Consider the following 288,358-nt stretch of genomic DNA (forward strand, 5'->3'; position numbering starts at 1 on the left):
TCAGCATGCTGATTGCCAGACTGCAGATGGCTCCATTGCATGAGACTTCTGCAAGACTCAAATTGCCACAAGACATTGATACTGCCGCTCTCACTGCCCATGTTTCCAGTGAAGGTATCCTCGCAATCACAACACCACATTTACTTCTAATGAGCCCCTCACCATCGGCAGTACCATCAAGCCCTGGTGACACACGCTCTGCACTGTCTTCCCCAGATGCTGCTACATACTCATGCTATGGCCAGCCCCACTGCAAGTCAACCCACCTCCATGTCACCACCTGATGATCTCACCAACGCAGATGACAACATACCCAGAATATCTATCCATCTCTCTGCAGTCCCACCACAATGTCACTCCTTGCAGCCTCCCTCACAGTGCCCTGTACTAAGGGTGGGGGGGAATCTCAGTGGAGAACTGAGAAATAGCATCATTGGCAGTCAACTGGAACCCTGGGCAGAAACTTTCTGACAATCAGTCTGGCTTATGGCTTTTTTGTGTTTGGTCACCTGTCTTGAGTATGCTCTGTATGACAGCGAAAGTATTCTACAATGTATCCGGGTTGTGTGATATTTCATCACCGCCATTGCCTATACCCTTTAGAATTGCAAGTATAGATTGTTGAATCATTACTTTAGAATCTGTGATCAATGACTACACTCACAACATATTTGCAATATGCCTAGACACATTTCATGGCCATCATGGATGGCAGGGTGTATGGTGAAGGAGGCAGTGTTATTTCAATTGATAATAATAATGGCAGTGCTTTGGCAGTAAGTGTTATTCATTGTTTGAACGAAGAAATATTTAATTCTATAACAAAAGGTGACTCGATTTGATGAAAGCATTCAGTGAGTAACTAGGACATTCCAGGCTAGGACCAATGACAAGCTTTATATTTCTAGAGCAAATGACAAGCTTTTGTAGGGTGTATAATAATTATATATGACAGTTATATATCTAAAAACAAAGATGATGTGACTTATCAAACGAAAGCGCTGGCAGGTCAATAGACACACAAACAAATACAAATATACACACAAAATTCTAGCTTTTGCAACCAACGGCTGCTTCGTCAGGAAAGAGGGAAGGAGAGGGAAAGAAAAAGGGATGTGGGTTTTAAGGGAGAGGGTAAGGAGTCATTCCAATCCCGGGAGCGGAAAGACTTACCTTAGGGGGAAAAAAGGATGGGTATACACTCGCACACACACACATATCCATCCACACATATACAGACACAAGCAGACATATTCAAAGGCAAAGAGTTTGGGCAGAGATGTCAGTCGAGGCCGAAATGCAGAGGCAAAGATGTTGTTGAATGACAGGTGAGGTATGAGTGGCGGCAACTTGAAATTAGCGGAGATTGAGGCCTGGTGGATAACGGGAAGAGAGGATATATTGAAGAGCAAGTTCCCATCTCCGGAGTTCGGATAGGTTGGTGTTAGTGGGAAGTATCCAGATAACCAGGATGGTGTAACACTGTGCCAAGATGTGCTGGCTGTGCACCAAGGCATGTTTAGCCACAGGGTGATCCTCATTACCAACAAACACTGTCTGCCTGTGTCCATTCATGCAAATGGACAGTTTGTTGCTGGTCATTCCCACATAGAATGCATCACAGTGTAGGCAGGTCAGTTGGTAAATCATGTGGGTGCTTTCACACGTGGCTCTGCCTTTGATCGTGTACACCTTCCGGGTTACAGGACTGGAGTAGGTGGTGTTGGGAGGGTGCATGGGACAGGTTTTACACCGGAGGCGGTTACAAGGGTAGGAGCCAGAGGGTAGGGAAGGTGGTTTGGGGACTTCATAGGGATGAACTAAGAGGTTACGAAGGTTAGGTGGACGGCGGAAAGACACTCTTGGTGGAGTGGGGAGGATTTCATGAAGGATGGATCTCATTTCAGGCTATTTTTTGTTTTACTTTGTTCATCACTTATTGAAAAAAAAGTTACAAAAACACATGACAAAACTACATTTTTGTATCACACATCAGCCATTTTTTTATTTTAAAAATTTTAAAAAACTGTGTTATTACCCTGTGCACAATATCTTATAGATTAAAAAATTATTTGCTTTTTCATTTCAGATGAGATTTGCACAGACTGTAGGACTTCCAACATGGACTCACCTCATTTTGGACAGAGCAATTTTAACCTCTAAAATGGGAGGCTTAATGATGATTAAATTTCTTTAAAAAATCAGAAACTGTTGTTCAGAATCAACAAATAATGTATAAAATATTTATGTTGGTTGCTTAATTAGTTAAAAAAATCCTAAATATCACTTATTATATAGATTGGCTGAGAATAATGGACCGTTAAGTATTTTCAGAAGTAAGCCCTCTTCTCTTACAATTGCCAGTCTGCTATCAGAACTAACTGGAGCAACATCTCTGTATCAAAAAGTTTGCAACCGGCAAGCAATCTTGTAACATTATTAAGTCAGTTCCTGTTAGAGTCTGGCTTCAGAAATGGATAATTGACTATTATGAATGACTGCTCCCCAACAATGGTTATCGCTACTGGCAAGCAAAACTGCATTAGGGCAAACACTACGCTCCACTAGTATAGCAGTAGTGTCTACGTGACATGTACTCAAGGATACTCCTGGCTCACGTCATTATGATTTACTTACAGATATTGGGTGTGAATATAGTCGTTGTTAATAATTGCATGTCACTGCAAGATGAAACACTAAGAAAGAGAAGTGGGAGCGTTATTAGTAACCTAAAATGGAAGATGCTGTAACAATGGTGTCTTTGTCGACCACATACTGCATGCTGCAAACCGTTGGTCTTTGTGGGATACAATACATTTAAAGCTCCTGCCAGCATGGCTCCAAATGCCAACCGGCTACAAATGACATTTTGTCTACTCTTGGGAGCACATTTAGCAATAGGCCAATAAAACGTGAAGAAATCTCACTGGGTACAGTTTTACATTTCAGCTAAACTTACCAAATCAGCATCAGTTAATGAATTCTTCTTCCAGGTCATGCTGAACTGTCTGTGCTGTACTGCCTATTAATTTGGCTTCCTTCTACCTTCAGACATTTGTGTATGTCATATTTAACTTTTTCTTGGTTAATGATTTTGCTTTCCACCAGATTCATGCATGTATGAATAACACATACTACAACTTCTATCTGAATCTGGAGTTTTATGCTATAATTTATATTTTATTTTCATTGTTCCTTCATTCTTCAGTGACTTCCTTCTTCATGATTTCTACATCTTGGTTTATTTCTGTCTGGTTCTTTATTCGAGATTAAATTTTTTAAAACTTTTCACCTTGTGAGTAGGTTGTTTAACACTGAAAATGTAATTTCATAACTCTTCCATTATTTATTCCATTTTTATAGGAATTCTTTGTGCTAGACTTCCTGATTTGATTTTACTCATGGAGGTTTAATAAGGGGAGATGACACTACAGACTGAAGCTGTACTTTGGTTTGAAGTCACCATATTAGATGCCCCAAAACATTAGCAGACTACTGTTTACAATAGCTTTTTGTTCTTCATTTGTTGTAAATAAAATTAGTACAGTGCTGTTGTGAATAACACAGCATTAGGAAGGAAGATCCAGACATTTTTCTGGTCTCAAATTCATATTTGATCCAGTAATATAATGCATTTTGCCTTGTTAATGTAACTCTCTTTTTGGTATAGGTTTAAAATAACCAAGAAGAGAAGTATGTGATATGAGAAGGCTGCTTTCATAATCCAGCAGTTACCTCAATATGGACTGATGAATCTGATGTTTGGTCTATGTTCTCTTCCTGAAAATGCTGAAAACATATTCTGCTATATTCGATCTGTTTCCAATCTTTCCTTCTCACAGTGTTCACCCAGAGAACACCTTCAGTTGGACTGACAGGACATCTAAAGTCAAAAGACAGAAATAAAACTGATACAGTAAAAGAATATATTGTTTGAATGAGTCCATTTACAAATGAAATAAGATTCAGTTACATTTTTGACTATAATCAGAATGATTGGTATGCCTGTTAATAACACAAGATAGCATTTTTGATCAAAACACTTCCACCAGAAGCTAGTGTTTCAGGTGATAACATTGCAGGTGTCAGCTTCAAATTTGTGACATCATGACAGCTTTCCTTGTTATACCTCCATGGTTTTATTTCTATTAGATTTTTATGCCTTGACAATTTAATTTATTCAGTTTTTCTAAGAATTCTTTGTGCAAGGTTTCATTATTTTGTTTTGTTACCATGAGCTGTTTTATGCCTGCAATGATTTGTGCTAGAATGTTACTCATATCAAGAGGAGGTAGTTCACTTATTTCTGTTTTTTTCTTCATTTGTTGGGACTTTTTCTGTATGTATGTTTCAGGTGCTACATTCTGCCATATATTCTATCTTATTTAGAATACTGGAATATGTTATTCTGGTTTCCAAAAATCCAAGTAGTTAGACATATTCTTAGACTCAATAATCGGTTTGCACTTTTAATTGCCCTAATCATCAAATGCTGCATTCTGATATGTAACAGTGAAAATGAAACTGGTCAGATATAACAACACAATTTCAAGTACCACTCTTACACGTCGCTGCAGCCCTTTGTAGAAACATTGTAAAATTCCTCAGGAATACTGCTCTGTGGCACTTACTCTGTGTTTTGCCTCTGTGAGTCCTGGCTGCTGCATGATCTGTTGGTAACAGATGGTGGATCTCCTCCAACTTATGTACTTGAAGTTCTGCAGCACCATAATCTGTTTTTTAGCTACTTATTCTGCATCACCATTGTGTGGTTTGTTTGCACTGTGAAGTATCTGTTCTATGAAAAGTTTATGCTTACATGCAAATAAGACATTATTGTTGTCATTGCCTAGTCGTCATTCATAGTATCCTCTAGTATCTTATATCTCAGTGTATCTGTAATTTTTTCGTACTTTGAATGCATTACCACTTATAAGCTTTGCCTCCTTCAATGTATTATTGCCATGGTTAATTATTTAAAAAAAGACAATGGTTGCATTAATTAATTCGAGAGGAAGTAACTTATGACTGAAAATGATAATACACCATTCACCTAACTTATTCCAGGGTCATGCCTCCAATAAACTGCAACTCCATTTATGTTCAACTGTTGAGAGTAGCTTAAATGAGATCATGAAATCTAAGTGCATTGCATTTTTTGTTAATTAAGATGACAGATATAAATCTATGAAGTTGTAGTCTCAATTACAAAGTTATTCACAGTTTTTAACAATAACTCTGATAAGCAACTGCTTTAAATAGTATTCTCTCTTTGAAATTATACATTGCCATTAGATTATTTGTTGCATCAATTAAGACCAAAACAATCAGATTAGGTATCCATGTCAAAAATATCTGCTCCACCACTGAATTTCTCAATACCTAAACTAAGAAACCCTCTCAGGCTTTCTTCTGTTGCAAATATCCTATACTTCTTATTCACAAACAAATTTTCCAGGCAGTATTGTTCTTTTACCCTTTGATTAAAACAGTTTCCACTTCCAAAAAAAAAAAAAACCATAACTCCCTCCTCATCACCAATTACTGTCCAGTTTTTCAATGTCTCGGTACTTTACTCCACCATGACAATGACTTTCTCATGCCTGTAAATGAGATCCTCTCTCCTTGATATCCTCCCCCCACTATCCACCACCACTCCCTATCACCCTTCTAACCCCCATAACACCCTCGCTAAACCTTAATATGTTCCAAAACTATTATTTCTACTCCAAGGTTTCTACACATGGAACCTTCCTCTCTAGCCCCACCAATGCTAAGGAATACAATATCAGAAGCAGCGCAACTTGCAAAACAACACATGTAATTTATCAGCTAATTCGTGTCTGACGTACAGTGTTTTAAATAGGTATGACCACTGCTGAACTGACTCAGTGCGTGAATGGGCATAGAAGAACTGCCCGCCTCGGAGGAACCCAGTACCTTGTTGCTGAACATGCTTTCCCAGATGACTCAACTAATGTGAGTTCTTCTCCCATAAGATACTAATTTTGATGAACTCCAGAGATGGGAACTTAACCTCCGGTACATCACACATCCGGACACCAACCTGAACTTAATTTTGATTAACATATTCCTTGCCCTTGTGTATGTCCTAATTCTTGATTGCACTATTTATCTCTCTTCCCTCTAATCATAATCATCTTTTATTGAGTCATTATTCTTATATGGTATACTGAATATACGAACAAGTCAAATATATGTGTGTGTGAGAGGGAGAACAAAGATAAATAAAATTTACTAATCACAATCATAAATTCCAAATAATAAACTATGAGCTCAATCAATTTTTGACAAAATAGTATAAATGTGTAGATAAAAAATTTACTCACCAACTGGAAGCAGAACACACGCAAAAAAAAGGTTATAATTAGGCAACCTTTTGGAGCCAGTGGCTTCTTCTTCAGGCAGAAGGGCTGAAGGGGAAGGAAGAGGGGTGAAGAAAATGGGGCAGGAGAGGTCTAGGAAAAGGGGTAATTTTGGGAAAGTCACCCAGAACCAGGGACATGATGGGATGAGAAAGAAAGGTCTTTCCTTCTCATCCCATCTGTTAAGTCTCCCCTTACCTGTGGTTGTGTGTGGCTTCCCTGAAATCTACCCTTTCCCTAGATCTCTCCAGTCCTTTTTCTTCACCCCTCTTCCTTCCCCTACAACCCTTCTGTCTGAAGAAGAAGCCGCTGGCTCCGAAAGCTTACCTAATTATAACCTTCTTTTACATGTGTGCTCTGCCGCTGCTTGGTGAGTAGATTTTTTTTATCTATCCAGTTACATTAAATAACAAACAATACAACTTGTATGGTACAAATTAACTAAATTTACAAATTCAGTTTATAAAATGTGTTGTTTCACAATTAAAGAATTCCTTTAGTGAGTAAAAACACCAATCCATCAGAAATGCCTTAAGGTTACGTTTAAAGGAATTTTCATATCACTGCCATTATAAATAGCAAGGCCCAGTGGTGAATACTTTAATTGTAATGTGAAAAGCCTTCCTGATACAACACTGTTGTAGGAAGAGACCAGTGGGTGTAAAGCTGTTTCTTGTGTTGTGGCTATGGACATATTTATTTTGCCATAGGTCGCTGGTTCCATTTAAATGTGTAGTGGTGCTACCTGATATTACCATGGAAACCGAGTAGTGAGTGCAACGTTACTGTTGACTGCCATGGCATCACTACTGAGATGACACTTATTAGCTAAGTGTTTTCTGATGAGACCACACCAGAACCTGGCATATAGGCTGTCCCGTTGTTGGCCTGAGTCAATTGTGATGCGATCTGTTGAGTGTGTGGCGAAAGTGCTACCAGTTCAGCTCAGGTGCTAATATCATGGGCTCTGTTTGTCAAAGGCAGAGCTTTAATAGGGAATATACTGAACTTTGCTTTGGAATTCAGACTTAAGCTAGTTTACATTGTTTCTAGGGAGCACCCTTTGTATATTTCTTGTTGTAAATAAACTGAGACAAGACCCCACTAGGTCATGCATAGCTTTTCTTTACAAAGAAAGCTACTCGTCTGCAAATATGATTAAGTTTGCCAAGTAGATCATCCCATACTGAGGCTATAAATGAAAGTATGAATAATATGTCTTTACTTCTCACTCTGTCCTTATCATCTCTGAACTGAAAACTGACACAGTGCTCACCAATGTACCATCTCCAACCTACTCTCTCTGTTGCCTTCCCCATCAAGTTCGTCTACCTTCATCCTCATTACAGATGGGTCTCTCACAGCCTAGGGTCTGTGAGTGCCCTGCATTTACTTAATAACTCTTTTCTTGCTTCTATCTACCTTATTTACTTGAAGCCTGCAGAACACTCATTTTAAAGCTGGAGTCTGGATCTAGACTAAGGGTTACATGAAATTCCCATTTGGCACTAATGTGACTTAAAATTTCTTCTCTGTGGTCATCAACCAATCTTGCTGCTCCCTCTTTACATTTAATCATTAGATTCCTCAGTCAAATCTGTACCTGCCAGTTTAGTCGAGCACGCTAACGTGCCGCTTCCTGGACTCGGGTAGGCGCGCCGGCCCTGGATCGAATCCGCCCGGCGTATTAACGACGAGGGCTGGTGTGCTGGCCAGCCTGGATGTGGTTTTTAGGCGGTTTTCCACATCCCCCTAGGTGAATACTGGGCTGGTTCCCACGTCCCACCTCAGTTAAACGGCTCGCAGACATCTGAACACTTTCGCACTATTCCATGGCTTACACTAGTCGCAGACAGTTGGGGTACACTAATTCCTTCCCGGGGCGTACAGGGTGGTGGCAGGAAGGGCATCTGGCCACCCCTTCAACTAACATTGCCACATCTGATTAACTATGCTGACCGTGCATATCTGTGGGACAAACGGAACAAGCAAAAGAAAGAAAAGAAAGAATTTCTCAGTCAACTCTGTAACAATCTTTCACAATGTGCCCCACTCTTCTACTACATTGTTTGTGCCTACTGGATTGTTAAATAGGTTGTTAGAAATCACATTCTCAAACTCTACTGTCTCTATTTGCATCAAATACTTTTAATATTAATTTTAGGGCTTCAAAAGGCAAAAAAGATAATTCTTGCTAAATGATAATTTCACTGATCATAGTCACTATAGGTTCATATTATTAATCTTTTTGGATTAAAATATTTAATTTAATTTCTTAAATATTTCTTGTACTTGTTACACTATTGATACCCTATCAATAACATTACAATGAAATCTCCCAATGCTCTCTTGTCTACATACATTTATAGAAATTTTCTGTTTGTTCTCAAGGCAAAACTGAAGCCAAATCGTATCACTCCTCTGCATTAATAGTCAGCTGTTTGATTCCAGTACTTTAGCTGGCCACCAGGGAGCAGTGATGGTCATGTAGTCTTCAGCTTTGTTGACAGTTTCAACTTCTGCATGCCACAAAGAACTAAAATAGTTGGACTCTATCTCTTTGAAGCCAAAGTAACAAGAGAAGATGATTTCTCTTTTCTACAAGTATTTTTGCTCAGATATATAATTATCAATGCAACTGTATCCACATACCTTTTGTTCATATCACAAACAAATACTTCTTACACATTTTAATAAACACATGTAACCTCATGTGAGTGAATACTGAGACTTTCCTCACAACTTCCATTATAGAATAAAATATTTGATTAAAAATGAAAACATGTATGTGTGTAAACCAAACAAGCAGTACTAGTGAGTGAGGGAGGGGAATCACGAAAATGACTTTGGCAAACTACAACTATTTATGATCATGCCACGAGCTCATATTAGCACACCACATCATAACTTCTTTTCTTGTAAAAAGTCACAAGACACTACATCATGTATGGCCTACATGCTTGCTTTTGGTTGCACTGATTTATCCAGGATCACAATAACACCTTACTTTAACAGAAATGAATATGTGTAGAAAGATGTTTAAAAAACATTCCTCATTTGTAACGTGTCTATTATCATAACCTCTGCCATTACATTTCTCAATTCCATGTTATCTGGATGCAAATGTTACCATTGGGGATCTGTCCACAAGTAATTCACTATCTCATTCCATACACTTGTTCCTCACTCCCCTTCTATATCCTGTTACCAGATTTGTGATGCTGAGATAGAAGTGTGACTTACAATGTATTTGATTATAGTTATTTATTTTATTGCACTGTGTTTGAATATATTTATACAGTCTATTTATGTGTTTTTAAAGGAAGCATATGTATTAACTGATTGCTTCTGATATAATATTTACTCAAAGTAATTTCTGTGTTTTGTATTAGCATCTACCTTATACTCAAAATGAAATAAGCAACCACTTGAGAGTTGTTCTACTTTGATGTGAGTAATCACCTGAAAATAACTCGTTTTCTATTGAAAGCATGCTGTAACTCAATTCCTCTTTTCATTCTTAGAGAACAAAAACAATAATGCCAATTCTAGCTTGCAACTGAATATGGTAACAATGTTTAATGCTTGTAAAATGGTAATATACAAGCAAAGTTTTTGTGGGGATAATCTAAATAAACAGAATGACAGAAGATACATGACTTGTGATATTAGTTGCAAAATAATGACAACTCCATATTGTACAGTATTGTGTCTCAAAGAAGTTCCATGTCTCATGCTGGAGAAAATAATGTTAACCAGTGACTGCAGGCAGTACACTTTTTATAACCATCAGTCAGACAAGTAACTGAATTTACCCTCAAAGCAAATTCTCACTAAAAGGAGGTAAAAATATATATTTTATTTGTGCTGTGTAAGAAATGCTATATGTTAATGCCTCATAATTGTGTACTTGATATATAAGTTTGTGAACATGGCAGTGAGTAGAGAAGCGGTAGTAAGGGGCTCCGGGAAAAACATATATTTCACCGATATAAAATGTATTTTATGCAGTGAAAGTCTACTAAATGGATTAAGACTATGTTCAGTGAGTCAAAAATGGATTCATACAAAATGTGCCAAATGCTTCGTTGCAGTAAACATGAAAAGTGACAAGGGGGAAATTAGCTACTGTTGTTTTCAACCGACGTGTTTATCTAAAACAAGACAATGCACAGGACAATGCACAGGAATAAAATGCTGGTTATACACAAAAACAGGACATACTTCAAAAGGTAAGCACAATTTGTGACTCTGGAGTAATCAGTTATTGTTTACGATCAATGTGTTTATTAAAACAAGCAAATATGCAGGAAGAAAAGGTCATACAAACTCTAGATCAGGATCTACTGCAAGCTAAAGAGTATACAAACAACCTAAAAAATCGATCAGGGAACTAAAACAAAAACAAAAAGTGGAAAATGAGTCATTTGCTAGTCCTATAATAAGCTGGCATGTGAAACAAGGGGTAAATTGGGATCATAAACAAAAACAAAAAGTGGAAATCAAGCAGAGTACTAGGCATAAAATAACTTGGCGTGTGTGATACAGTGTGAAAATCATTACGATCTGAAAACAACAAATAAAGTTGAGCTTCCTGACACCAGTGAAGACTCGATCAAACAGGGAACTAAAACTAAGGATCATATGTATGAGACAAGTGAGAATAATAGAAATAAATATGACCTGCCAGACACTAGTGAAGATATGAATAAACAGGGAAACAAGAGAAAGGAACATACATGTAAGACAAGTGGGATAAATAAAAAGAGTGACGTATACATCTTCTCAGACAGCCACGGAAGAGGCTTAGCAGAAAAAATAGCCAATATGCAAAACAAACTAAAAGTAAGCGGAATCACCAAGCTAGGCGCGCCATTAAGTGAAGTGTTGAAATCCTGGGAAACATCCGTGACAAAAGGTGAGAAATGTGTCATTATAGGGGGAGGAAACGACATTTATAGAAACGAAAGTATCAATGCTGAAGTATATGTGCTAAGCATTCCTCAAAGACACGAGTTGATGGTCGAGTCCTGCGTAAATAAAAAAATTACCAGAACAAATAGGATATTTAGGAAGATATGCAGCAGCTTCCCAAATGTGACTTTCATAAATGCAACAAGCTCACAAAGAGAGCTTTTCACAAGGCATGGTTTACACAGAAACAATCACGGAAAAACTATTCTGTGCAAAGAAATTTTGGAAAAATTTGACAAACTACGAGGGCAGACACAGACACCCATAATACTACCAATGAAGGAAGAGGCAAGAAAGTCTCCACTGTGCCATTAAAAGATAAAGAAACAACCTCATCACCAACAGAAGCAGACCCACAAACCTCACCAAGCCCGATAGAGGAAAAAGAAGCAACATCATCACCAACAGAAGAGGACCCCCCACCCCCAAAAGAGGAACAGATAACGCAAACAACAGGAAAAGAAGTAAGGTCATCAGAGACCCGACAGATAAGATATGGGAGGGGAGAAAGAAAAAAGAAACCTATCAGGGACCAGGACTTCCTATATAATGAAGCCAGAAACCGGCCAACCTACAAGGGACTGTCGTCGAAGGAAACTCAGGATTTTCACTGGCCCAAGACCAGCAATGCCATAACATAACAGACAATCTGAGGAACACAGATGTACCCAGAGACGACAAAACCAGGAGAAAATGAAGGGAGAAAAAACATGAAGATAATGTTATGGAATGTAGAAGGATTGAAAAACGCAGCATGCATAGCTCCAACAGACTTTCTCGAAGGTTATGACGTAGCAATATTCACAGAAACTTTTCTCACATATCATTGGCAACACCCGAAATTCTATAGCATAAATATGCTGGCAAAGCAAGGAGAAAGGGGGCAACCCCAAGGGGGAATAACAGTCCTACTGAAACCGTGGATAACACCAATTATAGCGACAACAGAACTAAATCACTCCATTCTAATAGAAGTAAAAAACATCACAATATTAGCAACCTACTTCCAGCCAAGCGAATCGGCCACAGACATAATTGATGAACCGGGCCAACAAATAAGACGGAGCAAGAAAGACACCCCTTTACTTATCGCAGGGGATCTAAACTGTCGGTTGGATGTACAGAATCACAAAACAACATTAGTAATCGAATCACTACAAGAAGAAGGCCTCATCCTGCTAAACAACATGAACGTCCCTACGTACTTCTGCCATAATGGCAAAAGTGCTATTGATATCGCCCTCATAAGAGGAAACATAAAAGGGAACATAAGCCCACTTTGGAATGCAAACCACACGCCTATAAGAAAACACATCCCGATGAACATAGCCATACAAAGTGATTGGAAGGCAAGAGAGAACCAAGAGAAGAGACTGCCCTTGAGGAGACTGGATCCAAGGAAAGTGGAAGAATACCACGACCAGACAGAACAAATTGAGTCCTTAATCGACAACTCAAATGTAGAGGAGGCAGCGCTTGAACTAGAGAAACTCTTAAAACAAGCAACTACGCCCAGGAAAGTGAGAAGAGCTAAACCATGGTTCGATCATGAGTGTTATCAGCAAAGAAAAGAAGTACTCCAAGCTTTACATCGACTAAAAACAGACAAAGATAATCACTCACTACTACAAACATACGCTGAGAAAAGAAGATCCTACAAAACACTAACAAGGGAGAAGAGAATGGCACACAGGGAAGAAGAGGGAAGAAGACTAGCTGAAGAAGCCAGGAGAGACCCATTCATTACAATCCGCCCCCGAAAGCAGGCACAGTCACACTATATAAGCATGGAAGAATGGATGAGACATTTCAAAGACATTCTCAACAAAGATGGTAGAGAAGGAGCACAGGTAGCAAGTCAGGAGCTCACACCGCAAGAGATGCCAGCCTGGTCCCCACTCACTCCAAATGAGGTCCGAAACATCATTGAATCAACAAAAAGGAAGAAAGCAGCGGGACCAGACATGCTTTACAACGGGATACCTTAAAGACACAGCCCATCTGCTAGCACCAACATGGACAAAACTTTATAACAAATGCAATGAAACAGCAAAAATTCCAGGCCAGTGGAGAAAATCAATAGTAAGGGTAATGTACAAAGGGAAGGGTGACCCAAAGGACACAAACAAATACAGAGGAATAGCCTTGGAAAACAACCATTTTAAGGTATTCACAAAACTAATCACAGGAAGAATAAGACACACTTTGGAAGACCACCTCCCAGAATCTCAATTCGGGTTCAGGGAAAAAAGATCCACTATCACAGCAGTGGAGCTGCTTTTAAAAAACATATGGGAAACCATCGATAAGAAGCAAACATATTATGCTGTATTCATAGACTTCACAAAGGCCTTCGACCTCCTCGATCGATCATTAGTAAAAAGGATGCTCGACGAAACCCTGGGAAGAGACAGTGTCTGGACAGGGATCATAAACTCTATAAATGAATGGAATGAGATAAGGTCTCGGACAACTTCGACCTGTCTGAACCAATAAGGCAAACAAACAGAGTACTCCAAAGAGACCCACTAAGCCCGCTCCTGTTCATTCTGGCAGCAAAGGACATTATGGAAATCACTCAAGACAAAGATGTCGAAGCATATGCCTAAGCGGACGACATTGTGATAGGCTTAAAAAACTTAAAGAAACTACAGGAGACTATAGAAGACGCGGAAAAATGGTGCACAAAACACAAGTTTGTAATCAACACTGACAAAACAGAAATGGTGGTATTCAGACCAGGCGGGCAAATCCCAAAAATGACAAGAACTGCACTACAAGGAAAGCAAATATCTATCACAAAAGATTACAAATATCTAGGGATAACACTCCAGCCATCTGCAAAGTGCTTCACTAAACACACAACAGAGAAAGCGACACAAGCCATCAGGGCGATAAACGAAATAAGTTCCATCAGAACAGAGAAAAGAGAACCACTTCTATGAATATCAAAAGCTCAGATGGAAACCCAGTTCTAAGCAAAGAAGAGAAAACAGAAAGGTGGAAGGAGTATATAGAGGGTCTACACAAGGGTGATGTACTTGAGGACAATATTATGGAAATGGAAGAGGATGTAGATAAAGATGAAATGGGAGATATAATACTGCGTGAAGAGTTTGACAGAGCACTGAAAGACCTGAGTCAAAACAAGGCCCCGGGAGTAGACAACATTCCATTAGAACTACTGACAGCCTTGGGACAGCCAGTCCTGACGAAACTCTACCATCTGGTGAGTAAGATGCATGAAACAGGCGAAATACCCTCAGACTTCAAGAAGAATATAATAATTCCAATCCCAAAGAAAGCAGGTGTTGACAAATGTGAAAATTACTGAACTATCAGTTTAATAAGTCAAAGCTGCAAAATACTAACGCGGATTCTTTACAGACAAATGGAAAAACTAGTAGAAGCCAACCTCGGGGAAGATCAGTTTGGATTCCATAGAAATGTTGGAACACGTGAGGCGATACTGACCCTATAACTTATCTTAGAAGCTAGATTAAGAAAAGGCAAACCTAAATTTCTAGCATTTGTAGACTTGGAGAAAGCTTTTGACAATGTTGACTGGAATACGCTCTTTCAAATTCTGAAGGTGGCAGGGGTAAAATACAGGGAGCGAAAGGCTATTTACAATTTGTACAGAAACCAGATGGCAGTTATAAGAGTCGAGGGACATGAAAGGGAAGCAGTGCTTGGGAAGGGAGTGAGACAGGGTTGTAGTCTCTCCCCAATGTTATTCAATCTGTATATTGAGCAAGCAGTGAAGGAAACAAAAGAAAAATTTGGAGTAGGTATTAAAATCCATGGAGAAGAAATAAAAACGTTGAGGTTCGCCGATGACATTGTAATTCTGTCAGAGACAGCAAAGGACTTGGAAGAGCAGTTGAATGGAATGGATAGTGTCTTGAAAGGAGGGTATAAGATGAACATCAACAAAAGCAAAATGAGGATAATGGAATGTAGTCGAATTAAGTCGGGTGATGCTGAGGGAATTAGATTAGGAAATGAGACACTTAAAGTAGTAAAGGAATTTTGCTATTTGGGGAGCAAAATAACTGATGATGGTTGAAGTAGAGAGGATATAAAATGTAGACTGGCAATGGCAAGGAAAGTGTTTCTGAAGAAGAGAAATTTGTTAACATCGAGTATAGATTTAAGTGTCAGGAAGTCATTTCTGAAAGTATTTGTATGGAGTGTAGCCATGTATGGAAGTGAAACATGGACGATAAATAGTTTGGACAAGAAGAGAATAAAAGCTTTTGAAATGTGGCCCTACAGAAGAATGCTGAAGATTAGACGGGTAGATCACATAACTAATGAGGAAGTATTGAATAGGATTGGGCAGAAGAGAAGTTTGTGGCACAACTTGACTAGAAGAAGGAATCGGTTGGTAGGACATGTGTTGAGGCATCAAGGGATCACCAATTTAGTATTGGAGGGCAGTGTGGAGGGTAAAAATCTAGAGGGAGACCAAGAGATGAATACACTAAGCAAATTCAGAAGGATGTAGGTTGCAGTAGGTACTGGGAGATGAAGAAGCTTGCGCAGGATAGACTAGCATGGAGAGCTGCATCAAACCAGTCTCCAGACTGAAGACCACAACAACAACAACAGAACACTAAATCTAGACACAGCTATGGCACACTTCAAATCAAAAATAATACCGATACTTGCTTATGAGATAGAAATCATATGGATACACCCAAATGAAAAGAACTTAGAAACATTGGAAAGAGTAAAAGCAACTTATATCAAAGGAGCATTATGGGTAGCAAAAACCACAAGATCAAAATTAGTCTACCTTCTCACCCAAGAATCTTTCCTCATAGAGGATCTAAGGACAAGGTTCTTACTTCCCAACACATCAGCATTGGAGAACCTACTAAGAACACTACTCAAGAAAAGAGAGGAAGTACCAACGGAGTTCTATGGACCCGGGGCCATGATCGACCGCACTTGGACAGCAGCAAATTCTGAGATGAGACCCGTACTTACAAGACTCACAGTACACGGATTCCACCATGAAATTTGAGCAAATACAACATACCACGAACTGTCAAACTTTTGCAAATGTACACTATGTGGACAGTCTTGTGAGAGATACCATATAGAAATATGCAACAAGAGGACCAGATCAATTAGAGACTATGCAATAAATGGTTCAAATGATAATCTGTTATAATACCTGCACTAAATGTATTCTACTACTAAGAATTATGCAGACACTCAATACATCCTTGTAATTCACTCTCAAATGATTGTAATCTAATGTATAACTATAATGGCTATTTTGCTGCAATAAATCGTTTAATTTAATAATTGTGTACTTGATCTACAGTTGAAAAAATGTAATAAAAAATTCAATAACATATTTATAAAGTGCTATGAAACTTCCATTCAATCTTCCAGTAACATAACATGCTCTGGAAACTAACCTAATGTTGCAGAAGATAAATGTTTCACTGGTGCAGTTGTTTCATCCTTTGTGGAATGAGATATTCTTTTTATCATCATATCATTATAGGAAATTTGTTCAGCTGCACATTTACATTCAAATTTTAGCCTTTGGAGTAAATCAAGTTCTTTCTTCAAATTGGTTTTCAGTCTGAAAATTTGCAACACCAATCTTAGTGGCAACTAGGATGAATGCTTTTCTGTACATACAATTAAAATCTTCAGTGTAGCTCAGATACATTATTGTACTTTTAACAGAAATTATTGTTACATATTCTTCCACAATATTCACATTCTTTTGAAGAATGTATAAACAAAACAATATTGTGTACTATGTATAATTGAATGACATTGTGCTGTTTTAAACAAACTGGCTTTATATTTTGCAGGATGGAGCCGCCAGTCTCCATCTGGTCATTCTGCTGTAGGATCTCCATGGAATCTCTAAGCTACTTCAGGCAAATGCTGGGATGGTACCTGCTGTAAGGCCATGGCAACTATCTGTCCCCATGTTAAACTAGCTCTTTAAGTACCATACCGGTATGTAAATGCCTGTATATATGAATTATAATCTTTTGTTCTTAAACTGTAATACCATGATATACTCAGTATCCTGGTAAAAGTGATCCACGGATGAATAAAACAACAACTACTACTGCCATCACTTCCACACCATCATGTAAGATAACAGGTGAAACTGTGTGCCTAAAATGGAGTTAACCACAAATACAAAAAGCCATTAGCCTCTGTGTTTATTTAATAATAAATGTTAAGTATTACCACAATCATTGTAAAGGAATTTGAACAATATAATGCGAAATGGGCAAGAAAGAATAAAGTAGTAGTTTGCATGAGTGACTGCTGTTCTGGTTTGTGCAGTGTGTTAAAATAAAAATAATTGTGATGAGAAAATATAATAGTGTGTGATAACATGTGTGTACAGAAATGTGTAATGTATTTGGATGAAGTATTTGAATACCATAAAAAATATTTGTAAATGAATGATGGTCGGGCATATGATACAGTACTGTATCACATGCAAAACATGGACAGAGCATTCAAGCCAGAGATCATGGTCTTTTGCTGGTGGAAGCCATCTGGGTAAGGTGGGCTAAATGACCTGGGGGCCATATGTGTTTGAGTTCCGAGGTAGTAACATTACTGTACCCTATAGTTTTATTTGGAAGTTAGTCTTCAGTGTACGTTTGTGAGTTGACAATTTGAAGTGTAAATGTAGTGCTACTTACAGTGACTGTGATATAATGAACTCTTTATATGCCTGCAACTGCTGGGCTATAACTATTTCACATTTTGTGTGTGCCATTGTGCATAGTATTCAGTCTGTGATATGGGAATTCAAATTACGAAAGTAGAGCAACTTAGAATGACTGTGATATAATGAACTGTTTATTTGCTTACAACTGCACTGTTGAACAGTTTCAGATTCCAACTGTACCATTGCATATAATACATGTAGGACTATAATTCATAGCAAAGTAATCTTCTACGATTAAAGTAACAGTATTATTCAAATATGTGATTAATGGTACATTAATAACCTGAGGGATCATGGCTGTAATTCCCTATTTCATTACTTAATTTACTCATGTGTTATGTGTCAGTATTTCACCGACTGATCTCTTAGGCCACCTTGATAATCATTATTCACTTATGTAAGGGCATAATGCAATAATGTGCAATAAAACCCCTGTGCAGACGAACCATTTAATAGGTTGTGCACTCACCCTCTGCTGGATTGTTAGCAGTAGAGTTACCACTAGCTAAAAAGTTATGTGGCAACGATCATCAGTTTGGAGAACATAAGGCATGTGTACAAGGATTATTTATGGTGCTCAACAGAGAAACTATTTTGAAATCTGTAGTTTGTATACGTTAACTCATTTTGTACCGTAAGTTCAGAATGCAGAGAGTCATAGAAACACATCACATGAAACTTACAATGTGTTTCTTGAATATTTCATCTAACCTGTCTTCTAAGAATGTCCTTTATCTGTTTCTTCACACAAGTCAACTTATGCAGTTTTTGATAACAATCTCACACTACTGTTGTGTCAGGGATGCATTGAATTACATAGTGATTACTCTGTTATTTCTAAATAAGTCTGAAACTTCCTCATGTCAGAAAATACAAAAGAAAATAATTTGTAAAGACTGCAGAAGATCACGATCGGCTAGCGCCTGACAGCTAGTGATCAGCTGATTGCAAAGTCAGGTACACTCATGCTCATAAATTAAGGATAATTGCAGAATGTAGTGCCACACAATGTGGCACTACACAAAACTGGCACTAATAGCGTAGGCACATAGGGAACACACATGGCACAGAACTGTAAGTCCACGGAATTGGTGATAAGTTGAGAAAACTGTCACAAAACACATGCTACAAAACACCACTATTTCCTTTGCATGTACCCTGACATCAATATGGGATATGATCACCATACACACGTACACAGGCCGCACAATGTGTTGGATCAGGTGGTCGAGCAGCTGCTGTAGTATAACCTCCCATTCTTGCATCAGTGCCTGTCAGAGCTCCTGAAGTGTCCTAGGGGTTTGAAGACATGCAGCGATACGTTGACTGAGAGCATGCCAGACGTGCTCGATGGGGTTTAGGTCTGGAGAACAGGCAGGCCACTCCATTCGCCTGATATCTTATGTTTCAAGGTACTCCTCCACAATGGCAGCTCGGTGGGGACCATGCATTATCACCCATCAGGAGGAAGGTGGGACCCACTGCACCCCTGAAAAGGTGGACATACTGGTGCAAAATGACGTCCCGATACACCTGACCTGTTACAGTTCCCCTGTCAAAGACATACAGGGGTTTAATAGCACCAATCATAATCCCACCTCACACCATCAAACCAAGACCTCCACACAGGTCCCTTTCAAGGACATTAAGGGGTTGGTATCTGGTTCCTGGTTCACGCCAGATGAAAATCCAGTGAGAATCACTGTTCAGACTATACCCGGATTCGCCCATGTACATAACCTGGGACCACTGTTCCAAAGACCATGTACTGTGTTCTTGACACCAGGCTTTACGGGATTTCCTGTGACCAGGGGTCAGTGGAATGCACCTTGCAGGTCTCTGAGTAAATAAACCATGTCTGTTCAGTCATCTGTAGACTGTGTGTCTGGAGACAACAGTTCCAGCAGCTGCGGTAAGGACCCGAGCAAGGCTACCTGCAGTACTCCGTGGCCGTCTGCGGGCACTGATGGTGGGATATCGGTCTTATTGTGGTGTTGTACAATGTGGACGTCCCGTACTGTAGCACCTGGACGTGTTTCCTGTCCGCTGGAATCGTTGCCGTAGTCTTGAGATTACACTTTGTGGCACACAGAGGGCCCGTGCTACGACCTGCTGTGTTTGACCAGCCTCCAGTTGCCCTAGCATTCTATCCCTCTTAACGTCATCAATATGTATTTTTTGAGCCATTGTCAACACATAGACATCATTAGAATGTCTGAAAACGCCTGCACATTTACTCACTGCACTGTACTCTGACATGCACCAACACACATCTGTGTATGTGGACTGCTGCCAGCGCCACCGTGTGATGACCGCAGGTCAAGTGCACTGCATGGTCATACCCTGAGGTGATTTAAACCTGCAAACCACCCAACAGAGCATTGTTACACCATGTATCAGCATTATGCTTAATTTATGAGCATGAGTGTAGTTTGTGTGCCAGCTGCAAGGAGTGTTAGCAAATGACTGCTCTCTGCTGAGACACAGACATTCTGTGCAATGAACTTTTCTTTGTTTATTACCTTTTTACTTTTGTTCAGTTGATGATGGAGACAATTGTTAATACTGAATGGACTTAATTGAACATTATTTTTCTTCTTTTATTGTGTTAGCTGTATGTTACACTATGTGTCATTAGAAATAAAGTGCTGAGTTTAATTATGTATGAAGTCTCCTTTCATATACACTCCTGGAAATGGAAAAAAGAACACATTGACACCGTTGTGTCAGACCCACCATACTTGCTCCGGACACTGCGAGAGGGCTGTACAAGCAATGATCACACGCACGGCACAGCGGACACACCAGGAACCGCGGTGTTGGCCGTCGAATGGCGCTAGCTGCGCAGCATTTGTGCACCGCCGCCGTCAGTGTCAGCCAGTTTGCCGTGGTATACGGAGCTCCATCGCAGTCTTTAACACTGGTAGCATGCCGCGACAGCGTGGACGTGAACCGTATGTGCAGTTGACGGACTTTGAGCGAGGGCGTATAGTGGGCATGCGGGAGGCCGGGTGGACGTACCGCCGAATTGCTCAACACGTGGGGCGTGAGGTCTCCACAGTACATCGATGTTGTCGCCAGTGGTCGGCGGAAGGTGCACGTGCCCGTCAACCTGGGACCGGACCGCAGCGACGCACGGATGCACGCCAAGACCGTAGGATCCTACGCAGTGCCGTAGGGGACCGCACCGCCACTTCCCAGCAAATTAGGGACACTGTTGCTCCTGGGGTATCGGCGAGGACCATTCGCAACCGTCTCCATGAAGCTGGGCTTCGGTCCCGCACACCGTTAGGCCGTCTTCCGCTCACGCCCCAACATTGTGCAGCCCACCTCCAGTGGTGTCACGACAGGCGTGAATGGAGGGACGAATGGAGACGTGTCGTCTTCAGCGATGAGAGTCGCTTCTGCCTTGGTGCCAATGATGGTCGTATGCGTGTTTGGCACCGTGCAGGTGAGCGCCACAATCAGGACTGCATACGACCAAGGCACACAGGGCCAACACCCGGCATCATGGTGTGGGGAGCCATCTCCTACACTGGCCGTACACCACTAGTGATTGTCGAGGGGACACTGAATAGTGCACGGTACATCCAAACTGTCATCGAACCCATCGTTCTACCATTCCTAGACCGGGAAGGGAACTTGCTGTTCCAACAGGACAATGCACGTCCGCATGTATCCCGTGCCACCCAACGTGCTCTAGAAGGTGTAAGTCAACTACCCTGGCCAGCAAGATCTCTGGATCTGTCCCCCATTGAGCATGTTTGGCACTGGATGAAGCGTCGTCTCACGCGGTCTGCACGTCCAGCACGAACGCTGGTCCAACTGAGGCGCCAGGTGGAAATGGCATGGCAAGCCGTTCCACAGGACTACATCCAGCATCTCTACGATTGTCTCCATGGGAGAATAGCAGCCTGCATTGCTGCGAAAGGTGGATATACACTGTACTAGTGCCGACATTGTGCATGCTCTGTTGCCTGTGTCTATGTGCCTGTGGTTCTGTCAGTGTGATCATGTGATGTATCTGACCCCAGGAATGTGTCAATAAAGTTTCCCCTTCCTGGGACAATGAATTCACGGTGTTCTTATTTCAATTTCCAGGAGTGTATGTACATGATATTGGTTTGCTGGTCTGACACTTAAAAGTGATCCCAGTAACATTTGTGATGCTGACAGGATTATGGCTGAGGAGACTTTTAAATACACCTCCACAGTTCAAGACACAATATTTCAGAAGCAGAAATATGGAACTGGCAGAAGCACCAGTGATCTCCAGACAAGTGGTAAATCTCCCACCATTTTGGTCACATAATCCAGCATTTTGGTTCGCTCAAGTAGGAGCAAGCTTACTGTGTGCTGGAGTGGTGCTGGATGCAACAAAATTTGTGTTCATAGTCATCCAGCATGTCCACTGCTGTGGTGCAGGATATTATTATGTCCCTGCACAAAGCAGAACAATACTTGAGACTCACAAGCGTAACTAATTGGTTGAGTTTCTGAATCTCAAGAAGAGCATGTGGGGCACACCTTCACACAAGAGGATGTAGGTGACTACAAGCTATCACAGTACCTGTGACATCTAAGAAGCAAGGTCAATGCGCACATTGTACCTGATAGTTTGGTCCAACTCTTATGTAGTAACACGCTACCAGCACAAGTGAAGGCTGTCATGGCATCCCAGATGGAGATGTCTTTCAATGTCATCACAGCTTTAGCAGATCGCATACAAGACACAATTGTGCTTGCCTCCTGTCTAGACACACCGACCTGCATTTGCATGCGGATGGCTGCCACCACCCTGCGCAGAGGAATGGGGCGCTAAAAACATTGGTGCACAGGACGCGCACCATCTCTGACGCAGAGAGTCTGTCCCAAGAGCTGGAACACCTCAAAACTGTATTGCAGAAAAACTGGTACTCGGAATGGTAGATCAGATGCACTCTCCACCCCACCTCTACAGTACAGTGTGTGGAGATGGAAGAAGTCACGGACACAGAGATAAGCACTGCCTATAAAACGTATACTCGCGCACTATCGGGGACAATAGGATGAATATTGAGGAAACACTGAGTAGGAACTGTCTTTTGCCCACCAAATAAAACAAGAGCATTATTGGGAAGTGTCAAAGATGATCTCGGTTTGTGGAAGGCAGGCATATACCAGATTCTGTGTCAATGTGGGAGGACTTATATTGGACAGACAGTGCGCACCATTGAAGATCGTTGCCAAGAACATCGGAGGCACACGCGACTTGAGTACCCCAACAAGTCGGTAGTCGCAGAGCGCTGTTTGTCTGAAAACCACGAAATGGACTACCAACATACCAGGGTCTTGGCACAGACATCTAAATACTGGGACAGAGTTGTTAGAGAGGCTATCGAAATTCGCACCAGGGACGGACTCATCAACTGAGATTGCGGCTACAACCTCAGCGGGGCATGGGAACCAGCACTGAGTCTAATTGAAAAGGTGCTCAGCAAAGGAAACAAATGGGCAACTATGGCGGATGAGGCAATTACACCGATGCCACCACAGACGCCGATGGCAGCATCTCAGTGACTGCTGACTGCTAACCGTGGAGAGAACATCTCGCAAGGGGAGGGGATTTAAGATGGACACCCACCCTCAGGAGCTCAGTTCATTAGCACGCCTGACGATGACGGCATGCCTGATTGCTGAAATATTGTGCCTGTTGGACACTATGGACTAGCAGTACACCCGTGGACTGTTCGAGCAAGAAATACACTGGGAGAAACTGAAGAATCACAATGAAATGATTGCTTTAATTTGTAGCTCTCTTGGCTTTCTTTTTTGTTGACTAGACAATTACATATAAATACTGATAGGACTGCCATGACATCCAGCTTCTTGAAAAGTGGCCTACAAGATACATTGTTTTTGAAACACCTACTACACATTTTGGGACACCCAGCAAAACAATGTCATACAGAGGGAAGTGAACTTCATCCAGAAGCTCAGACAACATTTCACAAGAAGCTGTATTCAGAATGAAAGACCCCTTGTTCAGGATAATGATAAAGTGGAGGAAGCTAGTCAGCATCAGACCCTCACTCTCAGTTGTTCTCGGTGTTTGCTGACATTCTATGTACACAATCATACGGAGGTGTGAATGTGATGCCCACGACTGACATTTTTGTCAGTTGCTGAGTTCACATTGGAAGCCATTGCAGAGCCAGATGAGATACATAGTCACCTACCATGGACTTCATCTCCAGTAACAACATGCAACTGACTGAGCTGCAGACCTCATGCAGACAAACTGGCACCTTTGCATCACTGGATCTCCTGATGCATGACTACCTCCTGTTGGCAGCCACCTCCTTCTTGGCGAATATGAACAAGCCTGGATTAGGTGTCACAAAGTCTCTCTATTATTGTACACTGGTTCCTGAGGGCCTCTGTCGTCACTTATCATCACCCATTGTGGGCATGTCTTTGACTTCAGCTATGGTGGGTGTTATGGTCTATCCCAGTTTGGTACATGACAACCTCAACTTAGTCACATTTTGAGGAGCTGCGTCTGAAACCCTTCTGGGACAACTACACTGATGCCACTGTCCATTGCTGCTAACACATGCTATGCTGGCTCCCAAGGAAGCAGTTGCTGACTACAGTGCTTGGAGCACCAATGGTCACCAATGGACAACAGGCTCCCACTTGCTGTAATTCTGTGTCTCCACTAAACTGAATAAAGGACCATTGTAAACCAGAATATTTCATTACCTGCTCACCAAGCAGTTCAAGCCACCACCACCTCTGCAGCACATGTCCTAGGAGGAAGCGGCACCATTTCCCAGCCTACAAACAGCTGATTCCTCTGCTGCCCAGAACCTGACCCCAACCTTCTGGTGTGAGAAGTGCCATCCACTGAATCCATCGAGAAAATGCTCCAACTGTTACATTGTTGCAAACTCTGGACTGCAGTTTTGACACTACAAGTGTGGTGAAAGGACTTTTTATTTTTGTAGCTTCTCCATTCTTGGGCTCAGCAATTTTATGGAGACTTGATGTGCCTAGAAAGCTGAAGGTGCGATATGTGGAACCAGAACAATCCACAGATGAGTCTCAGTTTAAGAGAAACTATAGGGAATACTATTTATGGCCAGTAAGGTGCGAAGCAACCTAACTTGGTGGCCCACGAGTTGTCTTGTACACAGTCACTGTCGGCAACATGTAGTACTTGCTGATGTTGTGGGCACAAGGCACATTACTGTATGGAATGAAGGTAATTATCTGTTGGTTATAAAGACTGAAGGCATTTCTTCCTTCGTTATACCTTTATACTTTTGTGTACCATCCAACATGCTTAATATTTCGTTGAATACAGCTACATCTAGTCTAGAGAGATCTTTCTCAGGTAAAACAACTGACAATGTAGCAGTGTCTATTGATAACTTGGAAGCTGTCATGGGGCTTGGTTATTGATTGGATGAAGTATGTTTGCACATGGCCAAATCATGGTTAACAAGTGAGCCAAAGATGCATATAATAATAACATAATTATATAATGTAAATAATAATAATAATAATAATAATAATAATAATAATACTGAATAAGGCACATACATTCCAGCAACTCAAATTTGAGCTCATTCAGTGCTATTGCAAACAGATTAGTACAATATTATTTAAGGTGCAGCTCAGTAGAATATCTCAGAAATGGAATGAATTCATGGAAATGTTCTTGGATAAGTTAGCACAATTGCACAAACTTATGAGTTGATGTAGAATGAAGTGGCAAACGAAATTATCCTCCAGTGGGCTTCTACCCAATATTTCAAGGAGAGAGGTAACTGTCCTTAGGGCAGCTACATAGCTAGAGGGTGGATATAGCAGTGTGACTACAGAACAAGCTAATGGTTTTTTCCTCAGAGGTAAAATGTTATAGCTATGAGCATGCCGTGCCACATATAGAAGCAATGCCACCAATCAAGTGGTATGAGTGTGGAGTGGTAGGACATGGGGTATAAGAAACAGGATTGTGGGAGGTCGTCAACTACCAATGGGAATTCTGCAACCACCAAACAGCATTCCCAGTGAAATTAAATGCTACACAGATGCATGCAGAGGGGAAATGTTGCTTGGTTGGCATGGTGAATGCTATGGAACATAGGATTTCAATGGACACAGGGGCTTATGTGTTAGTGGCAAGTCTGGATATCTTGAGTAGGAAGAGACAGAATTCTCCATATTACAAATCACAAGGAGGAGGCAAGGAATAGGGATCTTTGGGGTCAACACTGCTGAATTTTTATATTGCAGTAAGGAATTTTCAAGATCATTTGCAAGTGTCTCCAGATGTTGGTGAAGAGTACTGCACAGCTCTGAGATTGGATTTCTTGAATAAGTATCACACAAAAGTTGATCTTTCACAGCACACTGTTGAACTCAGTGGAAAATTGTTCAGATTGGGAGAGACTGCTGTGAATGACATATTGGCACAAGGTTCTCTTACCATGAAGGTGGAATCGAGTAAAATGCGTACACAATCATTAAGGCTCAGTTAGCATGATAAAGTGCCTAAAGGCACAATACTCTGTGTGAGCCTAGGTACTGACCTATTGATGGCTATCTCAAGTGTTTTACAGCCATTGGAACACAACAATAACTTGGATATGTTCCATTGTTCTGTATATAGGAAAGTGGCATGTGTCCAATAATTGAATGGAGACTACATACTGACTTATTGATGGGTATCTCAAGTGTTTTACAGCCATTGGAACACAACAATAACTTGGATATGTTGCATTGTTCTGTATATAGGAAAGTGGCATGTGTGCAGTAATTGAATGGAGATTACATGATTCTGGTTAGTGTTCATAATTCTGGCACCAATGAAGTGGTTTTGTGCAAGGGGCTGTTAATAGCCAATTTGGATGTCCTGGATGGGGACAGTTTAGACAGTTCAAGTTTGGACCTTTACCATAAGCAAAACCATCAGTGAATCTGTATTTCATGAAAAAGTGCAGCATTTTACAGGCAAATATAGGGTAGCCAAAGAAACACTGCTGATAAAATTTGCGTATTTGTTGAGTCCTAGTGGATCAGTACTAGTAATATCTGTGATGCAACACAGAGCCCAACAAGGTTTAATCCCGCTGTCTATAAGAAGCCACAGAATGCCTGAATACCTGCGACCAATAATGGAGTCCACCAATACACAGTTTGAGAATGGCATTATGGGTGGGAGTGATGGCCTTGTGGAGCACCTGTTGTCATTGTACCCAAAAAAATCATCAGACGGGATGAAGAAACACTGGTTTTGTTGTGACTACCATTACTTACTTGCCATAAATGTGACACATGCATATCTGATACCAAATATCACAGAAAAATTGGTCAACCTGAGTCAACTTAAGTATATTCCAATAATGGATCTGTCATGTGGTTGCCACTAGTTAGAAGCAGTGCCAGAGGACCTTCCAAAGACCACATTTACTGTCCCATGCGGGCATGACCAACATCAGTGGATGCATTTTGGACTTGAGAATGCACTGTCCACATTCCAGCAATTATTGGATGGAGTGTTGAGAGATTAAAACCACACCGGTATATAGTACATTGAAATGATACCAGTATTAAAAGATCTGCAAGGAGCACATGCAGTGGTTGTAAGAACTATTTAAGAGGTTATGTTCTACAAGCATAACATTAAGTATTAAAAGTGTCACTTTGAATTGACAAAAGTGATCTTTTTTATTTTATTTGTTTATTTAACCTGATCTGATAAGGGCCATAAAGGCCTCTCTTACATCAGACCAGGGTTTCACACATGCAGTACCTTTTTTACATCATAATTACCTGAGCAACAACAACTTCAATATGAAAATTAATTAGCCATGACAGTGTGAAGACCAACATGAGACTGATTTTGCAGTCAGTGATTTCTCACCACAACAAACTGCAACTGCAGTCATTTTTAGGATTATGTAATTATAAAATAAAATTTGCCATTGCTAGACTGTTAACACATTTGTTGAAGAAGGACGTGAAAATTCAGTGGATGGCTGACTGTCAATCCACATTCAAGGTGTTGAAAAAGGCACTAGCAACCAGACCTGTGTTAGTATTTCTGAGTTATGAAAAAGACTTTATCTTGGCCTCAGACGCAAACAATGAGACTGTGGGATGGAGTCTGAGTCAGGATGCAAATAGTAATGAGATCTGGTTGTGTATGCATGAAGGAAATTAAATAAAACGGACCAGAATTACTCAACTCTGGAGGAGATGTTGAGCTTAATCTACAGTATCACTTACTTTTGTTATTACCTATAGGCCAGAAAATTCGAAGTTATAACAGATCATGTGGCTATTAGGACTGAAAGAACCATAAGGCAGATTGAACTGATGGACATTTAAAATAAGCAAACTTTATTTTGAAGAAGTGCCCAAGTTTGGCAGGAAGCATGGCAATGCGGATGGGTTGAGCAGGAAAACTTGGGTCATAAAAGCAATTGCTGGAAGGCTTGCAGAGTTTCAGAAGGTGCAGACTGCTTACATAGACTGCCAGCTACTCAAAATGCAACCACTGTCTGTAATGTACATTGAGCTTCTGTATAGGACAATGAAATTCAGGCCATGCATTGCGGTACCTGCAACATTGAAAAAAAAAAAAAGTTTTAAAAGAGGGTCATGATCAAGTACTAGCAGGACATGGAGGACACAAGACAAGGGATTATAGATTAGCTGAATGGTTTTTATAGAGAACATGAAGGTAGGACATTGATCAGTATGTGAAGAACTGCATGTCATGTGAACAACATGCTGATTTGAGCCATTACCAAATACCACTTCAAAAGCATCAAAGCCATTTGAAATGGTTTGGATGCACATTTTGGGTCAATTTAATCAGACACCAGTGGGTAAACATTACATGTTAATCATCATACATCACTTTTCACGTTGTGTTACGGTAGTTGCCATCCCAAATCAGCAAGTAAATACAATAGCACAACCAACATGAAATAACTAGTTATGGAAGTTTGGCATAGATGACAATATTATTCCAGAATGAGATTTTCACTCTGCAGTGGAGTGTGCGCTGATATGAAACTTCCTGGCAGATTAAAACTGTGTGCCCGACCGAGACTCGAACTCGGGACCTTTGCCTTTCGCGGGCAAGTGCTCTACCCAACTGAGCTACCGAAGCACGACTCACGCCCAGTACTCACAGCTCTACTTCTGCCAGTATCTTATCTCCTACCTTCCAAACTTTACAGAAGCTCTCCTGCGAACCTTGCAGAACTAGCACTCACGAAAGAAAGGATACCGTGGAGACATGGCTTAGCCACAGCCTGGGGGATGTTTCCAGAATGAGATTTTCACTCTGCAGCGGAGTGTGCGCTGATATGAAACTTCCTGGCAGATTAAAACTGTGTGCCCGACCAAGACTCGAACTCGGGACCTTTGCCTTTCGCGGGCAAGTGCTCTACCAACTGAGCTACCGAAGCATGACTCACGCCCGGTACTCACTTGGTAGAGCACTTGCCCACGAAAGGCAAAGGTCCCGAGTTCGAGTCTCGGTCGGGCACACAATTTTAATCTGCCAGGAAGTTTCATATCAGTGCACACTCCACTGCAGAGTGAAAATCTCATTCTGGAAACATCCCCCAGGCTGTGGCTAAGCCATGTCTCTGCTGTATCCTTTCTTTCGGGAGTGCTAGTTCTGCAAGGTTTTGCAGGAGAGCTTCCGTAAAGTTTGGAAGGTAGGAGACGAGATACTGGCAGAAGTAGAGCTGTGAGTACTGGGCGTGAGTCGTGCTTCAGTAGCTCAGTTGGTAGAGCACTTGCCCACGAAAGGCCAAGGTCCCGAGTTCGAGTCTCGGTTGGGCACACAGTTTTAATCTGCCAGGATGTTCCGACAATATAATTATTGATCACAACACCAATTTCATGTCTGAAGCAATTATATCAAATTACATAATCTATTATGAATCCACAAGCTAAGAGCTACTCTATTTCACCCGACTCTATTTCACTGGGATGTTTATGTGCCCATTTCATGGCCACATACAACTCAAAAGTGCACAATAATGTTAGGCTCTTGCCATATGGGGTGGTGTATGTTTGAAAGGCACTGCCATCTTTCGAAGTTATTAAATCAATGAATGGGATGAATGAGGAATCAAACAAAATTTTGCAAAAATATTCATCTAAGAGTGTAAGAAATTTCTTACACATTACTGGGGCCAAACTAAATCATAATCATCTGTGAACATGAAGTTACAGTTACTGGTCAAACTCCCTTTGTCCACAGTTGTTGTTGTTGTGGTCTTCAATCCAGAGACTGATTTGAGGCACCTATCCATGCTACTCTATCCTGTGGAAGCTTCTTCATCTCCAAGTAACTTCTGCAACCTACATCGTTCTGAATCTCCTTAGTGTATTCATCTCTTGGTCTACCTCTACGATTTTTACCCCCTATGATTCCCTCCAATGCTAAATTGGTGATCGCTTGGTACCTCAGACTGTGTCCTACCAACTGGTCCCTTCTTTTAGTCGGGTTGTGGCAAAAATTCCTCTTCTCCCCAATTCTATTCAGTACCTCCTCATAGTTACATGATCTACCTATCTTATCTTCAGCATTCTTCTGTAGCACCACATTTCAAAAGTTTCTATTCTCTTCTTGTGCAAACTATTTATCATCCGTGTTTCACTTCCATACATGGTTACACTCCATACAAATACTTCCAGAAAAGACATCCTGACACTTAGATCTATACTCGATGTTAACAAATTTCTCTTCTTCAGAAACGCTTACCTTGACATAGCCAGTCTACATTTCATATCCTCTCTGTTTGGACCATCATCAGTTATTTTGCTCCCCAAACAGCAAAACTCATCTACTACTTTAAGTGTCTCATTTCCTAATCTAATACCCTCAGCATCACCTGACTTCATTCGACTACATCCATTATCCTCGTTTCGCTTTTATCGATGTTCAGCTTATATCCTCCTTCCAAGACACTGTCCATTCCATCCAACTGTTCTTCCAAGTCCTTTGCTGTCACTGACAGAATTATGCCAATGGCAAACTTCAATGTTTTTATTTCTTCTCTGTGGATTTTAATTCCTACTCTAAATTTGTCTTTTGTTTCCTTTACTGCTTGCTCAATATACAGATTGAATAACATCGGCAGCAGACTACAACCTTGTCTCACTCCCTTCTCCATCAATGCTTCCCTTTCATGCCCCTTGACTCTTATAACTTCCACATGGTTTCTGTAAAAATTGTAAATAGCCTTTTGCTCCCTGTATTTGACACCTACCATATTCCGAATTTTAAAGAGAGTATTCCAGTCAACATTGTCAAATGCTTTCTCCGAGTCTACAAATGCTAGAAATGTAGGTTTGTCTTTCCTTAATCTATCTTCTAGGATAAGTCTTAGGGTCAGTGTTGCCTCATATGTTCCAACATTTCTACGCAATCCAAACTGATCTTCCCCGAGGTCTGATTCTATCAGTTTTTCCATTCGTCTGTAAAGAGTTCACATTAGTATTTTGCAGCTGTGACTTATTAAACTGATAGTTCGGTAATTTTCACACCTGTCAACACCTGCTTTCTTTGGGATTGGAATTATTATATTCTTCTTGAAGTCTGAGGGTATTTTGCCTGTTCATACATCTTTCTCACCAGATGGTAGAGTTTATTCATTGCTGGCTCTCCCAAGGCTATCAGTAGCTCTAATGGAATGTTGTCTATTCCTGGGGCCTTCTTTTGTACTTACGTCTTTCAGTGCTCTGTCAAATTCTTCACACAGTATCATATCTCCCATCTCATCCTCATCTACATCCTCTTCCATTTCCATAATATCGCCCTGAACTACATCGCCCTTGTATAGACCCTCAATATACTCCTTATATCTTTCTGCTTTCCCTACTTTGCTAAGGACTGGTTTTCCATCTGAGCTTTTGATATTCATATAGGTGGTTCTTTTTTCTCCAAAGGTCTCTTTAATTTTCCTGTAGGCAGTATCTGTTTTACCCCTAGTGAGACAAGCCTCTACATCCTTACATTTGTCCTCTAGCCATCCTTGCTCATCCATTTTGCACTTCCTGTCGATCTCATTTTGGAGACATTTGGATTCCTTTTCGCTTGCTTCTATTACTGCATTTTTAAATTTTCTCCTTTCATCAGTTAAATTCAATATCTCTTCCGTTACCCAAGAAATTCTACGAGCCCTCCTCTTTTTACCTACTTGATTCTCTGCGTCCTTCACTGTTTTATTTCTCAAAGCTACCCATTCTTCTTCTACTGTATTTCTTTCCTCCTGTATTTGTCAATCGTTCGCTAATGCTGTCTCTGAAACTTTCTACAGCCTCTGGTTCTTTCAGTATATCCAGGTCTCATCTCCTTAAATTCCCATCTTTTTGCAGTTTCTTCAGTTTCAATCTACAGTTCATAACCAATAGATGGTGGTCAGAGTCCATAGCTGCTCCTGGAAATGTCGTACAATTTAAAACCTGGTTCCTAAATCTCTGTCTTACCATTATGTAATCTATCTGAAATCTTCCAGTATCTCCAGGACTCTTCCATATATATATAACTTTCTTTCATGATTCTTAAACCAAGTGTTAGCTATGATTAAGTTATTCCCTGCGCAAAATTCTACCAGGCGACTTACTCTTTCATTCCTTACCCCCAGTCCATATTCACCTACTACTTTTCCTTCTCTTCCTTTCCTTACTATCAAATTCCAGTCCCCCATGACTACTAAATTTTCATCTCCCGTAACTACCTGAATAATTTCTTTTATTGCATCACACATTTCTTCAATCTCTTCATCATCTGCGGAGCTAGTTGGCATATAAACTTGTACTACTGTGGCAGGCGTAAGCTTTGTGTCTATCTTGGCTACAATAATGCGTTCACTATGCTGTTCATAGTAGGTTATCTGCACCCCTATTTTTTTTATTCATTATTAAACCTATTCCTGCATTACCCCTATTTGATTTTGTATTTATAACCCTGTATTTATCTGACCAGAAGTCTCATTCCTCCTGTCACTAAACTTCACTAATTCCCAGTATATCTAATTTTAACCTATCCTCTTTTTAAATTTTCTAACCTACCTGCCCAATTAAGGGATCTGACATTCCACACTCCGATCTGTAGAACGCCAGTTTTGTTTTTCCTGATAACGACATCCTTCTGAGTAGTTCCCACCTGGAGATCCGAATGGAGGACTATTTTAGCTCCGAAATATTTTACCCTAGAGGTCACCATCATCATTCAACTATACAGTAAAGCTGCATGCCCTCGGGAAAAATTATGGCTATAGTTTCCTCTTGCTTTCAGCCATTTGCAGTACCAGTGCAGCAAGGCCGTTTTGGTTAATGTTACAAGACCAGATCAGTCAATAATCCAGACTGTTGCCCCTGCAACTACTGAAAAGGCTGCTGCCCCTCTTCAGGAATCACATGTTTGTCTGGCCTCTCAACAGGTACCCCTCCATTGTGGTTGCACCTACTGTATGGCTATCTGTATCACCGAGGCATGCATGCCTCCGCACCAATGGCAAGGTCCACATAGAATGCATTAAATCATTTAAGGTTACTTTGGATATATTATCTCTAGAGTCAGTGCCATTACCTATGGAAAAGACAAAAGATAAGAAGAGAAGGTAGGAGACAGAAGCTTGTGTGCCAGATGTGCGCAAGGTGTCAGACACACTCAAGTTCACAGCTCCCTTCTCTGTACCAAAATTGCCAAGAGTGACTATCTTTCATTTGTCATCATGTTGCGAAGGTAAGTTTTAACACGTTTTAATGTGCTAATGCTTCTTTCAAAAGGAGCAGTGGTCATTGGAATTGCAAGAACCAATGACAGTAATCATTCACAGTTAAAGAGTACACTTATAATCCACTGTTTATGATGGATCCTGAGGCTGTAGATGTTAATCCTCACTGCTGTACATAAACATAAGTTCTCCTCCTAGTTTTTCATTGTCAAAGAAAGGGTACATTTTAAGCATATTTTCAACATCAGGTGTCACAAATTGTTTGGTCTATTGTAAACTGAACTCTTTTTTCTTGAATGCTAACATTCTTAGTATTTGAACACTTGTTACTGTTTTCTTTTTAACTAATTTCAGGTACTCCTGCTGGATTTATAAGTGTCTTAGCTTCCACTATGCATTTCAGAACCATTTCCTCACATCTTAATCTTTCAACAGCCGTAATGAAATTTTTAATTTCGAGCTTAAGTATCATATCCACAGTTTTACTTTGCATTGTATGTTTGTGATACTAATTTCTTCTTAACCAATATTTCAACTGCTTAGCATGTGCAACAAAATGATGGCTATGTCTTGTGCATGCCAGTCTTTGCATATGCCATAAAACCTAATGAATCTCTCTTGTATTTCTTCTGATTCATTACGTGCATAACAAAAACTTCCACACATTTGATTTCTAGCTATCAGTTGTTTCTTTGGCTTGTAGTGATATTAAAGGACTGTTTCCAATTTCAGTTGAAATTTGTTCTTTAACAACATCAGCAATATAAGCTATTAATTCATTCTATGTGTCAGAGGAAGTGCCTTTAGATACTCCATCGGATGCTAAATGATCTTTCACGTATGGTTATTCTTCTGTCAAGAAATCCAAAAGTTCTACATATTTTCCTTTATTTACTGACACCCCAGATTCATTTTGGCCTTGAAGAGCTAACTCTTGAGGTAGCAAAAAACAGAGGGACAAAATAAGTCTCTCCATTATACTTCTGTTTTGATCAACCTTCTTATTATGTTTTCCAAAGCTGCCAGGTTCTTTGCTTCTGAAAGAGCACGGTCAATTTTTACAGCAGCTAGCTGATTGTATTTAACAGCTCCTGTGATACGTGAAATTGAATGTTCATGCTTTTCCACTTTAGATAGGAAATTTTGAAGACACTCTTCATGCACCCCTTACTCAAGACGGCACTTAACCACAGTTTTGAATTGTACCATTGTGTTTGGAAATGCCTTACAAATTTCCATAAGATTTTTTAATGGACAGGCTTGGCATCAACTTTCATTCTTTCACCAGGACTTCATCTTCCAAAGGAAGATGAGAGAATAATGCAGGGTTCCCAGTTAAAGAATTCAGTGGCTCTTGTGATGAATTTAACCTGTTCATGGGAGTTGAATGTAGTCAACAATACCATGTGTTACATATAATGATTTAAATATTAGGCTGCTTACAGTTTTCCCTTTGACAACACAGTGACATGATGAACTGACAATGACATCTGAAATGTGAGTGGGCATACTGAAACATAATTCACTAGTCAGTTAATCTTTACCATTACCCACTACATTTTAATACAAAATTCATGTGCCGGGTTCCACCAGAAGCTCTTGTAATACTGTTGATATGCATATCTAATGCTAAGGAACTACCAACATTTGAAATATGTAAGGCTACTAAATTTTTATTTGAGGAACAATGAAAATACACAGGCTATTTTCTATCTTCTTCCAACAACATCATGTGATGCATTAACATTTATTTTCTATGAATATGATTTTCTTCTTATTCTTTGTGTTTGAAATAAACACATAAATTAAGAGATAATTGTTTCTCTTTAATCCATGATTGGCAGCTAAGCAAAACAAAGTAGCATGATTAGAGAGCTGCTGAATGGCTGATCATTCCACTCAGGCATGTATCTACCTGCTGGTGAGAAGTAGAAAGAAATCAAATGCCAGCTTTTGAAAATTGTATCAATACTGCAGTAACCCAGTCTGCTGCACAAAAGAAATGGGTTTACTGTGCATGCTTCTAACAAGCATGGAATTCTGAGCTGCTATACATAACAGAGCTAGAGGAGTGACGCATTATAGTAGTGGGCACATATTTGAAGTTGAAATATACAATATTTGAAAACATTTATGAATTTGTGTGACCAGATCAGGTTGAAATCAGTTTGAATAAATTATTTTGGAATTTTTTGGATAGGCTCAGTTAGAGCCTTAATGGATGCTTGACCTCTGGTGCACTGTGTGACACTGAACCATGTGCGCCCTCCATAAGGAAAGTGAAGGGAGAGTGAAACAGACCCCTCTCCCTGACCAGGTGGTGTCACTGGTGTTACCACCATGGACAACAATGATGTTTGCAGTAATTCTGATGTTCAAAGGAACTTTGCATCCTAATTCAGAATAACACAGGCACTGCAAATTTGTATGAATTTTTATGGTTAGGCTGTTGCGAGGAATTCCATGCTTCAGGAAACATTGAAGGAAGAGGATGAGTGACTGGGTTATAGCTAGGAAAAGGGATACTTTTTTGAACTGGCGTAGAAAGATGGAACAGCCATCCATTGTGGCAAGGATGGTGAGGGAGTGACAGGAATAATGCGGAAATGGGCAAACAACAATGTTAGATGGTTGTTAAGAGAAATTAATTAACAGAAAAGATGCGTAAAAATATGTAAAGAAACGCAAAAATACGCATAGATACATAAAAATACTCAAAAATGTGTATAAATACACACAAACACGTAAAAATATGCACAAATGCATGAAAATATGGAAAATTATGTACAAAAACATGGGAGAAAATGAACAGATGAGGTATGGGAGCATCTGTGTGTCAGGATAATAGAAGAGAGGGGGAAGGTGGTTTGTTAGGTCAAGATTCACAAGTTCGTGTGGCATGGGTAGGTGTGGAAAATAAAATGCAAAAATATGCAAGGACAGATGCTGCATCAACAATTCACACTGTAACTTAGCCTTAAGATATGTGGAGACAGGATCATTAATACAGTGTGACTCGGAAGTCATAGCATGTGTGGTTTGGAAGGCAATGAATAAACACAGCAAAAGAGAGAAAGAATGGACACTGAGAAGAGTAATGCTATACAGAATAGTAACAAAGGAAAACATCACAAGGTTGAGGGATAGAAGGAAGGCCATTAGGAAAAATTGAACAACGGAAACTCCAGGTTGGAATATCAACAGTATAAGGGAAAAGATGGACTGCTGCTCACCATAAAGATAACATGATGAGTTGCAGAAAGTCACAACAAAAAGACTGCTACACATTCAACTATTGGCCAGAGCCTTTTTCAGAAAGAGGAACACATATACATTCATTCACACAAGCAAGCACACCTCATGCACCCATGACCATCTTGGACACCACAGACCGGAATACAACTGTCACTTGGAATGAAAGCAACAATTTAAAGGGGGTGGGGAAGGGGAAGGCATAGCAGGGTATGGGTGGGGAGAGAGATGAGCACTTTCTCACAGTGTGTGTGGGGACTAGATGGACACATGACAATATTGCCTTAGGCACAGCAACGCGAGGCTGTGAGGCCAGGGGGAGGGGGCAGGGGGAGATAGGAGGGGGGGAGGCGTAGAACCGGAAATGAAAAAGGAGAGGAGCAGGGAAGAGGAAAGATGAGCAGGTACGTTGGCAGAGAACAGCACACAATAGGGATGGTCCACATGAATAAGGATGGGGTGATCCGACAGAGGGTGGTGAAAACTATTGAGTGGAGGGTGTTGGGAGAGTAAGTTACCATAGGTTGAGGCTGGGATGATTTTGGAAATGGATAATGTGTTGTAAGAATATCTCGCATCTGTGCAGTTCAGAAAAGCTGGTAGTTTAGGAGAGGATCCAGAAGACCTGGGTTGTGAAGCAGCCATTCAAATCAAGCATGTTACGTTCAATAGCATGTTGTGCCACAGGGCGGTCTACTTTGCTGTTGACCACGGTTTAAAGGTGGCTGTTCATCCTAGTGGAATGCTAGTTGACAGCCTTATCAATATAAAAAACTATGCAATGATTGCATCAGAGCTGGTATATGACATGGCTGCTTTCACAGGTGGCCCAGCCTCTGATGAGGTAGTATAAGCCTGTGACAGGACTGGAGTAGGAACTTATGGGTGAGTGGATTGGGCAGGTTTTGCACCTCGGTCATCTACATTGATATGATCCCAGCAGCAAGAGGTTGGTTTTGGTTGTGGTACAGGGATGGGCAAGGATGTTGTGGAGGTTGGGTGGGCAACAGAACACAACTTTGGCTGGGATGAGAAGAATCTTCATTCAGAGCATTAAGGTAGGTAAGAAAATCCCTAACCAGGGATGTCATTCAATTGCTCCAGCCAGGGGTGATACTGGGTGATGAAGGGGCACTCCTTTGTAACTCATCCTTGGGGGTGACGAGAGGATTGGAGGTGTGTGGGGAAATGGCATGGGAAACCCATTTGCGGACTAGGTCCAAGGGGTAATGCTTGTTTGTGAAGGCCTTGTGTAAACCTTCAGCATATTGAGCCAGGGAGTTCGTGTCACTGCAGATACGCGGTCTTGGATGGTGTGGCTGTATGGAAGGAATTTTTTGGTGTGGAAATGCAGGTACTTTTGGTGGTTGGTGGATTTAATGTGGACTAAAGTGTGGATGAAGCCATCAGAGAGGAGGAGGTCAATATCCAGAAAGGTGGAACACTAGGTTGAGATGGGCTAGGTGAAGGGGATGGGAGAGAAGGTGTTGAGGTTGTGAAGAACTGAGGACAGGGTGTCTTAGACCTGAATACAGATCATGAAGATATCATCAATGAACCTGAACCAGGGCAGCAGTCTGGCATTTATGGGGGAGGGGGGCTAAGAAGGACTCTTCTTGATAGCCCGTTAACAGATTGGCATAGGAGGGTGTCATGCAGGTACCCATGGCTGTGTAGTGGATTTGTTTATTCACTTTCCTTTCAAAGGAGAAGTATTTGTGAGTTAGGATAAAATTAATAAGGTGTATGAGGAATGAGGAAGCAGGTTTGAGATTCTGAAGGGCATTGGGGAAGGTAGTGGTCAATAATGGCAAGACAATGGGTATGAACGATGAAGCTGTATAGGGAAGTGGCAACAACAGTGACAATTAGGGAACCAGGAGGTAAAGTGATGGGGACAGTGGATCGTCAGTGAACTGTGGTCAAAAGTAAAGTAGACCACTCTGTGGCACAACATGCTACTGAACATAACATACTTGATTTAATGGCTGCTTCACAACTCAAGTCATCTGGATCCTCCCCTAAGCCATCAGCTTTTTTGAACTGCACAGACAGGGGTTAACCTTAAAACACATTCTCGGCACCTGAATTCATGCTGGCCTCAACTTACAGTAGCCTACAGTAGCCTACTGTAGCCTCCTCCCCCCCCTCCCCCTCTCCCTCTCCAAACAGATTCTGCAACCCTTTGTCCTATCACCTCTGCCCTATTCATGTGCTTGAATCTCATTGTGTGCTGCCATCTACCAATAAAACTGCCAGTCTTTTCCCTTCCTCTGTTTTCTCTCCTTCTCCATTTTTTGCAACAAGCCTCCCCCTCCCCCCATTTGCTCCCCTTGCTCAACAGCCTCCCAACTTTGCACCAGGTGGCAATCTTGTCATGTCTCCAACTAATCTCTGTACTCTCCGCTAGATAGTGCCCTTCTCTCCCCCTCCCCACACCATGCTATCCTTCCCCTCTCCACCCCTCTCTTCCTCCCCACCATCCAGAGTGCTGCTTTCATTTTTCTTTTCACTTGAATGCTGCATTCTGGTTCAAGCTGCCCAAAATGATGGTCATGTGTGCATGAGATGTGCTTGCTTGTGTGAATGAATGTGTGTGCTTTTCTGAATAAGACTTTGGCTGAAAGTTAAATATGTAACAGCCTTCTTGTTGTGTCTGTCTGTAACTCAACAAGTCATCTTTATGGTGAGTAGCAATCTATCCTTTCCTTATGTTGTTAGTGGTTAATTTTTTACGACAAAGTTAGTATCAGTCTTGAGAAGAAGCATAAAATATTCCAGGAACGTGTTTCCATCAATAACAATGATCTTTCCAGTTATGTTGTTATTGCTAACCTATCACTTTTAACAGGATAGCTAATGGTGGTCTTAAATAAAGTACTAGATCATTTGTGTCGCATGAACAGTAAATGAAAATTATGTAGACATCTCACGCAGAATAACAGATTTTATGAGTAATGCCAATGTGCCCTCCGCCACACACCGTTGGGTGGCTTGCGGAGTATCAATGTAGATGTAGAATGGAATAAATTGTATTTACTCCCTGAACAGTAAGCTATTACTGGGTTCTTTGAGGAGGTTTTCTCTTTCTTCACTGAGATGAATTGTACTGAATTTCTTAAGCTTCTCATCACTTGCTTTTAGTTCTTCTTCCAAGTATTGCACAGATTTTTCAATTTCCTGTATGTCTCCAATGTCTGAAAAACAACAAAATACAAATTATTATTTTTTTGTGTTTCAAACGAGAAATTGATTATTTTAGGCAGTAAACAAATATATAACTTTCTAACAAAAATAAAAGTGCACTTTGTCAATGCACCTAATGTTGATTTTGCAATGTATCACTTTCTCCATTTCATTTTAGAAAATTATGGAACGCATTGATTTGTATTACATCATTTTAACCTTGATACTCATCCAACACTCCTTTGCATTTCCCTCTTTGTCTCTGTCAGTAGTGGTTAGGTCCTGGCTCCTCTTAACTTATGTTAGGTTCAGGGACGAATGAACTAATGCTGGATCTAAAGATTCAGTGTGGCACATACAGCACTTCATATTCATATGGCTTCATACCTCTTGTACCCATTGAACTATTGTTCCCAAGAATTTCAATGTTTAATTACTTAATGTTTGCTGTCTCATTTGGTACATGATCTCATAAATGTTTAGTAGTTGCTGTCCTGTCAGTGTCTGCGAGTTTTTCCATATTAATGTGTAATTCTAGATTCTCTAAGTTTTGATATGACCAAATTCTATTCACTGAAGTTCCAAATTTTTTGCCATGATATTTTTCTCTAACAGTTTTAACTGCTCAGTTATTTCTGTCCTTACTCGAACATGTAGATAAGTATAGGGCTTAAGGTTGATAAAGAGGTACTTCCTTTCTGAAAGTATTCATAATTTTCCCAATTTTCACAGGTATTCATCTTTGGGTTTCTCATAACCCCAAAAGAGGTGTCAATGGACGCACTGATGTTCAAAAGGATGCATCCATTGGTGCAGTGGTTTCCTCCTGTACTGAGATCTAGACTTCATTGTTATTGTACAGGATGACGAGAGTGGGATGTGGGCTGAATGAAAGAGGTGGATTATCAGGGGCAATTAAAAGCCTTACAGTTAATGAAAATGTCTTGTTTATTGTAGGTTTAGATTACAGTGGGACCACCCAGGGAGGATATAGATTTTCCACATGACAGTTACACAGGCAACAAGGGTGGACAGCCAAAAGTTAGAAAATATTTGAAGGGAACAATACTGTGGTGTAAGCCAGCTGCCCAGGGGGACAGCTGAAACATGAAAGAGGAAGATTCTGAAGCATCTCTCTGCAGGCAGACATTGAAGGCGGTCACATGGCCTTTTTCATGCCTTCTGACTGGTTATTGGAAGAATGTTGTGCTACGCTGTATCTTGGCACAGACTCTGTACTGCCCCAGACTTTGATCTATCAATTTAGCATGTTTATAGTGCCATTTACAGCTGGCTAGAATAACTGGGTATTGATCATTTACAATCTTAACAAGAAAGAAAGCCAATAAAATTTATTAACAGTATTAGAGAAGGAAAGTTGCTACTCACCATATAGCGGAGATGCTGTGTTGCGATAGGCACAACAAAAAGATTCACACAATTATAGCTTTCGGCCATTAAGGCCTTTGTCAGCAATAGACACACATACACACATGCACATGCACACACACACTCACCCAAACACAACTTGCACACCTGGACAGTGACCCAAGTGCTAGCCAAGCCCGACAGTGCTTAACTTCGGTGATCTGATAGGAAACAGTGTTACCACTGCCACAAGGCTATTTGCCAAAACATTATGACCACATGCTTAATAGCTTGTTTGTCCATCTTGGGAACAACATAAATCACTGATTCTGCATATCATGGTTCCAACCATTCATTGTAGGTTTGTGGAGATGTCTAAGCACAGGTGATTTAATTCACATAAATAACGGGCCGTTGATTTTCGTATGTGATGAGGGGCCTGATAGCAACCCAGATGGTTTCCATAGGATTTAAATAGGAGAATTTAGTCACCAACACATCAACATGAGTTCACTATAATGCTCCTCAAACCACTGTAGCATGGTTCTGGCTCCAAGAAATGGGCAATTGTAGTGCTGAAAGATGTTGTGGAAGGCATCAAACATGAAGGGATGCAGGAGGTTGCAGCCAGCTTGCCTTAGATTACTACCACAGGTCCCATAAAAGTGCAGGAGAATGTCTCTCATGAAGCAGTGCTGCTCCCACCAGCCTGTGTCCACAATGTGTTGCATGTTTCAAGCTGCTGTTCACATTGATGATAGCATTTGTAGAGACAACCATCGACCTAGTGGAGCGAAAATGTGATTCACCCAAGAAGCTGACATGTTTCCATTGATTGCTGGTTGAAATCTAATGGCCCCATGCCCATTGCAATCATAATTGATGATATTCCTGGGTCAACATGTTAACACGTAGTGGTGGTCTGGTGCAGGGATCCATATTCAACAATATACGATGAACAGTGTGCTCCGTAACACCTATGTATGGACCAGCATTGTGCTATTTCCCCAGATGTGACACAGATCACAATCTATCTTACTTTACAGAGTACACAAGCCTCTGAAACCCACATTCTCCAATAAACTTGGATGTACTACCATTTAGCGCCTAATGGTACTTTCACGGCCATTCTACCTCTTCCCATAGATGCTCATGACTGTGGAATATGAACATTTGACCACCTTTGCCATTCACAGGTTCTGAGTAACAATAATCTGCCAATTGTCAAAGTTGCTTATCTCAATGGATTTCCCAGTTTGCAGCTCATATCTTCACCAGGGTGATCCTCTTCCATGTCTGCTCTGCTCACATACTTTTGTTACTGCATCGTGTACCCGCAAAGCACCAGGTGGCATCCATTGTCATGGAGGGCATTAGTTATAATGTTTTGGTTTGTCAGTGTATATCACGAGTATTGTCTGTCACAGTATAGGCTATAAGCGTAGACAGCAACACATTATTCAAAGTGAAGTAATGCTTGAATTAACAATTGTTTGGTCTGTTATGCAAGAAATAAGTAAAGTTTTGTCAGTAATATTGTTGTTTGTTGCTTTGAGGCATCATCCTTCAGAGTAATTTCTGTGAATAAGGCAAAGCAGTGATCTGATGTTTAATGAAATTGTAATGAAGAAGCGTATAGCGAAATAATGATGTAGTAATGGAGCAATAACAAGTGAAACCACCTTCAAAACAACTAACACTGCACAAATAGACAAAATACTCAAAACAGAGAGAAGAATCATCAGAATGGGCATCACCAAATCGTACCAGAAAGATGGACACGGGAGAGTAGCTACAAATGAAACAGTCTACTAGGAAATAGAACTGGTAATGAGTACAATCAGGAAGAAACACATTTTATTTTTTGGACATCTAAACAGAACACCAGAGAACAGGATCGTCAGGAGAATAACAGAAAAATTGTGGAATAGTAAGTGCAACATTAAGTGGATTACAGAAATCAAAGAAGATATGGATGAGCAACAGATTACATTGGAAGACCTAAGAAACAAAACTGACAAAATCAGGAGACTCACAAACAAAACAGATTGCAAACAAGAATCAACAGACAACAGGAAGGGTGATTTCCAATGAAGAAAGAAGGATGAGAGCCAAGAGAATGAAGAAGTACTGGGCTGACAGGAAACTGAAAAATTCTTTGTATAAAATTGGTCAGAGTGGTCCAATGAAGGCCATAAAATTAAATAAATGGAGCAATATATTGAGTTATATGAAATGATGAAGTATTGATGAAGTGGTATGAAGTACACGTTGTAATAAGGCAGTAATGAAGTTAGTAATGTATGGTTAGGAACATTCTTAGGAACCTTGTCTTTGTAACACTTAATATTGTGAATACATCCATCAGTTAACAAGTTGTAAATAAAGAAGTAGATGGAATAACAGACATTGAGAAGTAGTAAGATATGAGTATTTACAAGAGATAATGTTAAATCTGGTAAAACCATTAAGTGAGCTGGGAAAACAATTTGCTAATTTGTGTAATAATTATGGCACTACAGTTACAGACAGTGTAGTAATTGCTGACTAGTAACAGTAATGTACTGACAGTGCACACAGTGAAAATAATTGTGACACAAAGTGTTGCAAGTCAGAGCATGATATTCAGTGTTAGCATAACCACTAATGCTCTTTATTCTTTGTTCTTCCTTGGTTGCTAAGTGTATTCAGAGATATCACTCACTCACATTTTTGTGCATGCTGTGTTCATTATATATTGGAAATAAATTATGCGTGACCCCAATGTGCTTGTTAGATAACAATGCTGGATACAATGTGTTTAGCAAAAAACGATCACACCACGTGATGTGATCAAGACTCAGCTGTGCTGCAACGTGAACACATTAAAAGCTGTGTCATGTACTTCAGCCATGCTGTGTATCTCCTAGGTGATTTACGTACCATTTCAGACTTTACTGATGACAGCACCAACAACCGCAGATGAGGTGCCAGTGAGCATGGTAGTCAGCCTCATTGCAGTGAACTCACATCCATTTTAGCAACACAATCTGGTGCTTTGGTGTATCAGCTGCAGAACCAGTTTGGGTGGGTACACATTAGTGCCAATGACACCAAACACAGTTACATTGTTGCAGCACTAAATGATGATATGGCCAGCAAAGTGCAGGACATTCTAGCCAAACCACTAACTATGGGAATGGTATACAGCACTTAAAAATGCACTGATTGAGTGCATGTTATATTCTCAAACTAACAGATTAGAGAAGTTGCTGCAGATGGAAGATCTCAGTAATCGCACACTGTCACAGTTGCTACATCATCTGCAGGTAATAGTGAACAGCGCAATAAGAAATGACATTCTGAGAAACATTTGATTGTTGCACCTGCCATCAGATGCATAAAAAATACTCAAAGTGTGTGCAGGAGTGTTGGATGCACTCATACAGATGGCTGACTGCATTGCTGAAATGCATCTATCTGTGAGTGTACCGGCTGTTGGACCACAACCAGATAATACCACAATGTAAATCTTTGCTTCACTTCAAGCACAGCTGGTGGAGCTTATTACACAAGTTGCAGTTTCTCACACAAGTATCAGCTGACGATGACGGTATCACTCAACAAGGAGTTGCAGTCAATCATCATCAGCTACAAAATTATGCTGGTAGCACAGACACTTTGGCACAGAGGCAAGGAAATGCATCCTACTGTGCGAAATGAGAAACACAATGGGAAGTCAGAAATGATGGCAACTGACTCTCCAGATAACAGACATTTTCTCTTCATTAATGAGCAATACAAAGCAACCATTTTTGTTGGACACAGGCGTGAATGTTTTGGTTTACCCAGCCATCCACTTGCGTCACTGTAGTCATGATGATTACCATTTGTTTACCGCCAATGGCTACACCATTCAGACGTATGGATGTGTAACATTGGGCCTCAACCTGGGTCTCTGGCTTAGATTTGAATGATGGTTCATAGTAGCTGATGTGGTGCTCCTAGATTTTCAACACTGCCGTCTTCTGGACACAACAACCAGCCTAAGCAGCCAGTGTCAATTTCATCACAATTACAGTGCTAGAGTGCAAATGATAACAGGAGACTCACTATATATTTCACTCCTTAGGCAGTTTCCAGAAATTATATGACACTCACCCACACTTGCACCGTTGCAACATAATACAGTACATTACATACTGACGACACCAGGTCCACCGAGTCACATGTGAGCATGATGTTTGAAATCCAAAAAGTTCAAACCAGTGAAACATGAGTTTGTCTTCATGTTGGCACAGGAAATCTACCAACCATCTAGCAGTAGCTGGGCTTCACTGCTCCATGTGGTGCCAAAGGAAAGTAATGGATGATGCACTGCAGTGATTATGATCAATTTAACAGTCAAACTATACCTGAGCAATACCCTGTGCTGCACATCAAGGACTTTGCACATACTGTTCTCAGTAAATATGTCTTCTCTACAACTGATCTAGTGCATGCATACTACCAATTACTGATCGTGCCAGATGAGACCCCCAAAACAGCTGTGTGTATGCCATTTGGACTTGGCACATGCAGCACAAACTTTTCAAAGGTTTATGGATGAAATGACTTACAATTTTGAATTTTGTTTCATTTACATTGGTGACATGTTAATAATGTCCAGTTTAGATGCAAAACATTTACACCAGCTTTTCAACAGTCTTTGCATGCATAGTTTGCTCATTAATGTGGCAAAGTGTGTTTTGGAGAAACAAATGTACATGTCATTAGCATTCTGTAGCAAAACTCTTTCCATAGCACAACAAAACTGGCCTACGTATGATCTTGACCTACAGTGAGATGGACCTCCTTTTGCCCAGTATAGTGTAAGAACTCAATGTGGCATGGACCCAACAAGTCATGGAAGTCTCCTACAGAAATATTGAGCCATTTTGCCTCTACAGCTGACTGTAATTGACAATGTGTTGCCAGTGCAAGAGATAGTGCGCTAACTGACCTCTCGATTATATTCCTTATATGTTTGTTGTGATTGATGTCATGTGATCTGGGGGGGCCAAATAATTCACAAAAACTGTCCAGAATGTTTTCAAACCAATCGTGGACAACTGGCCCAGTGGCATGGTGCACTGACATTTGTAATCTTATCCTCCCACACATCAGTATTAAATTTTTTTTAGTTTCTTCAGAGTTTCAAAAGCTTCGAGAGGCGTAAGATATACAAAAGAAAAACTTTTTACTTATCTTCATTTTATCTTCTTCTTGTTGGCTCCAATTCTTGCATCTGGGCGTGCATTCTTGTGGCTGAAATTTTGAATTAATGTAGTGGGTTCCTGATGACTAAATAACTGATGAAGTACTATCTGTTGCTATAATTTTCTTTTATTTCATCCCATTCTTCTATATCACACTGACTTCATAATCTCCATTTTCATAAAGCCATCGATTACATTGTTGTAGACAAAATTAAAAAACACATACATTTCCATCAGAGGCATGCCCACTACTACTACTACTACTACTACATCATTCTGCAGTACTCACAATATTCCAAGGAGGTTACAAAGCAACAGAATTTACATACTTTCTTGGCCAAAGAAGTATATTTACTAAGCCACATGATTATTTTATAAATGAATCCAGAAATAAATTTAATAATTAGTGTTAGAGTGTACAGTTAATAACATGAATTTTAAGTGTGCCAGAATGTCTAATGTCAAATATTTCTAAAACAAGAATAATTTTAAGTGTTAGTACATATTGATTGTAACAAATTAATTTCTTTTTATACATTTTAGCCTGAAATATAATACATTGTATACAAAGTATAAATGGTATTGGTTATTCCTATAAAAAAAAGTTATGTTAGAAAAAGGTGTCCCCTCACACATTTATAAAAATTCCATCATTGTTTGGGAAGATCAAGTCCATGAATGGCTGTAAATGATCTCCAAGTAGCCAAACATTTGGGTCAGTGGATCCTGTTCATACCACTAAACGCAGCCCGTAACATTATGGAGCCACCATCAGCTTGCACAGTGCACTGTTGGTAACTTGGTTCCATGGCTTAATGGGGTCTGTGCCATGCTCGAACCCTGCCATCAGCTCTTACCAACTGAAATTGGGACTCATCTGACCAGGCCATGGTTTTTTAGTCATGTAAGGTCCAAGTGACATGGTCACATTCCCAGGAGAGGTGGTCCAGGCAATGCCATGCTGTTAGCAGAGGAATTGCATTGGTTGTCTACTGCAATAGCCCACTGATGCCAAATTTTGCCAAAGTTCTAATAGGTATGTTCATCATGTAACCCACATTGCTTTCTGCACTTATTTCATCCAGTGCTGCTTGTCTGTTAGCACTGACAACTCTACACATATGCTGCTGCTCTTGGTTTTTAAGTGAAGACTGTCGAACACTGCATTGTTTGTGGTGAGATGTAATGCCTTAAATCTGGTACTCTTGGCACACACTTGACACTGTGGGTCTCAGAATATTGAATTCCCTAACAACTTCCAAAACAGGACACTCCATGTGTCTAGCTCCAATTACCGTTTTCATTCGAAGTATGTTAATTCCCGTTACGTGGCTATAATATTATCACATGAATCACTTGTGTGCAAATGTCAGCTCCATCAACGCACTGTTCCCTTATACCTTGTGTACGTGATATATTAACACTATCTGTATATGTGCATATCACTAAACTATGGCTTTTGTCACCTCAGAGTATATGCTGCATATGTGACATTAAAAAGTTTTGAAACATGCTGGAGGGGCAACAATTTACCATGATTACTGACCATAGGCCTCTCATGTAGACATTTTGACAAAGGATTGTAAAGCTTTGCAGTGCCAGCTCCATCAGCTAGATTATAATTGGCAATTCATGACCAAAATCATAAACATCAACACGGAAAAGCCATCACCTTATCTCACATCCAAGAGATCAAGAGTGCCATGGATTATGAAGCTCTCGCAGCAGCACAGTTTGATCCAGAGTTACAAGATATTTTAGTACAACTTTCCAGTTTATAATTAAGGCATACCCAGCTCCTGGCAGAAAATGCATGGATATATTGTGGCATGTCGACATTAAGTGGATGCTTTTTTGAGACAACATGTTTCCAACAACAAGCCAATTAATGACATCAACTGTCACATCTGGGGGTCCATGGTGCTACCAGTTTCATTGAATGAGCTTTTGTGTGGCTGAGTTTAGGTGTAGATTGCAAGATTTATGTGTATGAATGCACCACCTGTCAGCGCAGTAAAATTACTCGACATGTTCATGCACCACTTGGTACATTCCTATTGCCCAGTCAACATTTTGAACACATACATCTGGATATAAAGGGATTTTTGCCTCCATCTGAAGGATTCACCCGCTGTCTTACCACATTTGATTGGTTTACACACTGGCTGCAGATTTTCCTGATGGCAGATATCACAGACGAGGCAGTAGCTACCAGCTTTCTCTGTGGGTGCACCACCCACTTTGGGGTTCCTTTATATATCACCACAGATCAGGGCTGACAATTTGACTCATGCCTGTTCAAGGCTCTCACCACGCTGTTGGGCACAAAGGGGATTAGAACCAAAGTGTATCACACAGCAGCAAATGGACTGATGGAACAATTTCATTGAGATGTAAAGGCACCATTATTTTGTCACTGTTAGCAGCACTGGACAGAAAATCTACTCATCACTCTATTGAACATTTTCGTGTTAATAAAGGAGGATTTAGGAGCCATGGTAGCCAAACTGGTACATGGACAACCAGTTCACCTACCAGGTAAATACTTTGACAGCACTCTAACTGATGTTATCGAAGTATCGGACTTTGTTATTAAGCTGCTCATACAGCAATTGCATCCAGTGGTAATGAAAACACAGCAGTCTTGCCATCAATTTGTTTTCAATAAGTCGTCAAAATACAAGCAGGTTGTCTTCTCAAAATGATGCCATGCATAAACATTTACAACCATCTTATTATAGACCATACAACATGCTCAGCAGAGGTGACCAGCACTTTAAGTTAGGCACTGGAGGAATTCCTACTATAATTTCAGTCAACAGGTTAAATCCCTTTTATTGCACCTCCTACACCAACTCACAGATACACCAACTTTGGTCCCAGCTCTGCTTCCTATGACAGGCGCACCACAACCAATGCCTAGCAACAACAGTGGTGACACCTCAATGGATGAAACCAAGCAAGCTGTTAGGTGGTTGAAGTGCCATGTGAGATTCAACTGGCAGTATCATTGATACTGGGGAGGGGGAATGCTGCAGTGACATGGCACATAGTGACAAGTATCGTGATGCAAAGTGTTCCAAGTCAGAGGTTTGTAATGCATGTTATTCAGTGTTACATGACCCCTAATGTTCATTCTTTGTTTTTCCTTAGTTGCTATGCGTATTAGAGATATCACTCTCTCATGTTTTTCTGTATGCTAATTAAATGCTGGAAATAAATATCTTGTTACAAGATCCACCAGTAATATCTAAAGAATACAGTGAAGATAGTTACAAGTGCTGAATGAAATCATGAAACGTTTAACACTTTATTTGGTATACACTGCTATAAATTTTGTTTTCGGAATACTGTTGTGCTTACCTCCTGTATGATGTGAAATTGTCATTGATGCTTTTGTACTAATGATTTCAGGTGGTTGTTTTTTATGAAAAAAGCATCTAAGCAATTAATATGAATAAATAAGGAAATGTGTGAAAACATGGAAGAAATTAACAACAGACAGTAATAATGGCATTTGGAAATACAGTAATTTGCTTTAAGTCTGAGACCATTTGCATCTCTAATACAGATCCCAAATGATTGATAGAGAACTTGTGATATAAAATTGCAAAATATAATAAATACTACTGCTTGTGGCAGGAACTTTAAATTTTTCTGCATCTATTTGTAGATTTGGACCGTTGATTGCTAATGTAAGTTTATTTGTTTGTTTCTCCATGTACTCACCAGTATGGACACTGAGTAACATGTTGACAGCAGCATAAAGGCCTAGAAAGGGCTCTCCCCAAGGACTGTTCGATATTGGGGCTTGAGATAAGTAAAGGACTTCTGGAAAAAGGGATCAATAATTCAGTGACTGCAACATGTTTAAAAAGTGAGATTTTGCTCAGTCCTTATAAAACTTAGGGATCGTGGAAAATTATGTTAGATGTTTATATCAAGGATGTATCAAGACTGAAAGGAAATGTGCTAAATCACTTAAACATTTTAGAGATTTTAAAAAATTTCTTAGTATGGCACTGTGATTTTTTTTTTTTTTTTTACACTGGATTATCCAGCTACTTATTGGTAATCGTTCTATGTCTAATCCATATGGAGGGAGGGCGGCACTGTGGTGTAACAGAGCAAGGTCAAACCATACACTTGTTGTTGTAAACATCCCTCTCAGTAATACAATTGTTTTTCTTTAATTGACCATGTTTTACATAAAAGAAAGTACATGAGGAAATTATCTATACTAGTTAATTTTGTACTGAGGCCTTATTTCATAAGAATTAATTTTTTAAGATACAGTTTCTCAATCACACACAATAATATTGTAGTTAAATTACATGGAAATAATTTACATACAGAGATTTTTGTGAAGTAAGATGTTTCATGAACATGTGAAGATAAAATTTGTAGTGAGCTAATAGTGTTGTATCTTAGGTCAAAGCCCATATGTTCCTCTTCTTAGTAAACATCTTACCTTTTTCTAGAACTTGCTATTTTAAAAGTTACTTGTAATTACAATTTTCATATTTTGAATGTTCAATTTTTAACTGGTACTTCCAAACTTTAGTCCCATAGTTTTGTAGCCCTGATTTTTCTGCTTTCAAAAACGCCCATTCATAGTTGAAAACTTATTAGTTTTGCTATTTCTGTGCTCTAGAAAATTTCAAATTTTAGCATTTTTTGGCAGGATATGTGAATTTCTGTATGGCTATACATAATATTCACAACATAGTTTTGATAAGTTCACCAGTTTCCACGATATCCAACCCAGAGTTAAACAGGTTTACTTCTCTGCTCATTATAATTTCATGTCCAATAGTTTTGCTCTCTTTCCTAATATAAATCAGAATGTAATAATACACTTCCATAAATAGTTGTGGAAAACAATGCTTCAGTCACACAGTGTCTATTGGTTAAAGTGTTAACATCTCATGATTGCTACCAATCAAAATGTAAGATTGATTTGCGAGCTAGTCAGAGTCTGATACTGAAATTTGACAACGCTATGTAAGCCACTCACGGGAAGTTATAATTGCCCTGAGAATATTGGATGTTGTGTGAATGTTAGGCAACTTTGAACTAGTGTGTGGAAGAAGTATTTACATGCACCTTATCTGAGTAACTGTGATTTAATGTGTCATCTATGAAATGTAATATTGTTTGTTAATGAGTGTAGCTTAATTAACTAGCATAATTTTTGAAACTCATTACTGCTAGAAAGCTTATCATCATAAAAGCAAAAGTGTGTTACAAGAAATGTGATTGAGACTGAAAACTACATTCTGAGGTGTATGTACATTATTTAATGACTGTCAGTCCAACCACTTAATACCACGTATGTAATACAAAACATCAAAATGACATGAGACCGCCAAAGACTGACAATCCAATAAACTACAGGGTGATGCATGAATCACATTCGTGTGTAAACATACCTCTCCCTTGAGAAATATTTCAAGTGTTCTATTAACAGGTTCCACGAAATACTCCATCCAGGGCACATCACACCATTCAAACATTCAAAAGTGGGTAGATCGTCACACTAGTGTGAGGTGAATTCTCATCAGTGTGACTGATGTCATCCTTAATTTTCTAATTATGGTTACAATCCAGATTGTTAGCTGCATCCCCTGCTTTTCTTTAAAAAAAAAAAAAATGTGCATAGTGCATATGGCATCTGTGGCCAGGATCCTCCTTCTGGGGAATTTGGCAGTCTGGTGCAACTCTTTTTAGTTGATGGCACTTCAGCTACTTGTGTGTCAATGATGATGAAATAAAGACGAGGGCAACACATACACCCAGTCCCAAGTGGAGAAAATCCCCAACCCAGCTAGGAATTGAACCCATAGTCCTGAGAGCAAGAGGCAGCAATACTAACCACAAGACCAAGAGCTTCTGACCATCCCCTACAACTACTGCATGATCTTCTTTTCCAGGATCCTTCCCAAACAAGCTTAGATCCACAGGTGACATCACTAAGCCCAGAAATTGGCTTAAAAATACTAGTTACATGACCATCACTTCTCTAAGAGATCTGTACCAACTCTAACAGTCCTTTCCCATTGCTACTATAACACAATAAGACTATGTTGGTCTTCTTAATGCTTTCTTTTCTAGACTTAGCTTACACCTTATGTACTGAACTTCTAAGATTGTCAGAATCTTTAGTCCACAGTCAGCAAAGCATGGAAGCTACTGAAGATAGATTGAAGCTATCAGATTTGCAGTATCTCCTAGGTATTTTTACTGATGCAGAAGATTTAATTGTAATCCAGTCTAGCCTTAAAATTTCTGACGCAAAGTGCAGTGCACAAAAGTGCTACTCTTCTATACCTACATGATTATTCTGTAATTCTCAATTAAATGCCTGGTACTGCAATTAAATGCATCTTCAGACTATTTCTTTACTGTTACAGTCTCAAACAGGACACAGGAAAAATGAACACTTCAATCTTTTCATTCACGCTCAGATTTCTCTTAGCTATTGTATCATTTTTCACAATGTAGGTAGCCAACAACAAAATATTTTCACATTAGGAGGAGACAGTTAGTGATTGAAATTTTGTGAAATGATCTCGCTGCAGTGAAATATACCATTGTTTTAATGACTGCCACCCCAATGCGCATGTCATATCCATGACATTCTCACCACTGTTTTGTGATAATATGAAATGAGCTGCCCTTCTTTGAACTTTTGTGGTGTCCTATGTCATCCTATCTGGAAAGAGTCCAACACTGTGCAGCAATACTCCAAAAGTGGAAGTACAAATGTAGTGCAGACAGTCTCCTTAGAGGACGTGAAAAAATAGTCTTTGATTTGCTGTCTGCCTGCTTAGTTGGGTGGTAACATGCTCGCCTCCCATCCGAGCGGGCCCAGGTTCAATTCCTGGCCGGGTTGGAGATTTTCTCTGCTTGGGGACTGGATGTTGTGTTGTCCTCATCATCATTTCATCCTCAAGTCGCCCAGTGTGGCGACGACTGAAATAAGACTTGCACTTGGCAGCCAAACTTTCCCTTATAGGGCCTCCTGGCCAAAGATGCCATAAGCTCATTTCAAATTCATTTTTAATTTGCTTTCCCCACAACACTATCTATGTGATGATTGCAGTTTAGGTTGTTTTCAATTCTAATCCCTAGGTATTTAGTTAAATTGACAGCCTTTAGATGTGTGTTATTTACTGTGTAACAAAAATTTGATGTACTCCTTTTAGTAGTCATGAGGATGATATCACATTTTTCATTATTTAGAGTCAATTGCCACCTTTTGCACTAAACAGAGATCTAATCTAAACAATTTTGTAATTGAACAATGGAAAACCAGGGTGGAATAGTGACAGTATTATGAAAAGGATAGATTACTAGTCACCATACAGAGGAGTTGTTAAGTTGCAGACAGACACAACAAAGAGACTGCCATACAAGAGCTTTTAACAAAAGGTCTTTTCCTAACGTAGAAAACACCCACACATTCACACAAGCACAACTTCCTTTCTCTCTCTCTCTCTTTCTTACACACACACACAGATGACCACCCTCTTGCCACTGGAGGCCAGATATAGTGGTCATGTGTGTGTGAGTTGTGCTTGCATGAATTTGTGTGTGTTGTCTGTTTTAGAATAAGGCATTTTGGCCAAAAGCTCAACATGTGTGGCAGTCTTTTTATTGTGTCTGTCTGCAGCTCAACACCTCCTCTACACTGTGAGCAGTAATCTTTCCTTTTTATAATACTATCATTTTGCAAGTGGTTTTGATCTTCTGGTGACTTTACTAGATGGTAAACAATAGCGTCATCTGCATTCAGTCTAAGAGGACTGCTCAGATTACCTCCTAAATCATTTACTATACATTAGTAACAACAGAGTGCCTATAATATTTTTTGGGGAACCCAAATGTCACTTCTGTTTCACTTGATGACTTTCCATCAGTTACTATGAAGTGTAACATTTTTGACAGGAAACATGAATCCAATCTCTCAACTGAACTATTGTCAAATCAGCTCAGAGTTTCCAGATAAACATCACTGTATCTGCAGAAGTGAAAAGCATCATTCCTCACATTTGTTGTATTGCAACATCCAATATGAAAACCGTACAAATATTTCTCTTGCTGACTGCCATTCCTGATTATTCTTTGGTAGTATGATCATTATGACCATCAGGGTCTGCTTAAGGTATTCAAATAAAAAAGTTTTGTTTGATGAGGGAAAACAACAAACAGGTTTTTAAATCAAATTTTTTGACAGAACAGATGGTAAAGAGGATTATTTAGCAACAATTGTGCTATATAAGTGAAATGTTGGTTTTAAAGACCAAAACTTCATATAATGAAAATTGATTACAAGAGAAAATGAAAATTATTCATGATATATAACTTTATTTGTGAATTATAATTAAAAGTATTTATGAAAGATTATGTTTGCATGATTTGTTTGGATTTTTTTACCAGTTTCTTGGAGTTAAACTGTCATACAGTGAACATTATGCAATACATGAAAATGTTTGATGCCACAGTAAAAGAGGTTAGGTTGGTTTGCATCCAACACATATTTGTTGCTAATAATACTAATTCATTTCATTTCTGCTCTGGGTTACACAATAATAATACAGGATAGAAAAATGATTTCAACACAGATGTTGCCTCTTTGTCTAGGGTTCAGATTGGGGTTCAACACTACTACGCATCAATACCTGGTTTCAGAGTAAGGACTGTAGTGCAAATTTCTTCTCCTGTCATCACTGATGACCCTCAGTGTTCAGTAGCATGACAAATGACACAAAATTTCTCTGAAAAAAAATCATGTTAATGATTTTGAGGTATACATTTGGTTCTAAATATAACCCAGTCTTCAGAAATCTCACCTTCTGTAGCGTTAACAGTTAATGATTGTAAATACGTTTTAACAATTAATGACTGACTTGCAGAATGTATGTTAGATAAGGCAGAGAGCCAGCTTCTTTTGCTGAATTCCTTCACCTTCTCACAAAATTTCTCTCGATGTTCCCATACTGCTCTCTGCATTTCATCCTACAACAGAATTATCTCTTGAGAGAAGAAAATGTTTGTGGATTTATAAATTGAATCAGTTATCTAAAATGCACAAGAAAATGTTGTTGGTTGCAGAGGAACTCACCAAACTACTTTCTTCCTTTTGGAGATTTTTTTCTTTCTCAGAACACATTTCCTTCAGTAGTGACTCTTTCTGTTGTAACATTTCCAGTTCACATTTCTTCTGGCTTATTTCGTTTAGGAGATCATTTTGACAATTCTTAAGCTCTTTTATTTTCATCGAAAGTAGTTCTGTGTCTTGCTTAACTTTTCTTGTTTCTTTCTCAACTGAAAATGGCACACAAGCAGATACAGTTATTGTTTTAAGAATGACAAAAATCAGTTTTTGTTGTAACAGATGATTTCAGCTTTCCCTGTAAGGTATCTTAGTGACACACATAAAGAACACAAAGCAGTAACTGAAAAGAGAGCCTCTGTTGTTACATAGGCAGTGTGATGCTATCAGAAAAGAGCACCCGGTCCACAGACATAAGAGGTTAGAATCTCACTTTTGCACACAACAGGGCTCTAACCTATAACCCTTCAGTTAGATGTAACTGGCTTATTAAACACGCCTAACTAGAGCAATGTTTGATGTGGGGGACATTTGTAGTCTTTCTAGCGCTAAATGGAGCTAGAATCTCATGTACAATGAACAACGAACTGCCTGTATTTCACTATATCATATAATATTTATATCAAAGATACATTATTAACTCAGCATTCTAAAAACTGGATATTAAAGCACTGTGATATGAAAAATGTGATGTTAGTTGCACTCCACACATTACATTCACAATAAACATTATGATGTGGACTGTGTCAACTAAAAAACATAGAACACATACTTCAGTTAAATTAAACAAGTAAAAAAGATGAAAACATATTTATATGGCTCCATGTTGGTCAGTTACAGCCTTTTTTTTCTTTAAAAAATATAATTGTATTCTAACAAATGCTGCTGTATTGTCTATTTTATTTCTCGAATGTTTAACATATGCAGAAAGTTTCCTCAAACAGGTTGTCATTATCACAAATACACACTTTTACTTCTGTACTGAAGCTTACAAGAGGAAAAAAATGTAGCAGTGTAAGCTTCTCTGCAAAAGTGAAACTTCATAAGTATTTATTATAATGATAACTTGTTTGGTAAAACCTTCTGTTTATTATAACTTACATGTATTCTGCTTGAATATATAACATTTTTACATATGCTGAAGATTCAAACATTCACCTATGGTACAGAAGAAATAGTGAAGGAATAGTAAAAACTAAATTCTGTCCGAACAGGCCTTGGAAGGCCCATTGGTACTGACTGGCCGCCATGTCATCCTCAGCCCACAGGCAGATATGGAGGGCCATGTAGTCAGCACACTGCTTTCCCGGCCATATGCCAGTTTACAAGACCACAGCCACTACTTCTCAATCAAGTAGCTCCTCAGTTTGCATCACAAGGGCTGAGTGCACCCCACTTGCCAACAGTGCTCGGCAGACCAGGTTGTCACCCATTCAAGTGCCAGCCCAGCTGGACAGCGCTTAACTTCAGTGATCTGATGGTGATGGGAACCGGTGTGAAGGAATACTGGTAACACATTTATCTACATTTGAAAACATTTCTGCTATCAGTTAGACATTTACTTCAATGGATAGATTGCCAATGATTTTTTTCTTTTTTTGTGAATATCTCAGCTACTCTCAAATTCTGTTGGATTATTCATACTAAAATTTGTTTGTGAATAAATGTAGTTGAGACTGTGGTTAATGTTCACAGTTACTTAGAGAGATACTCGAGAGATGTACATGTGCGAACTCCACATATTGTGAAAATAAAGCTAATTACAATACACCCAAGTGTTTATGCAGTTTTGTTATATCTAGCCCTATGCATTATTGATCTTTGACAACTGTCATACTTTTGTGATGTTTGAGATAAATGTTTCACTTTAATGCAGCATCTGATGTTTGATTAGCACAAACAAAACTGTGACCATTTTCCCTGTTAGTCCTATTTGGTATGGGTCTCACACACTTGGGCAATATTCTAAAATGGGCTGCACAAATGATTTCTAAGCAATTTCCTTTGCAGACTCATTGCATTTCCCTAGTAGTCTGTCAATAGACCAAAGTCAACAAATTGCTTTATCTACGACTGAGCCTATGTGATCATTCTATTACATATCCCTACATGGTGTTGCACCTAGGTATTTGTATGAGTTCACTGATTCCAACTTTGCCTCATTGATACTGTAGCCATTGGATTACCTTTTTTTTTTTTTTTTTTTTTTTTTTTTTTTTTTTTTTTTTTTTTTTTTTTGAATGTGCACAATTTTTATATTTTTGAACATTTAAAGCAAGTTGCCATCCTTTGCACCACTCTGAAACCTATAACGTGAGAAGTCAGATTACTATGAATATTGTCTGCAATGTTATTGAAATACAGCATGGACAGCAAGAGTCTGAACACACTTCCCTATGGCACACCCAAAGCTACTTTTGCATATGTCACTGACTCTCCATTCAGGATAACATGTATTGTATTGTATTGTATATTTATTGGTCCTGTGAATCATACACTGTACAGGGGTACATAATGATATAGGACAAGTCAAATAATTTGCAATAAAGTTTAACAGAAAAAAACTGTTGTATGGTTTTCAGTATATAGCAATGTAACTCTAACATATGGGAATAACATTTCACAACTAAATTTTACACGCACACATTTCATACTTTTGGCCTTGATTATACAGACACACACATATATGTAATAGACAACATATAATACACAGATAAATCTAAAAACACAGATGATGTGACTTACTGAACAAAAGTGCTGGCAGGTCGATAGACACACAAACAAACCCAAACATACACATGAAATTCAAGCTTTCGCAACAAACTGTTGCCTCATCAGGAAAGAGGGAAGGAGAGGGAAAGACGAAAGGATGTGGGTTTTAAGGGAGAGGGTAAGGAGTCATTCCAATCCCGGGAGCGGAAAGACTTACCTTAGGGGGAAAAAAGGACGGGTATACGCTCGCACACACACACATATCCATCCGCACATATGTGCACATATGTTTGTTATACAGTTTTTTTCCTGCTTGCAAGGGTCCTTTTTGTTTTAGTGTTGTATGTGAAAACTGCGTATGTAAATCTTGATTATTTCTTGTGTTGTATGAATGGATATTTTGGTTTTTTGGAGCAATCTTGTTACTTTCATCTACGATTTTCCTTATAAACATTATTGTTTCTAGGATATATAGGCATGGTAATGGAAGAATATGTAGTTTTTTAAATGAGGGTTTGCATGAAGATTGAGGTGCTAAGCCTTCCATGGCTCTTATAATTCTGTTTTGTGCAATAAAACAGCTTTTGCTGGGTGGTGAATTTCCCCAGCAAATTAAACCATATCTTAGTAATGATTCTGCTTGGGCATAGTACACATTTTTTATGGCTTGCATAGATGTGCATCCAGCAAGAATTTTTATACTGTAACAAATGGTATTTAATTTACTACATATGTGTTGTGTGTGTTTCTGCCATCTTAGGTCATCTTGGATCCAAACTCCCAAAAATTTGGTGCTACTTACAATTTCAAGTCTTTTGCCTAACAGTTCTATGGTTGCAGTTAAAGGCTGTTTATTCTGCACTGTGTGTAGATGCATAGTGTTTGTTTTATGTGTGTTTATTATTAAGTTGTTCATTGCGAACCATTTTGATACATGTGTAGTGCTCTTTTTTATTTCACTTTGGAGCTCTTCTTGGGTCTTTCCTTTGATAAGTATATTTGTATCATCGGCATATTTAATGTACTTATAGTTGGGGCTGGATGGTTCCAGGTCATTTACAAGCAGCAAGAACAGGATTGGTCCCAGTACGGAACCCTGCGGCTCACTGTATTTAACACACTGTTTTTCTGATTGATAGGAAGTTAAATTTTTTCCTTCTTTGTACAAGACTTCAACTATTTGGTTTCTGTTTTGTAGATATGACTTTACCCATTCATAGGCTGGGCCTCTGACACCAACATTTCCTAGCTTTCTAAGCAAAAGACCATGGTTAATGATGTCAAATGTTTTTGAAAGATCTAGGAATATTGCTGCTATGTGTTCTTTTTTATCTAATGCATTTAAAGCTTCATTTAAGAAATCGATAATAGCTGTCTCAGTGGATTTACATTTTCGGAAACCATGCTGTGTAGCTGAGAAAAGTTTATTTTTTTCAGTGAAATCTACGAGTCTTTTATAAAAGATTTTTTCAATTATTTTAGGAAAAACAGATAGTAGAGAGAATGGCCTATAATTTGTTGTATCTGTTTTTTCACCCTTTTTGAACAATGGCTTCACTTTAGCTATTTTTAGCCTTTCTGGGAAGATTCCCTGAGAAAGTGAACTATTGCATATGTCTACCATGGGCTTAACTACTAAGGGTGCACATTTTTTAGTGATATGGTCTGGTATGTTGTCAGTACCAGAGGAAAATTTTGATTTTAGCTCCCCTATTGTTTTTAGCATTTCCTGTTCATCTGTTGGGTGTAGGAAGAGAGACTTGTTGCTATGGATAGTTTTAATCTGATTTGCAGTGACAGCATTTTGAAAGTTTTGCTTCACCAGAATCTCAGCTGCCTCAGAGAAATATGAGTTAAAATTATTTGCTATCTGCTGGGGATCAGATATTACAGAAGTGTTTTGATTCAGTTTGATATTATGGTATTCTCTCCGGTTTACTCCTGTTTCATGCCTTACTATCTCCCATATGGCTTTAATTTTATTTTGTGCATTTGCTATGAAGGAACTATTTGCCATTTTTTTGCTTCTTTTATGACTTTAGTTAAAATCTTTTTGTAATTCTTAAAATAGGAATCAAATTCTGGGGATGTGGTGTGCTGTCTAGATATTTCATGAAGTAGTCTCTTTTTCTTCACAGATATTTGTATCCCTGTTGTGACCCATTTTATTTTCAGATCCTTTTTTGTGACTGTCTTTTTATGGAGTGTAAAGCAAAGTTCAAAATAGTAGGTAAAACTATTTAGGAATTTATTGAACTTATCATTTGTACTTTCACATTCATAGATGTCTTCCCAAGTTTCTTTACACAGATAGTTAAGGAAATGTTGTATATTCTGGTCATTATACTTCCTGGATGTAGTAGTTAGACATTCAGTTGAACTAAGCGGTTTTCCTAATCTTATACTAATTTCTTGGGCTGTGTGGTCCCCAAAGCCCGTATTGTGGGTTTGTGTTGTATGTTTCAAGGGCACATTTGTAAATATCTGATCAAGGATTGTGGCTGAGGTTTTTGTGTTGTGTGTTGGCGTTTCTATAGTAGCCTTTAAATTGAAAGTTGCTAAGAGGTTCAGTAAAGCAGTTTTTTGATTATACTCACTTGCAAAATCAATGTTGAAATCCCCACATATAATTAGTTTTCTATTTTTTTGTGTAGTCTTGTGTAAGATATTTTCAAGGTTCCTTAACATAATGTTAATATTGCCAGTTGGCGCCCTGTATAGACAAATTATAGCAATTTTTTCGTGTGATTTCAATTCCATTTACCTCAATATCTTTTCCTATGGATAATTTTTCTACATACGGCATACATTTAAAATTTATGCTATTTTTAACATAAATGCAACTACCACCATGTTTATACAATTTACGACAAAAATAACTACCCAATACAAAATTTGGAATGCATAGCATATGAAGTTTCTCTTTGTCAAGCCAATGTTCAGTGAAACATAATACAGAGGTGTTTTTCATGTCACTTTCCAACAAAATTTGAAATTCGTTTACTTTGTTGGATAGGGATTGTACATTTTGATGAAATACCATCAGGTTTGGAGTTAAACACGAGTGTTGAAACTTACTATCCTTAGTACTTATATTTATATTGGAATTTCTGCCTGGAAGATATTTTTTATTTTCAATTTTTACTTTTGAATTTTCACCCCCTCCACATGGTATCAGTTTCCCTTGTTCTTGATGATTTTACAGATGTCTGTAATCATTTTACTGAAATTCATTGAGCCTAGTCTGTTTAAATGCACGCCATCCTTTCCCAAGCATTTGTCACTTAAAAATTTGTTGGGGTCAACGAATATTGTCCCGGGTTTGTCGCACTGTTCCCTGATAGCACTGTTTATGTTGCTTATATAAGAACTGGTTACTGACCTTCTGTGCAGAATTCCACTTATAACCAGTCTTGAATTTGTGTACAATGCTTTGGCTGAAAGTATGATGTTTCTCGTCTCACTTACAATGTCTCCCTGACTGCTGCTTCGTATTGAATTCGTCCCAGAATGAATAAAAACACCTTCGTAATTGGTCTTTGGATCGTTTCCATATTTAGTTGTAGACTGCTTTGCACTTAAGAGATTTTTAAAATGTTTGTTGAGCTGATGAGGTCGGATACCAGGGCAAACATCTATTTCACAGTTTGGTGAAACTACATTTTTCAATATAGAATCGCCAATAACAAAGAACTCCTTTTCGTTACTCTGCTTTTGTGAGGCAATTTCACGTTTCACCCTTTTATTATTTGTCACTGTTTTCCAGCTGTATTTACTTACAGATTTTCCACAGTTTAAAAACCCTGCGTCTTTTTCAATTGTATTTTGCCCATGATAATTTTCACTGTTCCTTTCCACACTAGGCACAGGATTCGTAGCTTGCACACTAGAATTTTCACAGTTTTTTTCCGTGTTTGCTGTCTGTATCCTTCCTGCCACCCAACCTACTCAAAAATTTTGTTCGATACTCCATAAGTTCATACTTTTTATGATAAGCATACAAGTAGTACTAAGTCAAATGCTTTTCAGAAATCAATAAATACTGTTTATCTGCCTGACTGCCTTTATCCAAAGCCTCCAAGTTGTCATAAGAGAAAAGAGCAAGTACGATTTTATATGATCAGTGTTTTCAGAATCCATGCTGGTTGGCTAGGTGAAGATAATTTTGTTTAAGAGACCTCCTCATTGTGTTTCAGCTTAGAATATATTCCAAGATTCTACAACAAATGTGTCAAGAATATTGGATGGTAATTTTGTGGACAGGTATGGCCTGTGCACTCTTCCAACTGCTGAGTACTCCTTTTTGTTCAAAGGATCTATGGTGGATTATGGTTAAAAAGGGGGTTATGTAGCTACAAATTTGGTATAGAATCTGATAGCTATTCAATTGGGCCCTGGAGGTTTATTCAATTTTAGTGATTTCAGCTGTTTCTCAATATCACTGACACTAATATATATATTTGTCTTTGTTGGACTGGTGCAAGAATTAAATTCGGGCAATACCTCTGGGTTCCTCCTCAGGGGACACCACCTCAATGTAGCACTATCCATACGGGTGAGGAGGTTTGCATGCTCTGGATCTGGAGGGCTATGCTGGCAGTATCTTAGCTACAAGAAGAGTCACCCAAGCCGGATAGGCCAAAGGGGAGGAGCAAACAAAGTGTGTCACACAATGGCCTATCGCTCCCCCTTTCCCATCCCAAACCTGTCCCCACTATGTCCTTTTCCTGTCATTTCCCGTTATATGTATAAGACCTCAACAGCAGAAAAAAAGTCTCTTGGAACAGTGAAGCTAGCGGAAGAGGCACGTTTTTTCTCTTTGGGTACAAAAGAGTACAAGCAGTGACCGTACTCCAGAGGGACAGCTACAGACAGTGTCTGACTCATAGTGAGCAGCTGATTTTTGGCTGGGCAACCTTCTGCCAATGTGGAAAGTAACGGGAAACTACCACATTACATTCCCAAGCTGTACATGGTATGTCTCTCTATGTGAAAGATTCCAGAGTTAAAACTTCCCCTCATTCAGATATCTGGGAGGGGAACACATTGAGAGCAGACATATTTGAAAGGAAGAAAGGGACAATAAAGGAAGGAAGGAAAGATAAGGATTGGAACATGGAATGTGAAGACACTATTGCAAGCAGGAAAGCTAGAGAATGCAAAACTGGGGATGAAAAGGAACAGATTAGATGCCCTTGGTTTGTGTGAAATGAGATGGGGAGAGAATGGGGGGATAGGAAGTGGAGATTATAAGCTCTTTTATTCAGGGGAAACCAAGAGTGGTGAAAACAGAGTAAGAATATTGATAGGGCAAAAGCTGAAAAATAAAGTAATGAAGGTACAATATATTGATGGAAGACTGATGATAATATGACTGAAGGGTAGTTCAAAAGATTTGGTGTTAATACAGGTATATGTGCCAACCAGCCAGCATAGAGATGAGGAAGTGGAAGAATATTTTGAGAAAATACAAGAACTCACCAAGAAAGAAAATAGAAATGCCTGCATTATCATCATGGGGAACTGGAATGCAGTGGGGGTTGAAGGAAGAGATGAAGATACAGTAGGTAAATTTGGATTAGGAATAAGAAATGAGAGAGGTGAATGACTAATTAGTTTCTGTAAAGAAAATTCATTAGCAGCAGGTAACAGATTATTTGAACACCACAAAAGGAGACGTTACACATGGATATCAGATTTGAATAGGGAAAGATATCAGTTGGACTACATCCTGATACAGAATAGGTTTAGGAACTGTTTGAAGAATGTCAAAGCTTATCTAGGAGCAGATATAAATTCAGACCACAACCTAGTAGTGGGAGAAATACAAGTAAAGTTGAAAAAAGTCTGGAGAGGTAAAGTAAAAGAAAGACTAAACGTAGAAAGACTCAAAGAATTAGGAAAGACGTCAGATTTGGAAAGCAGCTTTATGGAAAAATGGGAAAGAGGTAGTATTGATGAAAGTGTTGATGACAAATGGATAAAAATGAGAGGAGGACTTATGGGCTCTGCCAAAGAAGGAATTAGAGTATCCCAAAGTACCAGGAAAGAATGGATAACAGAAAATATGTTGAAAAAGCTGGAAGAGTGAAGAAAGTGAAAAAATGTAGAAACTGAAGAAGTCAAAAAGAGGTACAGAAAACAGAATAATGAATTAAGAAGAGAAACTGAAGAAGCAAAAGAAACATGAATGAAACAGAAATGTGATGAAATAGAGAAAATGGAGAAAGAGGGAAAGTACAAAATGATGTATAGACTGGCTAGTGTGATAGTTGTTGAACATAAAAGAAAGAGGAATAACATGGAAATAGAAAGATCAGATGGTACTCTAGCAGAAGAACCACATGAGGTTTTGAACAGATGGCAAGAATATATTGAATGCCTGTATACGGGGGATGAAATACAAAGCAAAATTAAGGTTGAAGAGGAGCAATATGTGCCAGAAGACGGAAAGGGATTCACCATCTAGGAAGCAGAAGTAGAAAAGATGCTGAAGGAGATGAAGAATAGGAAGGCATGTGGAATTGATTATTTGCCAGCAGAATTGTTGAAGGATCTGGGAAAAATGGTAAGAGAAGAAATAGTCTACCTCTGTAATGAGATATATGACAAAGGGGAATGGCCTGAGGCCTTCCTTGCAACAGTTATGTTACCAATAGAGAAAAAGAGAAACACTAAAAAATGTGAAAAGCATAGGACCATCAGTCTAATTTCTCATGCAACTGTAAGTTTTGCTGAGAGTGTTGAATAGAAGGCTATATGACAAGCTGGATAGAGGGAGCAGTTCGGATTTAGAAGAGGAAAAGTAACAAGAAATGCTATTGGCCTGTTAAGTACTATAGGGGAAAGATATATGGAAAAAGATAGAGAAATCTTTGCTGTTTTTATAGAGTTAGAAGAGGCTTTCGACAGAGTTCAGTGGAACAAGTTGGATTTTTTGAAGAGGAAAGGAGTAGATTGGAAAGAGAGATGACTGATATAGAACCTATATTTATGCAAGAAAGTAAGGATAAGGACTGGAAATGAAACATCAGAAGGAAGCAGTGTTGGATGAGGTGTTAGACAAGGTTATTGTCTTTCTCCACTGTTGTTTAACAAATACCTTGATTACTGTGAAAGTCTTAGAAGGGAAAAGAGGAATGTGTATTGGTGGAAAGAGAACTGAATGTATAAAATTTGCTGATGACATGGTATTAGTGGCAGAAAGTGATTGGACAGTGAATAACATGCTAAAAGATCTGAATGAAGCTTGTGTGGAATTCGGGATGCAAATAAACAAAGCAAAAACAAAGGGTATGGTCATCAGTATAAGACACAGACTGTCCAATATTAATATAGGACAAGCTACCATTGGACAAGTAAGTGCATTTAAATATCTTGGAAGCACAACAACTGAAGACTTGAGATGTCACCAGGAGGTGAAAACTCGAACTGCTACAGCGAAGGAGCCATTCAACAGAAACAGGGGACTGTTATGTGGAAAATTATACAAAAGTCCAAGGAAAAGTCTTGGCAAATGTTTTGGCTGGAGTGTGGCGATATGGGGCAGAAACATGGATGCTGAGACAATAGGATGGAAAAAGGTTAGAAGCATTTGAGATGTAGATGTGAAGAAGAATGGAGAGGATAATCTGGATCAAAAGAGTGAGTAATGAAAGAGTACTGGAAAGGGCTGGTGAGAGAAGATGTCTGCTGAAGAAAGGAAAAAGAACTGGCTGGAACATTCATTGAGAAGGGAGTGCTTTGGAAGGATTGGTTTGTGGGAGAAGATTGAGAGGAAAAAGGAGATACAAGATGATAGGCAACATAAAGAGAAGAGGAAATTATGCGGACCTGAAGAGGATGGCAGAAGACCGGACAGCCTGGAGAACTACTATATGAAAACCTGCTTTCTGGCAGAAGACTAATGATGATGATGACCTCTGGGTTTTCCTTTGTGAAAAAACATTTAAAAATTGAGTTCAATGTTTTTGCTTTTTCTTTGATAACCTCAATTTCAGTCCCTGTCTTTTCCATGAGTGTCTGGACACTAATGTTGCTACCACTAAAAGCCTTTACATATGACCAGGATAATACATATGAATATTGTAGAAAGTTAGAATTTTAAATTTTTTGAATAACAGCATAAAGCTGTCTGTTCTTCTTTCATTAGCAATTATTCTGATTGCTACTTTTTTAGGTTTGAAAAGTTAATTGCATCACTCGAATGACCCAATATTTCTTTGCCATAGGTCATAATATCACTAAAATATGAGAGATATGCCATTCACATAACATCATCTTCTACTTGTGGGTTAATGTTTTGGAGAAAAAGTATGGTGGAACTTGGTTTGTTAGTTATAGTAGCAATGTAGTCTTTCTACAGAAAACAGTTATCTACAATGAGTCCTAAGAATTTTGAGCTTTGAATGACATTTATACTTAGCACTTGTAATTGTGAGGATTCCTCTATTTTTGTTGTTATTTTTCCTGAACAGCATTGTTTTAGTTATCTCATTATTGAGAATCAGCCTGAGTGACAGACTCAACTATATGTCAGGGGCTCACACAATAGGCAGGAGTGCATAATTCATATAGGTCAATGGACACCACTTTTAACATAAAGTTAGATTTTTTTACATGGCACATGTACATTTTTTTCCACAGAAATGAAAACTAGATGAACATTTAGTAATGGGAGACTTGCTTTCACTGTTATAAACCTCATACATTCTGAGATATTACATTTTAATGAATGGTAACAGCACTGTGTTTTCTGCCATAATGTGCAGGGCAAGGACTACTTGCACTGTACTGCAGTCTACTGTAAATAGACACACATTATATATATATATATATATATATATATATATATATATATATATATATATATATATATATATATATATATGCCTAAATAATCCATGCCTCTTGATGTTTACTATTATTTCATCACATGTAGGGCACTTTCTTACATGCAACACTAATAAATTTTCGTGGGTAAAACATATGAAATACAAATACTGATAATGACATATTACACATTTGTGCACGTTCGTAATAGTGAAATTTAATGTATTTTTCTCAAATCTTCAAAATTCGTTTAAGAAGGCCTAAATACGTCTACACTCAGATCGCATTGGACATTGACTGTAAGAACAATAACTAACATACAACAGTGGAGCTTCCAAAGTAGAAGATGAAAGAGCGTTAGATATTCACCAGTCACTTCAGTGGCGAATATTGACATGTAGATGATAAACCACAACTTATCGCCACTAATTTCCTTCAACACTGGTCAACAAAGGTGCACTGAATAATACCTGGAAAAAAACCGTGCAGCACTGTTGCTGCAAAGTATGAAATTTGTGTAAATCGTCGTTTTTAAAGATTCACTAATTCACGCATTTGACAATAGTTCGACACAAAATATGGTAAGTTAAATTACTGCTGCACCAACAATACCTGTTTGTCTCTTATTATAATGCCAGTACCAAAGTCATGTAATATTTGTGATTTTTCCTGTTACACTGTGAAATAATCACGCATTAACGGATGAAAAGTCGCCATGCTACTTGTTAGACAAATATGGATAAAGTGAACAACTAATTTAATGAAGTAAGCCCCACAACAAGGACAAAACTATTACTTAGATGGTGACATAGTACGAAGGATCAAGAAAAAACTGGAAATAATTTTAGCTATCTCCTACTTGATAATAAACGTTGTCTTTTTTTCTCCATTAACTGTTCGGTCTCCCGTACTTTATTGATTATAGTGTCGATAGATTCCTCCATTTTTAGATATGCCACATTCAGAAGAAAACGGTAACGCGATTGGAAAAAAATGCGTGATGCGTTCTTCGGTTCCAGTTTGTTTAAAAAGAGCGCCACCAATATTAAACAGTTGCGCCAACGGTATACATAAAATACATGTTGTGTTATTATCTTTGCTAATTTGTTTATCAGTAGTAATTGTAAAGGACGAGTCTGAGGTGGGCGTTTTGTACAAGTTTAGTGTTTAGTTAAACTGACATTACAACAGTGAAAGTGAAAATGTCAGGAGGTTTTGTACCAGGAACGGCAGCACAATGCACAGCGGAAGTTGAGCTCTCTATATCTTGCAGGTATTTGTGCTGTTAATTGAGGAAGATTGTAATTTGATGTGCTTCTCCACTGAACCGAAAACAAATGTGACAGTTTTGACATACGCACTGTATCATTTGTATTTGCTGCCAGTCCTCGCACATTTCAATTTATGTCAAATATTACTCTTTGATTTACGGAATGACTTTGTTATTTATAATCAAGGAAGCTTACCGTACACTGGAATGAAGTTAACTGATGGTCCAAGTGCATCCCGAAACGCATAAACTTTCGCATGACCACATAATATATCGGGAAGAATGAGCAATGAGGCGGTTAACTGTTGCCAGTATTATTAAGTCTCATAGAGTATTGATTTGCATGAGTTAATTACTCGCGGAGGAAATGGAATCTGTATTTGAGTTTAGAGTGTGAGAGAAAGTGTTGAATAGGCAGAATGAAGATATTGTTAGTTTTGCGAGACCTCCGCAGACGATGGAGCTGTGACCGCTGACGTTAAAAGCTGTGGGCTAAAACGCCAATTTCCATTCGGCCATACCAGTTCAGCTCACAATCGACAGGAATACACACGAAACCAAAGTGCAGGTTTAGGTTACAGCATCTTATACGTTAAGAAAGTGTGCCCAGACTGAAAACGCCTATAGAGTGTGGCTACATCTATTTGTTAATTAAGAAAGCACTTAGTCGCTCATATTGAAAGTGTTGTCCTTATAAAACAAAGATTCTGTGGAAGTCCCATACAATATGAAGTTTTGATCTAGCAGAGGTTCTTTACTTAGTGATCTTCTGACTACTGCACTTACTGTTGTCTTATATTCTCTCTTTGCGTCCTTTCAGCGTATTGTCATTTTCATGTTTTCATGGTATTCACCTGACTGTCACAGATTACTCCCACCTAATCAGTAATTAGATCAATATTTTCAATTCTCTGCAATATGCGTTATCTTGTACGTACCATGTCTTTATATTTCATTATTTCATTCACAGATGGAAAGTGACGAAAATATCTGCTTATACCTCTTTATGGTGCCTTGTTAATCAATAATTTAAGATGGTTTATGTTATTGTTAAATCTTTTTCTTGTTGATAAAATGTTAAAGTAGATTTTCACAAGAATTTATTCAAACACTGTGCATTTCAGGAAATTTGTAGCACTTTGTTTCTCAGTTTGTGCTGTCCCTATTATGTACAAACATATGATTCAGATTTCCCTCTTGTGTAGACCTTAAACGGGCCCCACAGTTTTGAACAGTACCCTATCAAGGCATGCTTTTTAAGGAAGTGTTTTATAGGCATCTTTTCCCTCAAATATCAGGTTCTAAATAGCCTTCAAATCAAGAAAATGAATAAAGTCCCATAAAGATAGACAATGAATTGATCTGAGATAGCTCTCAAATTGCAGAAACTTTTTTTTCTGTCAATAGCAGATAATTTAGGTTTGAACACTTCCTTAGTAGTTGGCTTACAGTTCCTAAGAAAAGCTTCCAAAACTAGTTTAACAAAATTCAACATCATCCAACACTTCCAAAAGAAATTTTCAATTATATCAACTTGTAAACATATATGTTAAAGTGGTTACGATGAATAGGTAAAAAAAAATGATGTTCAGCTGAAAATAGCCATACTTGGGTAATGAAGCTTTTCACAGATGGGTCATTCCATGTCAAAGAGACCAATATTAAAACGTGTCCCTACTCACCCGTCTCCAAATCTAATGCAATTTGGTGTGAAGGTTCTATATGATCTTTGATGATTATATACCAAATTTCAATCCAGTATCATCAGTGGTTGAATTTTTAGGGACTTTTAAAGAGAGGCTACTCATCTTCACATCACATATGAAGGTGCAAATGTGCCAAGTTTGCCAGGCTTTTTTAAAAGTTCTAGAAAACATTTGGTCATTTGCTTTAATATAAATGGACAACATTTTATCCTGAATCAAACCGTGGCAAAAATTAGGGATTTATCCACACCTGAATATAGAAACAAGTTTATGAAGTAACAAAAGAATTCATTTCACTAATCTGAGAGCCAAGGTTTGACTAACCACTGCTGCTTTTTATATGAACCAATCACATGAAAACTTTAAAGATTATTTCTATGTACGATGTCTTTGTGTGGATCGAATTTAATTAACATTGGATGCCTAGATGAAAAGATATGCACATGCAGAGTTGGCCAAAATTTTCTAAATGCAAATTATCGGGTGTTTTTGGGGGGCAATATCTTAGTTGTCTTGTTCAATCTCTTTTTCTTGTTACAGCTGGAAAGAGCCTACTTTAAGGTTTCAAAGCTATATTTTTTATGTTCTGGATCTTGCATATTGATGAGTAAGAATAGGGAAAATGAATTATCGATGAATACAAAAAAATTAATACAGTTTGTAGGTGTAAGTAAAAAAATGTGTAATTGTAGTGTCTTTTTAATAGTATAAGATTTGCCTGTGGTTTAGGATAGGTAACTATACTAATAAGAAGTGTTTTTACGTTATTTTACAGTATAGAATAAAAATATAATTAAACTTCAGAAACTGCTGTTAAGATTATAAAATCTAGACGATCATAGTGGAACACTATGTTGCTTCAGAATGTTTTAACCCTACAATGCACAGTGATGCATATATGGATTGTCACTCAGTTTCCACCGCCATTACAAAGCAGTAATAGTTTTTTAAGACTCACAGCAATGGTATAGTGCTGAATCACCACTTTGTTGGTTTCATTATTGCCAATTTTCGCAATGTCAGTGTTCTGTGCAGTGTAATCATTGTTGTTGACGTACAATCTTAGTGTTTGGTACTGAGTGTTTGAATAATCAGTAATCATTGTTGTAGCTAAAGGTAAGCACTAAAACAATATGTTGTGATATGTTAATTTGTATATTTTATATGCAGATCTACATCTACATCTACATTGATACTCCGCAAGCCACCCAACGGTGTGTGGCGGAGGGCACTTTACGTGCCACTGTCATTACCTCCCTTTCCTGTTCCAGTCGCGTATGGTTCGCGGGAAGAACGACTGTCTGAAAGCCTCAGTGCGCGCTCTAATCTCTCTAATTTTACATTCGTGATCTCCTCGGGAAGTATAAGTAGGGGGAAGCAATATATTCGATACCTCATCCAGAAACGCACCCTCTCGAAACCTGGCGAGCAAGCTACACCGCGATGCAGAGCGCCTCTCTTGCAGAGTCTGCCACTTGAGTTTATTAAACATCTCCGTAACGCTATCACGGTTACCAAATAACCCAGTGACGAAACGCGCCGCTCTTCTTTGGATCTTCTCTATCTCCTCCGTCAACCCGACCTGGTACGGATCCCACACTGATGAGCAATACTCAAGTATAGGTCGAACGAGTATTTTGTAAGCCACCTCCTTTGTTGATGGACTACATTTTCTAAGCACTCTCCCAATGAATCTCAACCTGGTACCCGCCTTACCAACAATTAGTTTTATATGATCATTCCACTTCAAATCGTTCCGTACGCATACTCCCAGATATTTTACAGAAGTAACTGCTACCAGTGTTTGTTCCGCTATCATATAATCATACAATAAAGGATCCTTCTTTCTATGTATTCGCAATACATTACATTTGTCTATGTTAAGGGTCAGTTGCCACTCCCTGCACCAAGTGCCTATCCGCTGCAGATCTTCCTGTATTTCGCTACAATTTTCTAATGCAGCAACTTCTCTGTATACTACAGCATCATCCGCGAAAAGCCGCATGGAACTTCCGACACTATCTACTAAGTCATTTATATATATTGTGAAAAGCAATGGTCCCATAACACTCCCCTGTGGCACGCCAGAGGTTACTTTAACGTCTGTAGACGTCTCTCCATTGATAACAACATGCTGTGTTCTGTTTGCTAAAAACTCTTCAATCCAGCCACACAGCTGGTCTGATATTCCGTAGGCTCTTACTTTGTTTATCAGGCGACAGTGCGGAACTGTAGCGAACGCCTTCCGGAAGTCAAGGAAAATAGCATCTACCTGGGAGCCTGTATCTAATATTTTCTGGGTCTCATGAACAAATAAAGCGAGTTGGGTCTCACACGATCGCTGTTTCCGGAATCCATGTTGATTCCTACATAGTAGATTCTGGGTTTCCAGAAATGACATGATACGCGAGCAAAAAACATGTTCTAAAATTCTACAAGAGATCGACGTAAGAGATATAGGTCTATAGTTTTGCGCATCTGCTCGACGACCCTTCTTGAAGACTGGGACTATCTGTGCTCTTTTCCAATCATTTGGAACCCTCCGTTCCTCTAGAGACTTGCGGTACACGGCTGTTAGAAGGGGGGCAAGTTCTTTCGCGTACTCTGTGTAGAATCGAATTGGAATCCCGTCAGGTCCAGTGGACTTTCCTCTATTGAGTGATTCCAGTTGCTTTTCTATTCCTTGGACACTTATTTCGATGTCAGCCATTTTTTCGTTTGTGCGAGGATTTAGAGAAGGAACTGCAGTGCGGTCTTCCTCTGTGAAACAGCTTTGGAAAAAGGTGTTTAGTATTTCAGCTTTACGCGAGTCATCCTCTGTTTCAATGCCATCATCATCCCGTAGTGTCTGGATATGCTGTTTCGAGCCACTTACTGATTTAACGTAAGACCAGAACTTCCTAGGATTTTCTGTCAAGTCGGTACATAGAATTTTACTTTCGAATTCAATGAACGCTTCACGCATAGCCCTCCTTACGCTAACTTTGACATCGTTTAGCTTCTGTTTGTCTGAGAGGTTTTGGCTGCGTTTAAACTTGGAGTGGAGCTCTCTTTGCTTTCGCAGTAGTTTCCTAACTTTGTTGTTGTACCACGGCGGGTTTTTCCCGTCCCTCACAGTTTTACTCGGCACGTACCTGTCTAAAACGCATTTTACGATTGCCTTGAACTTTTTCCATAAACACTCAACATTGTCAGTGTCGGAACAGAAATTTTCGTTTTGATCTGTTAGGTAGTCTGAAATCTGCCTTCTATTACTCTTGCTAAACAGATAAACCTTCCTCCCTTTTTTTATATTCCTATTAACTTCCATATTCAGGGATGCTGCAACGGCCTTATGATCACTGATTCCCTGCTCTGTACATACAGATTCGAAAAGTTCGGGTCTGTTTGTTATCAGTAGGTCCAATATGTTATCTCCACGAGTCGGTTCTCTGTTTAATTGCTCGAGGATAGTGCACTCAGTATAATGTCACTCGATGCTCTGTCCCTACCACCCGTCCTAAACATCTGAGTGTCCCAGTCTATATCTGCAGTCTGAATCTGCTATGATTCAAGCCACAATATTCATGAGCTTTCAAAATTGCTTTTTGTAAGTTAATAAACTATTGTAAAAATGAACGAATAAACTCTTGCACCCTGCTAGTTTGGTGGATCAGATGGAACCGGTTATCATAAGTCATCACCTTTCTGTTATGGTAAAAGTCTTCTACAATCATTTAAGGAAATGTCACCAGTAGACAAGGAGCTTCTACGACATAGGTCCAGGCTTGATTTTACTGAAGATGCCCATATTTGTCCATACCATAATGCCTTGTTGATGATAAAATTTCAGTTCCTGCAGAAGACATGCTACAACCCATTTAGTAAAGAAAAATGTGTAATGAAGGCTTTAACACCAGTAACCATTGCAATGTCTGACAGGTTGAAGTTGCTGACTGGCCAAGTTTTTAAACTTGGTCGGAAAATTTGTACTAAATGTAGACATGAAGTGGCCCAAAAACAATCATCCCACCAGGATAAGCAAGAATCACTATCCACTGAAGACGTGGATGTTGTTGATGCTTGCTTTACTGCTAATACTTCATCATCATCATCAATTGGAGAGTCACCATTAAAGCTTCAGCGGATCAGCAATAGAGATTCAATGGGATACATGAAGTGCAAAGTTCTGAAAGCCCAAGGCAGCATTGCGAAGGTAACTGTCACAGCTGCTGGTGTGAGCCAAGTGGATGTTGCTCAAATGCAAACAGAAGAGTGCCAAAAATGTGAAGACATGGATGTCGTAATTGAAGACTCTAAGATTAAGCTTCAGACATCAGGCAGTTGCAGTAAAGCTCAAATTTTGACCCTGACCTTAAATAGCAGGACTATTGAAAAAAGGCTAAAGAATTTGCTGTTCCAACTAAAATGGTGAAGAAGGCTAGGAAACTTAAAGATGGAAGATGGGATTTTGGCAACACCTGCAAACTGAAAAGGGAAAAAGCTCAGTACTGAAGTAAAATAAAATGTCCTCGCGTTATTGAAGATGAGTTTTCTCATTTATGTTATTGCAAAAAGGGTTATGTTGCAGTGAGAAAGATTCACTAGGAGAAATGCCTGTTCCTTTATAACCTGAAAGATATCTTCATTGCTTATTGTAAGCAGCATGGAAATCAACTGAGATTCTCTAAGTTTTGTGAGGTCAGGCTGAAATGGTGTACTGCAGCTGATGCTTCTGAATCACGTTCAGTATGTGTATGTGCAATTCATCAAAATGTCAATTTAATGTTGGCTTCAGCAACATCCATCCAATATGACTACAAGAATTTGACGAAAAGAACTGTAGGCAGTTTGGAATCAAAAAGACGATGGCTCTGAAGAAACAATGGAATACAAGCAATGGTCCATACTGACACACACACATTAGAGATATGTCTGAGAACTGTTGAATATTTCATCTAGGCGCTGATTTTGAAAATTACCGGTTTAAGACACCATCACTTTGTGTCAAAACACCAATGTTTATACCTTAAGCAGCTAAAAAGAAATCTTGCAGAAAATTAATTAGTTATATTGATGGAATTTGCTGAGATTTATATATTTGTTGTTAAAGATGTTGTGCAAGGTTTTCATTGGGAGAATAGTCAGGCCTCATTACATCCATTTGTTGTCTATTTTGTTGGCAAATAATGTCAGAGTATTAGCATTTATATGCTCAGCAACTGTCTCCGTCATGATACCATTGCTGTTCATGCCTTTCAAATAAAGGTAATAGCATATTTAAAGACAAAGATTGAAAACGTTAAGAACATTTATTACATTAGTGGTGGTTCAGCCGATTAGTATAAGAATTTCAAAAATTTCATTAAATTATGTCTGCACGAAAATATTGAATAAGGACGACATGGGAAATAACTGTCTGCAATGTGTGTATTCATCCAGGTGGTGCAGTACCCTTGAATGTATTAGCAGCACTGATTGATCAACTCCCTAAACCTTTCCTACTTGTGGGAGAGTATAATGCCCATAACGCCTCGTGGGGTGGCACTGTGCTTACTGGCCGTGGCAGAGACGACGAAACTTTACTGTCTCAGTTTGATCTCTGCTTCTTTTAATACTGGGCCCGCCACACATTTTAGTGTGGCTTGTGGTAGTTGCTCAGCCATTGACTTATCAATTTGCAGCACAGGACTTGTCCTATCTATCCACTGGAGAGCACATGACGACCTGTGTGGTAGTAACCACTTCCCCATCTTCCTGCCACTGCCCCAGTGTCAGGCCCACAACACCTGCCCAGATGGGCTTTAAATAGGGCGGACTGGGATACTTTCACCTTTGCTGTCACCGTTGAATCTCCCCCACACGCTAACATCGATGTGATTGTTGAGCAGGTGACAACAACAATTGTTTCTGCTGCAGAAAATGCAGTCCCTCGCTCTTTAGGGTGCCCGAGGCATAAGGCAGTCCCTTGGTGGTCACCAGAAGTCGCTGAAGCAATTAAGGAGCATCGGCGAGGTCTACAGCGGCATAAGCGGCACCCTTCCCTGGAACACCTCATAGCCTTGAAACGGCTCCATGCCTGCATTTGCCAACTTACCAAATGATGGAAGCAGGAGTGTTGGGAGAAATAAGTCTCGACCATTGGGTGCCATACGTCACCTTCCCAAGTCTGGGCAAAAATCAAACGTCTTTTCGGGTACCAGACCCAAACAGGTTTTCCTGGTGTTACCATAAATGGCGTGTTATCTACTGATGATGAAACACGATTGCTGAGCACTTTGCTCGAGCCTCTGGGTCGGAGAATTCCCCCTCCAGCCTTTAACACTCTCAAATGGCGGCTGGAAGGGAACATCCTCTCATTCACTACATGCCACTTTGAATCCTATAATGCCCATTTACAGAGTGGGAGCTCCTCAGTGCCCTTGCACATTGCCCCGACACGGCTCCTGTGCCTCATCGGATCCACACCCAGATGATTAAACATCTCTCATCTGACTGCAAGCGACATCTCCTTGTCGTTTTCAACCGGATCTGGTGTGATGACGTCTTTCCATCACAATGGCGGGAGAGCACCATCATTCCACTGCTCAAACCCAGTAAAAACCTGCTATCGGCCCATCATCCTCACCAATGTTCCTTGTAAACTGCTGGAACATATGGTATGTGGGTCCCGGAGTCATGTGGCCTACTGGCTCCATGTCAGGGCAGCTTCTGCCAGGGTTGCTCTACCACTGATAGTCTTGCATCCCTCGAGTCTGCCGTCCGAACAGCCTTTTACAGACGGCAACACCTGGTTGCCATCTTTTTTTGACTTAACGTAAAGCATATGATACAACCTGGCGACATCATATCCTTGCCACATTGTATGAGTGGCGTGTCTGGCGCTCGCTTCACATTTTTATCCAAAACTTCCTGTCGCTGCGTACTTTCCATGTCCAAGTTGGTGCCTTCCATAGTTCCATCCATATCCAGCAGAATGGAGTCCCGCAAGGCTCTGTATTGACTGCCTCTCTATTTTTAGTGGCCATTAATGGTCTAGCAGCTGCTGTCAGGCACTCAGTCTCACCTTCTCTGTATCCAGACGACTTCTGCATTTCGTACTGCTGCTCCAGTTCTGGTGTTGCTGAGTGTCGCCTATGGAGGGCCATCCACAAGGCGCAGTCATGGGCTCTAGCCCATGGCTTCCAGTTTTCAGCTGCAAAGTCATGTGTCATGATGTACCATTCATCTGGACCCAGAACTTTACCTTCATGACGATCCACTCACTGTAGTGGAGACAGATCTAATCTTAGGACTGGTTTTCAACACTTGATTGACTTGGCTTCCTCATTTTCATCAGCTTAAGCAGAAGTGCAGACAGCACCTCAATGCCCTCCGTTGCCTGAGCAACATCAGTTGGGATGGAGATAGCTCTACGCTGCTGCGGCTCTACAGAGCCCTTGTCCAATCCCAAATTGACTAAGGGAGTGTGGTTTATGGTTCGGCAGTGCCCTCAGCATTACATTTGCTCGACCCTGTGCACCACTGTGGGGCTTGACTAGCAACAGGAGCTTTTAGGATGAGTCCAGTGACCAGGTTACTGAGGGAGGCTGGGGTCCCTCCATTGCAGACCAGACGTGCACAACTGCTCACCATGTACGCAACACACATTCGTAGTTCTCCTGAGCATCTGAATTACCATCTCCTTTTCCTGCCCGCAACAGTCCATTTCCTGCATCAGTGCCCCAGGTTGTGGCAACGATTGCGGTTTGCATGCAGTCCCTTCTTTCCAAACTGCAGTCCTTCCCTTTACCACCTCTACTTGCGGCCCGTTCATGTGCGCCTCCATGGTGTACGCCTTGGCTGCAGCTTTGTATGGACCTTTCACGTGGCCCTAAGGACTCCGTTAACCCTGCCACTCTCCGCTGTCACTTCCTATAGATTCTTGACGTATTCCGGGGCTCTGAAGTGGTTTAAACCGACATCTTGATGGCTGATGGTCATGTTGGCTTTGCCTAAGTTCATGGCGGCCATATTGAATAGCATTCCTTACCCCGATGGCTGCAGTGTATTCACTGCAAGGCTGGTGGCCATTTCTCGTGCACTTCAGTATCTCCGTTCATGCCCTGGGGAGTCTTTTCTTTTATGTACTGACTCCTTGAGCAGCCTGAAAACAATCGACGAGTACTACCCTCGTCATCTTTGGCAGCATCCATCCAGGAGTCTATGCCCTGGAATGGTCCAGTTGTTCAGTGGAGTTCATCTGGACCCCAGGTCATGTCGGAATCCCAGGATATGAACTTGCTGGCAGGATCTCCACTTATGGAAATGGGCATCCCAGAAAATGACCTGCGTTCGTTATAATGCCGCAAGGTTTTTCAGCTTTGGGAGATGGAATGGCAAAATCTCAGTACGCACAACAAACTGCAAGCCATTAAGGGGACCACGAATGTGTGGAAGTCCTCAATTAGGGCCTCTCGCAGGGACTCTGTGGTTCTCTGCCAGCTCCACATTGGCCATGCCTGGGCGACCCACGGCTACCTCCTGTGCCGTGAAGACCCACTTCAGTGTCGGTGCTGTGCCTGGTTGACAGTGGCCCATATTCTCCTGCTCTGTCCTCCTTTGGCTGCCCTGCGACTTCATCTTCGGTTGCCGGACTCGTTATCATTGATTTTAGCAGACAACGTCTCATCGGCTGATTTGGTTTTATGTTTCATCTGTGAGGGTGGGCTTTATCATTCAATCTGAGTTTTAGCGCATGTCCTTTGTCCCTCTGTGTCCTCCACCATAGTGCTTTTAGGGTGGTGTTTCTAATGTGTTGCAGGGTGACTGGCTTTTCCTTTTCATTTTCGTGGTCAGCCAGCCACTGTAATCTGCTTCCTCTCTTCGAACTGTTCCTTGCATCTCTCTGTTGTTTTCTGTCCTCTTTTGTTTCTTTTAGTGTTCATTGCCTTTCTTTAGTTCTTGTCTTGTCTTTCCTTTCTTTCCATTTTGTGTTATATGTCTCGTCTGTTTTATTCTCACACTTGTGGCATTGTTTTATTAGGAAAAAGGGGCCAATGACCTCATAGTTTGGTCCTTTTCCACCTGTTTTGAACCAACCAACAGTCTCTTTCTATAGTGTTTTGAAACTAGAACTTTAATTATGGACAACCTGTATTTTTTAAGTGTATTTAGGTCAGGTTTATTAGATTTGGTGTTCATTGAAATAGCATTATACACTTTTTCCTGAAATAGTGAACTGTGTTTTGTACTAAGTTGAGGCTTTTTACTTCCCTCTTGTATCAAATCACACTTATTTTCTATTAAAATAATGGTATACTTTGTTCATTTCTTACAGCCAAAATTTTTTGGTAACAAATGACATAAGAGGAAGAATGTACTGAGCTGTCTCATGATGAGTCTGCGTAGTTGTTTGAATAAGTTTCTCCATAAACATCTTGGCTGGGTTTCACAAGTGATTCTGATCATTTGCATTTTTACAGTAAAGGCTTCTTTTGCATATGGTTAGTTGCCCCAGAATATTATCCCATGAGATGTGATTGAATGATAATAGCCCAAGTACACAGCTCTGGTTAAAATCGTATCACTGTCTCAAACAGTATTGTGGATAGTAAAGAGTACTGAGATCAGTCTCTTACATGAGTCAGGGATGCGTGCAGACCCATTTAGCTTGCATATTTGTAGATGGCAGAATTATAATGACTGCACTCCCATTACTTAAACAGTACATTTTTTTCCCTCTGCTTTCTGTGATGTGTAAAGCTGTGTGAGTTGTGTCTGGCTGACATTAGATTTCAGACCATTTGCAGTGAACTAGTCCAGGACTTATCAATATATGATGTATAACATTCTCTCTGCATTGCTGTTATGAAATTTGTCAAAATATTTGTCTCATCTGCAAAGAGAGGGAACTGGAAGGTCATTTATAAATATAATAAATAATTAAGTACCCAACATGGGACCTTGAGGGATGCCACAGGTCATGTGCTATCCCAGTCAGATGAGGCTCTCATCCCCTTTGCATTGTTCAGAACTACGTTGTGTTGTATACCATAAGAAACATACTTGCTGGCTGTCCACTTTTGGACATCGTCTGCTCATGAAATCTCTGGAACATCCATTGAGACTGGCATTGTCTTCACATTGCAGCACCCACCTCTGATCCATAGCAGCTACTTTTGCGCAACAGTTTGCTGCATATAAATTACTGTATTGGTGTGTGAATTCCCACGAAAATATATTCTATAAATGATATAAAGGAGTTAGTGCTGTATCGAGCAGGTTGTTGATAGAAATAGATGCATGAATGAATTTTTGAAGAACTCAGTGCAACTGAAAGTGATACAAAAAGATATTATTTTATATATTACCCAGAGCTGCCTTCCCCTTCCTCCTCCACCCCCCCCCCCCCCCCCCTCCTACCTTGTCCAACCATTTATGAGAATGTGAGGGTAATAATGCCAGTGTCGGCAAGTTTTGACAGATGGGTGGCACAGCCAGTGAGACGTAATTTTTTATGTGAGATGTGATGAGAAAGTTTTAGAAGTATATAATCGTGATTCAAAGTTACCTGAAAGTTCTAATGAATTAAACTTTTGTCATTATTAGCTATTGTTAAAAGTAACTGCACTAACCGAAGAACAACAACAACAATCATAATGAGTCAAATATTTGTGACAACAAAGAAGAAATATTGTCTCATTCTTGTGTCAGTATACCGCAACCCCCAAAATCTTAACACATTTGGAACAAATAGGCAAATATTTGGCAACCAAGATTTTTAATTTGTGCTATTAGGCCCAAACCTAAACACAACCTTGTGATTCACTGTCTTGTCCGCTGCTCTCTCATTGGCTGGACAGACCCAGCAGTTAGCACACCCTGTTTCCTTGCTACCATACATCTCAGCAAGCATGACAAACATTACTGCACGAAACATGTAGATCTAGACTTTTACCTATTTCTCTCTCACCAGACCGAGCGAGGTGGCGCAGTGGTTAGCACACTGGACTCGCATTCGGGAGGACGACGGTTCAATCCCGCGTCCGGCCATCCTGATTTAGGTTTTCCGTGATTTCCCTAAATCGCTCCAGGCAAATGCCGGGATGGTTCCTTTGAAAGGGCACAGCCAACTTCCTTTCCTGTTCTTCCCTAATCCGATGAGACCAATGACCTCGCTGTTTGGTCTCTTCCCCCAAAACAAGCAACCAACCAACCAATCTCTCACCAGAGTTTTTGTAATTCTGAAGAGTACAAGCATTTCTTCTTCTGAAGCAAGCCTTGTCACTGGAATACCATTCAGCTTCTTTTTTATTGTTCTTTTGGACAGGACTCCGTAAGTGGTGAATAAGAGTACCATAAGTCACGAAATGTTCACGTAGATGACCAAAGAGAAATTTCATAGTATCGATGTTGCTTCAAATATCGTACACAGATCTCCACTTTACAATTGTGAACATATTAGTATAGTTTCTTCTCTTACCTCAAATCTACTTCACACTCGACTTTCATCAGGTATTTGCATGTCCCATGAATCGTAATTGTGACTTATGACAGTTATATGGAACAAAGTCAGTTTTGCGATTATAGTAAATCTCGGTGGACAGTGTGGCAATATGCTTACCGTTTATATGATTTATTAATATATATATATTTCTTTGCATATACTTAGTAATCTCTTGGACCAAAGGAAATTCCATTTTGACCACAAAACCATTATTCTTTGTTGAATATCTTGAGGACAGGTTTTGGCGAAGTAGCAGTGGTTTTGAAAATCAAATTGGTTCAGTTCTCATTAAGATAACATGCCCTGTTCAGTCATGGGCACTGCTTGCCTGTGACAAGCTGTGTGACATTCCTGTAACTGTCATCCCCCCTGACAGGCTTAATAAGGTACACGGTATCATGGTCCACTGTAACCTCCCTTTGCTGACCAATGACAAGTTGCATGTCAATATGGTGCGCCTGGGTGTGCATTTTGCTCTTGTGCCCAGTGGGGACCAAAGAACAATATGGTGGATACTGGGCCTTCATCTTGGCCTTTGAAGGCGACTCATTACCTGAAAATGCCAATATGTTGGTGTATCGATTCCCAGGGTTCTACTGATCTACAAGTGGATATGGCTTTGTGATCCTCCTTTATCCCTGAAAGTAGGTCAGACAAGTCTTGTGGACATGGAATTCACCTGGGGAAAAAAAAAGAAAAAAAAAAAAGACCTCGAAGACGGAGGTGGTTCTGGTGATCCCCATGCCATAGGAGCCCACATATTCCAACTCTGTACCCGAGGTGTCATTTCTGGTGGCCCCTATGGCACCAGATCCCCCCCAATCAACCTACTTGCTGCCACATTCTTGCAATTTGTGGCAGCAGATGAGCCTAGGGCATGATTTGCCTTCTTGGTCCCTCCCTGGCCCCCAGTAGCACGATCTTCCAATGTAATTGTTGCAGTTTTTCTCACCACCTGGCGGAGCTACAATGTTTACCCTGCTTTCTGCATTGCCCTCCAGGAAATTCAGTTCTCAGCATTGCAAATCCCTTCTCTCCATGCCTATTAAGGCTATTTTAAGAATCAAACTGACTAGACAAAGCATTGGGTGGAGTTTGCATGTACATTCTGCACCCTGTCTACCGTGAACACATCCCATTCAATAAAATTTTGGAGGCTGTGGTTATGTGTGTTTAATGTCTACCTACTTCCTGATAGTGAACACAGATCTCCTCTTGATAGTGAAGTTTCTCAGACATTGTCTGCACTGATTTCTAAGCTCCACCTACCCTCCCTCTTTTTGGATGACTTCACTGGGCACAATAGTGTGTGGGGTGGAACTATCTCAACTGGCCATGGTAAAGCTGTCGAAACTTTGCAACTTTGCTCTCACAGCAAGATTTTTCTCTCTTCAATCCCAGTACCCCACACACTTCAGTGGGTATGTATCTTATTCGGCAATTGATCTTTCCATTTGCAGCCCTGATCTTCTCCCTCCAATCCACTGGAGAGTCCATGATGACCTGTGTGACAGTGATCGTTTTCTAATCATCCTGTCCCTCACTCAGCATCATTTGCCTGGTTGTCCACCCAGATTTGCTCGCAGCAATGCTGACTGGAATGCCTTTACCTCTCCATTTACACCTACATCGATACTCTGCAAACCACCTGACGGGGTGTAGCAGGGGATATTTCTGGTACCATTAACTGATCCACCTGCCCCCTTCCCTGTTTAACTTGCGGTACTCCTCATTTGCAGGTATGGGCAAAGGTTCAGTACCTCTGCAGACACCAGTCACCCACAGGTGTACCTGGTGTCTCCCTAAATGGTGATGTCTACACTGACCCAGATGCTATCGCTGAACATTTTGCTCTGCATTATGCTTGAGTCTTTGTGTCTGAGAATTGTCAACCTGCATTTCGTGTCTTCAAACAGTGATTGGAGTCAATTCCCTTACCTTTCATTACACATCACCTGGAGCCATTAATGCTTTGTTCAGTGAATGAGAATTCTTCAGTTCCGTAGTCCTTTGCCCCAACACGGCTCCAAGGCCAGACTACATCCATAGGCAAATACTCAAACACCTATCGGTGGATTGCCATTGTCATGCCCTTGCCAGTTTCAGCCTTATTTGGAACGAGGGTGTGGTACTATCTCTTACTCTCTCAGCGATGAGAAAGTGTGATCATCCTGGTGCTGAAATCTGGTAAACACCCCCCTTGAAATGAAAAGCTACTACCCAATTAGTTTTACAAATGTTTTCTGCAAGTTACTTGAATGAGTATCAAGTCTTTTGGCTCCCCTTCATCCCAGGGTGGTTTTCACCAAGGCCTGTCTGGAGTCTGCCATCCAGTCAGCTTTTGCCCAGCATCAACACTTTATCATTGTCTTCTTTGACTTGCAAACAGCTTATGACACTATGTGGCATCATCACATCCTCGTTACCCTCCATGAGTTAGATCTCTGAGGCCTGCTCTAGATTTTTGCCAGGAACTTCTTGTCACACTGTTCTTTCCAGTTCAAATTCATAAGTCCCACATACCTCTGATATACAAGAAAATGGGGCCTCGCAGGTCTCTGTACTAAACGGCCTCCTTTTTCTAGTGTGTATCAATGCTTTTGCATTTACTATTGCTCTCCCACATGTTGCAGAATGGTGACTGCAGGGTGCCATGTGAAAGTTTCAGTCCTCGGCTCTCACGACGTCCTGGTTTCAGCCATGAAGACACATGCTATGCACTTCTGTTGCTGTCGTAATGTGTACTCACAATGAGAACTCTACCTCCACGACCATTTGCTCAAAGTAGTGGAGTCTTATCGCTTTTTGGGACTGTTCTTCAGTGCCCGGTTAATGTGGCTTCACCATCACCACCAACTTATATGGAAGTGCTGGTCATGTCTTAATACTCTGTGCTGCCTCAGTAACACCAGCTGGGGCATAGACCTCTCTACCCTTTTGCAGCTTTACAGCATTGTGATCCTGTCCTATCCTGATTGTGAGTGTCTGGTGTATTGTTTGGCATCGCCTTCAGCACTGTGAATGCTGGGCCCAATATACTATTGTGGGATCCAGCTTGTGATAGGTGCCTTTCGGATCTGCCCTGCAAACAGCCTACTTGATCTGCCCTGCAAACAGCCTACTTGAGACTGGGGTCCCTTCTTTGCAGATCTGGCTTCAGCAACTATTGCTCAGCTATGTGAAGCACATTATTCACTGCTTCCCTGAGCATCCAAATAACCATGTCTTTTTTTCCTAGTAGGGAAATTCACCTCCCACATTAGAGGCACAGGTCTGGTGTCATGACCACAGTTTGCATACAGTTTCTATGCTGTGAACTCCAACTTCCAACACTGTCGCCTCTTGTAAGGGAGCAATTGCATACTCCCCCATAGTGTGTTCCCTGTTCTCGGACCTGTCTTGACCTATCCTTTGGACCAAAAGACTGTGTTGACCCCATGATTTTTCGCCACCTGTTCCTGGCTGCCCTTGATACATTTCTGGTTTCGGGAATGATATACACTGATGGATGGACTAAGGTCATGGATGGACTGGTTTTGCATACACACATGCAGCTAGCAGTGAACTACGCTCCCTACTGAAAGGTGTATTCACTGCAGAATTGTTGGCCATCACTCGAGCCCTCAGTCACATTCGTTCTTGCACTGGCGAGGCATTCGTAACTGGCAGTGACTCCCAAAGTAGTCTTCAGGCTATCGATCAGTGCTACCATTGACACCCATTGGTTGTGACTATCCAGGATCTCGTTTCTGACCTCTATCAAACTGGTTGGTTGGTCATTTGGGGAGGTATCAGAACCGAATTTTTGGTTGACTCTGCTGTCAGTTGTTGGAGGCTTGGAACGCAGATTGGTGTGCTCTGGTTTCTCTGAACAAACTGCGAGCAGTAAAGGGGACCATGACCATGCAGCAGTCATCTGTTTCTGCTTGTCACAGGAATCTACCATTCTCTCACACTAGCGTCACTTTACTAACCCATGGTCACACCCTATGATGCAAGGACCTGCTGCACTTGTCAGAGTGGTTCCCATCTGATGGCGGGACTCTACTGGACTGCTCTCACTTGGCCATCTTCCGGCAAAATATTAAACTTGCTGACATGCTGCTTCTGGTGCTTGTGAGCTACCCGTGAATGGTTCCTGCTCCTCTCCCTGAGGTAGAGCACATTGGCCTCATTAACTGCTTGAAGGAATGGAGGGGTGCCTTGTCGTCTGCTCCTCCAACCCAGGGGGTCCATGGCTGCCCTTACTCGATGGTCCAGCCTGGCTCCTGCTCTTCCCACACCTTTTAATTCTTCCTATTTTTTACATCTGTCATTGGTTTACCGTCTCATGCTCATTTTTCTCTTCCCTGAGATTTTATCCACTAGTCTCTCTCACTAGTTTGCTTGTGGTAATGGAGGGTGAGGAAACATTGATTGGATACAGAGTGCACATCTCCAATTGCCTAACATGGTCTGAGGGCCTCCAGCTGCGTTCTGGACAGATAATCTCACCCACCTTCTTGTTTGTATCCCTCTCTCACTTCTACTTGACTGAGCAAGGTGGTGCAATGGTTTGCACGCTGGACTCACATTCGGGAGGACGACAGTCCAACCCCACATCCAGCCATTCTGATTTAGGTTTTTTGTGATTTCCCTAAATCGTATTAAGCAAATGTCAGGATGGTTCTTTTGAAAGGGCATGGCCGACTTCCTTCCCCATCCCTCCCTTATCTGATGGGACCGATGACCTCGCTGTTTGGTCCCCTCCACCAAATCAATCGGCCATCCAACTTCTACTTGCTTCCATCTCCTGGTTTTAGTGATTCTCTCTTACAGTTGGTTTCAACAGGATTTGTCTTGTCTCCTTCCTCTCTGAGGACTCTTCCCAGCTTGATACATACAGGATGGAGGAACTGATGACATCATAGTTTGTTCCATTTAACCCTATCAATCCAATATCCATCCAAATGTATACATTGAATGCACAGTGTGTGAGGTAACCTAGTTGTCCTATTGCATCAAGGTGTAATGCACAAATTTTTAAAAGTTCACCAGCCTGGTGTCCTGAGGATAATGGTGTCCCAGCACAGAAACAGCATGTAGGACATGGTGCCCGGCTCTCTTGATGTGAGGCTGCAATCAAAGTCACTAGCAAGTGTGCTAAGTCTCTCCAGCTACTGAATGCCAGTGTCATTTAATGCCAGTGTCATTTAATTGTAAATATGGACACTGTAGCAGAGAGAAACTACTAACAAATGAAACAATAAAAGATCGATTGCAGTCATGCATTATGTTGTTGTAATTAACAATATTGTTGAAGTTCACAAAACTTTATATACAGCCTGTAATAAAGTAACTCCTATTCACACAATCTATTCTGCGTTGTGCACAGAGTTGTGGTCCATTAGTATTTACATACTTGATGAGCAAATAAGATCTTACCCATGTGGTGCTGCCTGCACAGAAACATGTAGCCACTGTTAAATGAGCATACACCTGTTCGTGTTCCATGTTCAGCGCCAACTATCAGAGCCTGAAATATCCCATTCGGCTTTCATTGTTGGTGCGTTGAAGGCATGTCAGTGTTTTGTCCACATTGCTTCATGTTAAAGTTATGAAAATAATGTAATGAAAAGAACTTGAATATTGTATATGATCTCATACTGTTAAAGGTATTTGCTGTCAATATCAATCAAATCAAAATTCAAATATAAAAGAATGTTAATAAATGAAAATTGTCTCCACCTCCACCTCAATCCATAACATATATCACATTAGTAAAATTAGCGCCCCCCCCCCCTCCACACACACACACACACACACACACACACACACACACACACACACACAAAAGGGACAAACTACTACTACTACTACACATTGTATGGAACGTGAGGAGTTGCCAAGCACATAAGATTTTAGTTCTTTTTTTTTTTTTTTTTAAAGATTCAATTTTATTATTGCTTATTAATTTATTTTGTCAACCAGTTTCTGTGGACCAGATTGAACTTAACAAATATCTGACCCACAATTTTTATTTAATATTGTCTTATAAATGCCTAAACAGAACCTAACTTCCAACCCCCCCACCTCCTTCTAAGCTTCACTTAATCCAAACAGTTTGATTTTCCACACTGTCTGTTCCATTTTATTCCTCCATTGTCTTGATTTTGGAGGATGATGGTTCAAATCTTGGTCCACTCATTCAGATTTTTTTGAAAGGGCATGGGCAATTTCCCTTCTCAATCCTTTCCTAATCTGAACTTGTGCTCCATCTCTAATAGTCTGTGGTGGGATTTTAAACACTGAAATTTTTTTTTTTTTTTTTTCAGTGGTTCATGGGCATTGCATCAGATAACATTGTAAAATCAGATAAATGTTGCAATGAGATAGATGCTCATCCTCTTCAGGTGCTTACTCACATGTTGTTGCAGTGGTTCACCAATTTGTGTGGTGGCTCACTTGAAAAGTGCAGGTGAGAAGGGGTGGGGGCATAAATGTTGTCATAGATGAGTCATAGAGGACGTCAACATCCAGACACCCCCCCCCCCCCCTCCCCTTTTCTATGTTGTGACTATGGACACACACTCCATGAGGGGCGCCCTTCTGTTCCGCTAACCACGTGTGTAAATTGTCATGACCGTCACTCTCCACATTCACCAGATTGACTGGCTTATAAGAAAGAAAATAAAGACACAGGAGTATGTCCCTGGATCGTCTGTCTTATACTGAGGCTGTGTCGATGAATTCTCAGGGTGTATATGCTGTGGGACATCCATGAAAAACCTGTGAATTTTTTCAATCGGGAGAAAACGGGGAAAAATGCAGGAATTGTTTAGAATCCTAGGAATTTTTCATTGTTTTAGACTTTAGTTAAATCTATTATTTGGACTGGTATGGACTGATAAACAGCAAAATGTGTCAAAGGCCTTAGGACAAAGACTATGAAGTACTTCATAACAATAAACTGCTGCCGACGAGCATGATGTCACAACTGTTTGCATTATGAATGTTTGAGCAGTTGCACACGGGCTTACGCACATGCACAGTTGAGTTGCGTATGGGCAGTACCTTCTCCCGCTTCCAGCTACTTGAAGTGTGGCTGTTAACTGTATCAGCAGTAGTAACAAGCAGCCATATGCTACCTGGAAAAATTTTTCTGGCATGCCCAAGCTGCCAGATTGCCGCATGTGCATAGCAGTCTGGGTAGTAGTGGGGAGGAGGTTAGTCTCCATGTAAACCATGTTTACATTTAGAGATTTTGCTGTTTCCTCTTTGTTTACACTTCTCACATCAAATGAAAACAAAACGGATTTCTGTGGTTGGGGGCTACCAAGTGAATTAAAATACATTCACATAATTACGGAAGGCAAACATACATTATTTTTTTCAGTTTTCTGATTTTATTTTACTTCCACATTTTTGGCAGTTGCTCGCCGTGCAGAACAATGAAGTTATTTTTGTCAGTTTGCTAAATAGATGTGGCTTTCATTAAGCTTTTCCCCAGAGGGAATTTTGGAACACGTATTATGTTAGAGATGTTAGAGTATAATGACTTTTCTGGAGACTAGAAATGTACTCTGTAGGAATCAGCATGGGTTTCGAAAAAGACGATCATGTGAAACCCAGCTCACGCTATTCGTCCATGAGACTCGGAGGGCCATAGACACGGGTTCCCAGGTGGGATGCCTTGTTTCTTGACTTCTCCAAGGCGTTTGATACAGTTCCCCACAGTTGTTTAATGAACAAAGTAAGAGCATATGGACTATCAAACCAATTGTGTGATTGGAGTGAAGAGTTTTTAGATAACAGAACACAGCATGTCATTCTCAATGGAGAGAAGTCTTCTGAAGTAAGAGTGATTTCAGGTATGCCACAGGGGAATGTCGTAGGACCGTTACTGTTCACAATATACATAAATGAGCTTGTGGATAACATCGGAAGTTCACTGAGGCTTTTTGCGGATGATGCTGTGGTATATCGAGAGGTTGTAACAATGGAAAATTGTACTGAAATGCAGGAGTATCTGCAACGAATTGACACATGGTGCAGGGAATGGCAATTGAATCTCAATGTAGACAAGTGTAATGTGCTGCGAATACATAGAAAGAAAGATCCTTTATCATTTAGCTACAATATAGCAGGTCAGCAGCTGGAAGCAGTTAATTCCGTAAATTATCTGGGAATAGGCATTAGGACTGATTTAAAATGGAATGACCATATAAAGTTGATCGTTCGTAAAGTAGATGCCAGGCTGAGATTCATTGGAAGAATCCTAAGGAAATGCAATCCAAAAAGAAAGTAAGTAGATTACAGTACATTTGTTCGCCCACTGCTTGAGTATTGCTCACCGGTGTGGGATCCGTACCAGATGGGGTTGATAGAAGAGAGAGAGAAGATCCAATGGAGAGCAGTGCACTTCATTACAGGATCATTTAGTAATTGCGAAAGCATTATGGAGATGATAGATAAACTCCAGTGGAAGACTCTGCAGGAGAGACGCTTAGTAGCTCGGTACGGGCTTTTGTTGAAGTTTCGAGAACATACCTTCACCGAGGAGTCAAGCAGTATATTGCTCCCTCCTATGTATATCTTGCGAAGAGACCATGAGGATAAAATCAGAGAGATTAGAGCCCACACAGAGGCATACCGACAGTCTTTCTTTCCACAAGCAATAAGAGACTGGAATAGAAGGAAGAACCGATAGAGGTACTCAAAGTACCCTCCACCACACACCATCAGGTGGCTTGCGGAGTATGGATGTAGATGTAGAGGCAGTCAATTTATTTGAAACAACGTCTCTGCTGTTGGAGTAACCTATTTCTTTTATGATGCCATTTAGGTAGGATCTCTTAATACTATATATATATGAACATATGGGCTCTCTACGTCATCGTAGCTGCCCACGCGCAGTAACACCTGTTTTCTGGTGTTCTCTGCAGCTGCTGAAACGAAGCTATTTCTAACAGGTTGCGGGAAAATATGGCGAATAGTGCTTTGAAAAGCATTTGTTTCAAAACACATTTCCTTTTACGCAAGATGAATTATGTTATGTGTGCAGATGTTGCAATGAATTTCTTGGATCACAGTGTGTTTGACTCTTATTTAAAATTTAACACATTGAGGACTAGCCACTTAGAATTTTGCGCCCAGTAGACCAGATATTAATCTCATTATTTAAAATTTTACTGGTACATTCGTGTGATGGATCTTAAAGTGTAACACACACACAAAAAAGACCAACATTATATGTGTAAGCTTAGCTTCTCTTGTAGCTAATTAATATTAAAGACCAATATTATTTTGTGTAGCTACACTATGTACATAAATTTAAACTATTAACTTTTCCTATTTGTATATCGCCACTCTTTAACAGTGATGTTGCTATTGGCTGACTACGTCACGTCATATGCTCTGAATATCTGTTATTGCCTGGTGAGATCATGTGACATGAGCTATGACTGGCTTACAAAAGTGCGTTTCAATCTCGATTTCAGTGCTTCGGAAACTAACATGCTGTTTCAAATCTATACTCTCATAATACAAATACAAAAATATGCAGTGTATTGTAATATGAAAATATGCAGTGTAAATGCTGCTGCACATCACAGATCTTTTCAAAACTTTTTTTTTTATTTGCCGAGTTTTTTTATTCTTTGAAGTTCCACGCTGGTTATAAAACTTTTGCCATACAAAGGATTGATATTTTTACACCTACAAGGGAAAGTATATTGTCACTTATCATGGAAAAAGTGTATTTTTCAGCTTCGAAGAAGTGTATTTTCATGTTTGGAAAAAGTGCGTTTTTGACTGGGAAATACAGGAATTTTGTTTCTTGTTTATGTACACACCTTGTTTCTAATTTTGCCTAAGTTATATCCTTTCCCCCTCCTTACTCTTCTTTGCCCCAGTCTCGTCCCTTTCTCTTCTCCCCCTCCCATGCCCTCCCCTCTATGTGCCACTCCCCTTCCCTGGCCAAAAAAGTGTCCCCCTTCTTTGGTGCCTGTTGGTGATGGGTCTCCCAGAGGACTGCTTCCCCAACTCAGCCACAGAACACACAGTCTGTGTGCACCAATGTCACTCGCTCTTTCGGTTCCAGATCTTGAAGAAGCCTGCTCTTCCTTTGTGCCCTGCCCTCCTCAACCTATGAAAGAGGAGAAACATAAGTTCTAGGACAGACTCCCCCCCCCCCCCCCCCCCCCGTCCACCCTGTGTCCCCCCCCCCCCCTCCAGTGCTGTTGGAGGTGCCATCTCCTCCTCATAACCTGAGTCTAACATCTTATTTATGATGTCACCCCGTCGTCATTGTGTGGGCTACACTCCCCACGTCCGACGCTGTCAGCGGCGGTCTTCCATTCTGGGTCTTGCCCTTCAAGGTGGCCTTTGTGCAGATCCATCAGTTCTCTGAAACTCCTCGCAACCCGTTTTGTGATGGCATTGGTGGCAGACACCTATCCAGCTGCCTCCGGGAACAGTGCTGAAGGTTTCTCTTATTTTTTACCCCTTGTGAGGCAGAATTCTATAATGAAGCTTTTACTGAATGGGAGCTTTTTCTGGCCCTCTCTTCTTACCATGATTCAGTTCCTGGCCCTGATTCCATCCATAACCAATTGCTTCAGTACCTCAGTTCTCCACAATGCCAGTATCTCCTCCAGTTGTTTAACCATATTTGGCTCCAAGGCATTTTCCCTTCTCAAAGGAGAGAGAGTATAGCAGCTCCTGTCCTTAATCGTGGCAAGGATTTGTCATCCCTTGATAGTTACTGGCCCATTAGCCTGATCAGTATCCCCTGCAAGTTACTAGAATAGATGGTGTCTCATGGGCTCTGTTGTGTCCTTGAATCTTGGGACCTTTCATTCCTTAACAGTGCAGCTTTCAGAAAGAATGGTCTCTGATTGATCATTTGCTTCAATTGGAAGCCACATTTCAGCAGGTCTTTTCTCTGCACCACCATCTTGTCGTAGTTTTCTTTGATCTTCATAAGGTCTGTGACAGAGCTTGGCACCATCATATCCTCCTTACACTCCATGAGTGGGATCTTCGGGGCCCCTGCTGATTTTTATTTGCTAGTTTCTGTCCCACAATCAGTGGAATTGCTGCAGAGGTAACACAGGTTTCTGTCAGATCACCAAAGTTAAGTGCTGTCGGGCTTGGCTAGAACTTGGATGGGTGACTCTGCAGGTCCGCTAAGCGCTTTAGCAGTGGGGTGTACTCAGCCCTTGTGAGGCCAACTGTGAAGCACTGGTCATGAAAACTGACTCAGCCGGGAGAGTGGTGTGCTGACCACATGCCCCTCCATACCTACATCCAGACACTCTTATCGGATGACACAGTGACCAGTTGGTGCTGTTTTTCCTTCTGAACCCCTTTTCTACAGAGAGAGAGTTCCTGTCCCACTGGTTGTTCAGAGTCCGGGTTGACACAGTTCTCAGCTCTTCACAGAGCCAGGAGAATGGCATTCCACAGGCTCCATATTAAGTGTCACTCTTTTTCTGATCACTGTTGATTGACTTGGGGCCTCTACCAGACCATTGGTCACCACTGCTCTGTATGTGGATGACTTCTGTATTTGGGCTAGCTCACACTCAGTGGCCTCTCCTCCAGGTGCAAATCCACATGGACAGTCTTTTACAATTTCCAGTTCTCTCCCCTTAAGTCGAGGCCACGTGGGGTAGCCATGCAGTCTGAGGTGTCTTGTCATGGTTTGCGCAGCTCCCCCTGTGGAAGGTTCGAGTCGTCCCTCGGGCATGGATGTGTGGGTTGTCCTTAGTGTAAGTTAGTTTAAGTTAGATTAAGTAGTGCGTAAGCCTAGGAACCGATGACCTCAGCATTTTGGCTCATAGTCCTTACCACAAATTTCAATTTCCTTAAGTTGAGGGCAGTGCATTTCTGTCGCTGTACTACAGTCGATCCTGATCCAGAGCTCTACCTCGATGCCTAATGCCTGACTGTGGTCCCCCAGTTCTGTTTTTTGGGTCTTCTTTTTGACAAAAGTTACTCGATTGCCCCATATACACCATCTGAAGGTTGACTATTTGCGTAAACCCAGTGTTCTTCACTTCTTTGCCCATACCTCGTGGGCTGCGGATCTCTCAACCCTTCTCTGCCTTTATTGGGCATTAGTTATGTCTCATCAGGATTATGATCGTCGAGAGTGTGAATTAGCTGCCCCTTCCATGCTGCTCCTCTTCCCCTTGTTCACCATTGTGGTATTTGTTTAGTCACTAGTGCTTCCCTTTAGATTTGGTGGTGCCAGCTCCTGGTTTCTTATGCCATCACTTAACTGCTCTTTCCCTGCTCACTATTTCTATTCTATTTTTTTCATGCTGTGGGCCGTTGCCCACCTGCTTCCTGCCCTCTGGTGGGTTTACCAGGTGGGCTCCACCTCACTTCTCTCTGCCGTGACTTCCATCTCCCTTCTTGTCCTCTTCCCCATCTTCTCTCCTGCTGCCCCCCCCCCCCTCCTCCTCCCATGCCACTGTGGTTAGTTCCTCGGCCCTGAATTTGGATGGATCTCTTCCAGGGTCTGAAAGCCTCCATCGCCCCAGTGATGTTCCATTGTTTGTTCCGAATGCTGTTATGGGAGTTTCAGGATGCCATTGTTTTTTATACTGATGGCTCTAAATCCACTGGTCATGTGGGATATGCCCTCACATCTTATGTTGGCACAGAACACCATCTCTTGCCTGCCATGTGTGAGGTCATTATTGTGGAATTGATGGCCATCTATTGGGCCTCTGTTTTATTAAATGATCATCTCTCATCTGAATTTAGTTATGTATATACTCAGTAATTACTCAACTTGCTGTTGATTAGCTGGTATCGGTGGCGGTGGGAGTGGTGGTGGGGGGGAGGGGGGGGGTGCAATCTCCTACCGCTGTTCTCTATGACCCAGGGACAGATTTACTGCCTTACATCAAATCCCTTTGTTCAATCATGGGCTGACTCTTGGGAAGCCATCCCCTTGTCTAATAAACTACATGCCATCAAGGAGACTCCCACCATGTGGAGTTCTGACCTTTGCCTCTCCAGGCAGGAATTTACCACCGTCTGCTGTCTTCGTATTGGCCATACTAGGTTGACCCATGGGTTTTTACTCTGCAATAAGTCCTCCTGCCCTTTGTAGTTGCGGGGCTCCACTCATGGTGATCCGTATTTTGCAGCAGTTGGCTCTTCGCACTAAATATGCCCTTACACCTTCCTTGTCTCGGATGTTAGTGGATGACCCTCGCATGGTTACACCTGTCCTTGGTTTTCTTTGCAAAAATGGTTTGTACTCTCAGGTATAAGTACGTGAATTTTCCACTGGAATTTGAGTCCCTCAGTCAGCATAGGCATTAGTTATGGAGGCCTTCACCTTGCCTTCTCTCTGGTCAGACTCTCCCTGCCTTTTCCATAAATTTTGTCTGAAGTGTTGAGCTGTTCTGTTTCCCCTTTCCTTGTGTCTTCTTCGTGTTTCATTGTCCCCATTGTATTGTGATTAATAGTATGGTATGGTAAGGGTATCAGAATGGTTCGGTGGTGGTGCTGGTGCCCCACCGCGCGTAGTGTTTCTGGGACACCCCTGGTCTCCCCTTTCCTCTTCCTGCGGCGCTTACAGCTCTTTTCCCTCTTTGTTTGCTCCTTATCCCTTCCCCTTGACTGGAATGTACTGTTTCTTTGTTCCCCCCTTGATTTCTGTCATCCTAGATCATGGGACCACTGACCTTGCTGTTCGGTCCCTTCCCCAAATAAATCAACCAACCAACCAACCATTGATCCAGGTCCTCTGCCAGAGAAACAAGTCACGGTCTTTGCATGTGCAATGTAGAAAAAGAGCAGCTACAAGTCACAGTCCAGTGTGTGTGCTGCTGAGCGTTGGCCCCCATTTTAACTGTCCTAATTTCAATCCCCCGTCTGTGTTGACTCGCTAGATTCTGTATTCTCCAACTGATGATACCTTAGTAACACCATTACTGATTCCCAAGTGTTGAAATCCTGTTCTGTGTTTATCAGGTTGTTAGTTATAGGTATTTTGACTGCTTCTTTAATGATAGTCCCAGTACATGGAGGTGGACCATAGGATCATTGTTTCTCCATAGCTCATGCTATGTCCTGTTTCAAGACAGTGTTGAGCAACAGCAGACTTTTCTGGCTGACATAATGTGGTTTGGTGTTTATGTTCGTCACACCTGACTATGTGGTGATGTGTGACATGTCTGGCCAATGTATGGTTCCCCACACTGGCATGGAATTTTATATATTCCTGGTCTCCTTAGACCATTATGCTATGCTGTGCCCGTGAACTACTGAAGCAGTACAACAATGAGAAAATTTCAAGCAACACTAATTCTCTTTCCTTCCATCCTTCTTTCCATTTCTCCTGTATTTATGCATTTTATAGTGATTGTCTGTGTGCTCCATGTATTCTATCTAAAATTAACGAAAGGAAACGACTGACCTATAGCTGGCTAATGTGTAGTGCATAGAAGTATTCAACAGAAAATGTTATTTGCACTAGCTTGCTCTTTTTCCAGCAAAAGTACACACATTCACAGACACAGGCCTACAGAACCAAAACGCCACACACCCATGGCCGCAGTGAGACTGTTGATTAACTATTATTGAGAGCGGCTGCCTGTTGAATGGACGAGGAGAGCAGTTAGAAGAGACATGCACAGAGCAAGAATGGGGTACCGTATTTACCCGAATCTAAGCCGCACTTTTTTTCCAGTTTTTGTAATCCAAAAAACCACCTGCGGCTTAGAATCGAGTGCAAAGTCAGCGGAAATTCTGAAAAAAGTTGGTGGGTGCCGCCACAACTTACTTCTGCCGTCGAATATATGTAGCGCTACACAGGCACGCTTTGTAGGCACAAAGATAAATACTGGCGCCAAAACCTCTGCGTCAGTAAATAAATTAAAAAAAAAAAGGTGGAAGACGAGCTATTTTCAATGTACTACGAAAATCCGACTGGCAAGACTGTTTGGGATGTTTGTCAATATGGCCAACTCTACGTTCTGAATTTTTTCCTATCTGTGAGAAGAGATGGTTGCTATAATAGGAACTTTAATAAATTGTGAATCACATGCAGTTTTCTCGTCACCATAAGAATAATACGCATATAAACATTTTGCCATGTATTGTTTCATATTTGCTGCTATCTCATTTCAATCCGGTCTGCCTAATAAACTACGAAACTAGAGTGAGACAACAGCAAACGCGGAAGAATATAAATATCATGTCATGTTTATATTCGTATTATTCTTATGCTTAATAGTGATACAGTCAGAAATGAAGCACGGCAATTGACTAGATTTTTAAATCTAAGATGACTCTAATTTCTGTGTAGAATGTTATGTACTAAAGAGGCGCCTGCAAAGATTTTCAAACGGAGAAAAATTTTCGCTAAACTCTCGTTCAGAACATCTATCATACGCAGTCTATTATTTGGTTCTTGTTGATCATTATCAAATAAAGCAGCAGTGTAAGTAACAACAAATAGCAGTTTCTTGCCATTGTTTCGCTAATGAGACGATTCCTCTTTTTAAAAAAAAATTTAAAAAAGCGGCGGTAGCGCGCACAAAAGCAAACCATGCCGCGAGCGGCGACAGGCCGTAAACACGCACTATCAGAATGCGACAAACAATGCATGACACAGTACAGTAACGCAATTTCAGCTTAGAGTGACGTAAACACCTTTAACAAAGAAAACTGCGCTTATCAGATCAAAGAAAAATAAGCTATCAATTCAAACCAGAAGCAGCACGTGGAAAAGGAAGGGTACCCGTATAAATACGGGCGGAGCGCCTGACGCATAGCAATGGCTACCTGGTAAAGCTTCCTGCTAACTTACGATTCGAACCAAACTACTGTAGCTGTATCGTCATTCATTCGACCTAAATTGTCTCTCATATTACAGTGGACCAACTTTGTTTCGATTTGGAGATGCGGCATATAATTTTTCTCTCCCCTTGAATTTCGAGTCTCAAATTTCAGTTGCGGCTTAGATTCGGGAAAATATTTTTTCCTTGATTTCGAGTCTCATTTTTCAGGTGCGGCTTAGATTCGAGTGCGGCTTAGATTCGAGTAAATACGGTAGCTGGATATTGTGAGGCAGTCTTTTGACAGATGTCTCCAGGGGCTGCACAAGATGAAAGCAGTTCAGAGGGTAGAACATACAAGAGATTGAGAGGAGGAGAAGGGGGTGGGAAGGGGAGGAAAAAGAGAAAGGTGGAGATGAAGGGACGGAGAAGGGAGGGAAATCTGTGTGCGTGCGTGTGTGTGTGTGTGTGTGTGTGTGTGTGTGTGTGTGTGTTGGGGGGGGGGGGATGTTGGGAGACGGTAGTACACAGTATGAACAGGGAAGGAGTTGTGTGGACAGGAGAGAGAAGGGGAAAGATAAGGTGAGGCATTGGAAGACAGATTAATGGAGGTTTAGGCCAGACAGATTGCGAGAACGCAAAATACGCTGGAGACACAGTTCCCACCCTTGTAGTTCAGACAAATTAGTGTTGGAACGTAGTGTCCAAATGACTCGCATAGTGTAGCAGCTGTTGCCATCATTTGTGTTGTGGTGCCCAGCATGCCCACATGAACGCTGCACAGTAATTGTAGCGTAAGTGATATATAACATGGCTGCTTTTATTTGTGGCTCTTGGTTTTATAGGGTGGGAAATGCCTGTGACTGAACTGTGATGGGCAGGTGTACGCGGCAGTTCTTTCACCTGCAGGGTGATACGACCCGGGACAACCGGGAGATCCAGGAAAAACCCGGGAATTTTTTCATCCGGGAGAAAACCGGGAATTTTTTAGAATTCCAGGAAGTTTTCATTGTTTTTGTTTTCAGTTAAATTTTTGTCATTTTGACTGGCAAGAACCAATACTCTAACAAAGGATATTACTGTATACCACTACTTCAGAATAATACTGCAACAATAAAACATGCACGAGAGAAAAAACGAAAATAAAACTTAAGTTGCAAAGGGAGTGCGCCATATACAGCAACAAAACACAGTGCTCATACAAGCGTCTGCCAACAGCAAAATGTGTCAAATGCTTTAGGAAGATTATGCAATGTTCCGTAACAACAAATTGCCTCCGATGAGCATGACATCACAACTGTTTACATTAGATTCGTTTTAGCAGATATGAGCAGGATCGTGCGCATGTACAGTTTAGTAGTACCTTCTCCCACTTCTGGCTACAGAAATGTGGCTGTTGGCCGTGTAAGCAGGCGCAGCAAGCGGGTAGATGCTATCGGGAAAAATTTTACTGGCGTGCCCAAGCTGCCAGATTCTTGCATGCGCAGCAGGCCCAGTTCTAGGGGGGAGGGAGGGGGGGGGGGGCAAGTTCATACTATTGAGGGAAAAAGCCTTGTTTCACAAAGCGACTATCATCGAGCGCACGTTAGTCTATAGATTATTCGTATGACTTGGAAATGCATACCAGTCGGTTTTTGAACATTTTTGAACACATTCTAAGTTGATTTCTGAATGAATCGTAAGTTGATTTGTGAAATCATACATAGTGTACATGGTGTGTCTGTCAGCGGAATCCTCGTCGCATGTAGAAACAAACTTCCCTGCAGACAAAAGGGGCTATACGAGCTGAGCGGGGTAAGGCCGAACGGATGAATGCCAAGTGCTGTTTGATTGTGTGGTTGGTTGGGTTTGCGAATGATGAGCGTTGTTATAATTACTAGCTAAATCCATAGATTCAGACTACAGGAGTGGAAATAAACGAGTAACAAGTAAGAAAGATTACGTATTACCTTCTCGGTGTATCTAAGAAAATGAAATTTTGACAGAAAATATTTGGCCAGAAAATTTTTGGCCAGATTGCTATACTAGTAAGGGCCAGTTGTACAGTCCCCGGACCAAGCGAGGTGGCGCAGTGGCTAGCACACTGGACTCGGGAGAATGACGGTTCAATCCCGCGTCTGGCCATCCTGATTTAGGCTTTCCGTGATTTTCCTAAATCGCTTCAGGCAAATGCCGGGATGGTTCCTTTGAAAGGGCACAGCCGACTTCCTTCCCTAATCCGATGAGACCGGTGACCTCGCTGTCTGGTCTCTTCCCAAAAAACTACTACTACTACAGTCCCCGGCTAGCAGCCGCTTTAAATTCTAGTTTGGAAGAAGCGCGGAAAACGCGTTTTACGAACATGTAGCAACGTCTAACCTGAGAATAATCGAGGGATAACTAAACCGGTGATTATGGCAAAGTTAGTGGAGTTAACCTGCGAATAAGCTTTGTCATTGGCAGGAATAGTTACAGAGTTAGTGATAACAAGACTGTTTGTTAGAACGAGGAAGGAGAAGAAACGGGGACATCACACAAATTATGGAACAATATGACGATTCTAAGTTTGTATAAAAATTTCGTGCTACTACTTTTCGATCTCATACTTGAGAAACTGGAGCGTATGAATGAAGTGTGAAACTATTTCCTAACGTAAGGCTTTTTGCTTGTAGTAGGGCCTAATAGGCATTTGATATTGGTACTTTGTGAATTATATTCTGTCGTTACAAAAAAGACCGTTTGTGCCAAAAGAGTCTTGTTTATTTGGTGTGTATTACAATTGTTGCAGTATTAGAAAGACCTATTTTGTTTTATCTAGCAGAGAGTGACAAAATAGACTTAATCAGATCGGGAAACCACACCAGTCTTGGGTCCTGTTTGCATTATTAGCTTATTCAGTATTAGACAACGACATTTCGACTTTTCATGTAGCAAAACATTTGGCGAACTTTGATGAGGTAATAGATTCTTTTGCAGAAAGGAAAGCACGCCATGTAAAGCTGTAGCAAGATTAGCGAGAAAAAAATCCAGGAACTAAGGATTGAAGAAATGTGTATTGTCTTGCTTGTGTCATGTCTGCTGGGTTTATGTATCCTATATTTAATTTTATGTCACACAAAGCAGCAAGTTGTTAGCTGATAGGGAATAAAGAGTGCAAATTTTCTGACGAGTTCTTAACAAGAAAAAAAGAAGAGGGACAAGATGTCAAACCGGCCAATGGTAAGCAGGAGAGGCACCACAGGACATTTTAATTTCCGCTGTCCTGAATATGGTTTGATGGCATCCATTACTAAATATACACGTTTCAATTCCACAGAGCGAAGTACAGTGACGTGCGATAGAAGAATGCTGTGTGAGGAGGCGAGGCACTGCACTTTGGCGCACTTACGACCAAATAACATGTCTTACATTTCCTCGATCACACGTTTTATGCATCAGACTCTTCAGAAAGATGTGCGCCACAAAATGAACATATTTTTCAAAACTCGATTTTTTTAATTTTTTACGTCCTGTGTCAAACGCTCGAGGGAGTGGCGGGATATTGCACCGGTTCGGAAATATTGTAGATCCGGGGCTGATGCGCAGAACAGTCTGAGTTACAGTGGCGTAGTGGGTAGTCTCCTTATGACCCGTGTTTACACTTAGTGATTTTTGCTGTTTCCTCTTCGTTTACTGCTCTCACGTCAAATGAAAACAAAACAGATTTCTGATTTCCACCTTTCTGACAGTCAAGCATTAATTGCCTTGCAGAACAATGAAGTTACTTTTGTCGGTTTGCTAAAGAAATTTTCTTTTTAATTCCACACACTGTTCACTACATTTCAGTAGCACGTTTTCAGCTTCTAGCACGTATGGCATTATGGCATAATAAAGAACCAAAAATGTCAGGTCGTGGCCCACTTAACTGGGAATATGGACATACAAATGTGCACTTTAAATGTGCACATTTTAGTGTGGGTCTCGAAATTCCAATGCTCATGGAGTATCCTCTGATGTCTTGTTTCTTCTGTGACATAATGTACGATCTTTTCATGTTTTACACGTATGAACATACGGGCTCCCTGCGACACAGTAGCTGCGCAAGCGCGGTGACGCCTGTCATCTGGCGCTCTCTGCCATCTACGGAGACGAACCTATTTCTAACAGGTCACGGGAAAATATTCCGAATAGTGATTTGAAAAGCGTTACCATCAAAGTACCATTCTGGCAGTTACAACGGAGCTATGTGCGATAATGTACGATGAGCGTTTGACTCTCATTTAAAAATCAACTTTTTGATGACAAGCCTTTTAGATGAATTTTGAGCCCTGAAGGTCAGACATTTAAGTCATTATTAAAAATTTTATGATCACATTTGTGTGATATATCTTAAATTGTAATACGTGCATAAAAGACCAACATGGTATGTGAAAGCTTAGCTTCTCTTGCAGCGTATTAATCTTACAGATGAATATTGTATGTGAAAGCTTTGTGTTTCATGAGGAAATGTTCAAATGTGTGTGAAATCTTATGGGACTTAACTGCTAAGGTCATCAGTCCCTAAGCTTACACACTGCTTAACCTAAATTATCTTCAGGACACACACACACACACACACACACACACACACACACACACACACACACACACACACACACACACACCTGAGGGAGGACTCAAACCTCCGCCGGGACCACCCGCACAGTCCACGACTGAAGGGCCTGAGACCGGTCGGCTAATACCGTGCGGCTTTGCGTTTCGTGTAGCAACACTAAGTATATTGATTCAAACCATTAACTTTTTCTGTTTGTGCGTTCACGCTACTTAACAGTGATGCTGCTATTGGGTGACTACATGGCGTCTCCCCCTAAGCTCTGAATACCCGCTGTCATCGGCTGTCGAGATCACGTGATGTGAGCTATGACTGGCTTACTAAAGCGCGTCACAATCTCGATGTCAATGCTTCGGAAAGTAACATGCAGTGTTCGATGGAATTCGAATTTATACTTTCGTAATACGAAAATATGCAGCGTACATGTTGCTGCACATCAAAGATCTGTCAAAAACGCGTTTTTTCCCCTGTGTTTAGTTTTATAAAGCGCTGGAAAATTCTACTCCCATGTATAAAACCATAATCATTCAAAGGTTTTATACAGTTTCGAGAGAAAATATACGGTCAGTTAACAGGAAAAAGTATGTTTGCACCCGGGAGAAAGTGTATTTTTAACCGGGAAATCCGGGAGAAATCCAGGAATTTTTTTTCCTTGTCCATATATACACCCTGACCTGGTTCGACTGCAAGGGTAGGACCCATGGGGTACAGGATTGGAAGCAGGATTAGGTTGTGGGTGGACAGTGATAGGTTAGAAGTTGGAAAGGTGGTGGAACAGTACTTTGGTTGATAGGGTTCAGATTTTGTGAGGGTATCCTTCATGTCGGGGCATATTACTGGTATATTTCAACATTTGCTGCTTTCCACTGCATATGTGTTGTAACAAGTACTGAAAATGTAAGGAAGAGACTTTTTGACATGGAATAGATGACAACTGTCAAAGTGGAGGTATTGTTGGTGGTTGGTGTGCTAGATATGAACAGACATAGTTGTGGAACCATCTGAGAGGTGGAGATTGACATCTAGGACAGTTGCTCATTGAGTTGAGAAAGAGCAGACGAAGTGGATTTGGGAGTAGATGTTGAGTTTATAGAAGAGAGAGCAAAAGTCGTCCCTGCCATTAATCCAGATCATGAAAATGTGATCAGTTAATCTGAACCAGACAAGAGGTTTTGGATGTTGACTGGATAGGAAGGATTCCTCCAGGTGGCAGGTAAATTGTCGGCAGAGGATTATGCCATGTGAGTACCTGTGGCAGTATCATGAATTTGTTTTTAGATTTGGCCTTTCAAGGTGAAATAATTGTGTGGATGCAGTTGGATAGTATGATTAGAAAAGAAGTGGTGGGTTTATTACCAGGAACCTGTTGGGAAAGACGGTTGTGGGCAAGGGGGGGTGTTGGTTTATAAGGATGTCACACCCCCAGTAACCAACAAGGAACCTGGTGATAACGGTACAGGAACAGTGAAAAGGCAGTGAAGGAAGTGAGCATGCGAGCCTGGGAGGTTATGGACAATAGTTTGAAGAGGGTGGTCAACAAAGGCAGAGGTTCATTACGTGGGAGCATTGTACCTATCAACAATGGCAGGACCTGTAGAGTGACCTGTGGGGTTGGGTTTGTGGAGCTTGGGGAGTAGGTAACAGGTGAGCATGGGGTTGGGGGGTTGCTGCTTTGAGGAGGGAGATGGATTCACGTGTTACCTTTTGGTTGAACCTAAAGCCTTGAAGAGCTGTTGAGGTCCTGTTAGACCTTTGGGATCATGGTTGTAACATTTGTATGTGTAGGTTTTGGAAGGTTGTCAGAGAGACTCAGCTGCAATCACTAAGATTATGACCACTGTGGGGAAGCCTTTGTCTCTGTGAAGGAAGAACTTCTGGATTGGTTTTCGGATTACGGATGGCTGTGTATTCCATAGGAGTAATGTTGGGCTAAACAGGGAGTGAGTTAGGAAAGGAAGGTGAGACCAAGTTAGAAGTGAGGATTTCGGTTGGAGGGAAATTGGAACTGTTTTAAATAAGGTTCTGTGAGGTTTTGGTTGGCTGTTGTCAGTGGGGTGTGTGGTAAAGAACTGGTTGTATTTTATTTTATGTAGAGGACAAGTGAAGAGAAGTAATATCTTCCTTACAGTCTCATCAACCATGGCACCACCTCTACAGTGAGAAACAAGTGGTGTCAAAATATACCGATAACCTTAACAGAGCCTTTACTGACAGATTGTATCCAGCTCATCCGTGAACATATCTTCTGTGCCATCTCCTCCGCTGGTCTTCAATACTCTTGTCTTGTATTAATTTTATTGTGTGCATTACTTTAATTTAAATGGTTACATAGGAACTTGGTGAGCCCCCCTCCCCCCAAGGGGTTTAGTATTCTTGTTGTTCTGGTTTATTCCCTATACATTTATTTATTGTGTAACTTTAAATTTTTAATTACATTACCACCGCACTGTCAAAGATGACATTTACTTCATGTTTGTAGCTCACTCCCAGTGGGAAAGACAACTGTCAGTGTGTGGTTCGCATATTGTAGCCTCTTTGACGATGATTGTCAGTAAAATGTGACTGTGGTCTTGCAAGCCGATAAGCAAAAACCTGGTTAAGAGAATATTAATTTACTGTGGAAAGTGCACAATAATGTGATTTCCATTTATAATTGTGAAATTGTTCTACCAAGAAGCAGTGAAAGAATCAGTTGACATAAAATAGATTTTTTTATGATTATTGACTACCTCATTTCTTTCTATGCCATACTAAAGCTGAGTTGATTGACAGTGTAAATCATTTCTCCTTTTAGCAATACATTTATGAGTGTTGCAGTTGTTTTCAAACTATGATTGATTGTTGATAGTGAACTTCATAAAGGAGTAAGCGTACTGCGAGGCTGTTCTCATTATGTCAAATTGCTTAAAGCGCTGCCAACAAGAGCTTCTAGAGTAGGTAACACATTTATTCTTATTACGTGCTTCTGTGCAACAGACACTGTTTTCCTCGGTGATGGTTACACTGGAATATGATGCCATAAGATGTAAGTGAATGAAAATTGAAAATGAAGACAACTTTTTGACATTTGTATTTCAAAAACCTGATATTATCCATGGCAAAAAAGCTGCAGAGCACGGAAATATAGCATTTGTAACATGTGATTTACAATTTAGATTGTTATCAGTAAAAACACCAAAGAATTTATTGATTTCCTGTTGTGCAATCTTCCTAATGGTGTAGTCAGGCCATGGGCAGTACTGAACTACATGTGTTGTGGTTTATCTAAATTCAGTGACAATCCATTTGCAGAGAACAAATTATTGATTTTCAAGAATGTGTGATGTACATTTCTTAGCGCTGAAGTTCCTCTATTAGGGTTCATTGTAATACTTGTATTGTCATTGCTGAGAATTTGAGAATTATTTCTGCTTCTTTGTTATGTGATGGAAGATCATTTATACAAAAGAACAAGAGTTAATCCATTATTGATTCCTGCCACACACATGTAGTCGTGTCTACATCTGAATGAGAGTGTTAGTCGCTACAGCTTGAGAGAAGTAATTGATCATGGTCAGTAAAACACCCACTGCCCACAGTGCAGAGTTTGTACACATCACTGAAAACTTCACAATATTATTATTATTATTATTATTATTATTATTATTATTATTTCTTTCCTTTCTCAGATGTTATGTCTGGTTAAAAATGGAGAGTGACGTGGACCTTGATCAAGCGTGACTTCTTTTTAACTGTACGGTATATGTTAAATTGCATTTAGGAACTTTTGGGTAATTGAACATGTATCAATAATTACAGATTTCTGTAGTTGTATATATATACGTTTGGATGTAGCTGTATTGCGTTGATGTACTGGTGGATATTGTGTGGTATGTCTCCTGTAGTTGATAGTATCATTGGTATAATGTCAACTTTATCCTGATGCCACATGTCCTTGACTTCCTCAGCCAGTTGGATTTATTTTTCAATTTTTTCTCTTGTTTTCTTCTGTATATTGGTTGTATTGGGTATGGATATTTTGATTAATTGTGTTAATTTCTTCTTTTTATTGGTGAGTATGATGTCAGGTTTGTTATGTGGTGGTGTTTTATCTGTTATAATGGTTCTGTTCCACTATAATTTGTATTCATCATTCTCCAGTACATTTTGTGGTGCACACTTTTATGTGGGAACGTGTTGTTTTATTAGTTTATGTTGTATGGCAAGTTGTTGTTGAATTATTTTTGCTACATTGTCATGTCTTCTGGGGTATTCTGTATTTGCTAGTATTGTACATCTGCTTGTGATGTGATCTACTGTTTCTATTATTATTATTATTATTATTATTATTATTCAAGCAGTCATCATGATGAGTTGGACAATTCTTTCTGCAGTTCAAATTTAAAGGTCTCAAAAGATTAAAAAATGTCCTTGAGGTATGTTGGTCTGTGTTTGTAATCTCTCTATTAAAATCACTGTAAATGATGGCATTCATTTTTTGGCAATACTGTCACCCAAACATACTGAGGTGACATTATGACAATGGAACATATCTACCTGCAACTTTTTCTTTTATATATATATATATATATATATATATATAAAAATAAAAACAAAGATGAGGTGACTTACCGAACAAAAGCGCTGGCAGGTCGATAGACACACAAACATACACACAAAATTCAGAGCATCCTCCTACAGGCCAACTGCAAATTAGAGCAGCATGCCACCCTTCACCTCAAAAAACTATCCAATCTCCTGGTTTCCCACCTCCGGAAAGGCAACTCACTCACCCTTCACAACCTTTCCAGCAAACCTCAACCACCTCTCATTGCACACAAACCCAGTCTCTCCCATCTACTCAGTCTCCCACTTCCAGCTCCACTCCCTCCAAAACCTCAAAATTCCAAGCAGCACAATCTGGCACCACAACACCCTAATTCAGTAGTTAACCTTTCCTCCAAACATCTCTCCCAATCTGAAACCTCTGTCCTATCCAAAGGCCTCACCTTCAGCCCCACTCCCAGATTCAACCAAACAGCCCTCGTCAAAGATTTACTGTCCTACACTCGTACACTCTGCTGGAAGTATCACTTTGCCACGAAGAAAAATGATCCTAATCCTACCCCTAATGATCCAACTCCCCAAGACACTATCCAAATTGAACCCTGCCTGGAACAGTTCCGTCCTCCGTCACAGCGGGACCCACCTCCTCTTCCTCAAAATCACCCTCTCCAAACCTTCCAGGAATTTCTGACTTCCAGCCTTGCCTCTCAATCCTTCTTAAAAAACCTTAATCCTACTCCCAACATCACCACTGCTGAAGCCCAGGCTATCCGTGATCTGAAGGCTGACCGGTCCATCATCATTCTTCCGGCGGACAAGGGTTCCACGACCGTGGTACTTGATCGTCGGGAGTATGTGGCTGAGGGACTGCGTCAGCTTTCAGACAACACCACATACAAAGTTTGCCAAGGTAATCCCATTCCTGATGTCCAGGCGGAGCTTCAGGGAATCCTCAGAACCTTAGGCCCCCTACAAGACCTTTCACCTGACTCCATCAACCTCCTGACCCCACCGACACCCCGCACCCCTACCTTCTACCTTCTTCCTAGAATTCACAAACCCAATCATCCTGGCCGTCCCATTGTAGCTGGTTACCAAGCCCCCACAGAACGTATCTCTGCCTACGTAGATCAACACCTTCAACCCATTACATGCAGTCTCCCATCCTTCATCAAAGACACCAACCACTTTCTCGAACGCCTGGAATCCTTACCCAATCCGTTACCCCCAGAAACCATCCTTGTAACCATTGATGCCACTTCCTTATACACAAATATCCCGCACGTCCAGGGCCTCGCTGCGATGGAGCACTTCCTTTCACGCCGATCACCTGCCACCCTACCTAAAACCTCTTTCCTCATTACCTTAGCCAGCTTCATCCTGACCCACAACTTCTTCACTTTTGAAGGCCAGACATACCAGCAATTAAAGGGAACAGCCATGGGTACCAGGATGGCCCCTTCGTACGCCAACCTATTCATGGGTCGCTTAGAGGAAGCCTTCTTGGTTACCCAGGCCTGCCAACCCAAAGTTTGGTACAGATTTATTGATGACGTCTTCATGATCTGGACTCACAGTGAAGAAGAACTCCAGAATTTCCTCTCCAACCTCAACTCCTTTGGTTCCATCAGATTCACCTGGTCCTACTCCAAATCCCATGCCACTTTCCTTGATGTTGACCTCCACCTGTCCAATGGCCAGCTTCACACGTCCGTCCACATCAAACCCACCAACAAGCAACAGTACCTCCATTACGACAGCTGCCACCCATTCCACATCAAACGGTCCCTTCCCTACAGCCTAGGTCTTCGTGGCAAACGAATCTGCTCCAGTCCGGAATCCCTGAAGCATTACACCAACAACCTGACAACAGCTTTCGCATCCCGCAACTACCCTCCCGACCTGGTACAGAAGCAAATAACCAGAGCAACTTCCTCATCCTCTCAAACCCAGAACCTCCCACAGAAGAACCACAAAAGTGCCCCACTTGTGACAGGATACTTTCCGGGACTGGATCAGATTCTGAATGTGGCTCTCCAGCAGGGATACGACTTCCTAAAATCCTGCCCAGAAATGAGATCCATCCTTCATGAAATCCTCCCCACTCCACCAAGAGTGTCTTTCCGCCGTCCACCTAACCTTCGTAACCTCTTAGTTCATCCCTATGAAATCCCCAAACCACCTTCCCTACCCTCTGGCTCCTACCCTTGTAACCGCCCCCGGTGTAAAACCTGTCCCATGCACCCTCCCACCACCACCTACTCCAGTCCTGTAACCCGGAAGGTGTACACGATCAAAGGCAGAGCCACGTGTGAAAGCACCCACGTGATCTACCAACTGACCTGCCTACACTGTGACGCATTCTATGTGGGAATGACCAGCAACAAACTGTCCATTCGCATGAATGGACACAGGCAGACAGTGTTTGTTGGTAATGAGGATCACCCTGTGGCTAAACATGCCTTGGTGCACGGCCAGCACATCTTGGCACAGTGTTACACCGTCCGGGTTATCTGGATACTTCCCACTAACACCAACCTATCCGAACTCCGGAGATGGGAACTTGCTCTTCAATATATCCTCTCTTCCCGTTATCCACCAGGCCTCAATCTCCGCTAATTTCAAGTTGCCGCCACTCATACCTCACCTGTCATTCAACAACATCTTTGCCTCTGCACTTCTGCCTCGACTGACATCTCTGCCCAAACTCTTTGTCTTTAAATATGTCTGCTTGTGTCTGTATATGTGTGGATGGATGTGTGTGTGTGCGAGTGTATACCCGTCCTTTTCTTCCCCCTAAGGTAAGTCTTTCCGCTCCCGGGATTGGAATGACTCCTTACCCTCTCCCTTAAAACCCACTTCCTTTCGTCTTTCCCTCTCCTTCCCTCTTTCCTGATGAGGCAACAGTTTGTTGCGAAAGCTTGAATTTTGTGTGTATGTTTGTGTTTGTTTGTGTGTCTATCGACCTGCCAGCGCTTTTGTTCGGTAAGTCACCTCATCTTTGTGTTTTTTATATATATATATATATATATATATATATATATATATATATATATATATATACACACACACACACACACACACACACACACACACACCATAGAGTGGAAGTGATGCATAGTAACTAGGTGAATAAACAAGTGAATCGCGTGTACAGCTTACAAACTTGCACCTTCATCTCAGCATGCAGCTATATTGACAAGCTGTGTCATTTAATTGGAGTCAAGGCTTCCGCTGGGTGGAATAATTGAGGTCAACAAGAGAAAGGTGACGAGAGGACAAACGGGAAGGAGGGGCAAGGACTAGGAGTGGGAGGGACTGCATTGGAAGTCAAAAGGAATACAGTCTCAGCGAAAGTAAACAACAATGAGGCATAGATTCTTTAACACATTGGGTCCAGGGTGGATGGGTGGGTAGTGGAGGCAGCATAGAATGAAGTGAGAATTTTGAATTTAGTGGTTGATACATTCTGTATGTCATGCCCTAGAACGAGATAGTTTTGTAGCTTTGTGTACAGGATAATGGAGTTCCCTGAATAGTAACAAGCAATGTGGTTTGAGACCCCCTTAATTTCTACTTTTTTCATACTGCATTTTGAAAGTGAACTTTTTACAGTTTATTTATGTCATGTGACTGATCTCACTACAAATCAAAGTCTTTTGTACAACTTCAACAATGGGAATAAAAACTCGGTTAACAATTATGTCACACTAATAAAGCACAGTTCTTTCAGCTATGACTTCCTATGGTATTTCATTCTAAATACATTATTATTATTATTATTATTATTATTAAACTGGGATTTCTCAAGGCACCAATTCATTATTTTTTTCTGCACTGCCCAGAAGTCGTCAGCACTGTTTCATAACCATGCTGTTTGTTGCTATGCATTCTCCCTTTGCACTACATTTCAAAAGCTTCTATTCTCATTTTGTCTTTATTGTTTGCTGTCCATATTTCACTCCCATATAAGGCTACTGTCAAAACAAGTATTTCTACACAAGATTTTCTAACACTTAAAATTTCTCTTTTCCAGAAAATATTTACTTGCTATTGTTAATCTGCTTTTTATAACTTTCTAACTTCTACCACTGTCAGTTATTTTGCTACATGAATTGCAAAATCTATGTAATCCTTTCAGTGTTTCATTTCCCAGTCTAATTCCCTCAGCATAGACAGATTTAATTCATTAACACACTGTTACGCTAGCTTTACTTTAACCTGTTCTTCGTAACACGTGATTCCCTCTCAACCTGTGGTCTAAATTTCAATCAGGTACAGTAAATGAAGCTCGATAATAAGTCTATTAGTACAGATTATATTTAAATGTGTAATAGTGTACACCCTCAGTGACAGGTGACAATAATGCACAGATGGGATAAATGAATAAAAACGAAAGCTTCTGACATACGGAAGTTAACACAAACCAAAAAGCAGTGTTGCCACCTTAACAATATTAACATTGTACCACTAACACCCTGCCTCAGTATTAATTACCTGTGTTACAGGAACTAAATTATAAGATTTTCCAATGAAAAGTCACTAGTGTCGTTAGTGCCAACCACAGAGAGCGTTTAATGTGCACATGCCAAAGTAACAACTGGCAGTTCTGATTACGTTCCGTTTGGGGAAAACAACATTCGATCTACATTTTATTGGCAAGGTTTGGTAATGCATGAACTACACCATTGTTGTTGGTGGTGGTGGTGGTGGTGGTGGTGGTGGTGGTGGCATCTGTCCATACTACTCTATCCTGTGCAAGCCACTTCATCTCCGAGTAACTACTGCAACCTACATCCCTCTGAATCTACTTACTGTATTCATGTCTTGGCCTTCCTCAATTATTTTTACCCCCCCCCCCCCCCCCCCCCCCCCCCCCAAGCTTCCTTCCAATACTAAATTGGTGATTCCTTGAAGCCTCAGAATGTGTGCTACCAACTGACCCCTTCCTATAGTCAGGTTGTACCACAAATTTCTCTTTATCCCCAGTTCTGTTCAGTACCACCTCATTAGTTACGTGATCTACCCATCTAATCATCAGCATTCTTCTGTAGCGCCACATTTCAAAAGCTTCTATTCTCTGCTTTTTTAAACTGTTTATCATCCATGTTTCACTTCAACACATGACTACACTCCATACAACTACTTTCAGAAAAGACACCCTGACACTTAAATCTACACCCGATGTTAACAAATTTCTCTTCTTCAGAAACACTTCCCTTGCCATAGCCAGTCTACTTTTTATATCCTCTCTACTTTGACCATCATCATTTATTTTACTCCCCAAATAGCAAAATTCATCTACTACTTTGAGTGTCTCATTTCCTAATCTAATTCCCTCAGCATCTCCTGATTTAATTCGACTACATTCCATTATCCTCATTTTGCATTTGTTTATGCTCGTCTTCCTTCCAAGATACTGTTCATTCTATTCAACTGCTCTTCCAAGTCCTTTGCGGTCTCTGACAGAACTAAAATTTCTTCAGCAAACCTCAAAGCTTTTATTTCTTCTCCTTGAAACTGAATTCCTATTCCAAATTTTTCTTATGTTTCCTTTACTGCTTGCTCAATATACAGATTGAATAACATTGGGGATAGACTACAACCCTGTCACACTCCCTTCTCAACTACTGCTTCCCTTTCAAGCCCCATGACTCTTATAATGGCCATCTGGACTATGTGGTTTCTGCACAAATTGTAAATAACCTTCCACTCCCTGTATTCAGAATTTGAAAGAGGGTATTCCAATCAAAATGTCAAAAGCTTTCTGTAAGTCCATAATTGCTATAAATGTAGGTAAATGTAGATTTCCCTTTCCCTAAATTATCTTCTCTGAGAAGTCATAGGGTCAGTATTGCCTCGCATGTTCCTACATTTCTCCATAATCCAAACCGATCTTCCCCAAGGTCAGCTTCTACCAGTTTTTCCATTCTTCTGTAAAGGATTTGTATTAGTATTTTGCGACTGTTACTTATTAAACTGTTAGTTCGGTAATTTTCACACCTGTCAGCACCGTCTTTCTCTGGAATTGGGATTGTTATATTCTTCTTGAAGCCTGAGGGTATTTCACCTGTCTTGCCCATCTTGCTCACCAGATGGAAGAGTTTTGTCATGGCTGGCTCTCCCAAGGCTATCAGTAGCTCTAAAGGAATGCTGTCTACTCCTTGGGCCTTGTTTCGACTTAAGTCTTTCAGTGCTTTGTCAGATTCTTCACAAAGTGTTTTATGTCCCTTCTCATCTTCCTCTACTTCCTCTTCCATTTCCATAATATTGCCCTCAAGTACATCTCCCTTGTGTGGACCCTCTATATACTAATTACATCTTTCTGCTTTCCATTCTTTGCTTAGGACTGGTTTTCCATCCGAGCTCTTGATATTCGTATAGATGGTTCTCTTTTCGCGAAAGGTCTCTCTAATTTTCATGTAGGCAGTGACTATTTTATGCCTAGCGATATATGCTTGTACATCCTTACATTTGTCCTCCAGCCATTCTTGCTTAGCCATTTTGGCTTCCTGTTGATCTCATTTGTTAGACGTTTGTATTCCCTTTCACCTGCTTCATTTATTGCATTTTTATATTTTCTCCTTTCATCGATTAAATTCAATATATCTTGTGTTACCCAAGGATTTCTAATAGACCTCGTCATTTTGTGTACTTGGTCCTCTGCTGCCTTCACTATTTCATCTGTCAAAGCTACCCATTCTTCTTCTACTGTATTCCTTTTCCCTGTTCTTATCAATTGGTCCCTAATACTCTCTCTGAAACCTTTTACAAGCTCTGGTTCTTTCAGTTTATCCAGGTTCCGTCTTCTTAAATTCCTGCCCTGCAACCACTGAAAAGGCTGCTACCCCTCTGTAGGAACCACATGTTTGTCTGGCCTCTCAACAGATACCTCTCTGTTGCGGTTGCTCCTATGGTATGGCTACCTGTATCATTGGGGCACGGAAGCCTCCCCAACTATGGCAATCTCCATGGTTCGTGGACTGTTCAAGAATTCAGGTTGTCCATTGTTTGACAATAAATATATACTTTTATCCAACACTGTTTCTACCAAAAAAGATTGAATTTCAACTTAGATACAAAAAGCATTCCACTAAGTACTGTTTTGATAAATTTCATACTGTTCCAGGCATGTAGTTCATAGTACTGTGCTCAGTCATGTAAAGTAGTTTACTGTCATCCACAGCAACTTTCATAGAGGTTTGCACACTGTCAGGTTTTTTTAAACAATCGTCTTACTGCACTTATAGTCACTAACAGCTGTATCCATTAACTGATAATCGTGTGGGTCAGCACCTTGACTTCTACACATCAAGGAGCCTTTTTGCCTTGTTTGGACTTCAACAGTCTGCAGTCTGACTTGAAACAAACTATTTTTTTTCCAATAACAGGAGCCTCTCATTTCTCTGTTCACTTAATTTTTATAGTCCTTTGCAAAATGACCCACTAACAGATAATTTTTTGTTTTTTGCTGTGTACTTAGAGTGGCCGAAGCTAGTTCTGGCTGATCAGACTGATTGTTTCATGTTTCTCACTGGAGCAACTTGACGTTAACTCATTAAGTGTTTGTTTCTCAAATGGGACAGGCTCCCATGCTGAATGGAGATATTTGTGTATCTCTGGCAACAACAACAACAACAATAACACCTAGATTATCATTATTTTCTCTGAAAGTTGTTCACCTATCTGCTTCTGTTTTCAACATTACTGTAACCACTTAGTTATCACTAAACTGGAGCGAGGAAAACTTTTGCTGAATTAGGTGATTGCTCACTGTGGACTCTTCCTCATACGTGGTCTTCAGTTTAGTCCACAAGCCAGCTGATGCACACGAAAGTAAGTGGGTGATTGGCATTACCTCTATACACATCACAATAAGTTCTTGTGATTTTGTATCCTTTTCCATCCATGTTTTTACATCAGCTTCTTTCTCCTTTAGAGGCTTAATAGCTGTGCTATTGGCAATACCTAGAAAGTCTTTTTCTCTAAATCTCAGTTCCATTTGGAATGTCCACATCACTCGTTTGTTCACTCCAGATAACTTCAAACACTGATGCATAGACTGTTCCATCACATCATGCTGATAATGTTAAATTTGCTGTTGCTTACAGTGCCACCAAAAACTCTGCCACTACCAAAAAAAGAGACTTGTGTACCTGGGCCCATAACCCTTACTCAGGTGCGGTAAGTGGAGGTTGACTTTTTTAATTACGTCTTTGAGTGCGTTGTCAAGTTGTTGTTGCAGTATTATGTCATCCATAGCATTTTCATCTTTGTTCTAATTTATTTTCATAATATTATCACAATGTTTCCTTCCTTCATATTACCCCTCTGTATATTCCTTCTGGCATTCAGCCTTGCCCTTATCGGTTGGTACTGCCTTGTCATCACAGATCTTATATTCATACATCTGCTTGCGTTTTCCACAAACATTTTTTTAAAATTTTCTTTAACTGGCATCTACATTTCCTGTAGTTATGCATGCTTCTGCAGCTTTGCTTTTAACCATTCCTGCTTTGCCACCTTGTGTTTCCTCTAAATCTCATTTACTGTATTGTGCCTATTTCATTTGCTAGATTTATAAATTGTTAGATTTTCTACATTCAGAAGTAAATGTGTTATCCCAAAGAATTCTGCTGGGTCGTGTCTGTCATCTTAGTTTTTCCTGCACTTTCGCTATTTGATGTGTCGCTGCTAGTCATTCCTCTTCTATTATTTTCTTTTTCCTATTTTGGTCAATCATTGCTTAAATCTCTCTTTCTGAACTCTCAGTAATTTATACAGATCCCTTCTCCTTGATTTCCTCATCAATTTCTTCAGTTTCGGTTTGCGTTTCATAGCCAATAAATTGTGATCAGAGTCTACATGTACAAGCATAGTCATAATTTGTTTCACTTCCTAATATGCCTGTAATAATATTTCCACCCTGCAACAGATATATTTTTTGACTGTCAATTTTTGAGCACTTTCTGCTCATAACTCTGTGATATCCATTGGCATTGTCTTCAAACTGCAGCATTCACCTGTGATCCATAGCAGCTGCTTCAGCTCAGCAGTTTGTGTAGCAATCATCTGCCATTATGCAGTGTTGTTGCATGCACATTGTGCATGTTTTTACAAACTCTGCACTGTCAAACATTTCATGCCAGACACCAGAGGCACTGTGTTCTATATATGTGTTTTGGTTTTGTTTACGCTTTGATTTATGCCTTTTATGTTTTTGTTTCTTCTATGTCTAGTTTTTAGTGGATAGTTACAGGATAGCTTGAATATTCTGTTACTGGTGTATTAATGTTCAGTCTTGGGTTGCATTGTCTGAAGCCGTTATATTTCTTCACTGTTTCTCCTGTTACCACATTCAGTAAAGTTTGTCACTGGTAGCAGCGCAAGTGAATTTTTTGTGTAGTCCAGTTGTGCTGTGTTGAGACATGAGTGAATCAAAGGTTGGCAAATTGCTCAGCTTGTACTGGCAGTTTAGTACAAATTACTGTACTGTTGTGTGATTTTCCACAGGAAAGTCTACTATAAACAGTTAATACTAAAACATTTTCAGTGGCATTAAGCCTCAGTCATACAATACTTTTAAAAATGAGGAAACTGCCATTGGACTATGTATTATTATATTTATCTTTTGTACTATCCAGATTTGGGCCTTTATACCATTGTCAACTACAATGCTAAAAGGTGTTAGACCATTATTAAGCCATATCTGTTAAGGCAGTCCAAAGGCTAACACATGTCTTTATGATGTAATGTTCAGCAAAGACATTAAATTAGCCCTACCAAAAACAAAAAAACGAACACCATCGAAACAGGCCTTGAAGTCCCTACAGTACCAACTGACCACCATATCATCGTAAGCCCTTAGGCATTACCAAATGCGGATACGGAGGGACATTTGGTCAGCACACCGCTCTTCCGGCTGTTGTCAGTTTTTGTAACCAGTGCAGCTATTTCTCAGTCAATGAGCTCCTTAATTGCCGTCACAAGTGTGAGTGCATCCCACTTGTTACCAGCACTTGGCAGACCTGGATGGTGACCCATCCAAGTGCTAGCCAAGCCTGACAGTGCTCAACTTCGGTGATCTGATGGGAACTGGTGCTAACACAGGGGCAAGGCTGTTGCCATTGACTCCGTCACTGAATCGTATTAAGCTGCAGATGGAACAATGCATAAAGTAGCAGTTTGTTCTTTAAAAGTTTTGATGATCTGAATGTGAAAATATCTGAATTAGGAATAAACTGCATCAGTTGTGGGCACTATTTGAACCCATCACTTAGCTAAGCTTGGTAAACCGCTGTTGTGCAGTTTATGTTATAGGTTGGCCAACAATACATCTCAGCACTGTTTGTAGCTTCACTTAAGCTTATTTTGGTGCTCCTTCGACTCCTCACCTAGCAGTGCCTCATATGTCTGATAGCCATACTGTGCTTAACGGAAGGAGATACTCAGATCCATTGGAGATTGGCTGTATTGACATCTTCTTCCTACTATTGGTGTTGTTTATACTAGGCAGAATTCAAGGAAATTTTGTCATACACTGATATCCTGATGTGAGGTTGAATTACATGATTAATTTCACTTGCTTTTCTGTCAAATTCATGACATATTCTCCATTATTCGTTCATAGGGTGTGACATAAAGTTTAGAATAAAAATTTTTTTGACACTAGGAAGGTAGTTGTATACGTAACAGTTGTTCTTACCTTTTATGTTACTTGCTGTCTCCCATACTTGCTGCTATGTCCCCAAGTCGCTGCATACCAGAGCACATGACAGGGGGAGGGGGGGGGGGGGGGGGGGGAAGCAGGTGAAGAATCATGACGACGCAAGGTGGGAAGGCTGCCTGCAGATGGGACTCAAACCCATATTAGAGTCAAGCAACAGGGCAGACTACAGACCCGACACAAGAAGAGCAAGGCAATAGCAATCTAGGCTACAACAAAGGGCGAACAACTTCTGACACAACACTGTCAGCAGATCAAGTGAGAGCCACAACCCAGTTAGAGACCAAACAGCAAAACCAGTACCAAAGTACAGTCATCAGCAAGTAGTCAATAGTGCAGTGGAGATAACACTATCAGATATTGTACATGAATGACTGAGTGGCCGAGGTGCTGCAGTATTTATACCAGCTACTCGGGACACTATTGGTCGATGTATTCACATGGCAAGATGATGATACACTCACTAGGCAAATGCAGTGCTGTGATGACACTGCCCTCTATCGTCCATCAAGGTCCATTTGCTCTGGCTGGCATTCAACTTCCGTGCAGCCCGATTCCAGACCTGCCATCAGAGAAATAAGAAGAGTATTCATAGCAGTAATTACTACATAAACAGCTCTGCTCATGACCATTTATGTGGACTGTACTTAATATTTACCACGAAGGAATAAACTTAAATGCAACGGAGCTTTTTGTGCAAAGGAATAAAGTTGTATAATAGATTATATAAGGAGAGAAAGAGATTAATAAAAAAACTTATTTAAAAGGGCAATTAAAAAGTACTGGTTAAACTATACATTCCATACAGCATAGTCTTTTATTAGATAACACATTTTTATCAAACTCCTACTCTGTAACAGAAGTAAATAACAATAAAACACTTCTGTCATTTAACAACACACTTTCACACTGCAACCCCCCTGAAAATGAGATACCAAATATCTGCAATGGATAATAGTGTGTTCAGCATCTCACTCATTATTGAGGGATGCTGACTCACTTTTTCAGGCAGACTAATGGAAACCATACATCATTGCTATGCCCCTGATCTGAGCTGATACTGTATGTGTAATGCATTCAGTAATTGGTGTTGAAAAAAATGAATTGTATAATGGTAGATTTTTACATTATGGAGGAATGTGTTTAGTTGAGTAATGATGTTGAGAAATGAATGTACACTATATTACTAGCTGTTTACATTATGTATTAGCTTCTTTGCAACAACTTATAAACAAAACATTGTATGGCAGCAGTAAACTGAGTGCTGTTTGAAGCAAGCTTTGTATTTGGTAGGATGGCGAATGTTAGCTGTATCTGGCTGTCCTGATTTAAATTTCCTTGATTTCCCTAAATTATTTTAAATGGGGGCACGGTTTGTGGTATAAGATCCAACTAGACCTTTAAATGTGTGAATATATTAATTATGTTTTAGATATTTAATTGTAAACCTATGACATGTCCAATACGTTTTTAAAAGTGATCCACTACTACTACTACTACTACGTTTCAAAGCAGTCAGTTCCATTGCCCGAGTAAAATGCCATGAAGGCTTATAAAGCTGTGTGTGTGTGTGTGTGTGTGTGTGTGTGTGTGTGTGTGTGTGTGTAAAATAGATGAGACACAATGACAAATCTACATAGAAGAGAATTATAGTCTTCATTATAATCAACAATCTCCTCTTGCATAATTTATTTTAGGGAGGGACAGATGCGCGCGCACACACACACACACACACACACACACACACACACCTTCCTTAATAATAGCAGATGACAGTTACTGCCAATTTCATGGGCTTTTCCTCTTCTTTGTTTAACAGTCAAGCTAAATTTCACAAATATTTCTTATTCTCATGATTTTTGTGTATTTATTTTATCACCAAATTAATTATTTTCCAGGAATCTGATAGGTAAAGACATATTGAGCAAATCGGACCCCATGTGTGTAACATATATGAAACCATTTGGTGAGTCTCGTTGGGTTGAATACCATCGAACAGAGCATATCAAAAACACACATGATCCAGATTTTACAAAGAAAGTTCATGTTATGTACCGATTTGAAGAACAGCAGCCAATAAAGTTTGATATCTATGATATCGATTCCTCAAGTACAAATCTTGCTGATCATGATTTTCTTGGATCAGCATACTGCACCTTGGGACAGATTGTGTCAAGTGGAAAGGTGAGTGCAATTGATTGTGAAGTGCATTAAGTACCTTTAATTACTGTTAATTATAATTTCTCAAAGGATGTATCCTATGTATTTGTAATGATTTTCACCTTTTGTAATGTGTGTATCTGGCTATAATGTCTCATTATAGAACACAGTAACAAGATGTAAATGCAATGTGTAACAAATATCAGTTTACAAACTCCTGTGCACTTGAATCGAAGAAGAAAGGCCAAATCACTGTTTACATAAATATGTTTCATAGAATCATGATCTGAGACAAAATACATATCATCAAAGCCTGTAAAGTAAGTATTTAACAAGTACCTCATTACACGTGCGACTTGACATGTAATGGTAGTGGGTGTGTGCAAGATTACTTTTAGGACGACAGCATGCATTTCACTCATTGCTGTTTTTGCCAAATGATAGTATTTATCTGAGTTGTAAAATTTGGTGATCATTGTCTTTCAGCCAAGATGATTAGTATTTATAAAATGGTGAATCTTGTGAGATGTTTGCATAAAAGCAATTGTAAGAGGATTAGTGGCACCTTAGGGATAACTATTCTAGAAACTATGGAGATCCACATGACATTATTGTGAATGTGTGTGAAGGCCGTCAGACATGTCATGTGCTAATGTGCTGCAGCACATTATAAATATTGCACTTAAATTGTGTTATTTCTCTTCAAACGTGCTGCTATGCAAATGCAGTGGACAAAAACATGTGTAGAAACCAATGAAATGATGGTCAACCACACTACGATCAAATTAGAGAAGGGATGCACCTCTCTGTTTTCTACTGTACATGCTTTGATGTGACGCCAACCCTTCTGACACTGTGGGTGCTCCCCCATTTTTTGTTACTCGGTGACTTTAATTCACCTCACCCCCTTTGGGTTCTCCCAGGACCTGTCAGAGAGATGCCCTCTTGGCTGACCTTCTTAACTGACTTAACCTCTTCAGCCTTAACACTGTAGCACCCACTTTCCTTACTGGCTCCTCGCCCACCTATTCCCATTTGGGCTTATCCTGCACTGCCCAGCTTGCCCATCATCTTGAGTGGTCCTACTCGAGCAACCATTTCCTGTGTGCTATCCATTTGCTGGTTCCTACCCCATGCACGTGCATGCCTAAATAGCAGCTTCTTAAGGCTGACTGGCAGCTTTACTCCTCCTTGGCGACCTTCGAACTTGTGTTGACTAGGTCGAATATCTCACAAATGTTATCCTTACTGATATAGAATGTTCCATCCACTGCACTTCCTCTCTACCACGTCCTGTCCCAGTCCCTTGGTGGACTGAGGCATACCGCAACGCAATTTGCACACGTAGACATGCTCTCCCCATTTTTAACTGCCACCCTACGCTGGCAAACTGCATTCATTATGAACAGATGGGTACAAAGTGCCGTTGTGTTCTTTGGGATAGCAGAAGAGCCAGCTAGATTTCATTCACTAGTTCTTTTAACAGTTCCACACCTTCTTCTGTTATGTGGGCCAACCTTAGATGGCTCTCTGGCACCAAGATCCATTCCCCAGTTTCCGGCCTGACAGTCGCTGACGGTGTCATCGTGGACCCTATTGTTACCTCAAACACCCTGGGCCACATTTTGCAGAAGCTCTTCCCACTATCACCCTGCCTTCCTCCATCGGAAACGAGTGGAGGAGGCTCGGGTGATACTCTTCTGTTCTTCGAATCGTCAGTGCTACAGTGCTGCCTTTACTATGAGGGAACTAAATCATGCTCTCAGTTCATCCCAATCCTCTGCCCAAGGGCCAGACGCCATTCACAGTCAGATGTTGCAGCACCTTTCTCTTGCAGGCAAGCACTTTCTGCATAGCACATACAACCGCATCTGGGCAGAGGGCACATTTCCTGGATGCTGGTGTGGAGCCACAGTCATACCCATACTGAAGTCTGGTAAGGACAAAAACCTTCCTTCTAGCTACCGCCCCATCTCTCTTACCATCTGCGTTTGCAAGGTGATGGAATGTATGATTCATGCCTAGCTGATGTGGTGGCTTGAGTCTCGCCATTTACTAAGGAATCCACAGTATAGATTTTGAGCGCGGCAATCTGCAGTTGACCATCTCGTTACTTTGTCCACCCATGTCGTGAATGGTTTTCTGTGGAATTCCCAGACTGTCGCTATGTTTTTCGGTTTGGACAAGGACCACGAAACCTGCTGGAGTGTTGGTATCCTCCGTACTCTTTACATGTGGGGGCTTCCGTGGGTGCCTGCTCTGTTTTCTTTGGGCGTTTTTACAAGACCAAGTTTTCAAGGTGCATGTGGGTTCTGCATTGTTGGACACCTTTATCCAGAAAAATTGTGCCCCCTAGGGTTCGGTCCTGAACGTCATCGTCTTTCTTATTGCCATTAACCCTATAATAGCCTGTTTCCCACTGGGCATCTCTGGCTCTATTTTTGTTGATGATTTTGCCATCTATTGCAGTTCTCCACGGATCTGTCTCACTGAGTGGCATCTTCAGCGCTGTCTTGATCGTCTTTACCCCTGGAGCATTGATGATGGCTTTCGCTTTTCCACTGACAAAACCCTCTCTATGAATTTCTGGCGGTGCAAATGGTTTCTCCCACCATCTCTACATCTTGGGCCTGTTGCCCTTCCGTTCATTGAAACTGCGAAATTTCTGGTGCTCATGCTCAGTAGGAAACTCTCTTGGTCCTCCCATGAGTCTTAGCGGGCAGCCTGCTGTACGCGGTCCCTCAATCTCCTGCGTGTCCTTAATGGTACTTTCTGGGGTGCTGAACGAATCACCCTCCTCCATTTGTACCAGTCCCTTGTTCATTCGAAACTCGACTATAGGTGCTTTGTTTATGCTTCTGCACGCCCATCCCTCTTGCGCTATCTCAACACTATCCACCATCATGGCAACCATTTGGCCACAGGCACCTTTTACACCAGCCCGGTTGAGAGTCTGTGTGCTGAAGCTACTGAACTACCACTTTCCTATGGCCGTGACTTTCTTCTCAGCAGGTATGTATGCTGTTTGTCTGCCATGAGTGGCCACCTCTCCTAGGCCTCCTTCGTTGCTGATTCCTTTGATCGGCAGTATGGGGCTCGTCCCTCTTCTCTGTTACCTCCTGGAGTCTACTTTTGCCACTTGCTACAGTGGCTTAACTTCACACTACCTGCAGTATTCCCAGTGGGTGTGAACCTTTCACCACTTTGGCTTCATAAAGTGGCCCGTGTTAACCTTGGCCTTCATTCACTTCCTAAGGACACTACTCCAGCCTCAGTCTATTGCCTCCAGTTTCACAACCTTCGCCACGGAACTTCGCGATAGTACCTTTGTATACACTGATGGCTCTCGGACTGACCATGGGGTTGGGTGTGCCTTCATCATTGGCACCCCTGTCTTTCGAATCGACTTCCGGCACACTCCTCAGTATTTAACATCCGAGCTGTTTGCCTTGTAATTAGGCCATGGAGTACATCCAGCGACACAGCCTTTCCAATTGTGTTCTCTGCACAGACTCACTCAGTGCCCTCCAAGGTCTCTGTGCACTGTACATTGCTCATTCCTTAGTGCAGCAGGTCCAGGAAAACTGTCACTTGCTCACTCTTGGTGAAGCCAGTGTCATGTTTCTGTGGGACCATGGTCATATCAGTCTGCCAGGAAATGAGGCTGCTGATACTGCTGTCAAGGCTGCAGTCCTCATACCTCATCGCGCGAGTACCTACATTCCCTCTGGTGATCTCTGCATTGCTATCTTTCAGGAGGTGGTGTCCCTTGGGCATCGCCAATGGTCCTCCCTTCACAGGGACGACCTCCTCTTGGCCCTCCCTCCGGGAGGATGTCATTTTAACTAGGCTGCATATTGGGCACTGCCTTTTTAGCCATTGTCATCATTTGCTAAGTGGCTATCCCACCACTTTGTACACATTGCGCCCAAATTTTAACTGTCCGCCACTTCCTGCTGGAATGCCCTTTTTTTTTAACCATTTACGTTCCCCCCATGAATCATGGACCTTGACGTTGGTGGGGAGGCTTGCGTGCCTCAGTGATACACATGGCCGTACCATAGGTGCAACCACAACGGAGGGGTATCTGTTGAGAGGCCAGACAAACATGTGGTTCCTGAAGAGGGGCAGCAGCCTTTTCAGTAGTTGCAGGGGCAACAGTCTGGATGATTGACTGATCTGCCCTTGTAACACTAACCAAAACGGCCTTGCTGTGCTGGTACTGCGAACGGCTGAAAGCAAGTGCAAACTACAGCCATAATTTTTCCCGAGGGCATGCAGCTTTACTGTATGGTTATATGATGATGGCGTCCACTTTGGTAAAATATTCCGGAGGTAAAATAGTCCCCCATTCAAATCTCTGGGTGGGGACTACTCAAGAGAACGTCGTTATCAGGAGAAAGAAAACTGGCGTTCTACGGATTGGAGCGTGGAATGTCAGATCCCTTAATCGGGCAGGTAGGTTAGAAAATTTAAAAAGGGAAATGGATAGGTTAAAGTTAGATATAGTGGGAATTAGTGAAGTTCGGTGGCAGGAGGAACAAGACTTTTGGTCAGGTGAATACAAGGTTATAAATACAAAATCAAATAGGGTTTATGCAGGAGTATGTTTAATAATGAATTTAAAAAAAAAGGAGTGCGGGTAAGCTACTACAAACAGCATAGTGAACGCATTATTGTGGCCAAGATAGACACGGAGTCCATGCCTACTACAGTACTACAAGTTTATATGCCAACTAGCTCTGCCAATCATGAAGAAATTGATGAAACGTCTGATGAGTTAAAAGAAATTATTCAGGTAGTGAAGGGAGACGAAAATTTAATAGTCATGGGTGACTGGAAATAGAGAGTAGGAAAAGGGAGAGAAGGAAACATAGCAGGTGAATATGGATTGGGGGTAAGAAATGAAAGAGGAAGCCGCCTGGTAGAATTTTGCACAGAGCATAACTTAATCATAGCTAACACTTGGTTCAGGAATCATAAAAGAAGATTGTATACATGGCAGAATCCTGGAGATACTAGAAGGTATCAGATAGATTATGTATTGGTAAGACAGAGATTTAGGAACCAGGTTTTAAATTGTAAGACATTTCCAGGGGCAGATGTGGACTCTGACTACAATCTATTGGTTATGAACTATAGATTAAAACTGAAGAAACTGCAAAAAGGTGGGAATTTAAGGAGATGGGACCTGGATAAACTGAAAGAACCAGAGGTTGTAGAGAGTTTCAGGGAGAGCATAAGGGAACAATTGACAGGAATGGGGGAAAGAAATACAGTAGAAGAGGAAGAATGGGTAGCTCTGAGGGATGAAGTAGTGAAGGGCGCAGAGGATCAAGTAGGTAAAAAGATGAGGGCTAGTAGAAATCCTTGGGTAACAGAAGAGATATTGAATTTAATTGATGAAAGGAGAAAATATAAAAATGCAGTAAATGAAGCAGGCAAAAAGGAATACAAACGTCTCAAAAATGAGATTGACAGGAAGTGCAAAATGGCTAAGCAGGGATGGCTAGACGACAAATGTAAGGATGTAGAGGCTTATCTCACTAGGCGTAAGATGGATACTGCCTACAGGAAAATTAGAGAGGCCTTTGGAGAAAAGAGAACCACTTGTATGAATATCAAGAGCTCAGATGGAAACTCAGTTCTAAGCAAAGAAGGGGAAAGCAGAAAGGTGGAAGGAGTATATAGAGGGTCTGTACAAGGGCGATGTACTTGAGGACAATATTATGGAAATGGAAGAGGATGTAGATGAAGATAAAATGGGAGATACAATACTGCGTGAAGAGTTTGACAGCGTACTGAAAGACCTGAGTCGAAACAAGGCCCGGGAGTAGACAACATTCCATTAGAACCACTGACGGCCTTGGAAGAGCCAGTCCTGACAAAACTCTACCATCTGGTGAGCAAGATGTATGAGACAGGCAAACTACCTTCAGACTTCAAGAAGAATATAATAATTCCAATCCCAAAGAAAGCAGGTGTTGACAGATGTGAAAATTACCGAACTATCAGTTTAATAAGTCACATCTGCAAAATACTAACGCGAATTCTTTACAGACAAATGGAAAAACTGGTAGAAGCTGACCTCTGGGAAGATCAGTTTGGATTCCATAGAAGTGTTGGAACACGTGAGGCAATACTGACCGTACGACTTCTCTTAGAATAAAGATTAAGGAAAGGCAAACCTACATTTCTAGCATTTGTAGACTTAGAGAAAGCTTTGGACAATGTTGACTGGAATACTCTCTTTCAAATTCTAAAGCTGGCAGGGGTAAAATACAGGGAGTGAAAGGCTATTTACAATTTGTAGAGAAACCAGATGGCAGTCATATGAGTCAAGGCACATGAAAGGGAAGCAGAGGTTGAGAAAGGAGTGAGACAGGGTTTTAGCCTCTCTCCGATGTTATTCAATCTGTATACTGAGCAATTGCCGATCACAATTTAATTCTGTGAGAGACAGCAAAGGACTTGGAAGAGCAGTTAAATGGAATGGACAGTGTTTTTAAAGGATATAAGGTGAACATCAACAAAAGCAAAGCAAGGATAATGGAATATAATCAAATTAAGTCAGGTGGTGCTGAGGGAATTAGATTAGGAAATGAGGGAAATGAGATGCTTAAAATAGTAAAGCAGTTTTGCTATTTGGGGAGCAAAGTAACTGATGATGGTTGAAGTAGAGAAGATATATTTGTATGGAGTGTAGCCATGTATGGAAGTGAAACATGGACAATAAATAGTTTAGACAAGAAGAGAATAGAAGCTTTTGAAATGTGGTGCTACAGAAGAATGCTGAAGAGTAGATGGGTAGATCACATAACTAACGAGGAGGTACTGAATAGAATTGGAGAGAAGATGAGTTTGTGGCACAACTTGACAAGAAGGAGGGACCGGTTGGTAGGACATATTCTGAGGCATCAAGGGATGACAAATTTAGCATTGGAGGGCAGCGTGGAGGGTAAAAATCGTAGATGGAGACAAAGAGATGAACACACTAAGCAGATTCAGAAGGATGTAGGTTGCAGTAAGTACTGGGAGATGAAGAAGCTTGCACAGGATAGAGTAGCATGGAGAGCTGCATCAAACCAGTCTCAGGACTGAAGACCACAACAACAACAACAACAACAACAACAACAACATACATTCCAGTTTGGGTTTGCCATTTGATTTATCAGCCATTTTAGCGAAGGTCGTGCGGGCTGTTGACCGCGTTTTAATTTTTATCTGCCGAAGCAATATGGCAAAAGCAATTTAATTTTTAGTTTTTGACCTCCACTTCTGTATGATGTTTTTAGCTCTTTTCCCACATGCCTGTTTTTAGCTGTCTCCTATTCTGTCTATTGGGACTGGCGTATAGTCGTTTAACTCTTCTCTGTGTGTTCATGTTCTATAGTTTTGACTTTGGGCGCGTATGACCCCAGTTGTTTTTTGCGACCTAAAACAAAACATAACAAGCTATGTTGTTCACATCAGTTCAGTGTTTTTCTTTGAAAATTTGTGTAAAGTATTGTGCAAGTGTAGAGTATGAGGGATTTTTGAGGAGCAGTTCACGTGGCCCAGTGGTCAGCTGCACCAATTGGCAGTTCGTCAGCTCTGGTTTGATTTCTGCCGCTGTCAAATTTTTTTTCTCCATTTTATTGTATTCACACAATGTTAAACTATTTATTGTAAAATTTAAATGTGTTTAAACAGTTCAATTTATACACGTAAAATATATTCAGTTTACTTACAATCACTACCCTTTAAGTGAAAAGGCTATAGGTGATTCTAAAAAAAAAGTGGTTCTATAAGTAAATTTAATGTGGAAGTCCATGAAAAGAGTCGGATTTCTGTGTGTGATGTTTGCAATGCACCTTTTCACTTTCCGTGTTTGTTATTCAGTAACAGTGATGTATGGGATGGAGAGGAAGTGAAAGATCTGGGACATATTAATGCATTAATAAAGAAACAACAGAATCACAAAAACAACATACTTGACCTTAGAGTATGAGATAAAACTAATATTGTTACAATATTAAGTCACATCTGTCATGATGATGCCGTGAAACACAATCTGTTTTTGTAATATTGTAGCACAGTTATAAAGTTTGCAAGGGCCGCTACTGTATCCCAGTACAAATTGTTGCAAAAACATTAAATGATATATTCTGAATATATACGTTCCTTTTTTGTTCTGAGAATAATTTGGCATTCTACGAAATTTATAAAAATCAAACATAACTGCCCTAAAATATTTAGCTAGAGCAGCTTTCTCTAAAAATTATCTAGAATGAACAGTTAGGCATCCAATCATGATTGAAATGCACTTTATTTATTGACAACAGACAGACTTGACCTCCTTTACAGTGTTCACATAATGATGGGATCAGTGATCACAGTATAACTGTAGCAACAATGAGCAAAGTACAAAGGGCTAGCAAATGAAACAGGAAAGTTTAGATTTCCATTTCTCAGAAAGGAATTAGAATCAATTTATATGTGTAGTGGACATATAGTGAAACTGTGACTCAAGCTAAAATGAATAACTGAACAATCACTAGAAAAATACGAACCTTGCAAAGTAATTGTAGGTGGCTGACATCCCTCTTGGTATTCAGACATCAGGAAACTTATTAAGTAACAACACCTGTTGTGCAAAAGATAACAAAACATAAATCTGCATACAGGCAAGTGATAATTGAAATAATTTCAGCCATCAGGAGGGCAATGCATGGAGCTTTCACTTAGTATCATTCCAAAATACTATCACAGGGCATTGGAAGAATATCTGATCATGTGTTAAGGTAGTCAGTGACCCAGAAGACTCACTGTATAGGCACTTGAAGTCGAGAAAGAAACCAAAATAAAAAACAGTGAAACAAAAGCCGGGATGTTGAATAGTAACTGATAAAAACTGCAATAATATGCAGTTAGATCTCAACAAAATTTCAACCAACTTCCTCTTATAGGGAGATGGAAAGCTGTTGTTATCCCTATTCTGCCAGTGCCATTTCACCCTTTGAATAGGTACACTTCTCAAAAGAACTGTGAGTGTGCAGACTCTAAAATTTTTGCTGAATGTATGTAACGTATATGCTTGCATTTACATGTAAAATGAACAAAATGCCTCTTATAGATTGAAAATAGTTTTTATTCTTTCACTCATAAAATTTCATATTTTTAAAAACATTTTTTAAAATACATTTTTTAAATACATTAAAGTACCTGTTGAGTTGGTGGTTCTCAATTTACCTGTAATAACTTGTTACCATGCTGAATATAAATTGGCCAAATTTATGAAATGGAAAGTTGCAACTCACGATACAGCAGAGATGCTGAGTCCCATATAAGCACAACAAAAAGACTGTCACAAATAAAGCTTTGGACCATTAAGGCTTTTGTCAAAAAATAGGTATCTCTCTCTCTCTCTCTCTCTCTCTCTCTCTCTCTCTCTCTCTCTCTCTCTCTCCACTCTATACACACACACACACACACACACACACACACACACACACAAAACTGCAGACTCTTTTGTGTGTGTGTGTGTGTGTGTGTGTGTGTGTGTGTGTGTGTACACCTTTATTTGTGACAGTCTTCTTCTTGTGCCTATTTGCGACTCAGCATCTCCACTATATTGTGAGTGGCAGCTTTCCTTTTCATGATATTGTTGCATTCCATCCTCGATTTTCCATTGTTTGAATTGACCAAATTTCATGTTTCTGGCCAATTAGTTTAGAGGATAATGGTACCTGAAAGTCAAAAACTGTAGTTTTGAGAAAAAATCAATTTAAAGTTTAGTATTGCAATTTTAGTATAGTTATTGATGAGAATTACTTTCCACTAATATTTTCCTGCACCATACTGAGCATCATGTGAATCATACTGATCTTTCCTTCTCTTGGTCTCTCGTCTTTTCTCTCTAGCTTCTTTTGTGCATTTTAAATTAGCAATTTTTGCTTTGCTGATTCTCATTATCTATTTGCACCAAGGATTTTGCAGTATTTCCACTAATTTTGTGCCTAGTACTTCCAAAACATCCAGTTTTCTTGTTAAACTATAATTGAAGCATAAAATAGCATCATAAATACCAAATTTCTGTCCGACACATCTGTTTGCCACTGAACAATTAAAGATCCTGAAAAAACTCTTGCTGCTTCCATCTCACCACTTGGACTAGTCCAATTCATCTGACAGTTATGTTCGTGCTCTTTCTCAGTTTCACTGCCACAAGTTTTACAGTACTTGCTTACAATTTCTAGATCAATTATGTTGCCTGTATCAAATAATGTAGCTGCCATGACACCATTTAGTGAAGTGTGGCAAAGTTCGTGCCAGCTGCCATCAAAACATGCACCACTTTCACTGTAATCACTTTTCTGGACTTCTTCTTCAACTTCTTCTTTCATTGAGATGTTACAAACTTTAGCAACAACAGTTCCAATAATTTTATTGGTAAGACATAAATTTTGCAAGTGGGTTTGGAATGTCAGATAATGCACATAAGTTTGCCTGCTTCCATCCCTTTACCAATAGATCTGAGACTATGAACTAGCCTTATGTTGTTATTCTCATACAAATTATTATTTGCCATTTCTGATGTCATTGTTGTAGCAACTGCACCATATTTTGTACAATTCAATGCCAGGTTTGACACAGTCCCTTTGCGAAGACACTGATTCTCTCCCAAGGATACTTCATCACCACATATTCTGCACACAGTATTTTTGGAAATGAAATCACGGAGCACGCTAAGGTTCACCACAATATTTTCAAACAAGTGTTCATCTCCACTATCTGACTGGGAGGAAACTCCTTGAAAACACTGCAGTCTCTTTCTGGAGGTGCTGATTATCTTTACGTCTAAAGTTCTTGGTTCGTTTAACCCACTAATGTCATTTACCATTACATATTTATTTCCTCTGAATTTTAATTTAGGTGAGAATTTCTTCATTCACAACATTTTTATGAAAACTTGCAAAACCAGGGAAAATATAAACCAACACATACATCATCACTTGCAACAAGTTTCACTAAATACAATCGATAGTGCTTGGAAACAATAACAAACTTGATCAGAATGATGAGCATCGATAGTAGATACCAGGTAGGGAACCTTGACACAATAGAACTTCAGAAACAGGGAGTAATGTGTAAAGAATAAAAGGAGCCTGTGCATTATCTCTGCATGATGCAAAAAAGGAGGTGTGGCATTTAAATGACAGATTGCATAAAGTGTGAGAAAAACCATCATAACTCATGGAAAAAATTGTTATATTTATATGAAACAAAAACTGCAGGAAATAGCAGACATATCAAATTCACAAAAATCTAAAAATTGATTTTTTTGAGCCTATTTGCCTACTGCCTCCCCTTAATAAGGAGCAGGGCTGGATCTGAGTTTTATGAAGGGGGGGGGGGGGGGGGGCAACCTTAAATTTGCCGCCCCTTCTTTCACCTCCACTCATAAAAATCAAAAAATTTTGAGAGTAATTTGGGTAATATATTTCAAAATAAATATCAGTATCTGACGATATTAACCTTTTTTATATCTAAAAACAAAGATGATGTGACTTACCAAATGAAAGTGCTGGCAGGTCGACAGACACACAAACAAACACAAACATACACACAAAATTCAAGCCTTCACAACAAACTGTTGCCCCATCAGGAAAGAGGGAAGGAAAGGGAAAGACGAAAGGATGTGGGTTTTAAGGGAGAGGACAAGGAGTCACTCCAATCCCGGGAGCGGAAAGACTTACCTTAGGGGGGAAAAAAGGACGGGTATACACTTGCACACGCACACATATCCATCCACACATATACAGACACAAGCAGACATATTTAAAGACAAAGAGTTTGGGCGCCCAAATCTTTCACATTCCTTCGCAGTGTCATCTATTACATTTGTACTCAGGCCATCTTCAGTTTCACCCAAAAACAAAAAATATATAATCCATAATGAACTTGGGAGATTTACTGTATGAGTAATTTGTTTACATCATTCTCTGTTGTGGTAGTGTTACAGTAACTTCAAGGGATTGATCCCTGAGTCAACCCATATGAAGTGGTCCAGTGAGGATTGCTTGACCACTTTTAATTATTTCGATTTTTTTTATGTGATTACCCTATAATTGAGATGTTCAAAACACCCTTTAAAAAAACTAACTTGCACTGTTACTGAATGGCGGCCATTTTTATTTGTAAGTGCAAGACGATTTTCCAGTTTGGAGACTTTAGCGATAATTTGAAGATCTCTGATTGGGATTGAGTTACAACTTTGCAATTGGCATGCTTGTTTTTAGAAAAGTCTCCTTTACAACCTTGGCCATTACACAAAATACCCTAAATACAATTTACGTTATATAATCTTACCTGATGTTTTGTTTTCTTTACTGACAGCAGGTTTTGTGAAAAAGGAATCCAATTTTCATGTATAACACCTCACTTATTTTTTTCTTCCTCTCTTCTGCTATTTTTCTATACATCGCCCCACTACTCCGTTTTCTGCCATCCATCACTGTACAACTTATTAAACAAATTTAAATACACAACAGAAGAACAATAGAGATCAATACCAACTTATACTTTTTCGCAACATGTAAAAGAGTGCTGTCCTTAAACTGCTGGACTAATAAGCCACAGTAGTCAGTCATGTTGAACAAGTATTTGGGGTAAGAGTGTACAGAGACATGAAGTGGAAAAATGTTTTATGCTCAGTTGTAGGTAAAGCAAATGGAAGGGCATGATTCATTTGGAAATGACAGTTTGTCGTCAAAAGAGGTGGCATTCAACACAGTTGTGCAGTCCATATTTCAATACTGTTCACACATGCCAGGTTGGAATAACGGGGAGCATGGTGTGGGTACAAAGACTGGTGGTGGAAATATACACAGACCTGTTTGACTGTCAAAGTGTGTCTGAAATGATGAGAAATAACTGGCGCACACACACACACACACACACACACACACACACACACACACACACACACACGAAGGAAGCTGTTGTATTTCACATGAGCACATGCTTAGAAGAAAACCTTAAGAACACTCTTTCAGAGCAGAAACAATAAAAATATTCTTTAGTGCCTTCATCACAGAGGTAAAACTAAAGCATTTAACTGCTTGGACAAAGGCATGCAATCAGTCGTTCAGTCATGCTTGCTGTCCTCCATCTATGAATCGAATGGGGAAAACCTTAACGTATGGTGCAAAAAAAATTACTCTGTCACACAATTCATAATGATTCACTGAATATAGATGTCAACTGTTAAAAACATTTATTTTCCTTTTCCTGTTAGAATAGAATAAATTTTTGCACATTTGTGGAATACAAATTATGATGACCCAATACAAGTGTTTGTGCTTCAACATATGGCAACAGTAGTTAACGTTAGTATCCGTACTAATGGAAAACTTTTATTTATATTATAAAAGTATGAAACATGCATTAATTTATGTCTGTTTTGGTGTTACTTATAAAGTAACCATGCATTGTGTAGTTACAAAAAGGTTAACACATTTTATTAACTTCTGTGTGAAAGAGGCTTCAGATCCCCACAATGGCATTCAAGTTTAGATTTTTTGTAGCTTACTTTGAAAACTTTTGATGAATCCTTGAATGGCTCCTTTAAATAGCATGTAGCTGATTCCTTCCTCAACTGCATCTAATCTTTAATAAGAGTCTCCTTTGTGTGTGTGTGTGTGTGTGTGTGTGTGTGTGTGTGTGTGTGTGTGTGTGTGTGTGTGTGAATAATTAAAGCAAAATTAGCTGTGGCATAAAATTAGCAATTGTCAAAACTTATATTTGTCTGTTATAGGAATCAGTATAAATATCTGTGTCATTATTCTGCCAGCATCGTTATTCAAAAACCACTAAAAATGAGGAATCTTGAATTTTCAAGCAGATGTAGCAGCTGCAACGGTGTGATTTGCAGTTTTCAACACTAATACTAGCGTAGTTCAGATAACTGGACTAGAACTGAAGCCTTCCAAATGTCAGAAAGATACAGAATAGCCTGGAAGTCTGATATCTTCGTTCTAGCTATATGCAGTAAATTGCAGAAGCCTTCATAATAAATTCTCTGAATTTATTGCTCAATGAAAAAACTCTTAAAATTGTGCTCAGAATTGAGAACTGGGTGAAACCCAAAGTAGAATGCTCAGGCATATTTTACTAAGCATGAAACATATGAGTACATTAGAAAGATGTTAGTTATTACAGGAGGGGGAGTGTTCATTGCAATGAACATTTATGTCTGTTGAGGTCAAAATTGGGTCTGACTGTTAAGTTATCTGGGCGTGAATGACCAGCCTAGGTGAATTCAAATTAATCGTCGGATGCTTTTACAGTACTCCTCCAGTACAAAGATGTAGAATAGCCAAAAGAAAGTCTTTTTTCAGTAGCACAGCAGTACCTTGATCATGCAATATTAGTTGGATGTGACTTTAACGTTCCGAGGATAGCCTGGAATGTCTAACGATTCCTTGCATGTGGTAGGACAGACAGTTTTGTGAAGACATTCTGAGTGCTTGCTCAGACAACTGTTTTGAACAGCATCACAACCCATATGCATCGAAAAATTTGAGACTCCTCATAGCTACAAATAGACCTAATCTTATTGCAGTGTGAGTACGGGAACAGGAATTAGTGGTCTAGATGTCATTGTAGCCCATTAGTTACTAAAATAATAGCTAGTAAAGTTAATAAATCCATCAAAAAGACTACGGGAGTTTCTATGCTGGAAAGAACAAATAAACAGTTGTTAGCATTGTACTTAGACAATGAATGAACATCATTTAGTTCCAATATGATGGACATAGAGGAATTATTTGCTCTGGAGAACTATGTGCTGAGGGATGGGCAATACAAACTGTAATTTAATTACAAAATTGAAAAAGTGGTGAGAAAACAAATAGTTGCATCCTTGGTTCAAAAAAGAATGCCAAATGCAGGTTAAAGTTAGTAGAAATTCCGGCATTTATAAAAAGATTGATGCGAGAAACGTATAACTGTCATTCTCAGGTGTTAAAGATCTTGCTAGAATCCGAGAAAATCATTAAGTTGGTTATGAAGACTTCTATTCAGTCATTTGTAGACAAGTCTGGTGTGATAATAGAAAACACCAAAAGGAATGCTGAACTTTTAAATTTTGCGTCTACAAAATCGATCGTGCAAGAGGGTTATAAAGGCGTACCGTCCTTTGACTGCTGCACAAACTCCCAAGTGGAGGACGTGGAAATAAGCATTCCTGGCATTTAAAAGTAGCAGAAAGATTTCAAAACAAATTAGTTGCCAAATCGGAATGAATGGAATGTCGATCCAGTTTGAGATAGAATATTCTTTAGTATTGGTCCAAACTTAGCTTGCATTTGTTGTGAATCTTCAACCCAACATAAAATTTAAAGTGACTGGAAAAACACTCAGGTGAGTCCCGTATACAAGGAGGGTTATACAGAAAGAGTAAAAGAGTGGACTTAACAAAATTGCAGACCAATATCCTTAGCGTAGATTTGCTGCAGGACTTGTCAGCCCATTCTAAGATCGAATGTAATAAATTTCTTTGAGAGTGAAAAGCTTTTACCCACAAATCAACACAGATTTAGAAAGTGTCACAAGTGCTAAACACAAGTTTCTCTTTCCTCTCATGACGTTCTGTGAAGCATGACTGAAAACACAGGCAGAGTCCATATTCCTGGATTTCCAGAAAGTATTCATCTCAGTGCCATGTTGTACTGTTAACTGGCTGTTAGGTACGTGGTTATAATGTTCTGACTGATCACTGTATGTGCTCTAAGATCCTGCTTTTTTCATTTTGTTACAGCTTTCTAATAATACGATCTTGGTGGATAGAACTGCATCGATATTGATTAGCCTTTGAATGTCACCAACATGATATGCGAGTCCATGTAAAATCTATAACCCAGTTGCATACTTTGTCTGGTATTGTGTGAGCAACTATTCTGTTTTAAAGTTTATCTGGATGGATTCTTGAAACATTTAGGATTAATTATTCTTCATTGTTTCTCTTCAGTTTCAATTACCCAGTATTTTCCCTGATACAGCAAATATAACCTGATCTACAAAATTTGTACCCTTTACAACGTGTTGTTGCAATTCTTGGCTTGAAAATTTTTTAGGTCATATAACCCAGTTGTATTGTCTTCGAAGGCAGGCGTCAAAGGTATCATCAGGAGTGTCCCAGGGAAACATGGTAGGACCACATTTTTTTCTCTATATACATAAATGTTCTGACGGATAGGGTGAACAGCAATTTGTAACTTTTTACTGATGATGCTGTAGTGTATGGAAAAGTGTTGTCTTTAAATGACTCTAGGAGGGTACTGGATGATGCGGATAGAATTTGTGTGTGGTGTGATGCATGACACCTTTCTCTAAATATAAAAAAATGTAAGCTAATGCAGATGAGTATCAGAAACAATCCTGGAATGTTTGAATACAGTATTAGTGGTGTGCTGCTCCCCTCAGTTGTAGCATTTAAATATCTAGACATAAAGTTGCAAAGCAGTATAAAATGGAACGAACATGTAACATCAGTAGGAGGAAAGGTGAGTGGTCAACTTCAGTTTATGATGAGAATACTAGGAAAGTGTAGCTCACCTGCAAAGAAACTATGTTTCTGTATTACTAACAGACTAACACGATTCATGGTCCATGATTCACAGATTACAGTCCCAGTTGCAGGTTGCATATGTAACAGGTTCCAGGGGCAACAAAACTTTGATTTTCAGTATTTATTATAATTATTGACCAAATTTAAAAATTAAAAATGTGTCATAATTTAATCATTAAGAAATATAATGTTGTTCAACGTTTAACACAGTAAGTATTACAGTTAGAAACTGCGTGTGTGTATGTCTTGATGCAGCATAGTTCACTACACGCAAATTACCCCAACTGTATTCATATAGTGTTTGAGAATGAGAACACTTCGTGACTTCCAACATGCTTCAAATTTAATTTCAAATAGCTTCTAAACTTTTTCTCACTTACATGCTCAATGTCCAACATTTAACATATTAACTTATCCGTAAAGTAATCAGATGTTTGAAACTGTTTTATATGTGGGAATTCGATCCTTTAAAGAATCGGGGGTTTACTGGGAGAACAGGATGAGACGCATTTTTGAGTGCTACCAGAGTGTGTGGGATCTCCACCAAATCAGGTTAAAGGAGGACGTTGATGCAATCCAAAGGTGTGCTGCTAGAATTCTTTCCAGTGTGTTTGATCAACACACGAGTATTCAGGGAATAGTCAGTGAACTCAAATGGGAATTCCTGGAAGATAGATAATGATCTTTTTGCAGAACACTGTTGAGAAAATTTAGAGAACCAGCATTTGTAACTGACTGCAGGGCAATGCTACTGTCACCAACGTACATCTTGCGTAAGGACCCTGACCACAAGATAAGAGAAATTGAAGCCCATACAATAATTCTCTTTCCCTCATTCGATTTATTAATGAAACAGGAAACAAACTGACGTCATAGTGGTACAAAGTACTGTACCGTCTGTCACTATATAGTGGCTTGTGTAGAGAGAGAGAGAGAGAGAGAGAGAGAGAGAGAGAGAGAGAGAGAGAGAGTGTGTGTGTGTGTGTGTGTGTGTGTGTTTGCAGATGTGGATAATATGACAAGATCAGAAAAAATCTGACAAAATAACATGCAAAATGCAAGTGAAGATCAGAAAGAAAGTTTTAGAAAAACCAAGATCATCTTGTTGCCAAATAACAGTCGTGGGAGGACAACATCAGAACTGATATAAAACTGTTTAAATGAAGAAAGCCACATGTGTAAGTGAAATCACTTGTGAAATAGGTTCTCAGGTTATTAGCACTGTCAGAGTATAGTCTGCCATGTGAAATATTGTCAGTTTCATTCAGTAAATCAGTGGCATTATTAATAAGGGCAGGCAGAATGAACTGGAGTTTGTTATGTTTTCTTGTGCGATAGTACTGATTAGGTAGAAATAGAGATTTTTTTCAAGTTTTTGATTATTTCCCACAATAAAGTTTAGAACAAGAGTAGAAGGGATTCGTGCAACAGCCCATTACAGGTTGTTCTTAGACATAACAACTTCCAGTGATGTAGTGTGGATGGGGGGAGGGGAATATTTAATTGGCCATGCCTTATAGACTACACACTGCCAACTTATTGGTGTATATTTGTCTGCGTAGGCATAATTGACTGTCAGTGTGGGGGTCATGTGATTAGTACATCACTCTTCTGGCAGTTAATATCTAGTTTCCCAATCAGACTGGAGAAACAACAGATACTTCGTCTTCCAGCTATCCTTCTGAGTCTGTGCACACTGTTCTGTTCGTCCGTACCAGGGCAAAGGTTTATGGCAGGTTTGTGTACCAATAATGAATAATTAATACAATTATGATGGCTAAATGTTGACAGGGAAACAAGCCAATCAGTTAGGCTTACACAACAAAAGCAAAATACTTTGTATCAGAATCACAATTAATGAGAACTTTAATGCTGACTTAAATATATTCCTACACCAAATTTGACTGTTATTTATTGGGTATGGAAGGTGGGAGTAAAATTATACAGAAGTAGGTAGAAAGGATGGAGTACATGGATGTGCATACCTGCTGCTACAGAGGGTATGCACAGTGCGTATTATGGCCATGCCAGCTGACACGTGTTTACCTGTGGGCGTCAGTAAGTCGAGCAGGCCAGTGCTTGTGCCAACTACTGTGGACTTCGCCCTGCACATCATGCTGAGAGTCAACAGCCACCTGCTGTGTTACCCCTGTGCACCACTCTAAGAGGGTGTGACTTTCTGCTTCCTGTAGATTGACTCTCACAACGAGTTTCCATTTCCTCTCACTGTGTTCTGTTCCCCTGTTATTATCCAGCCACTGTCAGCCCATGAAGTACCCATGCTGACAGTGTAGTGTAGTGGCATTTTCACACCAATTTAGATACTAAATAGACATTATTAGATTGCTGAAAAACAGTCATGCTTGCAGCTATGATAGTGTTCCCAATCTAATATTAAAATTTTGTACAAGAGTGTCACGAAGTACTTGCTCTTCATCCCAAACCATTTTTGTTATATGGCAGTGACTCAACTCTGATCTATAAAAACAGGCACTTCAATATAGCCTCTGACTGCAGACAAATTTCTTTCTTTTCAATCTCTCTGAGTGAGATGTCAGTGTTTGACACTAGACTTCTATTTAGGAGGCATTGAAACCATTTTCCAATCATCCAAATTTACATTTTTTCATTACCATCAACAGTGTCACATTCATGAGACACTACAGAGAGGTTTGAAATGTAATCCAGAAAATTGACACAAAGGCTGGTGATAGGGGAGTACGCCAACGTCTCTTTTCCTTGTGCCAGCCAAATATTGGCGGTGAAAATTTCATCCACACCAGGATTTGACCTGGCTTACCTGATTTGAACAGCACTGCACAGGCGATGAAGTGTTTTGTTGTTTGTGGAAATGGATAAGATTTCAGATTACAGTCTAGGATGTTCTTAATTTCTGACCCAGTATCTCTTGAATTACCATTCTGCTAAACTAAGTACCGGTAGTTCTTCTGATGGATGTCTTCTTCTCCACTGTAACTTTACTTGTGCTGAAATTTGAATATGCTTATCTGCTTCTTAGACTTTTTTCTAAATTAATAGAAAACACTTTCTCCCATAAAAAGTTATACTGAGCCATCAGATACAATATGCTAACACTTCAGTGTCTTACAAACATGAGTCATGACATTACATGCATTCAGTACAACGTGACCGACAGGTCTTTTTAGAATGACATCTCAGCGTGCATTAGTGACCTCAACTATGGAGACAGGCATTTCTTCTAAAACATTCACAATTGAATTCTTTAATCTCTCTATCCAAACTCCCCCCTCCCCCAATGAACCGTGGACCTTGCCATTGGTGGGGTGGCTTGTGTGCCTTAGCGATACAGCTAGCCTCACCATAGGTGCAACCACAACAGAGTGGTGTCTCTTCAGAGGTCAGACAGATGTGGTTCCTGAAGAGGGGCAGCAGCCTTTTCAGTATTTGCAGGGGCAACAGTCTGGTTCATTGACTGATCCGGCCATGTAACATCAACCAAAACAACTTTGCAGTGCTGGTACTGCAAACAGCTGAAAGCGAGGGGAAACTACACTCCTTATTTTCCTGAAGGCATGCAGCTCTACTGTATGGTTAAATGATGATGGCATCATCTTGGGTAAAATATTTTGAGGGAAAATAGTCCTCCATTGGGATCTCCAGTTGGGGACTACTCAGTAACATGTTGTCATTAGGAGAAACAAAGCTGGCAGTTTACATACCAGAGACTGGAATGTCAAATCCCTTAATTGTGTTGATAAGTTAGACAATTTAAAAAGGGAAATGAATAGGTTGAAATTTGATGTAGTGGGAATTAGTGAAGTTTGGTGGCAGGAGGAACAAGATTTCTTTTCAGCTGAATGTAGTGTTACAAATAAAAAATCTAATAGGGGTAATGGAGGAGTAGGTTTAATAATGAATAAGAAAATGGGAATGTCGATTAGCCTCTATGAGCAGTATAGTGAAAACAGTGTTGTAGCCAAGATAGACACAAAGCCCACACCCACCACAGTAGTAGCTCCTCAGATGCTGAAGAGGTTGAAGAAATGTATAATGGCATAAGAGAAATCATTCAGATAGTTAAGGGAGACAAAAATTTAATTGTGATGGGGGACTGGAATTTGATAGTAGGAAAAGGAAGAGAAGGAAAAATAGTAGGTGATACGGACAAGGAGAAAGGAATGAAAGAGGAAGCTGCCTGGTAAAATTTTTCACAGAGCTTAATTTAATTATGACCAACATGTTGTTTAAGAACCATAAAAGAAACTTGTATACTTGGAAATGTCTGGAGATACTGAAAGATTTCAGATTGCTTATGTAGAGTCCAGAACCAGATTTTAAATTGCAAGATATTTACAGGGGCAGATTTTTACTCTGAACACAATTTATTGACCAGTTCAGGGGCTGCAACCAACATGTGTGCTAGACACACTGGACCTACCTTTCAAGTTATGGTCTGGGGTTTGGTTTCGTATGACAGCAGGAGCACTCACATGGTTATGCCACACACCCTGATTGCAAAATTCTATGTCAGTCTGATAATTTGATCTGTTGCTTCAGGGGTTGTTTTCCAACAGGATAACACTTGCCCACATATGGCTGTTGTAATCCAACATGCTCTGCACTGTGCTGCCATGTTGCATTGGCTTGTTCGATCACCAGATCTGCCTCCAATTTACTGCTTATTAGACAGTATTGGGTGACAACTCCAGCGTCATCCCCAAACAGCATTAACTGCCCTTGTATTGACGGACCAAGTACAACAGGCATGGAACTCCATCCCACAAACTGACATCCAGCACCTGTGCACAATGCATGCATGTTTACATGCTTGCATTCAACATTCTGGCAGTTACACCATGTATTAATGTACCAGCATTTCACATGTGCAGTGGTTTATCTCGCGCTTACATTACCCTGTGATCTTTCAATGTTAATCACTTAAATGTGCTACCCAAACTACTATATTCCCAAAGTTTCATTACTCTAGATTAACTATTTTTTGGTGTTGTGATTATTTTTTTCCCTTCAATGTATATTCATATATACATTGCTTGACAATTACTAAAGGACAGACACATTGTTGGACAGGAATAATCACAGGCAATGTTGGACGACACAATACAGTATGCATGTAACAGAGGTGGAGTGTTATATTTATAACAAAAAATTATACATATTTCACCACGTAAGAAAGCAGCTTAACAGACATAAATAATGTTTGTGTTTGACACAGACCAAACTCCCGGCCCCACCTGCGGGTCCGGGGGTAAGAATTGGCCCGCGGTATTCCTGCCTGTCGTAAGAGGCGACTAAAAGGAGTCTCAAACTTTTCGGCCTTAATGTGATGGTCCCCTAAGGGGTTTGACCACTAGATTTCAAAATGTTCTGTTAGTGCGTACCATTTGGGGAAGGACGCCTTACGTGGTGCATTCTATATCCATCTTGCCCTCAGATCTGGCACAACCGATTTTGTCATGGAGTTGGCCTTACACCGAGCATCCGGCCACGTCAGCTGCAGTGTGTTCCGGGTGGCATACATGCCCTCCATTATGCACTTCCATCTTCGCACTCATGACACATATGGATATTTGACACCCGACATCCAACACGGTAGCCAGTGCGTTGTGGTGGGGTCGTCATGTACCCTCTTGGTGGTAGCCCCCTGACTACACAGGGATCGCACTGCTGATGCCTGAGCTGCTACCTCCCCACGTATGCCGAGGAGTAGATGCCTATCCCTCTGGGGCATCGGGACTCCCGGCAAAGGCCGTCCTGCCAGGTGGTCTGTGCTGTGGCTGGATGACGCCCGTGGGGAGAGCCCCTGGTTGAAGTGGGTAGCATCAGGGCGGATGAGCCGCAATGAAGCGTGATACATCATCTCTCGCTGGTGGGCCTCCACCAGCAGTCTCTAAGCGATCGAGGTCTAACCTCAACGGCAAGCAATTCAATCCAAGATCATTTCCCTCCCTGGCCACTCCATGGGAGGAACGCATGGCTAAAGACAGCAGTGGAGATTATTCACCCCGGTACCTTGTCTGTACGCGGGTTGATGGTGAATCTTTTATGCAAACTAAGCCTCAGTTTTTTGTGGAGCATTTAGAGGACAAGTTCGGGGAGGTGGAGGGCTTGTCCAAAATGCGCTCTGGGTCAGTTCTCATCAAAACAGCTTCCTCTGCCCAGTCACGGAGGTTGCTCGCTTGTGACAAGTTGGGGGATGTTTCAGTTAGCATCACACCCCATAAGAGTCTCAACATGGTCCAGGGTATTATATTCCACAGGGATCTTCTTCTGCAGTCTGACGATGAACTACGCACCAACCTAGAACGACGAGGTGTTCACTTCGTCCGACGCGTCCAATCGGGGTCCGAGGGATAATCAGGTAGCCACCGGTGCCTTCATCTTGGCCTTTGAGGGTGACGTCTTACCCGAAAAGGTTAAGGCGATGGTTTACCGTTGTGATGTCAAGTCATATATCCCTCCTCCGATGCGGTGTTTTAAATGCTGGAAGTTGGGGCACATATCATCTCACTGTACTTCCAGCATCACGTGTCAGGATTGTGGACGTCGTTCGCATCCCAATACTCCATGTGCCCCGCCTCCTATCTGTGTTAACTGTGGAGAACAGCATTCCCCCTGCTCGCCGGACTGTAGGATATTCCAGAAAGAAAGGAAGATAATGGAATATAAGACCCTGGACTGCCTGACATACCCCGAGGCTAGGCGGAAATATGAGCGGCTCCATCCTGTGGCACTGACGTCAACTTACGCCGCTGCTGCCACGACGGTTCTCCCATCGTCCCGAATTGGCTCTAAGATCGGTCAGAATCCACCAGCCCCCTTGCTTGTGGGGGGGCCCTTCACAACCTGTTGCTCCTGCTCCATCTACTTCAGGAGCAACACCCCCCCCCCCCCCCCCCTAACACTCAGGGACATCAGTTCCCCCTTCCCAGCCGGAGAAGCGTAAGACTTCTTTGGCTCCTCTCGCAAGGAAGGGGTCCCTTGGGGACCTCCCTTCGCAATTTCCGACCAGTGGCACAGCAGACACCCGCAAGTGGCTCAAACAACCACCAGTCCCTGCTGGTCGTAGGGCCTCACGGTCGTCGTCCGTCCCTGAGACTGACCCTGTGAAGCCCTCCAAACCTGAACCACCGAAGGCACAACGCGAGAAACAGAAACAGAAGCAGAAGCAGAAGAAAGTCCCCAAGAATACCGACATTGCGGTGGCACCTGTCCCACCGCTTCCTACAAGCTCTGCGTCTGAGGACGAAGTGGAGATTCTGGCGTCCACTGAGGACCTCGATCTCGCCGGTCCCTCAGACGCCATGGATAGCACTAGCAGCGATGCTCAATTGGAGGCAGCAGGTGACCCGGCGGCGTAATCTGCCTTCCAAGTCCTGTCACACCTGTCTGACATGGCCATTAACATCCTCCAGTGGAACTGCGGCGGTTTCTTCCGCCATCTAGCTGAGCTCCAACAACTTACCAGCCTTCATCCTTTTCTCTGCATTATTCTGCAGGAAACTTGGTTTCCCGCAATGCAAACCCCCGCCCTCCGTGGCTATCGGGGTTATTATAAGAACCGAGCAGCTTATGCAAGGGTGTCTGGTGGCGTCTGCATCTATGTCCTTAACTCTCTTCACAGCGAGTCTGTCCCTCTACAAACGGCTTTAGAGGCTGTCGCTGTTAGGGTGTGGACGCCGCAGGCTATTACCGTCTGCAGTCTTTACCTTCCACCGGATGGTGATGTCGCGCAGCATGAGCTGGCTGCGCTGCTGGCCCAATTGCCGCCACCTTTCTTGTTACTGGGCGATTTCAATGCCCACAACCCTCTATGGAGTGGGACTGTCTCCGATGACCGCAGTCGTGCCGTGGAGCGTTTGTTGGCTCAGCTCGACCTTAGCCTCTTGAACACCGGTGCTCCCACGCATTTCAGTGTGGCCCATGGCTCGTTCTCGGCCATCGATCTCTCTCTTTGCAGCCCCGGTCTTGTCCCATCCCTCCACTGGAGAGTGCATCCTGACCTGTGTGGTAGTGACCATTTTCCCATCTATTTGTCACTGCCCCAGTGTCATTCTTCTGGGTGCCTGCCCCGCTGGGCTCTCCACAGGGCTGACTGGCCGGCTTTTACTTCCGCTGCTACCATTGAGTCTCCCTCACAGGGTGACATTGACGAGGTGGTCCATGTCTTCACCACGTCAATCATTTCGGCGGCAGAGGCTGCCATCCCCCGCTCTTCTGGACTCCCTCGGAGGAAGGCTGTACCCTGGTGGTCGCCGGAGATTGCTGAGGCTATTCGCGACCATAGGCGGGGCCCCCAGCGTCATAGGCGGCACCCGTCTCTAGAGACCCTCATCGCCTTTAAGAGGCTCCGTGCCTTGGCCCGTCTTATTGCACGGCGTAAGCAGGAGTGCTGGGAGAGGTATGTCTCATCCTTGGGCTCCTGTGTCTCCCCCTCGCTCGTGTGGTCCCGGATCCGGCGGATTTATGGATACCAGACCCCTATGGGTGTCCCTGGGATCTCCTTGGGCGGCACTGTCTGCACGGACGCTGCCGCCATTGCTGAACGCCTTGTTGCGCACTTTGCTAAGAGCCCTGCGACTGCAACTTATCCTCCCGCCTTTCGCTCTCTAAAGGAGCGAGCCGAGCAGACACCGTTATTCCACACGCGTCGTTCTGAAAAATACAATGCTCCTTTCAGCGAGAGGGAATTCCTCACTGCCCTCGCCGATTGCCCTGATACGGCACCAGGACCAGACTGCATCCACGCACAGATGCTGAAGCATCTCTCCAGGGACTGCCAGAGACACATCCTCACCATCTTTAACCGCATTTGGAGCGAGGGCGTGTTCCCGTCGCACTGGCGAGAGGGTGTTATTGTCCCCATCTTGAAGCCCGGTGCGGACCCACTGGCGGTGGACAGCTATCGTCCCATTACCCTCGCCAACGTTTTGTGCAAATTGCTTGAATGTATGGTGGGGCGGCGTTTGTGTTGGGTCCTTGAGTCGCGCGGTCTCCTCGCTCCATCCCAGGGTGGCTTCCGCCGGGGCCGGTCTGCAGCGGACAATTTGGTGCGGCTGGAATCTGCTATCCATATGGCCTTTGCCCGACATCAGCATCTCGTTGCTGTCTTTTTTGATCTGCGGAAGGCGTATGACACCACATGGAGGCATCACATCCTTGCTACGTTGCATGAGTGGGGTTTTCGTGGTCGGCTCCCGGCTTTTCTTCAAACCTTTTTATTGCGCCGCTCTTTCCGGGTGCAAGTCGGTGCCACCTCTAGTTCCTCTTATACACAGGAAAATGGGGTCCCACAGGGCTCGGTGTTGAGCGTCTCCTTATTTCTAGTAGCCATTAATGGCCTGGCTGCAGTGGTGGGGTTGTCGGTGTCTCCTTCTTTGTATGCCGACGACTTCTGCATCTCCTTTAAGCTCCACGACTATGGGAGTCGCTGAACGCAGGCTGCAAGTAGCCATTCGCAAGGCAGCATCATGGGCTCTGACTCATGGTTTTCAGTTCTCTGCAGCCAAGACTCGAGTTATGCACTTCTGCAGGTGTCGGACGGTCCACCCTCATCCTGAACTTTACCTCGACTGCCACCTGCTTGAAGTGGTGGACACTTGCCGCTTCTTAGGACTCGTCTTTGATGCCTGGCTCACATGGGTTCCTCATATTACTCAGCTGAAGCAAAAGTGCTGGCGGCACCTCAACGCGCTCTGCTGCCTGAGCCACACGTCTTGGGGTGCAGATCGCTGCACGCCGTTGCGATTGTACAGAGCCCTTGTGCAGTCCAGGCTTGATTATGGGAGCCTGGCCTATGGGTCTGCATCACCCTCAGTGTTGACGTTGTTAGACCCCATACACCACTGTGGGGTTCGGCTTGCAACTGGCGCTTTTTGTACGAGCCCCATGGATAGTCTACTAGTGGAGGCCGGGGTTCCCCTGCTGCAGATTCGCCGCCATCGACTGCTCGCCGACTATGCTGTCCACGTGCATTGCTCGCCGGGCCATCCCAATCATCGCCTGCTTTTCCCTGTCATGGCCCTCCATCTGCCCGAAAGGCGACCTAGGTCTGGGCTTTCCATAGCTGTCTGCGTCCACTCCCTGCTGTCGGAACTGGGGTCATTCCCTCTTCTGCATCTCTTCCGGGTCCGTGCACCTACGCCTCCCTGGTGTTTGCCCCGGCCGTCCGTCTGTCTGGACTTGGCACAGAGACCCAAGGACTCGGTTCCGCCTGTGGCCCTCCGTCGCCGTTTTCTTGCGCTCCTTGCCTCATTTTCGGGCTGTGAGACTGTCTACACTGATGGTTCCCTGGTTGATGGTCGCACTGCCTATGCTTTTGCTCACGCTGCCCATGTTGAACAGCGCTCCTTGCCAGCTGGCTGCAGTATTTTTACTGCAGAGCTGGTGGCCATATTGCGCGCTCTTGAGCATATGCGTTCCTGCTCAGGTACGTCCATCGTCATCTGCAGTGACTCCCTGAGCGGCCTCCAGGCCATCGACCGCTGCTATACCTCTTCTCCTCTGGTGTCCTCTATTCAGGAGTCTGTTTCCGCCATAACCCGTTCTGGTCTTCGGTGGTCTTTGTTTGGACGCCAGGTCACGTTGGCATACCGGGGAACGAACGTGTTGACAGGCTGGCCAAAGGGGCGATCGACGCCCCAGCCATGGAGATCGGCCTCACGGCTCGCGATCAGCAGTTGGTGTTGCGCCGTAAGGTGCTTGGGATGTGGACTGCTGAGTGGCGTGGCATGATATCCCCGAATAAACTGCGGGCTGTTAAGGAGACAACCGATGTGTGGCGCTCCTCCCTGCGGGCTTCTCGCAAGGGCTCTGTCATCCTGTGTCGGCTCCGCATCGGCCATACCTACCTGACGCACGGCCATCTTTTGCATCAGGACGATCCCCCCCTGTGTCGGTGTGGGTCCCGGCTGACGGTCGCCCACATTTTGTTGGAGTGTCCCCGACTGCGCACCCTCCGGCTGTCTTTTAATCTCCCGGGCACTTTGCCTTTGGTTTATGCGACGATGCCTCCATGGCTGATGACGTTTTAAATTTTATCCGTGGTAGTCCTTTTTATGGTTCTATTTAGGGAGGTCCTGCACCTTTCCCTTTCTGTGTCTTTTGTCCTCGCGTCTCTCAAACTTTGTTGCTGTTTTGGTGTGTAGTCGGATGGTTGCCTCTTTCCCTTTTTTTGTTCTCGTGGTCAGTCAACCAGTCTCTGGCCATCTTCTTTTCTTCTGTTTCTTTCTGTCTGGTGTTCATCTGTACTCTTCTTGTCTGTAGTGTTTGTTGCTGCATTTGTGTTCTTTTAGTGCCTGGGGGGGGGGGGGGGGAATCTCCTTCCCCCTTTGGCTTTTACATGCTCCGCAAATTTTCGGCTCGCCTGTTTTTGGGATGGGGGACTGACGACCTTCGCTGTTTAGTCCGCCTTAAACATCCCAACAACCACCACCACCAAACGCCCGGCATAAAGGTCGATAAGACTCCGAGTAAGGACTATGCCCTCCTTTGGAATTAATGCACATTTTGCAACTGTTATTTGTGCTGGTTACCAAACTGTTCAGGAGTCGTTGAGGATTTATACCACTACTGTCAGGGCGGTTTTTCAGTTCTTGCATACTTTGGGGATAGGTTGTTCATTGGGAAACACATCTGCTAAGAGCATTGCAGGCATGCTCTAAAGGGATTCTATCCAGGATGTATGCAGCCCATTCCATACATTCAATATCTTTACTTTCCAGTGCGGCAGAAACCCCAGCAGACTTATGTGGGTAGGCATTGTCATCCACAAAGTTGGAACCTACTGCACTCCTAAACGGATGAACATGATCCAGAATAATCTCCCTGCAGTACTGCTGTTCTGTAACGTACCTCCTGCAAAGATATGCAGCGCTGTTTGGCTATTTTGCATAATGCCTGCTCAAACCATTAATGCTATGCTATACCGATGACATTCGTGAACATTCTTTGGTGTATAACATGTTTCTCCTCTCTCTCCACACTAACTGGTAGCCAAAATCACTTTCCACAATAAAGCAGGAAGAGTCAGAGAACATAACTGTGGACAACTGTTGTTGACCGCAATCAACATGCTCCCTACAAACGAACTCTTTCTTGATGATGGTGTGGTTGAAGCGGATGAATGTCACAAGCTTCTGAGCATACAAAACAGCCTGATTTAATCACTGCACAATAGATCAAGCATAGTCACTTATACCAGTAGTGGTTGAAGGGTCTGCAGTGGTCTGGCTGGGAGTGATACGTCTGTTCTCTCTTGCCACAAGAGCTTCATATTGACCCTCTTGCAGTGTGGTGGTCTGTGGCCACCTGCATGCTTTCGCATAGCATTTCCACCTTCAGTGGCCCTCTTTTACTTTTTTTTTTTTTTCGTGGCATGACAATGTAGGACACACCCATTAGTGTGGGTAGGGTAGTGACACTTTGACTTCAACCCATCCAACTGCTCATCCACCATCGTAAGCACTCAGACGATGTCTTGCAGATATACTGTACCACATGGAATGTTGCATTAATCAGTTCCACAACGACCTTCATCAAACCCGACTTTGCTGCAATTAATACACACACCCACTAAATTTTCTTATACTATTATTGGTCTGTTGTTCCATAACAATTGTCGGTTGTTCCGTGTAACTGTTGGTTGTTCCTTAGCAAGTGTCAGCTGCTTCTTAGCAATGTCTAGAAGTGTAATATACAGAAAAAGATTATATAACATATGCCCATCCTAAAGCTCATTCATGTTGTTGTGAACTTCAGTCCAGAGAATTGTTTGATGCAACTCTCCATGCTACTCTATCCTACACAAGCGTCTTCATCTCCCAATAACTACTGCAAGCTACAGCCCTCTCAATCTACTTACTGTGTTCATGTCTTGTTCTCCCTTGGCAATTTTCACCTTCCACGCTTCCCTCCAGTACTAAAGTGGTGATCCCTTGATGCCCCAGGTGTCCTACCAACTGATCCCTTCTTCTAGTCAAGTTTGCCACAAATTCCTCTTCTCCCCACTTCTATTCAGTACCTCCTCATCAGTTACATGATCAACCCATCTAATCTTCAGCATTCTCCTGTAGCACCACATTTCGAAAGCTTCAATTCTCTTCTTGTTTAAACTATTTATTGTCCATGTTTCACTTCCATACATGGCTACACTCCATAAAACTACTTTAAGAATAGACACCCTGACACTTAAATCTAAACTCAATCTTAACAAATTTCTATTCTTCAGAAACACTTTCCTTGCCATAGCCAGTCTACATTTTATATCCTCTCTACTTCAACCATCATCAGTTATTTACTCCCCAAACAGCAAAACTCATCTACTACTTTAGGTGTCTCATTTCCTAATCTAATTCCCCTCAGCATCACCTGATTTAATTTGACTACATTTCATTTTCCTCATTTTGCTTTTATTGATGTTCAGCTCATATCCTCCTTTCAAGAACCTGTATATTCCATCCAGCTGCTCTTCCATGTCCTTTGCTGCCTCTGACAGAATTGCAATGTCATTGGTGAACCTCAAAGTTTTTATTTCTTCTCCATGGATTTTAATTCCTACTCCAGATTCTTCTTTTGTTTCCTTTACTGCTTGCTTAATATACAGATTGAATAACGTCGCGGATAGGCCACAACCCTGTCTCACTCCCTTCCCTACCACTGCTTCCCTTTCATGCCCCTTGACTCTTGTAACTGCCATCTGGTTTCTGTACAAATTGTCAATAGCCTTTCACTGCCTGTATTTGACCCCTGCCACCTTCAGAATTTGAAAGAGAGTATTCCAGTCAACATTGTCAAAAGCTTTCCCCAAATCTACAAATGCTAGAAACGTAGGTTTGCCTTTCCTTAATCTGTCTTCCAAGATAAGTCGTAGGGTCAGTATTGCCTCACATTTTCCAACATGTCTACGGAATCCAAACTGATGTTCCCTGAGGTCGGCATCTACCAGTTTTTCCATTCGTCTGTAAAGAATTTGTGTTACTGTTTTGCAGCCCTGACTTACTAAACTGATAGTTCGGTAATTTTCACTTCTGTCAACACTTGCTTTCTTTGGGCTTGGAATTACTACACTCTTCTTGAAGTCTGAGGGTATTTCACCTGTCTCGTACATCTTGGTAAATATTTCTCAGGGCTAACTCTCCCAAGGCCATAATTAGTTCTAATGGAATGTTGTCTACTTCCAGGGCCTTTGTCTTAGGTCTCTCAGAGCTCTGTCAAATTCTTTACGCAGTATCATTTCTCTCATTTTGTTTTCATCTGTGGTCGCTTCCATTTCCATAATATTGCCTTAAAGTACCGGGTGATCAAAAAGTCAGTATAAATTTGAAAACTGAATTAATCATGAAATAATGTAGATAGAGAGGTACAAATTGACACACATGGTTGGAATGACGTGGGGTTTTGTTAGAACCAACAAAATACAAAAGTTCACAAAATGTCGGACACATGGTGCTTCATTTGATCAGAATAGCAATAATTAGCATAACAAAGTAAGACAAATCAAAGATAATGATCTTTACAGGAAATGCTCAATATGTCCACCATCATTCCTCAACAATAGCTGTAGTCGAATAATGTCGTGAACAGCACTGTAAAGCATGTCCGGAGTTATGCTGAGGCATTGGCGTCAGATGTTGTCTTTCAGCATCCCTAGAGATGTCGGTTGATCACAATACACTTGTGACTTCAGGTAACCCCAAAGCCAATAATCGCACGGACTGAGGTCTGGGGACCTGGGAGGCCAAGCATGACGAAAGTGACTGCTGAGCACATAATCTTCACCAAACAACGCGTGCAAGAGATCTTTCACGAGTCTAGCAATGCTTTGGTTTTTTTTTTTTTTTTTTTTTTTTTTTTTTTTTTTTTTTTTTTTTTTTTTTTTTTTTTTTTTTAAATAAAATCCCATGTCATTCCAAGCATGTGTGTCAATTTTTACCTCTCTATCTACATTATTCCGTGGTTTATTAAGTTTTCAGGTTTATACTGACTTTTTGATCACCCAATAAATTTCCCGTGTATAGACCCTCTGTATACTCCTTCCACCTTTCTGTTTCCCTTCTTTGGTATTCCATCTGAGCTCTTGATATTCATACAGGTGGTTCTCTTTTCTCCAAAGGTCCCTTTAATTTTCCTGTAAGCAGTATCTATCTTATCCCTAGTGATACATGCTTCTACATCCTTACATTTTTCCTGTAGGTATCCCTCCTTAGCCGTTTTGCTCTTCCTTTTCGTCTGCTTCATTTAATGCATTTTTATATTTTCTCCTTTCATGAGTTAAATTCAATATTCTTCTGTTACCCAAGAATTTCTACTAGCCCTCGTCTTTTTACATACTTGATTCTCTTTTGCCTTCACTATTTCATTTCTCAAAGCTTCCCATTCTTCTCCTACTGTATTTCTTTCCCCCGTTTGTGTCAGTCATTCCCTAATGCTTTGTCTGAAACTCTCTACAGCCTTAGGTTCTTTCAGTTTATCCAGGTCACCTTTTCGCAGGTTCTTCACTTTCAATCTACAGTTCATAACCAATAGATTATGGCCAGAGTCCACATCTTCCCCTGGAAATGTCTTACAATTTAAAGCCTGATTTCTAAGTCCCTGTCTTACCATTATATAACCTGTCTGAAACCTTCCAGTGTCTCCAAGCCTCTTCCACATATACAACCTTCTTTCGTGATTCTTAAACCAAGTGTTAGCTATAATGAAGTTATGCTCCGTGCAAAATTGTACCAGGTGGCTTCCTCTTTCATTCCTTAGGCCGGTATTACACTATCAAATTTCTTTGTCCAATATCTTTGTCAAAGATATTTGATAGTGTAATAGGGACTTTGTCAAATGTCGTCCAATATTTGATCAAATCTAGGGCCTCGCTGTATATTTGATCAAAGAAACCGCTTGTCTTCTGTTCACTGCAATGTGACATGTTACCACATGGAGCGCTAGCATCGCTGCAGCGTTCTGTCATCTGTAGTGTTTTTACAACCATTGCTGGTAAATACAATTGGTGTGTGCCGACAACTACAAAATTAATAGAGATGTCTGAAGCTGATGAGGCGCTTTACAACGTGAGGCACCCTGAACACAAAAATAGATTAAGAAGATTGGAGACCTGACATGACCTAACCTAACCTAACCTAACCTAACATACCCCTCTCCTGTAGCAAGGAATCGGAGTGTTACAGTGAGCCTGTCTTCTGAAGATGTAGCAGTTCTTAAGTGAATATTGTGCTTTGTGATATGAGGATACACTTCATTGAGAACATACAGAAATGTATGCTCATCCATTCTTAAGTAATTGATGTACGACTTGACGTCTTCCACTGTAAGTTCACGTAACAAGTTTTGTTGAATGCTTTTATCGTGTCGTCGTAAAACCCACGGCTTCACCCAGATTAGATTAGTTTTTCGTTCCATAGATCCGTGCTGAGGAGATCCTCGTGGATGTGGAACATGTCGATTTTTTTTAAAGCTGAAACAACAATACTAATAGTATGAATAAATACATCATTTGTTTCTATTAAAAATTTCGCCAATGGAGTAGAAGGAGTTGGCCAGTAGTAAGTCTTTCAGGCTCCTTTTAGACTGATCTTTATTTCTAACTAAATTTTTTATGTTTCCTGGCAAATTATTGAAGATGAGTGTTCCTGAGTAGTGGACCCCTTTTTGAACTAAAGTAAGTGCTTTTAAGTCCTTGTGCAGATCGCTTTTCTTCCTGGTATTGTATGTATGAACTGAGTTGTTTGTTGGAAAAAGAGATATATTATTTACGACAAATTTCATTAAGAAGTAAATATACTGAGAGGCAGTAGTTAGTATATCCAGTTCTTTGAAGAGGTTTCTGTAGGACGTCCGTCAATTTACTCCACAAATAATACGTATTACGTGCTTGTGGACTCTGAAAACTTTTTTTTGATTTCAAGATTTACCCCAAAATATTATCCCATAGACATTATGGAATGAAAGTAGGCAAAGTATGCAAGCTTTTGCATTTTTATGTTGCCTATGTCTGCTAACACTCGAATTGCAAATACAGATTTGTTAAGGCCATTCTGCAGTTCTGTGGTGTGCTCCTCCCAACTGAATTTATTATCAGGTTGTAATCCCAGGACTTTTAAGACTGTCAACCTCGTATGTATGGTTCCGTTTCCCCCCCACTTCTTTTCCGCATGTGCACGCAATGCAATTGCGGTACGTACAACTTCTGCGGTTAATAACAAGTTGTTGTCAGCCATCTTGAACTTTGACGAAAAATTTGATGACAGTGTAATACCCCTTCTAGCGCTACGTCAAAGATATTTGTCAAATATATTGGACGGAATATTGGATCACATCTTTGATCAAATCTTTGACAAAGAAATTTGATAGTGTAATATCGGCCTTACCCCATTCCATATTCACCTACTACTTTCCCTTCTCTCCCTTTCCATACTATTGAATTCCAGTCCCCCATGACTATTAAATTTTCATCTCCCTTCTCTATCTGAATAATTTCTTTTATATTACCAAACATTTCTTCAGTCTCTTCATCTGCGGAGCTAGTTGACATATAAACTTGTACTACAGTAGTGGGTGTGGGCTTCGTGTCTGTCTTTGCTACAATAATGTGTACGCTATGCTGTTTGCAGTAGCTTACCTGCACTCCTATTTTTTTTATTTTTTTTATTTTTTTATTCATTATTAAACCTACTCCTGCATTACCCCTATTTGATTTTGTATTAATAACCCTGTATTCACCTGACCAGAGGTGGTGTTTTTCATGCCACCAAACTTCACTAATTCCCACTATATCTAACTTTCACCTATCCATTTCCCTTTTTAAATTTTTTAACCTACCTGCCCAGTTAAGGGATCTGACGTACCACACTCTGATCCGTAGAATGTCAGTTTTGTTTCTCCTGATAATGATGTCCTCCTGAGTAGTCCCTGCCTGGAGATCTGAATGGGGGACTATTTTACCCCCGGAATATTTTACCCATCTGCATGCCCTCAGGAAAAATTACGGCTGTAATTTCCCCTTGCTCTCAGCCGTCCACATACCAGCACATCAAGGCTATTTTGGTTATTGTTACAAGGCCAGATTGGTCAGTCGTCCAGAGTGTTGGCCCTGCAACTACTGAAAAGGCTGCTGCCTCTCTTCAAAAACCACATGTTTGTCCGACCTCTCAAACAGATACCCCCCTATTGTGGTTGCTCCTACGGTACGGCTATCTGTATCGCTGAGACACGCAAGCCTCCCCACCAACGGCAAGGTCCATGGTTAATGGGGCTCATTAGAGTATCGTGTAAAACTTTGAAGTAAATTGTCAAGTACATTTGAAGATTTTTGGTAACATCATTAAATAGTGACTTATCTTATATAGTAGTATATATTGTGTAACAATAGGAGAAGCATTACAGAAATCTGTAATCAACATTCAGAAACATTTGTTCTTTCAGAAATAACTGGCAGAAGTAGCAGATGGAAGAGAGCTGAAGTAATATGGATGGTTTGCAGTGGTGTATCTCTTCAGCTTTCCCCATATTGTCATGTTTTATTTGTTTGGTGTAAATTTATAAATAGTTAACTTGTGAACAAGAAGAATGAGCTCAAATAATATAAGTTAATGGCAGATACGTTCTGTAAGCTGTTCGATAAAAACTGCCAATACGAATCGCGTAAACATAATAAACAAGTCAGAGTTCATGTCAACAAGAAAAACTGAAGAGCTATACCATAGGAAACTTCTCAAAGTACACCATCTGTCTCATACCTGCCAATATTTTTCAGTTATTGCTAAGAGAAATCATCTTCCTGAAATTTCCTTACAGATTTCTACATGTCCCTTTTCTTTTGGTTGCAGAATAACAAATAATACTCCCTACTCCCCATGACCCCTCTAGGGATAGATTTATGGCTGTACATCAAATTCCTTTGCGCTAAGTCGCAGGCTGAGTCTTGGGAGGCCACCCCCCTTGTCTAAAAAATTTTGCGCCATCAAGGAGACTCCCACACTGTGGCATTCTTACCTCTGCATCTCATGGTGGGAATTTACCATCCTCTGCCATCTTCATATTGGCCATACTACGTTGACCCAGGGTTTTTTACTCCACAATAATCTGCTCCTTCCCTTCTTGCTAGCAGTGGTTGGTGTAGACAGGCTTCATTTCACATTTGCACTTGAGTTTTTGGCATTCTGCTTTATTTCCTGTGTGGCACTATTTACACTTGACTTTCTGAACTGTTTTTCATTTTTCACTGCCTCAGTTTTTATGCCTATTCGTTTGTTTTCATTCACATTGTGTATGTTGCCAACCTATGAAAGGATTTTTGTGTGCGTGTAAACCCCCCCCCCCCCCCGAAGTGCAGGAGGGCGGGGGGAGGAGGAAAGACAGGGATGTGTCTGGACAACGAGTCTGTCCTATAATCACTGCCCAGACCCATAATATCTCTCTCTCTCTCTCTCTCTCTCTTTTTCTCTGCGCACGCACGCACGCGCGCCCACACACACACACACACACACACACAAATCCCTTCATAGGTTGGCAACACTCACAACGTGGATGAAAACAAACGAATAGGCATAAAAACTGAGGTAGTGAAAAATGAAAAACAATTCAAAAAGTCAATTGTAAATAGTGCCGCACAGGAAATAATACGAAATGCCAAAAACTGCCAAGTGCAGATGTGAAATGAAGCCTGTTGACACCAACCACTGCTAGCAAGAAGAGAAGGAACAGATTATGTAAAGAAACACTGTAAGTAGCTTGCAGACCTACTTTATGAAGAAAACGCTGTAGTTAACCTAAGACAATAAAAAAAAAATGTACAAACTTATGTATCCAGTTTACAGAATAACCACAGAAGACGCTTTGTAAATAAAAGCAAAACATGTCTGGAGTAATTCTTTTTACAAGGGTAATCCCAAAAGTAGGGTCGCCTATTTTTTTTATAAGTACAGAACTCTGTTTGTGTGGCAGTTGGTCACGCTGTTATGAAGAGTGCTTCACGTGCTGTGTGTAAACATGCGCAAGGCGCACTGAGGCGCTCAGTCTTGGCTTGGCAGCTGTTGAGAATAGAGCTCCCATTGGATGTTACCGCCAAGTGCAAATTGCGCGCAGTTATTCAGTTTTTGGACACAAAGGGCACTCCGCTGATTGAAATCCATCGCCAATTGAAGGAAGTGTATGGTGAGTCGTGCATGGATGTCAAAAATGTTCGTAAGTGGTGTAGAGTGTTTGCAGCTGGTCGGACCGAAATTCACGATGAACAAAGGAGTGGGAGACCGTTAATTTCTGAGCAGACAGTGTTGAAGGTTGAGCAAAGCCTGCGTGAAGATCGGCGGATTGCCCTGGGTGATCTCTGCACGTTGGTTCATGAGGTTTCCCAAAGCACTGCTCACAGAATTTTAACGGACACAGTGAACTACCAGAAGGTGTGCGCAAGATGGGTGCCACTCATGCCGACTGAGGACCACATGCGGCAACGAGGTGATGCTTCCCGCGCACGTCTTCACCGCCTTGTAGCTGAACAGGATAACTTTTTGGACTCAATTGTCACGAGTGATGAAACCTGGGCATACCACTTTACACCTGAGACTAAGCAACAATCATGCCAGTGGCATCATCCTCCTCCGCCAAAGGTGCGGAAATTCAAAAAAACACAGTCTGCCGGTAAAGTCACGACAACCGTTTTTTGGGATCGGAAAGGGGTATTGTTGGTCACCCACTGGGACCACAATTAACGCTGAGAGGCACTGAGAGACTCTGAAGAAACTCAAACGGGCAATTCAGAACCGGAGAAGAGGAATGTTGAGCAAGGGCATACACATTCTCCATGACAATACTCGTCCACACATCGCTCGGCAAACCATTGCTCTCCTGCAACAGTTTCAGTGGAACATAATCACCCACTCGCCCTATAGTCCTGACTTGGTATCTAGTGACTATCACCTGTTCCCTAGGTTAAAAGAACATTTGGCTGGAAAGCAATTCAGCTCCAACGTCGAGGTGAAAGAAGAGGTTCATAACTTTCTGAACACCATGGTGGCGAGCAGGTATGACATGGGCATACAAAAACTGCCACAGCGTCTACAGAAATGCATCAACAGAAATGGTGATTGTCGATACATAGCTAAATGTTAAAGCTGTAAACTGATGTAAACCATTGTAGAAATAAACAGGTCCACGTACTTATAAAAAATAGGAGACCTTACTTTTGGGATTACTCTCGTAATTAGATTGGAGTCAGCTCAAGACAGATAACCTAAAGTAACGGATGTTAACAGCTGCTGCAAAAGATGTCCACAAAAACAAATGTAGCTACTATTTCGTTGTGACAGAACTTCATGAGCCCTATTCACGGACACTTAGTTTATGAAAATCACACAAGGCATTGTGGAGTTACCGTTAAAAATAAAACTTTGACATTGTATAACCTAAAAACTACTTGCTTGATTGAGGGTGAATTTTCAAACATGTGTTTGTCTTCTTTTTCTCTTTGTAGCAATGCTATTGGTTTTTCAGTAACTATTTGGATTGATTTTTATTGAACTTAGGTTTACTTAACGTCTTTGCTGGCCATTTAGTTCAGCCGTGCGGGGTACCCCTGCTATATCCCACGCCAATGTCTATAACTGGTTGGGTTTTCCCAGTCATCTTGCCAAACCACCAGTTTATCTACTCCCATCCTGTAGATGTGGATTTTTCATAGTCTCAATCTCGGTCAGTCACTGAGACTAAGGACTGGCGCTATCTATTTTGGATGCTGTGACACTTGCACAGTGCCTCTGAGCAAATCCCAGCATGGGAACAATGCCTCTTTTTCTGTCAAAAAATCTCATGCACAGCTGTCTTTGTGCATTCCTCCCCCCCCACCCCCCTTCGCCTTCTCCTCTCCCACCTCTGCACGGCTGTACTCTCCTATTGCCCAACAGGTTTGCCACTGCTTAGTGCACCATACTAAATATGCAAATCTAAAAATCAGTGTAAAGGAAACACAATTTCTCACCTTCTATGAAATAGGATATTCCTTTTCAACTGGAGGTGACCATTATTGCTCTTGTTAAAAACTATTTTTATTTTCTTATACAAACCCAATTAAGTTTCCAAATAAGTGGCTTCAAATGACCATCCTGAAATTCATGTGCTGCAAAGGGCAATGCGTTGAGTGAGAAAGCATAGTCCTGGTGTGGAGAACATGGATGGTCCTTTGAGATGGTCAAAACCAGTAGCCTGGTAACATAATTGTGACTGTATCCGAAAATAAAAACCAGTCTGAAGGACCTTACTACTTGGGTCACCTTTATTATTTTGGCCATCAAGATGTCCACCTGCCAGCAGAGTGGTTACTCATTTAATAAAGTTTTGGCGTCAGTAGTTATCGTAAAAGAATTTTTGCCAAAATAATGAAAGTAGCAAAAGCATAGCAAAGTGGACTGAGATATGTATGTAGCTTTAAGACAACCAAGTGAAACATAATCATTAAAGACTGCCTACATTTTCACGTTCTACCTGTACATAGTACAAGTAGCCATATTTTAACAATGAGTGTGATTATTTCGGTCAATTTCTGAGAGTGTCTCAACAATCAGTAGCAACATTTAAACAGTCAGTCATTTAACATTCTGTTAGTCACAGACTGTTCTAACAGATCGAAACACATTTATTTTCTCAGAAAACTAGAGAACATAGTCTCGCTATTCCCTCCAATTTACATTCCTCTGTTAGGAGGTATGTTTATCAGTGTCATCACTTTTGTGAAAGATGCATTATCATTGGTGTGAGAATCAAATTGCACCTACAAGGTACAGTATGACAAACTGTGTAAATTTTATTACTGCAGAGTAATTTAATTTTTATTTTAACTGTCTATAAGTACTTCAAATCATAAATGCATCAGCTTATCACATTATTTAAAAATAAATGCACTTTAAAATTATCCAGATATCTAAAACATGACTGACCATAAGTGTTGCACTACTTCTTTATGTCTCCATATATATCAGTGTTTTCGTAAATTTAAGATGCATATGCAGTGATAAAGGTAAGTATAAGGCTTATGAAGAGACTTCAGAAATTTGTACAGTTATAAGGAGGAAGAACAATAAAGTCCCAATATTTACTATAGAAAAAATGACCATACCAAATTTTCTTGCATGGCTTCCATTAGTGAAGGGTGCTGCAGTTCGTTCTCATCGTACTGTTGACAATCTATAACTGGTCAAAGACCTTTGTTGATATTATCACATTTGTGTTGAGTTATTCTTTATTGCTATGTAAAAAAAAAAAAAAATATTTGTAGCAGGTATGATGTAATTATTAGTGCCTTCAAAATTTGGAAAATAAATGACATTTTCACATGTACTATTCATGCCCACAGTTGTGATGGAGAAGTCATAGTGAGGGTAAACTATTTTATGAGAAACAATATGACTAATGTGTTATTACTGTTTGTGAAATAAGTATATTTTTAATTAAGGAGTTATAAAACTTTAAAAATTGCATGCACTTAATAGTATTTTTGTCAGCAGATAAGCAAAATTGAAAAAAAAGAAAAGATAACAGGTTATAAGCTCACAAGTGGTATAGTAAGTTAAGAAGAACGAGTGCGAACATTTCCATGGGTCTAGAACAAGACCATACAAACTTAATGTGCAAAGTAATTAACAGACTTTGAAGAGTAACACATTGCAAAGAATTAATGCGTGATTTTTTATAAGATTAGGTAATGAATCCATATGTTGGAGGTTGATGGTCCTGTATTCTTATTGCATATTTCATTCCAGATTCCTTCCAATACTCTTCCAGTTGGCAATGATAAATGCTCCAGTTATGTAAGAATGACGAATTCTGTTAGTGGTACTAAAAGTTTACAAACAGTCCTACCATATAAGTTTTAATGATGAAAATTCTCTGTTCCGTAGTTTCAGCCCCAGTGATGGAGCATTCTTACAGATACTGTGCTGCCTGTATTTCTATAATCATGATATCGTCTACTTAACACTCCATTAATTCTGTCTCCTGGCTAATAACATTTGTCGCAAAGTCTCTCCGATACACATGTTTAGTTTCAGTTTAAATAAAATCAAATAGTAAATGAAGGTATCTTGGACAGAATAAAGCAACACAGTCAACAGTATCAAACTTCATTAACCCTTCTTTCTTTACAAAATACATGGTAAAGTGTACAGAAAACACTGTTTGACAGTAGCAGTTATCATCTCATTGATTTGTATATCTTCTCTGAAACAGTTGTTTCGTCCTCACAGCTGTTTTTGCATATTAAAGTGCATGCAGGAGACAGAGATAAGCAAACTTATTTCTTGTTATTGGATATTTATTTTCCTTCAGTCATTATTTATGTTTCATCTGCGTGTTTGTAGCACTTTGTTTGGTTTCACTTGTCGATTTCTTTCCTTTCCTTATTAATTCCTAGAATTTGCCAATCAGTATCAAGTGCTGATAGAAAGCACTGAAGCTGAAATCGTTATAGGTACAGAAAGCTGGCTTAAGCCAGAGATAAATTCTGCTGAAATTTTTACAAAGGTACAGACGGTGTTTAGAAAGGATAGATTGCATGCAACCGGTGATGGAGTGTTCATCGCTGTTAGTAGTAGTTTATCCTGTAGTGAAGTAGAAGTGGATAGTTCCTGTGAATTATTATGAGTGGAGGTTACACTCAACAACCGAACTAGGTTAATAATTGGCTCCTTTTACCGACCTCCCGACTCAGTACCATTAGTGGCAGAACAACTGAGAGAAAATTTGGAATACATTTCACATAAATTTTCTCAGCATGTTATAGTCTTAGGTGAAGATTTCAATTTACCAGATATAGACTGGGACACTCAGATGTTTAGGACGGGTGGTAGGGACAGAGCATCGAGTGACATTATACTGAGTGCACTATCCGAAAATTACCTCGAGCAATTAAACAGAGAACCGACTCGTGGAGATAACATCTTGGACCTACTGATAACAAACAGACCCGAACTTTTCGACTCTGTATGTACAGAACAGGGAATCAGTGATCATAAGGCCGTTGCAGCATCCTTGAATATGGAAGTTAATAGGAATATAAAAAAAGGGAGGAAGGTTTATCTGTTTAGCAAGAGTAATAGAAGGCAGATTTCAGACTACCTAACAGATCAAAACGAAAATTTCTGTTCCAACACTGACAATGTGTCAGCAAAGAGAGCTCCACTCCAAGTTTAAACGCAGCCAAAACCTCTCAGACAAACAGAAGCTAAACGATGTCAAAGTTAGCGTAAGGAGGGCTATGCGTGAAGCGTTCAGTGAATTCGAAAGTAAAATTCTATGTACCGACTCGACAGAAAATCCTAGAAAGTTCTGGTCTTACGTTAAATCAGTAAGTGGCTCGAAACAGCATATCCAGACACTACGGGATGATGATGGCATTGAAACAGAGGATGACACGCGTAAAGCTGAAATACTAAACACCTTTTTCCAAAGCTGTTTCACAGAGGAAGACCGCACTGCAGTTCCTTCTCTAAATCCTCGCACAAACGAAAAAATGGCTGACATCGAAATAAGTGTCCAAGGAATAGAAAAGCAACTGGAATCACTCAATAGAGGAAAGTCCACTGGACCTGACGGGATACCAATTCGATTCTACACAGAGTACGCGAAAGAACTTGCCCCCCTTCTAACAGCCGTGTACCGCAAGTCTCTAGAGGAACGGAGGGTTCCAAATGATTGGAAAAGAGCACAGATAGTCCCAGTCTTCAAGAAGGGTCGTCGAGCAGATGCGCAAAACTATAGACCTATACCTCTTACGTCGATCTCTTGTAGAATTTTAGAACATGTTTTTTGCTCGCGTATCATGTCATTTCTGGAAACCCAGAATCTACTATGTAGGAATCAACATGGATTCCGGAAACAGCGATCGTGTGAGACCCAACTCGCCTTATTTGTTCATGAGACCCAGAAAATATTAGATACAGGCTCCCAGGTAGATGCTATTTTTCTTGACTTCCGGAAGGCGTTCGATACAGTTCCGCACTGTCGCCTGATAAACAAAGTAAGAGCCTACGGAATATCAGACCAGCTGTGTGGCTGGATTGAAGAGTTTTTAGCAAACAGAACACAGCATGTTGTTATCAATGGAGAGACGTCTACAGACGTTAAAGTAACCTCTGGCGTGCCACAGGGGAGTGTTATGGGACCATTGCTTTTCACAATATATATAAATGACCTAGTAGATAGTGTCGGAAGTTCCATGCGGCTTTTCGCGGATGATGCTGTAGTATACAGAGAAGTTGCAGCATTAGAAAATTGTAGCGAAATGCAGGAAGATCTGCAGCGGATAGGCACTTGGTGCAGGGAGTGGCAACTGACCCTTAACATAGACAAATGTAATGTATTGCGAATACATAGAAAGAAGGATCCTTTATTGCATGATTATATGATAGCGGAACAAACACTGGTAGCAGTTACTTCTGTAAAATATCTGGGAGTATGCGTGCGGAATGATTTGAAGTGGAATGATCATATAAAATTAATTGTTGGTAAGGCGGGTACCAGGTTGAGATTCATTGGGAGAGTGCTTAGAAAATGTAGTCCGTCAACAAAGGAGGTGGCTTACAAAACACTCGTTCGACCTATACTTGAGTATTGCTCATCAGTGTGGGATCCGTACCAGATCGGTCTGACGGAGGAGATAGAGAAGATCCAAAGAAGAGCGGCGCGTTTCGTCACAGGGTTATTTGGTAACCGTGATAGCGTTACGGAGATGTTTAATGAACTCGAGTGGCAGACTCTGCAAGAGAGGCGCTCTGCATCGCGGTGTAGCTTGCTCACCAGGTTTCGAGAGGGTGCGTTTCTGGATGAGGTATCGAATATATTGCTTCCCCCTACTTATACCTCCCGAGGAGATCACGAATGTAAAATTAGAGAGATTAGAGCGCGCACGGAGGCTTTCAGACAGTCATTCTTCCCGCGAACCATACGCGACTGGAACAGGAAAGGGAGGTAATGACAGTGGCACGTAAAGTGCCCTCCGCCACACACCGTTGGGTCGCTTGCGGAGTATAAATGTAGATGTAGATGTAGAAGTCAAATGAAAACAAGACAGATGGAAAAAGTAAGTAAACTGTTTATTACTTCAAAAGTATTTTCTATAACTGATTAAAACATTTATCCTACTGAGAGATGAGGCGGCCAGTGCCTTCATGGAAGAACGTTTGCGTTTTCCTACGGAACTATGATTGTACCCAGATGTGCACTTCATCGGAAGCAAATTGAAGGTTATAAATATTTTTCTTCAGGGCAGTAAAAACACAGAAACTACAAGGAGACAGATTGGAACAGTATGGAGTGTGTTTAAGGGCTTCCCAGTGAAACTTCCGCAGCATAATCAAAACAACCTTAGTGACATATCTCATATATAAAGATATTAGTGGATAGTTAAAAGAAAATTTAATTTTTTCTTAAGTAATAGAATTTAATCATTTTGTAGATGGAGTTCATGTCTCACTTGTCACTAAAGTGAACATATTTCCAGATACTAGTAGGTAAATAGAAAGGGGGGGGGGGCTGAGGATCGTGCTGTTTTATAATTTTCTGAGAAAATAAATGTGTTTGCTGCTGTTAGAACACTGTGACTAACAGAATGTTGAGACTGATTCAGTTTCTTTCTGTTTAACTGTAACTAGATTGCAAAAAGTGCCTGATAAATATTTCAAATGTGGGAAGGTTGGCTTCAAAATGCATTTGCAGAGAGTAACAAGGATATTATAAATAAGGAATTGGTTTCATACTCCAAATGTGAACAATTCCATCCTTATGGACATTTACCTTAGACTGTGTTTATTCTTCCTTCCATTATTATGTTCAGTTATCAGAATTTTCCTCTTCATTGTAAAATTGACTCAGTCTTCTGTAATTTTAGATAATATGCCAACCTATCCTTCTTGGCCATTTTTTTCTCATAAAATACGTAAATGGTGCAGGTAGGCTTTTGACAAAAACCTTTAATAATTGGTGAATGTAGGTGTGACTGAAACCCATGTAACCAAACTGTTACGTGACATAACTCTCTGTGGGCATCTCCTCTTTGTCTTATCATCTTTTCAACAATGTCTTTGTTCCCCCAAAAATACTGTTTCCTTTGCCAGTGATGAATTTTTCTTTGTGACTCAAACTTAAATTTATTTTTTCATCTTGCCACACCATCTTTGGTTGTAGGACAATATGATTCCAGAAATATTAGAGTGGTGTGCAAGTAAAAAGTGGATGTGTGGTGCATTCTGTTCAATCAGATGGGGACGACTTCAAGTTTGTGGCAGTGTGGTCCTTATCTCTGGACACCACACTCTCCAGCTATTCTCTCCTCTTGTAGTTGCCAATACACGGGTACTTTCCATCTGGGGCAACTGTTTCTGCTCCTGACTTCCTCCCAAGAAACTGTTGTTTACCTAATATTTCATCCAGTGGCATTGTGTCACCCATGATCAATCTTATTATGTACAGATAGCTTTATCATACTAACATGAAATCATTTCTATATGCAAGCCAAAGCACTCACAACAGACAGATGTAGCTGAATGGAACTATTATCTTGTACATCACGCAGTACCCCGATGCAAGGCGCATCCAGAAATTAAGTTTTGTGATGGTGTTTCCTTTAAAGTAGGTGTATTTAGTCGGGGAAAATTGTGCATGCACAACAGATCTATGACATGACACTCTAATGCCGCCCAGACAGGTCATTCCTGGCAGCAGTACCGCAGCAACAGTGCCCCGAAATGGCCTCTCTTGTTCATTCTCCCACTGCCTGCCTGCCAGTGATAAGGTTCTTTAATGCACAAGACATAGTGCCCATCGAAATTCATCGTGAGCTCTGTCAGGCCTGTGGGCAGAATATCATGATCATACAGATGGTGCATCGCAGATGTAGGCTTTTTTCTGAAAGTCATCAAAGTGTCCATGATGAAGAGTGCAGTGGGTGACCTTCCCTCATCAATGATCACTGGTTGAACTGCCGTTTTCCAGGGATATTGCGATTCTTGTTGTATGAAATTGTCGCTAAGCACCTGCTGTTCGAGAAATTGTGTGTCAGGTAGGTGCTAAAAAGCATGACACCCGAGCACAAAACAAAATGCTTTGGAGCAGCATTGGCACTTCTGCAGAAATATCACGATGATGGTGACGAGTTCCTTGACTGGATCATCACGGGTTATGAGATGGGGATTTCTCCCTTGACCACAGAAACCAAGCAGCAATCAATGCATTGGCATCACAGTGGATCTCTGGTCAGGACAAAATTCAGACTGACTGTGTCAGTGCGGAAAGTGGTGTGCACGGTGTTGTGGGACAGGAAGGGCATTCTGCTTATTGACTTACAACTCAGAGGTGAAGCAGTGAATACTGACTGTTACTGTGAAACAATGTGGAAACTGTGACGTGCCGTTTGGAACAAGTGGTGTGTAATACCTACTGCAGGTGTTGTACTGCTCCATGACAACGCTCTTCCCCACACAGCTCGGCACACAGCAACTGTTTTTGCAGAAGTCCGGGTGGGAGTGTTTGATCGTCCAGCATACTGTCATCATCGTGCTTCCAGCAATTTCCATCTTTTCTTGCACCTCAAGAAATTCCTGTCGTCCGGCCAATGTTTTGACAATGATGAAGAGCTGAAGATGACTGTCACACGCTGGTTCCATTCACAGGTGGCAGCCTTCTATGAGACTGGAATACAAAAGTTGATCCCAGGATGTGACAGAGTCTCAATTCATTTGGTGAATACATCAAAAAATAGCTCAGACATTTCTTTAGGTGTTGCCAACAAAGTTTTTCATGTAACTAAATTGTCTTTGTTTAGAAAGAAAAATAGGGAAACTTATCGTTGGGATGCGCCTTGTGCTTGTTACTATACAACACCCCAGAATCCCATTCTATATGTCCATCACTCTAGCAGTGGATTCAAACAACCCCAGTGCACAGAAGTAGACAGCTTTGAGACTTTCAGCCAAGGTTGTGTCTTGTATAAGAGATACATATATAATAGTCCAGTACCAATTCTTTAATTTTAGAAGCTCTGAGAAATATCCCACTCAAGCATTGCACATCAGTATGAGACAAGGAAAAAAAGCACTAAAGATTAATTGTTTCTGTATTATTGTTTTGAATAAATTGGACACAAATGTAAAGCCAAGAAAAATGGTTTTTGTTCATATTTAAATCTCTTTCTTAATGTAATCTGTGCACATACTAAAAATCTTTTGTAGTTAGCAAAGTTTTCAGTCTCTTTTATTTTCCTTTCAATGACTCAAGACCAGTTTCACTTGGTTTGTAGTTACCTTTATTTCTTAAATAATTTGTTTGAATTGTATTATTAAAAGGATAGATTGCTGCTCACTGTAAAGATGTCACATTGTGTTACAGACAGGCACAACAAAAAGACTTGCAGACATTGAGCTTTTGGCCAAAACCTTCTTCAGAAAGGATAGCACACACGCATTCATACGAGCAAGGGCACCTCATGCGTCACAGCCATTTTCTTTAGCCAGAGATACAGCAGTCATGTGAGTGTAATGTGTGTACTCTCTCTCTCTCTCTCTCTCTCTCTCTCTCTCTCTCTCTCTCTCTCTGTGTGTGTGTGTGTGTGTGTGTGTGTGTGTGTGTGTGTGTGTGTGTGTGTGTGTGTTGGGTGGGGGTGGGGGGAAGACTTTGTCCAAAAGCTCAATGTGTAACAGTCTTTTCATTTTGCTTGTCTGTAAGTGTGTCATCTTTACAGTGAGTTGCAATGTATCCTTTTCATAATATTGTTAACATTCCAACTTGAACTTTCCATTGTTTGTCATGTTTGAATTGGATTATTTGTTCTAGTTAGATTCAGAATTCATTCAGTAGTGTTAGTTTCAAGAAACTTATTGCATATGATGATCTTAACTTATAGCTGGACTTCTATTCAGGCATTTGATGAACCCTGTTACATGAAATTTGGAACTGCCTTCTAATGCCATCTTTGATAAGGTTACAAAAGGAAAATCGGATATTATGCATCAGTGTGATAGGTAACTTTTAAAATTTATCGTAGTTATGTATAATAGACTCAATATGTTTTAAAGATATTTAACAAATGTAATATTACTTTAAAATATTAAACCTGAGTTTGTATAGAATGAAACTTAGGTATTATAATGCATGCAGGGGCTGCATTTTACCTGATATTCACGTAGTAGTGGCTTTCTGCACCACACCACATCTTATTTAACTAGATAGAATTCAGAGAAAGTCATAATAATACAGTTATTTGTTACTGTAACTGAGGAGAGAACGAGAATGTTCTTATGACCATGAAATGAAATAGCAGCTGCAGAATGCTAAAAAAGGAGGAATAAATGTGAACAAATGTTTTCATTGACCAAGTACTGTAGTGAAGTTTAAAGAAGAACAGATGTTTTGAGCTTTTGTAAAGAACTAACCCAGGTCAACAGCTACCAGCCAGTGGAGTCACTGCTCTTAGAACTTAGTCATGTCTCTTATATGTAAAACATTCTCAGTTTTCTTGCTGCATCAATTCGGGATAAAATCTCAAGCGATTGACGATTACCTGTATCGTCATCATCATCATCATCATCATCGTCGATGGAAGTAATCGTCGAAAGCTTGAGATTTTTTCCCGAATTGACATTGATGCGCCAAGAAAACCGAGAATGTTTTACATATAAATGCTGTTGTGAAAAACTTCGTTTCTATGTCTCTTATATTACTCTTGGGTCATGCTGCTATGTTGATATTACTAGGCACAGTTTTTAAGTACATTATCTGAAATTTTGCCTTGTTCTTTTGTGAACAATTCTGTACACTTTTTGTTGTAATAAATATGATGTGAACTGTTTGTTTAGTACCCTTGAGGTGCCAAATTTGTTTCACACTCTTTATTGACACACATTCGTCTACAGTACTTGTTTTGATCTATGTGTGTACATTCACAGCATACATTTTAACATAAGGTTACACTTTTTGAAATATTCAGTCAGGTGACATTGTCCAAATGCTATGAATTAACCAATGACATTGCAGGAATGATATAAACCTCTATTAAAAAACTGAGTCTCATGGTTAGCAACCCCACTGAATATGTACATGGCTGTTAAGGTGACGCTATTGTCAGTGTGTATCCATGAAACATATGCCACATTCCATTGAGTTGTAGGCTTCCCCATGCACTGTGAGCTATTCTTTGGTGGACTGGTACCTTGAATACAAAACCTAAGTGAGCCATACTAAAAAAATACTTCTGCTGTTGGTTATTAATTGGTGTTGAGAACTAACATGCAGCTTGTTACAAGAACTGGAGAAGCTAGCTCATTAGATAATTGTAAACTATAAAAAATTATGATGTGTGTCTCAGAAGAAATTCTTTTTAATCATAAGAAGTAGAGTCTATTTGATGATGTGTTATCATTTCATTTCAGAAACATCTAGAGAATTTAGATGCTAATGTATCAGTAAAGAGACTGCAAAATGGGTCACTTTCAGGTATAACTGCTATCTCTTGGGCAACTACCCCCCTTAAAATAATCAGGCTAGAGGGATGTCTTGTTACACTGGAATTACACACCACCTTCAATGTTGGTATGATGTTCAGTGCATACAACTTGTGCACATTCCTGAATCAGAAGTGAAGGAAGAAAGGGGATAACATTCTAAGGTTATAAAAAAAAAGAAATTCATTGCATATTAGAAAAAAACACCTATCTTCACTTTTAACTTCGACACTTAAACATTTCCATGTAATATCGAAGTTGAGTTTATCTGCCTTGCAGTATCATCATATATTCCAAATTATGGTGCCACAACTGGTAAAAACTGTGGACATGTCACTATTGAATGTAGAGGCAACGAAACTTGTGGTAAATGTGTCCCGATGGTAAATGGAAGTGGGATACTGTGCAAAATCCATAGCGCAGCTAACAGGGTGGTTTGGAGTAACAACTGCTTTGAGCTCCCTTATTAGAAAAAATAGAGTTAAGGTTTGCCAAATGAATATGTTGTAATGAAGTGTGAAAATCATTTCATTTTAAGCATGCCAAAGATTTTACCAAGCCAATTGCTGGGCCCTGAGAAGACATTACTAAAGATAAGGCAGCATCTCAGCAACTGCCAGTTGCATATGTAATACGTTTTCTATGACATTGTACACAACATTAAGGAGATGTGGGCTACAGAGTGGTGCGGCAACTGTCATCGTAGGAAAGCTGGACAGGATCAGAAATGATTAATGAACAAGATAATACAATAAACAGAAGATTCACTTAACTTGTATTTCTCTAAGCTTATGAAGACTCATGACAAATAATGCAGCAAGAAACAGAGTCCAGGTATCACAGTAGCTACAAGGATGAGGCTCGCTGCACTAATCATGAATGATGGTATCATAGTGAAGAGGCTCAAAGTGCAAGTGGGGCTGGGCTGAGCAGCTGCTCCCATCTGTCCTTTATGACGGCGGCAAAGGGTGCTCGTAGCCTGGAGCCACTAGAGGTGTGGCTCAGAGAGCGTGTTCCTTTTCTAAGGGACTAAAACTTGTGTACGTAAAATTATCTTGATGGCTATGTGGCTGAGAGTGTGGTGGTTACATTTATTGACAAAACATACCAGTGTTCACCATTTACAGTTGTTGCAGTGATCTGAAAATACATAGAGGTTCTTAGGTATCTTCTTAGACAACTCTCCCAACAATTTTATGGTTGAATGTGGGGTTGTGTACTCTATTATAAAAGGCATTTTAACAGTATACTATAAAATAAAAGCAAGAAATTGGAAATATCTGAAAATTCAAAATGAAATTTTAGAAAATTGAATTGCTTCAAGCTGCAGAAGGTGACTCAACTAAGAACTGAGGCAAACAACCTTGTAGTTGGGGCAACCACAGTCATGAGTCTTCATTTTGGGTATCAATAACTGCTTCAGCTGTATTTTGGTCCTTTTTATTACTGTACCACTACCGTTTTAGTCACCTTAAAGCCACATCTTCAGGTGACTTACGATCAAACCATAGACCGGAAAGACTCAGCATCTTTTATCCCAACATTCGATGTCTGTCAAATACAAAACACCGCTAAAAGACAGTATGTCATAGATTAAAAACTGTCAAAATCCAATATAGTGGATGGGTCCAAAGCAAATTGTATCATAGTGGCACTTCTCCATGTATACGGAACTGCGTACAGGGGACGCAACCATGTGCTCTGTCATACTGAGAGCGTCGCCCGTACGCGGTTCCATATAGTTTGGAGAAGCGATCATTATGATAAGATTTGTTTTGGACCCATCCACTATATTGTATTTTAGCAGTTTTTAATCCATGACATACAGTCTTGTTGTGGTGTTTTGTATCTGACAGACGACGAATGTCGGGATTAAAGATTCCGAGCTTTTCTGTTCTAATGTTTTAATCATATGTCACCTGAAGATATGGCTTTAGTGCCACGAAACCAGTAGTAGTGCAATAATAAAAAGGACCAAAATACAGCTGAAGCGATTAGTAATACTCAAGATAAGAACTGAGGAGAAGCCATAAATTTAACCTTGGTGGCAATTAAGGGAACCAGTGAGGGTAGATTCGAACAACCAACTCACATATTTGCACTGTGCAGCTTTTAATAATCATAAAGTAACAATCATGACTGATCATTTAATGGGGAACAAATATACACAGACTGCTCACTACAATGTGCAGAAGACAGCACAGTCAGTTACACTGTACCCTATCAAACAACTATTTTACAGGAGATGTAAAGACTAACTGACAGTTAACTGATGAAATTGATCAGAGGTGAGAGCTCTGCTAGCATATAATAATGTGAAATGGCAATACTGATAATAGAGTAGGAGATTCAGAAGCACTCAGGTCTGGGCAGCGACTGCTGTGAGTGTATCCTGCAGAGGTATAAGACAGATCATTCTTCTTGCCAATCTCTTTGATTCCTGGCAAGTTAATATACAATGGGAAAGGTTGACAGAGACCTTACTGTCATGATTTCATGGGACACTTGTATTCTACAAAGAAGTGTTAGGAGTTTGTGGAGTTAGAAATCTGACAGTGGCTTCACACCCAGCTGCTCCTGTGCGTGCACCTTGCTGTAAGAAATTTTTTCTGAATATTACTAACCACATTGATCATACTGCAACTATTACTTTTTGTTTAGGGATGTTTAATTGGAAACAGGGAGAGTAGTACTGAAACTACTTACAAACATTATCACAAATGAGCTCTTTTGGTTATGCTTCTGTAAACGTATTGACAGAAAAATGAACTTATTGTACAATGACAGTGAACACTGAAAATATATGTTAGCAAAAGGCAAGTATGATTTTTAGTTCTACAAATTTTGTTCTATAGAACCATTGTTCAATCTTTGCTGTTGGCTGCATTATTGTGTTTCCTGGTTGCCCCTTTTGGTTTCACCTTACATCCTGCGCAAACGACTATAAATGCAGTAGAACAGATAGGTTACTAATTGAAGGAGTAATCTTCCTGATTGCCATACAGTCTATACCAGGAAAGGAAATGGTCTGGAAAGATCAGGAAATTATTCTCCTTTTATGGAAACGGAACAAAGTGTTGTTCTGTTAGGTGCCTGGGCTTAAAGAAATTCAGTCAGTATAGTGGCAAAAGTGTGATCTTAAGGACACTGTAGCAAACTGCCTCACCTTGTACATGCAATCACTTTTCTGCTGAACAGAAGGGTTCTTGGGTCAGTGTGAAATTGAGTGGCTGTAGGTACATAATAAAATGTTTTTCAGTCAGTAGTTGCCTAATTCTCCCTTTCAAACTGTCGACAACCTCTGGTTCTTTCAATGTGTTACTCTTCAATTTATAACTGATAAATTATGGCCTGAGTACATACCTACTCCTGTTTTTCCTTCTCTTCCTTTTCCTACTGTTGAATTACAGTGCTCCTGTAACAACTGTATTTTTGTCTGCCTTAATTACCTGAAAAATTTATTTTGTGTCATAGTACATTTTTCAATTCCTTAATCATCTGCAGAGTTAGTAGGCATATAAAGTTGTACTACTGTGATGTGTGTTGGCTTTCTGTCTATCTTGGCTATGATAATGTATTCTTATTCCTTTCTTTCTTGTTTAACCTACTTGTTCATTGCTCCTATTTGATTTTGTGTTGATAACCGTGTACTCCCTTGTCCTGGAATCAACATAATCATTTCTATTTTTTTAAATTCTCTAACGTAGACATCTCATTAAGGGTTCCAGCACTACATGCTCTAAATCTTGAAAAGTCAGTTTTATTTTTCCAGTTGATACATTCCTTCTGAGTAGTGCCCACCTGTAGATCTGAATGGGGGACTATTTCACCTGCAGGATAATTTTAACCCAAGAAGATGCCATCATCATTAAGTCATACAGAAAAGGTAGATATTTTGGGAAAATGACTGTAGTTTCCCCTTGCTCTCACCCATTCACAATACCAACTTAACAAGGCCATTTTGGCAAATTTTAAAAGTCCAGATCAGTCAATCATCCGAACTGTTGTCCCTGGAACTACTGAAAAGGCTGTCACCTGTCATCATGAATCACATTTTTCAGCCCACTCTGCAGATACTCCTGTGATATGGTTGCTCTTATAGTATCACTGTCTGTAGCGTTAAGAGACACGCGCCACCTCTCCATGGCAAGGCCCGCAGTTGATTAGGAGGTAAAATACTTCATTCCGTTCCAGTGCCCACCTTCCAGACAATGCTGGGTCAGGACTAATAGTAAGTACAACCAAATAAAAAAAGTCCCTTCAGTCTGTTGTTGGAAAACAACTGACTCATTCTGTTGTAGTTGTGCATATCAGTTCAATTATTCATTCACTCTTTTGAGTGACATTAGTCCACGAGAGAAACTGTTTTTGAGTTTTTAAATGTGTTGTTTAAAATTTCTGTGAGAAGTCCTAAAGAGAGGAAAAGTATATACAACCCAATGGGAATCCCATTGACAGATAATAAAACTATACTCTCTCCTGTTCGATGATGACTGGGTGATAATTGATGAACGACGGATTGTATTCAGTGGGAGCCTTATAAAGACATGGGGCTTAAAAATAAACACAAAGAAAACTGTCAGACTGTAGGTCCCCCTTCAAATGGCTAGGTTAGTCAGTTGGAGGAAGGGAATGGCATACCACCCCCAACTGGACTATGCCTAGCAAAGCACAATGATTTTTAAAGAAATCTCCATATTTGTTACTTTTTTCTTTCTTTAGATTCAATCAGTTGGAGTAATAAGGTCCCACACAAAACTAAAAGTACATTAGAAGCCCCTTACTATGCGATAGTCTGGTGACGTGTTACGCCAACGGTATATCGAGATTGAGCTGTGTAATGACAAACTGCACATGGAAAGTGAGGAAGGACAAACAATGCAATATTATACATACTTTATTTGACTTTAAAGAACATTTTCGACAAACATCACTCAAACGCTACCAAACAATAATATGAAATTCAATATGGCATATAAAATACATTATCAAATACAGTATGATTGTATACAACACTGCTTGCAAGTTAAATTATGTAATTATTCTGCTGCTTGAAAGAAGTCATTCAGCTTTCTTTGGTGGGTCATTTCACTCAGTTTTTTTAGTATGTATTATTTTATGCTTATCCAGTGCAACAGCTTAGCTTAGTTTGGTTTGGTTCACTGTGTTGATCCATTCACGTAATCACTTTATCTATATTATCCAATATTTTGCACATACTGGGGACATCATCTGTACATTCTTCTTCAACTTCACCATCCTCATCTTCGACTGCTTCACTTTCTTCATTTCAAAAAGCATCCATTATGTCCTTGTTACCTGTGATCTCCGCACTTGGCTCTTTTTGTCGACAACTACATAATGATTCATGTCTCGAAGATCAATACTACACTGTAGAACATCACATACAGACTGATGTCACTGATATTGAAGTCTAGGTCACTACAGTGTTCATTTCTTGCATTTTCTTCAATGGAACACTTGTTCCAGCAATTCCTAGTAGCAACTGGACTGATGCTTTGCCATGCCAGGACTACTGAATATGCAACACTCTTAAAATTTATAGATTTTAATAAAACCTCCAGTTTCTCATCTGTATTTACTATTGAAGTGAGCAGTTCACAGCAATAATGAACGTTAAATGCTCGTATGATGCGCTGATCCAGCGGCTGAATTAATGCCAACGTCATTTTTAACAAAAATAAAGTTTTTATTTTTCCATCTTGTGATTGCAGCAAATCAGCAAGTGGATGAGCTGGACAGTGATAAAGGATTAGTAGAGCTCCTTTTCTCACCTTAAGTGACTGCAGGTGCTTTCTCACTGACCGAACAAAACTGAACAAACTCTTGTTGAAACCACTTCATGAAAACGTCAGATATCACCCAAGCATTCTTTGAATGCTTCTGAATGAATTGTGTAAATACAAGATGCTTGAAACATGTTGGGCTTTTATTTTTGTCTATACAAAGAGGTTTCAGCTTATGGTTGCCAATTTATTTGTGGCAAAGAGGAGGGTCTATACTTACTTTCAAACCCTTATTTCAGGGTTTTATCTTCAATAATAAAGTACCATTCCATCACAATTATACACTTGATCATATAAATTTTCATCCACCATTATTTTGTGTAGAATTTCAGGAAGCTGTGTAGCAGGTGCACTGTCAAAAGGTTTTATTTCTTCATCTGTGGTTGTTTGGCAAATTCCATGGCAACATTTCCATCTAGAAAACAATCTGTAAAATCTTTGTTGCCTTGTAAATCAAAGTGAAATTTTTCTGATTGGGCTTTAATAACAGGCCTATAAAATAGCATACTTTCGCTTCTCTTCATTGGAAACCACCTATAAAGGCATCCGTCAAGTTCATTATTGTTTCTAAGTGTATGCCTTTTTCTGTCCATTCCAACATCAGTTTAAACTGTGTTTAGAAACTTCTAAGTTTATTCTCTTCTGTTACCCATACCCCAATTGTTCCTGCAGCACCATTCTTCACACGATCAATAATTTTTAGTTTAACACTCACAGAAAACACTTTCTCTTTTTGTGACATAACGTAACATAAAGTGGGTGAATTATTCATAATCCACATGACGGTTATGCTCATTTCAATTATTGCCAAGCACTGTGTACAGTCACTATGTTGACTGCATCACAGTATTAACCATGAGATGTGTATTCAAAGCTTGTGTCCAGGAACAACACCAATATGCTGATAAGCTAGGTTGAGCTTAATTGCGTTGATCCATTTTGATTATTGTTTCGAGAGTATGGAGTTTGCAACAGTAAATTATACTGCAGAAAGACTATATGTTTTAAGTTAATAAAATGTACTTCAAATATCATTTATCAATGATATTTTATTTTGGAGGTCATATTTTATACTGTGTTAAATCTAAATCCACGATATATCGGCTGACGGTACATCAAGCTTCTACTGTGTTTTATATGAAACAATAATAGAAAGAATGTGCATTTCTGTCAGAAGCTTGGGACATATAGAAATGGGTAGAAATCGAAGTCAACTTTTGTCCAGGCTAGTTCATTACTTGAGAGTAAGCGCTGGTTTCTCAAGCTTAGACCATGCCAGAAATTCAGAAATAAAAAAAAAAAAATAAAAAAAAATGGAAGTGTGAAGGATAATTATGGAAAGTATTGAGAGGAGACATTACCATGTGTTGCCATTTAGAATGAACAGATAATAATAGACAACCAAAGAAGATACAGAGATGGCCTCTACAGGGAAAAATGAAATGTTGTTGACTGCTTACGATATTTCAAAAAAGTTTTGTACTTCAGGAGTCTCCAAGAGTGGGATGGGGAAGACCTCAGATGTTGAGAGGTGAGAAATGGCATTAGCTGTTTGCAAAATCTCTCTCTCTCTCTCTCTCTCTCTCTCTCTCTCTCTCTCTCTCTCTCGTTCTAAGACATGACATGACATGAGAATAGTTAGCAATTAAGACATGATTTAGTTGCATATCCAAATTTTATAGACACAATATAATGAAACACGGAATGACACATTTCCCAATTTTTTTTATTATGTTGAACACTGAACCCTTGCAGATGGTACTTACCTTACAATTTACTTTTCAGCAAAATAGCAGCCTGAGGAACTAACAAATTAATCTGATGATTTCCTTTTGTTGCCATCCAGGTTCAGCTTCCTCTACAATCAAATGCTAGTCAACCTGTGGGGGATCATCAGAGCTTTGTGGTTATTACTTCTGAGGAGCTCTCATCCTGTAAAGATGAAGTTATTCTAGAGTTCAGTGGACACAACCTGGAGAAGAAAACATTTCTGTTCTTCTTTGGACATTTAAATCCGTACCTTGTATTCTATAAATCAACTGAATCTGGAGATTTCTCTGCAGTTTTCAAAACAGAGGTTTGTATCTTTTCAATGAACTTCATGAGATATATACATATAATATAATGTGTTAATAGGCTTACACCATACAGGAGTCTTTCCTTGTATCTTTTCAATGCATTATTTTACTATCTTTTCAAATTCTGAAACAAAATTGCTTTTGTATGTTCGATCTTCACTTATCTTTAATACACAACTGACCAAAATTTAGATTCTAGTTATTGTCTCTAGGATTTATTGTGGCATCATAATATTCACTGCTGGCCATTAAAATTTTGGCACCTTTAAGGCGGCACACTACAAATGTCAAATTGGCATAAATGTACACACTTGGGTATACAAATTATTAACATTTCAGTGCAGCCACACGCTGTAGGTTGGAGTAACACTGGCTACTTTCTGTACATAAGAAAATTTTATGCAGCAGGATTCTCATTCTGAAAATACATTTGAATGTTGGTTGTTTATGAGAAAATCATGTTATGTTCCTTGCAAGGAGGGGAAATGTCTACAAGAATGTGTCGAAATTTGAAAACAGAAGAGTATTGTGGCCCCTCAAGGCTGCAATTTATTGTTTAGCAGTATTGCTGCTTGCATTCATCAGGGGGGCAGCACCCGTATCTAGTGTAGATGCGAAGGTGAAGTGCAGAGCAGTCTGAGTTATAGTGGAGAAGTGGGCAGTCTCCACATGAGCTGTGTTTACGTTTAGTGATTTTGCTGTTTCCTCTTCATTTACTGCTCTCACTTAAAATGAAAACAAAACGGATTTCTGTGGCCGGGAGCTATCAGGTGAATTAAAATACATCCACATAATTACGGAAGGATACCTGCTCTTCCAGGAACACATACTACCGTCATGTATAGGCTAAAATATGTTATTAGTTTCAGATTTTACTTTATTTCCACCTTTCTGACAGTTGAGTATTAATTGCCTTGCAGAACAATGAAGTTATTTTTGTTGGTTTGCTAAAGAAATTTGGCATTTATTAATCTTTTCCACCAGGGCAGTTTGTATTTGAAACAAAGTGTTTAATTCTACACTGTTGGCTAGTTTCAACTGTTCGTTGTATTTCAAGTGCACATTTTCATCTTCTAGCACATTATGGCATTATGCCATAATAAAGAACCAAACATGGGATAATACAGTACTGGTACTCAAAGAAAATTTACATCGCAAAAACCACATTGGAAGGCTTAATGTCAGATCAAGGCCTACTTCATTGGGAATCTGGACATATGAATGTGCACTTTCAGCCAAATTATGCATTTTAGCCTGGTTTACGAAATTCCGATGCTCTTGTAGTATCCTCTGATGTCTTGTTTCTTTTATGACATAATGTAAGATCTTTCAATGTTTTACACATAAAAACATACGGACTTCCTATGTCATCGTAGTTGCGCAAGTGTGGTGGCGCCTGTTATCTGGTGCTCTCTGGCAACTGCTGAAACAGGTAACAGGTCGCGGGAAAGTATTGAGAATGGTGGTTTGAAAAGTGTTACTTTCAATGCAAATTTCCTTTTACGCAAATTGAACTATGTGAGAGATTATACAATGAATTTCTAAAATCACAGAGCGTTTTATTCTTGTTTAAAAATCAACTCTTTGATGACGAGCCATTTAGAAGAATTTCGTGCCCAGAAGATCAGACGTTTATGTTGTTGTTAAAAATATTACTAGCACATTTGTGTGATATAAAAATGTAACACGCGCAAGAAAGATCAACATTATATGTGAAAGCATAGCTTCCCTCACAGCTTATTAACCTTAGAGATCAATATAATATGTAAAAGCTTTGCTTTTCTTGTGGCAACACTACATACATTAATTTAAACTACTAACTTTTCCTGTTTGTGTGTTCGCACTACTTAACAGTGATGTTGCTATTGACTTACTACATCAGGTATCCTATGCTCTGAATATCTTTTGTAATCGGCTGGCGAGATCATGTGACATGAGCTATGACTGGCTTACAAAAGCGCATCACAATTTCGATTCCAATTCTGTGGAAAGCAACATGTGGTGTTTGGTGGAATTCGAATTTATGCTTTTGTAATATGAAAATATGCAGCGTACATGTTGCTGCACATCAAAGACCTTTCCAAAACGTGCTTGTTTTCTAAAGTGCCAGGAAATTCTATACACCATAACCATTCAAAGGATTGATATGTTTTAAATTTCCGAGGGGAAAATATACTGCCACTTAACCCAGGAAAAGTGTATTTTTAACTGGGAATTTTTTTACCATGTTTGCGTGTACACCCTGAATACATTAATTGTCCCTTTAGCTCAGCTCAAGGATTAAAATTCATTAAAAGGATTACTGCAAAATGCATTCGAGTACCTATAACAAGTGTATTGAAGGTTGGGCTCACTCCAAACAAGGTCAGGATACATTGTCCAAACAGTGATGAAGTATTATTTAACACCCCCCCTCGCATCACCCATTGATGGCTGGGTATGTACATAATGAACCTGGAGTTCCTAAGTTGTGGGCTGTCCAGTGCCACAAAACATCTGTGAACTCTAAACATGCTTCAGTTACCACTGTGGGTCGTACAGTGGAATGCTGTGTGTTTCAGAGAGCAAGGCTCTTGGGTTTCACTTCCTAGATTGTGGGGATGGTACGAACCTCTGTAAACAAATCATTCCCAAGGGGTGCTGTGAGCTGGTGAGATGGAAAGTTGTGGAGGCAAAACTATTATTAGTTGTCAACCTGTTGCAAATTTGCCGCACCTCAGTTGCATAATGTACACCAATTCAAGCTTGGCCATTGATTGAATAGATTGTATTGATTCATGGGTGTTTATGAGGACATAATGGATCCTCACAAATTAATATCTCAGCGATATGGGTGTTTAACATAGCCATCTGAACATTTTACAGTAACCTGATTATTTTCAAATACCAGTCCAACATCAAGGACATGGTGAAACATCTCTCGATCAAGATCCACCGTGATCCACAGAGCTTCTGATGCCTCTGTTTCAGTCGTCTGACAAATGGCCAGGTCCATGTTGGAGCAAGGAGAGGCATGTAGCCACCAGGAACACTTGGGCATTACTGTGAAAGATCCATTATGATCTATCTGCAGGGAGTCTTGTAGCATATCACATCACTCGGGCAAATGGTTGTTGCAGTATCAGAGATAGTGTAGAGCTCTAGAAATGTAACTAACATTCTGATGGGTAGTGCACATTATGGACTAATACCACAGGCTTCAAATGATACCCATGTGAATGAACTTAACTACATGTATCAAGTTTTCAATTAACCTGAACTGCAATTGAGTTACACCATTCTTAGTCTAAGGAGTTAACGAAATCCCCAGCCCTCTTTTTTTTTTTAATGAAAAACTCATTTGGTTATCTTATCTGAAAAATCTCCGGGCAGGAACTCTAAAGGTTCTAAGGACCTTAAAATGTCTTAGTGGCAGATGCTGCGGGCAGAAAGTCCTCCACGTTATTATATTATAGAGCCTTTGCTTGCTCACAGCTGGTCTGTGGCTGTTCCGTTTATGGTTCTGCATGACTATCCTGTATAGACCTTGAACCCTGTTCACTATGAGAATGTAGGATCCTTCAAGAAAGCCACATAGCCAGCCTTAGTACCGAGTCTCTATATCCACCTTTAACCATCTCGCGGCATTTTGCGTAACATCTCTAAAAATCAGGTTAATTCCCATGTCCCTTACCCTTAAATTATTTAACTGTAAGGAGAAAAAGTGTATGTAAATTATGAAATAGTAACTGGCTCATTCAGGATCAGGGCAAAGAAGAAACTTGCAGGAGTTCTATGTGTTGCATTCAGATGTTTTAACACAAGGGTGGAGCAAGTATCCTCCCTTATTAGTAATGAGGTCCAGGCTGTTTTTAAATTTGACAAATTAAACTAAATGTTACACACAAGATTTTATTTTTAAACAAACCTTTCACAAATTTTCAGATGAATTCTGAAATTTAGCAGTTATTTATACCAATAACCCTATACAGGGTCATTCAGTTAGCTGCTCAGTAGACTGAGTCAGTAGGATTTGACTTCAAAACACATTTAAAGCCTTTGATTCAATGCTTCATGCAATCCTGAAGACACTGGAGCAGATGAAGGGCAATCAATGTTTCCTCTACTTTAATTTATGAGTGCCCAGACCATTCAGCAAATGTTTCCAGCTGGCATAATGAAAGAAAAATACAAGATGCCCTTCACTTACTAGAATGACAAAGGAAGTAAATATCATTCTGCTGGATACTGGACCATGTAGGACCCTATGGAAATGAACAAGATGACTTGACAGCCATGAACTTTACAATGAAATAGTGTCCTAACATGTGCTGTGGTCATGGGTCTTACAATCTCTTTGTTGAGGGGGAAAATTATGTGTCAAGGGGATAATGAGTGGCCAGGGCTACAAAATAACAAACTACAGCAGTTAAAACCAATAATTTTTCTATAATGAACATCCTTCCAGACACACACATGGAAAGAAGTTGCTTTAAAGCAGTTAGTAATATCTGTTTCACTGTCCTCGGCAGACATCGCCTTAGTTGAGGGTACCCATCAGTCAGTGTAGTGGCACCACCATTTAAGATAGGAAAGTTAGATTCAGTGCAATATTTCTCAGCACACAAGTTACAGCCAGGTGTGGGCCTGTTGACAGTAAGTTACACTGACCAGCAGTTGCAAAGTAGAATGGAGGCCACAGGACAGTCGAACCACTGAAAAGAGTAAATGCAGCAGTTTGCATGGCGCAAGTTACAGGCAGAAGGGGCCCACTTCCCCAACCTAGGTGTTATGAGTACATGACTCGGCAGCATGTTAGCGAAACAGAGGCGCACAGCTGCATATAAATAGGTGCCGGTTTTCTAATGAGGGGGGATTAAAATGTGGCAGCTATCCTGAACGGCGGGGCATGTCACACCACCGGCTACACGCAAAAGCAGATGGGCACCTACATTTCAGTCCATGGTGGGTCGCTGGTTCGAGCCTCTGAGGCAAACATGGGGTCCCTTAGCCAGCCAGTGGCGGGCCACTCGATGGCTCGCTGCCGCGGGCAGTCTTGTTGGCTCCCAACACGCGCCAGAGGCATCCCAAGGCGAGGGCTGCAGATTTGGCTGTCGAATCACAGGCACTTGTCACCCGTGATCTTAACCACAACGGCAAAGATGCACACAGCCGGCCACTGAGTCGGCTGCGGGCGCATCCTGACGTCATCAAAACTCTGTGGCTGTACATGGCCAGCATGCTGCAGTATGTTGCGCGGGTCACTGAGGTAGCCCTTCTGCGCCAAGCTGTTTTGCAGACAGCGAAGTGGCATCTTCGGTATCATGGGATCCTGTGACATAGACACAGTGTAGCTGGGTATAATAGAACACTTGAAGATCACGGCTGTGTTTTAATACGGCGCATTCTGACAGTTTCCATCCATGTCCTACATTCCTCCACCACACGCCATCATCTACGTCTGGCAGTGACAGCTACAGCCAGTGAGAAGAGCATGGAAAAAGTTTTAAGGTTTTATGCATTACCAGTGCCCCTGTCCAAATTACTGGTTAGATTATTTTAATGTGTCTCTGAGTGTCTGGTTTATTCTTCTTTAGTCAGTGGTAATCTGCAACACTTGTCTGTATCTTGATTTTACTCTTTCAATTGCTTGTCCAGCTCTCTTTTAAATTTTTTAAAACTAAAACTCAGTTTTTATTTAAGCAGCTTTAACATCAAAGTATAGAACAGCAAGAGGCTGTATGTTAACCAACATAACTTTTTTTCTCTAGGGTTGCTTTTTCTATGTTTAGATTGGGGTACAAGTGATCACTTGTACTTGGAGAAAAGCTTTAGCACTTTTATACAGCTAATTTGTGTTGTATTTAGTATTTTCTAGTTTGACTATATATTTTTATTAAGATGTGATAAAATATGCTTGTTTTTATCCTCCATTTCAAGATACTGATGAGCAACTATTTAAGTGTTTTGGACTTACCGAGTCAACAGAAAGTTTTCAGGATGCTTGTAACTGAGTTTTAGAAGATGCTGTTGAGAAAAGGGGCACGCATCCATTTTAATATCATTGATATTAGTATTTTGTGTGTTATATAGCTCAAAGTGTTTTCTCATCTCCTCCACGGTGACTGGTTGGCCTGTTTTTTAGTGTGATAAACCACATACTTGTCAGAAGTTTACCACTTTAACAGTAGTTTTGTTCTTTTATAAACATGCAATGGATCAAACTTATTCATTTATTCCTCCCTAATATGCAGTTTGGATCATATTTCTGCTTGTATAATATTTTACTGAATTGTTCATCATTGCTTTTGTAGCATCAGACCCACTTATTTGCTAGTTTCTTAACAATGAAGAGGAAGGCTATGAACTGGCCCCAGTTTCTGGAAGCAAGTATGACAGGTAATGTTAGTGTTGGTATTGGCATTGGTATGGGATGTGAGGGTCAGCTCTTGCTGCAGGTATGTCCTCAAGGGGCAGCCTTTATTACTCTCATAAATTTTATTGCGATGTAACATTCATAATAAAATGCTGATTAGTCAAAACCATTTCACATAGCAATAATTTGAATTGTTGTTCATAATCGTTAGTCATTTAACTTCTATCTGTGGACTTTCTGGTGTTAAAGAGGAAATGCTGTGAGTAGCCTATCCTGAGCCATTAGTAGAACAGTCTATGTTGGAACTGAACTGGATTTGGAGGGCTGGTTCTTGTTGCACTTCTGGCTCTGAGTTGTTCTTTTTTGCCCTACCAAAATTGTACCATTCAAAAATTTGTTCTTTTTCCAGTATTATAAGGACCTGCCTAAGTTTACTTTCAGCAGGTACACTTAGCACACTATCCCAGTAATTGGAAGTGCAGATCAAAACCTCAGTGGTGTTATAGTTCACGTGATGGCCAGAATTGAGGCAATGTTCTGCGATCACTGATTTGCATGGCTCTTTTGTGTGTAAAGCTTGCATTCCACCCAGTGGTCTTCAACTATCCTGGTAGTCCAACCAGTGTATGCTAAGCTGCAACTGCAAGTGATACAATAAACACCTGCCTTGCGTAGCATTAGATAATCCTTCACAGACCCTTAAAGACCCCTGATCTTTCAGGGAGATTGGAAAACTCACTCTTAAAGACATGACCCATCTCCTTCAAAACGCTTCCTGCATATCGAAAGAAAGCTATTCACTTAGAAGCCTTATTCTCAGTCTTCTCATCCTCTGGACTTACTGTGAGTTGGTGGTGCAAAGTGCATCTTATGTGTCATTCACTGTATCCACTCTGGCCAAAATCGCAATGTATGTGAAGTAATTCAGCTGGCAGACTTGGAGAGGCAGAGAAGGCATGAGCCATGCACACCAAGGTATGAAGTATTGCCTCAGATTGAACCAAATACTGTCATGTGTCAGCACTGAGGTACAAATCAGTATGAGTAAGCTTTGTATAAATTGCATGCTGTAGTGTCCCATCACCCTCCTGATCAACACATCAAGAAAGGGGAGACAGCCATTCTCAGCTCCATCACAAAGCAAATGATGTAGTGGACAGGCTTGAGGTGTTCCAAAAGGATGTGCAAATTCTCGCTTCTGTGACACCAGATAACATTTGTCATTAACATACATAAAAAGAAAGATTCAATGGTTTGTTGCTCAGAAGTTTCTGTATAAAGATTAGCCCCTATGAGGGACAAGGAACTTTCCATAACCACATCATCAATCTGGTTATTAAATAAAAAGTATGTGGATATTAACACAAATTGCAACAAATTAGTCAGATAGTTGACACACACAGCCACAACAACTCAGGCATTGGAGCATGAGTGAAAAGAGATACTACATCAAAACTCTAAAACATCTTAATTTTTAAGGCTTTTCATTACATGAGGAGGTATTGATTCACGCACAATCACAGTGGAAATGTCTGCTAAAATATTTTAAGCTTTCAGAGAGTATTCTTCTTCTTGTTATTCCATCTTGGTATTATCCTTGCAGTTGGCATCGAAAATCTAAAGTGTTCATGACCTTCTCTACAACACTGCAAAAAAGTGTAGCAAGATGCTATATATTATATGTAGGAGCACCTTTTCAGTTGGCAGTAAACCAAAAAAGGGTGTTCTCTTTGTGGATTTTGATAATGACATATGGAAATGAAATGAGCGTTTGGCGTCATTGGCTGGGAGGCCCCTTTCGGGGCAGGTCCGGCCCCCTTCGTGCAGGTCTTATTACACTCGACACCACATTGGGCGACCTGTGCGCCGAATGGGGATAAAATGATGATGAAGACAACACAACACCCAGTCCCTGAGCGGAGAAAATCTCCGACCCAGCCAGCCGTGTATCGAACCCGGGCCCATAGGACAGCAATCAGTCACGCTAACCACTCAGCTATCGGGGCGGACATAATGACATATAATCTGTACAGTAGACTGATTTTGGTTTTAATACTTTCTGTAATCATCATCATCATCCCCCCCCCCCCCTTCTAGATCCAGACTAATTGGAAACCTCATTTTGCTGCTGCTCACCAGTATGCAGAATTTCATTTCTGTGGCCTATTGCATCAAAAACCTTCACTGTGTTGTATTGAAATTAGTCTCACTGATACGTCTGTAGATGATGCACCTTTATCCACACTTAAGGAAAGTTTGAATTTTTCACTGACTCCCAGTTGTTTGCCCATCATTGACTTTATTAGTTACGTTGACCAGACAGTTTTTAATTTACTTTAGGGCACTACTAAGAGTGTAGGTGGTAAGCATATGGAGTTCTGAGTGGGACAAATCTGCCCAAGAGCGTCAGCTCATTATCAGAGAAGTCATTCTTGTATTCTTGTAGGGAAGATCATAATACAGTTTTGTTACTTGCTGATAACAGCAGTGTCACTGGTTCTGGATAAATGGGGCTATATTAAAAATATAGGGTTTGTTAAGCCATACGGCTGACCCCAAGTTCAGATACCAAAAAAAAAAAAAGGGGTGGGTGCGGGTGGAAATAAGAACCAACACACTCCATAAAAAAATCTCCCTGTTACAAGAAACCATTAAAAGTCATACTCCTCATTTTCCATTCCTCTGTAGGTAATACATATTTCACAAAACCCATTATGAGAGTGTCCATCTTGGGCCTGTCATTTACTGCTCAGCATCCTGCTAAACTTCCAACTATTGGGGCAGTGTTGCAAGGGAACGCATTGAAATTAATATGCTACATGCCTTTCTAAAGAGGGACAGAAGAGTTTGTTTGAATTCTTTATATGACCTTGCTCCTTTTCTAGTGAAACAGTATACTGTTAAATGCAACTTACACGCACATGACCACTGTCTCTGGCTGCTGGCGCCAGACTGCAAGCAACTATGCATGATGGGAGAAGTAATGTGGGTGGTGGTTAGATTAGATTAGATTAGATTAATACTAGTTCCATGGATCATGAATACGATATTTCGTAATGATGTGGAACGAGTCAAATTTTCCAATACATGACATAATGAAGTTAATTTAACAACTTTTTTATTTTTTGTGTTTTTTTTATTTTTCTTTTTATTTTTTAAATATTTTTTTTTGTTTTTTCTTTTTTTTCTTAATTTATATCTAAAAATTCCTCTATGGAGTAGAAGGAGTTGTCATTCAGAATTCTTTTAATTTCTTCTTAAATACTTCTTGGTTATCTGTCAGACTTTTGATACTATTTGGTAAGTGACCAAAGACTTTAGTGCCAGTATAATTCACCCCTTTCTGTGCCAAAGTTAGATTTAATCTTGAATAGTGAAGATCATCCTTTCTCCTAGTACTGTAGTTATGCACACTGCTATTACTTTTGAATTGGGTTTGGTTGTTAATAACAAATTTCATAAGAGAGTATATATTCTGAGAAGCTACTGTGAATATCCCTAGATCCTTAAATAAATGTCTGCAGGATGATCTTGGGTGGACTCCAGCTATTATTCTGATTACACACTTTTGTGCAATAAATACTTTATTCCTCAGTGATGAATTACCCCAAAATATGATGCCATATGAAAGCAAAGAGTGAAAATAGGCGTAGTAAGCTAATTTACTAAGATGTTTATGACCAAAATTTGCAATGACCCTTATTGCATAAGTAGCTGAACTCAAACGTTTCAGCAGATCACCAATGTGTTTCTTCCAATTTAATCTCTCATCAATGGACACACCTAAAAATTTGGAATATTCTACCTTAGCTATATGCTTCTGATTAGGGTCTATATTTATTAATGGCGTCATACCATTCATTGTATGGAACTGTATGTACTGTGTCTTATCAAAATTCAGCGAGAGTCCGTTTACAAGGAACCACTTAGTAATTTTCTGAAAGACAGTATTGACAATTTCATCAGTTAATTCTAGTTTGTCGGGTGTGATTACTATACTTGTATCATCAGCAAAGAGAACTAACTTTGCCTCTTCATGAATATAGAATGGCAAGTCATTAATATATATTAAGAACAACAAAGGACCCAAGACTGACTCTTGTGGAACCCCATTCTTGATAGTTCCCCAGTTTGAGGAATGTGCTGATTTTTGCATATTATGAGAACTACTTATTTCAACTTTCTGCACTCTTCCAGTTAGGTACGAATTAAACCATTTGTGCACTGTCCCACTCATACCACAATACTTGAGCTTGTCTAGCAGAATTTCATAATTTACACAATCAAAAGCCTTTGAGAGATCACTAAAAATCCCAATGGGTGGTGTTCGGTTATTCAGATCATTCAAAATTTGATTGGTGGAAGCATATATGGCATTTTCTGTTGGAAAAACCTTTCTGGAAACCAAACAGGGTAAGGAGGAGGCTGAGACGGGGAGGGGGGGGGGGGGGGGGGGGAAGACCAGGGTATGGATGGAGGAAGGTAAAGTGCTGATTGTGGGAGCATACAGGGGGGAGAGGATAGGGCAGCTAGGAGCAGTCGGCAAGCTAGACAGAGGGTTGGGGGAGAGAAAAAGGAGTGAAAAGACTTTGGCTGCGCTTGTGGAATAGAAAGCTGTGGAGGGAAAACAGGAAAGGGAATATGTGGGTGAAGGACAATGACTAATGAAGGTTAAGGCCAGAAGGGCTATGACAACATCGGATATATTGCAAGGAGAGTTCCCACCTGCACAATCCAGTTGCTCGCAGTCTGGCCCTGGCAGCCAGAGACAATGGTTTTTTGTGTGTGTGTGTGTGTGTGTGTGTGTGTGTGTGTGTGTGTGTGTGTGTGTTTTATTTATTTATTTATTTATTTATATCAGAAGGCCTCCTGGCCGAAAGCTTACATGTTTAGTACTGTTTTGTTGCAACTGTCTGCAACTCAACACTCAACATCTCCACTATACATGGAGTAGCAATCTATCCTTTTCATAATAGTGTGATTATTCAATCCTGGATTTTCCATTGTTTGAGCATGTGGATAAAGTAAGACCAAGTCCTTCATATACTGATAAGCAAAAACATTTTAACATCCTGGATAGTAGCATGTTGGTCCACCTGTAGTATACATTACAGCAGCTATTCTACATGCCATGGATTCAACATGTTGTGACATGTTTATAAAGGTATGTGACACCTGATGTCTACACACAAGTCACGCAGTTCCTGTAAGTTACGGGCCTATGGTTTTAGGAATGTGGAGCTGATACTTAATAACATCCCAGATGTGTTTCATGTGCTTGATGATGATGTTGGATGAACACGGGTACATGTAGTCTTCATTTGCTGTGGAGCCCCATGTTCAACAATGTGCACTGAACGGTGTGCTCTGAAATACTTGTACCTGCACCAGCATTCTGTCAATAGATTGCTGCATATACTGTTTTCAGAGTGACCACATTCTGTGGTAAGATGTGGATTGTTCAATGCATTGTCACCTGATTGTAGTTTCACTGCCCTTCACTCAATTTCCATAGATGCTTACGACAGTAGCGTGCAAACCGCCAATCATCTTCACTGTTTCTGAGACATTCGTCCCAGGCACTTTTGTCAAAGTCCCTTAGGCCAGTGGATTCCCCGTTTGCAGATTCTATTGTCACTAAAATTATCCCCATTCATTTCTGTTCCTCTTAACTTTTCTTTTTTGTCATTTGCCCATAATGTCACCAGGTGGCATTCAATGTCATGGTGAACAGTAGTCATAAGTTTAGCTCATCAGTGTACAGGCCACTAGAGTTTACTGTTGGTACATCCTGGGGATAATTACTACTGTTGTTGACAGTGGGTGGTCTGTCTGTTCGCATTACATGGCTTGTGAGCCTTGCTCACCATTAGTTTGTATTGCAGATCATCAATAAATTAGGATCTAGTTTCTTTATTGAAAATTACGAGGGGTCTCTTTGACAAAAATGTTCAAGTTTTGGTTAATGTATCTGGCAACATTCCTGTGAGTTCTTCAGAAAGACTTTAGAAAGTGTCTGACGTGTGTCCATGGCTCTTTTCTCAAGATGATTTCTTAAGAGGAACAACTTGGTTCATCACAATACATAATTTGTATTCAGTAAGGACACTGATAACTCTGCTGAATGCCCTAAAATTAATGTCAGCTGAAGCACCATATAGCATTTGCTAAGACTGGTGCCACAGGCTGCATGGATTCGATGTCAAGTGAATAGTAAGCATTCATGAGAATGATATTTTGGAATTCAGATCCAACAGTTCTGAGTTGTGCAAGTGCCCCCTTCTGTTTTGACATTATCACTGCTTCTGGTCAGACATTACAAGCAACATCTTCTCTGATTACACAGCAACCACAATTAACACCATTGTTGCACATGCAGTATCAACAAGTGCCACGGTCCCTGACGGGTGTTCACTTGAAGATGGGTTTATGAGCTTGACTACTGCTCACAAGGCTTCCTCTTGTTAACAGCACTATGCAGCTTACTTCTGAATGACACAACTGGAGGTATGAATTTTCATACAATTACCAGATTGCATTACAGTCGGAGAAGTCTGTAAATGTTACTGAAATTTTCTTTTGTGTGTGTGTGTGTGTGTGTGTGTGTGTGTGTGTGTGTGTGTGTGCGCGTGTGTATGTGCGCATGTCCTCTATTTTTGACAAAGGCCACATTGGCCAAAAGATTATTTGTGACAGTCTTTTTGTTGTCCCTATCTGCGACTCAGCATCTCCGCTATACGGTGAGTAGGAATTTTCCTTTTTATATTATTTGTTCCATTCCATCTTGGATTTTCCATTGTTTCACTTTTTATTTTCTGTATTTGTGAGTTGCCAACCAAGATTTTTGCAGTTTTTCTATTCATTCATTTCTTTTGTTGTCGTCTTCAGTCTGAAACCTGGTTTGATGCAGCTGTCCACAGCAGTCTGTTGTGTGCAAGCCTCTTCATTTCCAAATAATTACTGCGACATATATCCATTTGAACCTACTTACTTCCCTCCTGTACCAAAATGACAATTCCTTGATGCATCAGAATGGTCCCTATCAGCTGATCTCTTCTTTTAGTCAAGTTATCACAAATTTATTCTCTCTCCAGATTGATTCACTACCTCCTCATTAGTTATGTGATCTATCCACCTAATCTTCAATGTTCATCTGTAGCAACACTTTCCAAAGGATTCTATTGTCTTCTTGTCTGAACCGCTTATCATCCATGTTTCACTTCTGTACATGGCTACACTCCAAGAAATGCATTCAGAAAAGGTTTCCTAGCACTTTAATTCATTCATATTCAGTGTTAACAAATTCCTCTTTTTGAAAAATGCATATCCTGCTGTAACCTGCATTACATTATCCTTGTTTCACTTTTGTTTATACATTGCTGTCTTAACTCAGTTACAATGTCATTGACAAACCTTAAAGGTTTTATTTCTTCTCTTCAAAGTTAATTTCTTTTCCAAATTTCTCTGTTGTTGCCTTTTCTTCTGGTACAATGTACAGATTGTATAACATCACTGGTATGCTGCTGCACTGTCTCAAATCACTTCTCAGCTGCTTTTCTTCTATGTCCTTCAAGTCTAATAACTGCAATCTGGTTTCTATGTAAACTGTTTATATCATTTCATACTGTGTATTTTATTTGTGCTACCTTCATAATTTCAAGGAGTATATTGCAGTCAACACTGTCAAAAGCTTTAAGTCTACAACTGCTTGTCCATGGTGATGACGATTTTACTGGTGCTCCAAGAAGCAGACAAAACAAGCACTAGAAGAAAGATATTCATTTATCTTTGATCGCTGCCAACATTAAGTTGCCCCTAGATGTGAAGTATTACTGTACACATAAGGGAAACAGTGCCATCACTGCAGCAGGTAGCTGATGCTTACTTCCCCTACCCCTCCTCTCTCCTCAGCAGTCAGACTGCTGGGACAAGGTGTGCCATTCTCAACAGCAACCGTGTGAATCATATATGTATTGTGGATGAAAAATAAGATTGCCCTTCTTTAATATACGTCCTAAGATAAGTTGTGGGGTCAGCATTGCCTCCAGAACCCAAACTGATCTTCTCCAAGGTCAGGTTCTGCCGATCTTTCCATTCTTCTTTAAATAATTCACATCATATTGAACACGGTGTTGAAGCTGTATGTCATCAAATCATCCAAAGAATAGATATGAGGCTGAGAGCAGTTACAGAGGAGTCAGTGCCTGTTGTGAAATTGAAATAGTGACTAGGATTTTGATGTGAACTATGAATTGAGCTATAGGATTATAAATTTTCTTGCCGTTTTCTCTGTTATTTCTCAACACGTGTAGTGTAAAATGTGCAATGCAGACATAATAATTACTGCTTGTCCAAAGTGCCCAGAAGTTTTTATACTAAGTAATAAGTTTGTATGGAATGCATATGAAATCAACTGTTGAATTGTCCTAGCAGTGCACCTGCTTGGAGTATAGCTGAACAGAATTTTAAAGTTTTGTACATTCATGAAATTGTCACTAGCAACATTTCTATCATTCTGTGTTAAACTAGTGCATACGATTTCGATTGCTAGAGCAGCAGTACAACACACTAGTCCTGGGATATCAGAATAATGATAAAAGTTTTCTAAAAGTAGAATTTTCTTTATTAGTTGATGTCTATGACATTTTAAAACTTAAGACTCATTTTTCTTGGAATACAGATTTTTCAAAATGGCATGAAGCGTAACTTCAGCAGTTTTCAAACTTTGTATTTCAAAATTTAATCACAGCTTTGAAATAATGTTCACAAGTTAACTACTTAGGGGATTTTCAGGTAGTTAATTTAAACAGTGTTTATTAACAAATGTCTGTCCTTTTTTTGGTGAAAATAGAACATTATTCAAAAACTCACCAAATACACAAAAATCAATATTTTTAAAATACGCTACATGGTTCATTACCTACACTCGTGTAGATTATATTTCTTTTCTTTCTTTTGTGATTCAAATTGGCACCAGTTATAGTGCTTGTCACAGTTTGCCTCAAATGCATCATGCCTTGGGATGATTGCTACAGTATCGTTATTTTGTAATATTTTCTGCCAAAAAAATTTTTTTTAGTATTTGTAAAAGCTCAGCGACTAATCCAAGTATTGTTTCTCAATCACCTTTCCTTCTGCCCCCCCCCCCCCCATTACACACACACACACACACACACACACACACACACACAAACAGTCAAGGAAGCTCCCTTTTAAAAGGCTGTTACATTGGTGTTACCCTTTAAGCTGATACATAATATTGACATCTGTGTGAGGATGACACTTTGCAGATATTCCATGTACCAATTTTGAGCAGTTGCCATGTGTAACCAGCAGATGAGAGAGATATTTGTTTAAATAGTGTATTTTTTAAAGTATAAAGATTTGTGTGACAGTGGATGTTACAGCAGTCATGACTGTTTTGTGTACATGCAAACCATTTCTGAATGATCACAAATGATGATAATACTGTAATTGAAAAGTAAACTAAAGCTCACTGATAATTCTTCTCCATAATTGTTTTGTACAGGTAGTGCATCACACCAATAAACCACATTGGCGTCGCTTTTCAATTCCTGTAAGACAGCTTTGCAATGGTGATTATGACCGCAACATAAAAGTCGCATGTTATCATTCAAGTTCATATGGAGGGGATGACTCACTTGTTGGGGAGTGTAATGTTACCTTGCGAACACTATCTTCAGGTCCTTCCAGCAATACAAAGCTCCAGCTTATTCATCCTGAGAAGGTAAAGTGACAATCCTGAGAAGGTAAAGTGACAAAAATGTGAATTTTTTAAAAGAAAAATACAAAGTGTAAACAGAATGCAGCAATACATATTTTCAGTCTTCACTGGAAATTAAGCTAGCAGTAAGGTGTTAGATTAGAGATATTTTGAAAGATTTTATTATTTTTCGTGAAAGATTTTTATTGAGTTTTGTATATCATTAATTTGTTCAAACTACTAAATTGAAATAAAACTGGATCTCACATATAAAATGAAACTGCCAAGAAATATCATTTCTTAGGTAAATTGTAGCCTAACTCAAGATTATTATTCACCATATGAATCTCATCTATCATCATTACAGATGTCTAATCACATTCATCTGTGTTTAGTATGGTGTCTGCATTGTATGTTGTCTGTGGCTTTTCTTAAAACATGTTTCTTGTACTCTGTCAGTCCAAAACGTTTTGAGATTGGATTAATAAAAAACAGAGAGAAGTTCAGATAGTGATTTTAATGCTTCAGGTGTTCTACATAGTCTGCCTCCACTTGAGTGAAACACATAGCATGTTCATACAACCACGTGAAACTGTCAGAAAAGTCCTTCCTAAATTATTGTTCAGCTTGCATGTCACTGGCTTAAATGTCGAGATTTGACGCTTCTTGTAAATTCTTATTTTTGAGGATTGAAAAAAGTCACTTAGTGCCAAACTGGATGTAAATGAAGGGTGATTAAGAACTAGCACTTGTTTTTTCACTAGGAAGTGCACTTAACCTGCAGTGCTGTAAGCGTGTGCATTGTTATGCAGCAAGAAGACATCTCATCCCTTCCACTGTTGCGGATGAATGCTCTAAAGCCTCTTGCTCATCTGGTCCATTGAACCGAAATAATACTTAAAATTTACAGTGGTGCTGGTAGTAACAAATTGCCTATGGCTAATGCTGTGCGTGTCAATGAAAGGCAGTGGGCATTGTCTTCACTTCTTATTTTGTCCTTCCCCACTTCTTCAGTCTTTGCACATCATCAGAGACACAATCTGTTCTGTTTCATTTTGTGGTAGGTTTGTAACAACAATTATCCATGTTTTTCATTTCAATCAAGATGTGGCAGGCATCAACAGGTTGTTTGTGTTCTAGAGTCAAGCTGCGCAGGACAAACTTTGCATGCACTTTTCTCTTCTTCAAAACATTCTGGAGAATATCTTGAACTATTTGTTGAGACATTTTCAGTTCTCCGGTGATAGCTCTGCACGAGGAATTGCTACCAGTTTCCAAAAGATCATGAATTTTCTAATGTTTCAGTCAGATAAATTTGAGGAGGAATCCCCTGACCTCTCTCAATCCTGAAGCTATACCTGTCCTCCTTCAAAATGTTTAAGCCACTCACTCTTTCTTCGGTCAAACAATTATTGCCATAAGCTGTTTTCATCCACTTATGTGTTGTTGTAGCAGTTTACTGAGTAAAATGTGAAATCAAATAACTATGCACTGTTCCATTGTGATTTGTGACACAAGAAGTTGGCACACTATGGCCGTATGCCTACTACGTAACGGTGCCTGCTTACAACTGACTGGCCAAATGAGTATTTGTTGCTTACAGTTGTTAGTTAAAACTGCTGCCATACATTGTTTGTATGCCAGGAATAAAATCAGTCTCTGAGCTTTTTGGATGGACAGTATATGTTTGATTTTACAAATCTCTCTCATATTATTCTCTATTAGTCTGTTGAGACAGTTGTTATCATGTTCACAATTTGTAAAGAATATAGACTGATACTATTGTAGTGTTTGTTTTAAATTTTGCCATAGCCTTCCTTTACCTTCGACAACAATCTTAATTGCCTTTTCTCCAGAGTTCATAATTTTGATATTGTATATCTGTTATATTTTTTGTCGTACAGTAACTAGCTAATCCAGAGTGAAACGTAACATGTTACTTGAATGTTTATTCTTGTAGATAAATTCCGCAATATTAAACAGTTAATATATTTATTGTTTTGTGCAGATTTTAGAAAGATGCAAAATATTTTCAGTGTTTTTTTAAAAACCTAATTCTGTCTTGATAACGATTATAATTCTGCTTTGATTATAATTCTGTCTTGATTATCATTCATAGAAGAGAAAACCATCCTATAGAAATTCTGGTGAAATTTGGTTAGACAATTTTGAGACAAGGAAGATATATTCTTTCATGGACTACATTAAGGGAGGTACTCAGCTTCATTGCTCCATTGCTATTGATTTCACAGGTATTAAATATGTTTTACTTTGTGTACTCAATACTTAATCAGTATTTGCACCATAACTAAAACTGTATCACATTTCAGCTTCTAATGGCAATCCACTTGCACCTGAGTCACTGCATTTTATTGGTCCACATCCAAATATGTATGAGCAAGCAATACAATCAGTTGGAACGATAATCCAGGATTATGACACTGACAAATTGTTTCCTGTACTTGGATTTGGAGCTCGTTTACCTCCTGATGGCAGAGTATCACATGAGTTCTTTGTCAACATGAACCCAACTAATCCATATTGTGATAGAATTGCAGGTACTGTTAATACAAACTGTATTGCACATTTTATTTCATTTTTTTAAATTTTTTTTTAATATTACCACATCTTCATTTCACCATATTGATCTCTAAGTGTTAACATGATATAACAATTGATTTGAGTTACACTAATGAACCAAGTGTGTTTAATTTGGTGTTTGCATTGCTATTCATTTTATTTGAAGATTCCCGTTGATAACCAAGTAGTAAAGTAAAAGTTTCAGTAATGTTGTTTTTCAGTGTGTATTGGTTTTAGTGTACCTATGTTTATGATTGTGACTATTTTCCTGGGATTCAGCCATGTCAAGTATGTATAGCTGAGTATTTTATGTTGTTGTTGTTGTCATCAGAGTTGGCGATTGCAGAGGCACTGCTGATGAACACCCAAAAATTAATTGCAGCTCTCCTGGCTTTCAGAATAATATGTCCCTGTTTCAAAGAGGAAAGAAAAATGTGTTAGGAGAGTTTGGACAGGGAAGAGAGAATGAGCAGGAAGTCGTTCAAAACGCACAGCTGGCTGGCAGGCAGGCAGGCACTGAAAATAATCTCGGCCTATGGGTCCAGGGGTTAGAATAGGCCCAAGGTATTCCTGCCTGTCGTAAGAGGCGACTAAAAGGAGTCTCCCTGGCCAACCATGTGAAGCTTACTCGCCCCAGTACCACATATGTACGAGAGTTGATGGGGAATCTTTCATGTCCATGAAGCCTCAGTTTTTTGTGGAGCATTGGGAGGACAAGTTTGGGGAGGTGGAGAGCTTGTCCAAAATGTGCTCCGGTCAGTCTTGATGAAAACAGTATCAGCTGCCCAGTCATGGGCATTACTCGCTTGTGACAAGTTGGGAGATGTTTCTGTTACCATCATGCCTCATAAGAGGTTAAATATGGTCCAGGGTGCTATGTTCCACAGGGACCTTCTTTCTGTGTCAATTGCAAAGAGCATCATTCACTTTGTTCTCCAGACTGCAGGATTTCACAGAAAGAGAGGAAAATCATGGAATATAAGACCTACACTGAGGCTTAGAGGAAAATTGAGCGCCTACATCCTGTGGCTATGACCACCTCTTACACTGCCGCTATGAGAATAGTTGTCGCCCCAGTTCTTCGCAATCCTGTCATCTCTCAGAAGCAGAAGACAATACCTGTCCCCTTGACAGTGGGGGACACTTCCCTCCCTGTTGCTCCTGCACGACCTACTTTGGCAGCAACACCCACCAACCATCAGGGATATCAGTCCCCACTTCTGAATCGGAGAAGCCTAAGTCTTCCTCAGCTTCTCTTGCTAGGAACGGGTCCCTTGGGTCATTCCCTTCCCAGGTTTCTGCTAGTGGGAAAGACTACACCTGTCAGTGGCTGAAGATCCCAAAAGCAACTGGTCGTAGGACTTCACGCTCAACCTCAGTGCTGGAGACTGTATCATTGAAGTCTTCCCAGCCAGGGAAACTCGAGGAGCAGCGAGAGACATCGAAAAAGGTCGCCAGGATCGAGGGAATTCTGGTGGCACCCACACCACCACCACTACTACAAGCTCTGTGCCTGCGAATGTGGTGGAGATTCTGCCGTCTGCTGAGGACCTAGGTCTTGCTGGACTCTAAGACACAATGGATATAGACTGCTCAGGCAAAACGTCGGTGGCAGCAGGTGACCCTGAGGTGTAAACTGCCCCATTCAATGTTCCATGTCTTCCCAGTCTCACAATATCATCCTCCAGTGGATTTGTGGCGGTTTTTCTATCGCCTGGCTGAGCTACAGCAACTGTAAAGCTTTACACATGCTTTCTGCATTGCCCTCCAGGAAACCTGGTTCCTGGCAATGCGGACCTCTGCCCTCTGTGGCTATAAGGGATACTACAGGAACTGTAGCAACTGTAATAGTGTGTCAGATGGAGTTTGCGTTTATGTCCTAAACTCAGTCTGTAGTGAAACTGTACCCCTTCAAACCCCTCTTGAAGCTGTGGCTGTCTGGATACGGATAACACAGGAAATAACTGTGTGCAATGTATATCTTCCTCCGGATCTTGCAGTACCCCTGAATGTATTAGCTGCACTGATTGATCAACTCCCTAAACCTTTCCTACTTCTGGGAGATTTTAAGGCCCATAACCCCTTGTGGGGTGGCACTGTGCTTACTGGCAGAGGCAGAGATGTCGAAACTTTACTGTCTCAGTTTGACCTCTACCTCTTAAATACTGGGGCCGCCACACATTTCAGTGTGGCTCATGTTAGTTACTCGGCCATTGATTTATCAATTTTGTAGCCCAGGACTTCTCCCATCTATCCACTGAAGAACACATGACAACCTGTGTGGTAGTGACCACTTCCTCATCCTTCTGTCACTGCCCCAGCGTCAGGCCCATGGACGCCTGCTCATGTGGGCTTTAAGCAAGGCGGACTGGGAAACTTTCACCTCTGCTTTCCCCAATGAATCTCCACCACACAAGAACATCGATGTGCTGGTTGAGCAGGTGACTACAACAACTATTTCTGTGGCAGAAAACGCAATCCCTTGCTCTGTAGTGTGTCTCCGATGAAAGGCAGTCTCTTTGTGGTCCCCGGAAGTCGCTGAAGCAATTAAGGAGTGTAGGCGAGCTCTACAGCAGCATAAGTGGCACCCCACCCTAGAGCACCTCGTAGCATTTAAATGGCTCCATGCCCGCGTTTGCCAACTTATCAAATGACGGAAGCAGGAGTCTTGGGAAAGATATGTCTCAACCACTGGGTGCCATACATCACCTTTTCAAGCCTGGGCAAAGATCTAATGTGTTTTCGAGTACCAGACCCCAACAGGTGTTACTGGAGTTAACATAAATGGCATGTTATCTACTAATGCAAACGCGATTGCCGAGCACTTTGCTGAGCACTATGCTCGAGCCTCTGCATCGGAGAATTACCCCCCAGCCTTTGGCACTCTCAAAACGGCGGCTGGAAGGAAATATCCTGTCATTCACTACACACCACAGTGAATCCTAAAATGCCCTATTTACGGAGTGGGAGCTCCACAGTGCCCTTGCACATTGCCCCGACACAGCTCCTGGGCCGGATCGGACTCAGTCAGATGATTAAACATCTCTCATCTGACTGCAAGCAACATCTCCTAGACATCTTCAACCGGATCTGATGCGATGGTGTCTTTCCGTCACAATGACAGGAGAGCAACCATCATTCTGGTGCTCAAACCTGGTAAAAACCAGCGTGATGTGGATTGTTATCGGCCCATCAGCCTCACAACGTTATTCGTAAGCTGCTGGAACGTATGGTGTGTCGGTGGTTGGGTTGGGTCATGGAGTCACGTGGCCTACTAGCTCTGTCAGGGCGGCTTCCACCAGGGTTACTGTACCACTGATAATCTTGTGTCCCTCAAGTCTGCCATCCGAATAGCCTTTTCCAGATTCCAACACCTGGTTGCCGTCTTTTTTGGTTTAGGAAAAGCATGTGACATGGCGTGGCAACATCATATCCTTGCCACATTATACAAGTGGGGTCTCAGAGGCCCGCTCCCGATTTTTATCCAAAATTTCCTGTCGCTTCGTACTTTCCGTGTCCAAGTTGATGCCTCCCATAGTATCCCCATATCCAGGAAAATGGGGTCCCTTAGGGCTCTTTATTGAGTGTCTCTCTCTTTTTAGTGGCCATTAGTAGTCTAGCAGCAACTGTAGGGCTGTCTGTCCCACCTTCACTGTTTGCAGATGACTTGTGCATCCCGTACTGCTCCACCAGTACTGGTGTTGCTGAACGGCACCTACAGGGAGCTATCCACAAGTCGCAATCGTTGGCTCTAGCCCATGGTTTCCAGTTTTCAGCCTCAAAGTCGTTTGTTATGCACTTCCATCGACGTCATACCGTTCATCCAGAACCAGAACTTTACCTCAATGAGGATCCATTTACTGTAGTGGAGACGTATCGATTCTTAGGACTGGTTTTCGACACCCAGTTGACTTGGCTTCGTCAGCTTAAGTGGAAGTGCTGGCAGCACCTCAATGCCCTCTGCTGCCAGAGGAACACAAACTGGGTTGCAGATTGCTCTAAGCTGCTGCAGCTCTACAGAGCCCTTGTTCAATACCGCCTCGACTTGGGAATCTGGTTTATGTCTTGGCGGCGCCCTCAACATTGTGTTTACTCGACCGAGTGCACCACTGTGGCATTCACCTAGCGACAGGAGCTTTTAGAACAAGTCCAGGGACCAGCATCCTTACAGAGGCTGGAGTCCCTCCATTGCAGGTTAGGCATGCACAGTTGCTGACCAGTTATGTTGCACATGTTTGTAGTTCTCCTGTGCATCCGAATCACCATCTCCTTTCCCCACCCATGGCGGTTCATCTCCCGCATCGACGGCACAGGTCAAGGCTTACAATTGCAGTTAGTGTCCAATCCCTTCTTTCTGATCTGGAGTCCTTACCTTTACCACCTATGCTTCAGGTCCATTCACGTACATCTCCATGGTGTACAGCTAGGCTGCAGCTTCGCCTGGACATTTCACATGGCTCTAAGGTCTAATAACCCCACGGCTCTCTGCTGTCACTTCCTCTTGATTCTTGACATGTACCGAGGCCACAAACTAGTTTACACAGACAGCTCAGTGGCTGATGGTCATGGAGGATGTATTGCACAGCTTTCCTTGCCAAATGGCTGCAGTGTTTTCCTTGCAGAGCTGGAAGCCATATATCGTGCTCTTGAGCACATCCGTTTATGCCCTGGGGAGTCGTTTCTTCTGTGTACCGACTCCTTAAGCAGCCTACAAACTATTGACCAGTGCTACCCTCGTCATCTTTTGTAGCGACCATCCAGGAGTCCATCTGTGCCCTGGACAAGTCCGGTTGTTCAGTGGTGTTTGTTTGGATCCCACGTCATTTCAGAATCCCAGGCAATGAAATTGCTGATAGGCTGGCCAGAGAGGCTATGTGGAAACCGCTTATGGAGATCGGCTTCTCCGCAGCTGACCTGCGTGCAGTATTGCGCCACAAGGTTTTGTGGTTTTGGGAGACGTAGTGGCATAACCTCAACATGCACAACAAACTGTGTGCCATTAAGGAGAGTACGAATGTGTGACAGTCCTCCATGCGGGCCTCTGGCACGGACTCTGTGGTTCTCTGCCGGCTCCACATTCGCCATGCTTGGATGACACACGGCTACCTCCTGCGCCGTGATAACCCACCTCAGTGTCAGTGCGGCACCTGGCTGACAGTGACCCATATCTTGGTGAGCTGTCCTTTTTTGGCTGCCCTACGACGGACTATTCAGTTACCGGACTCGTTGCCATTAATTTTAGCTGACAACGCCTCATCAGCTGATTTAGTGTTAAGTTTTATATGTGACTGTGGGTTTTATCATTCTTTACAAGTTTTAGTGTATGTCCTTTGTCACTTTGTGTTCTCCACTCTAATGCTTTTAGGGTGGATGTTTTAATGTGTTGCAGAGTGGCTGGCTTTCCTTTTATTCTTGTGGTTGGCCAGCCAGAGTCATCTGCTCTCTTTTATTTACCCCTTCTACCTGTTTCTTGCTTCTCTCTGGGTTTTCTTTTTCTGTTTTGTCCTCTTTTCTTCTTTGCCTTGTGTAACTATTTTACAGGGAACAAGGGACCGATGCCCTCATAGTTTGTTCCATTTCCTCACCTCTTTTAAACCAACCAACCAAAATCATCATCTGAAGTCTTCTTCTTCTTCTTCTTCTTCTTCCTCTTCATCATCATTGTTGTAATCTTCACATATAAGATGGCAAGAGCAAAGAGCATTACTTATGCCACACTCTAGACCATGGCTGTTTTATGCACTGACACACTTGTTTGATTATAGGTTGTTTTAAAGCTCTCTTCAACTAGAGGGGTCTGACATATGCGAGCAAAGATTTAGTCAGAGTGAATTCCACTCCTTACCACGATGGAAGCAGTAGTGGTGCAAGTGCAGACTATCCTAGCCGTCACAACTTGTGACATTTATTTACTTCCAGGCAGGCACTAAACTTCTTGAGATACCCACCTTAATACAGCAGTTACCCCTCCTCCTCCTCCCCCCCCCCCCCCCCCCACCTCCTTTTCTACTACTTGATCATTTCAGTGCGCACCACCCTCTGCAGAGAAGTAATGCTTTGTCTGCTATTGACCTTCTGACTGACCAGCTGCTTTCCACTCTCAGTATGCATAGGCAGTGGTGGTACTCGTGCTCACTTCAATGCCACTAATGGCACCTTTATAGTTTTTGGCCATTACATTCTCTGCCGCCAATCTTGTGGCTTCGTGACATTGGTCACTACACTATGTTCTTTGTGACAGTGACCACTTTCCAGTGATCATGTCACTTCCTTATCACCGTCTGATGGACCAATTACCATGATGGATGCTTTGGGGAGCTAACTGGCAGTTACATACGTCTGCTCTCACCTTTACCCCCTCTCTGTTAAATTGTATCAACAAGGTTGTGGGAGACCTCTCCAACATGACCACTGTACTGCAGGAACTGCTATTCCTATTTTCACAGGTATGCTCTGTCAGCAGCCAATCCTGTTGTTGTTGTTGTTATTGTTGTTGGGGTTTTCAGTCCTGAGACTGGTTTGAAGCAGCTCTCGATGCTACTCTATCCTGTGCAAGCTTCTTCATCTCCCAGTAACTACTGCAACCTACAGCACAAACAGCCGGTGTTCTCAGTACTTTAATACATCAAGCGCATGTAGTATCAGATGATGAAAACCTCCGTGCAGAATTAGAACACTTGGAGAAGATTTTTAAAGAGAATGACTACACTTCACGCCAAATAAGGAAGGCCATGCGCAACTGTCATAACGAGAAGGACTGAGGACGCTGATGACGACTTCAAATCAACTGTGTTCCTTCCATACACCGGGAATGTGTCGTCGAAAATAGGCCGATTACTGAAGAAAAATAAAATCAAGGTTATCTTCCGTCCACCAGCAAAGGAACGGGCCCTGGTTAGATCCCTTAAAGACGATTTACAACTGAAGAAAGCAGGCGTCTATAAAATTCCCTGTGAATGTGTCTCTGCGTATATTGGCCAGACGACAAGAACTGTCCATGAACGATGTACACAACATGAAAGATACAACCGTCTGCGGCAACCGTCAAAATCGGCAGTAGCAGAGCACTGTATTTCTTTGGGACATTCAATGGAATACAATGGAACAAAAATTTTAGCTCCGGTTTCCGGATTTTGGGATTCCGTAGTCAAAGAATCAGTGGAAATATGTCTTGCTGATAATCTTATAAATCGTGACAACGGCTTTCAGCTGGATAAAAATTGGAATCCAGTGATTAAAATTATACAATCACAATGGAATCGACAGCGTCATTCGATACTCAATGACTATATGATCTTTTACTTTCACCACTGAGGGCAGCACGTACAACTTCGCTATGCCACACATGTCAACTCCTGACACATGCGCTGTAGGATGCCAGTACATTTCGCATGCATGAGATTCGGCATAAACCTGGGCTCTTCAGTAGTTGTGTACTCAACTGATGACGGCCGGGCGTCTCTGGGACGAAATATCGTGACAGAATGTCGACGGGATCCGGCTGCATACCCGGAAATTATTAGAAGAAGAAATACGCCGGGAAAATTTCAGAAGTCACATTATATATCTTGCTCACCAGGTGGTAGAGTTTTGTCAGGACTGGCTCTCCCAAGGCTGTCAGTAGTTCTAATGGAATGTTGTCTACTCCCGGGGCCTTGTTTCAACTCGGGTCTTTCAGTGCTCTGTCAAACTCTTCACGTAGTATCATATTTACCATTTCATCTACATCCTCTTCCATTTCCATAATACTGCCCTCAAGAACATCGCCCTTCTATAGACCCTCTATATCAGGCTGTTCCAGCTCGTGAGCTCCGTTGTGAGCCGTGGAGCGCTCCCTGCTCCAGGGAGCCGTGTCGCTCGCTGTGACCAGTCAAGTGGGCCGGCACGTGGCATGGCTGGCTGAGGCAGGCGGCAAGGCAAGCGTTTTGATGTGCCAGCTGCGTCTTACAAGATGGACAACCTCACACTCTTAGCTGCTAAGACGTGGTGACGTGCTACACCAGGAAATACGATCTTCAGGAAATAAATAAGAAACAAATGTTTTACAAGAAATTGCATACTAAATTTATTGGGCCTCTATAGTTGAAATTTTCTTTTCATTGCAAGATCGGAAATATCGGGCGTCAAAGTGTTCGCAGCGTTAATGCGGAGGATGGCCTTCATTGTTGCATCCTGAGGAAGCGATCGTTCCTTACTTTATAACTGTTTTCATTGCTCAGAAAAGCTGCTCACATCAGAATGTAGATCCAAACATGCACATGATCTGAGCGGCATTGTTGTGAAGTTTGAGAAATGTTTTTTTCTGTAATGAACACTACCATCGTGACAAATACAACGTGTTATAGTACCTCTCTTTCAACAAAGTTGAATTTTGGAAATCAGTAATCTCCAATTGAAGTGACGATAACAAGTCATCGGTGGAAACTGAAAAAGGAGTGCTGAACACCTTAAGTTCCATTTCCAAACTAGTGAGGTCTCGGAATCGTGTTTCAAACGACGTGATGAGCTGCTTTAAGTTTGCTTGGTAATCGCCGAAAGTAGTACCTTCAGGTAGTTTTAAATAAGCAAGATGATTGAAGAACATTAGATGTCCATTACTCATTTGCCTCTCAAATAAACGTAACTTTTCCATGAACACTTTGATCTGGTCGTGCATGTCAACGATTAGCTGCCCTTTGCCCTGCAATGACAGATTTAAATTATTCAGATGCATAGTTATGTCAGCTAGGAACACCAGGTCTGATATCCATTTTATATCTTTCAGACAACGCATTTGTTCCTCTTTCATTTCGAGAAAAGAGGTATTTCCTCACTAATGGCAAAGAAAACATCAAGAACTTTTCCCCAACTCAGCCAACGAACTGTACTGTGGTAAGATATATCCCCATACTCCGCTTCCACATCTTTCAGGAATCCTTTGACACCGCACAAAACTCACACACTTCACAACATCTTTCATTACGCCACCTAGCTCTACTGTTTCAGCACACAGTGCCTCTTCGTGAATATAACAATGAAGAGTCAAAATGTCTTTCCCGAATTCGTCCCTGAGTTTATTTTTCAAACGAGAAGCAAAACCTTGGTGACGCCCGATCATTTGTGGTGCACCGTCTGTCGCTACACAATGGAGCTTACCCCACGGCAAATTCATATTGCCACTGTTTCACAAACAGCTTCAAAAATGTCACGTCCTGTTGCGGTGTAATCGAGTGGTACCACATCCAAGAGCTCTTAGTTACTTGCAGCTCCATGTCGACACCACGCACAAAGACTGCAAGCTGAGCACAGTCCGATATGTCGGTGCTTTCGTCAAGCGCTAACGAAAATGCAACAACGCTCTCCGCCTTTTTCCTGAGCTGTGTCTCTAAATCCGCCGCCATGTCCAGGATTCGACGAGACATTGTTTGCTTCAACAGGCAAACCCCTTGAATTGCCTGCACCTCCCTTGCACTGCTACCATGCACGATTTTACGAGTGGTCCCACCGAAAACGGTTTGCCGCTCGTCGCAGTGATGTGAGCGACCCTGTAGCTTGCTCGAATTGCAGATTCAGTAGTGTTTTCTCCGCTCTCATTCACCTGAAAATTATAAACGCATTACAGAACGCGAACCATGTTGCATGTTTTGATACCCTCCATATTACGAATCCGTTTTTAAACATACGTCTACTGGTATGTCGTTCTTAAGCTTGGCTACCAGTTCTCTGCGTGCAACGCCTTCTGTATATTGTACCTCTTCGCAGAATTAAATACTTTATGACATACAAAACACTGCGGTCGACCATCTCTCTCAATGAATAGAAAGGTATCCTCCAATAGAGGTACAGAGCTCCCGCGGCTAGTCATAGCTGTCATTGAGAACGGATTATTACGGCTGCATGCGGCCAAGGGGCAGCGAGTTCGCTTTCCCCCTCCACGCGGGCTCCGAGCTGTCGCAGTGAGCGCTCCGGCTCCCTGGAGCTCTGTTGGAACAGCCTGCTCTATATACTCTTTCCACCTTTCTGCTTTCACTTCTTTGCTTAGAACTGGGTTTCCATCTGAGCTCTTGATATTCATACAAGTGGTTCTCTTTTTTCTCCAAAGGTCTCTTTAATTTTCCTGTAGGCAGTATCTATCTTACCCCTGGCGAGATAGGCCTCTACATCCTTACATTTGTCATCTAGCCAACCCTGCTTAGCCATTTTGCACTTCCTGTTGATCTCATTTTTAAGACATTTGTATTCCTTTTTGCCTGCTTCATTTATGCATTTTTATATTTTCTCCTTTCATCAGTTAAGTTATTGTTCTTTTGTTACCCAAGGATTTCTAGTAGCCCTCGTATTTTACCTATTTGATCTTCTGCTGCCTTCACTATTTCACCCCTCAAAGCTACCCATTCTTCTTCTACTGTATTTCTTTCCCCCATTCGTGTCAATTGTTCCCTTATGCTCTCCCTGAAGCTCTGTACAACCTCTGGTTAAGTCAGTTTATCCAGGTCCCATCTCCTTGAATTCCCACCTTTTTGCAGTTTCTTCAGTTTTAATCTACAGTTCATAACCAATAGATTGTGGTCAGAATCCACATCTGCCCCTGGAAATGTCTTACAATTTAAAACCTGGTTCCTAAATCTCTGTCTTACCATTATATAATCGATCTGAAACCTGTCAGAGTCTCCAGGATGTTTCCATGTATACAACCATCTTTTATGATTCTTGAACCAAGTGTTAGCTATGATTAAGTTGTGCTCTGTGCAAAATTCCACCAGGCGGCTTCCTCTTTCATTTCTTCCCCCCAATCCATATTCACCTACTACGTTTCCTTCTCTCCCTCTCCCTTTTCCTACTACCGTATTCGGCACCCATGACTATTAAATTTTCATCTCCCTTCACTATCTGAATAATTTCTTTTATCTATTCATACATTTCATCAATTTCTTCGTCAGCTGCAGAGCTAGTTGGCATATAAACTTGTACTACTATGGTAGGTGTGGGCCTCGTATCTATCTTGGCCACAATAATGCGTTCACTATGTTGTTTGTAGTAGCTTACCTGCACTCCTATTTTTTTATTCATTATTAAACCTGCTCCTGCATTACACCTATTTGATTTTGTATTTATAACCCTGTATTCGCCTGACCAAAAGTCTTGTTCCTCCTGCCATTGAACTTCACTAATTCCCACTATATCTAACTTTAACCTATTCATTTCCCTTTTTAAATTTTCTAACCTACCTGCACGATTAAGGGATCTGACGCTCCACACTCCGATCCGTAGAACGCCAGTTTTCTTTCTCCTGATAACTACGTCCTCTTGAGTAGTCTCCGCCCAGAGATCCGAATGGGGGACTATTTTCCCTCCGGAATATTTTACGCAAGAGGACGCCATCATCATTTAACCATACAGTAAAGCTGCATGCACTCAGGAAAAATTATGGCTGAAGTTTCCCTTGCTTTCAGCCGTTCGCAGTACCAACACAGCAAGGCCGTTTTGGTTAGTGTTGCAAGGCCAGATCAGTCAATCATCCAGACTGTTGCCCCTGCAACTACTGAAAAGGCTGCTGCCCCTATTCAGGAACCACACATTTGTCTGGCCTCTCAACAGATACCCCTCCATTGTGGATGCACCTACAGTACGGCTATCTGTATCGCTAAGGCACGCAATCCTCCCCACCAATGACCAGGTCCATGGTTCATGGGGGGGCAGCCAATCCTATGGTGTACAAAATACATTGCCAGAGCTATTTACGATCGTCATAGAGCCTTGCGACTTCTCGAGCGGCATCATTCATACATCACCATCATCACTTTTCATCAACTCCACACTAAGGCTCACTATCTAATTAATCTGTTCCATTCCACTCTTGGTCAATACCCTGTCCACCTATTCCGTGGTCCTAAAGTTTCAGTTGTCCCTCTGACCTCTGGCCGTCTGTTCCTTGAAGTTCTCCGAGAATAGCAGTGCTACCATCATATACAGTGATGGATCTAAAACAATGACTTGGATGAGATATGATTTCGTGTCTCCCACTGATCAGTAGCAACATTCTCTGCCGGTAATGAATAGCATTTTTAAGGCAGACTAATAGTCATTAACAGAGTCTTATTTTATTAAAGAATCCTTCCCTGACACATTTTAATTTACCGTGACTTAATGAACAGTCTCGAGGCCACTGATCACTTTTACTTTTGCCACAGTGTGATATCTGCTTGACCTTGAACTGCTTGCTCAGTTGCTGTTCTCTGGGTTGCAGGTGTTGTGGGTAACTCAGGGAATGAATTGGCGAGCCATTTAGGTAGAGAAGCAATCACTCACATCAGATTTGCTTCGATGTTCCCAGGTGTGGAGTTTAGGGTGCAAATAAGGCCTCTGTTATGCTCTGTGCAAAATTCTACCAGGCAGCTTCCTCTTTCATTTCTTCCCCCAATTCCATATTCACCTACTACGTTTCCTTCTCTTACTTTTCCTACTGCCGAGTTCCAGTCACCCATGATTATTAAATTTTCGTTTCCCTTCACTATCTGAATAATTTCTTTTATCTATTCATACATTTCATCAATCTCTTCGTCATCTGCGGAGCTAGTTGGCATATAAACTTGTACTACTGTGGTAGGTGTGGGCTTCGTATCTATCTTGGCCACAATAATGCGTTCACTATGCTGTTTGTAGTAGCTTACCCGCATTCCTATTTTTTTTATTCATTATTAAACCTTCTCCTGCATTATCCCTATTTGATTTTGTATTTATAACCCTGTATTCACATGACCAGAAGTCTTGTTCCTCGTGCCACCAAACTTCATTAATTCCCACTATATCTAGCTTTAATCTATCCATGTCCCTTTTTAAAATTTTTACCCTACCTATCCAATTAATGGATCTGACTTTTCACGCTCCTATCTGTAGAACGTCAGTTTTGTTTCTCCTGGTAAAGATGTCCTTCTCATTCTCAGTAGTCCCTGCCCGGAGATCGAATGGGGGACTATTTTACCTCCGGAGTATTTTACCCAAGAGGGTGCCATCATCATTTAACCATAGAGTAAAGCTGCATGCCCTCGGAAAAAATTACGGCTGTAGTTTCCCCTTGCGTTCAGTTGTTTGCAGTACCAGCACAGCAAGGATATTTTGGTTAATGTTACAAGACCATATAAGTCAATCAACCTGACTCTTGCCCTTGCAACTACTGAAAAGGTTGCCGCCCCTCTTCAGGAACCACACGTTTTTCTGACCTCTCAACAGATACCCCTCCGGTACGGCTATCTGTATCGCTGAGGTACGCAAGCCTCCCCACCAACAGCAAGGCCCATGGTTTGTGGGAGGAGGGTTTTGGTCTTACATTGGTGGAAAAAATAGCTGCACTGTTTGTCTATTGCGTAACAGTCATACACTGCAGTATATGAATTAAGATTGTTTCCAATTATGTAAGATGGCTGAGACTGAGAGAGGATTTAGTGCCATACATAATTTTATATGGTTGATATCAATCAGCAGTGAAGTAATGTGATCTTAAAGAAGTCATATAGTAGTTTTATACACACTGGCAAGAGCTCATGTGGTATTTGTAACCTATGTAGTACCATTAATTGCTAGTATGCTATGTTGTACTGATGAAAATGGATGTGCCCTGCTTCCCATAAATTCAGTCTCATTCTACTGTTTCTGGGGACACTAATTTATGAGTTAGACTTAAATTGTGTGTCTTCAGTCACCAGAATCAGTGGATAAATTATGTGCATCACATGATGCAGGCTTTCTCTGGTAGATCTCATGAATCGTGCATTCAATTGGTGGATTTTAAATCCCATTCATATACTTGAAGATACAGATGATTTTGTGTCAAATGAGTGGCATGACATTTGGAACAAGTTGGCCTAGTGCTGCATCATGTGTTAAACCTAAAACAACACTTGTTTATGTTGTTAATTATGTCTTTAGTGTTATTCTAAGCGTGAGTCTTGTCCTTAACATTACCTAAACGTGAGCAGTGAGTTGTAGATTATATTGTTTCCTGTAAGCTAGTACATACGGACTTCGAACAATTGGAAAAAATGGAAATTTGCAACAGTCAGTATAAATATTGAGGATAGCATTGGTAGTGTTGTAGTGCCGTGGAAATATCTGGCACCATAAAAATGACTCAAGGTGCTTCTAAAAGCATTCCTCTGCAGCATGATCAAATACAGGCAGTGACAAATGAATTGCCAGGAACAGTTGACATCATATGTCCAGTGCAACACTGATATTTGGCTATTAGTTGTGATGTTTGGAATGAGTAAGTACTGTTGGCCATTTGTAACTCTCCAAAGATAAGATATCAATGAGAGATGAGTTGAGATGGTTTGACTAAAGTGAATTGTCGTCCTGACAGAGTAATCAATAGAGAGGTATTCAGGACCATGCTAATGGGTAGTGAGAGGGGTCCTTCTAATTGTTTGGGAAGTGAGACCTGTGTTGGTCAGAGGAAAGTGTGGACGAGACTATTCGTATAGGTATTGATGGATCTGTTGTTAGGTCAGATACATTTACCATGGATACCTAGTTTGGAAGAACAAATTGTTTGATTTGGAACAGATGGCAACTGTTGAATAGATGTTGTCAGTTATTGGCCAATTGTGTGTGAACCATAGTGAGGTGTAGGTCAACTTCCAGGACAGTTGCATGGTATTTAGAGATGGGCCAAGTAAATTCCTGTTCAGAAATGGTGCTGAGCTTTTGGAAGAAGTAAAGGTCCTCAGATTCACCTACCACAGACAGATGGCTAGGATGCTTGTCTTTGTGTGCTTTAGGCAGTAGACAGAAGGTAAAAGGAAAATGATCTCTTTGGGATTAGTATCAGTACTGTTTTGAAGCATAGTTTAGTTTCTTCTTCTTCTTCTTCTTCCTTTTTTCACCTGAGTAATGAAGTGATGTATCCAGACGAATGACAGCAAACATTTAACTAAGTTAAATTTCGGTGTAGGGCAGAAGCTTAGGCTGTTCAATAGAGGAGGAGGGGGAATCTGTGATGTGTAAAGATGATTTAGTACTGGATGGGGACCAAGATTGTATTCTGGTGGGTAATAATTGTTAGTGTATCTTGGTGTGAATGGGAAATGTAGTCTTAGGGGCGACCTGGCCATGATATTAAGGGATATTTTGTCGCAATAAATGTCATACAGCATCATATTTTGGGGCAATTGCATAAATGAGACCGAGCTTTTATAGTGCAAAAATGTGTAATAAATATTATTATGGTGTAGTGCAGTACAGTACAGTACATACAGTGGTGGAAAAAAGACAGTGCAAATCTGAACATTTCCTGTTTACTGACCTCTGTTTTCAGTTGCTGCCAACTTTAGTGATCTGTCAGTACTAGCTCTTCCGCAGCATTGGGAAATGTTGTGTTGTGCGAGTCAGTCAAGAGATAAATAATGCGAGTGTGTTTAAACCTGAACATCTCTGTAATCCACTCTTGTGAATTCTTCTTAATTCTGTGTCTCATTTATACCACAGCTGCTAATCTGTATGAGGAGAGCACATCTATGGGTTGCCAGTACTGAGTGAGAAACAAGTAAACATTCCCCCTCTCATGATCCCTCCAGATGCGTAGCTTATGTCAGTCTTTCTCCGCTTCTCGCATTCCGTTGAGCCTAACCATCATACTTTCATTGAAACACAAAGAGGAAAAAGCCTATATGTCATCAGTAGTATCGATTATTATACAAAAACTTTTCAAGAGCTGTCAGTTGGCAAATTTGAACCATCAGTAGTATTTTGTAGGATTAATGTCCATAACAGTGATCATTGCCAAAACATGCGATAGAAACAAGTGGTCAATAAGGGAGCTACCAGAAAAAGAAAAAAAATTGCTATAATATGGGAGATCCTGGGAAACAAGGCAAAGTTGATCACTTTATGTACCCATGGTGGGAGGTTAAATGAGGAGGCCAAGCTTTGTTTTTGCCTAGGATGAGATTTCTTTTTTAATCAATATTGTGAATAACGTGCTCAGGTGATGTGAGGCATTTCACTGAAGGTTATGACTGGCTTCAAAGAGAGATTCTGGGTGTGCTGACTGGCTTAGGAGGTGAAAAGCATAGAATGAAGCCATGAGGAGTGTTGCTTAGCATTGGCATTGTATAGGTCAAGGATAAGATGGGTGAGAATAAGAATTGATTAGTTCAGAATTTGTCTTGGTGGTGGTGGTGGTGGTGGTGGTGGTGGTGGTAGCCTTCAGTCTGAAATAACTGCTGTAACCTGCTTGCATTAAGTCTACTTGCTCAGTTTGATTCAGTACCTCTTCGTTAGTTACTCAACCTACCCATCTGCATTCTTGTGTAGCAACACATTTCAAAAGTTTGTGTTCTATTCTCATCTGAACTGATTAGCATTTACATTTCAGTTCTATACAGTGCTAAACACCTGACAAATACCTCCTGAACAGACTTGCCAACACATAATATTAAATATTAACAAATTCTTCTCCCCTTTCATCTTTGCCTACCTTCATCCACTGTAGAGGTTGGTCTGTCTCATCCTCTGATCTGAGTGAATTGGCCTTCCTTATTAACTTTCCTCAACCTATTCCTCTTGTCTCCATGAGGAAGGAACTGACTGTTCAAAAGATCGAGTATTGAGATGTACTTTTACATTCGTACTTGTCTTTTGGCTGTATTGGATATATTGCTTCCCGTAGGTAAGTTTAGCCCATAAATTCTGTGTTAAAGTGTGGTATTAAATAAGATATTGGTGGAAAGGTGACAGACATTTTTGCTTCTAAGATTAGGTCTTTGGGTATAGAACCAAGAGTCTTACCAAAAAAGTATGTGGGACTTACCTTGATTACTGAAAGAGCATGTGTACCGTAGGAATGAAAGTACTATACTGAGACAAAAGATAAGGGAACATGACTAAATTTGTTGTAAAAGGGAGAGATGATTATCACTGGCAAACACGACATTTCTAAGAGAAATAGATGTCAAAAAGAAAATAAGTGTCTACATATTGGCAAAAAAATTAAAATAAATTGCTGAGGTTGTGATGCTGCGCCGCTTCCCTAGGCTTAATGTGTCTTAAATTATTCCCTTTAGTACAGCTGAACTGCAGTGCAACCAACCTGCCATTTATGACTCATCATTGCCTACGAGTTGGTTGCCCACATTGCTTTTACTTCAATAAATAAAATGTTGTTTTTGTCTTCAGTCCTGAGACTGGTTTGATGCAGCTCTCCATGCTACTCTATCCTGTGCAAGCTTCTTCATCTCCCAGTACCTACTGCAACCTACATCCTTCTGAATCTGCTTAGTGTATTCATCTCTTGGTCTCCCTCTACGATTTTTACCCTCCACACTGCCCTCCAGTACGAAATTGGTGGTCCCTCGATGTCTCAGAACATGTCCTACAAACCGATAACCTTCTTCTAGTCAAGCTGTGCCACAAGCTCCTCTTCTCCCCAATTCTATTCAATGTGATCTACCCATCCAATCTTCAGCATTCTACACTACACTCGTTCGTCCTCTGTTAGAATATTGCTGCGCGGTGTGGGATCCTTACCAGGTGGGCCTGACGGAGGACATCGAAAGGGTGCAAAAAGGGCAGCTCGTTTTGTATTATCACATAATAGGGGAGAGAGTGTGTCAGATATGATACGCGAGTTGGGATGGGAGTCATTAAAGCAAAGACGTTTTTCGTCGCGGTGAGATCTATTTACGAAATTTCAGTCACCAACTTTCTCTTCCGAATGCGAAAATGTTTTGTTGAACCCAACCTACATAGGTAGGAATGATCATCAAAATAAAATAACAGAAATCAGAGCTCGAGCAGAAAGGTTTAGGTGTTCGTTTTTCCCCCCGCACTGTTCGGGAGTGGAATGGTAGAGAGATAGTATGATTGTGGTTCGATGAAGCCTCTGCCAAGCAGAGTAGTCATGTAGATGTAGATGTAGATTCTTCTGTAGCACCACATTTCAAAAGCTTTTATTCTCTTCTTGTCCAAACTATTTCTCGTCCATGTTTCACTTCCATACATGGCTACACTAAATACAAATACTTTCAGAAATGACTTCCTGACACTTAAATCTATACTCGATGTTAACAAATTTCTCTTCTTCAGAAACACTTTCCTTGCCATTGCCAGTCCATATTTTATATCCTCTCTACTTCGACCATCATCAGTTATTTTGCTCCCCAAATAGCAAAACTCCTTTACTACTTCAAGTGTCTCATTTCCTAATCTAATTCCCTCAGCATCACCCGACTTAATTCGACTACATTCCATTATCCTCGTTTTGCTTTTGTTGATGTTCATCTTATATCCTCCTTTCAAGACACTGTCCATTCCATTCAACTGCTTTTCCAAGTCATTTGCTGTCTGTGACAAAATTACAATGTCATCGGCGAACCTCAAAGTTTTTATTTCTTCTCCATGGATTTTAATACCTACTCCGAATTTTTCTTTTGTTTCATGTACTGCTTGCTCAATATACAGATTAAATAACATCGGGGACAGGCTTCAACCCTGTCTCACTCCCTTCCCAACTGCTGCTTCCCTTTCATGCCCCTCGACTCTTATAACTGCCATCTGGTTTCTGTACAAATTGTAAATAGCCTTTTGCTCCCTGTATTTTGCCCCTGCCAGCTTTAGAATTTGAAAGAGAGTATTCCAGTCAACATTGTCAAAAGCTTTCTCTAAGTCTACAAATGCTAGAAATGTAGGTTTGCCGTTCCTTAATCTATTTTCTAAGATAAGTCGCAGGATCAGTATTGCCTCACGTATTCCAACATTTCTGCGAAATCCAAACTGATCTTCGCCGAGGTCGGCTTCTACCAGTTTTTCCATTCGTCTATAAAGAATTCGCGTTAGTATTTTGTAGCTGTGACTTCTTAAACTGATAGTTCGGTAATTTCCACATCTGTCAACACTTGATTTTTTTGGGATTGGAATTATTATATTCTTCTTGAAGTCTGAGGGTCTTTCGCCTGTCCCATACATCTTGCTCACCAGATGGTAGAGTTTTGTCAGGACTGGCTCTCCCAAGGCCGTCAGTGATTCTAATGGAATGTTGTCTACTCCCGGGCCTTGTTTCGACTCAGGTCTTTCAGTACTCTGTCAAACTCTTCACGCAGTATCGTATCTCCCATTTCATCTTCATCTACATCTTCTTCCATTTCCATAATATTGTCCTCAAGTACATCACCCTTGTATAGACCCTCTATATACTCCTTCCACCTTTCTGCTTTCCCTTCTTTGCTTAGAACTGGGTTTCCATCTGAGCTCTTGATATTTATACAAGTGGTTCTCTCTTTTCTCCAAAGGTCTTTTTAATTTTCCTGTAGGCAGTATCTATCTTACCCCTATTGAGATAAGCCTCTACATCCTTACATTTGTCCTCTAGCCATCCCTGCTTAGCTATTTTGCACTTCCTGTTGATCTCATTTTTGAGACGTTTGATTCCCTTTTGCCTGCTTCATTTACTACGTTTTTATATTTTCTCCTTTCATCGATTAAATTCAATATTTCTTCTGTTACCGAAGGATTTCTACTAGCCCTCGTCTTTTTACCTACTTGATCCTCTGCTACCTTCACTACTTCATCCCTCAGAGCTAGCCATTCTTCTTCTACTGTATTTCTTTCCCCCATTCCTGTCAATTGTTCCCTTATGCTCTCCCTGAAACTCTCTACAACCTCTGGTTCTTTCAGTTTATCCAGGTCCCATCTCCTTAAATTCCCACCTTTTTGCAGTTTCTTCAGTTTTAATCTACAGTTCATAACCGATAGATTGTGGTCAGAGTCCACATCTGCCCCTGGAAATGTATTACAGTTTAAAACCTGGTTCCGAAATCTCTGTCTTACCATTATATAATCTATCTGATAGCTTTTAGTATCTCCAGGGTTCTTCCATGTATACAACCTTCTTTCATGATTCTTAAACCAAGTGTTAGCTATGATTAAGTTATGCTCTGCGTAAAATTCTACCAGATGGCTTCCACTTTCATTTCTCTCCCTCAATCCATATTCACCCACTATGTTTCCTTCTCTCCCTTTTCCTACCCTCGAATTCCATTCACCCATGACTACTAAGTTTTGTCTCCCTTCACTACCTGAACAATTTCTTTTATCTCATCATACATTTCATAAATTTCTTTATCATCTGCAGAGCTAGTTGGCATATAAACTTGTACTACTGTAGTAGGCATGGGCTTTATGTCTATCTTGGCCACAATAATGCGTTCACTATTCTGTTGGTAGTAGCTTACCCGCACTCCTATTTTTTTATTCATTATTAAACCTACTCCTGCATTACCCCTATTTGATTTTGTATTTATAACCCTGTATTCACCTGACCAAAAGTCTTGTTCCTCGTGCCACCAAACTTCACTAATTCCCAGTATATCTAACTTAAACCTATCCATTTCCCTTTTTAAATTTTCTAACCTACCTGCCCATTTAAGAGATCTGACATTCCACGCTTCGATCCGTAGAACGCCAGTTTTCTTTCTCCTGATAATGACGTCCTCTTGAGTAGTCCCCGCCCAGAGATCCGAATGGGGGACTATTTTTCCTCCGGAATATTTTACCCAAGAGCACGCCATCATCATTTAACCATACAGTAAAGCTGCATTCACTCAGGAAAAATTACGGCTGAAGTTTCCCCTTGCTTTCAGCCGTTCGCAGTACCAACACAGCAAGGCCGTTTTGGTTAGTGTTGCAAGGCCAGATCAGTCAATCATCCAGACTGTTGCCCCTGCAACTACGGAAAAGGCTGCTGCCCCTCTTCAGGAACCATACGTTTGTCTGGCCTCTCCACAGATACCCCTCCGTTGTGGTTGCACCTACGGTACGGCCATATGTATCGCTGAGGCACGCAAGCCTCCCCACCAACGGCAAGGTCCATGGTTCATGGGGGTAGGATAAATATAATATCTGCAACAAATTTTCTGAAAGTGCACAATAAATAAATGCTCGGATAGTGTAGTGGTAAGCTACTATAAAATACTGTAGTGGAGACAAAGGGTTTTAGTAAAAGTAATAAGACAACCAAAAGTTTGTGAAAACGCTGTTCACTGGTACCTAGTGTGAATATGAACTAGGTATTAACAGAAAAGTCATGCACAATGTGTGCTTAAAACAAAATATTAAAGTCTGTAGATTAACTTCCAATCCCATACTGTGTAGACCACTGTAAATTTCTAAGTTTTGAGCCCTGAATCTCAAAGTAAATCAATGTTGTGTAGACAGAGGATAAATAAGTCCCGACTTTCTGTTGCACCATAAAAAAAATATAATCCCAACTGTGGCTAACACAAATAATTAAGTCCCAACCGTTCATCAACCTAGAAAGCACTGAATGTCCCAACTGTAATTGACACATACAAAATTGAAACATTCAACCACCATTCACTACCGGATATCTTCCAAACCCTTTGAAATACATTTAAAAAATCCACAAAGTTAAAAAAAGTCACCAAATAAAATCAGTCTCAACTTGTGACTAGACAGATTATTATTATTATTATTATTATTATTATTATTTCTCTTTCCTGTCTCAGACGTTATGTCTGGTTAAAAATGGAAAGTGACGCGGAACTTGATCAAGCGTGACTTCCTTTTAACTGTACGGTATATGTTACATTGCATTTAGGAACTTTCGGGTAATTAAACATGTATCAATAATTACAGATTTCTGTAGTTGTGTATGTATATATATATATATGTTTGGATGTAGCTGTATTGCGTTGATGTACTGGTGGATATTGTGTGGTATGACTCCTGTGGTTGATAGTATAATTGGTATGATGTCAACTTTATCCTGATGCCACATGTCTTTGACTTCCTCAGCCAGTTGGATGTATTTTTCAATTTTTTCTCCTGTTTTCTTCTGTATATTTGTTGTATTGGGTATGGATATGTCAATTAGTTGTGTTAATTTCTTCTTTTTATTGGTGAGTATGATGTCAGGTTTGTTATGTGGTGTTGTTTTATCTGTTATAATGGTTCTGTTCCAGTATAATTTGTATTCATCATTCTCCAGTACATTTTGTGGTGCATACTTCTATGTGGGAACGTGTTGTTTTATTAGTTTATGTTGTATGGCAAGTTGTTGATGTATTATTTTTGCTACATTGTCATGTCTTCTGGGGTATTCTGTATTTGCTAGTATTGTACATCTGCTTGTGATGTGATCTGCTGTTTCTATTTGTTGTTTGCAAAGTCTGCATTTATCTGTTGTGGTATTGGGACCTTTAATAATATGCTTGCTGTAATATCTGGTGTTGATTGTTTGATCCTGTATTGCAATCATGAATCCTTCCATCTCACTGTATATATTGCCTTTTCTTAGCCATGTGTTGGATGCGTCTTGATCGATGTGTGGCTGTGTTAGATGACACGGGTGCTTGCCATGTAGTGTTTTCTTTTTCCAATTTACTTTCTTCGTATCTGTTGATGTTATGTGATCTAAAGGGTTGTAGAAGTGGTTATGAAATTGCAATGGTGTAGCCGATGTATTCATATGAGTTATAGCTTTGTGTATTTTGCTAGTTTCTGCTTGTTCTAGAAAGAATTTTCTTAAATTGTCTGCCTGTTCATAATGTAGGTTTTTTTTGTCGATAAATCCTCTTCCTCCTTTCTTTCTGCTTAATGTGAATCTTTCTGTTGCTGAATGTATGTGATGTATTCTATATTTGTGGCATTGTGATCGTGTATGTATATTGAGTGCTTCTAGGTCTGTGTTACTCCATTTCACTACTCCAAATGAGTAGGTCAATATTGGTATAGCATAGGTATTTATAGCTTTTGTCTTGTTTCTTGCTGTCAATTCTGTTTTCAGTATTTTTGTTAGTCTTTGTCTGTATTTTTCTTTTAGTTCTTCTTTAATATTTGTATTATCTATTCCTATTTTTCGTCTGTATCCTAGATATTTATAGGCATCTGTCTTTTTCATCGCTTCTATGCATTTGCTATGGTTATCCAATATGTAATCTTCTTGTTTATTGTGTTTTCCCTTGACTATGCTATTTTTCTTACATTTGTCTGTTCCAAAAGCCATATTTATATCATTGCTGAATACTTCTGTTATCTTTAGTAATTGGTTGAGTTGTTGATTTGTTGCTGCCAGTAGTTTTAGGTCATCCATGTATAGCAAATGTGTGATTTTGTGTTGGTATGTTCCAGTAATATTGTATCCATAATTTGTATTACTTAGCATGTGTCACTGTGTCCCTTATTAAACCCCCAGATTGGACTATCTATAGCAGGCTGAGAACCAGAGAACAAAATTTTAAATTTCGTCTTTAAGAAGTCATTCATGCAAGAGAACCAAATGAACATACAGCCGTTTGACCACCAGACTGACTCCCGAATGTATGACATAGTAATAAGCATCCCTTGACTTAGCTTGCATTTATCGAGAATCTTGCCCAGCATATTTTCGTAGCGACTAGAAAATAGTACAAGTGATCCTGTACATAAGAAGGGTAAAAGAACTGACCCACAGAATTAAAGACCAAAATATTCCTAACATCAGTTTGCTGCAGAATCCTTTAACGTATTCTCACATCAAATCTAATAACTTTTCTTGAGACTGAGATCCTCATATCCCTGAATCAGCACAGTTTTAGAAAGTAACACCGCAGGACACTCAGCTTGCCTTTTTCTCGCATGATATACTGTGAACTATAGATGATGGGCAACAGGCAGATTCCATATTTCTAGATATCCGGAAAGCATTTGATACAGTGCCTCACTGCAGGCTGTTAACAAAGGTATGAGCATATAAAAAGGTTCCCAGATATGGGAGTGGCTCAAAGACTTCTCAAGCACTATAACCCAGTATGTTATTCTCGACAGCGAGTGTTCATCAGATACATGGTTATCATCAGGAGTACTCCAGGGAAATGTGATAGGACTGGTATATGCACAAATAATCTGGCAGACGAAGTGGGCAGCATTCTGTGGTCGTTCAGCTGAAAGGTCAACTTCAGTTTGTTGCAAGAATTTTGGGAAAGTATAGTTTGTCTGTAAAGGAGATCACATATAGGGCACTACCCCACAGCCTATTCTTGAGTATTCCTAAAAGTGTTTGGAATCCATACAAGGTGGGATTAAAGGAAGATATTGAAGCAATTCAGAGGCAGGCTGCTAGATTTGTTACCAGTAAGTTTGAACAACATGCAGTGTTACAGAGATTCCTTGAGAACTCAAATGGGAGTCCCCAAAGGAAAAGCAACATTCTTTTCGAGGAACGCTAATGAGAAAATTTAGAGAACTGGCATTTGAAGCTAAATGCAGAACGTTTCTCCTGCTGCCAACATACATTTTGCATATGGACCACAAAGTTAAGATACAAGAAATTAAGGTTCATATGGAGATGTATAAACAGTTATTTTTCTCTCGTTCCATTTGCAAGTGGAACAAGACGGGGAAATGACTAATGGTAGTACAGTACACTCCACTACACACCATAAAGTGCCTTGCGGTGTATACACATGTAGATGTAGATGTACCTTTTGTTAGGCTCAGGATTTCCCCTAGTACAACATTACAATCTCTATATTGTTAATGCACACAGCAGGATGCAAGTTTTTGTGGTGATTAATTTGAGATGTCCCATGAAGCTCACCCACAGTTGATAAAAATGTAATTAACATGATCGCATAAATCATACTAAATTTTGATACCGTATAAAATTTGCTTCCAAGAAACAAGATGGCAAATCATTTTTACATGAACTTGCATCCCTTTTCTGCCGTTGGAGTCAATTTTCTTGTAAGTTCAGTGTGATTTCAATTTCGGTTATTTGAATTATGTTCACATTAATTGGTTGAAAATAACCGAGTAAAGCATGTATCATAAAAATAGTACTTTCTTTGTGTGACTTGCCACATAACTATGATGTGCAGCTATCTTCTTTCATTAATTAAAGAAGTTTAAAATCAAATTTAGATAAAATGTTTATCAGCATAATAAGGTGGTGGTGGTGGTGGTGGTGGTGGTGGTGGTGGTGGTGGTGATGATGCCAACAAAAGTGGGTACATCAGCATTTGTGCCTGGCCAAGCTCTTCAATCTGATACCATGCTTGTTACTACTGTGTCATCATTGGTTAAGTAATAAAATTTTACAAAAGTTGTCTGTTACCATTTTCTTCTTCGTAATGAATGCAATATTACTCTTATTATGGGCATGGTGTTCCTTCCCACAAGGAATACAACATAATATTATGGGCATGGTACTCGTAGAGTTAATAGTATGTCTAGGATAAAATATAATACTTGTTGGCGAAAGCTTGCTATTTACCAAACGTGAGAGATTCTGAACGATAGACGGCAATGTTATAAAGTTGGAAAAAAATCACTTGGCTTTTAGATGGAGATGGAGTGTTTCATTAAAGCAACACCCCGCCCCCTCCCCCCCCCCCCCCCCCCCCCCCCCCCCCCCGCCCCACCTTCCACACGCAAACGCGCGCGCACGCACACACGCACGCGCGCACACACACACACACACACACACACACACACACACACACACACACACAGAGACAGAGACAGAGACAGAGAGAGAGACAGAGAGAGAGAGAGAGAGAGAGAGGAGAGGAGGGGGGGGGAGGGGGGGGGTGGCAATGAATGACTTTGTCTGAAAGCTAAATGATTTCCAACTTTCCTGTCCACCAACCAGTACGTTATTTGGTTCAGTGAGAGTTGCAATTTAATATTGAGTGCATATTGCAATATCATTATTACGTACTTCATATGGTCTGTGACAGTAGTTTGGCAACTCGCATAAAGCAGAAATGTTGTACAGGTACCTATGATTAGCAAATATTTTGTATTATTTGAATATGGATGTGTACTACATTGGATAACAATTGTTTTAGGCTCAAATCAGTGTTGCAGGCAGTACCCATTTATATAATATACATTATTGTCTGGTACAAACATTATCCTCTCCTTTTTTCTTGCAGGAGTTCTTGCTGCATACAGAGATTGTATAAGACAGATCCAGTTATCTGGTCCAACAAATTTTGCTCCAGTTATAAATCATGTTGCCAGGTTTGCAAATGCCTACAGAGATGGCTCCAGCTATTTTATCCTCCTGATTCTTACTGATGGTGTCATTACTGACATGCCACAGACCACTCAGGTAATATTGAAAGTGTTATGATTTTACTTTTGTATTATGGAGCCACAGTCATATAAAACCTTCTGAAAGATACAACCACCATTTGACTGCACAACAGGTTTTATTTCACTATCTAGTTTTCGGCCTCAAGCCATTATCAAGTGTTAAAACTGCAACAGATTAAAGCAGAATAAAAGTACAAGTATCAGACAAAGCACCAGAGAAAAAGCAGGGCCAACAGTTTCCACAACCATATCAACAGAGATGCTCATTGCTAGTAAATTAGCACATTACACAAATGTTCTTACATTTATTTCACCATGATTGGTTTATATAACACAAGATACATGTTTTGACAATGACTTAGGTTTTACTCATGTCTAATCATTTATAATGCATAAGTGAACAAATCATGCAGCCCATACATTGATTCAACTGTTTGTCCTGCTATTTTTCTGTTACTTTGTCTGATACTAGTGCTTTTATTGTGCTTTAATCTGCTGCAGTTGTAACACTTGATAAAGACGTAAGGTCAAATTCTAGATTGTGAAATAAAACCTGTAGTTAAGTCAAATGGCAGTTATATCTTTCCGAATGTTTGTAAATTATTCTTTTTCTACATTTTGATTTTTGAAATTTCTGTCTGTATGATGTGTCATTAATAGTAAATAGGTCATCAACATATTATGGGCATAAAAATATTAAGCATACCCTAGGATAGAAAAGGGGGGGGGGGGTGACAGAACCAGAAAATTTTATTAATCAGAGTAAGAATTTTTAGGAGATTAACTTCATTGTGTGTTCATTACTGTTTACTCTTCTTTGCAGCTACTCAGTGTAACTTACGTATTGTTTGCAGGCCATTGTGGATGCATCCTGTCTTCCATTGTCTATAATAATAGTTGGCATTGGAAATGCTGACTTTAGTGCCATGGAGACCCTGGATGCTGATACTGTTGCACTGTCTGCTGGTGGCCGAAGGGCTGTTCGTGACATAGTACAGTTTGTTCCATTCAACAAGTTTGTGCATATGGGTGATCCCCAAACTGCTAGGCTCAGGTTAGCAAGAGAAGTGCTTGCAGAAATCCCGCAGCAGTTTATTGGTTATATGAAGGCTAACAATATTGTTCCAAAACCACCTCAAGAAAATGTAGTTATGCTTCCACCTGATCCAGCTCTTACAGCAATATCATAAACATTTGCATTTCATGTTTGTGTGTGTTTGTATTTACAAAACTGGAATGATAAAATTATTACACTTTTATTCCAATGTGCTTTTGTTTGTTTCAGTATTACAAAAGCATGTCAAAATATTTGTACTAAAAATTGCAACTGCACACTTCAGTCCCACAAACGTTGTATCCATGGTATTGGGGTTGGTTTCGACTAAATAGATCAAAATAATGTGTTCAGTAAAGATGTGTATGATATGTTTGCCAGTTAGTGAAGTTAAGAAATTTGATTACAGTGGTGGTTTTGTATATCTCAAAAATATATTTATTGGATATTTTTATAAGTAACGAAATTTCATTTAGTGTGAGGTACACGTGAATTACTTAGGATTCACTTAAAACCTAAAGAAACAAATGCTTTTTAAATAATGGAAAGTACAGGATAGAGTTCCATTAATATGGTAAAGATAGATTGCTCTTACCACATAGTGAGACATTGACTCTCAGACAGGCACAATTAAAATGACTGCTAAAATGTCTGAGCTCTTGGGCAAAAACTTTGGAGACTGTGGCCATGCATGTGTGGGTTGTGCTTTTGTGAATGTGTGTGTGTGTGTGTGTGTGTGTGTGTGTGTGTGTGTGTGTGTGTGTGTGTTTCTATATCAGAAGAAGGACTTTGTCCAACAGATCAAATATTTTAGTTGCCTTATTCATTGTGCCTGTCTGAGAGTCAATGCTGCCTCTGTGTGGCGAGTAGCATTCTATACTTTCAAAGAGTGCTTTTTTCATCTGTATGTGTAAGACCTGTTCAGCAGGACTCATATGGTCACAGATCTGTGATCACAAAGCTGGTCAGTCAATTACACTGCCACATTTTTTACTTTTTTTCTTTATTTTTGAAATTTTTATTCCCTAGTGTCTCATTTTTTACTGAAATTCCTCTTACACTGAAAGTAGTGAGGTACTTACTGTAATCAAGGAATGTGCATTAAAGGAAGTTTTGCTCATTATTGCAGTTGAAATACTGTGTTAGCTAAAGGAAAGACAGTACTTGTTGTTTCAATGAGGGGTGTGATTTCTTGAATCAGGTTATACAAATTGAACACATTTTCATCCAGTAGAAAACTGCCACTAACAAAGATTTTAAGTAATCTCACAAGAGATTCTTTTTGAATGTTTCAAGCCAAAGGAAAAGTCTGTAACAAATTCTTACTTACTGCATTTCATAGTATAGTTAATAAAATGTTTACATTTTCTGGGTAATATTTGAATTTAGGAAATGACCACTAAATGCGCAAAAAGTTTTGACAAAAGATTGCATTTATATTTTTATAAACATCTATTACTACACATTTGAAAAATTCCTTATATTAGTTAAGAAAATACTGCTACCATCTATTCATTGGCATCCACAAAGAGTATAGCAATCTTGGCGAATGAAATTACAGTTGCAGTGAGCTTCGCAAGGCTACTTTTGTGCCTGTCTCAACTGTTCATGTAACACGATTTTGTATACATCTCTATGGCAATTCTTCTGCCTCGTCACAACTCTGTAGAAGACTAGTGCAGCTGTTTGATCTTCACAGCTGAAAACCATCTGTCAGGTATCTGTTTCTGCGGTCTCTATTATAAATGCTATTTGACTCTGCTTCCTGTCCATACTTGACAAGAGTAACTGGTAAGGTATTTTTCATATCTGAATTCCAGAAACTCATTGTGTCGGAGAGCTCTCCTCACTAAAACAACAAAACACATTTAATTCTTCTTCCTTTTGTGGGAGTTGGGTGTATTAAAAACTATCTTGGCCAGAAAACACAATTTATTAGAGTAACAAATATGATTATTATTGGGTGCTAGGCTAAAAGGGTATGAGTAAAAGAAACCTTGAAAGATATGTTTTCAAGTTTGTAAACAAATTGACAAATCCAGTTTTTACACAATATATCGATGACTTACCTAGTCATCAAGACATAGGCGGAAATAGAATCATCAGCCCATCTGGATACACAAAAATGCGTAATCCACCATATGTGCCAAGAGAATCTCAGAAATCATGTGTAAAATGATGTTACTGATCTCATCCATATATAAATGTTATAGTAGCAAGGATTTGAACATTAAAATTAATTTGTGCTTGTTATGAAGGCTCATAGTGGTGTTTAAGTAATGCCGTGGTCCAGGTGGTTTGTGGCAAATGTGCCACCATGCCACTTGTAATTTTAATGATAGGAGCAATCACCTCAAAATCTTCAATAGCAAATAGCCATGTAATATCTTCATAAGATTGCAAGAGAGTGGAGATAATAACTCTGGTTCCACACAGATTTGAAAGCTGCCAAGAAATTAAAAAAGAAAGGTAGTAAGGATAAAAAGTAATACAGAATGTCCTAAACCATAAATACTGTATTCTAGTGGCTGACAACATAGCAACACACATTTTGAAGCACTTCTAATGTCACAACGTGAGGAAATTTCCTTACTAGATTAGTGTGCATCTAAGAGTCAGATGGTGGGTGAGAACAGTAGTGATAGACTCCACCATATGCTGGACCAGCCAATAACATCATCCGTTCACATGTCTGCAGTAAGCACAAAGATAATTTGGAATTGATTTTTCAAATCATTGTAAATATGGGAAGGCCACTTAGGTGTCGTGGTTTCCTTATGGCTGACATAATGCACACACATAAGTACTCTGTTAACAGGTGGTACTAATAGCCTTTAAAAAGCTGTATATTCCAAAAACAAGCTGTATATTCCAAAAACTAAGTCAGAAACGTGAATAGTGGCCTCATGGTTCATACTCTTAGTGTTGCCAGTTGTTTGGACAAAGCAGAGAACACACTTGTGCCATGACCAAGTATTCTGTCCGTCTTTGCAGAGAATGCATCACAGATAGGCCTTCTAACTTGCAAACTTCTCTAGCTGACGGCTTAAGTACACACTTTTCAAAATTTCATCCATAATTATAAATGTGCTGTGTGGATTGATGTGCTTTCTTTGAGACTCAGTGTAGTCCTTGTGGTCTGTCTGTGCTACAGCTTATTATTAAAGAAAAAAGGTCAGCTTCTGACTTATTTCCTAAAATTTTAAGGGCATTTTTTGAAAAATTTATCTAGTTGAAATGGGAAAAAATGTTGTAAAAATTTTTTCCTGTAAAGTGACTTACTTAGCCAATACATAAGGTGCTTGTTACTTTAGGTGCCATATATTGTAGATAGATGCTAAATGTTAGTGCCAAACTGCCAGTGAATTGAATATATATGTATGTATGTATAGCCTATTTCTTCAGTTCAAATGTACTAAGATTGGGAAGAATATCAAAATAATCTAATACTATGTTTCATGGTACTCCTATTTGTTACCAAACCAAGCATTCTCTGATAATTCTGAGAGACCCTTACATATATACTTGATGTTCCTGTACAGCACAAAGATAACAAATGCAATGGCTATCAAACTATAGAGAATTACATATACGTTTATTTTATTGTAATGGTATAAACATGTTTTAAAAGCTTATCAGAATCTGAATTTACTAAGTCTTCTCATTGTAGCTCTGTACACGTCAGATGTTTAAAATTAACTTGTGTTATTGAAACTATCATGGCTCACATTTGTAAATAGTTTGTACTGCTATGTTGCATGAATATTCTATTTTTACAACTAATTTACGTAAAAAGATGTTGATATATTCTTTATTGTGATCAATTTATAGAATAGAATTTTAATATATTATAGCTGTGAATTCTCATGTTACACCATTCCATGAAACGTCTTCTAGTATTAAGAATTTACTATGCCAGTAACATAATCGTACATTGTGAAAACAAGGTATCTTGCATTATAAATGTTGTTTATTGTCACAGAGAGAGTTACGGAAGTCCACAATCAAAATGTACCACTACTGTACTGTGTAAAGCTGCTGGTTATGTGCACTTTCTAATATACACCTGAAATTTACCTTGTTACTCATTGCTCATTCTCCAATCAGTCCCTTATCTTTGATATGGACATACTGTAGCTGTTTACAAGAAAACGGTTGTGATAAATTCTCTTTTAGACACTTAGTAAATGAGCACCCAGTGTTCTTGGTGTGCTATTCATTTCAGTCTCATGCACACTGTCTTAACCTAAATCCATATATACCTCCCCACTTTCTCCTCCCACCATGTACACCTCTCACCCCCACACGAGCAAGAGAAAACTCTTGATTAGTTTAGCTCTGTCTTTATGAGAGAATGAAAGTGTACCCTTCAGGTCAGTTATCTTGTTTTGCAAATTGAGTTCTCTGAATATGCTTTATGGATGCTTCCAGTTTCTAAATTGCTAGTCATCTCATAGGATTTTCATCCCTGAGAAGACAACCTAGTAGAGAATGGTTTGGTACCAGCTTTTGGGGCTGTTTCCAAAATGGAATCTCTCTCTCTCTCTCTGCAGCAATGTGAGCTTTAATAGTAAGCCTGTGCGTAACATTGAATTTATATATCAAACTGGGTTCATAAAGTTTTTTTCTGGCAGATCCTCTCCAAACTGTAGCGACTCTTCTGTTAACCATGCAGACTCGGAACCATTGCATTCTAAATAAGTTTCCATTTATGTGAGTATTGGTATTTTGCTCATGATTGTGTCCAGCCTAACATTTAGCTTGTTAATAGCAATGAAAGCGTGAAAGAGGCTGTGCTACCTAGTGTAATGTCAACAAATTTGTGCATGAGAAACCTTAAGCAGCTTTGTAAGATAGAGATTTTGAGTGATATTCAGTAAGGACAAATATGAGAATTGACACACCCCTTCCATATGAAAACTTGTGAAAAAAATTCACAAGTGTGCAGTATCTTTCAAAGAATGATGGAGAGAATGCACATTCCATGAATCATGTGTAACATAGCTGATCCCTGCATATGTCTTGAAATTCTACCTTGATTTGTGTCGAAATCAGGGAAATTTCAACTGAAGTGTTCTTGAAAGATGAAATATGTTATTCAAATACACTGTTGGAAAGAGAGACTGGAATGGATTCCCCGCCTACCCTATTTCTTGGATAGGTGTGTTTTAATACACTTTCTTTTTCTGTGAGAATTATTACATACATGAAAGCACATTCATTTCATTGTAATGTAGACATAAACAGTTGGTTATCTGTTTCATAGTACAAAATATATCCCCTTACAATGTGCATGTAATGACTAGTGTATAGTTTATAACAAATTTATACACTTGTATTTCTTCCGTGGATGAAGATATCGGGTAATAGGCATTGTAGACTTTTTTGCATTTCGTCTAGTGAGTTGATTCCTCATCACACAAATGTCAGTGACTGAGATCAGCACAAGCTTTTCCTTGAATTGTGCACTGCAAGTCACATGTGGTTCGCTTTTATTGGTACAATGGTTCAAATCGTGTCAGCGGTGCACATTTCAACAGAGGTATCTCCCTCCTCCTCCTCCCCCCCCCCCCCCCCCCCCCGTCTCTCTCTCTCTCTCTCTCTCTCTCTCTCTCTCTCTCTCTCTCTCTGAGCATTTTTATGCTAAAACTGAAAGACTGTATTTATATTTAAGGGAATTTGCATCATGCTTACTTCCCAATAAAAATTATTTTAATTTTTTGTGTAAATGTATTTTTCATGTTACTCTCTATGTACATCTGCTTATGTATTACCATTCAGGGTATACTTTCTTGCCAGCTGAAAGTTTTTCTAGTTTATCACTGACTGATATGAAACATTGTAGGTAGAATATATTAAAACTGTTTATGATTTTTTGCACAATTAGAATAATAGTCAGAAAGGAATGATCAAGATACATGTGTGTGTGTGTCAGTGTATCAGAAAATTCTAATGCCTCTTAAATTTCCTCTGTGCGCACAGAAAATATTGAAATGATAAGCCTGCTTGAATAATTCATTGTTTAACACCAGTATATACTGATTATAGTGTACTGAAGTTTGAGCAATACTAGTTCGGTTAGTATCCCATGAAATTTAGCAAATATGATCTTGTACACCATTTAACTACTCTGTTCAAAATGTACCAATGCAAAATATGAAATGGGCAGTGAAATATATTGATTTACTTCTTGTAACTTCGCTGGGTAGAAAATCTGTGCCACTTTTCCCAACCTTTGACTAAAGCTTCATATATCTCTCCCTTCCCCCCCCCCCCCCCCCTCCCCCCCTCCCCCTGTTAATACTGGAAGAATAGGTTGTGAGTTCTGTTTCCTCTTCGCCACTCTATTAGTGATTATGTTATCACCACCGTTACTTGATCGGTATTGGTATGATGATGTAGTTGCTTACTTGAAGTATGTATATGCTTACTTTAAGTATTAAAAAACGAGAAGTGAAATTTTAACATACACAGAATTAATACAGGGCTTCCAGTGATTATGTCCTATGTCCTTCACCCCTCTTGATTTCATTTATGGATTAGACTTAGTTGTCCCAAAATAACTGTATACAGAGACTTGCATAATTCACAGCTTCATTGTATTATGTTTGTACAATATAGTTTCTAAATTAGATTTGGATGGACAGCTATTGCAGAGTATTTGTTAAACAATGTTAACTATTTATCTGGAATTTATAATCACCGAAGTTCATTATACAGCACTGTAAAATATTACAAAAACAATGAAATGACATTACTTAGTATTATTCAGTCTTGCTTTTATGATTCATGTCTCTTTATGAGTCATAAATTATGACACTATATGTAATGACTGTTGATGTTTCAGGTTTGATGTTTTTATTATTGTGCTGTTGTTATTATTAATGGCATAACTGTTATGTTTCTTGTATGTACATATAAGAGAAATTATGTTGACGTAAACTGCTGCGGAGTTTAAATTCTTATTTTGAAAAGCACGTTTCTTGCAAATCAGAGAATTAGCTTTTTGGAGAGTTCTCCTGTTACCTGTCTGTTTACTTTGCTAAAAGTTTATCATGTTAAATATTTTGCACAAAATAAAACTACAAATATATGCTTTTGTATTAAATCAACAAAATGTGTTGTTTTATTAGTTTTAGCTCCGTAAATGATGAAGAAATGAAGTCTGTCACGATTTAAGAATTACGGTATACATAAAGGGTACAAATTACAGCACACAACCAGAGGTGTGTGTGTGTGTGTGTGTGTGTGTGTCGGTCTTTAAAATAGAATTTTTAATAACATACATTACATGCCACGCTCAAAGATATTTTTGTAAAGTTAAAAAAATGTTGTTGACTAACTTTTACAATACTGCTCTACTTATGGTAAGAATTAGGCCAGTTATAAATAGTCTGGAAACAAAAACTTGGAGGGGGATGACAAAGAAATTTGATATTTTGAAAAATAGGCCTTACCCAAGTGGACAGAAAGCACATGTAATGTGTTGTTCCATCTGAATTGCATTTAAACAGAAAACAGGTGAATATTTATCCACCAAACCTACATTGACTAAAGTGCACTGATGTTCAGCTTTCAAGTAGGCACATATTCTGGTGTATCAAATGTTGGAACAGTTCACCAGCATGTATGACCCACAGTTTCATAAACTCACACAAGTTGCCCCTCACAGTTTTAGTTTTTGATGTACATAGAAATACTATGTACCAGCACTCACTGTGCTTCTATACTAGATTGCTTACTTTAACGCAGAGTGTAAATTAATATTTATGAAAAACATATTAAAATGAGAAGAAAATAATACTCCAGTAGTAACTAGATATTTCTTGTAAAAAGTACATGTTGACCATTAACATAAACCAGAAAACACACAAAGAGCTATTTTTGGGAGTCTTTCAAAATGGGATCTGCCAGGGCATTCCCACATGAGATTACAACAATAGATCACTATGATGTATGCTTCCCATCAGTCGTCAATATTTTCTTGAAAACAATTTACATGTGTAGGTAATACTACTAAATTAAGAATGATGTTAAAAGAAAGTAACAAGTAGAATAAAAATTCCTGTCCGGAAACAGCAAGGCCTTCTTACCTCAAAATACAGGATGCAGTTACAAAGGTATTAGGCTGTCAACAGTGGCATATTTGCATGGATCTAGTTTCTAGCATATGTGCAGAGGCTGGTAAGCCTCCACTATCTATTCACCATCTCCTTCTCATGGTATGCCCAGCTTACAGGGCTCTGTTTAAAAATCCATTGCCCAGGCACCAATGGAACACCTGTTCCATAACCACGGGCAGTGAGGCTGTTTGGTATCTATGGGAGGAAGAGCTGAGTTATTGCAGGTGGAGGGCATTATGGTCCAAAGCGAGTGGTGGAGAAGGGAGGTGCCTGTGGTTACTAAAGAGGTCCAGGTTACTTCTTGAATTGAATGGGTACAGGAAGAGTTGTACTCGAGCTTACATTTTGAAAACTAAGTTTTACAATATTTTGAATTACTACACGGGTATATTGATGTTTACAACGACAAGTGTAAGCCAAGAGAACTTCTTGGCTGGTCCTTTGTCCTCTCCGAATTTGTCCTCAGTTTGAGGCTCCCAGTGCAGTTTTCCATTTACTATGTGGAATCCATATTACTAAACTGCTGTCCTGGAACTTGGTATCCGCTGCACGCTATCTAACACCTTCCAAGGGCAAAAAGAAATTGATTTCAATATTTTGCATAACTAGTGACCAAATTTAAAATGCTGTCACAATATGCTCAATAAGAAGTATAATCTTATTTTAAAAGTTTAACGCAATAAGACAAGTACTACAGTTAGAAACTGTGCTTGTCCTGATGCATCATAACTGATGGCATGCAGATGCTTGAACTATATTCATCCAGTTTTTGAGAATGAGAGCACTTAGCGACTTCCGACTAACTTTACACATAATTTCAACCTTTTATCAAACTGTTTCTTGCTGACACCCACCACAAAATTATGAAAGGAAAGAAAGATTTTTGCTTACTACATTTTTGCTGTTTGTTCAGTCAGACTTCAAAATTAGGCATGGAATTTTAATTTATTATGTCCTTACTACTGGCTCTATTTGCAGCACATTTGGCGGGCAGTACCTATATATATCAAAGAATCTACCTACAAAATTATATATCATTCTGTGACACACATCTTACGATGTCATAAACATTATTATTATTATTTTTATTACTCTTATGTCTGAAAAATACAGTACCTGTACATACATTTTACACAGTTGTAATTAAATTACTTTTGACAAAAACTTGGTCACTTCCAGTGCATTTTCTTTTGCTTGTTGAAGATCATCTTCTGTACCGGAGACTGAAGACAATCTACATTGTAGCATGTGCCGAATTGTCTGTTGTTCTCCACAGTCACACCGAATATAATTTGGATCAGTGTATCCCCATCTTGCCAAATTAACTTTTGATCTTCCAACTTGGGTCTCAGTCTGTTCAGGGATTTCCAAGTTGTACATTCCCCGTCATGGGATGGAGGTAGAGCTTCAACAAGGCTATTCAAACCAGGGGGTGGTGCTATTAAAGCCATTCAACTGGATTGGATTTCAAGCAACCTGTTATAATTCTGCAGGCTTCGTTGTGAGCTACATCCATCTGTTTGGCATGAGATGAATTATACAAAACGGAACAGGCATATTCTGCTGTAGAATAGCATAGTGCCATTGCAGATGTTTGGATTGTCAGATTGACTGCCCCACTGGCTGGTTTCCGTAGGAGATTTTTCCTGGTAGAAACTTTAGACTTACATTTCATGCAGCACTTTTTGAAAATGAGAGCTGTCAAATGTCACACCTATGTATTTTGGAGTCCAGTAGTGTTCCAGTTCGACCCCCAACCATACTATTTTCAGCTTGCAAGTGGCTTCCTTGTTTCTCAAATGAAAAGCACACACTTGGGTCTTTGAAGGTTTTGGTTTAAGCTGGGAATTTGTGAGGTTGTTTGCCACTGATTCAGAATCTGTGCTCTGGGTGGCTAGAGCAATGTTGTCAGCATATAAGAAGCTCATGGTGTTTGAGGCTATAGGTTGGTCATTTGTGTATATATTGAACAGAATTGGAGCCAAAACACTTTCTTGTGGGAGGCCGTTCTTCTGTAGTCTACATCGACTACGCTGTCCTTGAAAGCTGTAGTCTACATCGACTACGCTGTCCTTGAAAGTCGACGAAGAACCTGCGATTCTGCAGAAGGAAGGCAATGAGTCTGGTTAGACCTAAATATTTGGTCAGATTGTAGACCTTGACCAGTAGTAGCTGGTGATTGACCATATCACATGCCCCTGATAAGTTGACAAATGCCACTCCTGTCACCTTCTGAGCTTCGAAGTCATATTCTAAAAACTGAGATAGATTTAGCAATTGTACAGTACAGCTTTTACCTGTACGAAATCCAGATTGCTGAGGTATAAGTGAGGGGTCAGTTGCAGGTGATAGGAGATTTAAAATCAGTCTTTCAGCATTTTGTAAAGATGACATAGTAGTGCAACTGGTGCAAAATTGTTTGAATCATTTCCTTCTTTGCCAGGTTTCAGCAAAGCAATCACTCTACTCTTCCGTATCTTTGGAATTTGGTTTCTGCTTACACAGTTATCGGATAGTTGGAGAATCCATTTGTTTGTATTTAAGCTGAAGTGTTTAATTTGCCCAGTTCATATATCATCAAGCCAGCTGATTTGCCATTTTTACTTTGTTTGATAGCCTTCTGTAGTTCTTCCATGCTGGATATGATATAACATAAACATTGAGAGGCATGAAGAACTATCTTTTGCTTAAAGCGCAGAGTTAATTACCCAGATTATATTCATCCAGTGTTTCATAATGAGAGCAGTTAGTGACTTCCAACAAACTATAATCATAATTTAAAACATTCCCTAAACTTTTTTCTTGCTTACCTGTGTAAAGTCAAATTTGTAAGACATGAACTCATTTGCAAAGTAATCAGACGTTTGAACTTTTTGTATACATTGGAGTTTGATTCTTTAAAGAATTAGGGGGTTTATTGATTATTTGCTTTGCTGAGAATGCTAGAGTAGATGAGACTATCGTGGCGTGAAATTCCTCATCTGCTCAGAGTCCCAAAGTGCCCTTCTTTCTGTTGATCAGTAGTACCCAGCAGATAGGATGTTGCAAATAGTTCCATTTGCTTTCCTCCTGTTGCTAAAAGAGGTAAAATAAATCATTTTCTGCAGTTCCGTGATACATTGAGATTTGGAGAAATGAATTCATGATGCGGCTGCTAAGGTCGTTTGCTACCTTCCAGCTCCTGCTCGTTGTTTGATCCCCCTAAAGACTATTACTACATACATGACACAGAAGAGATGTGTTAGTGGGAGGTTCAGCGGCTGGATGTGAGGAATAATAAGCTGTGGGCAGTGAAACATTTCTGTGCAACAATGGCTGATCTCCTTCCAATCAAATTAAGCTGAAGAAGTAGCACTTGCTGGGCTCAGAGTACTACACTGCCCAGTGACACATGGCTTTCTCTTCCACTCCAAAGAGCCACCAGTGTGTCAAAGATATTGCACACACAACTGTTGATATGTCATATTTTAATTGAGTTTGTATTCTGTGATAACCTGAGGGCATTTGTGTCTCCTATTAGAAGCTCCCCCTGTTTCAAATGATAAATTAGATGCATGTGGCTCTTGTTTTAAGGTTTTGTGTGGTGCAAGGACGTTTCCTCGAAATATTGTGTGTAAGATTTTAATGTGTCACAAAGTGGCTTGGTCACACATTATTTCTAAGTAGTTACCAAACCACAATAATGTGGATGCTTTTTACTGTATATGTACTCGTATTTTACCCTTCATTTTATCTAGTTATTCTGATGTGTTTTATCTGCATTTTTATGCTTGGTTTTTTATGAATCTCAAAATGGCAGTGGTGTATTTTAAAATCTTACTTGTTGCCACAGCTTGGTTTTAAAATTTCTTGTTATTAATATTTTTTCACTGTCCTAACCCTATTATTTGATACAAGGGCACTAATGACCTCAATATTTAGTGCCTTAAAATCATCGTCATCATTGCCGTCGTCATGGACACTGAAGCAGGCCACTCAGAAGAAAATTGTTTCTTTTGAAATTTTTGCTGTTTTTAATGGGACAAACTGATGCTGCAATGTCGATAGTTGACATACTTGTGTAAACTAGCTAAGTGCAAAAGCGGTGCATTTTGCACATTTATTTATACACATAAGGTGACTCCAGTTTTTCCTATGTGTACATGTGAGAGCATGTGTGGCAAGTAAATAAACATTAAAAATTCTAGTGTAGCATTTAACATACCAACTAAAGGTGCTGATTCATACATTTGCTCGTTGTTCTTCATTGTGTGTGTTAAAACTTGGGCATATATAATGATACAGTGTGTACTTCTGAAAGTTAACAAGTGCTGAAAAAAAAAAAAAAATGCTTACTATAAGTCGGTTGTAAACAACATCTGTGCTTCCTGCAAATTTTGACAGTAGTATATCAGACAATGATTCCCAGAAATTTCAATGCATATCTCCTTGCGAAAAGTATATTTTTGAGAATCTTACAAGTGTTGTGCACAATGTATTTCATAGTAAATCAACATTTGTGAGATACAGACATGGAGTATTCAAATTTTAGCAGCACTATTTGATTCATGAAGATGTTTCCCCTTGATTACAGTTTAGATATTTATGTAATTAGCACAATATTTCTACCTTCACACCCTCAGTGATGAGTTTTATCCAAGAACCTTTTCAAATATTTAAAATTATGATGTAAATGCAGCTCAAAATGAAATGCTGTGGTGTAATATTGTGTTATGTGCATATGATGATTGCCATAGCATGTCCCATTTAGTTTCCCTGTCAAGAGCAGTGTATATTTTTTGTAGTTGTCAACAATTTACACTATTTTCCAATTTTTTACACTAGTTTGTTAATGAGCGCAACAAAGAAAAATTGTAGGTCTGGGGCACAAAATTGCCAGTAATTTCAGAAAATCAGTAAATTCTGCCTCAATTTTGTTTCTTGTTATAACAAAATATGTCTTCCTTGGGACAAAAATAGCTCCAGTTTAAACCAGACACGTAATTTTCGTAGTGTAATAAATCAGAAAAGATATTTAGCAAGCTTAGTTTAAAGTTATTTGTTTACTGTTCAGAAAACATTGCACCAGCCAGAATGCAGCTTCACTGTGAATGCTGTTCCGACACAAGATGAGTTAATTGTTGTTCATAAGCAGCTGCAAATGTCCTGATTGCTGCTAAGCAATCAGAAGCTGCTGAAAATGGGTGTGATTGAATGGCTGCTGACTCTCATATATTACAGAGATATCAGACAAACTTAAAGTCCTGTCCTTTCTTGTGAATACTGCCTTCTGTCCAGGGCAAATATAGAACCTATTTTTGTGTCCTTGTTGACATTGTTGAGTCTTGTACCGTAGGAATCAAGGAAGAAGGTGTTGTTTGGTGGCCAATATCCTCTTCCTACAACACAACTGCACACACGTACTGACAGGGTTATTAATTTATTTAGACAGATAGCTGCTACTTAACCTGAGTCCAGGTGTTGTGGTACAAGCTCTTCAAGTAATAGTCCACGTTAGCCTCTCTGCTGGTGAAGTACAAATCCAGCTAAGTGATGAACGACACATGCCACCTAGGGTCCGATTAGTGCACCAGTGACTGAGCTATTAACTGAGACTGAGCCCTCCGGTCCGCAGCAGCGATCTAAATACTTGTAGTCGAGAGGGCGTTGGTAGTGCATTGCTTGTGAGTCTGTCTTTGGCCTCTCTCATGATAAACACGCTTGATCCAGCGTCTACTATCGATCTTCTTGCTACATCTTTGCCAACCGGTGTGCTGGCGACAGCTTATGCCTCCATTGTCATGTAGGGAGGATGGAGGATGTGAACGACAACTGGGAAAGAGGCAGGACACTGGACGTTGTGATGAGCTGGGAGCCGTGGCTGTGGAGAACAGCATACTTCTGACCGTACCCCACCATCCAACTTGTGAGGTAAGAGAAACATCCTCTGGGAAACTGCTGCCAGGGCACACGTCCAGGCCTGAGGGCATGTCCTGGGGTGATGACAGTGACAGTGGTGTCAGGTCCAGGTCCACTGGGCCAGAAGGTGGGGATGAGGCCATATCATCCATCCGCTCCTCCTGGGGTGCCCTGGTGGCACCAGCGGGTGGCTACGTGGTCCCATGAGGCCATGAATCTGGTGAAATAAAAGCAGCAGAGTCACGAGGCAATTGACATGCACAAATGTGGTTCTGGTGGCTGTGTTGCAAACAATTGAGACCTGCAATCAAATATGTAAAAGAGCGAATGTGTTTCTAGATCACGCCTCTTTTCCAGCACCCATGGTTTCCATAAACCCTGAAAGGAACAAGATCACACGGTGCAAAGTGATACTTGCAGACCATTGGTGGTGTGCCGGATGTTGTGGTGGGTGTAGCAAGTGTGGCAGCATCCGATGGTGGTGGCCATGCAGAAGTTCCACAGGTGATGGTCCATCTCACGAGTGGGAGCGATAGGAGGCGAGAAAGAGTTGCAGCACTTGTTCCTGTGTGTGGATGGTGTGAAGCTTGGCTATCTGTTGTTTAAAAGTGGGTACGAAGTGTTCTGCTTCTCCGTTGGAGGAGAGGTAGAAAGGAGCACTTGGTAGACGAAGAATGCCATTTTGTTCACAAAACTGTTGAAAATCATGTGAAATGAACTGTGATCTGTTGTCAGACACAAGTACTTCTGGTAAACCTTAAGCAAAATATGGAGGATAACGCTTGAATGGTGCTATGTGATGGGGCAGAGTTTATAGGCATCGCTAATGGAAACTTCCTAAAAAGAGTCTACCACTATGAGCCAATGAGTGTTCCAAAATGGGCCAACAAAGTCTATGTGCACTCGCTGCCATAGCAATTGAGTCTTAGGCCAAGCTGAGAATGTCTGCAGTAGAGTGGACTGGTTCTTCGCGCATGTGCTACACTGTGATGTCATCTGTTCAATGTCGACACCTGTGCCCTGCTAACAAGGGAACCTCCCCATCGCACCCCCCTCAGATTTAGTTATAAGTTGGCACAGTGGATAGCCCTTCAAAAACTGAACACAGATCAATCGAGAAAACAGAAGTTGTGTGGAACTATGAAAAAAATAAGCAAAATACACAAACTGGATCAATCAGAAGGCGAGGTAGAGTGTCTGCATTGTCATGCTTTGCCATAGATCTGTATACAATTTCATACTGAAACTGCAAAAGCAACAAAGCCCAATGATGCAATTTTTTAGCAGTGCATGTAGGAACCGGCTTTGATGAATGAAATAAGGATGCAAAGGCTTGCAATGTGTCACTAAATAGAACTTGCGACCATACAAATAGTGATGGAATTTTGTCATACCGTAAACAATAGAGTGAGTTTCTGTTTCAGTTTAAGAATAACGGCACTGAGTGTGAGTTAACAACTTTGAGGCAAAAGTAATTTGTCCGTCTTGTGCACCAATTCTGTGCGAAAGCACAGTGCCGATTCCATAGGAAGAAGCATTGTCTTGTAAAACTACTGGTTTGGCAGGGTCAAAATGCACTGAATATCTGCCACTAAGCAAAGCATTTTTGAGTTTCTGAAATGTGTCTTGACACTCTTTAGTCTACACAAAAGGCACATTTCTGTGACTCAAGCGATGCAATGGAGCCGCGATCTGAGCAACATGCGATATGAACCGAATGTAGTATGTCATCTTGCCTAGTACTGACTGCAGTTCAGGCATATTGCGAGGAACAGGCGGGTCAAAGACTGCAAGCGAATGAGATTGGAGGGCGTGCATACCCTGACTGTTTATCAAATGACCTACGTATTGTTGTTCAGTACTTTTTGAGATGACGCTTGACACTTGACTGCTTCTGACAACACTCGAAAAGGAGTATACAAATTGGCAATGTATTCCTCTGGTGTATGACCTGAGATGATAATATTGTCAAGATAGTTTGAACAAAATGGCACTTTTGCAGTCAGCTGTTCCAAGTAACGTTGAAAAATGGCGGGTGCAGAAGCGTTGCCAAAGGGCAAACGCAAATACTTGAACAATTCTAAGTGTGTATTTACAACAAAGTGTCTCTGTGATTCTTCATCCAATCAAATTTTCAAGTAGTCATCACGGAAATCTATGCAAGAAAAGTAATGTCCTGCACCAAGCCTGTTGATGAGTTCCTCAGGGCGAAGTAAGGGATAAGTGTCAACTACTGTCTGTGGGTTGATTGCAGGCTTGAAGTCAACACAAATGCGAATGTGACCAGAAGGCTTAGGAAACAAAATGAGAGAACTTGCCAATTGTCCAGCTTGAATGAGAACAATTACACCGTTATCTTGCTATTCTTTCTATTCGCTGGCTACTTTGTCTCTTAAAGCAACTGGAACAGGGGAAGCCCAGAAGAACTTAGGCATTGTCTTTTAGTGTAACATGGGCTACAAAGTTACTAAGTTTTCCCATTCCTTTTGAAAATACAGGGTTATTCTAAATGATGGACCCATTTTTAAAAGTTCATATGTATTAAAGGACAAACCCAAAATAAACAAGCTCTATACCAATGAAAACGGTCAAGAATACCACATACCAGCCGGGAGAGCGGTGTGCTGACCCCATGCCCCTCCTATCCGCATCCTCCTCTGAGGATGTCACAGCAGTCGGATGGATCTGGTAGGCCACTTGTGGCCTGAAGACGGAGTGCTTTATACCAGTGAAAAGAGTAAGTTTCAAACTTGTCGGGGGGCCGCCGGCAGTGATGGTTTCAGAAGCGGCCAGTAGAGTTCGGGGGCAATAGGGCCGTCATTCCGTTTCACTGTCAGTTCTGGGTGAGATGGCAATTGTGTAGCACAAGGTTTTCTGCGTTATTGAACTCACGAAAAGTGTGTTGCAAATTGTAGTGCAGCAGGCTATTCATACCAAATTTGGTTTTAAACTACCAACTCACAAAAGCATTAGCCATTGGTTTAAGCAGTTTAAACAGACTGGGAGTGTGTGCAAAGGAAAAAGCACAGGCCAACCTGTAATGGGACCCCCCCCCCCCCCCTTTTTTTTTTTTTTTTTTTTTTTTAGAAGTAGCCATACCAGGATTAATCTCAAATCTGGTATAGGTAAAGTTGTCGGCTGTTTCACTGAAAGAATTTCATTTGATTTTCTATAAGGTGTATTATTTTCTAGGCTAAAATGTCTAAAAAGAAATTAATTTGTTACAACCGATATGTACTAACGGTTAAAATTCTTCTTCTTTTAGAAATATTTAACATTAGAAATTCTGGCATACTTAAAACTCGTGTTATTAATTGCACAGTCTAACGCTAATTATTAAATTTATTACTGGAATCATTTATAAAATAATGATGTGGCTTAGTAAAGATTCTTCTTTTGTCAAGAAAGTATGTAAACTCTTATACTCTGTAAACTCTTTGGAATATTATGAGTACCACAAAATGAAGAAGTAGTGGGCATGCCACTGATGGAAACACACATTTTTTAATTTTGTCTACAGTAATGCAATTATTGGTTTTTTTGAAAATGGAGATTGTAAAGTTGGTGTGGTATAGAAGAATGGGATAAAATAAAAGAAAATCATAGCAACAGATAATACTTCATCAGTTATTTAGTCATCTGGAACCCGGTAAGTCAACATTTCAGCATCAAGAATGTACCCCTATATGCAAGAACTGGAGCCAACAACTAGAAAAAATGAAGATAAGTAAAACGTTTTTCTTATGTATATCTTACACCTCTCGAAGCTTTTTAAACTAATGAAGACACTAAGAAAAATTTAATAGTGATTTGTGGGAGGGTAAGATTACAGACCGTGTGTGTCAGAGAATGATGTCTGACAGATTCAAAAAAATTCTGTGCGCAGTCCCAGTAAGTCTACCAATAGAGCCAGTCAAGAACTTGGAATACCTAAACCAACTGTATGGAAAGTTCTGAGATGGTGTTTGCCAATTACAACTTGTGCAGGTTCTCAACCACAATGACAAAGAGAAGTGTCTTGCATTTTGTGGCTAGTATACTCATCCTGCAACACAACTGCACTCATGTATTAACAGGGTTATTTATTTACCTAGACAGATAGCTGCTACCAGATGTTGTGTTACAAGCTCTTCAAATAATAGCCCACATTAGCCCCTCTGCCAGTGAAGGGCAAGTCCCACTAAGCGATGGATGACAGACGCCAACTAGGATGCGAGTTAGTGCACTAGTCACTGAGTTAGTAACTGAGACACTGACTGACTGAGACTGAGCCCTCTGGTCCGTGGGGCGATCTAAATACTTGTGGTCGAGAGGGCATTGGTGGTGCATTGCTTGCAAGTCCATCTTTGGCCTCTCTACTGATAGGCACGCTTGATCCAGCACATACTATCGACCTTCGTGCCACATCTTTGCCGACTGGTGTGCTGGCAACAGCTTATGCCAGCACACGTAGCAGCAGTCGTCTACTTGTCCGTGAGTAGCATGTCAGTGATAGATTTAAAGAGAATCAACATATGAGAGGCAAGAACCATGCCGAACTCAGGGTACTACACCCTCCCATGTGCAAGACTCTAAAATTGCCGTTTTTTATATAAATAAGTTTGTCAGTTTTGGGATATATTATGCCCCAAGAACTAAATTTTATACATGACACATATTGCAATTATATTCCAGAGAGTTGCTGGTCATATGTTCATTTCCAGAAGTGTATGAGAATTCGGTAATTAACAAAAACTCTGTACCCCAGTTTCCATGGGGGGGAGGGGGGGGGGGGGGGGTGGCCAGTGACCTCACTTGCCCCCACTCCCCTTGGGGACACCTGACCCCCACATGATGGTACTTTTGCTTATAACGTTGTTGTGGTATCAATTCATATGCTTTCTGAAAATCAAGAAAGACTGTATCGATTTGATTGCCTTGAGGTATGGCTTTTAGCTTGCTAGCAGAAATGAAGGAGCTCATTCTGTACAAGGTTCCTCATTATGTTTTAGCTCAGAATATGTCAGAAGAACAAATCGACATCAATAGTATTTTATGGTAGTTTTGTGGCTCACCCCTGCTACTGTTCTTGTAAATGGGTGTGACAAGTGTTCTCTTCCAGCCACTGAGAACAATTTTTTGTTTGAAAGTTCTATGGTGTATTGTGCTTAAAATGAGAAATAAATCAGTTGCTAGCTCTGTGTAGAATCTGGCAGTGATTCTATATGGCTGCAGAACCTTGCTGGCGACCTTTCTAAATTAACCATGACTTTTGCACAATAGGTGTCTAACAAATCATAGGATTGTAGGTAGAGATATATGGTTGTTAGATGGGCAGTGTGAGCATAGCCTTCAGATACTTCTGTAGCAACATCTTTTTGAAAGACCTTTCACAGAACCTAAAACTTCTGTTCATATGTAAACGCTATTAGTAGCCTCGAGGTAGTGTATTGACACTGTTTGATGCCACAAGTTGTGAAATTGAGAGTAACAAAGCAAAACCAGCAGAGCTGAACTCTCTTTTCAAGCATCCCTTTATGAAGGAAGTTACAGGAGTACTGTCTCAGTTTAACTCTCATCTCAATAAAAAGGTTAATGTTATAGGTATTACTGTGGCATTGAGAAACAGCTGAAATCACTATAGCTGAACAAGGCTCCAGGACCTGATGGAATTCCTCTCAGATCTTATAAAGAATCTGCAGCCGAGTTAGAATGTCTCAGAGACGTAATATACCATACATCAGTTAAACAAAAAACTGTGCTCTGTGGTTGGAAGAAAGCATGAGTCACACTTATCTACAAGAAGGGCAGAATTAGTGATCTACAGACCCATCATCCATTTGTTCAGTATGTCAGAACATATTATGACCTAAATAAATAAAATGTCGTGTGACTAGGGCCTCCCGTCAGGTAGACCATCCGCCGGGTCCAAGTCTTTGGATTTGACACCACTTCAGCAACTTGCGCATTCATGGGTATGAAATGATGATGCTTAAGACAACACAACACCCAGTCCCTGAGTGCAGAAAATCTCCGACCCAGCCGGGAATCGAGCCCGGCCTCTTAGGATTGACATTCTGTCGCGCTGCCCACTCAGCTACCCAGAGCAGACATTCTGAACTCAAATACTTTGATCTCTGCCATGCCAGTCTGACTGGATTCCAAAGACATCGCTCACACAAAACCCAACTCATACTTTCCATACCTGACACTCTGATAGCCAGGGATCAAGGTAATCAGGTGAATACATTACTTTTTGACTTCCAAAAAACATTTGACTCAGTACCACACCAATGCTTATTAATGTAATGACAATCATAGGGGGCATCAAAATAAATTTGTGACTAGACTGGTGGTTTTTTGGTAATTAGGTCAAAGCTTATTATCTTCAATGGGGAGTCCTTGACAGATGTACGAGGGCCGTTCAGAAAGTAACCTCCGGTTGATTTAAAAAAATACACCAAGTTAAATAAAAATATTTTAATATATACATCTTACAACTACATCTTTGCACTATTTTTCTACATAGTCTCCATAGCGATTGAGGCACTTATCGTATCTCTTCACAAGCTTTGAAATTCCTTCTGCATAAAAATCACCCGCTTGTGCCTGGAGCCAGCCTGTGACCGCATCTTTGAGCTCTTCGTCGTCATCAAACCGCTGTGACCCGAGCCATTTCTTCAAATGCATGAAGAGGTGATAATCACTTGGCGCCAGGTCTGGGCTGTAAGGTGGATGGTTGATAACGTCCCACTTGAAGGACTCAAGAAGGGCCGTTGTTCTGCGAGCAGAGTGAGGACGGGCGTTATCGTGCACAAAAACGATACCAGAAGTCAGCATACCACGGCGTTTGTTCTGTATAGCCCGTCGTAACTTTTTTATTGTTTCACAGTACACGTCTTGATTAATGGTCGTACCACGTTCCATGAATTCAACCAACAACACCCCTTTGGCATCCCAAAACACCGTTGCCATCAGTTTTCTGGCAGAAAAATCTTGCGAGGCTTTTCTTGGTTTGGTAGGCGAATTTGAATGTGCCCACATCTTTGATTGTTCTTTTGTCTCAGGGTTCACGTACTTAATCCAGGTTTCGTCACCGGTCACGATTCTGTTTAACAATGGTTCTCCTTCGTCCTCATAACGTGACAGAAAGTCTAATGCAGAGGCCATTCTTTGAGTTTTGTGGTGGTCGGTAAGAATTTTGGGCACCCATCGTGCACAGAACTTACGGTAACCCAATCTTGCTGTCACTATCTCGTACAAGAGAGTCTTAGAAATCTGTGGAAAACCAGTAGACAACTCCGACATTGAGAAACCTCGATTTTCACGAACTTTTGCATCAACTGTCTGAACGAGTTCGTCAGTCACCAATGATGGTCTACCACTCCTCTCTTCATCATGAACGTTTTCTCGTCCACTTTTAAATAAACGTACCCATTCACGGACAACTCCTTCACTCATAACTCTTGGTCCGTACACGGCACAAAGCTCACGATGAATAGCTGCTGCAGAATATCCTTTGGCTGTAAAAAACCTTATGACAGCACGCACTTCACATTTGGCGGGGTTTTCTATTGCAGCACACATTTCAAACTGCCACAAAAACTAAACTAGCGCAGGTACGACGTTCATTCGACCACGGCTTGATGCTGACTGACCTGTTGAGTGCGTGAACGCACAGATGGCGTCGCTACTCCCCCCACAACCCGCACTGTGACCAATCGGAGGTTACTTTCTGAACCGCCCTCGTATAAATAACTATAGGCGTGCCTCAAGGAAGTGCATTAGGACTTTTGCTGGTCATTTTTAGGGTTCCATACCTCAGTTCGTAAAAATGGAACCCTTACAGGATCACTTTGTTTTCCATCTGTCTGTCCATCGGTCTGTCCATCCGAATGTTGAAAACCCTTTGTCTCAGAAATGAATAGACGTATCAAGTTGGTCCTGTGATGGTGTAAAAAACAGAAGCTTCTAAGTCAATATCATCAAAAGATATAGCCATTTATGTCACATATTTTGATACTCAAAAACTCTGTCGCCAAAAGCCACAGGGTACTTGTCATTGACCTAGAAGTATCAGATTTGGCAGTAAGCAGGGTTTAACAGTACAACTAAAGATAAATTCGAAAGTGGTTGATTTGTAATTATATCACAATTTTTCTTAACATTTATTATGTGACTGTCTGTCTGTTAATACCCCTTTTTCTCAGGAATTGGTTAAGTATATCAATTTGAAATTTATGTCATGTACTGTGGTCTACAGTACCTTGGCAGTGTGAAAAGTTGGAGCTTCTAAGTGAATACAATCAAAAGACACAGCCATTTATGTAAAATATTTTGATACTCGAAAACTTAGTTATCAAAACCTACAGGGTACTTCCTGTTGGCCTAGCCTTGTGAAATTTGGCAACAAGCAAAGGAAAAAAAAAATAGAAAATTTTTAATTATGTCACTTAAAATTAGAACATTCCAGGTACCGCTGTCTTGCCAGTATCATTGTTGATAACAGCCAAAATTGTCAAGATTCTCAACTCCAGTGATGGCTGAACTGTCTACATACATAATTAAATTTGTAACGCTCAGAGCGAGAGTCCTACTTGTGCACAATTTTATATTAATGACTTGGCAGATAATGTTAATATCCCCTTCATATTTTGTTTGTATCATGCAATTATCCATAATGAAGTACTAGGTTTGTTTGACTCACAGAAGAGCATCACTGAAATGTGGATGAACTTGAACTTGCAGGCAAACCCATGAAGTTACTTGTCAGCTATCCCATAAGAGCCTATTTTCATGATCTGTATTAAGTGAGGAATATACTTCCACCCTCTACATGTTGTCTTCGTAAGGACTACGAAAACAAGTTAAAACAATTACAGTGGACACAGTCAGTCATGCTGGGCTCCATATGAAAATGAAACAGGAAGAAACCCTAATGCATTTGCACCATGCCATGCACTTAACAGTGGTTTGCTGAGTATGGATGCAGATGTAAATGGAGAGGTAGATGCCACCGAGTTATGTGGAATATCACATAGCTCAGTTTTAAATTTCACAACATGCAAAAAGGTAATATTAGCTATAAATAATAACACTTTTATCATAGCTGAACTGAACTCCATCCGAACAGGCCTCAAAACAGGCCTCAAAATGCCCAGCAGTTCTGACTGACCATTGTGTCATCCTCAACCTTAAGGTGTCACTGGATGCAGACAAAGAGGGGCATGTGGTCAACACACCACTCTTCCAGCGGTTGTCAGTTTTCGTGACCGGTGCCACTACTTCTCAGTCAAATAGCTTCTCAATTGGCCTCACAAGGGCTGAATGCACCCCGCTTGCCAACACTTGACAGACCATGATGCTCACTCATCCAAGTGCAAGCCAAGTCCAACAGTGCTTAAATTCAGTGATCTCATAGGAATTGGTGTTACCACTGTGGCAAGGGTGACGGCTGTTTCATCATAGCTACTGCTTTCAAATATTTCATTGTAAGCTTATGAAGAAACTCCAAGTGAATATTTCAACATAAGTATTTAACTCTAATACATATTCTTACCAGGACTGTCCACTCACATTGTTTCTTTACTGTAAAATGTTCATAAAGAAAGCTAAGTATTTACAGCACTTTCTGTATACAAAGTGCCACTATCTTCTGAAATATGCAAACTAGCATTTTTATACAAGAGTGGGGAGAATCATTTAGCTTGAATGGCAGCCCTACTGGTTATCTTTTGTGATCTGTCTAAAGCATTTGACCGTAAAGATCACAAAATTCTTCTTAGGTACACGGAACACTGTGGCTTAAATGGTAAACTGGGGATGTGGCTGGAGTCATATTAGATGACATAAAGCAGAAGTGTGCTCTGACTGGGACACAGTGAATGTGGAGTACTGCTGGGGTCAGTGCATGGTCCTTAGTTACTCTTAATCTTCATCAATGACCTGCCATGGTTATGAGCCAAAAAACATATTTTGTCCCAGCAGCAGATGTCACAACCATTATGACTGACGACTATTTGGCTGCACTCTAGAGCACACTACAGCCACTATATTCAAAGAGGCTCTAGATTGGTTCACTTCAAGTGATCTTTTCTTCAACATTAACAAGACTCAATTCATGCATTTTCTCATTGCATATAAAACACATGATGATGTTGAAATAAATGGTGGTGACAAATATTGAGAGTCGAGTCTTCAAAATTCCTGGGATTACATAATAATAACCTAAACTGGTCAGTTCACATCCTCGAACTAAGTGAAAGACTAAATTTGCAGGCTGTTTCTGACTTGGAAACAGTTCCAGCTGCATTCCTTGGATGACTTCACTCACTTAGGGCATATGACATAATATTCTGGTGAAACCGCTCTTTATGGTACAGAAGGTTCACCTCCGTAGCTGAATGGTCAACACAATAGAGTCTTATCAGAGGACTCAGGTTTAATTTTCGTTACTTCTAGGAACTTTTACTTGGTGGGAGGACTGGAGCAGGATGCACTCAGCCTTGTGATGCCAATTGAGGAGTTACCTGACTGAGAGGTAGCGACTCCAAGGTCAGGACATCGACCACAGCCAGAAATGGATTGCGCTGACCTCATGCCTCTCCATGCTGCATGCGCTGATAAGGATAACATGGCTGTTGGTCAACTATTGCATGGTCTGCAGAGCCTTATCACAGGGTTTCCTTTACTTTTTTTTTTAAATGCACAAAGGAGTGTCATCAGAACTATTAGTGGAGTTCACCTTAGATCCTCTTGCAAAAATTTATTAAATTTATTTAGGGATCCTTCCCATGCCATGTTAGTAACTTTTTCCACTTCTGCACTTTGTCGACAAGAACAATATGATTTGTAGAAAAATCAGCGCATATCATGATCCCGATACAAGAAGTAAACATGATATAAAAATCTGAGCATGGCACAGAAGACAGTACATTATTCAAGCATGAAAGTATATAATAAACTATCAGTTCATGTCAAACAAGTCGTTGGTGTCTGACTAAATTAAAGAAAAACAGTTAAAATTTTGGCTTTCAAACAGCTCCTTTCTATTCTTTACAGGAATATTTTGACAGAATTCAATAATTTGTGAACTGTGTTTGAGTTTAAGCACAGATATGTGAACTTACTATGTAGCACTGGCAAACATTTATTGAAAGAGCTGAGAGAATATGCAAATCAGAGTGTAAACCTCATGATTTGTTTGTATAATTATTATTATTACTATTATCTGTGTTGTTATCTGTTCACTTGGAGCTCACTTTTCATGCATCTGTTTACATATTGTTTAGATTGTATGCCTTATGACCATTTACATACGTTTATAACTGGAACAACTTGACTCATTCTACATCCTAGCAATGCACTCATGTCAAAGACCCATGGTACACAAAAATAAATTAAAATTTTTATTGTAACAGAGCTAGGTGGAACAATCCTGCTTGTTCTTCTACTGTTCAAGGGTCCGCATCTCATGGTCGTGCGGTAGCATTCTCGCTTCCCGCGCCCGGGTACCCGGGTTTGATTCCCGGTGGGGTCAGGGATTTTCTCTGCCTCGTGATGACTGGGTGTTGTGTGATGTCCTTAGGTTAGTTAGGTTTCAGTAGTTCTAAGTTCTAGGGGACTGATGACCATAGATGTTAAGTCCCATAGTGCTCAGAGCCATTTGAACCATTACTGTTCAAGGTATAGAACATATAAACAGTAATACAAAACTTAACAGTGAAAACAATCAACTTTTGACAAAATAAGGTATTTGGATAGATAAAAAATGTACTCACCAAGTGGTGGCAGAACACACACACAAAAGAAGATTACAATTAGGCAAGCGTTTGGAACCAGTGGCTCCTTCTTCAGGCAGAAGGGTTGAAGGGGAAGGAAGAGGGGTGAAAAAAAAGGCACGGATAGGTTTAGAAAAAGGGGTAGATTTCAGGAAAGTCAGTCAGAGCTTGGGGTCTGGGGAGACTTACCAGATGGGATGAGAAGGAAAAAGACTGTTCGGGGCTGAACCAGACGAGATTTTAATACCTGAGAGCTTAAAGGTGGAAGACAATGTAATAGGCAAGGCAAGAATTAGAAAAATGAAACATGTAGGAAACTTAAATCGATTGAAGAATGGAGTAGTTACTGTGAAGAAATGTTGAGGCAGAAGAAATTACCATAAATTAAGGGCAGGTGAGTGGTGAGAACCAAGGACATGTTGTAGCACTACTTCCCACCTGTGAAATTTTGATAAACTGGCGTTGGGGAGGAGGGGTTGTGGGGGAGGGGGGAGGGGGGGGGGGAATCCAAATGGGGCATGTAGCAAAACGGGCATCATGCTCTGGAACAAGATACTGTGTGTTGCCTGCACACACTCTCCACCTGTGCCTATTCATCCTAACTAATAATTTGGTGGTATTCACAGGTGGCTCTCCCTTTGATAGTATATGTTTTGACAGGTACAGGGTATAGGTGGTAGGAGGGTGCATAGGGCAGGTCTTGCAGTGAGGACAATCACAGGGGTAAGAGCCATGCGATAGGGAGATGGGTGCAGAAGGAGCATAGGGCCTGACAAGAATATTGCGGGGATTGGGAGGGTGACAAAAAGCATTGTAGGTGTGGTGTGCAAAATCTCTGACAGAATGGTTCTCATTTGAGGGCATGATTTTAGGAACAGGGTGTATATGACCTGGGAGATCCAGGAAAAACCCGGGAATTTTTTAGAATTCCGGAAATTTTTCATTGTTTTTGTTTTCAGTTAAAGTTCTGTAAATTTGACTGGTAAGAACCGATACTCTAACAAAGGATATTACTGTATCCCACTACTGCAGAATAATACTGCAGCAATAAAACATGAACGAAAGAAAAAACGAAAATAAAACTTAAATTGCAAAGGAAATGCGCCATATACAGCAACAAAACACAGTGCTCATACAAGCGTCTGCCAACAGCAAAATGTGTCAAAGGCTTTAGGAAGACTATGCAATGTTCCGTAACAACAAGTTGCCCCCCCAAGAGCGTGATGTCATAACAGCTTATATTAGATTTGTTTTAACAGGTACGAGCGGGATCATGCGCATGCGCAGTTGAGTAGTACCTTCTCCCGCTTCTGGCTACAGATATGTGACTGTTGGCTATGTAAGCAGTCACAGCAAGCAGCTAGATGCTACCGGGAAAAATTTTACTGGAGCGCCCAAGCTGCCAGATTTTTGCATGCGCAGCAGGCCCAGTTCTAGGAGGGGGGTGGGGGGCAAATTCATACTATTGAGGGACAAAACCTTGTTTCACAAAGTGACTAGGATCCAGCACACATTAGTCTATCGATTATTCATATGACTTTGAAACGCACCCCTGTCAGTTTTTGAACATTTTTGAACACATTCTATGTTGATTTCTGAATGAATCGTAAGTTGATTTGTGATTGCGCGCATAGTGTACATGATGTGTCTGTCAGGGGAATCCTCGTCACATGTAAAAACAAACTTTCCTACAGACAAAAGGGGCTATACGAGCTGAGCGGAGTAAGGCCGAACGGATGAATACCAACCACTGTCTGATTGTGTGGTTGATTGGGTTTGCGAATGATGAGTGTTGTTATAATTACTAGCTAAATTCATAGATTCAAACTACAGGAGTGGAAATTAAGGAATAACGGGTAAGAAATATTACGTATTACCTTCTCGGTGTATCCAAGCAAATGAAATTTTGACAGAAAATTGTTGGCCAGATTGCTATAGTAGTAAGGGCAAGTTGTACAGACCCCAGCTAGCAGCCGCTTTAAATTCTATTCCGCAAGAAATATGGAAAACGCATTGTACGAAAGTGTAGCAACGCCTAACTGGAGAATAATCGCAGGATAACTAAACCGGTGATTCTGGCAGAGTTAGTGGACTTAACCTGCGAGTAAGCTTTGACATTGGCATGAATAGTTACAGGACTAGTGATAACAAGACTTTCTTAGAATGAGGAAGGAGACAAAACGGGGACATCACACAAATTATGGAACAATATGACGATTCCAAGTTTGTATAAAAATTTCTTACTACTACTTTTTGATCTCATACTTGAGAAACTGGAGCATATGAATGAAGTGTGCAACCATGCAACCATTTCCCAACGTAAAGCTTTTTGCTTGTAGTAGGCCTAATAGGCATTTGATATTTGTACATTGTAAATTATATTCTGTCGTTACAAAAAAGACCGTTTGTGCAAAACAGTCTTGTTTATTTGGTGTGTATTACAATTGTTACAGTATTAGAAAGATTAGAAAGGCCTATTTTGTTTTATCTAGCAAACAGTGACAAAATAGACGTAATGAGGTAATAGATTCTTTCGAAGAAAGGAAAGCACGCCACGTAAAGCTGTAGCAAGAGAGAAAAAAATTCTAGGAGCTAAGGATTGAAGAAGTGTGTATTGTCTTGCTTGTCTGATGTCTTTACTGGGTTTATGTATCCTGTAATGTCACACAAAACAGCAAGTTGTTAGCTGGTAGAGAATAAAGAGTGCAAATTTTCTGAAGAGTTCTTTAAAAAAAAGAGGGACAGGATGTCAAACCGGCCGATTGTAAGCAGGAGAGGCACCACAGGACATTTCAATTTCCACTGTCCTGAATATGGTTTGATGGCATCCATTACAAAATATACACGTTTCAATTCCACAGAGCGAAGAAGAATGCTGTGTGAAGAGGCGAGGCACTGCCCTTTGGCACACTTACGACCAAATAACATGTCTCACATTTCCTCTAACACACCTTTTATGCGTCAGACTCTTCAGAAAGATGTGCTCTACAAAATGACATATTTTTTAAAATTCAATTTATTTTTTATTTTTGACGTCCTATCTCAAACGCTCGAGGGAGTGGCAGGGTGTTGCACCGGTTCAGAAATATCGTAGATCCGGGCCCGATGGGCACAGCAGTCTGAGTTACAGTGGGGAAGTGGGCAGTCTCCATATGACCCGTGTTTACATTTAGTTATTTTGCTGTTTCCTCTTCGTTTACTGCTCTCACGCCAAATGAAAACAAAACAGATTTCTGATTTCCACCTTTCTGACAGTCGAGCATTAATTGCCTTACAGAACAATGAAGTTATTTTTGTCGGTTTTCTAAAGAAGTTTGCTTTTATTAATCTTTTCCGCTGGGGCAGAGAATATATTTGAAACGAAGTGTTTAATTCCACATACTGTTCGCTGCAATTCAAGTGCACATTTTCAACTTCTAGCACGTATGGCATTATGCCATAATAAAGAACCAACCATGAGATAACACAGTACTGTTACTCCAAGAAAATTTACATCCTGAAAAACCGCATTAAAAAGCTTAATATATGGTTGTAGCCTACTTAACTGGGAATATGAACATACAAATGTGCACTTTAAGTGTGCACATTTTAGTATAGGTCCCGAAATTCCGATGCTCTTGGAGTATCCTCTGATGTCTTGTTTCTTTTATGACATAATGTTGTTGTTGTTGTTGTGGTCTTCAGTCCTGAGACTGGTTTGATGCAGCTCTCCATGCTACTCTATCCTGTGCAAGCTTTTTCATCTCCCAGATTTCTGATTTCCACCTTTCTGACAGTCGAGCATTAATTGCCTTACAGAACAATGAAGTTATTTTTGTCGGTTTGCTAAAGAAGTTTGCTTTTATTAATCTTTTCCGCTGGGGCAGAGAATATATTTGAAACGAAGTGTTTAATTCCACATACTGTTCGCTGCAATTCAAGTGCACATAATGTACGATCCTTTAATGTTTCACACATACGAACATACGGGCTCCCTACGACATTGTAGCTGCGCAAGCTTGGTGATGCCTATCATCTGGCGCTCTCTGGCAACTGCAGAAACAAACCTATTTCTGACAGGTCGTGGGAAAATAATCCGAATGGTGGTTTGCAAAGCGTTACCATCAAAGTACCATTCTGGCAGTTACAATGGAGCAATGTGTGATAATGTACGATGAATTTCTTAAATCACAGAGCGCTTGACTCATTAAAAATCAAGTCTTTGATGACGAGCCATTTAGATGAATTTCGAACCCAGAAGATCAAACATTTATGTCGTTGTTAAAAATTTTATGGACACATTAGTGTGATATATCTTAAATTGTAATAAGCGCAAAAAAGACCACCATTGTATGTGAAAGCTTAGCTTCTCTTGCAGCGTATTAATCTTACAGACCAATATTACATGTGAAAGCTTTGCATTTCGTGGAGCAACACTATGTATATTAATTTAAACGATCAACTTTTTCTGTTTGTGCATGTGATGTTGGTATTGGCTGACTACATCACGTGTCCTAAGTTCTGAATACACACTGTCATATGCTGGCGAGATCACGTGACATGAGCTATGACTGGCTTACGAATGTGCATCGCCATCTCGATTTCAATGCTTCGGAAAGTAACATGCGGTGTTTGCTGGAATTCAGATTTATGATTTCGTAACACAAAAATATGCAGGGTACAGGCTGCTGTTCCAAAACACGTTTTTTCCTCCGTTTCATTTTCGAAAGCGCCGGGAGATTCTACTCCCGTGTATAAAACCATAATCATTCAAAGGACTTATAAGTTATACTGTTCAGAGAGAAAATATACTGTCAGTTAACAGGGAAAAAGTATGTTTTCACCTGGGAGAATGTGTATTTCTAACCAGGACTCTGAGGAAGTCATGGCCTTGTCAAACTAGCTGATTAATACAGTCCAGGCTTGGATAACCGAGTGACCAGTGGTGTGTTCTTAAGTTGTTTTTTGGAGGGATCAGTAGTACCAGAAATGGATGTGGTGACCCAGGAAATCTGCTTTTGAACTAGGCCGGTGGGGTGATTATGTCCAGTGAAGGCTGAGGTAAGAATGATTGTGTATTGCTCTAAAGATTCTGCATCTGAACAAATACATTTGCCTCAAATGCCAAGGCTGTATGGGCGGGAATGTGTGACATGGAAAGGTTGGCAACTGTCAAAATGTAAATACTGTTGTTTGTTTGTAGGTTTAATGTGGGCAGGAGTGTGTAGCTAGCCTTCGGTGAGGACAAGAACAACAACAAGGAAAGTGGCACGGGATTCGGAATACGCCTTGTGGTATTGAATTGGGAGAAGGTACTTATAGTTTCCAGTAATTTTAACGGGGCAGCCTCACCACGAATACATATGGTAAATATGTCATCAATTTACCTATATCAAACCAGGGGCTGAAGACTTATGGATCCCAGGAAAGCCCTCTCCAAATGACCCATGGAAAGGTTGGCATAGGAAGGAGCTGTGGCGGCAGCACCGTCCAACGCACGATGGGCTGAACTACGGCACTGCCGACACAAGTAGGGGCAGCTGTACTGTTACGCCGAATTTCAGCAATGGTGCGTTGCACACCGGACCGCACGGGAACAAAGCAGGCACACAGTGCGAGCTAGTCGACGCGACTGACACACGTCTCTCAGTTCTCCTGCCGCGGACCATGTGCGTCGAGTCAACGTGACTCCGCCGTAAATGTGTACGCGCGGTTGTAAATGCAGTCGCCATTCCACAGTGTGCACCATACTGTTAAAGTGTCTTTCGCACCTTCGCAGACGTTACGGCACCTCCGGTCGCGCCAGGAGCAGAACATTCAGTGACGCGGCCTTTTGTCTCGCTCGGTCCACGCGGTCGCGCCATGGCTCATCACTGGGATCGGTGATCGAGCCATGCCGCCAGTGCAATCCACCTGTATGGATGGACATTAGCGACGAATGGTATTTGTCATTTATTGTAACGCTAGGAAGAATAAATGTGTCCTGACCCGAAAATGCTTTAGTCGTTTTTTGTCACCATGGCTCTCCCTTGAGCATAGTGCGTGGGCGCGGCGATAAAGCTGGTTCACTGCACATGAGTGACTGTAAACGGAGATACCACACGTTCTCGCTCCACTGGTGACCCCAACGTGATCTGAGGCTAAAAAAAAGGACGTGGTGACGAACGTTCGTCGGTACGAGAGACGTGGAACCGCAAGTAGACTTGCGCGTACACGCCTGTATCGAACAGTGCTCCGTAGTGAAAAAAAATTTTTTTTTGAACTATTTCTTTTTTGGTATTGTTTTTGTGCGCACATGTTTCGATCGCGAACTGCTTAGTGTTATTCGTTTTGCGTGTGTTTCCCTTGTCGTGTTATTTTCACTGTGTACTTTCCCCTTGTGCGAGGATTCGACTCTGAACTAAGATGGCGACATTAGAGGAGTTGCAAAAGACTGTTGAAGAACTGCTCGCATGTAACACGAGGCTAGAGAGTGAGCTACAAGCACGGACTACATGCGCGGACACCGCGCAGCCACAGACAGCTCAGGACAATGTCGGCGCGCAAATCCCTGCCGCACCGATGCCTCCTACGACTGCCAGAACGCCAACAAGCGCTGGACGGGTATTGATCAGGCTGCCTCCCTTTTGGCCATGCGACCCTGTAATGTGGTTCAGCCAAGTGGAGGTGGTATTTATGAGCAACTACGTGACCTGCGACCTGGCGAAATTTGGGCACGTAGTGAGCCAGCTGGACCAGAACTATGCGGCCGAAGTGCGGGATATAATCACCGCCCCGCCGATGCAGTCAAGCTACAAACGGCTCAAGGAAGAGCTGATCCAGCGGATTTCGTCGTCCAAGGAACGAGTGCACGAACTGCTGCGGCAAGAGGAATGCGGCGACCGGAGGCCCTCGCATTTCCTGCGCCACTTGCGGAAACTCGCGCAGTCTGATATGGTGCCAGATCCGCGCACGCTATCTGGGTGCGCAGCCGGGTGCGCAGCCTCCCAGCTCAGGTGCAGGCAGTGATAGCCGCACAGACGGAGATGCAGCTGGACGCCGTCACTAACTTGGCCGACAGGGTGCACGACGCACTGACAACGGCACGTAGCACCACGGCTGCGGCAGCTTATGACTCTGTCCCCACACCTCTGTGGCGGCATGTGCCTCCCTCACCCGCATTGGATGCCGACCTGCACCAGCTAGTGCAAAACTTGACCACACAGGTGGCAGCTCACTCCACACAAGTCGGCCGGTTGGTGCGCTCGCATCAAGAGGGCAGCATGCGCCGCAGCGGCAGCAGACCGGGCAACAGGCGGTGCGGCTCGCGCAGCCGGCAACACCGCAACAGCCACTCCAATGGTACTCCACAGACGTCGGAGCACGCACAAAGCGGCTACTGCTGGTACCACACCCACTTCGGCAACGAAGCAACCAGGTGCCGCGCTCCTTGCTTGCAGCCAAACGCCAGCTGCAACCGAACCTAGGCGCACCCGGCTGCAGTGCGATATCAAAGCATCTGTTTGTTGTGGAACGGGGGGCGGGTGTGAGGTACCTCGTCGACATGGGTTCGGACGTCTCGATATTCCACCGTTCTATGTTACGACACCACAGGTGGCCGAGGCACTCTGCCTCACGGCGGTGAACAATTCCGCTATTAAAACTTACGGCACACACAGCTGCAATATAGATCTAGGTCTACGTCACATGTTCTCATGGACTTTTACTGTGGCCGACGTCAATGAGCTGATCCTGGGCGCAGACTTTCTCGGCCACTACGGGCTGCTAGCCGACACCGCAAACGCCCAGCTCATCGACACAACAACAAATTTAAAGTTAGCAGGACAGCGCCAGCAGGCTGCATACTACAGTGTTAAACACCTGAAGTACCCGGACCGTACGCTGACATCCTTGAACAACTCCCCGACCTCACTCGCCCAGTCGGTGCACCGAGAGACATCAAACATTCGACGTTGCACCTCATAATAACCACACCCGGACCCCCCACATCGTGTCACCCACGTCGACTCGCACCTGACAGACTTGCAGCAGCAAAGGCAGAGTTCGAGGCCATGCTGCGGCAAGGCATCTTGCGACCATCAAGCAGCCCATGGTCATCGGTGTTGCATTTAGTACCCAAAAAAGACAATTCGTGGTGCCCGTGTGGGGACTATCGCACCCTTAATTCGCGAATGGTGCCGGACCAATAACCAGTCCCACACCTTCAAGACTTCAGTTACGCCTTGGCGGGCTGCGCGGTGTTCAGCAAGATAGATTGTGCAAAGGCGTACACCCAAACTCCAGTGGCACCCAAAGACATTGAAAAAACAGCCATCATAACGCCCTTTGGGCTTTTCAAAAGCCTGTTTATGACTTTTGGTCTTCGGAATGCTGCCCAGACTTGGCAGCGGTTCCTGGACGGCATCTTGCGAGGCTTGCCATTTTGTTTCACGTACCTCGACGACATCCTGGTGTATTCCAAGTCACCCAAACTCCACCACTGCCACTTAACGACCGTCTTTCAGTGCCTGAGTGAAGCCAACATCGTTATTAACCCCACTAAATGCAAGTTGGGTGTGATGGAAATCGAGTTCCTCGGCCATTTAATTATGCCCACCGGATCGACACTGCTACCGGAGAAAGTGAAATCAATACTGAACATGCCGCATCCACAGGCACACAAAGAATTACGACGGTACCTCGGCATGTGGAACTTTTATCGTCGACACCTGTCCAACGCTGCAGCCGTGCAAGAGCCGCTGACTAAGGCGTTACAAGGTCCTACCTCAAAAGGAAAGTCCCTCGTGAATTGGACAGACGCAATGGAGCAGAGCTTCACGGACTCAAAAAGGAATCTCGCGGAAGCGACGCTGCTCGTGCACCCGGTACATGACGCAGACTTAGCTGTAGTCGTGGACGCCAGCCAGGCCACCATCGGTGCGGCGTTACAACAGCGCACTGGCGGGAGTTGGCAGCCTCTCGGTTTTTTCTCTAAAAAGCTTTCCGAATCGCAATGTGCTTGGAGCACTTATGAACAAGAGTTGCTTGCGGTGTATGCAGTGGTGAAATACTTCCGACCGTCCATAGAAGCCCGACAATTCGTCATTTTCACCGACCAAAAACCCATTACCCACGCATTCGAGAACAACCACACTAAGTGTTCACCGCGCCAACTCCAGCAGTTAGAGTACGTGTCACAATTCACGACAGACATCCGACACATTTTGGGGATAGACAATATTGTCGCTGATTGTTTGTCCCAAGCGTGTGCCGTTATTTCACCCCCTGTGAACTTTGAGGACGTGGCCCAAGTACAGGAGAGTGAAGATGAATTGCACCGCTTCCGTCACGACACTTCCAGCGGCCTGAACTTGAGCTGGTGCCTGTCCCCGGCTCCGCACAGAAGATTTGGTGTGACGTCTCAACCGGCACGCACCGACCGTTCCTCCCGGAGAAATTCCAGCGCAGTGCCTTCGACTGTGCCCACGGACTGTCACACCCCGGCACCAACACCACTGCGAGGCTCGTGGCTGCGCGTTTCGTCTGGCCTGGGCTTCAGAAGGAATGTCGCGAATGGGCACGCACTTGCACCGCATATCAGCGCGCCAAAGTCGGGAGGCACACCCACGCACCCGTGAGCACCTTCCCGGACGCGACACGCCAATTTGTGCACGTTCACGTGGACCTCGTCGGCCCGCTTCCTCTCTCACAAGGCAAGCGGTACCTCCTAACTATGGTGGACCGCTTCACTCACTGGCCAGAAGCAACGCCCGTCGCGGATATCACAGCCGAGACCGTCGCCACCGCATTCATCGACACCTGGGTGGCACGTTTCGGATGTCCCAGTCACGTGACAACTGACCGCGGCCGCCAGTTTGACTGCGCGTTGTTTACGCACGTCACCAGACTGTGTGGCACCCGGTTACACAGGACAACCAGCTATCATCCGGCGTCAAATGGCATGGTCGAACGGTTCCACAGGACTCTGAAAGCTGCTCTAACCCACCACGACACCTCATGGCCAGAGGCACTCCCACTGGTGCTGCTCGGCCTGCAAGTAACGCCGAAGGAGGAGATTGGCGCGTCACCTGCTGACCTCTTTTATGGGCAATCTCTGACAATCATGGGCGATTTTGTCGAAGATGTAAGACTCCCACGCAATGCTGTGGCACCCACTCTGGCATAACGTTTGCGCACTCACATGGCCGGCCTCCGAGCGCATGACCGACGCGGTATAGCACCGGAAAGATATTCGTTCACGCCGACCTGCAGCACTGCACGCGCGACATGTTGCATACCGATGCAGTACAACCACCTCCCGACTGCCCTACAGTGTACCGCAACGTGTGATCGCCCGAGGAGACAAAACGCTGGTCATCAAGTGCAACGGGAAGCCGTCGACAGTGTCAGTCGACCACGTCAAACCAACCTACGTCTTGCCCACTCCGTCAGCCACGCATTTCTTCGATCCGGCAGAAGATCTGATCATGGACGACACTCCCTCTGCCAGCGGTCAGACGGAACCCGCACCCGTAGCCACCGGTGACGTACAGCTGCAGCCTGCTGTCATCGTGCCGCCACGTGTGCCTCCCACCACCACGCCCATGCAGCTGGCACGGCCGCCCGGACCGCGCCCACCACAGGCGCACCGGTCGCCCCCACCACAGCCGCCAGCGGACTACGTCACACGCACCAGCCACCGTGTCCGATTCAAACGGCCGTGCTGCGTCGCCAGCACGCCACGACACCCAAATGAGCGATCATGTGCCTGAGCCGCCGAACGCCATCAGAATCCGGCGCCTGCGAGCTGCCATCCGCTGTAGAGACCCGGCCTCCAGCTGCAAGTGTCTTCAGCCGGTAACTCCAGTCGAGACCCGGACACCGCCTCCTGCATTTGTCACAGCTCCCGGACCCGCATTCGAGTCCCAATGGTACCGTACTCGCACAAGTGCGTTCGAGACGTCACCACCAATGACCTGCAACGCACACCTTCACGCACATTGCTACGGTCAGTTGCAGCCAGTGCCTGCTGCCGCTGTCACTACCCAACAGCGCAAGGACACGCTCACCCCACGCTCGCCGGTCCGGCGTACTGCCATCACGGGCCGCCGCCCTTCCAACGCCGACCAATCCCCACCAACGCTGCCGCACTGCCATCACGCAGCACGCGAACTTTAAACACACGCGCACCACTGAATGATCGCCGCTTTTTCACAGCTACTGAGCTCCGCTCTCCAAGGGGGGGATCTGTGTGGCGGCAGCACCGTCCAACGCACGAAGGGCTGAATTATGGCACTGCCAACACAAGTAGGGGCAGCTGTACCATTACACCGAATTTCGGCAATGGTGCGTCACACACCGGACCGCACGGGAACAAAGCTGTCGCACAGTGCGAGCTAGTCGATGCGGCGTGACACACGTCTCTCAGTTCTCCCGCCGTGGACCACGTGCGTCGAGTCAACGTGACTGCACCGTAAATGCGTGCGCGCGGTTGAAAATGCAGTCACCGTTCCGCAGTGTGCACCATACTGTTAAAGTGTCTTTTGCTCCTTCGCGGATGTTATGGCACCTCCGGTCGCGCCAGGAGCAGAACATTCAGTGACGCGGCCTTTTGTCTCGCTCGGTCCACGCGGTATCGCCACGGCTCATCACTGTGTATACCCTCCGGGATCGGTGATCAAGCCATGCCAACAGTGCAATGCACCTGTACGGATGGACATTAGCGACGAATGGTATTTGTCATTTATTGTAATGCTAGGAAGAATAAATGTGTCCTAACCCGAAACTGCTTTAGTCGTTTTTTGTCACCAAGCCTCTCCCTTGAGCATAGTGCGTGGGCGCGGTGATAAAGCCGGTTCACTGCACGTGAGTGACTGTAAGCAGAGATACCACACGTTCCCGCTTCAGAGCTGTCCTGGTACCCATTGCTGTACCCCTGATCTGTTTGTAGGTCTGCCCCTCAAAGATGAAGTAACTGTTGCTAAGTATAAAGTTGATTAAGGTGATAAGGAAGATTGTCATAGGTTTGGAATCAGGTGCACACTGACTGAGGAAATGTTCAGCAGCAGACAGACCATGTACATGGGGGATGTTGGTGTAGAGAGATGTGGCATGGGGATGTTGGTGTAGAGGGATGTGGTATCAATGGTGAAAAGCAAGGTGTGTGATGGGAGTAAGACAGGCATGGATTTCATATGATCTAGGAAATGATTGGCATCTTTGATATGAGAGGGAAGCATTTGTACTACAGGTTGCAGGTGCTGGTCAACTAAGGCAGATATACGTTCAGTGGGGCTTTGAAGCCAACAACTATAGGATGAGAAGTTCTGTGGATTGAGGAGTTAGTCCTTGTGAGGAGCCTGAGGTTTTAAGCACGGAGTGCAGGTCAGTTTGAATCACAGGGATGGGATCTTAATGGCAGACGCTATATGTAGATGTGGCAGACGCTATATGTAGATGTGTCAGACTGCTGGCATAAACCTTCACTAACATACTCTTTTCGATCAAGTACTACAGTGGTAGATCCATTGTCTGCTCAGAGGATAATGACGGAGTCATCAGCTTTTATGGAATGTGGAGCTTGGAATCCTGCAGAGGACTGGTTAGGGTCATGTTGTAAGGACCTGAGGAAGGGTTGTGAAGCAATGCTGTGAGGAATAATTGGAAGGCTTTAAGGGATGATTTTGAGGTAGTGGTGGTGGATCAAGTTCGGATCATTGTCACAGTTGTTCAAGGCAGGGTTCAATGTCACATTTGCTGTTGGAAAGGTTTTGTGATTGAGACTCAAAGTGATATCACTAGAAATGTCACTTCACAATCCAATCCCAAAATCTTTCGAACAGCAAACCTGACATTGAACCTTGTCTTGAACAGTTATGACCATGATCCCAACTTGATTCACCACCACTACCTCAAAATCATCCCTTTCTCAGTCAGCACCTACCTGATTGCAAACTTATGACATCCTTCCTTCACACTTTAATCAACTTCATACTTACCAACAACTACTTCACCTTGGAGTGGCAGACATACAAACAGGTCAGGGGTACAGCCACAGGAACCAGGATGGCTCATTCCTAACCTAACCTTGGCTTGGAGGGGGCTTTTCTGGGATACATAAGTCTTCAGCCCCAGGTTTGATTTAGGTATATTGGTGACATATTTACCATATGGACTCATGGTGAGGCTGCTCTGTTAAAATTACTGGAAACTATGAATTCCTTCTTCCAATTAAATACCACAAAGCCTATTCTGATTCCCGTGCCACTTTCCTTCATGTTGTTCTTTTCCTCACCGAAGGGCATCTACACACTCCTGTACACATTAAACCTACAAACAAACAACAGTATTTACATTTTGACAGTTTCCAACCTTTCCATGTCAAACATTCCCTCCAATAAAGCCTTGGCATACGAGGCAAATGTATTTGTTCAGATGCAGACTCCTGACAGCAACACACCACCATTCTCACCTCAGCCTTCACTCGATGTAATTACCCCACTGGCCTAGTTCAAAAGCAGATTTCCTAGGCCACCACATTCTATCCTGGTACTGCTGATCCCTTCAAAAAACCACTTCATAACACGCCACTGGCCACTCAGTATCCTGGTCTGGAATGTATTAATCAGCTACTTTGACAAGGCAATGGCTTCCTAAAATCATACCCTGAAATGAGATCCATTCTTTCTGAGAATTTACCCACCACACCTATAATTTTTTTCATTGCCCTCCCAATCTCTGTAATATTCTTGTCAGACCCTATGCTCCTTCTGCACCCATCTCCCTACCCTATGGTTCCTGTGACCATCCCTAGTGCAAAACTTGCCCTACGCACCTTCCTACCACCACCTACACCAGCCATGTAACTGACAAACCATATATTATCAAAGAGAGAGCCACCAGTGAAACAATACATATCATACACCAACTGTTATTTAAAGACTGTTCGACCTTTTACCTTGGCATGAGTATCACCAAATTATCAGTTAGGATGAATGGACATAGGCAGAGGATGTATACTGGCAACATGCAGCATTCCGTTGCAGAACATGCTCTACAACATAACAGTCATGATCTCAGTGTCTGTTTCACGATACTCGATTGCTGAAATGGGGCATATTGATATCCAAAAACCAAATACGTAAAACAGGTACGAGCAAAATTTATCAATACGCAAAATTGAACAGCTTAACAACACAAAGCAAACTCCACAAGTCAACATACACGGTATAGCATTTATGTTTACCAATATGAACAGTCACTTGTCACAGAGATAAAGGCATACAACACTGGAAAAAAAAAAAACACTGCCTAATTCCGCAAAGATACCCTGCTTGCAGCCAGTGAGCGACGCCATCAGAGGTGACACACGAAGTCAACTTTGCAGTGATAAAAAACACACTTAGAATTCACTTAGAAGGGTGAAACTTGATTTGTTTTATTCAGAAAACTCCTGACAAATTTACAATGAAAAAAACCAAAAAAGTTAATTTTGTCATTTTCATCGTTCCGGCTCCCCTTAAGCTCTCAAGTTTTAAAATCTTGTCCTGTACACTCCTCAACAATCAGTCTTTCCTTTTCATCCCATCCAGTAAGTTTCCCCTATCCCCGGTTCTGGGTAACTTTCCCGATATCTACCCCTTTTCCATGACCTCTCCAGTCCTTTTCCTTCATCCCTCTTTCTTCCCTTTCAACTGTTCTGTCTGAAGAAGGAGCCCCTGACTCCAAAAGCTTGCCTAATTATAATCTTCTTGTACTGTATGTGTGTGTTCTGTCACCTCTTGGTGAGTAGATTTATTATCTAGTTATACAAAGCAGCTACTTTCTTATTCGAGCAGGAATTCATAAACCTTTACTAATCACAGCGTAATTTGCAGATGACAATAGGTTAACTAGTTTACCTGCACGTAACATTAATAAGGAAAACACATGGAGGTGAAATTTTTGGTAAGCAAAGAACTATCTGTTTCTTACTTTAACAATATGAGAGAAGGAAAATTGCTACTCACAATATAGCAGAGATGTTGAGCCGCGATAGGCACAATAAAAAGATTCACACAATCATACCTTTCGGCCATTAAGGCCTTTGTCAGCAGTAGACACACATACACACACGAGCTCACACACACACACACACTCACGCAAGTGCAACTTGCACACACAGCTGCAGTCTCAGAGAGCTGAAACTACACGGTGATTAGCAGCACCAGTGCATGATGGGAGTGGCGACTGGGTGGGGGTAAGGAGGAGGCTGAGGCGGGGAGGGGGAGGGATAGTATGGCGGGAATGGCAGACAGTGAAGTGTTGCAGTTTAGACGGAGGGTAGGAGAGAAGGTGCGGAGGGGGGAGGGGTTAAGTAGTGGAAAGGAGAGAAATAAAAATAAAAATAAAAGAAATTAAAAGAGCTGAAACCCCACTCTCTGAGACTGTGTGTGTGTGTGTGTGTGTGTGTGTGTGTGTGTGTGTGTGTGTCCTTTTCCATTGTTTGATTTTTGCCAGAAGAGCTTGTTAGTTTGCTAATCACCAGATCTGGAAAATTTAATTTTTTACCAACTTTTGGCAGTCTCTTTGAATCCTGCAGAAAATCATTTACCAAAATCAGCACCTACAATCTTGCCCTTTTTTCTGGTAATGCAGGTCATAGTTATACAGATATGCTATTTTGTTTATTTTGGTTTTATATACTCTAATTACATGTTATTAATTAATGTTAACATAAAATTTTTACTATTATTCTTAAATTCGTTAAGAAATAATTGTGCAGAATAATGTTTCAGTCAGTCCAGTGTTACTTATCAAAAAGTATGGATCATATTGTAAGTTCATGTTTAGTTATCAATGTTAGCAAAATGTTAATAACTCCATGTCATCATCAGTTGGTCCACTGAAATGTGTACTTCCATGTGAATCAGTCACAACATCATGCTACAAGCATGTAATTATGAATTTGTGTGTTTGAGAGAAGTGTCTATGAACGTAATCTTTGTGTATCTTTAATCCTATCTGCTACCAATGAAACGTTGAGAGTTTTGTTAATGAGTATACCTCACCAGTCTGGTTTAAATATTGAGACTCCAGTCTGTTCAAAAACTGATCATAAAAGAAAAAGTGTATTGCAGTAAACAAGAAGAAACTGAAAACTGTGGGATGCAATACAGTGTATGTTATTTAATGAAAGTCAATCAAACCTAGTATTAGCAGGACTTTTTCAAGGCATATTATGAGACAACTGAAAGTGAATTACCAAATCATTTGTTACATGGTCACAAGAAAAATCTTCATTGATATTCTACTGTAAATGTCAGTACTTGTGCTCTTTTCTAAACAAGTTTACTTAATCCACAAGAAATTTTACTCATTTTGGTGTTAATGAATTTAACATGGAACTGAACCATAACTCTATGTATTTGCAATCTGATGTGAATCAAACAATCCTCAAAATTATAACTGTAACATAATCGATTAGTACTAAGAAAATGTTGGAAGACTCAGCTAGTACAACAGCTGGAAAAATGTAGACGATCTTTATCCTCACTAATCTCATCCTTCATTTTTTGTTTAATGACCTAAAATATAATGTAATACTAACATCAAACCCCCTATGAACCATGGACCTTGCCGTTGGTGGGGAGGCTTGCGTGCTTCAGTGATACAGATAGCCTTACCTTAGGTGCAACCACAACGGAGGGGTATCTGTTGAGAGGCCAGACAAACGTGTGGTTCCTGAAGAGGGGCAGCAGCCTTTTCAGTAGTTGCAAGGGCAACAGTTTGGATGACTGACTGATCTGGCCTTGTAACACTAACCAAAACAGCCTTGCTGTGCTGGTACTGCGAATGGCTGAAAGCAAGGGGAAACTACGGCCGTAATTTTTCCCGTGGGCATGCAGCTTTACTGTATGGTTAAATGATGATGCTTTACTGTATGGTTAAATGATGATGGTGTCCTCTTGGGTAAAATATTCTGGAGGGAAAATAGTCCCCCATTCGGATCTCATGGCGGGGACTACTCAAGAGGATGTCGTTATCAGGAGAAAGAAAACTGACGATCTATGGATCGGAGCGTGGAATGTCAGATCCCTTAATAGGGCAGGTAGGTTAGAAAATTTAAAAAGGGAAATGTCTAGGTTAAAGTTAGATATAGTGGGAATTAATGAAGTTCGGTGGCAGGAGGAACAAGACTTTTGGTCAGGTGACTACAGGGTTATAAGCACAAAATCAAATAGGGGTAATGCAGGAGTAGGTTTAATAATGAATAGGAAAATAGGAATGCAGGTAAGCTGCTACAAACAGCATAGTGAACGCATTATTGTGGCAAAGATAGATATGAAGCCCAAGCCTACTACAGTAGTACAAGTTTATATGCCAACTATCTCTGCAGATGACGAAGAAATTGAAGAAATGTATGATGAAATAAAAGAAATTATTCAGATAGTGAAGGGTGACGAAAATTTAATAGTCATGGGTGACTGGAATTCGGTAGTAGGAAAAGGGAGAGAAGGAAACTTAGTAGGTGGATATGGATTGGGGCTAAGAAATGAAAGAGGAAGCCGCCTGGTAGAATTTTGCACAGAGCATTACTTAATCATAGCTAACACTTGGTTCAAGAATCATAAAAGAAGGCTATATACATGGAAGAAGCCTGGAGATACAGACAGGTTTCAGGTAGATTATATAATGGTAAGACAGAGATTTAGGAACCAGGTTTTAGATTGTAAGACATTTCCAGGGGCAGATGTGGACTCTGACCACAATCTTTTGGTTATGATCTGTAGATTAAAACTGAAGAAACTGCAAAAAGGTGGGAATTTAAGGAGATGGGACCTGGATAAACTGACTAAACCAGAGGTTGTACAGAGTTTCAGAGAGAGCATAAGGGAACAATTGACAGGAATGGGGGAAAGAAATACAGTAGAAGAAGAATGGCTAGCTCTGAGGGATGAAGTAGTGAAGGCAGCAGAGGATCAAGTAGGTAAAAAGACGAGGGCTAGTAGAAATCCTTGGGTAACAGAAGAAATATTGAACTCGATTGATGAAAGGAGAAAATATAAAAATGCAGTAAATGAAGCAGGCAAAAAGGAATACAAATGTCTCAAAAATGAGATCGACTGGAAGTGCAAAATGGCTGAGCAGGAATGGCTAGAGGACAAATGTAAGGATGTAGAGGCTAACTTGTACAAGCCAACCTTGGGGAAGATCAGTTTGGATTCCGTAGAAATGTTGGAACACGTGAGGCAATACTGACCCTACGACTTATCTTAGAAGATAGATTAAGGAAGGGCAGACCTACATTTTTAGCATTTGTAGACTTAGAGAAAGCTTTTGACAATGTTGACTGGAATACTCTCTTTCAAATTCTGAAGGTGGCAGGGGTAAAATACTGCTCTCTTCTGAGGCCTCAATATCGTACTTATTTAGACTGTGGGTGTTGCCCCATTCCAAATTCCAATGTCATATTGCAAATGAGAGTGGATTTGTTTTAGGAAAGGTGAAATTATGATATCATGAAGTATTTTAATCAGTAAATGTTGCAGCTAATCCTTTACAGATGTATCCGTATGTTCTTTCCGAATAAGATGTTCATCTATCACAATGCCTACAAAGTTATTGTTTATCAGATGTTTCAGCTGTAGACAAGGAAATAGTGATTGCTGGTGATTTTCATGTAGATTTATTGCAAAGCTCTTTCAGTGAACAATTATTCCAGTCAGTAACACTATCATTCAAATTAGTTCCTACTGTGAACTTTGCTACTAGGATATGTAAGTGCTCTGAGACTGCTATTGATAATATCTTTGCAGACAAATATAGGGAAACAAGTCATATCACAAAACCAATAGTAAATGGGCTATCTGATCATGACATGCAGCATCTTGTGTTAAATGTTGAAACTTGTCAGGATAAAAAATCTATTAAATCTGAGTGAAGGAGGGTAATAAATAAGTCAAAAATTGAGAAAGTCAGGAAATTGCTCAGAGACATAAACTGGACAGATGTTTACAATACTTCTGATGAAAATGGAAAATACAAAGCATTCATTAATAAGGCTACCTTCAGTTCTGAAAATTGTTTTCCCCTAAAGGTAACTCAAATCACACAGAAGTCAAAAAATGAACCGTGGAGTACACAAGGAATAAAGATATCATGTGGGACAAAAAGGAGACTCTAGTACCTTCCACCGCGGAAGTTGAATACGTGCCAGAAGAAATGGATGTGGTCAGCCCATAGAGGGCTCCGCCTCCACGGCGGCTATTCCGCGCAGTGAGGGCGCCACCGCTACACCACGTGCAGACAGTGGCCAATAGCCGCTCCCTCCGGTTTCGTATATAGGGACCCGCTCTGCCCTAGTCCAGTCATTCTGGTACTTGCTCTGGATTATGTTTCTATCTTGGCGGTACTGCGTTCTGGTCGTTGCTCGTTGTTGACATTTGCCGGGCTCTGGTTCTGAGTGGATTTACTGTTGGTGTTTGGTGTTGTGGTTTCCACAAGCCTCCGTTGTTTATCTCTTCCTTGTTGTGTCGGTCATAGTCAGTCGTAGTCAGTTGTTGTCAGTGGTCGTTGGTCTGTCGTCTGACTCGTCCTTGTGTTTACCCGGTGGCGCGTGCTCCACCGCCAGCGGCTTCCCGGCCTGGCGGCTCCGATCTGCAGCCCAAGGCGTTCCCGCGGTTTGTTTTGGTTACTACACAGACTGTATCTACTACCTAGGAACAGTTCTGATGTTAGAATTGTAATGTATTACAAAGAATACAGCAAAATATTGAAGCAAGTAATCCAGAAATCGAAGCAGCTTGATTATGAGAAAAAGGTAATTACGTCAGGCAACAAAATAAAAACTGTATGGGCTATAGTGAAGACAGACAAGTGGGGCCAAACAGGAAGAGGAACAGATAGCTCTAAAAATAAATGAGACTTGCATAAGTGCCTTAACAAGTCTGTATTTGCCATGTCAGATGTAGAAGATATGAATATAAAAAAACTTGCATACTTTGCTTACTTTCATCCTATTATGTCATATGGGATCATATTCTGGAGCAACTCATCAAACTGAGCTAAAGTTTTTAGGGTGCAAAAGTGTGTGATAAGAATCATTTGTGGTGTAAATTCAAGAACACCATGTAGAAACCTGTTCAAAGAACTTTGAATTCTAACCAATGCTTCTCAGTATATTTTTTCCTTAATGAAATTTGTTGCAAGTAATACATTTCTATTTCCAACCAATAGCACAAATACATAGTATCAGTACTAGGAATAATAGCAATGTACATAAAGACCTAAAATAACTTACCTTTGTCCAAAAAGGAGTCCAGTATTCATAAACACAAATTTTCAATAAATTGCCAGTGACCATTAAAAACTTGGTTTCAGATAAAGCATGGTTTAAACAGAGATTGAAAGACTTTGATAGGCAACTCCTTCTACTCCATAGATGAATATCTTAACAGAGACTGTTAAGCCAGCTTAAGTAAAAATATCTGTTAGATTTCTGTTTTGACAGCACTTGGTCACAACAGTGAAGATTAGGTATTTTGTGTATGATAAATTTATTAATAGTACATAAGAGTGTTTCATTTTGACAGTGTGTTAATTCTGTAAATATTAGCTGTTCGAGTTTACCACATTGTATTAACCTACTTCGACAATCTCCTGACAAATGATCGTGGTAGTAAGTATTATATTCAAATATTTTATGTTTTTATGTTATACTTTCTGATATGTTCCACACCCTCGAGAATCATCTCATTTTTTGGGTCTGAGGAACGAAAACTGAATTTAATCTGATCTAGTCTGATTTATGTCCACTTGAGATTTATTATAATTTAACAGGAACTTCATCACAACTGTCTTGTAATTTGTTCACAATTAGCCGTGGAAAGCCTGGGATTCTATAACAACAATATGAAAAGGATAGAACTCACCACATATTACTCAGCTATCAGACTGAGCTCTTCATCAGATGCAGACAAAACATAGCTCACCCACTTTCACACGTTGTTTGGAGGACAGGTTCATGACTGTGTCACAGGTACATTTAGGATCTTGGTTCTCTATGATAGTAGGAGGGAGTTTCTGAAGGTGTGATAAATGCAATATATCTGCAAGACAGGATTTGGAGGCTATGAGGGGAAGTGGGGAAAGTTTGATGAAGACTCTTGTACTAGTGCTGGTTGTAGTAGTCAAAGGGGGAAGTACGAAGTGAATAGATTGGACAGTTTTTTGAGGATACATTGTGCATGCTGCTCTAGTTCACCTGTGTCTACATCTACAAACATAACCCAAAAGCCACTACACGGCGCATGGCCGAAGATACATGCCACTAATAGTCACTGTCTTTCTTGTTCTACTTGCTAACAGAGGAAGGAAAAAGGACTATCTATAAGCCTCTGCATGAGCCTTGATCTCTTTTGTATTATCATCATGGTCCTTAAGCAAAATGTCTGTTGGCAGCAGTGGAATCTTCTGCAGTTGTCCTCAGATTCCAATTCTCTAAATTTCTGCAATGATGCCTTGCAAGATTAGTCTCATCCTCCCTCCAGGAATTTCTATTTGAATTCATGAAGCATCTCCCTAATACTTGCATGCTGATTGAAGCTACCAATAGCAAATCTAGCAGCACACCTCTGAATGCTTTGATGTCTTCCTTTCATCTGACCTGGTGGAGATCCCAAACACTCAAGCAGAAATCATGAATGGGTCTCACTAGTGTTCTCTACACCATCTGCTTTATAGATACCTAGACCTTCCCAAAATTCTCTCAATAAACAGGAGTTAAGCATTTGCCTTCCCTACGACCAATCTGACATGCTCATTCCATTTCACATTGCTTTACAACATTATGCATAGATATTTAATCACTGTATGTCAAGCATCACCCTACTAATGCTGTATTCAAATGTTACATGATTGTTTTTCCTACTCATCTGCATTAACTTACATTTTTCTACATTTAGAACAAGCTGCCATTCATCACACCTACCAGAAATTCTGTCTAAGTCATCTTGTTTCCTCCTACAGTCACTCAATGACGTGCTCCTGTACACCATAGTGTCATCAGTAAATAGCCGTAAGATACTGCTCACCTTGTCCATCAGATGATTTACGTTCATAGATAACTAGTGAACCTGGCAGTGCTTTGAAATTGCTAAATAAGTATGGGAATTGGATATACATCCTTACGAACTGGATATACATCCTTATCTCCTGCACTCCCCCCCCCCCCCTCCCCCTCTGCGTCCAGCTTCTAACCCCCCTCCCCCCAAATCCCTCTCCAACTCCTCCTCCCTCCCCTGTCTGTCCATTTCCTCCTTCCCACTCTCTATATATATTCTGCTCCATCATCTTCTGTCCATTTCCTCCCCCACCCCCATCCTCGCAGACCTCAGGTGCTATTTATTGATATAACTAACAAAGTCTTGATTTGGAAATGAAGTCACTTAAAATAAATGGGTAAATCAGGTGGGCTCATTGAAGCAGGATGGACTACTACTGCTGCTAGATCTGTGAGAATAGTAGCTTCAGTGACAGTATTTTGCACAGTTTTAATCTGCAAATGGGTAGGATTACAAAGTTCAGATGATTGAGATTCCACAGCAGTATTCTAATCATAAGCCAATAAGCCATAAATACAGCTTTCCTGTTTTCTGTTAAAATCAACTGCGAGGAAGAAAAAAACAGCACATAGTTGTGTTCACAATTTTTGTTTAAAATTATATGTAAGAAGAAAGAATGTACATGGGAGAAATGCCCTGCTACCATACTTAAAACTGACTGCAGGAAAGAAAACATTTTTGCAGCATAGTATAGCGCAGAATTCGCTTTGTTACTTTTGGTTTTAACGAAAATTTGTCCATTGTCTCACTGTCTTGAAAAATGAGATTTCACTTTGTATCAACTGAGTTTAGCTAGGTGCATCTACTGATGAGGTGGTTTGTTGATTTTTCAACAGATTGTACAGTAATATAAGCATTTTTTACATAATCAAAACTTATTAACATGATTTATAGAGTTTTCCAAATCTGTAGTTTGCTCTCATGTAAAGTTTACTTCTTATGGCTTAGCCTAGACTTGTTCTGAACTCTTCATATGTTAAATAAGTACCCTATGTCTGGCCAAACATTTATTAGAGTGTCACATAAAAATGTAAAGTAAATTGGTGAAGCTTTTTCTGGTATTTTTGGTTACAACATAAAGTGATGACTTGCTTTTACATAGTAGTACAGATATCAGCGATACTGTCACACTTCCCTGGGGCACTACTGATGATACCCTTGTCTCTGATGAACACTCACTGTCAACAACAGCATACTGGGTTATATTATTGAAAAAGTCTTTGAGCCACTCACATATCTGGGAACCTAACCTGTATGCTCAGACCTTCGTCATCAGTCTTCAGTCAGGCACTATGTCAAATGCTTTACAGAAAGCCTGGAGTATGGAATCTGCCAGTTATCCTCCATCCATGGTTTGTAGGATATCATGTGAGGAAGTGGGAAACTAAGTTCATGGAGGACAAGTGTTTCTACTTGGGAGATGTGTTGCATGAATTTGATATTACAGAGCAACAGTATTTTACAGAGGGATCAGATGTAGTGCAAGGAGGTTTGAGCCTGATTTATGTTTTTGCAGCATTAGATTGTTGAGGACTAAGGAGGAATGGAATTTGAACAGATACAGGCCTTAATCGGACAGCTGAATAATATCTAGCAATCTTTGTCATTGGGGCTAACCGCCACTCAACACATCCATCATGTGACGAGTAGCAAACTATTCTTTTGAAACTTCCTGGCAGATTAAAACTGTGTGCTGGACCAAGTGGCCTTTATGAGTAAGTGCTGTACTAACTGCCAGGAAGTTTCATATAAGTGTACACTCCACTACAGAGTGAAAATTAATTCTGGAAACAGTACCCCAGGCTGTCGCTAAGCCATATCTCCACATTATCCTTTCTTCCAGGAATGATACTCTTGCAAGTTTCACAGGAGAGCTTCTGGAAGGTAGGAGATGAGGTACTGCTGGAAGTAATGCTGTGAGTATGGGTTGTGAGCCATACTTGGATAGCTTGCCCATGAAAGGCAAAAGTCCCAAGTTCAAGTCTTGGTCTGGCACATAGTTTTAATCTGTCAGGAAGTTTCATATCAGCACACTCTCTGCTTCAGAGTGAAAATCCATTCTGGAAATCTCTCCTTTTATTCATAATTAGATATTCTCCAATCAGACCAGTGTTCTCTTTGCTGTTTTGGAAAGCTATCTGTTTTGTATAGCCCCAGCTAATAAATAATGTATCATCAACCAGTTCACTAACTTCAAGTTTTGTGACTGCATTATGTCATTAATATATGGGTAGTAACAAAAAGATATGGCCAAACTTTCAGAAAACATTCCTCACACACAGAGGAAGAAGATATGCTACATGGACATTGATCCAGGAACAATGTATTTCCATGTTTGAGATCAGTTCTTCAACACAGTAATCATCTGCTTTGAAACAAAGTCTCATCCATGAACAGCACATATTCACTAAAGTGAGGGTTGATACACTGTTGAGTGGACCATCCACATAAGTGCACCCGTGCAGGAAAATCAGCTACTGATAGCACGTGTACATGCTGTACAAAGTACAGATACAGCAGGTTCTCATGTAGCACTCTCCAGAGAGTCATGTGGTCAACACTGCTTGTTGTAGTAAATGTCTTATGCTGGCACAAGAGTTGTCATCAATTGCATGGAGAAGTTCCTCTTCCAGTTGAGGCATCCTCATCCTTCTAGGCCTCTCCCAGTTATGAGTAGTAGGCTTAAACTTCCCATGTTTCCTAAGATGATGATTAATTGCTTCCAACATCCTCCTATCAGGGCACTGTTGTTTTGGAAATCTTTCCTGATAAAAACATTGAGCACTACGTCCATTACCTTCAGCTAGGTCTTTGTTTTGGAAATCTTTCCTGATAAAAACATTGAGCACTACCTCCACTACCGTCAGCTAGGTCTATTACCATCAGCTAACCCACACAGCAAATGGACGTCTGGCAACTATGCATTTGGATACACCTGTGTTGCGCTACACAGGAAACTAAGTCTGTAATGAATACTAAACAGTTGATGCTACATGCTTGGGATAACAGAGGAATGTAGTTGGCTGCTCATATGTCAACACAACATACCGTACATACTAACCAAGAGGGCATTTTGAACATTACATGCAAGAAACCATTTCCTGTAATGCTGGTACATTCTGTTTCTGTGTCTCACATTAACAATATGATTATGCAGAGAAGTAGAAAATTAACTCTAACATGGAAATAAAGGATTTCTGGGCCCATATCAGTATAACATATTTTATTCCTCTATGTGAGGAATGTTTCCTGGAAGTTTGGGCAAATCTTTTTGTCATACCCTGTGCAAGGTGTATCACAATTAATAACATAAATGCATACAACTGAAAGTACACGATACTGGAAGCAAAAAAGTCTCAGTAAACATGGGCTCTAAAACACAGACCTGAAGAGCTATGAGCTCTTGTTCAGTAGAGGAGATGTGTTCCACAGTAGCAAAGATGAAGAAGTGTTCCTAGCTCTTCAGGTATGCATTTTAGAGACCATGTTTACTGAGACTTTTTTGCTCTACTATCATCTACTTTCGACTGTAAGCATTTATGCCATTAATTAACGATACATCCTGTATACAAGAAACAAAACAGGCCCAAGATCATGTCCCTTTGAGATCCCTTAGTTAAGAGTCTTGTATGTTGAGTCTACTGTTACAATCTTCCTTTCATTCTTATAGCATAGTTTAGCAAAATGTCTTCTATCTAAGAGATGAGAATTTAAGAAATTTAGCACCAATCCTCTTACATCATAAGTTTCTTATTTGCATAAAAGTACTGAATGATTGGCAGAATCAAAGGTCTTAGACAAGTGTGGAGAATAAAATTGTAGAGGGAGACCAAGATTTACTACAGTAGGCATGTCCAAATGGATGAAGAAATGAAAAGGCTTGCACAGGATAGGATAGACTAGCATGAAATCATTCTGGACTCAAAACAACAATAACATATATATGCATAAATTTGGGTAAATCATATACTGCACTGGAAAACTAGTTTCATTAAGAAGCACTATCTTAATATATTCTAAGTAGATGCTGGTAAATGAAAAAACTTCCTTGCAATCATAGTTAACAACTAAAATTGCTGTTTTTTAAGAGTTTTCAGTTATATTATTTTATCAAAAGTCTCATAAGTAAGTCTTGATAGCACTGTTTTATTTCAGTAAAATAATATTAAATGTACATCTCCTTAGTTAATAAATTTTGTTTGGTTACTATAGAACCTGCTTGGCATAAGTAATTTAGGTACAGGGCTAAATAAAAAAAAAGAAAGAGTATCAAGCTATAACATTCAAACCTGCAGCTTGTGCTTCACTGAGGCTGATTTTCAGAACTCTTTCTACTCTCTTAATAGCAGCCTTTATTTCTGTGAGCAGTTTTTCATAATATTCTGGTTCAAATTTGTCCTGGTTTTCCTCAGAGGCTACAATTTTATCTGTTTCTTCAATATCTTCTTGTGCACACATTTTTTCATACAGGTCTTTGATTGCTTGTTTCACCTGCATTATAAATATAATGGTGTTACTGCTAATATTAATACCTTACTTCCATCATGTGTTACACCTGTGAGCATATATATAACCCTTGTAAAGAAGTAACGTGATAAAACTTTCAGTATGTTGGAAGTGGCATAGAAATCCACGTGTCTCTGTGAATACATCTAGAGAAATAATTATAGCAAAAACATTTAATTAACAGAAGATGTATCGTAACTGATTTTGTACGCAGTACCTGCATTGCTGTTAAGAAAATACAGGAGATACCTGGGAAGATTTTGCTGAGGAGAATCAAGTAGTGACAGTTCAGTGGCTTGTGAACAAATTAACAAGCATCAAATGTCATCGTAGGTTTGCCTTAGACAAAACAGTAAATGCAGCTGAAAACACATATACATATGGTTTGAAGATGTAGCTACTGCTGAAATTTGAGCAGAAATGTACATTCTGTGAAGTAATTTAAACAGTTTTCTTGTAGATACGCTAAAAAAAGTAGGTGTTATTTTCCTAAACCAGCTGATGGTCTTCTGGTTTGGTAGCAAGACAGCATGAATGAATTTTTAATCTACAGTGGAATGTATTTTTACTCTGGTTTGGTAGCATGAATGAATTTTTAATCTACAGTGGAATGTATTTTTACTCTACAGCAGAATGTGCACTGCTCCCTGGCAGATTAGAACTGTGGGCCAAAGTGGGACTTGAAGCTGGGATCTTTGCCTTTTGTGAGAAAGTGCTCTACCAACTAAGCTATTCAAGCATGTCTCAAGAGCTTCACTCATAAGCTTTGAGTGTGGGTCTTGAGTTGTGCTAGGGCAGCAAAGTTGGAAGAGCACTTGCTCATGAAAGGCAGATGTCCCAGCTTTGGATCCCGGTCTGGCACATAGTTTTCTTCTGCCAGGAAGTTTCATATCAATGTACACTCAACTACAGAGTGAAAATTCATTCAGGAAACAATCCCCCAGGCTATCGTCTTCACAGTATCCTTTCTTCTCGGAGAATTTGTGTGAAGTTTGGAAGGTTGAACATGAGGTACTACTGAAAGAAAAGCTATGAGTATGGATCCTAAGTTATGCTCGGGTAGCTTACTTGGTAGAACCCTTGCTCATGAAAAGCAAAGGTGCCATATTTGAGTCCCAGTCTGGCACACAGTTTTAATTTATAGGAAGTTTCAAGATAATATGAAAATAATCCAGGCAACATGCAACTAACACAGCAGTTAAAGCATGTGAACATAGATCTGAACATCTAGCAAGCTACGTTAAGATTTAGCAAATCTAGTGTTCTTGAACTGTGTGGTGGTCATCACCACTAATTATTTGTTGCCATGAGTCCATCCTGTGACATAAGTTGTGTATTTCAAAGGAAGAGGGGGACGGGTGGGGGGGGGGGGGGGGGGGAGGATGGGGAAGGCATGGAAAGGGTCATCTTGGTGTACCTGCCTCAAATGCAAGAACAACAGAAAATGTTTTAAAAAATTCTCATCATCGTTTGAGCTGTGTCAATGAAATGAATAGATGATGAAGTGAAACACTCACCTGCAATGACATGGTGTATTTGCTGTACCCCAAATGTATAAGCCTTATGCATATGTGGAGAACTGTGCTTAGAATCTAAATCTACACTGATACTCCGCAACCCACCTTACAGTGTGTGGCGGACAGTACTCCGTACCACTACTAATCATTTTCTTTTCTGTTCCATTTGCTAACAGAATAAGGGAAAAACAACTGTCTATATGGCTCCAAATGAGTCATCATTTCTTTTATCTTATCTTTGTGGTCCTTATGTGAAATGTACTTTGGAGCCAACAGAATCATTCTGCAGTCAGCTTCAAATTCCGGTTCTCTAAATTTCCTCAATAGTGTTACTCGAAAATAATGTTGCCTTCCCTCCAGGGATTCCCATTTGAGTTCCCAATGCATCTTTGTAACACCTCCATGTTGTTTGAATCTACCAGTATCAAATCTAGCAGCCTGCATCAAAATTGCTTTGATGTCTTCCATTAACCTGAGCTGGCTGGGTTCGCAAACACTTGAGCAGCACTGAAGAATAGGTTGCACTAGTGGTCTCTTTTACAGATGAACCACACTTTCCTAGAGGAGGAGGAGGAGGAGGAGATTAGTGTTTAACGTCCCGTCGACAACGAGGTCATTAGAGACGGAGCGTAAGCTCAGGTGAGGGAAGGATGGGGAAGGAAATCGGCCGTGCCCTTTCAAAGGAACCATCCTGGCATTTGCCTGAAGCGATTTAGGGAAATCACGGAAAACCTAAATCAGGATGGCCGGAGACGGGATTGAACCGTCGTCCTCCCGAATGCGAGTCCAGTGTGCTAACCCACTTTCCTAGAATTTTCCCAATAAACCGAAGTCAGCCTCACATGCTCGTTGTATTTCATACCACTTTGCAATGTTGTGCCCAGATATTTAAATGATGTGACTGTGTCAAGCAGGACACAACTAATGCTGTATCTGAATATTACAGGTTTATTTTTCCTACTCATCTGCATTACCTTACTTTTTCTGCATTTAGAACTAGCTCCCAAACATTACACCAACTAGAAATTTTGTCTAAGTCATCTTGTATCCTCATACAGTCACTCAACTTTGACACCTTTCCGTACATCACAGCAAACAACCACAGATTGCTGCCATTCTGCCTGCCATCATTTACGTATATAGAGAATAATAACGGTTCTAACACACTTCTCTGGGGCACTCCTGACAATACCATTGTGAACACTCACTGTTGAGGGCAACATACTGTGTTCTTTAACTTCAGAAGTCTTTGAGCCACTCACATATCTGTAAACCTATTCCATATACTCATACCTTCTTTAAAAGCCTGCAGTGGAGCACCATGTCAAATGCTTTCTGTAGATCTGGAAATGTAGAATCTGCCTGTTATCCTTCATCCACAGTTCCGAGTATAGCATGTGAGAAAAGGGCAAGCTGAGTTTTGCATGAGTAATGCTTTCTAAAACCATGCCGATGTGTGGACATAAGCTTCTACGTCTCAAGAAATTTTATTATATTCAAGCTGAGAATATGTTCAAGGGTTCTGCAGCAAACTGATGTTAGAGACATTGTTCTGTAATTTGTGTATCCATTCTTTTGCCCTTCTTATACACAGGAATCACCTGCACTTTTTTCAGTCACTTGGGGCTTTGTGCTGGGTGAGAGATTCACTATAAATGCCAGCTAAGTAAAGGGCAAATACTGTAGAGTAAAACTGAACTGTGATTTCATCCAGATCTGATGACTTATTTGTTTTCAACTACTTCAGTTGTTTCTCTACAACGGGGATGCTTATTTCTATATCATCCATATGGGAGTCTGTTCAATGGTGAAATGATGGTATGTTTGTATGATTCTCCTGCATAAACGATTTCTTGAGTGTGAATGATCTGTGTAACCAAGGTGTCTCATAAGAAAAATTACCAATCTCAATTCACAGACAGATATTGTCCCCAGTAGCGTTGGTGTACAACAGTCAACCAAGAAAAAGAGCCTTAGTAATCCTGCAAGAATATTATTTTATAAAGCAACCAATGAATTATGAGAGATCATTTAATGCTTTGGAAACATCTTATATGATTTTGAAAAGATAAAGTTGTTCCTTTGAGATATTATCAATGTTTTACATGTATGCATTTTACAGATATGCAAAGCACTACAAGAGAGCATTCAACAGACCTACTGGGGCTTGGTAAGCTCCAACTGTAAATTAATGTCTTTCCATATTACTATCACTAACAAACTGTGCATAGTGGTGACTGGAATAAAACTGACAGATTATTGTGTGATACTGAGGAGAAATGTATATTAACAATGTCTGTAGACAGAAGGACTTTGATAATCTACATTGTTATCAGATGAGCCAGGATTTACATGCTTTCTGTAATGTTATGAATTTTTCTGAACATTCATTATCTGACAATAAGAGCTGTGTGTGTGTGTGTGTGTGTGTGTGTGTGTGTGTGTGTGTGTGTGTGTGTGTGTGTGTGTGTGGTCTTCAGTCCTGAGACTGGTTTGATGCAGCTCTCCATGCTACTCTATCCTGTGCAAGCTTATTCATCTCCCAGTACCTACTGCAGCCTACATCCTTGTGAATCTGCTTAGTGAATTCATCTCTTGGTCTCCCTCTACGATTTTTACCCTCGACGCTGCCCTCCAGTACTAAATTGGTGATCCCTTGATGCCTCAGAATATGTCCTACCAACCGATCCCTTCTTCTAGTCAAGTTGTGCCACAAACTCCTCTTCTCCCCAATTCTATTCAATACCTCCTCATTAGTTATATGATCTACCCATCTAATCTTCAGCATTCTTCTGTAGCACCACATTTTGAAAGCTTCTATTCTTTTCTTGCCTAAACTATTTATTGTCCAAGTTTCACTTCCATACATGGCTACACTCCATACAAATACTTTCAGAAATGACTTCCTGACACTTAAATCAATACTCGATGTTAACAAATTTCTCTTCTTCAGAAACGCTTTCCTTGCCATTGCCATTCTACATTTTATATCCTCTCTACTTCGACCATCATCAGTTATTTTGCTCCCCAAATAGCAAAACTCCTTTACTACTCTAAGTGTCTCATTTCCCAATCTAATTATGAATCTAGTTATGAATGTGGCTAAGTATCATAGCAAGATTACTGACATCCTAGATCCACAGAAATATAGGGAACTGAGTGAGGACAACAATGACAAATTTTTTAGAAGTGTCACATGGTTAATAAAAAGGTCATCAACTGAACAAAGCACTCAGAAAGTTTTGTTCACTTCCATTGCGCTACCACAGAGACTCTATTGGTAGCTAAGAATTCATAAGGAAAACATTCTGCTGAGACCTACCGCAAGTGCCTTTTGTCCATCCACCTGTTCGACTGCCATGTTCTTGACAACATTATTATCACTGCACATGTATTGATCAGTCTCTTACCTCAAGAGTTCAGTACATTTTATCGGTAAATTAAATGGTATAAGGTCCAGCTAGAATGCATATTAGTCAGTTCTGATGTAGTATCACTGTTTACCATGGATCTGCATAATGAAGTGCTGAAACATCTGAATTAAATTTTTCTGCCGATATTGCAGAAGTGACCACATACTCATACTTGAAAAGAATGAAGAATTTTTCGAGCAGGCAGATGGCATCGATATGGGGAGTGCCTTAAGCCCAGAGGTAGCAAATTTCTTTATGGAAAAATTCAAAGAATTGCCAACAAAAAAACAAAATATATAGTTCTGTTATGTGTATGATATGTTTGTGTTGTAGAGACATGACAGAGAGGAATTAGGTCATTTACATAAACATCCCAATAAGATTAATCCAAAGATTGAGTTCACACTGCAGTAGGAGGTAGACAATAAATTGCATTTTCTTGCTTTCTTTAAGACAGAAGATGGTAGTTTGGTCACATGATATACCAAAAACCCATGCACACTATTACCAAAACTATGTTCAAATTACCATGCATGACAAAAGCAGTATGTTATAAAACATTAGCAGACACAGTGAGGAACATCAGTGAACCAGAGCGCTTGATGTGGAATTGGAATATCTCACCAATGCGTTTCTAAAGAATGGATATTTGTCTGCCGAGACAAAGCGCATTAAAACAGCCACAAAAAGACTGTAGTAATGAAGTTTTCCTGCCATTCATTGACATCACTATTGACCATATGGAAAAAATCTTATTGAAATTGAATATTGCTTTAATCTAAAAAAAAAAAAAAAGAAAACACTCAAAAGAAAAAGCAACAATTGAAGACACACCAAAAGAAAAAGCAACAATTGAAGACACACAGGAATGCTCATTATCTGCTGAAAAAAGGAAGAATTTACAATGTACTATGTGAGTGTAGAGACATGTATGTGTACTACTAAAATAATGGTTGAAAAGCTGTAGAAGGGGAGAAATTGGTAAATTTGCTGTGCGGAACATACTTTGCAGCCTGGAGACCACCAGATTCAATTTAATAAGGCTTGGGTGCTGGCAGCCACAAGTGGATACTGTGAAATAAAGGGTGTAAAGATTGCTAAACACCCCATTAATTTTAAATGGAAGGAGCTAGATGTGAAACTAAATGGTATCTGGATTCTGGTGCTGAATAAATGAGAACGAGTCTTCTACCATGAGGTGGTGGCAATAGTGCATGAAAGCAGCCAACAATGGCCAATTGCATTCAAGTTTTCAAAACATTTGATGTCATGCCTTTGGGTGTGAGCACACAAAAATTTAACTTTACTGAAGTTAGTAGCAAAGCCAGTTGTACATCAGATTTTCAAAGAAACTCCAACCTTCCTTGGAGATGTCCTCTGTAGAAGGGAAGAAGTTGCAACAAGAATTCATCTGACCATGGCATAATAGCCCAGAGTATTTTAATAAGTGTTGCAAAGTATCACAAGAATGTTAGAGCCAGCAAAATATCTTAGGTAGGAACACTTGTAGTAGAAACATCTCTTTCGTGAAGCTGCAGAACTAAAACTTGTCAAACTGCTCAGGTATTGCCAAAATCCATGAGATCCTTAATTTAAGTAAGGGAATTGTGTCTGGGAGGCATTAATTAGTGTGCACTTCCTGAAGATAAAAGATAAATGAAGTGTCATACATATGGAAAGAATAATAAAGACATTAAATGATCAACAACAAAAATGGCTCATCAATTTTACTTCAATAGACAAAAAGCATTCACTCATCATAAAGTGAGACTTTGTAGTCTAATTGTAATGACATACTTCAAATGTCAATGTTTTGTACGTACCACGTTACCACACCATTTTGCAAGTTCCGAGCAATGTAAGGTAAATATCATTAAGCTGTAAGGACAACATAATTTCCTCACAAGAATGTAAACCATTCTTGCATCCTTGTTGCTTACAGCTGAAGTAGCCAAATACAAGAGGTGTTATCCAAAATTTTCAGGACTGGCGCTGCCACCTGTTAAGAACCTTACCTTTGGACTAATGGTCACCATCACCCTTGAAGTAGTTCCCATCCACACGCACTAACTGGTCCCAGTGCTTCTGCCATTGATCAAACATTTTCTGGAAGTTCTGTTCATTGAGGGTGTTTATCACTGCCAGTGATGCTTCTTGAATCCTCTCTAGAGTGTCGAACTGACGGCCTTTCAACTTGAGTTTCAGTTTTGGGAATAGCGTGAAGTCGCAAGGTGCCAAATTTGGTGAGTACGGTGGGTGGCGTACAACCACTATGTTGGTTTTTGCCAAAAAGGTCCTGGTGAGCAAGGATGTGTGACAGGGCGCGTTGTCATGCTGTAGCAGCCAGTTCCCTTGACGCCAAAGTTCGGGCCATCATCGCCACACATTTTCACAGAGCTGTCCCAAAACATCACAGTAGTATGTGGAATTCACTATTTGGTTGGGTGGGATGAATTCTTTGTCCACATTCCCCTTGGTATCAAAGAAAACGATAATCATGCTCTTCACTTTGCTCTTCACCTGTCTCGCTTTTTTGGGTCTTGGAGAGGCTGCTCTCTTCCACTGGGACGATTGTTGCTTTGTCTCTGGGACATAACCATAAATCCAGCTCTCGTCGGCAGTGATAACGGGTGATGAGAAGGTTGGATCATCAGATGCTGTCTGACAGAAGTCCGTGCACACTTCAACACGCTGTTCCTTCTGATCGGCAGTCAAGATCCTTGGTACAAATTTTGCGGTGACATGATGCATGCCCGATTCATCAGTCAACATTCGTTGACATGTCCCATATCCAATATCACTTCATCCACAAGGTTTTGAATGGTTCGACGTTGATCCACATGAATCGACTGTTGAAGTTTGGCAATAATGTCTGGCATTGTGCAGCTAACAGGCCTTCCAGTGTGAGCATCATCTTCGAAGTCTGTACAGCCGGCCCTGAACCGAGCATGCCACTCAAACACATGCGTACAGCTCATGCTCTGTCCCACAAACACTTGTTGAATCATTGCAAGGGTCTCCGTAGCACTTTTCCCAAGATTCGCACAGAATTTGATACGCATGCGCTGTTCTGTTCATGGATCCATCGTAAAATCGCCACACACCAAAAACTGAGTATTACGGAAATCACAACACGTCCTCCCAGCTGAATGCCGCTCTGCACACTGGCTCATCAGATATGCAGCTCTCGCCACATAGTGGTGCAAAGATCTACTACTCCTACTTTCCAGATGGCAGCACCAGTCACGAAAATTTTGGATTCCACCTCGTATACTTGGGAAAATAAAATATAGAAATCAATGTCACAATGCAAAAATTGTATTTTGTATGTAGCAAAACATGCCAAGCTCAAAAGCCACTCATGTTTGTTAGTGAAAAGGGGTTGCTAATGTAAAGATTGTCAACTTTTTTTATATGCAGGGTATACTGAGGTAAACCTTCTAGGAAGGAGATGTGGATGGCCTTTGGTGCTGCAGTATTTGCAGCAGTTATTCCACCATTATCAAGAAGGAGCAGCTGGTACTGAAACTCAAAGCTGCTGGGGCAGTAGTACAAACAGAATTAAAACAGTTGAGCAATGCAGCTGGTAGCAATAATCTTCGGTATAAGGTAAAAGATTGGACCAATGACAAACCTGTCAATTTAGTACACGATTTAAGAGACATCGCAGGTCTGCTAGTCTTAATCTAAATATCTGCAACAGCTTTATCACACTGAAAACTGTGAAAAAAAAAGCTGAAGCAGTTCTGGAACAGTGGGATAAGACTGGTAAAAAGTGCAAGTCGTGGCTAATAGTAACCAGGAGGTTAAAAAGACCAAGAAGGTCCTACAGCTGAGGAGCAGTCTGGGCCGGATATGTCTGAGTTAGTAGTGAAATCCTGGTAACTACCATTTTTAAGCATATGTTGGCCTTCACAACATCAGCTATGATTTCGGCTCTCAAGTGTCTTGACAAAGGTCATACAGTATATTACGGGGGAAGGGGACAGCAACAGTAACCTTAACTCCTTAACTTCAAGATGGTGGCGAGTGTAAAAGTAAATCATTCTTCTTCGCGGAAAAAAGTAAATTTCGGAGGTAAAAAGAAAATGTGTGTAAATTGTAAGGACAAAATTTCAAGGCTTAATGAACGTATTTCCAGTTTACAACTTATAATCGGTACTTTAAAAACAAACATATAGAAACTTCAATCCTGAATATGTGAGATGCTGATGAACAAAGAAGATTCTTCATCAGGAAACAAGTGGAAAACAGAAAAAAAAAACTGTTTCCAGGAAATGCAATCTCAAAATAACACGGAAACTTTCATGTGCAAAAACAGTGAAACCTTAGTGCTTAAAAACATTCAATTACAAGTGCATAAAAACTTTATTGTACACGCTGCTAAAGATTCATTGAACACACCAGTTGGAACCAAAAAGTTTGGAAAGGAATCGCAAGAAGTAAACAGACCGTTGCTAATTGAAACTTCCGTGTATAAAAACAGTGAAACTTTAGTGCTTAAAAACAATCAACCATAAATGCATAAAAACTTTATTGTGCACACCGCTGAAGATTCATTGAAATCGCCAGTCGGAGCTGAAAAGTTTGGAAATGAATTGCAAAAAGTAAACAGCCTATTGCTAATTGATCCCCTGAGTGCAAAAATTGGAAAACGCGAGAAGATCTGTGTATTAGGGGATAGTCACGTCTGGGGAATTTCCACAGTGTTAATGGAAAAATACAACTTCAGGGCATCTGGATTCATGAAGCTTGGGGCCCCATTGCGAGAACTAACAAACCTAACAAAATCTAATGAAGTAACTAGGATGACTTTGTTGTTTTGCTCGGTGGAGCTGATGAAGCTTATAGAAATGAATCATACAAGGCTATCACAGAACTGAGAAATCGTGTAAATAATTTAACTTATACAAATGTTCTCTTTGTGAATGTCCCACAGCATCATGACTTACCGAGTTGGTCATGCGTGAACCACAAAATTAGTGTTGCTAACAAGAGTTTCACGGAAATATGCAATCATTTCCAGAATGTTGATGTTATAGACACAAACATTTTAGAGCAAAGGTTCAACACAGTTCACGGCCTTCATTTAAATGCATCAGGAAAAAAGGTTCTTGCTGATAACATATTTACTAGTATCTCACCTGACAATGAAGAAACCAGGACAAGTAGCAATCTAAGGAAAATTATAAACTGTTTTTGGCAAGCAGTAAACAGTAAAGCCCCCAATCAGTTGCAAATTACAAAGTTCTTTAAACTCAGTAGGCCAGAAACGAACAATCAAATCATAACACAGCCTCAAATTACGAAATGGTAAAGCCGAAAATGACAGTGGTGAATGAAGCACGAATTTTGCAAGCTCTAAAAATAACTTCACCACTTGATCCTCACCACAAAGCAGAAGCCATACTCAACAAATAGCAGAAGCCATACTCAACAAATACACCATGAATTTTTTAGGCATAACGTGACCTGTAGAAGTAAAAGAAGCAAAAGAAATTCCACCAACAACAGAAGAAAACACAACCGCCAAGCAGACTGCACATGGAACAGTAAGCAGACGGAGAGTAGTACACCCACTACTGTCTGAAAGATTTTTTAACTACAGATACAAAGAACAAGAAGCACCCAAGATAGTGACACCTCTACAAACAAGTCTAACCTGTCCATCTTTCATAAAAACATTAGGGGACTTAGCATCAAAGTATATCAGCTGTCAGTTAATATAAATGACAGAAATTGTATAAACAATGCTCAAATATTATGGTTTACAGAACATCATACCGCAAAGGGCATTAACTTATTACATTTAGATTCTAACTACAACATTGCAGGCTACCACTCTAGAGACAACAAGGAAAGGGGTGGTGTAGCTATATTTTTTAAAAATAATGTCATATTTAGATCTATAGATGTCTACTGAACAACTATTTGAACCTGTGCAATAGAAGTTACAGTAGATAGTACCCCAGTAATAGTAGTGGTAATTTACAGGGTACCTGTACAGGGGGCCTCTCTGGTGCAAATAGAATTATTGTTATCTACTTTATTTTCTAAAAATTAGGAAATAATCATTCTTGGAGATGTTAATGTAGAATTTTTAACTGAAAACAACAAGAAAGTAGAGCTCCAGCATCTGATGAAATCATATAATCTTATTCCAGTAGTTGACTTTCCCACCAGAACCACACCTGAGAGTCAGTCTTTGATAGACAATATTTTTATAGATTTATAGATATAAGTAGGCACCATTGCTTCACTGTCATCCCTGTCTTGATGACAGTACACCCCTCAAGAAACTAATCCCCACCTGGAAACCTATTTGGATAATGACTAGCGATTCACTTGAAGTCTTTAAACACAAACTGCAACAGATGGCCTGGAGCCCAGTATACAGGGTGAATGATGCTGATGCCAAATCTAATATATTCATAAATGAGTTCTCAGCCTTATTTGAAGAGGTATTCCCAAAAAAGTTTGTTAGAAGTAAAACTGGTACATCACAGAACAAACCCTAGATCACAAAGGGAATTAAACAATCCTGTATAACATTGAGGGAACTTTACATTGATTCTCAGTTGAAGTGGTGCGAACACACAAAGGTACTTGCAAACAGAACATCATCAGCATGTTACGCCCTTAGAATCAAATCATCAGTGTGCAACAAGCAGCGTCTTTTAGTTACATATTATTCATATGCACACTCAATTCTTAGCTATGACATTCTTTTTTGGGGAACAAATGCACAAAACATGAACACAATTTTCAAACTCCAGAAATGATCCATAAGAATAATAACCAAAAATACTAGTCAAGCTCTTTGTAAAGATCTGTTCACAACACTGGGGATTTTAACTGCTCCATGTGAATACATTTACTAGTCAGTTTTACACATCAAAAATAACATTGGTAATTACTGCACAAACAGCTTTGTCCATGACCATGCAACAAGAGATAGGCTCAACTTACATTTAACAAGAAAAAAAATAAACATAACACTCAAAACAGTATTTTCTACCAAGGAATAAAACTGTACAATAAATTACCAAAAGAGATTAAAAATATTGCAAAAATACACTTTTTTAAAAAGGCAACTAAAATAGGGGTTTGATAAAAAATGTTATATAAATAAATAATAATAATTATATATAAAATCAAAGATGAGGTGACTTACCGAACGAAAGCGCTGGCAGGTTGATAGACACACAAACAAACACAAACATACACACAAAATTCAAGCTTTCGCAACAAACTGTTGCCTCATCAGGAAAGAGGGAAGGAGGGGGAAGACGAAAGGAAGTGGGTTTTAAGGGAGAGGGTGAGGAGTCATTCCAATCCCGGGAGCGGAAAGACTTACCTTAGGGGGAAAAAAGGACAGGTATACACTCGCACACACGCACATATCCATCCACACATACAGACACAAGCAGACATATTTAAAGACAAAGAGTTTGGGCAGAGATGTCAGTCGAGGCAGAAGTGTAGAGGCAAAGAAGTTGTTGAAAGACAGGTGAGGTATGAGTGGCGGCAACTTGAAATTAGCGGAGATTGAGGCCTGGTGGATGACGATAAGAGAGGATATACTGAAGGGCAAGTTCCCATCTCCGGAGTTCGGATAGGTTGGTGTTGGTGGGAAGTATCCAGATAACCCGGACGGTGTAACACTGTGCCAAGATGTGCTGGCTGTGCACCAAGGCATGTTTAGCCACAGGGTGATCCTCATTACCAACAAACACTGTCTGCCTGTGTCCATTCATGCGAATGGACAGTTTGTTGCTGGTCATTCCCACATAGAATGCATCACAGTGTAGGCAGGTCAGTTGGTAAATCACGTGGGTGCTTTCACACGTGGCTCTGCCTTTGATCGTGTACACCTTCCGGGTTACATGACTGGAGTAGGTGGTGGTGGGAGGGTGCATGGGACAGGTTTTGCATCGGGGGCGGTTACAAGGATAGGAGCCAGAGGGTAGGGAAGGTGGTTTGGGGATTTCATAGGGATGAACTAACAGGTTACGAAGGTTAGGTGGACGGCGGAAAGACACTCTTGGCGGAGTGGGGAGGATTTCATGAAGGATGGATCTCATTTCAGGGCAGGATTTGAGGAAGTCGTATCCCTGCTGGAGAGCCACATTCAGAATCTGGTCCAGTCCCGGAAAGTATCCTGTCACAAGTGGGGCACTTTTGTGGTTCTTCTGTGGGGGATTCTGGGTTTGAGGGGACGAGGAAGTGGCTCTGGTTATTTGCTTCTGTACCAGGTCGGGAGGGTAGTTGCGGGATGCGAAAGCTGTTTTCAGGTTGTTGGTGTACTGATTCAGGGATTCCGGACTGGAGCAGATTCGTTTGCCACGAAGACCTAGGCTGTAGGGAAGGGACCGTTTGATGTGGAATGGGTGGCAGCTGTCATAATGGAGGTACTGTTGCTTGTTGGTGGGTTTGATGTGGACGGACATGTGAAGTTAGCCATTGGACAGGTGGAGGTCAACGTCAAGGAAAGTGGCATGGGATTTGGAATAGGACCAGGTGAATCTGA

General features: G+C 40.7%; 2 protein-coding genes across 4 annotated transcripts; one reads left to right on the forward strand and one right to left on the reverse strand.

Moving 5' to 3' along the window:
• Positions 1-55,430: 55,430 nt before the first annotated feature.
• LOC124612444 lies at positions 55,431-69,330 on the reverse strand. Of its 3 annotated transcripts, none has more exons than XM_047140663.1 (4): positions 69,023-69,330; positions 56,022-56,224; positions 55,750-55,915; positions 55,431-55,674 (listed from the first exon to the last, which is right to left on the reverse strand). In XM_047140663.1, the coding sequence occupies exons 2-4, from the start codon at positions 56,175-56,177 to the stop codon at positions 55,637-55,639; spliced, it is 360 nt and encodes a 119-aa protein (XP_046996619.1). In that variant the 5' UTR covers positions 56,178-56,224; positions 69,023-69,330; the 3' UTR covers positions 55,431-55,636. The 3 variants fall into 3 exon arrangements, with proteins under 3 accessions (XP_046996619.1, XP_046996620.1, XP_046996618.1); XM_047140664.1 differs by lacking the exon at positions 69,023-69,330 and adding an exon at positions 68,169-68,302; XM_047140662.1 differs by lacking the exon at positions 69,023-69,330 and adding an exon at positions 67,926-68,055.
• Positions 68,684-222,756, forward strand: LOC124612443 (copine-8-like). The gene is made up of 8 exons (XM_047140661.1): positions 68,684-68,829; positions 119,524-119,809; positions 176,537-176,767; positions 192,653-192,871; positions 194,967-195,099; positions 195,178-195,405; positions 221,335-221,513; positions 222,352-222,756. The coding sequence occupies exons 1-8, from the start codon at positions 68,759-68,761 to the stop codon at positions 222,685-222,687; spliced, it is 1,683 nt and encodes a 560-aa protein (XP_046996617.1). The 5' UTR covers positions 68,684-68,758; the 3' UTR covers positions 222,688-222,756.
• Positions 222,757-288,358: the final 65,602 nt, after the last annotated feature.

This window comes from Schistocerca americana, chromosome 4 (genome assembly GCF_021461395.2).
Source record: "Schistocerca americana isolate TAMUIC-IGC-003095 chromosome 4, iqSchAmer2.1, whole genome shotgun sequence".
In the NCBI taxonomy this organism is placed as follows: Eukaryota; Metazoa; Arthropoda; class Insecta; order Orthoptera; family Acrididae; genus Schistocerca; species Schistocerca americana.

What these genes read in the sequence shown, in the direction of transcription:
- LOC124612443 (XM_047140661.1), top strand. Translation starts at nt 68,759, where the DNA reads ATGTCAGGAGGTTTTGTACCAGGAACGGCAGCACAATGCACAGCGGAA. An exon ending in CATTGCTATTGATTTCACAG is followed by an intron (nt 195,100 to 195,177) that starts GTATTAAATATG and finishes ATCACATTTCAG; the next exon opens with CTTCTAATGGCAATCCACTT. An exon ending in ACATGCCACAGACCACTCAG is followed by an intron (nt 221,514 to 222,351) that starts GTAATATTGAAA and finishes TATTGTTTGCAG; the next exon opens with GCCATTGTGGATGCATCCTG.
- LOC124612444 (XM_047140662.1), bottom strand. Translation starts at nt 67,953, where the DNA reads ATGTCAATATTCGCCACTGAAGTGACTG. An exon ending in ATTCGCCACTGAAGTGACTG is followed by an intron (nt 56,225 to 67,925) that starts GTGAATATCTAA and finishes TGCCATTTTCAG; the next exon opens with TTGAGAAAGAAACAAGAAAA. An exon ending in AAAAGGAAGAAAGTAGTTTG is followed by an intron (nt 55,916 to 56,021) that starts GTGAGTTCCTCT and finishes ATTCTGTTGTAG; the next exon opens with GATGAAATGCAGAGAGCAGT.